The 277,500-nt window shown below is 46.5% G+C and overlaps 5 protein-coding genes across 12 annotated transcripts in view; 2 read left to right on the forward strand and 3 right to left on the reverse strand.

Annotated features, from left to right (window-relative positions):
• Nucleotides 1-2,876: 2,876 nt before the first annotated feature.
• On the forward strand, nucleotides 2,877-48,482 carry DOK1 (docking protein 1). The gene is made up of 5 exons (XM_056538635.1): nucleotides 2,877-3,099; nucleotides 34,108-34,410; nucleotides 40,054-40,153; nucleotides 44,708-44,880; nucleotides 46,697-48,482. Exons 1-5 carry the CDS (start codon nucleotides 3,034-3,036, stop codon nucleotides 47,966-47,968), a joined length of 1,914 nt encoding a protein of 637 aa, XP_056394610.1. The 5' UTR covers nucleotides 2,877-3,033; the 3' UTR covers nucleotides 47,969-48,482.
• A 22,599-nt stretch (nucleotides 48,483-71,081) lies between these two features.
• M1AP (meiosis 1 associated protein) lies at nucleotides 71,082-124,615 on the reverse strand. Of its 3 annotated transcripts, none has more exons than XM_056539585.1 (10): nucleotides 124,468-124,537; nucleotides 120,084-120,340; nucleotides 119,818-120,003; nucleotides 117,292-117,454; nucleotides 117,077-117,217; nucleotides 114,163-114,295; nucleotides 113,740-113,881; nucleotides 104,235-104,435; nucleotides 82,566-82,718; nucleotides 71,082-73,446 (listed from the first exon to the last, which is right to left on the reverse strand). In XM_056539585.1, exons 2-10 carry the CDS (start codon nucleotides 120,291-120,293, stop codon nucleotides 73,309-73,311), a joined length of 1,467 nt encoding a protein of 488 aa, XP_056395560.1. In that variant the 5' UTR covers nucleotides 120,294-120,340; nucleotides 124,468-124,537; the 3' UTR covers nucleotides 71,082-73,308. The 3 variants fall into 3 exon arrangements, with proteins under 3 accessions (XP_056395560.1, XP_056395636.1, XP_056395476.1); XM_056539661.1 differs by having other exon boundaries at nucleotides 71,083-73,446; nucleotides 104,235-104,399; nucleotides 120,084-120,294; nucleotides 124,468-124,615; XM_056539501.1 differs by having other exon boundaries at nucleotides 71,083-73,446; nucleotides 120,084-120,294; nucleotides 124,468-124,615.
• LOXL3 (lysyl oxidase like 3) lies at nucleotides 124,555-206,952 on the forward strand. 6 transcript variants are annotated; one of them, XM_056538992.1, is made up of 16 exons: nucleotides 124,555-124,692; nucleotides 132,411-132,530; nucleotides 168,271-168,585; nucleotides 174,851-175,014; nucleotides 176,913-177,124; nucleotides 192,755-192,805; nucleotides 194,804-195,038; nucleotides 195,121-195,301; nucleotides 198,441-198,595; nucleotides 202,102-202,269; nucleotides 203,846-204,005; nucleotides 204,201-204,444; nucleotides 204,801-204,916; nucleotides 205,146-205,282; nucleotides 205,396-205,507; nucleotides 206,265-206,952. In XM_056538992.1, the coding sequence occupies exons 3-16, from the start codon at nucleotides 168,282-168,284 to the stop codon at nucleotides 206,336-206,338; spliced, it is 2,313 nt and encodes a 770-aa protein (XP_056394967.1). In that variant the 5' UTR covers nucleotides 124,555-124,692; nucleotides 132,411-132,530; nucleotides 168,271-168,281; the 3' UTR covers nucleotides 206,339-206,952. The 6 variants fall into 6 exon arrangements, with proteins under 6 accessions (XP_056394967.1, XP_056395284.1, XP_056395362.1 ...); XM_056539309.1 differs by lacking the exon at nucleotides 202,102-202,269 and adding an exon at nucleotides 203,270-203,425; XM_056539076.1 differs by lacking the exon at nucleotides 124,555-124,692 and adding an exon at nucleotides 124,696-124,724.
• A 20,755-nt stretch (nucleotides 206,953-227,707) lies between these two features.
• HTRA2 (HtrA serine peptidase 2) lies at nucleotides 227,708-253,179 on the reverse strand. The gene is made up of 8 exons (XM_056551497.1): nucleotides 252,782-253,179; nucleotides 241,000-241,204; nucleotides 240,008-240,199; nucleotides 239,874-239,906; nucleotides 233,475-233,586; nucleotides 233,321-233,390; nucleotides 228,282-228,377; nucleotides 227,708-228,207 (listed from the first exon to the last, which is right to left on the reverse strand). Exons 1-8 carry the CDS (start codon nucleotides 253,159-253,161, stop codon nucleotides 228,042-228,044), a joined length of 1,254 nt encoding a protein of 417 aa, XP_056407472.1. The 5' UTR covers nucleotides 253,162-253,179; the 3' UTR covers nucleotides 227,708-228,041.
• A 13,783-nt stretch (nucleotides 253,180-266,962) lies between these two features.
• Nucleotides 266,963-277,500, reverse strand: part of AUP1 (AUP1 lipid droplet regulating VLDL assembly factor) — a 17,577-nt gene continuing 7,039 nt past the window's right edge. The window contains exons 3-12 of the mRNA XM_056539955.1: nucleotides 277,216-277,353; nucleotides 272,087-272,231; nucleotides 271,819-272,006; nucleotides 271,315-271,387; nucleotides 271,150-271,223; nucleotides 270,958-271,024; nucleotides 270,675-270,879; nucleotides 270,408-270,529; nucleotides 267,410-267,498; nucleotides 266,963-267,328 (exon numbers count right to left, since the gene is read on the reverse strand). Of these exons, the coding sequence (XP_056395930.1) occupies nucleotides 267,274-267,328; nucleotides 267,410-267,498; nucleotides 270,408-270,529; nucleotides 270,675-270,879; nucleotides 270,958-271,024; nucleotides 271,150-271,223; nucleotides 271,315-271,387; nucleotides 271,819-272,006; nucleotides 272,087-272,231; nucleotides 277,216-277,353 (1,156 nt within the window). The 3' untranslated portion in view covers nucleotides 266,963-267,273. The remainder of the gene's footprint in view (nucleotides 267,329-267,409; nucleotides 267,499-270,407; nucleotides 270,530-270,674; nucleotides 270,880-270,957; nucleotides 271,025-271,149; nucleotides 271,224-271,314; nucleotides 271,388-271,818; nucleotides 272,007-272,086; nucleotides 272,232-277,215; nucleotides 277,354-277,500) is intronic.

Here is a 277,500-nt window from a genome sequence, read left to right on the forward strand (position 1 = left end):
TCAGTATATAAGGACACACGACTAGTATATATAGTACAGGGGGAAGTGCAGTGATCTGTGGGAGGTGAGGACGGGCTGGTGCCTGATACAGGGCAGTATATATCAGTATATAAGGTCACACGACTAGTATATATAGTACAGGGGGAAGTGCAGTGATCTGTGGGAGGTGAGGACGGGCTGATGTGTAATAAAGGGCAGTATATATCAGTATATAAGGACACACGACTAGTATATATAGTACAGGGGGAAGTGCAGTGATCTGTGGGAGGTGAGGACAGGCTGGTGTCTGATACAGGGCAGTATATATCAGTATATAAGGTCACACGACTAGTATATATAGTACAGGGGGAAGTGCAGTGATCTGTGGGAGGTGAGGACGGGCTGGTGCCTGATACAGGGCGGTATATATCAGTATATAAGGTCACACGACTAGTATATATAGTACAGGGGGAAGTGCAGTGATCTGTGGGAGGTGAGGACGGGCTGGTGCCTGATACAGGGCAGTATATATCAGTATATAAGGTCACACGACTAGTATATATAGTACAGGGGGAAGTGCAGTGATCTGTGGGAGATGAGGACGGGCTGATGTGTAATAAAGGGCGGTATATATCAGTATATAAGGTCACACGACTAGTATATATAGTACAGGGGGAAGTGCAGTGATCTGTGGGAGGTGAGGACGGGCTGGTGTGTAATAAAGGGCAGTATATATCAGTATATAAGGTCACACGACTAGTAAATATAGTACAGGGGGAAGTGCAGTGATCTGTGGGAGGTGAGGACGGGCTGGTGTCTGATACAGGGCGGTATATATCAGTATATAAGGTCACACGACTAGTATATATAGTACAGGGGGAAGTGCAGTGATCTGTGGGAGGTGAGGACGGGCTGGTGTCTGATACAGGGCAGTATATATCAGTATATAAGGACACACGACTAGTATATATAGTACAGGGGGAAGTGCAGTGATCTGTAGGAGGTGAGGACGGGCTGGTGCCTGATACAGGGCGGTATATATCAGTATATAAGGACACACGACTAGTATATATAGTACAGGGGGAAGTGCAGTGATCTGTGGGAGGTGAGGACGGGCTGATGTCTGATACAGGGCAGTATATATCAGTATATAAGGTCACACGACTAGTATATATAGTACAGGGGGAAGTGCAGTGATCTGTGGGAGGTGAGGACGGGCTGGTGCCTGATACAGGGCAGTATATATCAGTATATAAGGTCACACGACTAGTATATATAGTACAGGGGGAAGTGCAGTGATCTGTGGGAGGTGAGGACGGGCTGGTGTCTGATACAGGGCAGTATATATCAGTATATAAGGACACACGACTAGTATATATAGTACAGGGGGAAGTGCAGTGATCTGTGGGAGGTGAGGACGGGCTGGTGTCTGATACAGGGCAGTATATATCAGTATATAAGGTCACACGACTAGTATATATAGTACAGGGGGAAGTGCAGTGATCTGTGGGAGGTGAGGACGGGCTGGTGTCTGATACAGGGCAGTATATATCAGTATATAAGGTCACACGACTAGTATATATAGTACAGGGGGAAGTGCAGTGATCTGTGGGAGGTGAGGACGGGCTGGTGTCTGATACAGGGCAGTATATATCAGTATATAAGGTCACACGACTAGTATATATAGTACAGGGGGAAGTGCAGTGATCTGTGGGAGGTGAGGACGGGCTGGTGTCTGATACAGGGCAGTATATATCAGTATATAAGGTCACACGACTAGTATATATAGTACAGGGGGAAGTGCAGTGATCTGTGGGAGGTGAGGACGGGCTGGTGTCTGATACAGGGCAGTATATATCAGTATATAAGGACACACGACTAGTATATATAGTACAGGGGGAAGTGCAGTGATCTGTGGGAGGTGAGGACGGGCTGGTGTCTGATACAGGGCAGTATATATCAGTATATAAGGTCACACGACTAGTATATATAGTACAGGGGGAAGTGCAGTGATCTGTGGGAGGTGAGGACGGGCTGGTGCCTGATACAGGGCAGTATATATCAGTATATAAGGACACACGACTAGTATATATAGTACAGGGGGAAGTGCAGTGATCTGTGGGAGGTGAGGACGGGCTGGTGTGTAATAAAGGGCAGTATATATCAGTATATAAGGTCACACGACTAGTATATATAGTACAGGGGGAAGTGCAGTGATCTGTGGGAGGTGAGGACGGGCTGGTGTCTGATACAGGGCAGTATATATCAGTATATAAGGACACACGACTAGTATATATAGTACAGGGGGAAGTGCAGTGATCTGTGGGAGGTGAGGACGGGCTGGTGTCTGATACAGGGCAGTATATATCAGTATATAAGGACACACGACTAGTATATATAGTACAGGGGGAAGTGCAGTGATCTGTGGGAGGTGAGGACGGGCTGGTGTGTAATAAAGGGCAGTATATATCAGTATATAAGGTCACACGACTAGTATATATAGTACAGGGGGAAGTGCAGTGATCTGTGGGAGGTGAGGACGGGCTGGTGTCTGATACAGGGCGGTATATATCAGTATATAAGGACACACGACTAGTATATATAGTACAGGGGGAAGTGCAGTGATCTGTGGGAGGTGAGGACGGGCTGGTGTCTGATACAGGGCGGTATATATCAGTATATAAGGACACACGACTAGTATATATAGTACAGGGGGAAGTGCAGTGATCTGTGGGAGGTGAGGACGGGCTGGTGTCTGATACAGGGCGGTATATATCAGTATATAAGGACACACGACTAGTATATATAGTACAGGGGGAAGTGCAGTGATCTGTGGGAGGTGAGGACGGGCTGGTGTCTGATACAGGAAGCTGACAGAGGAGGAAGTTATAGAAAAAGCAGAAATTAAGGGAGGGGGCAGGGACAGGGCTCAGTAAAGTTAGATGAAGTTTTCGGGAGAAGCCTCTCATCTGTGGATCCGGATTGTGAACATTCGTGGAAATGTCCTGAGGAGATTTTGTTGCAGTGTGTCAGGGATCTAGGCTCTGAGCAGGGATGGCTGCCATAGACAAGCCTCTGAAGGAGGGTCAGCTTCACATCAAGCAGAACAAGTTTGGGAAGGTGAGTGCTGAGGGTCCTGTACAGTGTGTACACCCCACCTTCACCCAGGTCACAGATTGGGCATTTACAAGCTGGAATATATTATATGTATATATTGTATGGTTCCTTTTCCACCTTCTACTGTACTCTCCAGCCTTTTCACAACCTGCCATTGTTTAGCCCCAGTGTATATAAGTATCCATTCCTCACATTCCAGACATGGTGACAATGACTCTTATACATTATTCTACTGACAGTCATAGGACCAGGATGGGTTCTTCCTTCCCTTCATGACTTCTTGCAGAAGTGAGGAAAATGACAAAACCACGAGGCCTAAGACTACAGAGCCTGGGTTTTATCGTTTCTGTGGCTAGTTTCAAGCTAGGCATTGTAGTCCTATGATGTGTCTAAGCCCCGTGCAGGTTCTTTTTGTTTTGTGTTGGAATAGACCCCAAAGCACCTTGAACCTCTCTTATATCTCTTAATGAGGATTTTTTTTAGGTGTCACTGTTTTCTGTATATATCGCAGAGTTTGGGAGATCTTGTGGTCTTTCCATTGTCGTAGTTGTATTTTTAAGTTCTTCGTGGCCCTTTAGACTACTGTGTGTACCATTCTCCCCTTCTGTGACTTATTTGTGACACTCGGTAAGGACTTTTCTTCATGAATAAGAACCTATTAGATGCCAGGGACCTGATGGCAAGATAATAAATAGTCTTCTGAAAACTTCATCACAAAACTTTTGTTTCTTCTAATCTAAATGAACTAATAATATTGTTAAGGTCTTTGACTGGCCTTAAACCCTTACTCACCCTAAACTAGACTCACCCTTACCGTGATGCTCACATAACCTGACCCTTATTCTCACCTTGACCCTTACGTACCCTGACGCTAACCATCACCATGATTCTTACATATACTGACACTAACTCTAATCCTTATCTTGACTCTCGCTCACCATGACCCTAATCCTAACTGCGATACTCACTTACCCTGACCCTAATCCTTACCTTGACTCTTGCATACCCTGATCTTAACCTGCACCATGATTCACACTGACCTTACCCTTGTGTTGATGCACACTCACCCTCATTTAAACTCTCAACCACAGTGACCCTAACCCTCACCTTGACTTTTTTTGCAACTTAACCGCTGTCAGTATAGCAACAACAAACCATTAGGCCTCTTTGCAGCTTTTTTTTTTTCCTATAGATACATTGAAACCAGACACCAGTCACTTGAAAGTAAATTGTATACCTACTCAGGTGCTCCTCTCCCATTCAAGTGCATTTTCATAATTAAGACTCTTATATAGGTACTGTGCCCTGGCTCAAACGCCTACCCAGGCATTCCCTTACCTATCCTTTTAAATGGGACTGCTGGTAAAAAATGGGCTGTCTGTAGCAGTGTGGAGGATGGGGGGGCTGTAGCAGTGTGGAGGATGGGGGGACTGTAGCAGTGTGGAGGATGGGGGGCTGTAGCAGTGTGGAGGATGGGGGGCTGTAGCAGTGTGGAGGATAGGGGGCTGTGGGAGGATGGGGGCTGTAGCAGTGTGGAAGATGGGGGGGGGGGGTGCGGCATCCTCCACACTGCTACATCCCCCCCCATCCTCCACACTGCTACAGCCCCCCATCCTCCACACTGCTACAGCCCCCATCCTCCACACTGCTACAGCCCCCCATGCTCCACACTCCTGCAGCCCCCATATAAGTTCTACCCTGAAAATAAGCCCTAGTGTGTTTTTTGGGACTAAAATTAATATAAGACCCGGGCTTATTTTCGAAGAAACTCGGTATGTCCACTTGTAGTATTTTGGTCAGAAAACTGTGCAAACCTTTCCATTATAGTTTTTCTCTGATTTTCACTGAGAACATAGCCTAAAGGAACAATTACATGACAAGCTGAGCACTGCTGCATCTGTACATAAAGTATGTACAGAAAAGATTTCTACTGTGTGTGGTTCTGTGGTTACTCCTCCACCGGTCCTTAGTAATAACTTATAGATCTTCATATTGGTTGTAGTCCTTGAGTCTATGGGTCAGTTCTTAGTCTGATACACGTTATAGATGAAGATGTATTGTCGATGTACATGCACCATCCATGAGGATAATGCAGAAAGGCAAAGTAATTAGGATTACGTTGAAGAGCTTACACCAGAAAAGCACTTGACAGGTGATGGTGACAGGTGGCACTGGCAGATGCTGACTAAGGGGTGAAGACTGTGGTTTGGGTGGACACCTTCAGCAAAGAATAGATCAGTATGGTTCATCTATAAGTTATGAGGGTGTGTGACTGAGTCAGGATCTGAGTGATGATGAACGGGTAGCATATGTATAATACGATGACGTCTTCTCCCTTACCATGTGCTTCTAGCATCAGCCATAGATAATCACTGCTCTCTACGTGAAGGGGCTTTCAAAGCAAACAATCTCCCCCAACTCACAAAACTGTCTCCTCATAGTAATGCCAAGTCGGTGCCCCATCCCCTTCTTGACGATATAGTCAGGTGAATGTTGTACATGATAATTGTTCTGATATCTGAGAAATATCGAAGATGTTCCCTTCAGCTACTCAGCGTTGACTGTTTGTTTCCTGGTCAGAGATCATTAATGACTGCTATGTAATAAGCCACGGCGGAGTCCGGTAGCTGGTTTCTTTTTGGCGGAGTCCGGTGGCTGGTTTCTTTTTGGCGGAGTCCGGTAGCTGGTTTCTTTTTGGCGGAGTCCGGTGGCTGGTTTCTTTTTGGCAGAGTCCGGTGGCTGGTTTCTTTTTGGCGGAGTCCGGTGGCTGGTTTCTTTTTTGTGAAGTCCGGTGGCTGGTTTCTTTTTGGTGGAGTCCGGTGGCTGGTTTCTTTTTGGTGGAGTCCGGTGGCTGGTTTCTTTTTTGTGAAGTCCGGTGGCTGGTTTCTTTTTGGTGGAGTCCGGTGGCTGGTTTCTTTTTGGTGGAGTCCGGTGGCTGGTTTCTTTTTGGTGGAGTCCGGTGGCTGGTTTCTTTTTGGTGGAGTCCGGTGGCTGGTTTCTTTTTGGTGGAGTCCGGTGGCTGGTTTCTTTTTGGTGGAGACCGGTGGCTGGTTTCTTTTTGGTGGAGTCCGGTGGCTGGTTTCTTTTTGGTGGAGTCCGGTGGCTGGTTTCTTTTTGGTGGAGTCCGGTGGCTGGTTTCTTTTTGGTGGAGTCCGGTGGCTGGTTTCTTTTTGGTGGAGTCCGGTGGCTGGTTTCTTTTTGGTGGAGTCCGGTGGCTGGTTTCTTTTTGGTGGAGTCCGGTGGCTGGTTTCTTTTTGGTGGAGTCCGGTGGCTGGTTTCTTTTTGGTGGAGTCCGGTGGCTGGTTTCTTTTTGGTGGAGTCCGGTGGCTGGTTTCTTTTTGGTGGAGTCCGGTGGCTGGTTTCTTTTTGGTGGAGTCCGGTGGCTGGTTTCTTTTTGGTGGAGTCTGGTGGCTGGTTTCTTTTTGGTGGAGTCCGGTGGCTGGTTTCTTTTTGGTGGAGTCCGGTGGCTGGTTTCTAATTAGAATCACTGTCGCAGAGCTGCACAATGACAGATCCTGGAGGTGGCATCAGTATGAGGAGACCATATAGTGGCTGAATGACACAGTGTGGAGGTGGCGGCAGCATGAGGAGACCATATAGTGTCTGAATGACACAGTGTGGAGATGGCTCCAGCAAGAGGAGAACATATAGTGGCTGAATGAGACAGCGTGGAGGTGGCGGCAGCATGAGGAGACCATATAGTGTCTGAATGACACAGCGTGGAGATGGCAGCAGCTTCAGGAGACCACATAGTGGCTGAATGACACAGCCTGGAGTTTGTGGCAGCATGAGAAGACCATATAGTGGCTGAATAATACATCTTTATTATTGTATACAAACAGGTAGAAAAACACCCATAAAATAACCCACCCTTAAAAAACTTCCCAACAAAAAGCTGAGCAGGATACCACTGGGAAATATACAAGGATCACAATACTACTGTCACGATTCGGCTGGCTGGAGGTGGATCCTCTGTGCCAGAGAGGGATTGGCGTGGACCGTGTCGGTGGATCGGTTCTAAGTTGCTACTGGTATTCACCAGAGCCCGCCGCAAAGCGGGATGGTCTTGCAGCGGCGGTAGCAACCAGGTCGTATCCACCGGCAATGGCTCAACCTCTCTGACTGCTAAGATAAGCGCGGTACAAGGGAGTAGACACGAGCAAGGTCGGACGTAGCAGAAGGTCAGGGCAGGCAGCAAGGATCGTAGTCAGGGGCAACGGCAGGAGGTCTGGAACACAGGCTAGGAACACACAAGGAAACGCTTTCACTGGCACAATGGCAACAAGATCCGGCAAGGGAGTGCAGGGGAAGTGAGGTATAAGTAGGGAAGTGCACAGGTGAAAGTACTGGTTAAAACCTCATGCGCCAATCAGTGGCGCACCGGCCCTTTAAATCGCAAGGACCCGGCGCGCGCGCGCCCTAAGGAGCGGGGCCGCGTGCGCCGGGTCAGCACAGATGGGGAACGGGTCTGGTAAGCGAGTCGGGATGCGCATCGCGAGCGGGCGCGTCCCGCATCGCGAATCGCATCCCGACTGGGAGTATTATCGCAGCGCACCCGGTCGGCAAGTCTGACCGGGGCGCTACGAATAAGAGCACGCTGTGAGCGCTCCGGGGAGGAGCAGGGACACGGAGCGCTCAGCGTAACAGTACCCCCCCCCCCCCTTGGGTCTCCCCCTCTTTTTGGAACCTGAGAATTTGAGGATAAGATTTTTGTCCAGGATGTTGTCCTCAGGTTCCCATGATCTCTCCTCTGGGCCGCAATTCTCCCAATCTACCCAAAAATTTTTTTTACCTCTGACCGTCTTGGATGCCAGGATTTCTTTCACAGAAAAAATGTCAGAGGAACCGGAAACTGGAGTGGGAGAAACAACTTTGGGAGAGAAACGGTTAAGGATGAGTGGTTTAAGGAGAGAGACATGGAAAGCATTGGGGATACGGAGAGAAGGAGGAAGAAGGAGTTTGTAAGAGACAGGGTTGATCTGGCACTGGATTTTGAAAGGACCAAGATAACGTGGTCCCAGTTTATAACTGGGGACACGAAAGCGGACATACTTGGCGGAGAGCCATACTTTGTCTCCGGGAGAAAAAATGGGGGGAATTCTTCTTTTCTTATCGGCATGTTTTTCATCCGGGATGAAGCCTGTAAGAGAGAATTTTGAGTCTCTTTCCATATGGTGGAGAGGTCCCGAGTCACCTCATCAACAGCGGGCAAACCAGAGGTTATGGGAGTGGGAAGGGGGGGAAGAGGGTGACGGCCGTACACCACGAAGAATGGGGATTTAGCAGAAGATTCGGAGACTCTAAAATTGTACGAGAATTCGGCCCATGGTAGAAGATCTGCCCAGTCATCCTGGCGGGAGGAAACAAAATGTCGCAAATAATCACCCAGAACCTGATTAATTCTTTCTACTTGCCCATTGGATTGGGGATGATAAGAAGATGAGAAATTTAACTTGATTTTGAGCTGATTACAGAGGGCCCTCCAGAATTTAGACACAAATTGAACGCCTCTATCCGAGACGATATGCGTGGGCAGCCCGTGGAGGCGAAAAATGTGTATAAAAAATTATTTCGCCAACTGAGGCGCAGAAGGAAGACCTGGAAGAGGGATAAAATGTGCCATCTTGGAGAATCGATCAACGACCACCCAAATAACTGTGTTGCCATGGGATAAAGGTAAGTCAGTAATAAAGTCCATACCAATCTGAGACCATGGTCGTTCAGGAACAGGTAGAGGATGGAGGAGGCCAGCAGGTTTTTGGCGAGGGGTCTTGTCCCGGGCACAGACTGTACAAGCCCGCACGAAATCAACAACATCAGCTTCCAGGGTAGGCCACCAATAAAATGGAGAGATGAGCAGGATGGATTTTTTGATGCCAGCATGGCCTGCGAGGTGTGAGGAGTGTCCCCACTTGAGAATCCTGAGGCGCTGGCGTGGAGAGACAAAGGTCTTCCCTGGAGGAGTTTGTCTGATGGAAGCTGGAGAAGAGGAGATCAGACAGTCCGGAGGAATAATGTGTTGCGGGGAAGCTTCCACTTCAGAGGCATCTGATGAACGAGAGAGGGCATCAGCCCTAATGTTCTTGTCAGCAGGGCGAAAATGAATTTCAAAGTTAAATCGGGCAAAGAACAACGACCACCTAGCCTGGCGAGGGTTCAGCCGTTGGGCAGACTGAAGATAAGAGAGATTTTTGTGATCAGTGTATATAATAACTTGATATTTGGATCCTTCCAGTAGGTGCCTCCATTCCTCAAGCGATAATTTTATGGCCAGTAGTTCTCAATCACCAATGGAGTAGTTTTTCTCCGCCGGAGAGAAGGTCCTAGAAAAGAAACCCCAAGTAACAGCATGCCCGAAAGAATTTTTTTGTAGGAGTACTGCTCCAGCTCCCACCGAGGAGGCGTCTACCTCCAACGAGAAGGGCCTAGATGGATCAGGTCTGGAGAGTACGGGAGCAGAAGAAAAGGCAGTCTTGAGATGATTGAATGCGTCTTCCGCTTGAGGAGGCCAGGACTTAGGGTTGGCGTTTTTCTTGGTTAGGGCCACGATAGGAGCCACAATAGTGGAAAAGTGCGGAATAAATTGTCTGTAATAATTGGCAAACCCCAAAAAACGTTGGATAGCACGGAGTCCGGAGGGGCGTGGCCAATCCAATACGGCTGACAGTTTTTCTGGGTCCATTTGTAGTCCCTGGCCAGAGACTAAGTATCCTAGGAAGGGAAGAGTTTGACATTCAAAGAGACATTTTTCCATTTTGGCATATAATTGATTGTCCTGAAGTCTCTGAAGAACCATGCGGACATGCTGGCGGTGTTCTTCTAGGTTAGCAGAAAAAATCTGAATATCGTCTAGGTAAACCACAACACACGTATATAGAAGCTCACGAAAAATTTCATTTACAAAGTCTTGGAAGACGGCGGGGGCGTTGCAAAGCCCAAAAGGCATAACCAGATATTCAAAGTGTCCATCTCTGGTGTTAAATGCTGTCTTCCACTCGTCCCCCTCCCTGATGCGGATGAGATTATATGCACCTCTTAAGTCCAGCTTGGTAAAGATGTGGGCGCCTCGTAGGCGGTCAAAGAGTTCCGAGATAAGAGGTAGGGGATAGCGTTTTTTTACAGTGATTTTATTAAGTCCGCGGTAATCAATGCAAGGGCGTAGGGAGCCGTCTTTTTTGGAAACAAAAAAAAATCCAGCTCCGGCAGGGGAGGAAGATTTACGGATAAACCCCTTTTTTAAATTCTCTTGGATGTACTCCTATTGGATGTACTGTCCTATTGACCTCCTCCCTGGTACTACTCCACCCCGGGGCAGAATCTATCCTCTGTCTGCTCCGGAAACACAAGCCATGTCGGCTTGTGTTTTCGGAGCAGACAGAGGATAGATTCTGCCCCGGGGTGGAGTAGTACCAGGGAGGAGGTCAATAGGACAGTCATAAGGCCTGTGAGGAGGCAAAGTCTCTGCTTGTTTTTTGCAAAAAACATCAGCATAATCCAGATAGGCCTTGGGGAGACCAGATATCAGAGGAACCACAGGGTCTTGACTGACAGTACAGGGAGCAGGTTTAAGACAGTTCTTGTGGCAAGAGGTACCCCAGTTCTTGATTTCCCCGGTGGTCCAATCGAGGGTTGGGGAATGGCGTTGAAGCCACGGTAATCCAAGAAGAATTTCCGAAGTGCAGTTAGCGAGGACCAGAAATTCAATTCTTTCGTGTTGGGGTCCGATGCACATTAAGAGGGGTTCCGTGCGGTAACGCACAGTACAGTCCAATCTTTCGTTATTAACAGAGGCGATGTAGAGGGGTCTGGCGAGACTGGTCACTGGGATGTTGAACCTGTTGATGAAAGAAGCCAAAATAAAATTTCCTGCAGATCCGGAATCCAAGAAGGCCATAGCTGAGAAGGAGAAGGTAGAAGAAGAAATCTGCACAGGCACAGTAAGACGTGGAGAAGCAGAGTTCACATCAAGAGCTGTCTCATCTTTGTGCGGAGTCAGCGTGCGTCTTTCCTGGCGTGGAGGTCGGATAGGACAATCCTTCAAGAAATGTTCGGTACTGGCACAGTACAGGCAAAGGTTCTCCATACGGCGGCGTGTCCTCTCTTGTGGTGTCAGGCGAGACCGGTCAACTTGCATAGCCTCCACGGCGGAAGGCACAGGAACGGATTGCAGTGGACCAGAGGAGAGAGGAGCTGGGGAGAGAAACCGCCTCGTGCGAACAAAGTCCATATCCTGGCGGAGCTCCTGATGCCTTTCGGAAAAACGCATGTCAATGCGGGTGGCAAGATGAATAAGTTCATGCAGGTTAGTAGGGATTTCTCGTGCGGCCAGCACATCTTTGATGTTACTGGATAGGCCTTTTTTAAAGGTCGCGCAGAGGGCCTCGTTATTCCAGGACAATTCGGAGGCGAGAGTACGGAATTGGATGGCGTACTCGCCAACAGAAGAATTACCCTGGACCAGGTTCAGCAGGGCAGTCTCGGCAGAAGAGGCTCGGGCAGGTTCCTCGAAGACACTTCGAATCTCCGTGAAGAAAGAGTGTACAGAGGCAGTGACAGGATCATTGCGGTCCCAGAGCGGTGTGGCCCATGACAGGGCTTTCCCAGACAGAAGGCTGACTACGAAAGCCACCTTTGACCTTTCAGTAGGAAACTGGTCCGACATCATCTCCAAATGCAGGGAACATTGTGAAAGAAATCCACGGCTAAATTTAGAGTCGCCATCAAATTTGTCCGGCAAAGACAATCGGAGGCTGGATGCAGCCACTCGCTGCGGAGGAGGTGCAGGAGCTGGCGGAGGAGATGATTGTTGAAGCTGTGGTAGTAGCTGCTGTAGCATCACGGTCAGTTGAGACAGCTGGTGGCCTTGTTGCGCTATCTGTTGCGACTGCTGGGCGACCACCGTGGTGAGGTCAGCGACAACTGGCAGCGGGACCTCAGCGGGATCCATGGCCGGATCTACTGTCACGATTCGGCTGGCTGGAGGTGGATCCTCTGTGCCAGAGAGGGATTGGCGTGGACCGTGTCGGTGGATCGGTTCTAAGTTGCTACTGGTATTCACCAGAGCCCGCCGCAAAGCGGGATGGTCTTGCAGCGGCGGTAGCAACCAGGTCGTATCCACCGGCAACGGCTCAACCTCTCTGACTGCTGAGATAAGCGCGGTACAAGGGAGTAGACAAGAGCAAGGTCGGACGTAGCAGAAGGTCAGGGCAGGCAGCAAGGATCGTAGTCAGGGGCAACGGCAGGAGGTCTGGAACACAGGCTAGGAACACACAAGGAAACGCTTTCACTGGCACAATGGCAACAAGATCCGGCGAGGGAGTGCTGGGGAAGTGAGGTATAAGTAGGGAAGTGCACAGGTGAAAGTACTGATTAAAACCTCATGCGCCAATCAGTGGCGCACCGGCCCTTTAAATCGCAAGGACCCGGCGCGCGCGCCCTAAGGAGCGGGGCCACGCGCGCCGGGTCAGCACAGACGGGGAACGGGTCTGGTAAGCGAGTCGTGATGCGCATCGCGAGCGGGCGCGTCCCGCATCGCGAATCGCATCCCGACTGGGAGTATTATCGCAGCGCACCCGGTCAGCAGGTCTGACCGGGGCGCTGCGAATAAGAGCACGCTGTGAGCGCTCCGGGGAGGAGCAGGGACCCAGAGCGCTCAGCGTAACAACTACCAATAATACAGTCCTGCAGTATCAGTTAGGTCAGCACACAGTAGAATAATATCTCAAGTCAAAACTTTACCTAATTGTGACATGCTGACGGCTCCTCGGTGGTTATCCTGCAACCTCGACACGTGTTTCGAATGATTCCTTTCTCAAGAGGCGCTACATGAGGTAGGAACTACTAGCTCTTTATAATGCTCGCCCTCCAATGGCGCATGTAGCGGAACCGGACGCCGGCCGACTTCCGGTTGGCGTCACCGGCGGATGCGCATCATAGCTTGAAGCACATCCGCCCGTACTGACTACCCTCCGAAAGACGGCATAGCGCCACGAATACCCGCATGCGCTCCGGGCGTAATCACCCTCTATGTTGAGTAACCACCAGGGGAGCCGCATCACATATCCCAATAAGAAGAAGGGTTACAACACATTATCAATTGGTTGTATTATATTGAAAAAAGTATATATAAGATAGAAAATATTAGATGATATATCAAATAGTAGGAATACCATAATATTGGATCCTAAAATCAAAACAATCTTTTCAAAGTAATTATAGAATGACCCTCTGTCACGATTCGGCTTCCAGGTAGTGGATCCTCTGTGTCAGCGAGGGATTGGCGTGGACCGTGCTAGTGGACCGGTTCTAAGAGGCTACTGGTTTTCACCAGAGCCCGCCGCAAAGCGGGATGGTCTTGCTGCGGCAGTAGCAACCAGGTCGTATCCACTAGCAACGGCTCTACCTCGCTGACTGCTGAGAAGGCGTGGGACAGAAGGACTAGGCAGAGGCAAGGTCAGACGTAGCAGAAGGTCGGGGGCAGGCGGCAAGGTTCGTAGTCAGGATGGGTAGCAGAAGTTCAGGTACACAGGCTTTGGACACACTAAACGCTTTCACTGGCACAAGGCAACAAGATCCGGCAAGGGAGTGCATGGGAGGAGATCAGATATAGCCAGGGAGCAGGTGGAAGCCAATTAAGCTAATTGGGCCAGGCACCAATCATTGGTGCACTGGCCCTTTAAGTCTCAGAGAGCTGGCGCGCGCGCGCCCTAGAGAGCGGAGCCGCGCGCGCCAGCACATGACAGCAGGGGACCGGGACGGGTAAGTGACCTGGGATGCGATTCGCGAGCGGGCGCGTCCCGCTGTGCGAATCGCATCCCCAACGGCCAAGACAGTGCAGCGCTCCCGGTCAGCGGGACTGACCGGGGCGCTGCAGGGAGAAAGACGCCGTGAGCGCTCCGGGGAGGAGCGGGGACCCGGAGCGCTAGGCGTAACAGTACCCCCCCCCCTTAGGTCTCCCCTTCTCTTTGTCCGGTAACTGCCTCCCCTGGGATGAGGACACCGGGAAAGAATGGAGGGTTTCCTCAACGGCAGGCAGTACAGCAGGAGTGGGAATGGGGAGGGAGGGCAGAGGGCGAGGCCTGGCACGGGGCAGTGTGACACCAGGACGGGGGCCATGGGGAGGCACAGAGGCTTGCCTGACGGGACTGGGAGGGGGGGAGAGGCACTTCCTGTGGCAGGCAGAGTCCCAGTTCCTGATCTCACCGGTGGTCCAATCAATGGTGGGGGAATGAAGCCGGAGCCAAGGCAGACCGAGGAGGACCTCAGAGGTACAGTTGGGGAGAATGAAGAACTCAATCCTCTCAAGGTGGGGTCCAATAGACATGAGGAGGGGCTCTGTGCGGTAACGCACGGTGCAGTCCAATCTGGCTCCGTTAACCGCGGAAATGTAGAGCGGCTTGACGAGACGGGTCACCGGGATGCTGAATTTATTAACAAACGACTCCAAAATAAAATTTCCAGAGGCACCGGAGTCCAAGCAGGCCACGGCTGAGAGGGAGGAGTTGGCTGAAGAAGAAATACGCACGGGTACCGTGAGACGTGGAGGAGCAGACTTGGAACCAAGAGACGCCACACCCACGTGAGCTGGGTGCGTGCGTGCGTTTCCCAGGCGTGGAGGACGGATAGGGCAATCCACCAAGAAATGCTCGGTACTGGCACAGTAAAGACAGAGATTTTCTTCCCTACGGCGATTCCTCTCTTCCTGGGTCAGGCGAGACTTATCCACTTGCATGGCCTCCTCGGCGGGAGGCCCAGGCGTAGATTGCAACGGATACTGTGGGAGAGGTGCCCAGAGATCTAAGTCTTTTTCCTGGCGGAGCTCTTGGTGTCGCTCAGAAAAACGCATGTCAATGCGGGTAGCTAGATGGATGAGTTCTTGCAGATTGGCAGGAATCTCTCGTGCGGCCAGCACATCCTTGATGCGACTGGATAGGCCTTTTTTAAAGGTCGCGCAGAGAGCCTCGTTATTCCATGATAACTCGGAAGCAAGAGTACGAAATTGGATGGCGTACTCGCCCACTGAAGAATTACCCTGGACCAGGTTCAACAGGGCAGTCTCGGCAGAAGAAGCTCGGGCTGGCTCCTCGAAGACACTCCGGAGTTCAGTGAAGAAGGCCTGGACTGTGGCTGTGGCAGGATCATTGCGGTCCCAGAGCGGTGTGGCCCAAGACAAGGCCTTTCCTGAAAGAAGGCTTACTACGAACGCCACCTTAGACCGTTCTGAAGGAAACAAGTCCGACAACATCTCCATATGCAGGGAACACTGAGACAAAAATCCACGGCAGAGTTTAGAGTCCCCATCAAATTTGTCCGGCAGGGACAAGCGGAGGTTAGGAGCGGCCACTCGCTGCGGAGGAGGTGCAGGAGCTGGCGGAGGAGATGGTTGCTGCTGTAGCAGAGGCAGAAGTTGCTGTAACATGGCGGTCAACTGCGACAGCTGCTGTCCTTGTTGGGCAATCTGCTGCGATTGCTGAGCGACCACCGTGGGAAGATCAGCGAGACTTGGCAGCGGCACCTCAGCGGGATCCATGGCCGGATCTACTGTCACGATTCGGCTTCCAGGTAGTGGATCCTCTGTGTCAGCGAGGGATTGGCGTGGACCGTGCTAGTGGACCGGTTCTAAGAGGCTACTGGTTTTCACCAGAGCCCGCCGCAAAGCGGGATGGTCTTGCTGCGGCAGTAGCAACCAGGTCGTATCCACTAGCAACGGCTCTACCTCGCTGACTGCTGAGAAGGCGTGGGACAGAAGGACTAGGCAGAGGCAAGGTCAGACGTAGCAGAAGGTCGGGGGCAGGCGGCAAGGTTCGTAGTCAGGATGGGTAGCAGAAGTTCAGGTACACAGGCTTTGGACACACTAAACGCTTTCACTGGCACAAGGCAACAAGATCCGGCAAGGGAGTGCATGGGAGGAGATCAGATATAGCCAGTGAGCAGGTGGAAGCCAATTAAGCTAATTGGGCCAGGCACCAATCATTGGTGCACTGGCCCTTTAAGTCTCAGAGAGCTGGCGCGCGCGCGCCCTAGAGAGCGGAGCCGCGCGCGCCAGCACATGACAGCAGGGGACCGGGACGGGTAAGTGACCTGGGATGCGATTCGCGAGCGGGCGCGTCCCGCTGTGCGAATCGCATCCCCAACGGCCAAGACAGTGCAGCGCTCCCGGTCAGCGGGACTGACCGGGGCGCTGCAGGGAGAAAGACGCCGTGAGCGCTCCGGGGAGGAGCGGGGACCCGGAGCGCTAGGCGTAACACCCTCATTGTTTACTAGACAAGATTACTCCAAATTAAGGAATAAGAAACAACAATAAAAACATTACCCCATGTGTGCGGTTGGGTGGGGTTAAAAAAAAGGGGGGGGATGATATGTGTGTGTGTGTGTGGTGTGTGGGGTGTCAGCGTGGTTTTTGGGTGGGGAGGTAAAAGGGGAGGGGGGTGGGGGGGGGAGGGTCTCAATTATATACATAATTACATTTACACTCACAGTTGTCACTAATTTTATTATTATTTTCACACAATTATTACAAGCACATTCAATATGAGGCGGTATTATCACTGGGTATGATGGTGTAGGGTATGTGTATGTATGTACGTGTGTATGCATGTGTATACATGTGTACGCATGTGTATACATATATATATATATATTCACATTACGTTAGTAATTTTATCTTATCTTACTTTTTACACACTATTGATTTTCACCATTATCTTTATGAATTGATATTAATTATTGGTATCTATTGGTATGTATGAAATGGGTGTTAAGATCAGACTATTTATCATTGGATGTGTGATGGTGGGTATATGCTGCGGGCATTTATGTGTAGGTCTCCATACTAGTCTGTAGGGGGCTCCCTATGGACAAGGATACATGGATGTGAGAGATAGGAATAGATTATATGATTGATATAGATACTAGTATGGATTATAGATCCTAATGATTTTATTGTTGTTTCTTATTCCTTAATTTGGAGTAATCTTGTCTAGTAAACAATGAGGGTCATTCTATAATTACTTTGAAAAGATTGTTTTGATTTTAGGATCCAATATTATGGTATTCCTACTATTTGATATATGATCTAATATTTTCTATGTTATATATATTTTTTTCAATATAATACAACCAATTGATAATGTGTTGTAACCTTTCTCCTTATTGGGATATGTGATGCGGCTCCCCTGGTGGTTACTCAACATAGAGGGTGATTACGCCCGGAGCGCATGCGCGGATTCGTGGCGCTATGCCGTCTTTCAGAGGGCAGTCAGTACGGGCGGATGTGCTTCAAGCTATGATGCGCATCCACCGGTGACGCCACGCGGAAGTCGGCCAAGCATTATAAAGAGCTAGTAGTTCCTACCTCATGTAGCGCCTCTTGAGGAAGGAATCATCCGAAACACGTGTCGAGGTTGCAGGATAACCACCGAGGAGCCGTCAGCATGTCACAATTAGGTAAAGTTTTGACTTGAGATATTGTTCTACTGTGTGCTGACCTAACTGATACTGCAGGACTGTATTATTGGTAGTATTGTGATCCTTGTATATTTCCCAGTGGTATCCTGCTCAGCTTTTTGTTGGGGAGTTTTTTAAGGGTGGGTTATTTTATGGGTGTTTTTCTACCTGTTTGTATACAATAATAAAGATGAAATTTTGAATATTTTTTGGGCTAATTTTTGTAGGTTTTGTTGATTAGTATTAGCCTTTTGGGCTTGTAGGTAATATATGGCTGAATAATACAGCATGGAGGTGACGGCAGCATGGGGAGAACATATAGTGGCTGAATGACATAGCCTGGAGGTGGCGGAAGCATGAGGAGACGATATAGTGGATGAATGACACAGTGTGGAGGTGGCGGCAGCATGAGGAGACAATATAGTGGCTAAATGACACAGCGTGGAGGTGGTAGCAGCATGAGGAGACCATATAGTGGCTGAATGACACAGAGTGGAGGTTGCGGCAGCATGAGGAGACCATATAGTGACTGAATGACACAGCTTAGAGTTGGTGGCAGCTTAAGGAGACCACATAGTGGCTGAATGACACAGCCTGGAGTTTGTGGCAGTATGAGTAGACCACATAGTAGCTGAATAATACAGAGTGGAGGTGTCGGCAGCATGGGGAGAACATATAGTGGCTAAATAACACAGCATGGAGGTGGTGGCAGCATGAGGAGACCATATAGTGGCTGAATGACAGCCTGGAGGTGGCGGACGCATGAGGAGACCATATAGTGGCTGAATGACACAGCGTGCAGGTTGCGGCAGCATGAGGAGACCAAATAGTGACTGAATGACACAGCCTGGAGTTGGAGGCAGCTTGAGGAGACCACATAGTGGCTGAATGACACAGCCTGGAGTTTGTGGCAGCATGAGTAGACCATATTGTGGCTGAATGATACAGCGTGGAGGTGGCGGCAGCATGGGAAAACATAGTGGCTGAATGACACAGCCTGGAGGTGGCGGAAGCATGAGGAGACGATATAGTGGCTGAATGACACAGCGTGGAGGTGGCGGCAGCATGAGGAGACCATAAAGTGGCTAAATGACACAGCGTGGAGGTGGTGGCAGCATGAGTCGAACATATAGTGGCTGAATGACACAGCCTGGAGGTGGCAGACGCATGAGGAGACCATATAGTGGCTGAATGACACAGCGTGGAGGTGGGGGCAGCATGAGGAGAACATATAGTGGCTGAATGACACAGCCTGGAGTTGGCGGCAGCATATAGTGGCTGAATGACAGCGTGGAGGTTGCAGCAGCATGAGGAGACCATATAGTGGCAGTATGAGACAGCTTGTAGCTGGCATCAGCATGAGCAGAACATATGGTGGCAGAATGAGACAGCCTGGAGGTGGCAGCAGCATCAGGAGTCCTGAGAGTGACCCAGTGAGTGGTGCGGTGGGTGGCAATATCAGTACCTGGTGACGAAGGTGGGTGAAAAAAGGAGAACTTGGCATCAGATGTGTGGCATCAGGCGGGTGGAAGGATCAGAATAGTATCTGAGGCAGGTAGGCAGAAGAAAACGGTCTCTTTTGTAAAAGTGTTAGTGTGCACAATTAAGTATTGATGATATGCATTACGTAAAACTTAATTTTTAAATCAAACAAAAGGAAAGGTGTGCAAAAAACACCATGTGCCACCTACACCACCAAGTATTGATGTGATGCAAAGACCTCTAAAAGGTGGAAGGGAACAATGTATGGTCCATTGTAACAGGTGGGGGTAAACACTTCCCCTGTAAGGCCCTACTCTTGCATTATTAATTCCCTTCTTGGCAAGTGTTACCTAAAAAGGGCGGCCCCACACAGGAACCTCTCCCTATTTCCACCTAAAAACACTGCCATTTACCAGGGTTTTTAGGTGGAAACAGGCATTGGTTCATGTGTGGGGGCGCCCTTTTTAAGACAAGTAACACTTTCATCGAAAAGGTGGAAGGGAACAACGTATTGTCCATTGTAGCAGGTGGTCGTAAAAACTTCCTCTGTAAGGCCCTACTCTCGCCCTATTAATTCCCTTCTTGGCAAGTGAAACTCACCCTAAAAAGGGCGGCTCCACACAGAAAACTGTGTTGTAGTATATGAAGCAGTGTAATGACATCGTTCATCCCGTAATCCTGGCAACTGACTAATAATGTGGCTTCCTCAAAGGGGCTGAGCAAACGGCAGGTGTCACATATGAGCTGCCACTGGTTGACATTGAAGTTACACAGGGGAGTCCCCCTATCCGCTTGGATCATCAAAAAAATCGGTGATGGCTTTTCTCTGTTCGTATAATCGGTCCAACATATGGAGGGTGGAATTCCAATGTGTGGAAATGTCGCAAATCAGACTGTGTTGGGGGATGCCGTTCTAACGCTGCAGCTCAAGGAGGGTGTGCGAGTGGCTGAAGTGCATGCAAAGTTTCTTTCCCATTGTTAGGATGTCTTGAAGATGGGGGGAACACTTGAGGAACCACTTCACAACCAGATTGAACATGTGTGCCATGCAGGGCGCATAGCTCAGGCTTCCTTGTCCCAGCGCAGACAAGATGTTCTTCCCGTTGTCAGTCACCATGGTTCCCATTTCCAGTTTTCGTGGAGTAAGCCAGGAATTCGATTTCTTTATGAATGACTTTTAGCAGTGCCTCCCGTGTGACTCAGTTCGCCAAGGCAAACCATGTGAAGAACAGCATGACACCGCCATGCCCTGCACACATGGTATACTGGAGGGGAACTGAGACTTGTTCATGCAGTGGAGGCTGAGGACACAGTGGAGGATGAGGAGGCGGAGTCACACACTGTCACAGGACCAACGGCCTGAGAGTGTGGAGGCGGAAGTGGCGTGACCTTTACAAGTTGCTGTTGTGGCTGTGCAGGAACCACATTCACCCAGTGGAACGTAAAGGACATGTGTTGTCCCTGACCGTAGTTAAAGCTCTTTACGTTGGCGCTGCCGTGCACTTTGGAGCACACCGACAGACTCAAGGACTGGCCCACCTTCTGTTCCACAAAATTGTGCAGGGCTGGTACTGCCTTCTTCGTAAAGAAATTATGGCTTGAGACTCTCTACCTCGGCTCGGCATAAGCCATCAGTTCTCTGCAAGGTGCAGAGTCCACCACTTGAAAAGGGAGGGACTGCAGCACCAGCAATTTAGACAGCTTCTGCGCCGTTGGATGAGTGGGCGCATACTGTTGTCTCTTGGACAGGGCTTCACCGATGGATTGCTGGTGGAATGACTGACTCGAAGTAGTAGGAGCAGGAGCATCTGGAGCGACAGAAAATGACACACAGCTCCCTTCGGCTGAGTTGGTGGAGCCTTGGCTGGCTGAAACAGGGAGCAGCATGTCACTGGGTGATGCAGCAGGCTGGACCACAACATCGGAGCCACGGTTCTCCCAGGCCTCTTTATGGTGGCGCAGCATATGTTGATGCAGGGCCGTGGTGCCAACATTGGGACCCTTGCCCTGCTTTACCTTCTGCCAACACATCTTGCATGTGGCCATGTTAACCTCCTTCGGATGCTTGATGAAAAACTGCCACACCGCCGAGTAGCTGTTTTTTTCCTCCAACATTCCGCACTGATTGACTGCTACTGCCACCGACTCCAGGAACCCGTTTCACTACCTTCCGGAAAGGTAGGCTGCCGCAAAGCAGGTGGTCTACGCTGGGAATGTTTGGCTCCAGACTTTCCACTTCTGCCACCATGCTACCAATTTGCTGGCTCAGCTGCTGCCTCTCGGGTAACCTGCAACCCTCTTCTCCTGATGATGATGAAGCCCCTTCTGCACCCGGCTCTCAAGTGTGATCGGCTTCATCATCATAATCGAGTTGTGTCTGCACGTCACTGATGTCCTCCTCAGGTTTCTCAATGGTGTCTGCTTCAGGAGCCTGAATGCTTGCAACACCACCTTCCAAGCCACTCTTCTCATCACTACTTGCGTGCCTAGCGGAGGATGTCTCCTCCACTTCTTGGCTGGGCTGTAGCTGCTGACTGCCCTCTAGATCGTACTCACTAAATAGTGGAGCTTAACCGATAGATAAGATACTTCTGTGGGGGAGGGAACAGCATAGGACAGAGGCAATGGGAGGACTGGGACTGCTCCCGGGCCATGCCAACTGAGGGTTGTGTCTGAGGAACCCACCGACTGTTGACTGAGGGTGTCAGATATCACTTGTGATGAAGTGGATGACTGTGTTAACCAATCGATGATAGCAGATGGGTTGCTGGTTGAGACACAACCACTAGCTGATACCAGGAGCTCAGTCCTCTTGCTGCAACTCCTGCTGCCACTCGCCCCTAGTTTGCTGCAACCTCTGCCTGATGAATTTAAACCTCTGCCACTCCTCTTTGCACATCCTGGCACTTCTTTGCCGGACATACTTAGAGTGTATATGAGGGGAGTACAATACGCACCACTGCGCTTAAAAAAGTGGTGAGTACTTTTGCTTGGCCTTGCACAGTATCTAGGCCCTTGAGACTTTAACAGGAACAAAATAGTACACCACTTAGATATATACGTATGGGGTATGCACTTATGAGGGGAGGACAATGCGCTACAGTACACTTAAAAAAGTATTTGTGTACAACACCAGCATTACACACCAGTGCTGCACCACAGTCGTTGTGTACTACACCCAAAATTGCACTTTCTCTCTCAATCTCACTTCCTTCCCTATCAGTGCTTCTAGGCAGGATTTGTGTTTAAGCTTAATTACTGATGTTCTGTGCAACACACTGCTCTCTGTCCCTCTCTGTAATAGAACACTGTAGTGACTGGGAGGTGAATCGCTGCAGTAAAAATGCTTTTCTGTGCAACACACACTGCTTTCTGTCCCTCTGTGCAACAGAACGCTGATGTGACTAGGAGGTGAATCGCTGCTGGAAAAAAGCTTTTCTGGACAACACACAGCGCTGTCTGTCCCTATCTATCTCTCTGCAATGGAAGGATGAAATGACTAGCCGCAATATGGCTGCCGATTATATAGGGCTGTGACATCACAGGGGTGAGTAACTGCTGATAGGCTGCATGTGATTCAGGGTCATCCCACCTACCCTTGTTCCCGCCTTCCCAGGATTCCTTGCCCCATGTCCTCACATGTGGATCTGCCATTTTAGATGCCCTGGAGCCTGGACAGCACTAAATAGGAGTTCAATGAAGCGATTTGCGCAATCGAATCGCGCCGATAGTCGAATATGTTGCGAATCTAATTTTTCCTGAAATTCATAATGAATTCAAATTCGATTTGCTCATCCCTAGTAGCAATAGCAAAGTGTCAGTTCTCTTATTACAATTAAGGAAGCACTCCGGGACTTTTGCAAAGGGGAGTGCACATATGCTATTGTTTGAGCTTTGCAAGAAAAATATGACAGAAAAAAATGAATGAAACAAGACTGGATAATCTATATATGTGGCTTGATGATCCTTATACACATGACTGTATGGTCTCAGTACACAAGACTGGAAGATCTCTATAGACATGACTGAATGATCTCTAAAGACATGGCTGGATGAACTCTATAGACATGACTGGATGATCTGTATAGACATGACCGGATGATCTGTATAGACATGACTGGATGATCTGTATAGACATGGCTAGATGATCTCTATAGACATGGCTAGATGATCTCTATAGACATGGCTGGATAATCTCTATACACATGACTGGATGATCTCTATAAACATGGCTGGATAATCTCTATAGACATGGCTGGGTGACCTCTATAGACATGGCTGGGTGACCTCTATAGATATGACTGGAGGATCTCTATAGATATAACTGGATGATCTCTATGGATGTGGCTGGATGATCTCTATAGACGTAGCCGGATGATCTCTATAGACATGAATAGATGGTCTCTATAGACATGGCTGGATGATTGATCCAAGCAGTCCAGGACTCAATCTGTTGACACCTCCTTACGATGACTGTAACCTCATACATGCAGGGGTTCCTCCCATCTGAGTACTATCCATTTTAAAGGTTGTATTGTTTTGCTGCTTTCTTAGAAAGCTCTGCTCTTTTCACATCCATACTTTGGCTAGCATCATGTTCGACAATGGACCAGTATGACATTCAGTTCTGCCCCTTAACCCCTTCATGACCCAGCCCATTTTCACCTTCATGACCTGGGCATTTTTTGAAAATCTGACCACTATCACTTTAAACATTAATATCTCTGGAATGCTTTTACTTATCATTCTGGTTCCGAGATTGTTTTTTCGTGACATATTCTACTTTATGTTATCGGTAAAATTTCACTGATATTTGTATCCTTTCTTGGTAAAAAATCTAAAAATTTCATGAAAATTTTGAAAATTTAGCATTTTTCTAACTTTGAAAGTCTCTGCTTGAAAGGAAAATGGATATTCCAAATAAATTACATATTGATTCACATATACAATATGTCTACTTTGTGTTTGCATTAAAAAATTGACAAGTTTTTACTTTTGGAGACACCAGAGGGCTTCAAAGTTCCGCAGCAATTTTCCAATTTTTCTCAAGATTTTCAAAATCTTAATTTTTCAGCGCCCAGTTCAGGTTGGAAGTGGATTTTAAGGATCTTCATATTAGAAATACCCCATAAATGACCCCATTATAAAAACTGCACCCCCCAAAGTATTCAAAATGACATTCAGTAAGTGTTTTAACCCTTTAGGTGTTTCACAGGAATAGCAGCAAAGTGAAGGAGAAAATTCTAAATCTTCATTTTTTACACTCGCATTTTCTTGTAGACCCAATTTTTTTATTTTTACAAAGGGTAAAAGGAGAGAAATCACCCTAAAATTGGTAACCCAATTTCTCTTGAGTAAGGAAATACCTCATATGCGTATGTAAAGTGTTCGGCGGGCGCAGTAGAGGGCTCAGAAGGGAAGGAGCGACAATGGGATTTTGGAGAGTGAGTTTTTCTGAAAGGGTTTTTGGGGGGCATGTCCCATTTAGGAAGCCCCTATGGTGCCAGAACAGTGGACCCCCCCACATGTGACCCCATTTTGGAAACTATACCCCTCATGGAATTTAATAAGGGGTGCAGTGAGCATTTACACCTCGCTGGCGTTTGACAGATATTTGAAGCAGTGGACTGTGCAAATCAAAAATTTTATTTTTCATTTTCACAGACCACTGTTCCAAAACTCTGTCATACGCCAGTGGGGTGTAAATGCTCACTGCACCCCTTATTACATTCCGTGAGGGGTGTAGTTTCCAAAATGGGGTCACATGTGGATATTTATTGTTTTGCGTTTGTCAGAACTGCTGTAACAATCAGCCACCCCTGTGCAAATCGCCTCAAATGTACATGGTGCACTCTCCCTTCTGGGCCTTGTTGTGCGCCCCCAGAGCACTTTGCGCCCACATATGGGGTATCTCCGTACTCAGGAGAAATTGCGTTACAAATTTAGAGGGTCTTTTTTCCCTTTTACCTCTTGTGAAAATGAAAAGTATAGGGCAACACCAGCATGTCAGTGTAAAAAATTAATTTTTTTACACTAACATGCTGGTGTAGACCCCAACTTCACCTTTTCATAAGGGGTTAAAGAAGAAAAAGCCCCCCAAAATTTGTAAGGCAATTTCTCCCGAGTACGGCGATACCCCATATGTGTCCCAAAACTGTTGCCCTGAAATACGACAGGGCTCCAAAGTGAGAGATTTGAGGCCTGAATTAGGAATTTGCATAGGGGTGGACATAGGGGTATTCTACGCCAGTGATTCCCAAACAGGGTGCCTCCAGCTGTTGCAAAACTCCCAGCATGCCTGGACAGTCAATGGCTGTCCGGCAATACTGGGAGTTATTATTTTGCAACAGCTGGAGGCTCCGTTTTGGAAACAGTAGCGTACCAGACGTTTTTCATTTTTTGGGGGGAGGGGGGCTGTGTAGGGGTATGTGTATATGTAGTGTTTTTTACTTTTTATTTTAGGTTAGTGTCAGTGTAGTGTAGTGTTTTTAGGGTACAGTCACATGGGCAGAGGTTCACAGCAAGTTTGCCGCTGGAAGTTTGAGCTGCAGCGCAAAATTTGCGCCATCTCAAACTTGCAGCACTCACTGTAAACCTCCGCCCATGTGAGTGTACCCTGTACATTCACATTGGGGGGAGGGGGCAAACATCCAGCTGTTGCAAACTCCGAGCATGCCCTTTGGCTGTCCGTGCATGCTGGGAGTTGTAGTTTTGCAACAGCTGGAGGAACACTGGTTTGGAAACACTAAGTTAAGTAATAAACTTTCAAGTGTTTTGCAACCAAACTTAGTGTTTCCAAACCAGTGTGCCTCCAGCTGTTGCAAAACTACAACTCCCAGCATGCATGGTCTGTCAGTGCATGCTGGGAGTTATAGTTTTGCAACAATTGCTGGAGGCACTGAGGTAGGAAACGGACAATGTTTCCCAACTAGTGTGCCTCCAGTTGTTGCAAAACTACAACTCCCAGCATGCTTAGACTGCCAAGGCATGCTGGAAGTTGTAGTTCGGCAATATCTGAAGGATGAGATGTTGCCGAACTACAACTTCCAGCATGCTTGGGCAGTCTGGGCATGCTGGGAGTTGTAGTTTTGCAACATCTGGAGGTCCACAGTTTGGAGACCACTGTATAATGGTCTCCAATCTGTGCTCTTCCAGATGTTAGAGAACTACAACTCCCAGCATGCCTGGACAGACTGAGCATGCTGAGATTTGTAGTTTTGCAACATCTGGAAGAGCACAGATTGGAGACCATTATACAGTGGTCTCCAAACTGTGGACCTCCAGATGTTGCAAAACTACAACTCCCAGCATGCCCAGAAAGCCAAAGGCTGTCTGGACATGCTGGGAGTTGCAGTTTTGAAACTCTCAGAGGCAGCAGTGAGATCGCTTTACGGCGATCTCACTGCTGCCAATGAAGATGCCGCACTGCTGCCGGAAACTCACCTCCGGGACGCAGCGCAGCCGGGACCGCACGGAGGACGCCGGGACCGCTCGGGACACCGCTCCGACGGGTAAGTGACGCCGGGGGACGGGTCAGGGACACTTAGCAGAGCGGTGTGTGTCCCGATCCCCGTGATCGGGACTCACACACCACGCTGCTAAGTATTCTGATAGCAAAACGCTGCTATCAGCTAGTCAGATTTGACCAGCTGATAGCAGCGATCGCTGGGGGGGGTGGGGGATGAAACCCCCCCGTGGTCGCATGGCAAGATGGCTGGCTATCAGTGATAGCCACCATCTTTCCGGGCGCTGCGGGATGCCGCGAGTAGCGGCAGTAATGTCCATGGGTCGGGAACACCTTGCCACCCATGACGTACAGGTATGTCATAGGTCGGGAAGGGGTTAAATTTTTAGCTAAAGTGGAATAATGACACACTGGTGGCCACCTTTTAGAAATGTCTAACAAGCTGTATAAAAGATGACTGTTTGTAAATTGGATTAAAGGGGTATTCCAGGCAAAACCTTTTTTATATATATCAACCGGCTCCGGAAAGTTAAGCAGATTTGTAAATTACTTCTATTAAAAAATCTTAATCCTTCCAATAGTTATTAGCTTCTGAAGTTTTCTGTCTAACTGCTCAATGATGATGTCACGTCCCGGGAGCTGTGCATAATGGGAGAATATCCCCATAGAAACTGCACAGCTCCCGGGACGTGAGTCATCAGAGAGCAGTTAGACAGAAAACAACAACTCAACTTCAGAAGCTAATAACTATTGGAAGGATTAAGATTTTTTAATAGAAGTAATTTACAAATCTGTTTAACTTTCCGGAGCCAGTTGATATATAAGAAAAAGTTTTGGCCTGGAATACCCCTTTAACTAATTTAATTGGCAAAGGGGTTAACATACAATAGAAGCTACACGAGTCTGTATGGCTGGTTCCCAGGCCAAAACCCTTGTCTCCAAGGCTTCTGCAAACTCCAGTACAGTAGAATCTCCCAATAGCGGACACTCACGGGGAATAAAAAAGTGTCCGCTATTGAGAGATGTCCCTTATTGGGGAAAAGGCTCAAAATTCTTCCTAAATGAAGGAATACTGTACTGTACTCACTCCAGAGTGTAATTACCTATAAAACACAATGAAAAACAATATTACATTAGAATCTCCCAGTGTCATTAATCCTCCCCCTTATAATTTCATCCACCCCTTTTATACCCTGTGCCATCTTATTCTCCCGTGCATTGTGCCAAATTAACCACCCCCCCTCCCCATTTCATTTCCCCTTCATTACCCTCTGTGTAAATTCATCACCCCCTCTTTATGAAGTGGCACAGGGGGATAAGGGGGGAATAAAATGGCACAGGGGGTGGTAACGAGGGGGTGATGAATTTACACAGAGGGCAATAAAGGGGGAATTAAATAGCACAGAGGGGGAGGGATTAAGAGGAAATGATGTGGCATAGGGGGTAATAAAGGGGGAGGATGATTTGGCACAGGGAAAATAAACTGGCACGGGGGGGGGGGGATCAGGAAAGGAGGGGGGTGAATGATGTGGCTGGCGGACGTACCGAAGCAGGAGACCACTGTTTAAACATTGGTCTTCGGCTTCTTTGCTGGGGATTCTGCAGGGGGGTGCAGCAGGGGCCCGGGCCCCTTATTGGGATATTGACTGTAAGGGCCCTGCCCCAGACCTCACAGTATTATTCAATAAATGTAATTATATTTTATATCTTATTATTTTATTATCAGACACGTCCTTTCTTTCTTATTTATGTCTATTTATTCTGCCTTATTCTAAATTTTCTTCCTAGCCTAGTAGGACTGCTATTTTTCCATTTTTTAAATCAGCATTGACTGTACCCCCTGATGGTAGCCATGTGTACAAGGTAGGGCCGGCACATAAGCCTGGTTGTCCCCTATTGGGTGCGTCCGCTATTGGGAATGCCCCCTATTCGGAGGGTGCAAATACATTAAGTCTTATGGGACTCTGCCGGGAAATTAAAAACTGTCCGCTATTGGGAGGTGTCCCCTATTGGGAGGTGTCTGCTAGGGGAGATTTTACTGTACAAGTTTCTCTGGGTAAACTTATGCAGGAAGAACGACTAAAACTCACTCATACAGAACGCCAGCACAGACGGTCTAACAACTTTTGTTTGTACTGCAGAGGCAAGAAGCATTTTATTATAGACTGTCTTGTGAAACTGGGAAACTCCAGAACCTAGGGAAAGTATAAAAGGCTACCGTAAGTCTTCACTCCTTCACAAACCCCTAAATCGAATTTCTCGGTGCAAAATTTCTTGGACTAAGTTTCTGGCAAGTTTATGTTTATTTTTTATTAATCCTTAGCCCCCGAGTACCAGATTCGTGTGACTTTGACATAAAGAAGACTTTTTATATAATCGGTGAATAGCAATGTTATACTAGAAACCTTCAATTTTGTTACCAAACCATTGTGAGTGCAAGCAATTGTACTTCACCTTGGAAATAATTTATTCCACATCTTGCAGAGGTACATCTGTTCCCTCCTTCTGAGACCTCCATTGCTGCTGTCATCATCTGGAGTTTTGCACAAATTAATTGGGGAACTACTTATCTCCAACTTTGACTGCCAGTCATTCATGCACCTTCTCCTTGTCACCAGTTATCCATTGCTTGGCCTGCCCTAGACTTATTAAGTAATCAAGAAATGCCCTATGGTGGCACAATATATCTTCTTCCTGGGATGGTAATAAAAAAGGGGGAAAAAGGCAGGGGGCGCTCCCTTTGTTTACGTATATCAACTTTTTGTGACCCTCCACCACACCTAAGTGATATACTCACCAGATCAGATAGCAAGCCTTGATCCCAGGTGTCCCGGGGTCACTGCTCACAGTTGGCTGGTGTGAGTATGGTATTGGTGGGTTATGGCTGCCGCACTCAGACCGGGACTGGACCCTTGCGCAAGGGCCAGTTTTGGCAAATCGTGAATAATGGAAAAAACGGTCTTAGAGGCGCTGCGCAAAAGAGGTCACAAATGGTGAGATTCGAGCCAGCACAGGACAATTAAATTTATTTGACACAACGTACAACGTGTTTTGGCACACAGAGAGTGCCTTCCTCAGGTCCAAACATACAGTGCGATCGCTGAGATGGTAAATTTCTAAGGATGCACTTATGGAGTTCCTGTGAAGTTCAGTGCTGGCGTAGATCACTCCAGCACTATGCCAGCACTGATCTACACCAGCACTGAACTTCCAGTGTGTTTGGACCTGAGGAAGGCACTCTCTGTATGCCGAAATGCATCGTACATTGTGTCAAATAAATTGAATTGTCCTGTGCTGGCTCGAGTCTCTCCATTTGTGACCTCTTTTGCGTTTTAATCCGTTATTAATAACGGACGTTATTTTGTGATGGAAGATAGTAATGGAAGAAATAGTGCATGCACTATTTCTTCCGTTCATTCTCCCGTCACAAAATAACGTCCGTTATTAATAACGGACTATAAAGGATTAAAACGGATAATGTAAAAATCCCATAGACTATAATGGGATTTTCTAATGGACGTATAGGATTTTCTAACGGACGTTTAATTGCCGATTTTCAGGGTTTTCATAACGGAACATCAAATGGATCTTTAAAACAGATGAATTTTATAGTGTGAAAGCAGCCTTAGACAGTTTTTTTCCATTATTCACGATTCTTCCTGGGATAAAATTTTATTTTAGCATGGTCTATCCAAGCCACTTCCAGGATGCCACTGAGATGGGAGCCAGTAGGGCTGCAAATAAAGTATTGGCTTGTATACTGTTTTGCTTTCTCTTTTGCCGAGGTGTGGGGGAAACATTAAATAACAGATGCTTACCTAGCCCCAGCCATCTGTAGGTCTGGCGCAAATCCTGTTCTCCTCAGAGCAGTCCTGGTGTTTTCTGGCTTCCTTCTTCAGAGACAAGCAGCTAGCAGTAGGACCTTCCAGCGGTGTCCTGTCTTAGCCAGTCATTGACTGAACTGGAAGGTCCTGCTACCAGCTGCTGTTCTCTAAAGAAGAAAGCACAGAGAAGACACCAAGACAGCCCGGTGGAGAATGGGATCTGTGGCAGACCTATGGTGACTGGGGCTAGGTAAGCATCAGTTTATTTTTCCCTCCACACTCTATCACCATATTAAGGGGAATGGACATGAAATGGGGGATGTGAAATAGAGGAAATGTGACTTAAAATGGGGGGGATAGACATGAAATGGGGGGTAGCGTGAAATTGGAGGTGTGGACATGAAATTACTATCGCATATCGAAATTGCAATATTTACCTCCATAATTGCAATACAAAATTTTTCTCAAAATCGTGCAGCCCTACCATCTTACTCGAAATGGGACCGATGACGATCACAGAACATGGCACCAATAACAATCCCAACATAGTCTATTAGATGAAAATTATTATTATTTTTTTGTAGGGGTCAAAATATAGGCAGAGGGTATGTTCACACGGGCGGATTACCTGCAGATTTTACGCTGCGTATCTGCTACGGAAAGTCCGCAGTAGATTTTGCTACTATTGAGTTCAATGGGTCCAAAGAAAAATCTGCAAATCTGCTTCTATTCCAGATTTTCTGCTGACCCACTAAAATCAATGGTAGAAAAATCTGCTGTGGATTTTCTGCAGCAGAAAGTCCGCAGGTAATCCGCCCATGTAAATGTACCCATACTGTGGCTACCAAGATAGAACTTCTTTTTCATAGGCAGGCTGTGATAAAAAAGCAAGGATTTGACAGTTCATTAAAATATATATATATATATATATATATATATCTTGCAGTGAACTGTACAACCAATCAAACTGTTGCATAATAAAGTTTTTAGAGGGACTAATAATTAAGTAGTGGAAAAAAACATTAAAAAAAAAGTTAATATAAACTTTAAATATAATATAAACATAACATATCACTGCACATTATTGATCCCATACGGTGAATTTTGTAAGCAAAAAATAATATTTTTTTATTCCACACCAGAATAGCTGATTTGTGGTCACCCCAGATCCCAGAAAAAAAAATGGAATAAAATGTCATCATCTACCTTGAAAGGCTACCGATAAAGACTATAGATGATGGTTCAAACACAGATCCTCACATAGTTTCATAGACAGGGGGAAAAAAGGCTTTAGGTATCAGAACTTCAGATGTCTGCTGATCACACTGATCCATCAGGAAGTGACCTCTTCTCCTACCTGTTTCTCATTGTACATCACTTTAGCTTCCCTGACAACCACAACAAACAATAGTAAAGTCTTCTGACAAGGGACTCACGGCACAATCAGGGAGTATCCTGATCCACTTTTTATGATGTCTTATGAAGATATGGAGAGTGGGTTGATTTCCCTTAGGTGTTTTGAGTCTTGTTATAAATTTGAGCTCTGAGACTTATCCAGGTGACGAGTCCACATAGTGGGGGCTTCAGGATCGCCCATCATAGAGGACTTCCCTTTACCTTGCAGAAGACTGTGATTGAGATGATGTCATGTGGTACAGAAAGAGCTCAGACCATCAAATGTCCATGGTTAATTGGTTTTTATCCATCTAGGGCTCTATGACTGGAGGTCACTGCTCTGTAGAACTACTTCTTTTTGATAGATTATTTTCCGATCCCTCCATACGCATGAACTTTAGGCCAAGCATTATATGTTTTGGATGGAGAGAGGGTGGTAAGCCGATGACAAATTCCTCTGGTGGCTTCTTTTTCATCCTTACAATAATCTGTGGGAAGAGAGTCTGGAGGCCCCCATACACATGTTGTGTCATTCGGTTCATATGTATGGCCAGCTTAACTCTAAGTTGGGCAGGGTGGTTTTACTGGCACCAGTTCTCTTAGTACCAGTACTGGGACCATCAGTCTTCTACAGGCACATACACTTCTGGTTCTCCTAAAACTGTGACAGTAATACCATAGGCATGGAATTATCATTGTAAACAACATGAAAAGGCAGATGCTTACTGTAGTGGTTCCTGGTGAACAATTTGGCTCAGGTTATCTTCTGTTTGTTTCCTCACTTTTTAACCTTGAACTCCGGTCTCATCCTTTTACTTCTCCAAAGTCCAACTTTTTCCTGGACTGAAATAAATATTCACTTCCCCCTCTTACTGTATCCACAGGGCATGAGCTAATACATTAACCAGAACATATAATAAACATCTCATCTTCCTCCAGGGCTGATGGCATTATCACAGAACCAAATGATCCAAAGAGAAGCTTATGCCAGGACCATATGTTCAAAACCCTATTCATGTTTTCATGTCTTCTGATCTACCAGTTTCGCTCTAACTTTCTTATGTTATGTTTTGAGCTTCCATAATGCACTGGGCATGAGTGGATGATATAGGATGCAGCCACTTTTCCATGCCTTGTCATATAGGATATAGAGGTTTGTGTGCTTATCTAGATCTGGAGGCTTCATTCTTCATGGTACTCACTCGTGGACACTCTGTATACAAATTGTCTCCCAGTATGTCTGGTAAAGTTTTATATTATTACTAGCTGAGTACCCGGCGTTGCCCGGTTTTTCCTTCCTAATCCTTGTTGGGGAGGAAAATAAACAAAGGAGGAAGCTTTTGACTTCATATCCAGTCTTCATATATTGTTGTCATATCCCGACCTTTTATCTCGACCTCCTATACCGTCATCATATCCCGTCCTCCTATCACGTCCTCCTATCTCGACCTCCTATCTTGACGTACTATTCCATCCTCCTATCTCGACCTCCTATCCAGACCTCCTATCCCATCCTCCTATCCCGACCTCCTTTCCCGTCCTCATATGTCGACCTCCTATGCCATCCTCCTATCTCGACCTCCTATCCAGACCTCCTATCCCGTCCTCCTATCCCGACCTGCTATCTCGACCTCCTATCCCGTGCTCATATACCGACCTCCTATCCCGTCCTCATATCCCAACCCGTAATATGTGTACCAGGTATTGAAATATCTCCAGCCATACGGAAGTTGTGGGAACATACATTTCCCATTGATTTGCATGGGACTTTAAACAAAAACCCTGACCCTCACAAATGGGGTAGTTAAGGGTTAAATTAACTGCCCTATATTTTAAGTGGACATATAAGTAACATGTGACCAAGTATTATCGATATATCTCAAGCCGTTTGGAAGTTATGCAGTAACATATTTCCCATTGACTTGTATGGGACTTTAAACATAAACCCCGCCCCTGGCAAATGGGGATGAGTAAGGGTTAAATCAACTATCCTATGTTTGTTGTTGACATATAAGTAACATGTGGCCAAGTTTCATGTTAATATCTTTAGCCGTTTGGGAGTTTTTGTGGAACATACACACATACATACATACACACACACGTTGAGTTTTATATATATATAGATTAGAGAGTCAGGCAAAGTTTCTGTATTACAAGGTTTAGGAAGAGCAGATCCTTGTAGTTTATATAGTTGAGGACTAGGCTTCCAATTCTTCATGGATTCATCTTACCTGAAAGGCCCATTCAGTCTTTAGTATATAACATACAGTATATAATCATGTGACATGATGAGCCTGGTGTTGCATTATTATTCACATAATGCATAGCTCCGGCCTAAATCAATGTATAACATTTAGTTCTGCAGCTTTCTTATATAGAGTTTTTTTTTTTTTTTTCCAGAAATGGAAGAGATGCTACGTGCTATTGTATCCAGACTCTCAGTTCGGTGTGGCTCGATTAGAGATCTACGATTGGAAAGATGGCACGTTGGCTGGAGAAAAGATATATGCCCGTCGTGCCGCTGACCGGAAGGTGGTACGGCTTGCAGAGTTTGTCCATGTTGCCCCTGCCCCAACAGAGAATGGTCATAAAGAAAACATGGCGGCTTTCATCATAGAGACAAGTGACAAGACTATGCTGCTGTCTGCTGAGCGTTTGCAGTGTGAGGAATGGGTGCAGAGGCTGAGCGAGGTTGCCTTCCTGGTGAGTACAAGAGGACAGAATCTTATTCCAGAGACTGTAGAATGTTTGAATAGAAGCTTCTGGGTAAAAAAAAAAGTGCTAATGTGTTCTGATGCATGTATGCACCCTCTATTGAGGTGATGTCCATGCCAGGTCTCCTCCATAGATACGATGTTCTTGCCAGGCCTCCATTGTAGAGGAAATGTCCATGCCATGTCTCCTCCATAGAGGTGATGCCTATGCCAGGTCTTCTCCATAAGGATGATGTTTCTGCTGTCTCCTCCATAGAGGACAACCTGGCTCCTACACTTTATTTTGGCTGACCATCCCTCACATCATCATGGGAGAGTAGAGGTGATGTTCATGTTTTGTCTCTTCAATAGAGGTGATGTCCAAGTCAGGTCTCCTCAATAAAGGTGATGTCCTTGCCAGGTCTCCTTAATAGAGGTGATATCCATGCCAATGCTTCTCAATAAAGGTGATGTCCATGTCAGGTCTCTTCAATAGAGGTGATATCCATGCCAATGCTTCTCAATAAAGGTGATGTCCTTGCCAGGTCTCCTTAATAGAGGTGATATCCATGCCAATGCTTCTCAATAAAGGTGATGTCCATGTCAGGTCTCTTCAATAGAGGTGATATCCATGCCAATGCTTCTCAATAAAGGTGATGTCCTTGCCAGGTCTCCTTAATAGAGGTGATATCCATGCCAATGCTTCTCAATAAAGGTGATGTCCTTGCCAGGTCTCCTTAATAGAGGTGATATCCATGCCAATGCTTCTCAATAAAGGTGATGTCCATGTCAGGTCTCTTCAATAGAGGTGATATCCATGCCAATGCTTCTCAATAAAGGTGATGTCCTTGCCAGGTCTCCTTAATAGAGGTGATATCCATGCCAATGCTTCTCAATAAAGGTGATGTCCTTGCCAGGTCTCCTTAATAGAGGTGATATCCATGCCAATGCTTCTCAATAAAGGTGATGTCCATGTCAGGTCTCTTCAATAGAGGTGATATCCATGCCAGGTCTCCTCTACAGAGGTGATGTTCATGTCAGGTCTTCTCCATAGTGGTGATGCCTCTACTGTCTCCTCCATAGAGGACTACCTGGTTCCTACACTTAATTTTGGCTGCCCATTTCCCACCATCATCATAGGTGACTTTACCATCCTTATTAACATCATTCAGATGCCTCTGAACTTATTTGGCTTCTTACAGTAGTCCACCACAGCCATCATTCTTCTACCAATTTAGTTACATTTTCTGCACCCCTCGTTTCTGTTCAGAATCATACGCTCGAGGGACCTTACACTTTTTGATCACACATTCCCCGACACTATGACCACCTGTCACATTCCCCAACACTATGACCACCCCAACACTATGTCCACACAATCCTGTCTCTGAGCTCTACAGGCAGTTCTTTAAACCTTATGGCTTGGTTTTTGCTCTGATATACTTTGTCAGCTGTGAGAACTTATATAGACAGGTGAATTTACCACAGGTGACTACAATCAAGGTGGAGAAACATCTGATCCAGAGAAATGAAGGGCCCCCAAAGATAGTAAATACTTACTTTCTAAAATTCTATTTTCATTTTGTCATTGGGTATTAAGCTTCTTTTAGACAGCTTCTTTATTAAGGAACTTGGCTTAGAAGGGGCAAAAAAAACCATCACAGATGATAAATCTAAAAATGTAAACATTGGGTTTCGACAAGGTGTTGACCATAGAAAGGAAGTACTGTTTTATTACTAGTGTTAGGTTTACATGTATATACGTTCAGGGGTGTGGAAATTTAAAAAAAAACTACTTGTCCAAGGGACTAAAGCGGAACACAATCTACTTGTCCCTCAAGAAAATCCACTTGTCCTGGCAGATAAAATAATTTCCACCAAAATAGTCTGATCCCCCCCCCCCCCCCCACTAGACCACCAGGGATGGATATACGATTCCTTTAGACACTGCTGACAGCGGTGATCTAATGGGTTAATAGGTGATCGCAGTATGCCAGACTATTAGCGGGGGAGAGCTGTAGATCCTCTTACACCCCAGACAAGACCAGAAAAGTCTAGATGTAACTTTTTGATCACCTTATAAAAAATTTCTCATATGAAGTGACCAAAAATGAACAATTCTGGACTATTCTTTTACATTTACACCGTTCACCGTACGGTTTAATTAACATTATATTTTAATAGTCTGGACATTTCCACATGCAGCGATAACACTTATGTTTATTTTTGTACATTATTTTTATTTAAAGAAAATTGGAAACTTTTATTAGGAAAGGGGCTTATTCACATATATTCGCACTTTTTAAAATATTTTTATCACTATTTTTCAGTCTCAATAGGAACTTATGTGTTACTGGGGGGGGGGGGGGGGGGTTCTTCTCCAGTTTATATGGTGCATTTTGTGTCAGAAAATGCTGGAAGTTGCATTTAGTTACTAGATAACTACAACACCCAGCATGCCCTGATACAGCCTATGGTTGTGTGGGTGTTGCAGCATGTTGCACTGTATAGTTCTACAGTTTAGGTTATGGTCCAACATGCTGGGAGTTGTAGTTTTGGTTTGGGCGTGTTTGTGTGCATCCGTGGGGCTCTTGGTCGTCGGGTGAGTATGAAGGGTGAGATTCTGGGGGTGCAATTTAGTGCGGGGGCCACTAAAAATAAATACAATTAGATGGTACAACTGCCCTAATGCCCGACGTGACAGTCCGCTCCTATACAAAACATTCATGCATACACATCATACATACACCAGCCACTGCCCCCATAATATACATACACACCCCCCCGCCACATCATACATTACATACACACACATCACACATACACTCACACTATACATATACAACCACATCATACATTACATACACACATACATCATACACACATACACTCGCACCATACATATACACCATACATATGCACACATCATACATACACCAGCCACTGCCCCCATATCATACATACACACACCCCCGCCACTGCCCCCCCCACATCATACATTACATAGACACATACACTCACACCATACATATACACCATACATACACCTGCCACTGCCCCCCCATCATACATTACATACACACATCACACATACACTCACACTATACATATACAACCACATCATACATACACCGCTGCCCCCCCACATCATACATTACATACACATCACACATAGACAGACATACACACATCATACATTACATACACATCACACACAGACATTATACACACATCATACATTACATACACATCACACATAGACAGACATACACACATCATACATTACATACACATCACACACAGACATCATACACACATCATACATTACATACACATCACACTTAGACATTATACACACATCATACATTACATACACATCACACTTAGACATCATACACACATCATACATTACATACACATCACACTTAGACATTATACACACATCATACATTACATACATATCACACATAGACATTATACACACATCATACATTACATACACATCACACTTAGACATTATACACACATCATACATTACATACACATCACACTTAGACATTATACACACATCATACATTACATACACATCACACTTAGACATTATACACACATTATACATTACATACACATCACACATAGACATTATACACACATCATACATTACATACACATCACACTTAGACATTATACACACATCATACATTACATACACATCACACAGACAGGCATCATACACACATCATACATTACATACACATCACACAGACAGACATCATACACACATCATACATTACATACACATCACACTTAGACATTATACACACATCATACATTACATACACATCACACTTAGAAATTATACACACATCATACATTACATACACATCACACATAGACATCATACACACATACACTCACACCATACATATCCACCAGTGTTTCCCAACCAGGGTGCCCCCAGCTGTTGCAAAATTACAACACCCAGCATGCCCAGGGTATGCTGGGAGTTGTAGTTTTGCAACAGCTGGAGGCACCCTGGTTGGGAAACACTGATATACACCACACATATGCACTCATCATACATACACCTGCCGCTGCCCCCCATCATACATTACATACACATACACTCACACCCTACATATACAACCACCCTTCCTGCCGCCGCCTGTATTCTCTGCCTCCTCACCTGAGCCGCCATGAGTGGACATCAGAGCTGTAGTCCCGGCCGGTGTGAGGTGAGATTTCCGTCCTCCCCCCTGCTCTGTGTTTTCCCCGTGCAAACAAGCAACCGCCCCGTGGTGGATTAGGTCCTGTCTAGACAGAGCAGGGGAGGGGGAGGGGAGGAGCTGTGTGCGGGGGATGGAGCTGTGTGCGGGGGATGGAGCTGTGCACGGAGCTGTCTACATCCTCTCTCTCCCCTGCTGTGTCTTCTGAGCTCCGTCCATCCTCCGGGAGGGGAGATAAGGGGGCTCTGCAGTCAGCTGGAGGCCGCCGCCCCCCCATACACTCTGAGAGCTGGTGTGAGGTGTAGGCTTCCATCGGCTCCTGCGCCTCACACCGACATTAAAGAAAAATAAGGGGGAAGTCTGTCTGTCCCTGCCCGATACAGGGCTAAATCTATAAACAATTCACCTGCCCGGCACCCAAAACTACTTGTCCCGGGCGTCGGGCTATAGGATTTCCACATCCCTGACGTTCTCATACTTTTTACTGAAACAGTATGCCCAATTATATTAAATACTTTTGTAATATACTGTTATTGCCGTTATTGATAGTTACTTGTTTTATAGCAGGTGGTGGAGTTTAGGCTAGTTTCACACCTGCTTTGCATTTTTATTTATTTTTCTACAACTACAGTATACGACAGCAAATATGTAACTAAACCCACTGCCTGTTTATAAAGAGCTACACCCAATTCAAAGTGTGCATTATACCATAATAAACAATGCACTGACTGATATATACAGTGTATGTATAAATAATTTTTCACTGAATACCCAACAACGACAAAGGGTAAACAGAATTTCTAGAAATGTAGCAAATTTATTTAAAAGGAAAAACTATCATTTGGCTTGGGTATAAGCTATGAAACATGATATTTAGCTCTGGCTCTTCCTATTTCTCTTGATCATCATAGAGATGTTTCTCCACCTTAACTGGAGTCACCTGGGGTAAATGTATCTGATTGGACAGGATTTGGGGAGACCCAGCCCTGTCTACATAGGGTTTCACAGCTGACAATAAATATCAGAGCAAAAACCAAGACATGAGTGGGAAAGATCTGCCTGTAGAGCTCACAGACAAAATTGTGTGAACTGCCCCCACTGCCTCATGGTGGCTAACTATCTAGATGCCGCCACTGCCATTTATAGCAGCATCAATGTGGTTAAAAGATGGGAAACTGAGCTGGTTTTGATAATGATCACTGACTGAAGTAGTCAGCTGCTGAAAGCTGCCGGAAGCTACTGAGTATGGATGGGGCTAGGGTCAGAAGCCCACTACACACATCATTAATCCCTCTACCTCCCCCCCCCCCCCCCACACCCATTCTGCCAGTGCCATTTATAGTGGAGGTCACCAACTGGCCAGATCTATTTACTGTGGCTGCATCAGACTTCTCTGTACTACCTAATTCTTCTCTGTTCTCTCATAGGGAAAGGTCAACGGCTGCCAGGACAAGGGGTCAGAGGCTTCAGATGGGCCCACGTCCCTGGAGATGGCGGTGAACACCATTTACTTCTCCAGAGAAGAAGGTAAAATGATCTAACTAGTAAATGAAAGGTAGCTGAGCCATAAGAAAAAATTATTCCATCATAATATTCACATACAAGAGCATCAATATCTGGAAACACATGAAGGAGCAAGATATTCAAATGTCAAGAGACAATGGTGACAGGATAGCGGGGACAAATTTGACAGAATCAAACATAGTGAGGTTATTGGGGAAATGGATAGTGAGGAAAGTGATAAAAAAAAATGGTGATCACAGTGGTGAAAGGTGGGCACAATGATGGCAGGGACAATGGTGAAAGAGAAAAGAATGATGGGGACAATATTGATCAGGACAATGGTTACAGGGTCTTTACTGTTCGGGACAATGGTGGTAGATGATAATGGGGACAACGGTGATAGACAATAATGGTGGGGACAGTGGCGACAGACAAGAGTGGTGGGAACAGTGGCAACACAATGGGGACAAGAATGACACAATAGTGGAGACAATGGTGACAGACAATAATGGTAAGGACAATGGTGACACAATATTGGTGGGGACAATGGTGATAGACAATAATGGTGGGGACAACGGTGATAGACAACAAAGGAAGGGAAAATGGCGATAGACAAGCGTGGGGACAGTGGTGACAGACAATAATGGTGGGGATAATCGTGACAGACAATAACTTGTGGGGCACAATGGTGACAGACAATAATGGCGGGGACAACTGTGATAAACAATAATGGTGGGGAAAATGGTGATAGACAACAAAGGTGGGGACAATGGCGATAGACAATGGACAGTGGCGACAGACAATGATGGTGGGGAAAATAGTGACATAATAACAATGGGGACAATGGCATCAAACATTAATGGTGGGGAAAATGTTGACAGACAATAATGGTGGGGACAATGGTGACACATTAATAGGGGGAGCAGTGGCAGACAATAATGTTGGGGACAATGGTGACACAATAACAATGGAGACAGACAATAATTGCAGGGACAGTGGTGAAACAATAATGGTGGGGGCAATGGTGACACAATAATGGTGAGGACTACAATATGCTGGGCTGATAAATATTCCAACCAATGGAACAGCTCTGTGTAGACATACTGACCTTTATGACCAGTGATGACGATGTAGTTAGCCATACTGATTATGTCAGTCATTGTACACAAATATACTTCCAACCACATAGGGCAATATCATCCAAAGTCCACAAAGGGCTAACCCTACTCACAATGTTTGCCATAAACAATGTGTGGATCTGCTGCAATTCAAACTGAACATCCATGGCAAAAATGAAGGCTCAACATTATCCTAGTAGTCAAGACATCTTATCTCCCAAAATTCCCTGCAGGTGTGGGAGGGTGGAGAATCTGCCCTTGACATGTAACTGACTCATATGACACTCGGGAGTGGATTCACAGAAGAGAAGATTTCACCCCAAAAGCTAGGTCACCTGTCACAACGGAGTAACTTCAGGGCAGAGTGTGCAATGTTCTTTGAAGGATGAGGTTACACCCATATCAGGTGCTTCCCGGTCTCGCCCCATAAAGCTCTGCACCATGTTCCTGTTTTCTTAAAATAGAACTAAGAGCTAAATATGGTGTGAGTGTGATATGGCAGATGTGATTGTGGGCAATGGGACAGGGGAACAGATGGAATCCAGACCATGTCATGTGACCTCAGCGTTTAACCCCTTAAGGACTCAGCCCATTTTGGCCTTAAGGACTCAGACAATTTAATTTTTACGTTTTCATTTTTTCCTTCTCGCCTTCTAAAAATCATAACTCTTTTATATTTTCATCCACAGACTAGTATGAGGGCTTGTTTTTTGCGCGACCAGTTGTCCTTTGTAATGACATCACTCATTATATCATAAAATGTATGGCGCAACCAAAAAACACTATTTTTGTGGGGAAATTAAAACGAAAAACGCAATTTAGCAAATTTTGGAAGGTTTTGTTTTCACGCCGTACAATTTATGGTAAAAATGACGTGTGTTCTTTATTCTGAGGGTCAATACGATTAAAATGATACCCATTATTATATACTTTTATATTATTGTTGCGCTTAAAAAAAAATCACAAACTTTTTAACCAAATTAGTATGTTTATAATCCCTTTATTTTGATGACCTCTAACTTTTTTATTTTTCCGTATAAGTGGCGGTATGGGGGCTCATTTTTTGCGCCATGATCTGTACTTTTTTTTGATACCACATTTGCATATAAAAAACTTTTAATACACTTTTTATAATTTTTTTTTTAATAAAATGTATTAAAAAAGGAATTTTGGACTTTTTTTTTTTTTTTCGTTCACCGTACGGGATCATTAACATTTTATTTTAATAGTTCGGACATTTACGCACGCGGCGATACCAAATATGTCTATAAAAAATGTTTTATATGCTTTTTTGGGGTAAAATAGGAAAAAACGGACGTTTTACTTTTTTACATTTTTTTACATTTTTTTTTACACTTGAATAGTCCCCATAGGGGACTATTCATAGCAATACCATGATTGCTAATACTGATCTGTTCTATGTATAGGACATAGAACAGATCAGTATTATCGGTCATCTGCTCTGGTCTGCTCGATCACAGACCAGAGCAGGAGACGCCGGGAGCCGCACGGAGGAAGGAGAGGGGACCTCCGTGCGGCGTTATGAATGATCGGATCCCCGCAGCAGCGCTGCGGGCGATCCGATCGTTCATTTAAATCGCGAACTCCCGCAGATGCCGGGATCTGTATTGATCCCGGCACCTGAGGGGTTTAATGGCGGACGCCCGCGAGATCGCGGGCGTCGGCCATTGCCGGCGGGTCCCTGGCTGCGATCAGCAGCCGGGATCAGCCGCGCATGACACGGGCATCGCTCCGATGCCCGCGGTTATGCTTAGGACGTAAATGTACGTCCTGGTGCGTTAAATACCACCTCACCAGGACGTACATTTACGTCCTGCGTCCTTAAGGGGTTAAACAACTTATACTTCCATCTTAGTGGTTACAGGCTGCAATTTCTATTCATTCTGAGACCCCCTGATATGTAGTTTACATGCTGCTCAGGTTCAGATTCTTCTCATGTGGATGTGGTGCCTCCAGTTAGAGCTGGGCGGTATGACCAAAAATGTGTATCACGGTATTTTTGTAAATTATGGCGTTCTGTGGTATTTAACAGTATTTACCCTCCCCATCATCATGTGATCTGTGGGCACTGCTTCTCACTTACTCTCATGTCTATCTACAGCCTGTGTGATCTGCCCTCCCTGTAATCTCCTCCGTATCTAGAGCCTGTGTGATCTTTCCTTCCTGTAATCTCATCTCTATCTACAGCTAGTGTGTTCTGTCCTCCCTTTAATCTCCTTATCTACAGCCTATGTGATCTGCCATTTTTGTGCTATTCTCCCCATCTACTGCATTCATGATCTGCCATCCTTGTGCTCTTCTCCCTATCTACAGCCTGTGTGATTTGCCTTCCATCTAGTCTCCCACCATTCTAGAGCCTGTGATCTGCCTTCCCTGTAATCTCCTCCCTATCAACAGTCTATATTATTCATTATTCCTGTGCTCTCCTCCCTTTCTACATTTGCATTTCGTGTGCCCCTTTCTCTATCTACAGCCTACATGATCTTCCATTCTTGTGCTCCACTCCCTTTCTACAGCCTGCGTGATTTGCCCTCCCTTTTTTTTCCTCCCGCCTATCTAAAGTCTATGTGATCTGCCCTCCCTGTAATCTCCTCCCTATGTACAGCCTACGTTATCTGCCATCCTTGTGCTCTCCTCCCTAGCTACAGCCTGTGTGATTTGCCCTCCCTCTAATCTCCTACTTATCTAGAGTCTACGTGATCTGCCTTCCCTGTAATGTCCTACCTATCTACAGCCTGTGTGATTTGCACTCCCTGGTTCCTTTCCCTATTTACAGCCTGTGTGATCTGCCCTCATTGATAATTTGAAAGCTTCCGTCTCCACACTCTGATCTGCCCAATACATCTTACACCTCTGCCCTGCTGCTTTTTTTAAGTCCGGGTTCACAAATATTTTTCCACGCATCACATGGAAATGCAGGATGCTAATTAGCCCTATTAATTGGGGCTAAGCTGCATACACACCCATGATTAAAAATAGTCAAAACAGGCAAATATGTGACAGGAATCTGAAGTTATACTTAGAATTTCTGCCATGTAAACATACCATATCTTTTAAATATCACAAAAAAACATGCCATGTGAACATACACTTACAATGAGATAATGGTAGGGCAGGCAGAAAAAGACACTCACCTAAGTGATCAGGACCAGGTCAGGACAAGTCATTACACACCATTTAAAATGTGTACAAACATGGAGTCCATTGTTAACAACAGACAATCTATTAGTATCTTCGACTAGCATGAGAAGAGAGCATGATGATGAAGAAAGTTACAGAAAGTTTTCATACCCAGTGTTGAATCTTTATTTCCCTTCAATACTAGAAATTCAGACACCTCTGACCAATGACATTAGTAGGACGTGTTATTGGTGTATAGATTTTTATTATATCTTTGTATTATAGTCTTGGACTAGATTGTCTTGTTCTCTTCTTGCAGTGTCAGAATACCGGGTTACAGTACAGAGGACAGAAGCTGCAGAGCGTTGCTCCCTCCGTGGACCTTATATTCTGAGAGCCGAAGCTGACTGCTTAATACTAAAGGATCCAAGCACCAAGGAAGTCCTATATTCCTGGCCTTACAAACTGCTACGGAGATATGGACGAGACAAGGTAACGGGGTCGAGTGATAGCAGAAAAGCTTAAGACTTGGAGCCAAATGAGATCATAGTGTGAAGACCAATGGTGGCACTTCTATAAACTAACACACCTTAGTGTTAACCCTATGGTATTTCCATATTGTAGTTTAGCAGTTTCCCTAGAGTATTCATAGCTCCAACAGTGCCCATACCATAGTCATAGCTCTAATAGAACCAACCCATACCATAGTTATAGCTCATACCACAGTCATAGCTTCTGTAGAACCCATACCACAGTCATAGCTTCAGTATAGCCTAAGAGCCCATACAGTGTCCAAAGCTCCAGTAGATCACATATCATAGCCATAGCTCCAGCAGTGCCCATGTCATTGTCATAGCTCTAGTAGAGCTCATATCATAGCCATAGTTCCAGTAGAACCCATACTATAGTCATAGCCCCAGTAGAACCCATATCATAGTTCCAGTATAACCCATAACATAGTCATAGCTCCAGTAGAACACATACCATAGTCATAGCTCCAGTAGTGCCCATACCATAGTCATAGCTCCAGTAGTGCCCATACCATAGTCATAGCTCCGGTAGTGCCCATACCATAGTCACAGCTCCGGTAGTGCCCATACCATAGTCATAGCTCTGGTAGTGCCCATACCATAGTCATAGCTCCAGTAGTCCCATACCATAGTCATAGCTCCAGTAAAGCCTATACCATAGTGATAGCTCAAGTAGAGTCCATACCACATTCATAACTCCAGTAGAACTCATACCATAATCATAGCTTCAGTACAGTCCATACCACAGCCATAGCTCCAGTAGAGCACATATCATAGTCATAGCGCCAGTAGAACCCATTCCATAGTCTTGCTCCTGTAGAACCCATACCATAGTCATTGCTCCAGTATAGCCCATACCATAGTCATAGCTCCAGTATAGCTCATACCATAGTCATAGCTCCAGTAGAGCCTATACCATAGTCATTGCTCTAGTATAGCCCATACCATAGCCATAGCTCTAGTAGAGGCCATACCATAGTCATAGCTCCAGTAGAGTCCATACCACAGTTATAGCTCTAGTAAAGCCCATACCATTGCTCCAGTATAGCCTTTACCATAGTCACAGCTCCAGTAGAGCCCATACAATAGTCATGACTTCAGTAGGGCCCATACCATAGTCATAGCTCCAGTAAAGCACATGCAGTGTCCAAAGCTCCAGTAGATCCCATATCATAGTCATAGCTTGAGCAGTGCCCATGCCATAATCATAGCTCCAGTAGAGCCCATACCATAGTCATAGCTCCAGTAGAACCCATACCATAGTCATAGTTCCAGTAGAACGCATACCATTGTCATAGATCCAGTAGAACCCATACCATAGTCATAGCTCCAGTAGTGCCCATACCATAGTCATAGCTCCAGTAGAACACATACCATAGTCATAGTTCCAGTAGTGCCTATACAGAATTCATAGCTCCAGTAGTGCCCATTCCATAGTCATAGCTCCGGTAGTGCCCAAACCATAGTCATAGCTCCGGTAGTGCCCATACCATAGTCATAGCTCCAGTAGTGCCCATACAATAGTCATAGCTCCAGTAAAGCCCATCCCATAGTCATAGCTCCAGTAGTGCCCATACATTAGTCGTAGCTTCAGCGGTGCTCTTATGGTAGTCATAGCTCCAGCAGTCATAGTTCCTGCAGTGTCCTCAGAGTGTCCATAGCTCCAACAGTGGCTATACAGTAGCACTAGCTCCAGCAGTACTCACAATTTTTATTTGCACAGTGCTAGATGAGACTCTTCCCTACAATAAGCCTAATCTTCCGCTTCATTCTTTCAGGTCATGTTCTCATTTGAAGCAGGTAGAAGATGTCAATCAGGTCCTGGAAATTTTACTTTTGAAACGTCACAAGGTCATGAGATTTTTCAGAAGGTGGAAGGTTCTATCCGGGCTCAGCAGGGTTCAGAGAATCGTCTCAGCTGCCCAACCCTGGACACTGAGACCCCCACAGATAATATCTCCCTGGGATCTGACTCGGGCGGATCTGACACAATGTCCAAAAAGGATGTGGAGGAGAAGGCACTTAAAAGCAGGGCTCTTCCCAATCTTCCGTTGCCTAAACCCATTCAACCCCAGCATCTTTTAGACCCCTCACCTGTGGGTGCAATACCTGGGAAGATTAACACTCCCCCGCGCTCCCCAATCAGTCGTTCCCTAAGTTCTCATCCTGGGGATGCTGAGCACCTAATGGTATATTCAGAGCCAAAAGATTCTGTCAAGGGAGTAAATCCTCATTTCGATCCCCTGTATTCAGATCCTGTGGATAGCGTGCCAGGTAAAGATGTGAGGTTACACAAGGAGATAAGTGCTGCCTCACCCCTCTACTCAGACCTGTATGAGCACGTTGGCTATGAAGTTGTAGGTGGTGGAGGAGGAGGTATCAATGTGCTTCCTACGGGTCATTCGAAACTCCAAAAAAGATGCGAGGAGCATATTTACGACGAGCCAGAGGGCATGGCACAAGCTAACAATCCTCTTGTACTATATTCAGAGGTACAAACTGAGGCTGCAGCCTGGAGAAAGCAAGAAAATTACGAGAAGGTCAGCTACGAGTTCCCAAACAACCCCAATGTCTCCGATGTCTACTCGATGCCTAACCTTCCAGGGGTTAAACGCAGTAATAAAACTGGTCCTAAACCAATTCCTGCTCCAAAGCCTCAAGGAAAGCCCCTACCAAAACCACCAGGGAAAGAAGATGGCACAGAGAAGGTATCAGCACCAGTTCCGTCAAACAACAATAATAACAACAACGGAAACATTGAACCTGTGTACAGTCAAGTAATAAAAACAGGGACTGTAGAAAGCAAAGAAGCAAAACCCAAATCTACACCACCCCTGCCGCCAAAACCACAGTCCATACCACCTCTCCCTCCTGTGGCCAAATTAAACACTCTACCATTACAGTCTTTGACACCAAACAAATCTCAACCTGCTAAAAGTCCTGTGACCCATCAGGATGGAGACATGACGACCGTCCTGGCTTTAATCCCAACTGTGTCGGTAAAGCAATCATCTTCAGATGTTATCTACGAGGATATGGGGCTTTTGTGATAAGAACATTGAATTAGTCACACGCTGTATGAATTTACATTAAATTTGTAGGCCTTGGCTCCAATGACCAGGAACAGACTCCGCTTTCTGTTCTTCGAGGTTCCAGGCCAGGAAGGTGGTTGTTCTTGTAAAGCTGCTGTTCATGGGCACGCCAGGATTAGAAGTCTGTCCAAAGGTAGAAGACACTGATCCACAAAACTCGCCCCACACAATCCACGTCCACTCGTAAGATTCTTCTTCTATGTCCCAGTTGTTGAGATCCACAGATGTGAATAGTCTTGTATCTTTCATGTGGCCAGATACAGAAGGTTGTCTTCTGGAGTCCTGCCTGACTGTAATATATACTGTATCTATATTCAAATGATTTCTATATAGAGCTGTGCTCCATCCATGTCCCAGCATAGATTGTACTATAGGGCACACCGAGACGCTTCCGTCCAAGTCTCCTTGATGATATTGTGCATTTTTATAATTCTATGAATAAATAGCTGTGGTTATAATAATTCAAGTGGCCGGTAGAGGATAGTGCTTACATACAGCCAATTCCCCCTGTATCTGCAGGATCACGCCCTGTGGCTATCTTCTGATTGTATCAAGAAGGTAAGTGACATTACTCTGCCCATATCTCCAGCTGCCAGGAAAGATTTACAGCTCCATAGATAGAGGGCAGGTGCCATAAAGAGCACTTACATTCTGTTGACAAATATTTACTTCCCATAGAGAAGTGTTCCCCAACCTGTTGCTCTCCAGCTGTTGCATAACTACAACTGCCATCAGGCCCAGACCTCCGAAACATAGGTTGAATACAGCACAAGCAAGCTCTCCCATACAACGACTGAAGAGATGGACGACCACAAGGTGGACCCGCCAGCGCTGTGCACACCACTTCCTGTGGTAGCGACGTGTGACAGTGTATTAGTAGGGTTATTTATAGCTGTGTAATGATGACAGCCTTACACAATACAACACTCACAGCCACCTGTGACTTTCTCATATCAACATATGTGGATAATAATTCCTCTATTTATATAGCACCAACATATTCTGCAGAGCTGCACAGAGCTTGTCAGCATTTGTATTGCACTTCTCCCCATTGGGGTTTACAGTCTAATTTCCAAATTCACTTGTCAGCATGTTTTGGAGTGTGCGACAACACACACACAAATACAGAGAGAACATACAAACTCCTTTGCAGATGTCGTTAGTGGAATTTGAACCTAGAACACTATCGCTACAAGGTAACATTGCTAACCACTGAACCACCACCAACACATTGTTTGGCTACACACAACGTCACGTGAAGTGCAGGGCGAAAGCCTTTACTTACTGAAACCTGGGAGCTGCAGACCTTACACCTAGGACCTTGCCATGTATATATACGGTACTTTTGACATGTTGCAGAGACAAGTCAAAAATGTTGATCAGTCAGGGTCTGAGTGTGTCTCAAAAACGAGTTGGGAGAAGAGTGAGCTAAATGCGTTCTTTCCTGACTTTGTGCCACGTGACCGAGACAATGTATGTCTATGACACTGTCTAGGTCACCAGCACAGGGCGAGAAGCAGCTAACTTGCGCACTAGTTTTAGCCATTGGTCGGAGTCTAAATGCTCTGAACTTGACTGCTCCAAACTCTGCATGTCATGTCAAACGTTTTTTAACCTCTTAAGGACCCATGACGTATGCATACGTCATCACACCTTGGGTCTTAAGGACCCATGACGTATGCATACGTCATGGTCTTTTCCTGGTCTCCGCCGCTCACCCGGCGGAGATCAGAAGCGGATCCCTGCTGAAATCCTTCAGCAGGGACCCAGGGCAAACGCCGAGGGGGGCCATGTAGGCCCCCCATGTCGGCGATCGCCGCAAATCGCAAGGGAAATTGCCCTTGCGATCTGCGGCGATACCGGGCTGATCGGGTCTCTGGGACCCGACCGCCCGGTAATTTTGCATGATCCCGGCTGTCACAGACAGCCAGGACCATGCTGGAGCCTAGGAGCGAGGTTTTGGCATACTGGGAGTTGTAGTTTTGCAACATCTGGAAGGGCACAGATTGGGAACCACTATATTAGTGGTCTGCAAACTGTAGTCCTCCAGATGTTGCAAACTACAACTCCAAGCATGCTGGGAGTTGTAGTTTGGCAACATCTGGCTCTAAAGATGTTGCCGAACTACTACTTCCAGCATGCCTGAGAATGTTTGGGAGTTGTGGTTTTGCAACAACAGGAGGCACACTGGTTGGGAAACATTGTCTGTTTCCTAACTCAGTGTTTCCCAACCCGTGTGCCTTCAGCTGTTGCAAAACTATAACTACCAGCATGCACTGATAGACTGTGCATGCTGCGAGTTGTAGTTTTGCAACAGCTGGAGGTCCCCCCCCCTGTGAATGTACAGGGTACATTCACATGGGCAGGGGGCTTACAGTGAGTATCAGGCTGCAGCTCAAACTCGCAGCGTGAAACTCGCTGTAATCCCCCGTCTGTGTGACTGTCCCCTAAAAACACTACACTACACTAACACAAAATAAAATAAAAAGTAAAAAACACTACATATACACATACCCCTACACAGCCCCCCTCCCCTCCCCAATAAAAATGAAAAACGTCTGGTACGCCACTGTTTCCAAAATGGAGCCTCCAGCTGTTGCAAAACAACAACTCCCAGTATTGCCGGACAGCCGTTGACTGTTCAAGCATGCTGGGAGTTTTGCAACAGCTGTAGGCACCCTGTTTGGGAATCACTGGCGTAGAATACCCCTATGTCCACCCCTATGCAAATCCCTAATTCAGGCCTCAAATGCGCATGGCGCTCTCACTTTGGAGCCCTGTCGTATTTCAAGGCAACAGTTTAGGGCCACATATGGGGTATTGCCGTACTCGGGAGAAATTGCCTTACAAATTTTGGGGGGCTTTTTCTTCTTTCACCCCTTATGAAAAGGTGAAGTTGGGGTCTACACCAGCATGTTAGTGTAAAAAAATTAATTTTTTACACTAACATGCTGGTGTTGCCCTATACTTTTCATTTTGACAAGAGGTAAAAGGGAAAAAAGCCCCCCAAAATTTGTAATGCAATTTCTCCCGACTACGGAAATACCCCATATGTGGGCGCAAAGTGTTCTGGGGGTGCACAATAAGGCCCAGAAGGGAGAGTGCGCCATGTACATTTGAGGTGATTTGCACAGGGGTGGCTGATTGTTACAACGGTTTTGACAAACGCAAAAAAACCAAAACCCCACATGTGACCCCATTTCGGAAACTACACCCCTCACGGAATGTAATGAGGGGTGCAGTGAGAATTTACACCCCACTGGTGTCTGACAGATCTTTGGAACAGTGGGCTGTGCAAATTAAAAATTTTGTAAAGCCCACTGTTCCAAAGATCTGACAGACACCAGAAACCCTTGTTACGTTCCTCAAGGGGTCTAGTTTCCAAAATGGTATGCCATGTGGGGGTTATTTTGCTGTTCTGGCACCATAGGGGCTTCCTAAATGCGACATGCTCCCCGAACAAAATTTGCTCTCAAAAAGCCAAATATGACTCCTTCTCTTCTGAGCATTGTAGTTCGCCCGTAGTGCGCTTCAGGTCAACTTATGAGGTACCTCCATACTCAGAAGAGATGGGGTTACAAATTTTGGGGGGTATTTCTGCTATTAACCCTTGCAAAAATGTGAAATTTGGGGGGGAAACACATTTTACTGAAATTTTTTTTTAACGTATGCAAAAGTCGTGAAACCCCTGTGGGGTATTAAGGCTCACTTTATTCCTTGTTACGTTCATCAAGGGGTCTAGTTTCCAAAATGGTATGGCATGTGGGTATTTTTTGCTGTCCTGGCACCATAGGGGCTTCCTAAATGCGACATGCCCCCGAGCAAAATTTGCTCTCAAAAAGCCAAATATGACTCCTTCTCTTCTGAGCATTGTAGTTCGCCCGTAGTGCACTTCAGGTCAATTTATGGGGTACCTCCATAATCAGAAGAGATGGGGTTACAAATTTTGGGGGGTATTTTCTGCTATTAACCCTTGCAAAAATGTGAAATTTGGGGGGAAACACATATTTTATTGAAATTTTTTTACATATGCAAAAGTCGTGAAACACCTGTGGGGTATTAAGGCTCACTTTATTCCTTGTTACGTTCCTCAAGGGGTCTAGTTTCCAAAATGGTATGCCATGTGTTTTTTTTTCCTGTTCTGGCACCATAGGGGCTTCCTAAATGCAACATGCCCCCCAAAAACCATTTCAGAAAAACGTACTCTCCAAAATCCCCTTGTCGCTCCTTCCCTTCTGAGCCCTCTACTGCGCCCGCCAAACACTTTACATAGACATATGAGGTATGTGCTTACTCGAGAGAAATTGGGCTACAAATATAAGTATACATTTTCTCCTTTTACCCCTTGTAAAAATTCAAAAATTGGGTCTACAAGAACATGCGAGTGTAAAAAATGAAGATTGTGAATTTTCTCCTTCACTTTGCTGCTTTTCCTGTGAAACACCTAAAGGGTTAAAATGCTGACTGAATGTCATTTTGAATACTTTGGGGGTGCAGTTTTTATAATGGGGTCATTTGTGGGGTATTTCTAAGATGAAGACCATTCAAATCCATTTCAAACCTGAACTGGTCCCTGAAATTTGTGATTTTGGAAATTTTGTGAAAAATTGGAAAATTGCTGCTGAACTTTGAAGCCCTCTGGTGTCTTCCAAAAGTAAAAACACATCAATTTTATGATGCAAATATAAAGTAGACATATTGTATATGTGAATAAAAAAAAATATTTGGAATATGCATTTTCCTTACAAGCAGAGAGCTTCAAAGTTAGAAAAATGCAAAATTTTTTAATTTTTCATCAAATTTTGGGATTTTTCACCAAGAAAGGATGCAAGTTACCAAAAAATTGTACCACTAAGTTAAAGTAGAATATGTCACGAAAAAACAATCTCGGAATCAGAATGATAACTAAAAGCATTCCAGAGTTATTAATGTTTAAAGTAACAGTGGTCAGATGTGCAAAAAATGGCCAGGTCCTAAGGTGTAAAATGGCTGGGTCCTTAAGGGGTTAAAGCAACAGGCAAAACAGGTATGCGGGGGATCAGTTGCCACTAGTAGACAACATCAGATATGACTTAACTCCCTATAATTTACCCCCTTGGATGTTTTAGTCGATAGCAACTGCGGCATTTAGGTATTTTAAAAGTGGAAGAAGGTTGACAGGTGGCCCTAATAAAATGGCCCCTCACACATGCCAATGCTATGTATGATGACTAAGTCCTGGCTAAGGAACATCATAATAAGCTGACAGTCAAACAGGGATCAAAAAGTGTAAATATAATAATAATAATTATAAAAACATTATGATAAAAAGAACATAAACTATCAAATAAATTAGCGCGCTAGTTCTCATGTAGAAACAACAAAACAAGAACTACAACGTACTAGGAGCTGTGAATAAATCAATCATATCTTTATTGCACATGTGATAAAACACTTTTGTAAGTGATATGACGCACCTTATCAGACACTTAAATAGGACATTTAACCCCTTAGTGACCACCCGTACGTGTTTTACCAGTGTTATGCTGTTGTCATTTTATGCCAACTACTGGGAGAGGAGAGTATAACCCCTTAGTCAGCATCCAAAGCGTTAAACTTGTTTCCATGGCAGCTGGGAGGGCCTTCTGAAGGTCCCTTAGGTCTGCCATGTATATGTGCCTAGCCTGATGTGCTGGCTTGGTCACTAAACTATTCCTAGACCTTTACCTAAAAAATTTAAATTGCTCCAATGAAGCTTCATTTTATTAGGATTTTATCTGTTATCATACTGGCCAGCAGAAGCTAAACCAAGTATTTTATAACAAAAAAGTAAAAACAATATATATATATATTTCTTACAAAAAAAGTATTTTCCATTCGACAAAAAAAGGAATTAAAGTTGATCAATAACTATAAGTAACTATATTTGAAAGGGTTACATTTTGCAACTTCCTCAATTAACTATATGTCAAGGCGACAGGAAAATAACACAATTGTCATCATAGGTATACCTCAACTATGAGAGACAGAATGAGAAAAAAAAAATCCATAAAATCACATTGTCTGATTTTTAAAGAATTTATTTGCAAATTATGGTGGAAAATAAGTATTTGGTCAATAACAAAAGTTAATCTCAATACTTTGTTATAAACCCTTTGTTGGCAATGACAGTGGTCAAACGTTTTCTGTAAGTCTTCACAAGGTTTTCACACACTGCTGCTGGTATTTTGCACATTCTTCCATGCAGCAGTGATGCCCATTCTTCTAGAGCAGTGATGTTTTGGGACTGTTGCTGGGAAACACGGACTTTCAATTCCCTCTGTATATCCCCCAATCTCAATCCAACCCATCACCCATTCTTTCACATCTCATTTCCATATCTCATTTTTCATCTCTCCCATATTTTCCCCATTCCCTCTCCAGCCTATCACATATCCCAGTCCTATCTACATCCTGCATCATTCCCTATCCAGTCCATCACACTAGTTCCCCTATAGCCCCTCTGTTCTCCCCGCTCCTCCCTTCCAAACACATGGAATTGTTGTGGTCTCTTTGATGTGTTGGCATTAATCATTATCTCCTGGTTATTATGTATTGGCATTAATTATTTCCAACATCACATTTGTATCCATTTCTGCCAATTTGCCTGACTAAATGCTGGGGATCTCTATTTCTCTACCATCGTTATTTTTTTATATATATTTTTTTGGTTCATGGGCAAATATATTATGAATAGTGTCTTATATATGTCATATCATAATTTTTCAGGTAGCATCTCTACTGTGTTACACTTTGAGTCCACAAAGCATTAGATTAGTCACGTTTGAAGACTAATTAGACACAATATCTGCCTTTATAATTAAACACTCCATAAGCAGTGTCTAAGTGTCCATTTGGTTGTTATTGGCAACAGGCCATTTTTTCCTATTCCTACCCTCACCTATTTAGACAGCATACCTTAGTGAGACATTTAGTCTCCCTCCTGTCTATTATTTTAGGGTATATCTAGGAACGTAGGGGTAGGTTCCAGTGCGGGTCCGTCCTTTTTAGGACAGACTACCCCACCTAGGTACAGGGGTAGCATAGGGCATCGATGTTAGGGACATACAGGTAGTGGCCGCTCCATCATCTGGCCATATCTCTCCCTAGGCCCTCCCTATCCCCTCTCACTTTACCTGTACCCCCACTATCCTTTAGTAATATCTGGATCTTATATCAATAAGTCTCCTCACAGGAGGAGCAAAATTGTGGCATTTTTGTGAATCATACAATATATAGGATCGACATCCATAGATCCTGAGATTAAGTACGATTTTACCCTCAGTATAATTGGAGTTACACTTGTGGTGTTTTTTCTTGACATTTTTATAAAATTCTTTATTAAAAGCTATGTTTTAGTGTTTTTTCGGTGATAAGTTATTTTGTTAGACACTAATTATTATTTAGTTCTGTGACAAACACAGCAGCTTCCCCAACACCCTAGTTCCCCTCAATCCTCTCCATCCACAATAAACAGCACATACAATATAACAATATCACTCCCGACAATGCGCACGGCTCACCCGAGCCCTGCGCATGTCACCATCACTGCACTGATCCCGAGCGCTTGACGTACTCGGCGTCAGCGGTCTCCTAGGAAGCCCCGGCCGGAAGTGACGTGTCAGGACTCGCTGCCTTAAGCGCGTGCTCCTGGCATGCCACTTCAGACTGGGAAAGCACAGCCCTACTGCAGGATCACGCAACCAGGTATTTGTGACACCCCAGACACGAGCAAACTCCTGCTCCCCACTGCTCTAACACTCACAAACCACTCATCAAGCCTTTCCCTCCCTCCTCTAGTACCCCAGTACACTGAACACCAATGAAACTTGGGGTAAGTCTAATTATACTTGTTTATTTATGCATGCATCAAGATTATCTCTGTAAAACTTGCCATCCTTAGATATGCATACAAGACTTGTCATTTCCAGTACCTGATATATATATATGTGAGAAGGCCGATTCAATAGCCTGTATTTGTGGGAGGGGCGGATGTACCTTTAAGAACCTGCGGCTGTTCCAGTCCTCCACGCCATGGGTTTGTAAAGTGACGTTAGCAAATCAGCTGACCGGAAGGAGGAAGTGGCGTCCATTTAGGTGGTGAGTATACCTGTCTGTGCTCCCGGTTCCCGCAGCTACGATCATCAGGTGGTAAGTATGAGTTGCGGTGCAGACCGGGAGCCGGACGGATGTATTCAACACCTCGTTCTGCACCAGCCACGGCTTGCTGGTTGCGCTGTCGGTATTTACGTTCAGCGGGTGCGTACTTCAGAGCCCTAAAGCAAGTTCAGATTGAGCTGGCGCAGGCAGAGGGTAGGTGTATTGGACGAGCAGGTGATTATTGGGGTTAAGGGGCTGGGTTCTGGGTGGCGGAGGTGCAGATCTGGCATGTATCCTTATGGGTCTATGCTGTCGCCGCCGGGTCTCCAGCACTGTTCATGGGCAAGACTTGCTCGGCCCCCCGTCTATGTCTGTGTCAGGGGTTAAGCATTCAGACATACGCATTGCTCCTTTATAGCCTATTGTACAGATATTACAGGGTCACAGGGGGTTGTTATCAGTGCTCTCCCCTCATTTTTGTATGTTATACATTATGTCGCTTTCATCCTCGCAGTAGTAGCATCAATCCCCTGTATAAGGAATTCTTAGTTCATGACATACTCGTCATAAGCTATGAGGGTTGATTCTGTGAATATGTTCATAGTTTGTTCTATGTACATAGTCATGTAGTTATTCGATGCATATGCTCTTAGTTTGTTTGGAGATACGACTTGGCCCTCCTGCTTTCAGGCAGGGAGTGTCTTGCATTTTTGCTGGGCATGCACTCATAGCGTTTGTGCGGTGTATACGTTTGTAGCGTTGGTGCTGTACGTGTACTGGTAGCTTTTGTACTGTACGTGCACCCGTAGCTTTTGTACTATACATACACTCGTAGCATTTATACTGGACATACATTTACTGTACATATGCTCGTAGCATTTATACCGTGCATCCGCTTGTAGCGTTTATTTTGTACACACGCCCATCGCATTTATGTTGTACATACGCTCATAACATTAATGGTGTTCATACGCTCATAGAGGGAGAGTTATCAATACCTGTGCAGAGGGAGAGTGGTGCAGTTGCCCATAGCAACCAATCAGATCGCTTCTTTCACTTTTAAAGAGGCCTGTGGAAAAATGAAAGAAGCAATCTGATTGGTTGCTATGGGCAACTGCACCACTCTTCCTCAGCAAAGGTTTTGATGAATCTTCCCTATAGAGTCTATACTGTACATACACCCATAGCAGTTATGCTGTACAAGCGTTTGTTCAGGGCATACGTTCATTAACCCCTTCACACAGAATGACTTATATAAACGTCATGATATGCTGGTAGTTTGTGCATCATGACGTTTATATAAGTCATTCAGTTAACCCGGCGATGCGTGGCATCGCATGGGTTAACTGTCAGAAGACCCGCTGTTACCAACGGGGGACAACTTCTGCATCCCCCCCCAGGACAATCTGTGGATGGTCCTGGTCAGTGATCACTGTGATTGTTCCCTGTGGACTAATCACAGTGTCTCAGCTGACTGGGGGGGGGGTTGGGGGTTGTTAAAGTTCCTTTCCCCTCACTCTGCCCACCCCTAGAAGTCCGGGCAGAGCAGGGGAAGATGAGAGCTGCGGTTGGGACATACCGCAGGTCCGGCGATTGCAGTGGGGACCGTGGACTGGCGGCAGGCAGGTGGAGAATGCAGCAGCGGCAGGCAAGTGGAGGAGGACGCAGCGGCAGGCAAGTGGAGGAGGACGCAGCAGCGGCAAGCAAGTGGAGGATGCAGAGGCAGCAGTGAAAATCGTCACTGATCTTCACTGCTGCTTCTAGGAGTTTGAAAACTGCAACTCCCAGTATGCCCAGACCGCCTTTGGCTGTCCGGGCATGCTGGGAGTTGTAGTTTTGCAACAACTTGTGGGCCACAGTTTGGAGACCACTGTGCAGTGGTCTCCAATCTGTGCTCTTCCAGATGTTGCAAAACTACAACTCTCAGCATGCCCAGACAGTCCAGGAATGCTGGGAGTTGTAGTTCTGCAAAAGCTGGAGGCACACGGGTTGGGAAACACTGAGTTAAGTAACAAACTCAGTGTTTTGCAACAAGTGTGCCTCCAGCTGTTGCATAACTACAATCCCAAGCATGCACGGACAGCTAAAGGGCATGCTGGAAGTTGTAGTAGTATGCCTACAGCTGTTGCATAACTACAAGTCCCAGCATGCCCTTCTGTTGTCACTGCATGCTTGGAGTTGTAGTTTTGCAACAGCTGGAGGTTTGCCCCCCCCCATGTGAATGTACAGGGGACATTGACACTGTTGGGTTTACAGTGAGTTTCTCGCGGCAAGTTTGAGATGCAGCAAATTTTCCTCTGCGGCTCAAACTCCCAGCGGTAAACTCGCTGTGAACCCCCGCCCGTGTAAATGTACCCTAAAAACACTACTCTACACAAGGTAAAGGGTAAAACACTACGTATACATATACCCCTGACACAGTAACCTCCCCCCCCAATAAAAATGAAAAACAGCTGGTACTGTTTCCAGCTGTTGCAAAACAACAACTCCAAGTATTGTTGGACAGCCATTGACTGTCCAGGAATGCTGGGAGTTTTGCAACACCCTGTTTGGGAATCACTGGCGTAGAGTACACCAATGCAAATCCCTAATTCAGTCCTCAAATGCGCATGGCGCTCTCTCACTTCGGAGCCCTGTCGTATTTCAAGGCAACAGTTTAGGGTCACTTATGGGGTATCTCCTTACTCGGGAGAAAAATTAAATTTTTTACACTAACTTGCTTTGTTGCCCCATAAAAGGAAAAAAAGACCCCCAAAATCTGTAATGCAATTTCCCCCGAGTACGGAAATACCCCATATGTGGATGTGAAATTCTCTGCGGGTGCACAGCAGGGCTCAGGAGTGAGTGAGCCATTTACATTTGAGGTGATTTGCACAGGGGTGGCTGATCGTTATAGCGGTTCTGACATAAACACAAAAATAAAAAAAACACATGTGACCCCATTTTGGAAACTACACCCCTTAAGGAACGTAACCAGGGGTATAGTGACCCTTAACTACCCACAGGTGTTTGAAGAATTTTTGTTGAAAATGATTTTTTTTTTTTTTTTCAAATTCAAAAAAGGTTTTATTGAAAGTAGTAAAAGAGGCATTACAATCAATAAGTAAGCAACAAAATAAACAAAACATGGAAAAGAGAAAGGAGTCCGGCGGCCAGGGTAGGCCCAATGGATAGCAGCTCAACAATGCATAAACATGACATGTCATATAGCAAAAAGGAACAACAAGTAGAAAGTTCTGCAATAAGTAGTGTAACAAGTAGTCAATCAGGAACAACATATAACGCCCTAGGCACAAGGGCCAGGGTTACCCAGATAGGTCGGGTAGAACATTTTTATTTTTTCACTAAAATGCTGGTGTTATCACAAATTTTTCATTTTCACAAGGGGTAATAGGAAAAAAGCCCCCCAAAATTTGTAACACCATTTCTTCTGAGTATATGAATACCCCATATGTGGATGTAAAGTGCTCTGCTGGGGCTCAGAAGAGAAGGAGCGCCATTGGGCTTTTGGAGAGAGAATCTGGATGGAATTGAAGGCCATGTGTTTACAAAGCCCCCATGGTGCCAGAACGGTGGAACCCCCCCCCCCACATGTGACCCCATTTTTTAACTACACCACTCACGGAATATAATACGGGGTACAGTGAGCATTTACACCCCACAGGTGTCTGACAGATTTTTGGAACAGTGGTCCGTAAAAATGAAAAATATTGTTGTAAATGCTCACTGCACCCCTTATTACATTCTGTGAGGGGTGTAGTTTCCAAAATGGAGTCACATGGGGGGGGGGGGGGGCGGAATGTCCACTGTTCTTGTAACATGGGGGCTTTGTAAACGCACATGGTCCCCGACTTCCATTCCAAACAAATTCTCTCTCCAAAAGCTCCTTCTCTTCTGAGCATTGTAGTTCGCCCTCAGAGAACTTTACATTCACACAAGGGGTATTTCCATACTCAGAAGAGGTGGGGTTACACATTTTGGGGGGCATTTTCTCCTATTACCTCTTGTAAAAATGGTAAATTTGGGGGGAAAACTGCATTTTAGTGAAAAAGTTTTTTTTAATTTACACATCCAAATTTAACGGAAAGTCATCAAACACCTGTGGGTTGTTAAGGCTCACTGAACCCCTTGTTACTTTCCTGGAGGGGTGTAGTTTCCAAAATAGTGTGCCATGTAGGGGATTTTTTCTATTATGGAACCATAGGAGCTTCCTAGATGCGACATGCCCCCCAAAAACCATTTCAGCAAAATTTGCTTTCATAAAGCCAAATGTGACTTCTCCTCTTCTGAGCATTATAGTGCGCATGCAGAACACTTTACATCCACACATGGGGTATTTCCATACTCAGAAGAAATGGGGTTACAAATTTTGGGGGGCATTTTCTCCTATTACCTCTTGTAAAAATGGTAAATTTGGGGGAAAAATGCATTTTAGCGAAAGAAAAAAAAAATCATTTACACATCCAAATTTAATGAAAAGTCGTCAAACACCTGTGGGGTGTCAAGGCTCACTGTACCCCTTGTTACGAGTCTTGAGGGGTGTAGTTTCCAAAATAGTATGCCATGTTTTTTTTTGCTGTTATGGAGCCATAGGGGCTTACTAAATGCGACATGCCCCCTCAAAACCATTTCAGCAAAATTCACTCTCCAAAATCCCATTGTCGCTCCTTCGCTTCTGAGCCCTCTAGTGCACCCACAGAGCATTTTACATTCACATATGAGGTATTTCCTTACTCGAGAGAAATTGGGTTACACATTTTGGGGGGCATTTTCTCCTTTTACCCCATGTAAAAATTCAAAAACTGGGTCTACAAGAACATGTTAGTGTAAAAAATGGAAATTTTTAATTTTCTCCTTTACTTTGCTGCTATTCCTGTGAAACACCTACAGGGTTAACAAACATTCTGAATATCATTTTGCATACTTTGAGGGGTGTAGTTTTTATAATGGGGTCATTTATGGGGTATTTCTAATATGAAGGCCCCTCAAATCCACTTCAAAATTGAACTGGTCACTGAAGAATTGAGATTTTGAATTTTTTTGGGAAAATTGCTGCTGAACTTTGAAGCCCTCTGATGCCTCTGTAAAAACATGTCAACTTTATGCTGCAAACATAAAGTGGACATATTGTATATTAGAATCAATATATAATTTATTTGGTATGTCTATTTTTCTCACAAGCAGAGAGCTTCAAAGTTAGAAAAATGCTAAATTGTCAAATTTTTCATGAAATTTTAGAATTTTTCACCAAGAAATGATGCAAGTATCGACGAAAATTTACCACTATGATAAAGTAGAATATGTCACCAAAAAAACTATCTCGAAATCAAATTCATAAGTAAAAGTATCCCAGAGTTATTAATGCTTAAAGTGACAGTGGTCAGATGTGCAAAAACTGCTCTGGTCCTTAAGGCCAAAATGACCTCCTTAAGGGGTTAAGTTTGTTCTGGGCATATGCTTATTAAGTTGGTTCTGGGCATTTGCTTATTAAGTTTGTTCTGTGCATACGCTCATCAAGTTTGTTCTGTGCATTCGCTCATAGAGTTGTTCTGTGCATATGCTCTTATAGTTTGTTCTGTGCATTCGCTCATATAGTTCGTTCTGTGCATTTTCTCATATCATTTGTTCTGGACATACGCTCATATAATTTGTTCTGCGAATCCGCTCATATAGTTTGTTCTGTGCATACGCTCAGATAGTTTGTTCTGTGCATCCTCTCATATAGTTTGTTCTGTGGATATATGCTTATAGTTTGTTCTGCACATATGCTCATAGTTTGTTCTGTGCATCTGCTCATATAGTTGTTCTGTGAATCCGCTCATACAGTTTGTTCTGTGCATCTGTTCATATAGTTTTGTTCTGTGCATACGCTTATAGTTTGTTCTGCACATATAGTTTGTTCTGTGCATACGCTCATATAGTTTGTTCTGTGCATACGCTCATATAGTTTGTTCTGTGCATACGCTCATATAGTTTGTTCTGTTCATACAGTTTGTTCTGTTCATACGCTCATAGAGTTTATTCTGTGCATACGCTTATAGTTTGTTCTGCACATATGCTCATATAGTTTGTTCTGTGCATACGCTCATATAGTTTGTTCTGCACATATAGTTTGTTCAGTGCATGCACTCATATAGCTGTTCTTTGCATCCGCTCATAGTTTGTTCGGTGCATCCGCTCATAGTTTGTTCTGTACATTCGCTCATGTAGTTTGTTCTGTGCATACGCTCATGTAGATTGTTCTGTGCATTCGCTAATATAGTTTGTTCTGTGCATACGCTCTTATATTTTGTTCTGTGCATACGCTCATATAGTTTGTTTTGTGCATTCACTCATATAGTTGTTCTTTCTGTGCTTACGCTCTTATAGTTGTTCTGTACACACACGCATATAGTTTATTAAGAGCATTTGCTCATATAGTTGTTCTGTGCACACGTTCATATAGTTCTATGCATACAAGCATATAGGTTATTCAGAGCATACACTCATATAGTTCGTTCTGTGCATATGCTCATATAGTTGTTTTGGGCATATGCGCATTTAGTTTGTTCTGTACATATGCTCATACTTTTACAGTTTGTTTTGTGCATACGTGCCTGTAGTTTGTTCTGTGCACATGCTCATAGTTATTCTGTGCATACACTCATATAGTTAGCTCCATGCATATGCTCATACGCTCAGATCAGTTTGTTCTAACCACACGCTCATATAGTTATTCTGTACATACGCTCATAGTTTGTTGTGTGCATACGTTCTGTGCATGCTCATATTGTTTGGTGCACGCGCTCTTATAGTTTTGTGCATACACTCAGTCTGTTCTATGCATATGCTCTTATAGTTATTCCGTGCATACACTCATAGTTTGTTCCGTGCATATGCTCATACGCTCATAGTTTGTTCTGTGCATACGCTCATATAGTGGTTCTATGCATACGCTCATCAAGTTTGTTCAGTGAATACTGCCATATAGTTTGTTCTGTGCATACGCTCATATAGTCATGCTGTTCATGCTATCATATAAGTTGGTTCTGTGCATACGTTCATAGTTTGTTCTGTGCGTACGCCAATATAGTTTGTTCTGTGTAGATACTCATATAGTTTGATCTCTGCATACAGTCATAGTTTGGTGCATGCACCCATAGTTTGTCCTGGACATAGGCTCATATTTTTGTTTCGGCCATACGCTCATATATAGTTTGTTCTGGGCATAAACTCACAGTTTGTTCTGGGCATACGTTCATATAGTTTTGTTCTGGTCATTCGCTCACGTTATTAGTTTTGTGCATGTGCTCAGATAGTTTGTTCTGTGCATACACTTATATAGTAGTTCGGTGCATATGCTGATATACTTGTTCTGTGCATACGTTCAAGCAGTTAGTTCTGTGCATACATTCTTAGTTTGTCCTGGGTATACATTCATATAGTTTGCTCTGGCCATATGCTCATATAGTTTGTTCTATGACTAAGCTCATACTCTCACATAGTTCGTTCCAGCCATATGCTCATAGTTGGGTCAGAGCATACGGTCATGGCGCTCATTTTGGGCATGCGGTCATGGTGTTTGTGTTTTGCATATGGTCTTGGCAGTTATGCTGGGTGTACATTCATATTGTCATGCTCTGCATACATTTCAAGGAGTTTATGCTATGCATATGTTCATAGCATCTATACTCAGTACACATTCATATCTTCATATGGTATATACGTTTCATGGTGTTTACACTATATATTCATTTTGTTGACACTGCGCATGCATCTCATGCCGTTGTGTTAGTCTGCACACGCATATAACATTTGTATGTTAGTATTATTATATGCATACATGTGAGGAACCGGACTGGAAGCGGATCCTCTGTGTTAGTGAGGCGATGGCATGGGCTGTACCAGGGGACCGGTTTTAAGAAGTTACTGGTTTTCACCAGAGCCCGCCACAAGGCGGGATGGACTTGCTGCGGCGGTAACTCCCAGGTCGTATCCCCCGATAGCGACTCAACCTCACTAACAGCTGAGATCAGCATAGTACACAAGGACAAGACGAAGGCAAGGTCGGACGTAGCAAGAGGTCAAGGCAGTCGGCAAAGGTTCGTAGTCAGGGGCAACAGCAAGGGTCTGGATACACAGGCTTGGGAACACACAGAACACTTTCTCAGGGCACTAGGGCAACAAGATCCGGCAAGGACAGGAAGGGGAAGTGGGTTTTTATGTGTGGGGAGTGCTTGGGAACTGATTGCACCAGGCACCAATTAATGGTGCACTGGCCCTTTAAATCTGAGAGACCCGGCGCGCACGTGCCCTAGAGAGCTGGGCCGCGCGTGCCGGGATTGAGCAGGAGGACGGGGCAGGTGAGATGATCGGGATGCGACCCATGGGCAGGCATGTCCCGCCGCGTGGATCGCATCCCCGCCGGAGGACACAGAGCAGCGCTCCCGGTCAGTGAGTCTGACCGGGGCGCTGCAAGCCAGAGCAGAACGCCGCGAGCGCTCCGGGTAAGGAGCGGGACCTGGATCGCTCAGCGTTACAGTACCCCCCCTTGGGTCTCCCCCTCTTTTTGGAACCCAGAAATTTTCGAATTAGCTCCTTGTCAAGGATGTTGGCCTCGGGTTCCCAAGATCTCTCTTCGGGGCCACAATTCTCCCAATCAATAAGAAATGAAAGAGACATGAAAAGAGTTAGGAATGCGAAGAGACATGAAAAGAGTTAGGAAAGGAAGATGGAGCTTGTAGGAGACAGAATTGATTTGATTTTTGATTTTAAATGGCCGAAGGTACCGAGGACCAAGCTTGTAGCTAGGGACACGGAAACGGATGTATTTGGCAGAGAGCCAGACTTTGTCACCAGGGAAAAGATAGGAGGAATTCTTCTCTTTTTGTCAGCATGTCTCTTCATGCGAGATGAGGCCAGTAGGAGCGACTTTTGGGTCTCTTTCCAGATGGAAAAGTCTTGAATCAATTCGTTCACGGCAGGGACTCCAGAAGAAGTGGGAATGTGGAGGGGGGGGGGAAGAGGATGACGGCCGTACACCACAAAAAATTGAGATTTGGAGGAAGATTCAGAATTTTTGAAGTTGTACGAGAATTCAGCTCAGGGCAGAAGATCAACCCAATCGTCTTGACGGGAGGAGACAAAATGTCGAAGGTAGTCACTAAGGATCTGGTTTACTCTTTCCACTTGTCCATTGGATCGTGGATTATAGGAGGAAAATAAATTTAATTTGATTTTTAAATGACTACAAAGTGCTCTCCATAATTTTGAAACAAATTGAAGGCCTCTATCAGACACAATATGCGTGGGAAGTCCATGGAGACGAAAAATGTGGAGAAAAAATTGTTTAGCCAATTGAGGCGCAGAAGGAAGACCTGGAAGCGGGACAAAATGAGCCATTTTGGAAAAATGATCCACGACCACCCAAATGACAGTGTTGCCATGAGATACAGGAAGGTCAGTGATAAAGTCCATACCTATATGAGACCATGGTTGTTCAGGTACAGGCAGAGGAAGGAGAAGACCAGCCGGCTTCTGGCGTGGAGTTTTGTCACGTGCGCACACAGTTTGGCCCGTACGAAATCCGTCACATCTTTCTCCAGAGAGGACCACCAATAATGTCTGGCAATTAACTGTATGGACTTTTTGATTCCAGCATGACCAGCCAGGTGGGAGGAATGACCCCATTTGAGAGTTTGGAGGCGAAGACATGGAGGAACATACGTTTTTCCTGGAGGAATTGGCACTAGAGAAGCAGGAGCAAAGGTTGTCAGACATTCTGGAGGTATGATGTGTTGAGGAAAGGCTTCAGATTCTGAGACATCGGTGGAACGTGATAGAGCATCTGCCCTGATATTCTTGTCCGCAGGGCGAAAATGAATCTGAAAATTGAAACGGGCAAAAAACAATGACCATCTAGCCTGGCGAGGATTTAACCGCTGGGCGGACTGGAGATAGGACAAGTTTTTATGGTCCGTGTAGATGATGATGGGATGAATGGACCCTTCCAGAAGATGTCTCCACTCTTCGAGTGCCAATTTGATGGCCAATAATTCACGGTCACCTATGGAATAATTTTTATCAGGAGGGGAAAAAGTTTTGGAGAAAAATCCTCAAGTGACAGCGTTTTTTTGCAGAAGAACAGCTCCGGCTCCAACTGAGGAGGCGTCAACCTCAAGGAAGAAAGGTTTGAGAGGATCAGGCCTGGACAAGACTGGTGCAGAGGCGACGGCGGCTTTGAGATGATTAAAGGCTTCCTCCGCCTGCGGTGGCCAGGATTTCGGATTAGCATTCTTCTTGGTTAATGCTACAATAGGAGCAACGATGGTGGAGAAGTGGGGAATGAATTGTCGGTAATAATTAGCAAATCCAAGAAATCGTTGGATAGCTCGTAGACCATTGGGGCGTGGCCAATCCATAACCGCAGATAGCTTGTCAGGGTCCATTTGAAGGCCTTGGCCAGACACTATGTAACCCAGGAAGGGTAGGCTGCTGCGTTCAAAGAGACATTTCTCAATCTTCGCATAAAGATGATTTTTGCGTAGGCGCTGAAGCACTTGACGGACATGGAGGCGATGTTCTTCTAGGTTGGGGGGAAAAATTAGGATGTCATCTAGATAGACTACCACACAGGAATACAGCATGTCCTGAAAGATCTCATTGACAAAGTCCTGAAACACTGCAGGGGCGTTGCAAAGGCCATGACAAGGTACTCGAAATGACCATCTTGATTGGCTTGATTGACAGGAACCGACTTAAGACATCGCTTGTGGCAGGAAGGACCCCAACTCTTAATGTCCCCAGTGGCCCAATCGAGGATAGGTGCATGACGCTGGAGCCAGGGCAAGCCAAGAAGAATTTCTGAAGTACAGTTGGGCAATAAAAATTCTATTTTTTCAAGATGGTGAACTCAAATGTTCATGAGCAGGGGTTCGGTGTGATAACGCACGGTGCAGACCAGTCTCTCTCCATTCACCGAGGCAATGAAGAGAGGTTTGACGAGACGAGTAACAGGAATATTGTACCTGTTGATGAGTGAGGCTTCGATGAAATTTCCTGCTGACCCAGAGTCCAGAAAGGCCTCAGCAGGGAAGGAAGACATAGTGGGCAAGGAAATCCGTACTGGAATAGTAAGACGTGAAGAGGAAGAGTTCACATCTAGTAACGCTTCTCCAACGTTCACTAGGTGCATGCGTTCTCCCTGACGCGGAGGATGAAGAGGACAGTCCTTTAAGAAATGCTCAGAGCTCACACAGTACAAGCACAGGTTCTCGTTCCTATGGCGAGTCCTCTCTTGTTGGGTCAGGCGAGACCGGTCCACTTGCATGGCCTCCTCGGCGGAAGGCACAGTAACAGGTTGTGATGGATACTGAAAGAGAGGAGGCAGGCGCGGACTACGCCTGGTGTGAACAAGATCCTTTTCCTGGCGAAGATCCTGGCGTCTTTCAGTGTAGCGCATATCAATGCGGGTAGCCAGGTGGATGAGTTCAGTCAGGGAGGAGGGTATCTCTTGTGCGGCCAGACAATCCTTGATGTGGCTGGATAAACCTTTCTTGAAGGTCGCACAGAGAGCCTCATTATTCCAGGCCAACTCAGAGGCCAGAGTACGGAACTGTATGGCATATTCGCCCACTGTAGAGTCTCCTTGGACGAGGTTTAGCAAGGCTGTTTCAGCGGAAGAGGCACGGGCAGGTTCCTCAAAGACACTGCGTACCTCGGTGAAGAAGGACTGGATGGTAGCAGTGGCAGGATCGTTGCGGTCCCAAAGCGGTATGGCCCAGGACAAGGCCTTTCCAGATAGCAGGCTGACCACGAATGCCACCTTAGACCGTTCAGTGGGAAAGTGGTCCGACATGATCTCCAGGTGCAGCGAACACTGTGTCAGGAACCCACGGCAGAGTTTAGAATCCCCATCAAACTTGTCAGGTAGAGACAGGCGGACTCTGGACGTTGAAGCGCCAGCTCGCTGTGGAGGAGATGCTAGAGCTGGTGGAGGAGATAGAAGCTGCTGAAACATAGCAGTCAATTGTGACAGCTGTTGTCCTTATTGGACGATCTGCTGGGACTGCTGGGCGATCACGGTGGTGACGTCAGCGAGGCTTGGCAGCGGTACTTCAGCGGGATCCATGGCCGGATCTACTGTCAGGAACCGGACTGGAAGCGGGTAGTGGATCCTCTGTGTTAGTGAGGCCATGGCGTGGGCCATACCAGGGGACTGGTTCTAAGAAGTTACTGGTTTTCACCAGAGCCCGCCGCAAGGCGGGATGGACTTGCTGCGGCGGTAACTCCCAGATCGTATCCCCCGATAGCGACTCAACCTCACTAACAGCTGAGATAGGCGTAGTACACAAGGACAAGGCGAAGGCAAGGTCGGACATAGCAAGAGGTCAAGGCAGGCGGCAAAGGTTCGTAGTCAGGGGCAACAGCAAGGGTCTGGATACACAGGCTTGGGAACACACAGAACCCTTTCTCAGGGCACTAGGGCAACAAGATCCGGCAAGGACAGGAAGGGAAAGTGGGTTTTTATGTGTGGGGAGTGCTTGGGAACTGATTGGATCAGGCACCAATTAATGGTGCACTGGCCCTTTAAATCTGAGAGACCCGGCGCGCGCGCGCCCTAGAGAGCAGGACTGAGCTGGAGGACGGGGCAGGTGAGATGATCGGGATGCGACCCACTGGCAGGCACGTCCCGCCACGTGGATCGCATCCCCGCCGGAGGACACAGAGCAGCGCTCCCGGTCAGCGAGTCTGACCGGGGCGCTGCAAGCCAGAGCAGAACGCAGCGAGCGCTCCAGGGAAGGAGCGGGACCCGGAGCGCTCGGCGTTACAATACATTTGTAGCGTTATAGTCTGGACACGTTATAGCATTTAGTCCGGGCACATGTTTCTAGCGTTTTATTTGGTGGGTCAGCTTGTTTATTTATTTAGCATTTGGGTTGGGCATACAGGTATATAGCTTGGTTTTCTGTTGAGACTTGTCACGTCTACAGATCAATCATTACAACCTGTCACGGCTTCAGGTTGACGACGATATTATTAGTTATATATATTGGTTGAGTCTTGTGGTCATGATTGCTGGATATGTGGCTTCTTTTTCTGCTAGGCCTATCACGTCCACAGGTCAATTACGGTTACAACCTGTCACAGCTTTGGGTTGACGATCATATTATCAGTAATATACATTGGTTGAGTCTCATGGTCAGCATTGTCAGACGCGTGTCTTTATTTTTCGGCTAGGCCGTCACGTCCACAGGTCAATCGCGGTTACAACCGGACACGGCTTCAGGTTGACGACGATGTTATTAGTTATATATGTTAGGTCACATGGTCATGATTGCTGGATATGGGGTTTTGTCTTCGGCTAGGCCTGTCACGTCCACAGGTCAATTACGGTTACAACCCGACACGGCTTCAGGTTGACGATAATGTTATGATATATATTGATTGGGTCTCATGATTGTTGGATATGTTGCACCGTTCTCGGCTAGGCCAATCATGTCTACAGTACGATTTCAATTACAACTTGACATGGCTTCAGATTGGCAACAATGTTTAGTTCTATATATATATATATATATGTTACATATATGTTATATATATATATATATATATATATATATATATATATATGTGTAACAGATATGTTATCTGTTAATCAGTTCCCTGGCTACCGTTAAGCACTTATTTCGTCCATGATAAGGCCCAATAGGGTGGAACTGGAACCACTGCCATGTCGGCTTCTGGCGTTACTATTTATATATATATATATATATATATATATATGAAAATAGTAATGCCAGAAGCCGATATAATGTTGGAATATGAGGACAGGATATGAGGTCTGAATATGAGGATGGGAAATGATGTGGGGATATGAGGTCAGAATATGAGGACAGTCTATATGGACGGTCTCTATTATTGAGTTGTAAGATGAGGCCAATACACAGCTTCCAATCTTCTCTACAGAAACAGATTTGAAACCCAATAATATGACTGCTTGTAGCTGCATGCAGTGAGCACCCTCTACTGGTAGCTGCCGGTAGACAGCTTATGTTTTAAGCTTATGGACTATATGGAAAACTGTACCTAAAAATGAGGTGATGTATATACGATAACACCGTCATACATAGCAGCTCATAAAGAGCAACATCTACTATCGGACCAAAGATAGGATTTGTATGATAAGACAATATCTACAAGAAAACTCTTATCAGATTTTGATTGTGAGCCTTTTTGTATACTTTAGGGGACACTGATAAGACCCCACCCCCTCTCTCTGTAAAGTTAAAGGATTTTTGGGAAATGTAGGCAGCATTAGGAAATAATTTCTGTTCTGTAATAGAATTAGTATGGATGAAAACTCATGCCTGCCACATCATCTAAAAGGGGTTAGCACTAGGCATAAACAAGAACCTCTACATTATACTCTTATAAAACCTATGCTGCACTATATAAGCTTCCTGAAGTTGAGGAAGACCTCCCTAGTTTATATAAGAGTGGTTGTTTGGCAGTGGTTCCACCATCTGTCCACAGTCTCATCCACGACACTGCAGCTCTTGACCCAATGAAAGGGCGTAAACTTGTCCATTACTTTGTTTAGCTGCACACGTGTCATATTCCTCCACTTACTGTCGCGCATCTCATGTGCATGTACAGAGTTGGACTTGGCATCTTCTCAGGTCAAACAGTGTTGTCCAGAACACATCTGAAAACATTCCTTCCCAACCACCTACAATAGTGTTACCCATCCAGGGTGCCTCCAGCTGTTGCAAAACTATACCTCCCAGCATGCCCGGACAGCCTTCGGCTGTCCAGGCATGCTGGGAGTTGTAGTTTTGCAACAGCTGGAGGCACCCTGGTTGGGAAACACTGACCTACAGCATAACAGACCGACCCGAGAAACAATCCCTGCTGAAACAATCTGTCTCATAGGAATATTGGTTTAGGGGTAAAGGACTGAAAGCAAAGCATTCCTAATGTTAACGTGAAGAACTCCAATACTCAGATAGATAGAACATACAAAAAATATAAAAAAAAAAATGTACAAATACAACATTTAATAATAACAATATTTTTTTTTTTACATACATTGCTGTGGATCTGTGTGTGTATATCACTGTTATCCTGACACCTCAGGACCCATGTGTATGAGGGCAGTGCTGTTATACTGACACCTTGGGACCCATGTGTATGAGGGCAGTACCGTTAGGCTAGGTTCAGACTACGGAATTTCCGACAGAAATTCAGTCGTAAAATTTCCGTCCGAAATTCCGCTTGCTAAAATGTCTAGTGTAGTGAATGGGTTTCCGTTCACAAATTCACACTTCGGAATTTGTGAAGCGGAAAATCCGCTTAGAAATTGCCGCCTGAAGAAAGGCGGTGCTCTTTCTTCAGGTGGAAATCTGCGCGGAACACATTGCAGTCTATTGGAGACTGCAGTGTCCGCACGGTCCTAGAGCCGACTGATTCAGCCGGCGCTGGCCGCACTCGGAATCTCTGGGTGGAAATTTTCTGCCTGGAGATTCCGTAGTCTGAACCTAGCCTTATACTGACACCTCGGAACCCATGTGTATGAGGGCAGCGCTGTTATACTGATGCCTCAGGACCCATGTGTATAAGGGCAGTGCTGTTATATTGATACCTCAGGACCCATGTGTATGAGGGCAGTGCTGTTATACTGACACCTCAGGACCCATGTGTATGAGGGCAGTGCTGTTATAGTGACATCTCAGGACCTGTGTGTATGAGGGCAGTGCTGTTATACTGACACCTCAGGACCCATGTGTATAAGGGCAGTGCTGTTATAGTGACATCTCAGGACCCATGTGTATGAGGGCAGTGCTATTATACTGACACCTCAGGACCCATGTGTATAAGGGCAGTGCTGTTATACTGACACCTCAGGACCTGTGTGTATGAGGGCAGTGCTATTATACTGACACCTCAGGACCCATGTGTATAAGGGCAGTGCTGTTATACTGACACCTCAGGACCTGTGTGTATGAGGGCAGTGCTGTTATACTGACACCTCAGGACCCATGTGTATGAGGGCAGTGCTATTATACTGACACCTCAGGACCCATGTGTATAAGGGCAGTGCTGTTATACTGACACCTCAGGACCTGTGTGTATGAGGGCAGTGCTGTTATACTGACACCTCAGGACCCATGTGTATGAGGGCAGTGGTGTTATACTGACACCTCAGGACCCATGTGTATCAGGGCAGCGCTGTTATACTGACACCTCGGGACCCATGTGTATGAGGGCAGTGCTGTTATAGTGACATCTCAGGACCAGTGTGTATGAGGGCAGCGCTGTTATACTGACACCTCAGGGCCCGTGTGTATGAGGGCAGTGCTGTTATACTGACACCTCAGGACCCATGTGTATGAGGGCAGTGCTGTTATACTGACACCTCAGGACACGTGTGTATCAGGGTAGTGCTGTTATACTGACACCTCGGGACCCATGTGTATGAGGGCAGCGCTGTTATACTGATGCCTCGGGACCCATGTGTATAAGGGCAGTGCTGTTATATTGACAGCTCAGGACCTGTGTGTATGAGGGCAGTGCTGTTATATTGACAGCTCAGGACCTGTGTGTATGAGGGCAGTGCTGTTATATTGACAGCTCAGGACCTGTGTGTATGAGGGCAGTGCTGTTATATTGATAGCTCAAGACCTGTGTGTATGAGGGCAGTGCTGTTATACTGACACCTCAGGACCCATGTGTATGAGGGCAGTGCTGTTATACTGACACCTCAGGACCCATGTGTATGAGGGCAGTGCTGTTATATTGATAGCTCAGGACCTGTGTGTATGAGGGCAGTGCTGTTATAGTGACATCTCAGGACCAGTGTGTATGAGGGCAGCGCTGTTATACTGATGCCTCGGGACCCATGTGTATGAGGGCAGTGCTGTTATACTGACACCTCAGGACCCATGTGTATAAGGGCAGTGCTGTTATAGTGACATCTCAGGACCAGTGTGTATGAGGGTAGCGTTGTTATATTGACAGCTCAGGACCCATGTGTATGAGGGCAGTGCTGTTATACTGACACCTCAGGACCCATGTGTATGAGGGCAGTGCTATCACAATGAGATTGCTGGATTGAATTCTGCTAAAAAATATAAATAAAAAATAAAAACTAGAACAGAAAAGAGCACAGTACAATGGAGAATATGAAGCCAACATACAGTTCAGACCTCTTTATCACATAGAAACCTCCTCTTGGGGGACGGGCTGTCATTCTCTATATGTTTGCGCTTACTAAGACCTGGAGCAGCAAAATGTAAGGGAGCAATGGTGGCTCTGGCTTTTCTACCTGGAAAATTTACCTAGAAGAAGCAGAATTGATCACCGTGATATCTCTGGTCCGCTCTGATTGGCTGTTGTTATTATGTATAACCTGTTACTTAACCTCTGTATGGACTAAGCCAGTCTGAGTTTGCTTGATTGTAGACAACTGGTATTTGTGGTCAGGACAACTATCAGAAACGAGCCCCGTACCTACCCTTATACTAAAGCAGCTTGAGATGTGCCATAACTGCTGGACAGATATACATAAGAGAGGGCATACCTTATGATGAAAATAAAAGAAATCCCCAATGTCGTCAAAGACATGAAGAGGTCCCGCTGTATTTATGAGAAGTTGTCCGTCCCAGAAATCAGGCTATAATCAGCCTTACATTTATAAGCCTAATCTGCTGTCTGGACACCTGGACAAGCCTAATGGTGAGAAGCACCACAAGCACCTGGTGGCTTATAATTCAGGACCCATTTTGGTTAATAGACCAGTAAGGCTAGGTTCACACTGTGGAATCTCTGTGCAGAAAATTTCGGCCCAGAGGTTCCGTGTGCAGCCAGCACCGACTGATTCAGTCTCCAATAGACTTCAATGTGTTCTGCGAGTATTTCCGCCTGAAGAATGAGCAACGCCATTCTTTAGGTGTAACTTTTCAAGCGGATTTTCCGTTCACAAATTCCACTTCACAAATTCCGAAGTGTGAATTTGTGAACGAAAACCCATTCACTATACTATACATTTTTAGTAAGCAGAATTTCAGCTGTGGCAAAACTACAATTTGAAGCATGCCCGGACAGCCAAATGCATGCTGGAAGTTGTACTTTTTCCATACCCTGGTGCACTAAAGGTCTATTCACATGGCAGAATTTCTGTTTGCGTAATTTCGCAAGCGGAAATTCAGAAGTGTGAATGGGAGTGCAGAATCCCATAGAAGTCTAAGAGCTTTAATTTGAGTCTGAATTCCGCAAGTGGAAATTCTGCCATGTAAATAGACCCTACGGCATGTAGCTGCAAACGCTAAGGAATGTAGGCACTGTATGAAATATTCTGAATTGCATTACGGCTATATTAAAGGGGTACTCCAGGGAACAGAATTTATCAAACACTTATCCCCTATCCACAGGATAGGGGATAAGTGTCTAATCGTGAGGGGTCTCACTGCTGGGACCCCCACAAACTCCTGTACAGGGCTCGTCCTACTTACCTTACCTCTGGTCCCTACCTTCCTGGACGTGATCAAGTGACAGCCCAATCAGCCAATTACTGGCGGCAGCGTTGTCCAAACTCATCTGGTCATTGACTGAGCAAGCAGTCATTTGCACACGTCCAGGAAGGTTGGAGAGTTTAAAGGATAAGGTAAGCAGGACGGGCCCATAAAGGTGATCGCTGGGGGCCCCAATGGTTGGACGCCTCATGATCAGGCACTTATCCCCTGTCTGATGAGTTTAGTTTCCCAGACTACCCCTTTAAATACACATGTAAAGCTAAGGCTCTTAGGGCACAATTTGTTTTAATTGTGTCCCCATCCACCGTGGGAAATGAGCCCCATCTCGAATGGGACCTTAAGGATCTATTCACAGTTACAGTATTCTGCACAGGATTTTCTGCTGCAGAATTCAATGTAAACTGAATGACTGAACACAGCTTCAAATCCTGCACATGATATCTGCGCAGAACACTGTACGTGTGAATAGACCCTAAAGGGGTATTCCAGTAAAAAAACATTTTTTTTCATATCAACTGGCTCCAAAAAGTTAAACAGATTTGTAAATTACTTCTATAAAAAAAATCTTAATCCTTGGGGCGTGGCCTGCATGCTGGACTGAGCGGACGTGTGAGCCAAGCTCCAGCTCCCTCAGCCTAATATACCCTGCTTTTTATCACCCTGAGGGTCCGCAACCCACCTGGCCCTACCTGGGAGTTCTGCTGGAGGTGGGCTGTCTGCTGTGGAGTCCTTGTTTCCCCTGCGGTGGCACTTGGAAGTCCGGGATCGCAGGCGGTGGTGGTCCTGAAGTGCTGGGAGCTGACAGCTGGCGGGTGCAGTGCAGCAGGAGGCTCTGGTGAGGCGCCAGTGTGCGGAGGTGCTGTGGGGGACGAGAAGTGGGTGTCCAGAGGCTCTGTACAGGTCCCGGGATTGCTGCCCCCATTGCTGTCTTTCATGGGCGGGGCCTATTTAGTTGCCTAGGCAGCTCCCGCTGCCGGGTCTCTGAGGCGCGCTGCGCACATCCTGCCTGCTGCCCTGTGGTCTATACTTTCTGGAGCTGCATACTTGCCTCGCTCTTGCTGGAGGCTGCTGAGGGGGGATACTGCAAGCCCTTTCTGGTTGCTCTCGGAGGGGGGTGAACTTCTGGCCCCAGGCTTGGACTCTGCTCTATACTTGTGGGTGTGCTGAGGACCCTGACCTGCTGGAACTCCATGGTGCTGTGGTTGCTGTGCTGTTGCCCTGCTCTGAAGCCCTGAACTGTGAGTCTTGCTGGAACCTGTTGTTCACCTTGTTGGACTAGACTACTTTTCTAACTACAGTGGGGGTGCTCCCTGCGGCGGGTTTGCTAAGCTTTGGTCTCCCTAAGTCTGTCTCTACCTGCTTGTTACTACTGGAGGATTCTGCAATAAGAATAAGAAATCCAAGGTGGCTGCTGAAGCGACTAGACAGTCCTCTGAAGATGACAATTCCTCTGATGATGGTTCATTACGGTCATGTGGACCATTCCGCAGGGACTCCTGTGCACCTACCCCTCTGACATCTGAAGTGTCATCCCATGCGGCTAAAGCACTCAGCCAATATTCCAGGGCCCAAGATCGTCCGGGACATGCCTCTCCTGATCCGTTCCTCCCGCTGTTTAAGGGTCCTGACAAACCCCCCCCCCCCTCACAGCCCCGCTCTCCAATCAGTTCTCCGTATACTGCCTCAGATATTGATCAGAAATTTGCTGAAGTTCTGGCGGCCATCACAACCTGCCAAACCTTGATACTCCCCAGGGTTGATGAACTGCGACAAGACTTTGTTATTCTGCGGCATGAAACCCAGAAGATCAGGGAGCGTACCACTGAGGTGGAGCGCAGGGTCTATACAGTGGAGGAGACCCTGCAGCCTATTCCCCAGCAAATAGCCACTCTCCAGCGTCAGATGGAAGGAGTGGCCGACCGAGCAGATGACTTTGAGCATCGCTTACGCAGAAATAATATTCGCTTGGTGGGCCTTCCGGAGGGGGCTGAGGGATCTGATGCAGTTGCCTTCCTTGAAACCTGGCTTAAGGAAATCGTGCCTGCTGACACTTTCTCTCCTTACTTGTCTGTGGAACAAGCTCATAGGGTCCCTGGCCGGCCTCCTCCACCTGGGGGCCCTCCTAGACCCTCTTTGGCGAAATTGTTGCACTTCAAAGATAAAGACGCTGTCCTGATAGCAGTCCGCCTTAAGGGCGAGGTTCTTTTAACGGTGCCAGAGTGGCCTTTTATCCATATATCTTGGTGGAACTCCACAAGCACAGAATGAAATTCACTGAAGTTCATCAGCGCCTCCAGTCTAAAGGTTACAAGTATGCCATGCTGTTCCCGGGGTGGTTGTGAGTAGTGGATGGCGAGTCTACAAAGTTCTTCACCTCTCCTGCGGATGCCTTGCAGTGGGTAGATGCTGCACCGCCTGCTCGCTCTCCGGACTGAACTCTGCTCCTGCTGGACTTCTCACTCTCCTTACTTTTTAGTTAGTCCAGGAGTTAGGGGGTTCCTTGTTTAGGGCATTCCCTAGGTTCCGGTTTCCCTAGGGCTCTCTGTTATCCGGGTATCGGCCTTAGGTGGGTTGGTTGTTCCCTATAGTTGTATGGTTGGGGGGCGGGTTACTGAATTGTTCTTCTGAGGTAGTGCTAGCTTTCCCCGATTTCTTAGTACTGTTTAGGGTATAGGTCTGCAAGCGTTTGCTTAGTGTTAGACTTAGGGAGTTTTTGGGAATGTTACTTATTGCTGTTGCTTTTATGTTTCTGTGTTTTTGTGCCCAGTTTGTTGGTATGTCTGCCGTGAATCTGGTTTGTGTGCCCTGGGGTCTTCCGTCTGTCCAGAGTCTTGGTGTTGTCTACTCCTGTCAGTGACGGTCTCTGATGGTATGATGGGTCTTAGTTGGAACGTCTGAGGCCTTAATTCTAAGTTTTTAAGCAGGCGTTGTGTTTGGATTTTGTCAAGAGCCACTCCCCGCATATTACCTGTCTACAGGAAACCCATCTTATGGGTCAGAAGGTGTTGGCCCTTAGGCGGGCATGGGTGGGGTTCTCATGCTTCTTATTCCACTTCTGCCAGGGGGGTGTTAGTCCTAGTGTCTAATGCACTCCCTATAGAGGTTTCTCAGGTCACTGTGATCACTTTGGGCATTTTGTTATTCTTCACTGCTCCTTGTTTCTGTGTCTTTATATGTTACCCCTCCCTTCTGGATGAAGTTATTGGATGTTATTACTGCTAAACTGCTTACCTGCCCTACTGACCCTGTACTATTTGTAGGAGACTTTAATACTGCTCTGGACCCACAGATCGATCGCACCACTGCCGTGGACCCTGGTTTTCCCCAGCTTGCGTCTTGGCTCTCACTGAGGTGGAAATTTAAGAATGACTCAGCCTTCTCCTTCTATTCTGCGGTGCACAAGTCCTTCTCTCGAATTGACCTTGACTATGCCTCGGCTGACTTTCTGCCTCTGGTAAGTGATATCCTATACACCAGTAGAGGGATATCAGATCATTCTGTTCTTATTCTTACTCTCAGATTAGGTCCTACTTCTTCTAGACTCTGGCGTGTGCATCCTAGGTGGCTCTGGTCAGTGCCGGTCTCTGGGGCTTTAAGGAAGGCACATTAGTTACTGGACTCATGATGAGGATCATCCTGATGTTCTAGTCCAGTGGGACACCTATAAGGCTACCATGAGAGGGGCTTTAAAAGCAGGGGTGGCTTATGTGGCTACGGAGCGGGCTCTTCAGAGATTGGAGTGTTGAAGGCAGCAGTGATTGGGAATCCCTCTCCCCAGGCTGAACAGAAGTGGGCTAAGGCTTAGAGGTCTCTATTGATCTTTCAGAAGGACCGGGTGCAGTTGAAATTGGTGGACAGCGAAGCGGCCTTGTTTGAGTTTGGGGATAAAAATGGGAAGGTCTTGGCTTACTTAGCGAAGGAGACCAGGCCGCTTAGCGAAGGAGACCATCTGTATTCGTGGGCCAGATGGGACCTTGGTCCGGGATCCATTGGCTGTTAATGGGGTTTTTCGGGCTTTCTATAGTGAATTGTATTCTTCTGGTTATTCTAGTGTTCCGGATGGTATGGGCTCCTTTTTGGCGGGTCTGCCCGTTTCCCCTCTCACTTCCATTCAGGCTTCTGCCTTGATGCTCCATTTATAGTTGAGGAGGTGTTTCAGGCCATCAAGGAAGACCCCAGGTTTAGATGGGATGGTTGGGGCTTGGTATGGGCTGAACGAGGAGAAATTAATCCCTGTATTGCTCAAATTGTATAATGCCGCCTATGAGTCGAGAATGCTCCATGACTCTATGAGGGAGGCCCTAATTGTAGTTCTCCTTAAGCACGGGTAGGATCCGACTCTGCCGGACACCTACAATCCTATTTCCCTTTTAAATGTGGATATTAAGATTCTTGCTAAAATCCTTGCAAATAGGCTTAAAGGGGTTATTACTTCCCTTGTTCACCCTGACCAGACGAGCTTCAAGATTAGATGTCTATAAGGCCTCTGAGTCCGTTGAACGGCGCTATCTTTGGTGCCTGATGCGTGCCCTCCGATTTGGACCTTGCTTTGGGAATTGGGTTAGGTTGTTGTATGATCAGCCTAGGGCCCGTATCCGAACTAATCTTGATTTATCTGACTCGTTTCCCTTGGGCACGGGTACCCGGCAGTGCTGTCCCGTCACCTTTCCTGTTTGCTCTGGCGGTAGAGCCATTGGCTGCGGCAATCTGTGCCTCTGGATCTATTTGTGGTTTACAGAGGGGGTCCTTGGTGGAGAAGGTCTCTATTTTGCCGATGATACCTTAGTTTATCTGGCTGGTGCCAATGAATCTCTCTTGACTTTGTTTGACCTCCTTGACACTTTTCGGGCCTGCATATTAACTGGGCCAAATCATCCCTGATGCCTTTATCCAAGAGTGTGGTTCTTCCGACTTCTCTTCCCAAGGGCCTCTGGCTGGTGGAGAGTTTCCGTTATTTGGGGGTGGAGGTGTCTGTTTCCCCGGGTACCTTTATGACCCTTAATCTTATGCCCCTTTTGACTCTTACTAACACCAGATTGCGGGGTTGGTCCTCTTTGCCTTTATCGTTAGCTGGCCGTGTGAACATTTTTAAAATGATTTATCTTCCTAAGTTTCTTTATATTTTTAATCTCTCTCCTATTGTTCTTCCTAAATGGTTCTTTAAACAACTGAATGCTACTCTGAGATCTTTCTACTGGCAGGATAGACCTCCGAGACTGGGTTAGGCTCTTCTCGAGGAGCCAAAGCAACGAGGGGGACTTGCAGCTTCAAATATGTATGGCTATTTTCTTGCTTCACAGCTGGTGTACGCAGCATGATGGGTCCATCTACAGGGTGGGCCATTTATATGGATACACCTTAATAAAATGGGAATGGTTGGTGATATTAACTTCCAGTTTGTGGCACATTAGTAAATGTGAGGGGGGAAACTTTTGAAGATGAGTGGTGATCATGGCGGCCATTTTGAAGTCGGCCCTTTTTAATCCAACTTTTCTTTTTTCAATAGGAAGAGGGTCATGTGACACATCAAACTTAAAGGGAATCTCACAAGAAAAACAATGATGTGCTTGTTTTTAACGTAACTTTATTCTTTCATGAGTTATTTACAAGTTTCTGACCACTTATAAAATGTGTTCAATGTGCTGCCCATTGTGTTGGATTGTCAATGCAACCCTCTTCTCCCACTCTTACACTGATAGCAACACTGCAGGAGAAATGCTAGCACAGGCTTCCAGTATCCGTAGTTTCCAGTGCTGCACATCTCGTATCTTCACAGCACAGACATTTGCCTTCAGATGACCCCAAAGATAAAAGTCTAAGGGGGTCAGATTGGGAGACCTTGGGGGCCATTCAACTGGCCCACGACGACCAATCCATTTTCCAGGAAACTGTTCATCTAGGAATGCTCGGACCTGACACCCATAATGTGGTGGTGCACCATCTTGCTGGAAAAACTCAGGGAACGTGCCAGGTCCGAGCATTCCTAGATGAACAGTTTCCTGGAAAGTGGATTGGTCGTCGTGGGCCAGTTGAATGGCCCCCAAGGTCTCCCGATCTGACCCCCTTAGACTTTTATCTTTGGGGTCATGTGAAGGCAATTGTCTATGCTGTGAAGATACGAGATGTGCAGCACCTGAAACTACAGATACTGGAAGCCTGTGCTAGCATTTCTCCTGCGGTGTTGCTATCAGTGTGTGAAGAGTGGGAGAAGAGGGTTGCATTGACAATCCAACACAATGGGCAGCACATTGAACAAGTGGTCAGAAACTTGTAAATAACTCATGAAAGAATAAAATTACGTTAAAACCAAACACATCATTGTTTTTCTTGTGTAAATAAGTTTGATGTGTCACATGACCCTCTTCCTATTGAAAAAACTAAAGTTGGATTCAAAATGGCCGACTTCAAAATGGCCGCCATGGTCACCACCCATCTTGAAAAGTTTCCCCCTCACATTTACTAATGTGCCACAAACAGGAAGTTAATATCACCAACCATTCCCATTTTATTAAGGTGTATCCATATAAATGGCCCACCTTGTAGATCCCTCGAATGCAGCTACGGCTCTGGCGGCGGGGGTGCTCATGGGGTCCTATGAGTCATTGACGAATACGCTGTACAGGTACTCTTCTCTCTCCTCCTCTCTGTTGGGTCCTATAAAAACGGTGGCTCCTTGGATGTGGCTCCTGCTTTTTCTGACGTTGAGCTGTTGCTGGGTATTTCTTACCTCGCCAAGCCACTTACACAGGAGTATGCATTGCTACAATCTGTGGAGCCGCATCCCTTTGCCTTGGCTTATCCGAAATGTTCGGAGGATATACCGGGTCTTTCGGAGGAGCAGTGGAAGGAGGTTGTACTGTCCTAGTATCCTACTGTTGTTAGTGCTTGTGATCTCCTTATCCAGTTTCATCTTATTCTTTGCTTGTATTATACGCCTGTCCGCTTGCTTCGTATTGGGGTTTCATCTTCTGACAGTTGTTTCCGGTATAATGTTCATAGAGGTTCACTTTTGCATGCTGTGTGGGACTGCCCATGTGTGGTTCCACCTATGTTTATGCCCCGGAAGTGTGTCACCTGGGTGTTATTAATGGGCTGGTGTCTAGTTCGTCTCTTGGTGTGTTTTCTTATTTTCTGTGCTTGTAAAGTGATTATGGCTTTGAAAGACACTACTACACCTCCCCTCTCGCGCTGGGTGGCTTTGGTTAACAAGTATATTCCTCTGTATCGGACCTTATATACCAAGTATGTTCCTCTGTATCGGACCTTATATATAAGTGGTGGTTGTCCACACAAGTTTGATAAAGTTTGGATGCTCTGGTTGCTTTAGGAGGTTTTAGCCGAAGTACTGGAAGGATTAAGATTTTTTTAATCTTACAAATCTGTTCAACTTTCTGGAGCCAGTTGATATGAAAAAATTATTTTATTTTTTTACTGGAATACCCGTTTAAGATTAAACTGACTCCGCTTCTCCTAGTTTTAAGGCCTACAAACTTTAATATAGGGGTAATGCAAATCAGAATATTCCATATCTACAGTAATTACAGTACAGATTAATTTAATCTTGTCAAGGGAGGTCTCACAGCTAACAATCCATAGCAGACAGGGTTGTATGATGCCACAGATCTGGAGAAGAGGGCAAAAACATCTCTGCTGTCAGAAAATCCTGAAGGAGGCACAGGTTGGATTACACATTAGGACAATGATTTGGAGCAACAAGTACGTCACCTATGAATAGCTCAAAATAACCAAAATAAAGATTATGGATCGGTTGAATCAAAGTCCTGACATAATTCCCATTGAGTTTCTATGTCTAACCTTAAAGGGGGTGGGGGTCGTTTCTGCTAAAATGTAGACCCCCCCCCCAATGTAGACTATTTACACTATATGATAATTAGGTAAGTGTGCGCCAATGTTGCTGCTCTTACCTGTCTGCTTGGCCCTGCTGTTCCCTGTGTTGTAGAGATGTGACGCCGGGGGTTCTGTGTCTGTGTGAGTGCAGCCTGGAGATGGCAGTATAGATTGCTACTCATCTGTAGGGGGTTATATAAGGTATCAGTGTCCAGGCTGCGCAGCACATCCTACACCAGAGAACACAGGGAAAAAACACAATGCGGTAAAACAATGCAAAAAAGATGAAAAATCCCATCATTTCAACCCCAAATCTAATACACATAATAATCCCAACATACCTAAACCTAATGCCGTTAGGATTAGATATGGGAGATGAGCAGACAGTATCATGCATGACAGGATTAGATACAGCAGGTAAGCAGACAACATAATATATTATGGGATTAGATACTGCAGCTCAGAAGACGGTATCACACATGATAAGATTAGATACAGTAGCTCAGCAGACAGTATCACACATCATAGGATTAAAAACACAGTTTAAGCACTTCCGGTTCCGATGCTGCCATGCCTGGTCGCAGCTGAGTGAGCTCCCATGCCTCCCGACCTCTCACTGCTGCTCGAATTGTGTCTCCCCTGGCAGCCTTCTGTGACCTGTGCCTCCCTGACGGCCCCCCCCTGCTGTGTATGGAGCGATACCTGCAGAAGCAGCCGGCATCTCCAGGCCACAGTTGCTATTATCCAGACTGATGTGAGGGCACTTGGACAGGGCCATGTTAACATCTCAGCCCGCCCTGCAGCAGGAAAATGATAGGCCAAACTTGATGACCTAGAAAATCGCTCTAGGCGAAATAATTTACCTATTGTGGGGCTTCCAGAACAAGTAAGCCGAACAAATTCAGTGCATTTGTGAAAAAGAATTGCCTGATGCTTTGGGGCTGGACTACTACAGTAGGGAAAGGGCGCTTAGAATTGGACCTGACCCTGGCTCCCATGACGCACCTACGATAACTCACAGTCCTCGCAACGTAATCGTACTCGGCAGGTCATTTTCAAGCTACTAAACTACAACGACCGTCAAGCTCTGCTGCGAGCCTTTAGAAGACGCAAGGCCTCTCTTATTCTATGCGACTGCAAGGTGCTACTGTTTGAGGATATTTCGGCTCTGGTGGCGAGACGCAGTAGAGCTTTCAGTTGGGTGTGTACCAAACTGTTTCGCTGTAAGGCCAAGTTCCAGCTCAAGTACCCAGCCTTACTCTGCATTTACCATGAGGATGGCACTTTTTTGTGTTTTCTAGTCTGTCGGCGGCTGAAGCAGCCCTACACAGTCCCGCCAGACTCTCCCGGCGAAATGGAGACCGACGTCTCACCAGAGAGGACTCCCTATCCACCCCACAAGGAGGCGGGGGGTCTCCACGTGCTGTCTGCTAATTGATCTACAAGGGATGTAACTATCTACAGTACATCCCCTGCCTATTGTGGCTATTGATCTCCCTTTCATCCTCTGACGGTTACCTCCTGGTTTTATCTGTTGAAAGGAGTTGCCTGCTGAGACAAGGGCATTGCTGTGTGGCTTCACACCCTATCCTATTCCCCCTCCTACTGGAGTGACTGTTCCATTACCGGTTGCTGTTAATTTTTCTACGTATTGTATGGTTATTGCCATTTTCAGTGTTCTACTGGGGATTGTGTTGTTTTCATGTCTATTTAAGCACTTATCTTTCCACCTTCCTGTGTCTATGGTCGGGAGGTACCTGCACTGGGCTTGGTAGAAAAAAGAGAAGTCCCCAACATGGTGTTAGGTACTCTTGGAGTACCTGTGATACATTAGGTGTTTGTGTTCTTTTTTTTTTTACCTCTTTTGTATCACCTTTACTTCCTCTCTTAGGACTCTTATCCCATACTCCGACCCCTCTGTCATCTACTGTCCTGCCTAGCCTCTGTTCTCTTGGTGTGAGGCCGTGAGTGTTTGTAGTTTGGGTGCATGTTTGCTTTTTCTCCTTCTTGTTCCCATAGATATGCATGTGATTTCCTGGAACGTCAAGGGCCTCCGCTCTCCGAACAAGAGGGTGCAAATACTCCGCCACCTAAAGCGGCTTCAGCCTGATGTCGTCCTTCTCCAGGAGACCCACCTAGCCTCTGAGGACCTACTTCGTATGTCTAAACTCTCAGTTGGGGAGGTGATTGGGGCTCCAGCAGTTGGGGGTAAGGCGAGTACCAATACTAATTAACAAGAATTTTAGTGGCACCATACTGTCCAAGGAGGTGGATGGGGAAGGGCGATGGGTGAAGATATTGGTTCGATTTGAGGGTCATGATTATAGTATCTATAGTTGCTATGCCCCAAATGGAGACAACAAGTGCTATTTTCAGTGCTTGGAGTCCATGATTCTAAGTGATCCTGTCCCGTTCAAAATTGTGGGGGATTATATGAACGCAGTGGCTGCTACTGTTGAGGATAGGAAGGGTGGGGAGGTCGCAAGGTCGACTATTCGACCGAGTGATAGAACCTTTGCATGGTTTCTTGAGACAGCTAACCTTGATACATCCAGACAGCAGAGAATTTACCCATTACTCCCATAGTCACTCCTCGTGGTCGCGGATTGACTATCTTTTAGTGTCCTCTGATCTTTTGCAACGTGCTGCAGACTCCGACATTCATACCATGGTGATCTCAGATCACTCTCCTATCTCTTTCACGCTCTCTGACACCTTCCCAAAGGGGGTGAATTTTCAATGGTGTTTCCCTGCCTATATGACGAAGGATGATAACTTTATTGATTCATCGAAGACTTGGTGGACTGACTTCTCATGACATAATAGCGAGCATCTCTCCAATGCTCCATTGTATTGGGAGACTGCTAAATCAGTACTTCGTGGTCACTTGGTTGCATATACGACCACTGTGAAAAAAAAAAGTAACTCCATCATTTCCAAGAGGCCAGCAATGCCTTGCAAAAAGTCTATACTCACTTTCTCTCCCGGCCTTCTGAAAAGGCTTGCCAGACGTGGAAAACGGCAAAAATGACTTTTGATCTTTGGTCTGAGTGTAAATGTATGGCTTCCTTTTCTAGATTTAAGGAAAAGTTGTTCCGTTTTAATAATAGGTCGGATCGCCTACTTACCTGCAGAACACCTCAGCACTTCCCTGGACTTTGTGATGCCTCAGGGGCGGTCCACACAGATCCTAGCAAAATTAATTCCATGTTAATCTCCTACTTTATGTCCTTGTACTCCCCAACTCATGGTTGCTGGTAAGACGTTTCTGGATTCGGTTGAACTTCCTGTACTGTCTGATGATCAGTGGGCAGTGCTAAATGCAGACTTTTCGGAAGATGAAGTCTGGCTAACCATAAAGCACTTACACAATGCAAAAACCCCAGGCCAAGATGGCTTCTCTGGGGAGTTTTTTAAAGCCTTAATAGACCAAGTTGTGCCGCCTTTGACATCTTACTTCAACCATTTACTCCATACAAGCTCTCTGCCTTTACACTGCTATCATTAAACTCCTACTAAAACCTTGCAAGGATCCCCTTCTCTCTCAGTCTTATCGCCCCATTTCCGTCAATAACCAAGACCTTAAATTGATCTTCAAATTATTAGCAGACCGTCTAAGCCAATTTCCTCCCTCTCTGGTAGCCCCCTTGCAGGTAGGTTTTGTTCGCAATTGCTCAATGGTCACAAATATTCATAAGGTTTTGACTGTCCTTGACAGGATGCAGCATCATCCCAGGCCCAATGATAACCCACTATTATTGGCTCTAGATCCAGCCGAGAAGGCTTTTGATGATGTTCAACAGGACTGGCTTGGGATGGTGCTGGGCAAAGTGGGCATCACTGGTTGCTTTCACAACTTTTTATGGGGTCTTTATTCCTCACCCATGGCAGGAATCCATACCTCGGCCATATTGTCCCCGCTCTTTGCTCTTTTTAAGGGCACGAGACAGGGTTGCCCCCTGTCCCCCCTCCTTTTCAATTTAGCTTTAGAACCCCCTAGAGTGCTACCGGGAGGACTTGTACACGGGTATTACTATCCAGCGGGAGGAGGTCAAATTGACTCTTTTCATGGATGACATCCTCATCTTCCTGGCCATCCAGGGTGCTCATTACTTCCCCCTAATGTCTACCCTTACTCATTTTACTCCTTCTCCGGATATAAAGTCAACCTGACAAAAAGTGAATTTCTCTCTTTGGGACCTTCTAGACCGGCATCTTATTGGAAGTCTATAGGCCTCCCAACGGAGCTCCTCAAATCCTTGGGATACCTTGGGATCAAGATAGGTAAATTTCCCTCCTCTTTGTACACTTTGAACCCCCCTTTTTTAAGCAAATTAAGGAAGAACTTCAGAGAGTGACCCACCTCCCTATTTCGTTTCAAGGCAAATGTCACTTAAGATTATCAGCTTTCCCCCGTTTACTGTATCAATTGCAAACTCTTCCCATTCTTCTTAAGCACAAAGATGTTATGTTCTTAAACTCAGCCTTCACGCGTTTTATATGGGCAGGAAAGCGTCCCAGGATAGCCCTACAAAAATTAAAAGCTCAGCCAAGCGGATGGCGGGGTAGGTTTTCCCAGTATTCGTGGTTATAATCTATCTTGTCTATTTTGGCATGTCATGGATTGGATCCATCAATCTAATTACCAATTTAATTTTTCTCTGAAGGCAGACCTGATTTACCCTTGGGACTTGGTCTTCTGTTTGCACACCCACATCCCGCGCCTTCCTGCCAATGTAAAGCGTTCGTTGGTGATTAGAGACACCATCCTAACCTGGAAGGCTGTTCGTAAAGCTTACACACGGATGACAAACACTGGCTGTCCCTCTCAAATTCTCTCAAAATTCTCCTTGCCGCCCTGTCAATTCCTCTAGGTGTTTAACTCCTTTCTTTTTGCCCTTCCAGACTCCGAAATCCCTCTTCGGAAGCCACTCCCTCCCAACTCGATGTTATCACACAACCTCGAAAAGCATCTCTGTCAGGTCTCTATAGGAACTTTAATGATTGTTTCTTGAAAGTCTCCAAACACACTCTGTTCTCCAAATGGGAGGCAATCCCACACACATCTGACTTACGGGATCTTATTCTGGATGGGTGGGCCAAGGTTAGGGTCAATGTTATTAATGAGAGGTGGTGCAAAACTTTTTTTTAAATGATGCACTATGGTTACCGGGATTTTAACATTCCAGCCTCCGCTGCTTTCCCTGACAGGCTCACCTCCTGTCCCAAATGTGGTGAGCCGGATACAGATTTTTTTCCACGGGATATGGACCTGTCCTAAGACTAAGCTCTTTTGGACAGAGATTAGTCAATATATTGCGGATCTGTGGAAGGCTAGGTTGCCTTTTACCCTTTTGTTTCAGTCTATCGGCTCATCTGTTGCAGAGGAAGTGGGTCTCCAAAATGTTCCCAAATTTATTCATGTAGTTTTGCTGGTGGCGAAACGAGTCTTGATGTGTGAGTGGATCAAACCTGCTATACCTGCCACGAATGATGTTATGGGCGAACTCAAATCTTTCTTTGAAGCTGACAGACTGGACACGGCACAGAGAACGAAATGCACACAAGTTTTTCACCAAATGGCGCACCTTTCTCGTCGCCCATTATTCAAGATCTCAAATTGAAGAGGTGGTGTTGCCCTTCCGGCATACGGAGCGGTATTGTCTAGCGGCTTTGAGTGACAGGTTAGGGCCACTACGCTTATGGGACAGCACAGGGTAGGGTCCCCTAGCCTGCTTCTTTTCTAAGATATTGTGAGGCGGAGGACCTTGGCTTTCTCTTGACTTGCTCTTGTAATTTCTCCTCCCCCTTGTTATTGACATGGACAAATAACACTGCTATAAGGATGGCACAACACAGTAATGTATTGTGGTAACCTGTGTTGTATTTTGTCACATCTACCGTGCTCCAGGAGGGAGAGCGTCCGGCCCCCTCCAGTGTCTTTTGTGGTGTCCCTTGTTTAGGGCACTTTTAATTGTTTTTATTATGTCATTTTGTATGTGATGATTCAATAAAAGTACAGAATTTATTTACTACTATTGATTCATTATTTGAATGTGCATTTATTATACAGTTTGTGGTGTAGTCTTCTTGGCAATGATTACATACAACAGTTAAGCAGAAAGTAATACATATAATAGGATCAAAGGGGTACTCCGGCCCTAAGACATCTTATCCTCTATCCAAATGATAGGGGATAAGATGCTTGATGGCGGGGGTCCCGCCTCTGGGGACCCCCACAATCTCTCATCCAGACACCCACCTGTGGCTGCTGCACAAAGGGATGTTCGCTCCATGTGTCTGCCGTCACGCCCACTCCCATAGACTTGCATTGGGGGGGGGCGTCATGAAACTCTGGCCCCGTTTAGACCGAGACAATCCCATAGACTTCCCTTGTAAGTCTCTCTCAGTCATATGGTACAGAGCCCGGTGGGAACACGCTTAATGCTCTTCTCTAGGCTCCTTCTAGCGTTTGTTCAGCCGTTTTCGAATTCAAGAAAGGTTTATTGAAGAAAACACATTATACAAAGGTACAACTGACAAAAAGACTTAGAAAACCCCAATAGCCTTGGGAGACCAGAAACAAGGTGGGTCGATAAGTAGTCATAATAACATTGCAAAATACGAACAAAACTTGGCAAACAACCGTGCAGCAAGGAACTTAGTATTAAATGGGCACTCTCAAAAAAAATTTTTTTGCTATTGCACTCCTTATGGTAAATAAAAAATATTTATAATTTACTTTGTTTAAAATTTTTTTAGTTTTCAATATTTTATTTGTGTTTAAAAAAGCTGCCACTAGGTGTCCCCCTACTTGTCCAGAGCACATTTCCCCCATCTTTTGCACAGACTTTGGACTCCTGCTGGCCTGGCAGAAGTCCAGAAGCAGGAAATGCTAAGGGGGGGGGGGGGTGCAGCCTTATCCAATCGGAGCTCATCTCACACTGAACTGCTTTGTGCTGTGTGTAGCAGAGTGAGGGAGAAGGTTCTCCCCTGTATGGCTTCAGATGACGTCACGACTGCTGTGGAACGCCCCTTCCCAGTCTGTGAATCTGACTGAGACTGAGCAGAAAATACAGAGCAATATCAAGAGAGAACACTAAAAAATAATAAAAATAAAGGCAGGGGGTGGTTTATCATGATGGGGGCAGTGAACTCGGAGGATTATAAAATTTTACAAGATCACGAGAGGTACTCTTTAAAGAAGATCATAAGAGGAACTCTTTAAAGAAGAAACAGGTATGGTGCTCTTAAGCATGATGTGGAAATTTTATCGCCCCGACAACCGATACATGCAGTTCCGGGCAGGTGAATTTTTCATGCATTTAGCCCTGCTTCGGGCAAGCAGGGCCAGACCGACTTCCCCCTTTGATTTTATTATGGTGGCGCTCAGGGTGTATGGAGCGGGCTTCTGACTCGAGTCCCCTCCATACCCGACGCCCTCCAGCTGATTGCTGTAGCTGAGGGCTGCCGCTAATAGCCGGCATGCGGCTGGCTATTAACCCTTTAGATAGCTGCTGTGGAGGTTGCCGGAGGGCTTACCTCTCATCCCCTGGCAGGCGTGGATGTAAATGAGCCTGCCTAGAGCAGGCTCAACCAAATGAGGACAGAGCACACAGATCAATAAAGTTCAATAAAACTGCATTGATCTGTATAAGGAATCTAATGACTCCTAAAATATGAAATATTCCATATTAAAAGTTCACATCACCCCCCTTTTCCCATATATAAAATATGTAAACATAACAATGATAAACCTATGTGGTATTGGCAAGTGTGTTAATTGTCAGAACTATTAAAATATTACATTATATATCCTCTGGCATTAACGTAAAAAAAATAACAAACCACAGAATTGCGTTTTTATAACATCATATCGCAGAAAAATTAAGTAAAAAATGTTCAAAATGTCAGATCAATACCAAAATGGTACCAATACAAACAGCAAATTATGACGCAAAAAATTAGCCCTCATAAAGCCCAGTATACAGTATGTATAAATAAAAATGTTATAGGGGGTCAAAAATTTTTCTTTAAATTTAAAAAGTTTAGAATTTTTTTTAAATTAGTAAAACATGACAGAAAGTAAACAAATTTGGTATTGATGTAATCAGACCCTCCTAAAGTATCAAAATAACATGAAAGTTTGACCAGAAGATGAATGGAGTAATTTTTGAGCATAAATTATGGAAAAATTAAAGGTGTCATTACAAAGCACAATTGGTCCCGCAAAAAACAAGCCTCATATGGGTCGGTAGATGGAAATTTATGCCTATTATAGGGTGAGGAGGAATAAAAAAGTACAAAAACTAAATAAACTAATAAAGACCTTATTTACTATTTTGGTTTAAATTATTTTGTGTACCAGGATAAGTGGATTTTTATGAGGGACAAGTAGATTGAGCTCTGTTGTGTAGATGTAGCAGGTTTTAGTGGCATATTAAGGAAAGGCAAATTATCTGGTATATCATCAAGAACTGCCTGCTAGAGCAGGGGTTCTCAACAGAGGGGTACGCCACCGGTTGTACACAATGCGCTGACAAATACCAGCCATGCTCTGGCCGCGGCTACTTTACGGGAGCTGCGTGGTTGCTGGGGAGACGTCTGATGTCCCTTGATGTCGCGCGGAGGTGCCAAACAGCGCAGGAGGACTTCACCCTTCTGTGCAGCACCGAACGGGACTCTGGGAGCAGAACTCGAACAAGCCGGGTAATGTAAAAAAAAAAAAGAAAAATGTAAAAACTAAGAACTAAGTGTATGGGAGGGAGGGGTGTTATATATATATATATGAATATATATATATATGTATATATTAGCCCAGGGGGATGGGTGGGGGGAGAGAAATAATGGCACAATGGCTTTAAGATGAGGGGGAGAGAGGGATAATGGTAAAAGGGGATTGCAGGGAGGGGGGAATTATGGCAGGGTGGGATTAAGATGGAGGAGAGGGGGGTAATGTTTATCCCCCCTCCATCTTTATTCCCTTGTGCCATTATTCCCCCTCCCTCTGATCCCCTTTTGCCATTATCACTATACCCCCTCTATCTTAGTCCTCTTTTGCCATTTTTCCCCCCTCCCTCTGATCCCATTTTGCCATTATCCCTCCCCCCTCCATCTTTATCCCCTTGTGCAATAATTCCCCCCTCCCTCTGATTCCCTTGTGCCATTATTCCCCCCTCCCTCTAATTCCCTTATGCCATATCGGATAATAATGGCACAAGGTGATTAAGTATCGCATTAGTATAAAGGCAAGCACACACCTTGGGGGGGAATAATGTCAAATCGCGATCAGAGGGAGGGGATGGGGGGTTTAATGGGATAAGGGGATTAAGATGGAGGGGAGAATAATGGCACAAGGGGATTAAGTATCGCATTAGTATAATGGCAAGCACACACCTTTTGTCCGCGGGTACCCCTCGCGCGAATTTACGTTCGAGGGGTACCCGCGGACATACTTTCAGCCTTTGGGGGTACAGTCACCAAAAAGGTTGAGAACCACTGTGCTTGAGCACTTCAACATGCAGAGATTAAAAAAGGTTATTGATCCTGAGGAAGACAGAAAGAGAAGAAAAGAAGAGGGAGAAAAAGAGAGACAATGGAAACCCAAGAGAGCACATGCTGAGAGAGAGCTGTTGGGATTAGGATTCCACAGAGCTTGATAGAAGACCCCTCAAGAGCACAGGGGCAACAGTCCTGACCTAGCCGCCTCAGCCTGTCAACGTAGGGACAGATACCTCTGGGAAGAGCAAAACTCTGACCAGGGAAGCCAGGTGGGCCCGTACCGGGTCACATCCACGGGGAGGACGGATATGAGTTCCTCCATTTGTTGAATATGGGTTATTTCTGCGACCCACTCTTCCATAGAAAAGGGGTCCGGACTTTTCTATTTTCTGGGAATGACTGTTTTGGCAGCTTGGAGAAGATGTCGAGCAAGGGACTTTTTATATTTTGATTGAGCTATGGAAAACATAAAGAGCAGGGCCGCCTGGGGAGTGCGTGGAATCAGTACCCCTGTCACGTCGAAAATGACTTGAAGGACTATATTCCCAAAAGGGGTGAGTCCGGGACAGCTCCACCAAACATGTGTCATCATGCCCTCGGCTAATCCATATCGCCAACACAGGCTTGATACAGACAGATACCAATGGTGAAGGGCTACCATCGAGAGTGGATTTTGTAGCTCGTCTCTTGGGCTTGCGTGGCGATCACCGCCTTGTGAATCTAGAAGAAGCACTTAGCTCAGACTCCCACGCACGGCAAAAAGCCTTGAGGTTCTCCAATCTGGAAGATAACAGTAAGTCGTAGATGATGGAGATGGAATGTCTGGGGGCACTAGGAGACCATACAAAGGTGTTCAAATGATGTTAAAGGGGTTCTCCGGTGCTTAGACATCTTATCCCCTATCCAAAGGATAGGGGATAAGATGCCCGATCGCGGGAGTCCCCTGTGATCTTGCACGCGGCACCCCGTTTGTAATCAGTCGCCGGAGCGTGTTCGCTCCGGGTCTGATTACTGGCGACCACAGGGCCGGCGGCGTGTGACGTCATGCCTCCGCCCCGTGTGACGTCACGCTCCACCTCTCAATGCAAGCCTATGGGAGGGGGTGTGACAAGATGAGATGTCTAAGCACCGGAGAACCCCTTTAAACTTCGATGCAGATTGAGGTGGCCAGAAAGGGTAGAATAAAAATCCTAAGATCCAGTGTAGTATCTGTTCTTATCAGTTTCATGCCGGTGGCAGACTACGCTGGTGTGGAGGGTGCAGGTGTACCAGGGCTTTCCGGGGCTGGTTCTGAGGAATCAGCTCGACGGCTGTGCCGACGTGACCTGTTCCCTCCGGGTCTCGCCATGAGGCTGAGAGGATCTAGAGCCAAGTTACTTTTATGCCTCGGGGAGTGGTGACCACGAGATGCTGAAACTCACTGGGAGGATAGGCTCACTGAGTGGAAGCACGGGCACCATAATCTCTTCTCCTTGTGGCACTCACCTCTTGATTCCCGGCCTTCTGGCTAGGATCAGAGAAATTTTTATAGATCCGTCCGGATGTCCGGGCAGTATATCTGCACACATTCACTTATTTATTTCTTTTTGTCTCACTGTGTCACTTTTTGCGTGTTGTGTATCCACAGGATTTGTCAGGATGCAGTAGCCCTTCTGGGTGTCCCTCCTGGCGGTCTAGGGAAGGTGTGTGTGGCCATTAGGTTCCGCACCTCCCTGCAAACACCCCGGGTACTCCTGCTTTGGCAGGGTGCCTACCGTTATCGGCTCTGTGGGCAGATACCTTGGATAACGCCAAGGGGGATGCTGGGAGCATTTGTCGTCCCTTAGTAGCTTTGGCGAAAAGGTACATCGAACCTGGAACCTCGCAGGTACCTTTTGGTCCGGAGGCGAAGGGTAAGGTTTGTTGGGGGCCTCTCTCCTATCGGAGAAGGGCTTGCGATAGACCGCATCCTCTGTGCACGTTTTTTTTGTGTAACATGTTTGCACTTTTTCTTGCACATTGGGTGATTCGAGAGCACGTTCCTCGGCTCTTAGATAAAAAAAAATTTAAAAAAAGAGGCCGACATCTCTACAACATGACTAAAGTTTTTAACCTCTTAAAGAGTACCTGTCCTCAAATCATATTTTCTAAACTAACTCGGCTTATATTCCCTAACTACTCCTAACACCCCTCCTGCCCTAAAAAAAAAGTTTGGACTTCTGCAAGTCCCGGTGGAAACCAAACTAACTTGTGCAGGGAACAGAACAGAGGCACCTAGTGGCCGTTTTTTCAATCACATTATAAACATATAAATATAACAGCAAGTAAATAGCAACATGTCTTATAATAACATAAGGAACAATATATTAAAAGTTTAGTTTGGTGACAGGTACTCTTTAACCCCTTAAGGACGCAGGGTTTTTCCATTTTTATTTTTTCTTCATCACCTTCTAAAAATCATAACGCTTTTAATTTTGCACCTAAAATTCCATATTATGGCTTATTTTTTGGCCACCAAATCTACTTTGCAGTGACATTAGTCATTTTACCAAAATATGCACGGTGAAGCGGAAAAAGTGCATTTTTTCAGAAAAAATGACACCTTATCTTTATTCTGTAGGTCCATACTGTTAAAATGATACCCTAATTATATAGGTTTGATTTTGTATTACTTGAAAAAAAAAAATCATAACTAGGAAAATTTATACGTTTAAAATTGTAATCTTCTGACCCCTATAACTTTTTTATTTTTCCGCCTACGGGCGGTATGAGGGCTCATTTTTTGCGCTGTGATCTGAGGTTTTTATTGGTACCATTTTTATATTGATAGGACTTTTTGATTGCTTTTTTTTTTTCTTTTTTTTCATGATATAAAAAGTTACCAAAAATACGCTATTTTGGATTTTGGAATTTTTTGGCGCGTACGCCATTGACCGTGCGGTTTAATTAACGATATATTTTTATAGTTTGGACATTTACGTAGGAGGGGATACCACATATGTTTATTTTTATTTACACAGGTTTTTTTTTTTTAATGGGAAAAGAGGGGTGATTCAAACTTTTATTAGGGAAGGGGTTAAATGATCTTTATGAACTTTTTATTTTGCAGTGTTATAGCGCCCCCTGGTGGCTATTTCACTGCACATGCCGATCTCATACACAGATCATTGCCGTGCATTGACACAGCAAAGATCAGTGTAATCGGCGGCCGATTCCTCAAGCCTGGATCTCAGACTTGGAGCAATCAATCACCAATTGGACACGACTGAAGCAGGTGAGGGGACCTCCGCTCGCGTTCTAGCTGATTGGGACATCGCGATTTCACCGCAATGGTCCCGATCAGCCCGACTGAGCTGCCGTGAAGCTTTTACTTTCATTTTAGACGCGGCGATCAACTTTTTGGACTTTGGAATTTTTTAGCACGTACGCCATTGACCCTGCGGTTTAATTAATGATGTTTTTTTTTATAGTTCGGACATTTACGCATGCGGCGATACCACATATGTTTATATTTATTTTTATTTACATGGTTTTTTTTTTAAATGGGAAAAGGGGGGTGATTTGGACTTTTATTAGGGAAAGGGTTAAATCACATTTATTAACTTCTTTTTTTTGCAGTGTTATAGCTCCCATAGGGGGCTATAACACTGCATACACTGATTGCCAGCACTGTTCACTGCAAAGCCATAGCTTTCCATTGATCAGTGTTATCAGCGGTCGATTGCTCAAGCCTGTAACTCAGGCTCGGAGCAATCAATCGCCGAACGGACGCGCTGGAGGAAAGTGAGTGACCCTCCACACGCGTCCTAGCTGATCAGTCCCACTGAGCAGCCAGGAAGGTTTTACTTTCGTTTTAGACGTGGCGTTCAACTTTGAACGCCGAGTCTAAAGGGTTAATAGCGCGCGGCACAGCGATCGCTGCCGTGCGCTATTAGTCCTGGCTTCAGTTACATGCCGGGACCTACCCGATATGACGCGGGGTCACCATGAGACCTCGCGTTATATCGTGGAAGCCGGCCACGGACATAAATATACGTCCGTGGTCGTTAAGGATCAGGAATTACTACACTCTATAGAAAAAGGATGTATAACAACAAGTGTATACAAGAACCAGTCCTCTAGAGCCAGTAGAAATAAGAAATGAGAAAATAGGAAAGAAAAATAGAAAAGAGATGAAAATGGATGAAATGAAAAATTAAAAAATTCTAAAAATGATAAAAATAATACTGTAGTGAATTAAAAGATGGAAATTAGATATATATTCCTTAATAGTCCCGAATCAAAGTTGGAAACATAAAAAAGATATAACACATTTATTCATAATGTAATATACATCAGTGCAGGGCCCTTGCATGAGATGTATTACAACTGTTAAAAAACATATACTAATAAAAAATATATAAAATGATGATATGCAAAATTATATATCACAATCAGCCACCTTTAAATGATTGTCAATTTGCTAAAGAAATGGTCTATGATAAAGTGATGTCTGTGCAGCAGGTAATGGTATATAGAGTGCCAGACTTGTTCACAATGTTTTAAAGGAGTTTCCGTAAACGCTGTACATACAGTATGGTACCTGTAGTCCGCAACGGGATGTAGTTCACGCTGTCCTGCGGTAGTGATGACGCTCGGAGCTGGCACAGAGCTGCCTCCGGCCCAGAGGTGGTTGCTCCAGCGGTCCCGGCGGGGTACAGGTGGGCACGGATCTGCGTCCGGCCGTAGCGTTTGCTGGATGGTATAAACAGGTAAGTGAGCTGGCGTCCTCGTGCTGGATCGCGCGCGCGATTCCAATAGTAGTCCAAGATGAGGGTACTGCAGCGCTGCAGAGGGCTGTATCGTGGATATCCGATAATGATAAAGGTGCTGATAGAAGTAGATAAAGATGGCAAACAGGGCTATACGCGTTTCAAGACAAAGGTCTCATTCTTCAGTAGACAGAATTGCATAATGGTAAGCCAACACAAGATTCGGGTTTAAATAGTGCAAGGATTGTGATGTCACAGTTCTAGGAGAGACAAAAAACCTGGAAAACTGATCCATAGATACATAAATAGAAAATAGGGGAAAAGAGACAGAGAAAAAGATAGACGAAAGCTACATGAAAAGAGAGACAGAATATGCATTACTAGATAGGACAATATATCACAGAATATATATATATATATATATATATATAAAATTAAAAGGAAAATTATACAAATATGCGTATATAAAGAATATATCCAAAATTAGTAGTAAGAGATAGCGATGTGTAATAGTGTGATATACATCGCATAAAATTATATATATATTGCAAATTTGTTGTGCGAAATATAGTAAAATCATAATAAAAAAATAATAAATGTTGGTTATCCACAAAAGGGTTCCATAGGTGTGGAACCTGCATTGGTTGTAGAACTACCAATTTTCCCAAAAAAAACACAGAAGTTATTTCCACATCCAATAATTTTTCTTTTAAAATAAAAGAATGTTTAACGTGCCACACCAAAGGTGTCATCTATCTAATACAGTGTCAGTGTGGAAAACAGTATACTGGCCGGACGAAACGTCAATTCAAGATCCGTATATCTGAACATATTTACAACATTAAAAAAGGTATGAAAACACACCCCTTATCCCTCCATTTTAACCAAGTCCATAACAACAACCCATCTGACCTTACATTTATGGCTCTACATACAGTCAAGAGATGTTGGCGAGGTAGTGACTATATCACTCTTATGTCTCGAGCAGAGGCACGCAAAATCTTTTAATTTGATTCTATAACCCCTAAGGGCCTTAATGCAGAATTGGAGCTTTTTGGATTTCTCTGAAGATCTCATCATCGGGGTTCTCTTCCACGAGGCGTCACTGGCTGGCCGTATTATCGACCCAGTGACGGCTCCTGGGATAGATCCCGATCATGCCTTATCTACATGACCAATTATATTTCCATTATATGTATTCTTTTTTACATTTATTTTCATCCACATTTATTTTTAGTTATATCTTCATTATTAATTTTATTTTCACATGTTTTCAATTCTCATCATTATTTTCATCTTTTTGTTTATTTTCATTTTATTTCAATCATTTTTTATTTAATTTTTATTTGAATTTCATTCTATTTTATTTCCGTTAATTATTTATTTATTTATTTATCATTTCGTCTGACAAGTATTCCCATTTTCCAATCATATTTTTATACTCATATTTTTAATTTTATTTCTATTTTTATTATTTTTATCATCTTAATTTTTTGTAATTTTTTGTCATTTTCTATTATTCATTTTTTATTATTATTTTTTATCTATTGTCCATTACTATCTTGACCACCATATTCATATACAACCCACATTCATTTTTTATATTCTCATACACTTTCTTGCTATCTAAATATTTTTTATAATTCCCACTACAAATTTTTTTTTTTATATATATATTTTTTTATATTTTTTATTTTATTTTATTATGATCTTACTATATTTCGCACAACAAATTTGCAATATATATATCATTTTATTGCGATGTATATCACACTATTACACATCGCTATCTCTTACTACTATTTTTGGATATATTCTTTATATACGCATATTTGTATAATTTTCCTTTTAATTTATATATATATATATATATATATATATATATATATATATATATATATATATTCTGTGATATATTCTCCTATCTAGTAATGCATATTCGGTCTCTCTTTTCATGTAGCTTTCTTCTATCTTTTTCTCTGTCTCTTTTCCCCTATTTTCTATTTATGTATCTATGGATTAGTTTTCCAGGTTTTTTGTCTCTCCTAGAACTGTGACATCACAATCCTTTTAATTCACTACAGTATTATTTTTATCAATTTTAGAATTTTTTAATTTTTCATTTCATCCATTTTCATCTCTTTTCTATTTTTCTTTCCTATTTTCTCATTTCTACTGTCTCTAGAGGACTGGTTCTTGTATACACTTGTTGTTATACATCCTTTTTCTATATATACCTTTAGGTCTGTGGGGTATAGACCTACCCAGTTAACCTCGAGTCAGCCCTGGCTGAGTGAGCTACACAATTTTTGTTGTATTTTCAATTACTAAACTCTGTCCCATGCAGCAGTGGTGTTTTTTTTACTCATCTGCCGCCTTGGGTAACGCTATTTGCACTTAATCATTGGTGGTTCAGGCTTGTTATATACTCACTCACAAATTCAAGGCCACATATTCCAACATTGGCTCCGCCCTTCTCAACTCCGCTCCGCCTTCAGTGGCGCTGAGTCTCCGGGCGCGCCGCTGGGCGTGCATCACTACGTGAGTCTGGCACAGCGTTGATCCGATGCTGCGTCCACACGCTGGTGATGCAGGTCATCGGCGTGCTGTGAGTATCTGCCTCCGCTCTACGCTGGGGGGAGGGAAAATTCTAAACTCACCAGCTCTGTGGCAGCAGGGTCTGTTTCTGCAGAGCAGTCATTCCTCTTAGGCGGGGGCTTAGGTGGGGCTCCCCAGTAGGTAGACAGGCTCCCAGATAGATATGACCCCCAACAGTGATCTGGGGCATGTCTACCTAGTGGGGAGCCCTACCTGATGGGGTTTCATATCTGTCTGGGGGTCTGTGTACCTACTGGGGACCTGTCTACATATGGGGGACATATCTTTCTGGGGCTCAGTCTGCCAACTGGGGGAGACCACCCTTCCTACCAACTGGGGGGGGGGGGGGGGGGACGGCCGAACATATATATTTGGGGAATTATTTACTTACTAGGGGAGCCCTACCTGCCTACCTACCTGATGAGTGGACGTACCTACCTAATAATGGGACATACCTCCCTGAAGGGGGGACTACCTACTTAATGGGGCGGACTTACTTATCAGGGGCCCTATCCACCTAATGGTATGACATACTGGTCTGCCTATTAAGTTTCTATTAATAAAGACCTTATTTACATACTATTTTGGTTGAAATTATTTTATGTACAAGGACAAGTGTATGGTTATGAGGGACAAGTAGATTGTGCTCCGTTTTAGTCCCTTGGCTAAGTACTTTTTTTTTTCCACACCCCTGAATTATATATATATAAAAAAAATAATAATAATATATACATATATATATATATATATATGTGTGTGTGTGTGTATATATATATATATATATATACACATTTACATAGGCAGAGACGCAAGGTACTTGCATTTAGTATTACTGGTCCATTGCAACATTAGTGTTCGTTATCTGCTTTACATCTTTAGAATATCCAGCTGTCTTGCATTATATTGTTCGTGGCTCGTCTTCAGAGTAATATCGTTCACATAGTAATAGCATAAGTGACTTGCCCATCATACCTGACACGTCTTCTGGTGGAAGTTACGTGCATTATATTGTTACTGACACATCTTCAGAGCAATATCTAATAAGTCTTCATACATTCATAGTCTTCTTTACAATGAAAGAATAATAATAACACAACAATACATACTGGTCTTACGCAACCATCACTTTCTTCTAACTTTCGGCACTTTTCATTTCAGTCAGTCCATCTCAAATCTCCTGCCCGCTTTCAGTTACTCGCATCATTACATATGTGATAATTACATAATTAAATATGTGATAATTGTTGGTTCAGGGCATAGCTCTTGGGGACGTTGCTTTTTGAGGCTTGAAGGTCAGTTGCAGGTGTAGCGTTACTGATAGCTTCCCATGACCTTATTGATACCAAAACAGTCACATGTGGGGAGGTGGCTGTGTTGTTTAAGAGCAATGATGCCAGACTTAGTAGGAAACTGAGCATCTCTGAGTTTGTGGTGGCATTCAGTATGTATCGGGACGTCAGGCCAGACAGACGCCAGGAGTTGGACACACACCTATTCAATGTTTCAGATTTGAGCATGAAGTATGGCGGCTCAACATTCTATGACTATCACAGTCTTTTTCATTTAAAGCAGCTGCAGCTTTGACTCAACACAATAAAGAAGCTAACTAACCGCAAAGGCAGATCTAGGGATGTGGCAGATTTTCCTCTCTGATTAGAATGCCATTTAATTTTTTCTACCATCAGTATTCGATTCTTCTCCAAAGGTATTCACCGATGCTTCTTCCAGCATAGGTTTCACAGCAATATGCAATCACCAATTGTTAGCGGACGCATGGCCAGATCAGGTCAAGAGTATGCCTGGCTTCAGTCAATCTTTGGCTGCATTTGAGATTTCCCCCTTGATCACAGCTGCTGTGGTTTGGGGTAATTCTTGGGTAAATCAAACTGTAATGTTTATATGTGACAAACAAGCCACGGTGGAGATTTTAAATAGAGACCGGTCGAAGACAGAACTGGATATGAAATTTTTGAGATTTGGGTTGCTCTTAGTCATAAGTTTCATTTTATGCCAGCACATATTCAGGGGTCTAGGAACATTGCAGCTGATGCACTATTGAGGCTGAATTTTAAAGATTTAATTCAGACCATACCGGAAGCAGATCAGGTGGACATGCCAGTTCCCTCAGTCCGGGCTCTAATGATGGACTAGTATTGTACAAAAAAATTGGCAGATGGCCTCATCAGAGATTGTCTGGCCTCCAACACTAAGAGGTCCTACGATGAAGGATGTAATAGCTATCAAAATTTCATCAAAACGCATACGGCAGCTGTTTCTGATCATATTGAACTTCTAGTGTGCTTTGTTGCTTTTTGCCATTATAACTTGAAACCATTTCATAGTACCATCAAAATATACCTAGCGGGGGTGCAGCATAATTTGTCTATGCAGTTCCCGAACAGATATTCGTTGTTCAGCGCTCACCCGATCAGGGTCATACTGAAAGCCATTCGAAATAAGATTGCCTGTCTCAGTTGCCAGTTTCAGGAGAGTTGTTTAGAAACGTCCAATGTATTAGACAAATCCCCCTTTGGGTTCATAAATAGCTTGGTAATCAAAGCAGCGATATATTTAGCCTTCTATTGGTTCTTAAGGCCAGGGGAGTTCTCCAGTGCCAACCTCAAGTCCACATTACCGACCAAGTCCCAATTAACCTTAAAGAATAATGTGTACGTGTTAACTCTATTGTCCACCAAGACTTCTAGCGCAGAAGTTCAGGTACGGAATTTCCAAAAGAGGTCATAACACGTTTTCAATATCTTACTCATTGCCCTAGCTGACAGCCCTGGTAATGCACCACTCCTTCCCATTAACAACCAGTAAGTTTATCAAGCATATTCAGTGTGTAGCGAAAATCCTTTTGCTACACATTGAATTGGTTTAGAATAGTTTAGAATTGGTGCTGCCTCGGCGGTATCACAGCACAATGTCCCGGCACATATTATTAAATCCATGGTGGGTGGAATTCCTCCTGTTATGCAAGATATGTAGCGAACCCACAGCTTGAAATGTCACAAGCGTTCAAAGTTTTGGCCATTTAATGTTAGAACAAAATTAATGTTCATTATACCTACTTGTCTTGCTTTTTACCCTCTACAGGCGTGCCCCCGTTCACGGTCATGGCACACTTCAAATCTCTTGTTATGTGTATATGGTATTTGTGTGTTGTGTAAGGTGTTTCAGGTAAGTACTCACGTTTTAAGCCCTGAGCTCAAGTGTTAAAGCCTACAGGGCTGTGTTTGTGTGAGGGACATGAGCCTATTAAACCCCTTAAGGACCAAGCCCATTTTCACCTTAAGGACCAGGCCAATTTTATTTTTGCATTTTCATTTTTTCCTCCTCGCCTTCTAAAATCCATAACTGCCTTCTAAAATCATATTTCGATCTACAGACCCATATAAGGGCTTGCTTTTTGCGTGACCAATTGTAATTTGTAATGATTTTACCATAAATGTACGGCGAACACCCCAAAAAATTTTTAGGGAGGAAATTTTTATGAAAACCACAATTTAGCACATTTTGGAGGGTTTTAGCGTTCACACCATTCACCGTACAGGATCATTAACATTATATTTTGATAGTTCGGACATTTACGCACACAGCGATACCATATATGTTTATAAAAAAAAAATTACGCTTTTTGGGGGTAAAATGGGAAAAACTGACAATTTTTTTTTTTTATTGGGGGAGGGGATTTTTCACCTTTTTTTTTTTTTTACATTTTTCAATTTTTTTTACACTTTTTATGTCCCCATAGGGGACTATCTATAGCAATCCTTTGATTGCTAATACTGTTCAGTGCTATGTATAGGACATAGCACTGATCAGTATTATCGGTGATCTTCTCCTGTGGTCTGCTCGATCTCAGACCAAAGCAGAAGCCGGGAGACGGCCGGAGCCAGGTGAGGGGACCTCCGGCCGCCATTACAGATGATTGGATCGCTGTGGCAGCGCTGCGGGCGATCCGATCATCTATTTTATTATGTGCGTTGCGGCAGATGCCGTTATCTGTACAGATCACGGCATCTGAGGGGTTAATAGCGGACATCCGAGTGATCGCGGATGTCGGCCATTACCGTCGGGTCCCCAGCTGCTGATAGCAGCCGGAACCTGCCGTGTATGACGCGAGTACCATTCCGATGCTCGCGGTCATACACAAGACGTAAGTGTACGTCCTGGTGCGGGAAGTACCACCAAACCAGGACGTACATTTATGTCCGTGGTCGTTAAGGTGTTAAGGAGCACAATCCCCTTACTCGGGGCATGTCTTGTGTTTGCACAACCCACCCAATCCCCTTTTTGGGGGTGAAATGGGAAAAAGGGACAGTTTATATTTTAATTGGGGGAGGTTATTTTTCACATTTTTCAACTTTTTTTTAACACTTTTCATGTCCCCATAGGGGACTATCTATAGCAATCATTTGATTGCTAATACTGTACCTGGGCCACCATTTTAGATGATCGGAACCCTGCAGCAGCATCCATATAAACATGCACATTGCCGCAGATGCTGTGATCTATAATGATCACAGCGTCTGAGTGGTTAATGGCGGACATCAGCGTGATCGATGATGTCGGCCATTACCGGCAGGTCCCCGGCTGCTGATAGCAGCCGGGACCTGCAGTGCATGCGGTCATGAACAGGACGTAAATGTACTTCCTGGTGCGCAAAGCACCTTCGCACAGGACGTACATTTATGTCTGGAGACGTTAAGGGGTTAAAGTGACAGTCTCCATGTAAATACAGTGGCTAAGCAGACAGTAATAAACATGATAGGATTAGATACAGCAGGTAAGCAGGCCATAGATTAGATACACAGTTCAGCAATATGTACTGCACATGACAGGATTGGATACACCTAATCAGCAGCACCATATCCATCTTGATGTCAGAGGCCAAGAGACCTTCATCTTTACCTGTACTCGTTGAAGAGCGTTTTCTGCCATGGTGGGTGGTAAAGGCGGCAGCTTCATGATGAGGACAAGTTCTCTTACAGCGATCGGGCGGAGAAGCAGAGCGGCAGAATCAGCTGCTGACACCAGGACGTGAGAGAGGACAGAAGGAGCCGAGGAGGAACCAAGCTGAGTAGAGCAAGCAACAAGGGCATTCTGCTGTGACTAGAGGACAGAAACCATGAAAACATCAGATCTATCACAAGAAAGAAGAAGGCCAGGATGTCTATGATAAATGAGATGGAGAACAAGATGTCTAGGGAGAGGTATTAGCAGTAGAGGTAGGTGCTCATTGGTGTATAGAGAGAAGTATTATCAGTAGAGGGAAGTGCTCAAGTGTGTACAGGGAGCAGTATTGGCAATAGAGGGAAGTGCTCAGGGGTGTATAAGGAGAGGTATTAGCAGTAGAAAGGAAAGTGCTCATGGGTGTACAGTGGTCCCTTAAGTTACAATATTAATTGGTTCCAGGACGACCATTGTATATTGAAACCATTGTATGTTGAGACCAGAACTCTATGGAAACCTGGTAATTGGTTCTGAAGCCACCAAAATGTCATCCAAAAATAGCAAAAAGGAGATTTTTTAACACTTACCGTAAAATCTCTTTCTCGAAGGATCCATTGGGGGAAACAGACCGTGGGTGTATGCTGCTGTCTCTAGGAGCTATGACACTATGGCAACAAAGAAGTCGGCTCCTCCCAGCAGGATACACCCGCCCCCAGGCCCTGAGGTAATCAGTTTAAGTACCAGAGCAATAGGAGAGAACCGACAGGTCAAGGAAAAAACACGAACTGTCTGAGAACCAGAAGAAAAGATATAACTGAACACACCCTCGGACAAAGAACCAAAGAGAAAAAGAGAAACCCAAAAGGGCGGGAGATGTGTTCCCCAATGGATCCTTCGAGAAAGAGATTTTATGGTAAGTGTTAAAAAATCTCCTTTTCTCTATGGGCTCCATTGGGGGACACAGACCGTGGGACGTACCAAAGCCGTCCCTTGGGTGGGCAGATAATCAGACAGGCAGACGGCTGTTCCACTGCCTGCAGCAGTTTAATGCCCAGACTAGCATCAGCCGATGCGAAGGTATGAACCCGGTAGAACCTCGAGAAAGTGTGCAAAGACGACCAAGTAGCCGCCTTGCAATCTGCGAGGCCGAAGCTTGTTCTGGAGAGCCCAGGATGCCCCAACAGAAACAGGTAGAATGAGCCACAACCCTGAAGGGAGGAGTCTTCCCCCTACAGCGATAGGCTTCCGAAATGGCAGACAGGATCCACAGAGAAGTGGTGGCCTTGGAAGCAGGTTGTCCCTTATGACGACCTTCCGTAAGGACGAAAAAAGAATCGCACTGACGAGACGAAGAAGAGATAGAGAGATAATTTAACAGCCCGGACCACATCCAGTTTGTGGAGTAAATGCTCCCTAGATTGAGAAGAAGCGGAACAAAAGGATGGAACAACAATGTCCTCATTGAGATGAAAGGCCGAAACAACCTTAGGCAAAAAGGAAGGATCTGGCCGGAAGACAACCTTGTCCTAGTGAAGCACCAGAAACGGAGAATGGCAGGAGAGAGCTGCCAATTCAGACTCTCCGAAAGGAGGTGATAACAACAAGAAAACGCCACTTTCCAAGAAAGGAGGCGCAGGGACACCTCCCCAAGGAGTTCAAAAGGTTCACCTTGGAGTACCCCCAGAACCAGATTCAAGTCCCAAGGGGGAGAAGGTGACCGATAAGGAGGGACAGCATGCGCCACTCCTTGAAGGTCCGGACATGAGAATTAGAAGCTAGAGGACGCTGGAAAAGAATAGAAAAGGTAACAGGACACAAGACCTGAGCTTCACACCAACTAAAATAAGACCACCAGGAACAGAGGTAAATTTTTGCCGAGGAGGACTAACGAGCCCTGAACATGGTGCGAATGACTTGGGAAGAGAAACTGCGGCTCTCAAAACCGAGATCTCGACCGCCATGCCGTCAAAGCAGAGACGGTAATAGGGGTGGCACAGGAGACCTGAAATAGGATTTCTGGACGATAGGGAAGGCGCAACATTAAGTCGTTCAGGAGCCTGATCATGACGACTTACCATGCCCGCCGGGCCCAGGCTAGGCCACTAGAATGGCTGAAACGTCCCACTGAGAGTTTCCTCAGGACCCCGAAAGGAGAAGAAAGGGAGGCAACAGATAAGGTAGGGCAAAGCCCGACCACCAAATAGACAAGCTAGGGCAAGGCTCGACCAAAAGAGAGGAACGCTTCGGTTGTGGCGGGACAAGCAGAGGTCCATGCCTGGAGTGCCCCAGGTGTTGCAGATCACAGCAAACACCCCTGGATGTAGGGACCAGTGGCCAGGACGACTGAGGACCGGCCTAGAAGATCACATCCCAGGGACGGCCAGACTGAAGATAACTGAGATGGCTGGAAACCTGAGTTCCGCCCAGGAGGGAAATTCCCAAGAAGCAAGCAAAGAAAGAATTGCCCTAGGCCCCAAAATGTTGAAGGGAAAAAAGTTTCTCGGTGGGCCAAGACCCCAGACCGGGCGGTCCCTGAAAACACCTCCCCAGCCTGACAGACAGGCAGGGATGGACAGGAAGGGACACCCCCGAAAAAAATGAGGGATGAAAACGAAGCCACCATAGAAGGGATCAACAAGACTGACGAGAGAACGATCTTGCGGCTGAGAGACAATGGAGACCTGTCACACCGGAAGAAAATCACCAGTTGAAGAGGTCGGTGATGAAACTGGGCAAATGGCATGGCCTCCCCGGCCGCCGCCAATCGACCCAGGACATCCATGCAAAAGCGAATGGAAACTGGAGCAGGGAGCCGAAGGCATCAGACTCTTGAAAGCGGGCAGAGGCCGCATCGAACTGGAGCCCCAGGAGAGCGGTTGGGCTTGTCAAAAATGACCATCCAACCGAAGTGAGACAAGGTCTGGAGGTTGAGACTAAGACTCTCCAGGATCTGGGTCCTGCTGGAGCTCAGATCAGGAGGTAGTCCAAATAAGGAATCACGGAAACAACTGTTGTCTGTGAAAAAGGCTATCACAGGCGCCAGGACTTTGGTAAAGGTCCGCGGAGAAGTGGCCAGATATGGATAGCCACAATAGAAAATGACCGTCCGGAACTGCAGAGCGGAGGTACTGCTGATGATCGGGAAACGATGAGATGTGGAGGCAGGCATCCTGATGTCCACCGAGGAACGAAAACTCCCCTCGAACCATGGACACCAGTACCGAACGGAGAGACTCCATTCGGGATGGGAACTCAAGATGCTGGCTGAGATACTCGAGAACCAAGACTGGGCGAACAGAAATGCCTTTCTTGGAGACCACAGAGAGGTTGGAATAAACCTCGAAAACGTTCCTCTGAAGCTGTATGTCCAGGCATCCCGGCGGGTAAGAGGCGATCAACCACCCGAGAGAGATCGACGGGTGGGGGGGGGGGGGACCCTTTAGGCCGAGGAAGGCCTACGGGTGCCTGATGGGGCCACCTAACGGCCGGAACGGATAGCCGACCTCCGGGAAGAATGGGATCGGAAAGAGGAGCCCTCATCCCATGAAGGCGCCTGGCTGGACCCTTTGTTGGTACCCTTTGTTGGTTCCAAAGGTCCGCAGAACCGGAAGGAGAACTTACGACGGAGGCGGTTCTGTGAGTCTTACCAGAGGTAATAAAGAACTCTTTTTCTGCCCGTCGCCTCACTTCTTGAAGGTGACATTCGCATTCCGGGCTTAAAGCCACATGCAGGGATGGTGGCTACCAAGTAGCTTGTGGTAAAGGCAGCACAGTGGCTGCACATGGAAGCAGAACCCAGAAAAATTTCCCGCTGCGGAACATCGGAGAGCTAGATTAAATAAATCCTCACGAGGGATCTTGAAGACTACCTTGGCGGAGTTGGCACCCAGGCAGAAGCAAAAGCAGGAAGAACCTGCTGCCTCAAGGGCAGTGATTGCCAAAGTATCCACCTTCATGTCCTCTGGATCCTTGAAGGCCGCCGCATCAGCCAAGGGCCGGGCAGGCGCCTTAGAGAGGCGCGAGACCGGCGGATCCACAGTTGGAGAGGAGGTCCACCGAGCAATGAGGTCCTTGGCGAAGGAATACCGCGACTGAACCTTCTTCGTTTCCTGAAACTTCTTGTCAGGATGACTTCAGGCGGATACCAGCAGGGCATAAAATTCAGCGTGAGAGCTGAAAGTCTTGAGTGCCGGTCGGGCACAAAGAAAGGAGACTTCTGGAGCCACGTCCGAAGTTCCTGAGTCCTTTACATGGAAGGTGTCTCTTATGCCCGCAACCACTGAGTACACCACATCAGGCACATCCGTGCGGTCCTCTGAGTCTGAGGCCGAATCAGAAACCTCATCCACAAGTTCTCCAGGTGAATGGGAATGAGGTGAGGCAGCCCTGGAAGAGGTCGGGCACGATGAAAGGGAACTTCTGGAGCCACGTCCGAAGTTCCTGGGTCCTCTAGATGGAAGGTGTCTCTTATGGCCGCAACCAATGAGTGCACCATGTACAACACATCCGTGCGCTCCTCTGAGTCGGAGGCCGAATCAGAAACCTCATCCACAAGTTCTCCAGGTGAATGAGAACGAGGTGAGGCAGCCCTGGAGGAGGTCGGACACGATGAAAGGAAACTTCTGGACCACGTCCGAAGTTCCTGGGTCCTTTAGCAGGAAGGTGTCTCTTATGGCCGCAACCAATGAGTACACCACATTAGGCACATCCGTGCGGGCCTCTGAGTCGGAGACCGAATCAGAAACTCCTTCCACAAGTTTTCCAGGTGAATGGGAACGTGTGAGGCGACCCTGGAAGAGATAGAGACGGACCTGGTACACGGGTCTTGAGAGCCAGAGCGGCGACACTGGGAGCATTCTCTAGAGGAGCGACGCTGGCTACAGATCGGAGTAACGGGGTGATGCCTGCGAGGGGAGCGCCCGTGCCTGCCAGATGCCTGCCTATGATGCTGCGAGAGCGTCAGAATAGGGGGAGAGTGGGACCCTCCGGAGGGCCGTTGTAGGGAGGGCCTCTTCAATGCAGTCACCACATATTGGGAGACCTGAGCCAAGTCAGATATAGACTGGGAGAGGGAGGGAACCCAGGCTGGAGGGGCGGCCGAACCCACCGGGTCTGGAAGAACAACCGGGGTAGAGTAGCAGGGGGGTCTGGGGGAGCAGTGGAGCAGGCAGAACAAGTGGTTCAGCAGAACCTGACAGTTTAGAGTTACAGTATTAACAGATTAAATGAGTGGCTAACACTCCAGTTACCTGTTTAGAGGGAGGCTGTTCTGGGCCTCTCTCACCCAAGACTGTGTTCCATTTCACTGTTGCTGATACAGTCTGCTTATCTTACTGTTTCACATGCCTTGAGATCCCCATAGACCACAATGGGTCTATTAAAAAAATTAAACCACAACACTGTAACACTCTGTCCCACCCCGGGACTCAAACCTGTGGTGGTCTGCAGGCTGTCAAAAGAGGAGAAATGCCAGCCAATAGCAAGTGAGGGGCGTGTTAGGAGCAGGGGGCACCGCTAATTGGCCCCTGCCACCAATCGCGCACACAGCGCTGATTGGTGTACAGTTCGCGCCCAGAGAAGCTTCGGCGAAGCATTAACGAGAAGTCTGTAATGGCGCCCGCTCCTTGCCCCCAGCGCCCATGCAAATGCATGTGCGCTCGCGGGGAACTGAGCGGACTAGACGCCGCCGGCAGCAGCCGCTGCCGAAAGTGATAGTAAACCGGTGCTCAGAGCACACACAAGGACGTTCACACACAAGGACGTTCACACACACATATATATGAATAAAGTGTAAAGAGTTGTGCCCCATCCAAACTGCCACAGCTCCCCCCAGTAATAAAGGACCCCCTGTCCAGGCCAGCCCCATTGGACCCATGAGAAAAGTGGGCCAAAAACTGAGGCTCTCCATCTGTTGCAAATCTGCACCTAAGGAGATAGGGAAATATACTCACCTCAGTCAGAAGAACTTACCTCATGAAGTCTTCCTATGAAGTCTTCAGACAGCTTTTATCACCTGCATCATGCCGGGCTACCATGTGCGAGCGAGGCGAGCAAGGAGATAGGGTGAGCCGGACCCATGAGGTACAAACCCAGGCGCTGACCGTTGGCGAGAGGGGATGAACAGCGCATATATATGCAATGTCTGTGCCCCCTCACTCGCAATGGGGAAACAGTGAGCCGCAGTTCCTGAGTCCCCACCTGAAAACAGGAAAGAAAATGGAATAAAAAACTAACACATTCCCTAACTAGGAAAATAATAAAACATAAGACCTGGTCTGGAGAAATCCAGACCATGTCCACCTCCTTCAGACACTAAGCTTAAACTGATTACCTCAGGGCCTGGAGGCGGGTGTATCCTGCTGGGAGTAGCCGACATCTTTGTTGCCATAGTGTCATACCTCCTAGAAACAGCAGCATACACCCACGGTCTGTGTTCCCCAATGGAGCCAATAGAGAAAGTGATGATTAAAGAAAAATAAGTAGATAACTAATATAGATAAAGCAAATCCTTACATATAAAAGTAAGAAAGATCTGCTGGGAGCTGTAAATCTCTGTCTATGTAGAGGACAGGAGCTTCTTCAGGGTCCTGTACAGTACACGCAATGTCCTAAAAAAGTAATGGAGCCGCCCTCACCTGGTGTCCAAAGGAGCAGCTAACTGTGGCACAGGTAAAGAGTAGTACAGAACATGTAATACCTCCCTGTACTGTAGGGGCACTGCCAGACAGGAATTCAGTGCGTACGCTTCAGAAATACAGGGGTTTTACCAGTGAAATGCCCATTCTGATCAGTCAGTTCTTCCAGCCATTGACAGGTATCACAGATCTGGACTGTCTGTACATTGTATGTTGAGTCTGGTTTCTAGTTACAATGGTCCAGAAAAGACCATTGTATGTTGAAATTATTGTATGTTTAGGCCATTGTAAGTTGAGGGATCACTGTATATGGAGAGGTATTAGCAGTAGAGAGGGAAGTGCTCATGGGTGTATAGGAAGAGGTATTAGCAGTAGAGGGAAGGGCTCATTGGTGTACATAGAGAAGTATTAGCAATAGAGGGAAGTGTTCATGTGTGTATAAGAAGAGGTATTAGCAGTAGAGAGGGAAGTGCTCATGGGTGTATATGGTGGGGTATTAGCAGTAGAGAGGGAAGTGCTCATGGGTGTATAGGAAGATGTATTAGCAGTAGAGAGAGGTGTTCATGGGTGTATAGGGAGAGGTATTAGCAGTAGAGAGGGAAGTGCTCATATGTGTTTAGGGAGAGATATAAGCAGTAAAGAGGGAAGTGCTCATGGGCATACAGGTAGAGGTATTAACAGTAGAGAGGGAAGTGCTCATGGGTGTATAGGGGGAGTTATTAGCAATAGAGAGGTATTAGCAGTAGAAGGAAGTGCTCATGGATGTATAGGCAGAAGGATTAGCAGTATCAGCATCTCTCCATGATAAGAACGATGGAAAGATGGCTAGAAGGGTGGAGGAGTGTTTAAACTAGGGACTGGGGGGGGGGAGGGAACCCTACAACATAGAAGGGGGAAGATAGTGTAGATAGAGAGGGGGGACTTTTTAATGTACATGGGGGTGGAGCTGAGGGAGGGGTTAGAATAGTTAATAGGGATAGGCTTCAAAGGAAGAAAAATCATACACCATTAAATTGCATGTTGACTAATGCCAGAAGTCTGACCAATAAAAATGAAGAACTGGAGTGGTTGATGTATGAGGAGAATTATGACATAGTGGGTATAACATAGACTTGGTTGGACGATAGCTGTGACTAGGTGGTCAACATACAGGGTTATAGTCTATTCAGGAAGGATCGGACAAAACGGAAAGGAGAGGAGTTTGTCTTTATGTGAAATCAAGTCTGAAGGCCGCACTGCGGGAGGATGTACAGGAGGGAAACGATATGGAGTCATTATGGGTAGAAATATATGGAGATGGGAGATAAAAATAAAAAAATTATGATAGGGGTTATTAGCTATAAGGCACCAAATATAATGGAAGAGGCAGAAGATCAATTACTGAGGCAAATAAACAAGGCAGCAAATCAGAATGAGGTGATTATAATGGGAGACTTTATCCTCATATAAACTGGAGACTGAGACCTGTGAATCTCATAGAGGAAACAGGTTTCTGACTATAACTAAAGACAATTATCCATCCCAAATGGTGCAGGGCCCGACCAGAGAGGGCGCCCTACTAGACTTAATATTAACCATGTGCAGGTAGAAGGACACCTAGGAAATAGTGATCATAATATAATACATTATAAATTGTTCTTCAATAAGGGAATCTCTTGAGGGGCCACAAAACAATGAACTTTAGGAAGGCAAAGTTTGATCAACTCAGAGAAGCCCTTAACAATATAAAATGGGATAATGTCCTCAGAAACAAGAATACTGACACTAAATGGGAGACTTTTACAAATATCTTAAATTCTCACTCTAAGATGTATATACCTTATGGGAATAAAAGGGTCAGAAATAAAAGAAAACCAATATGGATGAACAAAAATGTTAAGGGGGCAATAAATGACAAAAATAAAGCATTTTAACTACTAAAACAGGACGGCAGTGAAGAAGCATTAAAAAGCTGTAGAGAAAAATGTAAAATATGTAAAAAAAAAAACTGATGAAAGACACAAAAATAGAGACAGAAAGATTCAGAGAGTTCAAGAGTTAAAGGAGTACTCCAGGGGAAAACTTTTTTATTTTTTTAATCAACTGATGCCAGAAAGTTAAACAGATTCGTAAATCACTTCTATTAAAAAATCTTAATCCTTCCAGTACTTATTAGCGGCTGTATACTACAGAGGAAATTCTTTTCTTTTTGGATTTCTTTTCTGTCACGACCACAGTGCTCACTGCTGACACCTCTGTCCAAGTCAGGAACTGTCCAGAGCAGGAACAAATCTCCATAACAAACCTCTCCTGCTCTGGACAGTTCCTAAAATGGACAGAGGTGTCAGCAGAGAGCACTGTCGTCAGACAGAAACGAAATTTCAAAAATAAAGAACTTCCTCTGTAGTATACAGGGTCTGATAAGTACTGGAAGGATTAAGAATTTTTAATAGAAGAAATTTACAAATCTGTTTAACTTTCTGGCACCAGTTGATTTTAAAAAAAAGTTTTCCACCGGAGTACCCCTTTAAGCTTTAAGGGCTTGTAGTGCTCCCTGATCCTGACCAGAATTTTAATTGTTAGACCAGATTCACACCACAAAATCTCCGGCAGGAGATCCCAAGTTCGGTGCTAGGACAGTGCGGACTACACTGTAGTCCCCATAATCTACAATGCATTTCTGAGCGGATCCCCTGAAAGACTGTTCATGTGCACATATTGTTTTAGCAGATTGACTCAGAAATGCATTGCCGTCTATGGGGAAAGCAGTGCAATCCTAGCGCCGCCCTCAGAATCACTGCCGGGAGATTCTGTGGTGTGAACTCAGCGTTAGCATGGAAGATGCCTACCTGTAAGCAGTGACACAGCGCATGGAAGTAGTCTTGGTTGGCCTCCAGCTGATCCCAGTCTAGCTCCCAGCATGCAGTGGGGGTAAGGATAGTCGGCAGTCCATAAAACATGGAGCCACAGACACCAGATAAAGATACGACCCTGAAAAGAAATAAATACACTGTCATAGATCGGATGAATAATCCTTCCCAACCTGGACCAATAACACAACTCTGGAACATGTTATAATACGAAGGCTCAGGTGTCCGTCAACATCCCGCCAAGAAAAGGATGCCAGCGTATACTATAGCGGAGAGCAGCGTGGTTGTGTGCATTATTGTTCTCACATCTCATGTCAATGTCTTTATGAGATGGGTGATCCAATGCTCCAGCTGTAGAGGGTCAGTGTCCACCACTATCCTTTATGAGAGCCATCTACATACCTGATGACTTTGAAGGCTTGGGTGACTCTGGGGTTGGCAGTCAGGGCCGACCCTCTAGGATGCGCTCCATCTCCCTCTCCAAGGAGAAGCCCTGGATTGAGAAGAGGCCGGTTCACATCGCACATGACTTCTACTACAAAGTAAAGAACACACGAGTCAGGTAAGTCACCAGAGAAGACAATGAAGGCCTCAGTGTCTACTGTGTACAAGTGTTGGATCAGAGATGAACCCCTACACCCAAATATGGAATGAGGTAATACATTCTAAAAATAACAATCACAAGGCCCAGCCAAGTGCATTAAAGGGGTTGTCTCATTTTTATCAGTGTCACCTGCACTACAAACGTATACCAACAGGTTTGTGTGGGTGATACGGATGACAGGTTCCCTTTATATGCAGCCCCCTCTGTATATAGGACTAGCATCTATCAGGCATTTAGGCTAGGTTTTCAGTTGGTTGGTCCTGGGCAAAAACACCAACGGGGCTGAGCTGTCCCAGTGGATATACAGCCAAGGGTGCAGCTCCGGATGGGCAGGAGGTATAGACTGTATATCTTCTGCTAAGCAAGAACATACAGTTAAGCAGCAATCTGTATAGATCACTGGTTTACTGTAACCCCTAGCTGGGCTGAGCGTTGTGCACCGGCCAAGCAATAAGAGTTAACTACTGCTGTTGAGTAGCACTAGTAAACTTCTCACAGTGTATACAGTATACAACCATCTATACAAATGGCTGTACGTGGAATGGAAGACAGCACAGGACCAAGCCACTGTACAGGTGACCATCCAAATGGCCAATCCAGAAATAGAAGCCATAGAAGTATTGTCACAGCCAATCAGCTGTCTCCTTGCTTGACAAGGGCTAGAGTATAGCCAAAACACTTTGGATAACCAATAAAAAGACTGCAGCTTTTTTTGTATAATTTTGGAGTCTGCTGTTTGGATGATGTGACCTATACTTCTCCTATATAGATGGTTGTATATTGCTAGACAAGAAGTCCACTTAGCCCCCTCATTCCTGCTCCAGCCTGGTCCTGTGTGATGACATCACTAGGGGCTAAACTACACAGGAAGATGACATACAGGACTGAGGGTTGTGGATAAGGCTCTGTTTCCACTGTTTAAAACAAGGCATGTTAAAATGTAAACAGACCCTTTATGGGCACTTTCCCATTTTTGTGTTCTTCTTTTCTTCTCGTTTAAGATACGTAAATGCAGAAAACTACCCAGATTTGGTGGACTACGACGATGACCAGCTGTGACAAAGGCTGAGGGGGAGTGTTTTTTCGAATCACTCTAAAGGCTTAGTAGCATTAGCCCCAAGAACAGCTTGCACTAACCCCCATTTATTACCTGGTACTCAGTGCCACAGGGTTACCAGGAAGAGCCAGTACCAACAGACCTGGAGTGTCAAAAATGTTAAACATAGGCCAAGGTGGTAACAGACTTGTGTGATTTAGTCTGGTAACATTAGGCTGCTGCTGCTTGGTATCTGACTGATAATGAAAATTGGGGGAACCTTTTTTTTTTTTTTAAACAAAAAAACAGGTGAGATTCTCCCTATTTTCATTATGAGCCGGATACCAATCAATTTCAGGACATTACCAGAGTGAGTGAGGAAAATGTTATCTCTATGGGAGAGCCGGAGATACAGCGTTTAGTTATCTCCGATTCTCCCATGAAAATGGGGAGTGCCATGCAGATCACATGGGGTCCCAGCAATCGGACCCCCCTCAATCTGATACATATCCACTATCCTTTGGATAGAGGATATGTTTCACTGCACCACAGTACTTCTTTAAAAATGCTAGCCTGTTACCACCCTTTTTGATGCTTCAGGACTGTTGGTACTGACTCTTCCCGGTAAGCCTGTGGCAGTGGTGGTCACAATTGGGGGTTAGCACAAGCTGTTTTTGGGGCTAACGCTAAGCCCAGACTTGGTAATGCACTCCGTCTATTAGACGGCTTCCACTACTAAGCTTTTAAAGTAATTTAAAAAAAATAAACAAACAACACAAGTTAAAAAAAATAATAATAATAATAAAAAAACACCCCTCATTAACCATTTTATTTCAAATTAAATTAATAAAAAAAAAAATAGTCATTGTCGTAGTCCTCCAAATCCGAAGTAGTCCTTCAGATGGTGGCCTCAGTGTTAAAAGCTCAAGTAACCGTCCCTTATTGCATTCATGTATCTAATAAAAGAAAAACACAAAAAATGGGTTAGTTAAATTAAGGGAAAGTGCCCGTTTAGTGCATAAAGGGTCTGTTCACATTTTACATATTTAACTTCTGAAAAAACACCACAAAAACTGCCTGTTTTTTTGCTGTGTTTTTTGTGGCATTTCTGCTGCTTTTACACCTGTGTGGAAATGATAAATTTTTACCCTGTGCCAATTGTTCACTGCCTTCAGGGTACCACTCTGTGGCGTCTGGCCCATGGAGCATAAGGAGGTAAATAGTCATAGCATAACTACATACCTCCACTAGCCGTACGGTATACAGTGGTGCATAAACCAGTGTAGAAAAACCTAGCATTATGGAAAATCCTGTAGATTTAACTATTTAAGATTGGATTAGGGTTATTGCCTGTTACAATACATAAGGCGGGAGATGAAGAAAATCTGTTTGCTGCAATGTTAGAATCACTACCTAAACTTTATTCCTATTTCACACTACTTCTACATTTGCATGCATTGCAACTAATGGCGTTTTTTTATTCAGGTCACCCTATATATATATCTTTACGTAACTACAATAAATACATTAGAATACAAATAAAGTAGACTAGCAACTAATGTATATAAAGGACTATGAGAGTGACACAGCATACAGTGGATACAGAAGACAGGTCCAAGCACCAGATGGAGGAAGACAGTGCATATTAAAAGACAATATGGAGAATTCCTTCTCACAGTCTGAGGCTCCTTCAGAAAATACCAGGTGACACTTCTCTTTCTCTCCACTGCGCTCCAGCAGCCACGACTTGAAGAAAATCTCCAGGCTCAGAACGTCTGGCAGAGCGACATGACTGTCAATGTCATAGACATGGGAGCCTGAGGAAGATGGAATACAGTGAGTGACTATGAGGACACAGGATCACTATCTGACACATAAGGGTCCCTCATACCCTGGCCTGGAGGCGTCTCAGGTTCTGGAGACCCGCTCTCCTCCAGCTCAGATGAGATGTGGAGAACAAGCAGCCGACGCAACGTACTCAGATCAGCGTCCTGCAAACCATCATCCAGGTCACAGATGAGCTCACGTCCTGGCCGAGTGGAGACAATAGTCACCTAATGAGAAAACAAGGAATTACTGGTGGGCGACCTGAACAAATCTGCGGGTTACACACATACAGGGAATTCAGAGTATTTTAAAGGGGTACTCCGGCCCTAAGACATCATATCCCCTACTCAAAGGATAGGGGATAAGATGTCTGACCGTGGGGGTCCTGCCGCTGGGGACCCCCGCAATCTTGCATTCGGCACCCACCTCTTTGAGCTGCACATCATGCTGCCAGCTCACAAACTGCCGGGTGCGACCAAGGGGCCGGAGTATCGTGATGTCACGACTCTGCCCCCGTATCACGCCCCGCCCCCGCTATGCAAGTCTATGGGAGGGGGCGTGACGGCCGTCACGCCCCCTCCCATAGACTTGCATAGCGGGGGCAGGGGGTGACGTCACGATACTCCGGCCCCGTGGTCAGCACCCGGAAGTTTGTGTGCTGGCAGCGCGGCGTGCAGCTCAAAGAGGTGGGTGCCGAATGCAAGATTGCGGGGCTCCCCAGCGGCGGGACCCCCACGGTCAGACATCATATCCCCTATCCCTTTAAGATGTATTCTGATGTCAGGTAAAAAAAAATTATAAAATGAAACCATAAAAATGCAGCAGAAGTGTCCAGCATTGCTCATCTGTCTTAGTTGGTGTTTAGTCTGACAGTTCCCCCCATTACGAAGGATTCACTGATTTGGTACCTTCTCGTATTTTCCCACGGAAGTGTGGCTTTTGGCGCGAAATGCGGCTGCCCTCTGCTGGATGCACATGAGACCTCCTACTCTTACTAGGTGGAAGAAGTTGGTCAATACAATTTTCACACATTGTTTATAAGAATAGGAAATGTCCGAAATAAATTGATAAAGTAAGGGGAGCTTTGTGAACCATGTAAATGTTAGATGTCTGTCGACCTTCTGGTGCAGAACGGACAACAGGATAATTAGTCTGACATGTATTTGCCGATGAACCGATATATCATGATATATCAGTATACTGCAGTGTACTAGCTTTTCTATGTCAGGAATATATGCTGGAGCTGTACTTGTTTTTTTTTTTTTTTTTACTATTTATGTTTCATAGACCTTGTCTGGATTTTTTTTATGTAATTTTACATTTGTATAGCCTGTGTTTCTTTTCACTTGAAATAAAACTAATTAAAAAAAAAAAATCCTTTTGTTTTGGGGGTCTTAGTCCTGTACTTCCTGGTTGAGCAGTTGCTCAGTATCACAATTCCCAGAATGCATTTCTTTCCCTCAGCATCTTATCACAGTCCTTCCACCCTGTCTACTAATCTACCACAGCAATTCTGCCAGTTCTCGCCCAGAGTTGTTGCATTTCTCAGCACAATGTGGTTGCAGCACCTGCTGTATTCATTCCCCTGTCTGCTTAGCACAATGCAGCATGCTGTAAACTCACCAAATTCTCCTTAAATGCCGAAATAAAGATCAACAAACAAGAGAAACCAGGCACTGCCTGTGGGAATCCCAAAAGATATGCTGACAGGCAAAAAGTCGGGGTATCAGTCCTTAGCAGACCAGGAATGGGAGGGAGTGCTTCACGTAGATAGATGTGTAAGATATAACCCGGGTCACCGGGGCCTGAGGAAACGTCGAATGGCGTGAAACAGTGGCTGTCAACGTGTGAATGCTCCTGCCTTCCAGCTCTGCTCGTGTCGTGGGGAAAATGTCCTATTTATGTTCATCACCGTTGAAGCAGGATCTTCAGGTTGTGCTCCATTTTCTTCTATTGTTGCCGAAATAAAGATATTTATGTGTATAAATGATGGTGTAGCTGTAGATGCTGATAAGGGGTGATGACATCACTCAGGGGGCAGGACTAGACCTCAGAGACAAGTTCCAACCACCACTACTGAAACAGCAGTGGATGAAGCATTGTCTTCAGAGAGAGGGAAAAGCCTGGGGAGCTGCTAAAACAACACCACATTGACAATGAGAGGATTACACAACTTCCTGTTAGAAGAGAGGGAGGAGCCGGTAAGTTCCTGAGACAACATCAGATTGATAATGAGAGGACTACACAACTACCTGTCAGTGATTAATCATGCAAAAGCATGCTGAATCCAGTACTATTTGTTATAACATTATATTATTAAATTATACATATTGGGTCTTATTTAAATAAAATATTCTCATACTGAACTAAGCCCTTTAAAGGGCTTCTCAAATAAAATATAACATCACACAAAAAATGAAGAATATGGAAGTAAGAGATAAAGAAAATCTCAGTTTACAGAAGCAGGTGCTCTCAGGTCAGCTCTCACTACTAGCATGTACTGTATATATACTGCCAGGTTGAACACTCCTGCTCAAGTACAGTGAGGACCCCAGAATGTTGACATGTGAGCCAGAATGGGGCCCATCACCTCCACAAGACAGCTGTGTAGTGTGGCCCCGGAGGAGTTATGCAGCATCCGCTGCTTGTTCTGCTGCAGGGAGTCCAACACCGCCATGGAAAGCGTCCTGTTCCTCAGAGCTCCACAACCTTCCACTGGTAGAGTCTTCAGCTCAGATAGACATCGCTGGAGGCGAAACAGATTTCCTCTCATGTCCTACACAGAGAGACAGAAAACACATCAGATGACTATGTACAGTGACTTACCTACAGTGTGGAGGTACAATACCTTCTTACCAGCAGTGGGAGCAGGCACTGGTGTCTCTCTCTTACGGTATATATACTCAGTCGTTCTCCCGGTTGTGCAGTGGCTGCTCCTAGACACAGGACATTACTGAGCGCCTCACACAGTACAGACTTCACCACAGCCCATCCTGGGGGGTTCACATCTAACACCAGCACACGAGGGTAGACACTGATATGCTCAGCGGCCGAACGGGAAAACATCCTGAGCAACGAAATGGAGAACAGTCACCTTGGACAGAGGGAAAACACTGAAGAAAAAGTTACAAGGAAGCCCAAGAAGCTTCAAAGGGATCAGGCGCAGTCCTGACAAACAATGGAACGGCAGAGAGCAGCGACATACCGCATGGACATACAGGAGTTCCTGGCCACGGGGTTTACCAGGACAAGGCAAAAAACTGCAATTATGGAATAGTCACAGAAAAAGCCAAAGTCCTGATCTTATCCCATCACCTCAGTCCTGATCTTATCCCATCACTTCAGTCCTGATCTTATCCCATCACCTCAGTCCTGATCTTATCCCATCACCTCAGTCCTGATCTTATCCCATCACCTCAGTCCTGATCTTATCCTATCACCTCAGTCCTGATCTTATCCCATCACCTCAGTCCTGTTCTTATCCCATCACCTCAGTCCTGATCTTATCCCATCACCTCAGTCCTGATCTTATCCCATCACCTCAGTCCTGATCTTATCCCATCACCTTAGTCCTGTTCTTATCCCATCACCTCAGTCCTGATCTTATCCCATCACCTCAGTCCTGATCTTATCCCATCACCTCAGTCCTGATCTTATCCTATCACCTCAGTCCTGATCTTATCCCATCACCTCAGTCCTGTTCTTATCCCATCACCTCAGTCCTGATCTTATCCCATCACCTCAGTCCTGATCTTATCCCATCACCTCAGTCCTGATCTTATCCCATCACCTCAGTCCTGTTCTTATCCCATCACCTCAGTCCTGATCTTATCCCATCACCTCAGTCCTGATCTTATCCCATCACCTCAGTCCTGATCTTATCCCATCACCTCATTCCTGTTCTTATCCCATCACCTCATTCCTGTTCTTATCCCATTACCTCAGTCCTGTTCTTATCCCATCACCTCAGTCCTGTTCTTATCCTATCACCTCAGTCCTGATCTTATTCCATCACCTCATTCCTATTCTTATCCCATCGCCTCAGTCCTGTTCTTATATTATCACCTCAGTCCTGATCTTATCCCATCACCTCAGTCCTGCTCTTATCCTATCACCTCAGTCCTGATCTTATTCCATCACCTCAGTCCTGTTCTTATCCCATCACCTCAGTCCTGTTCTTATCCCATCACATCAGTCCTGATCTTATCCCATCACCTCAGTCCTGATATTATTCCATCACCTCAGTCCTGTTCTTATCCCATCACCTCAGTCCTGTTCTTATTCCATCACCTCAGTCCTGATATTATTCCATCACCTCAGTTCTGTTCTTATCCCATCACATCAGTCCTGTTCTTATCCCATCACCTCAGTCCTGATATTATTCCATCACCTCAGTCCTGTTCTTATCCCATCACCTCAGTCCTGTTCTTATATCATCAACTCAGTCTTGATCTTATCCCATCACCTCAGTCCTGTTCTTATCCCATCACCTCAGTCCTGTTCTTATTCCATCACCTCAGTCCTGATCTAATCCCATCACCTCAGTCCTGATCTAATCCCATCACCTCAGTCCTGACCTAATCCCATCACCTAATTCCTATTCTTATCCCATCACCTCATTCCTGTTCTTATCCCATCACCTCAGTCCTGATCTAATCCCATCACCTCAGTCCTGATCTAATCCCATCACCTCAGTCCTGTTCTTATCCCATCACCTCAGTTCTGTTCTTATTCCATCACCTCAGTCCTGTTGTTATTCCATCACCTCAGTCCTGTTCTTATCCCATCGCCTCAGTCCCGTTCTTATCCCATCACCTCTGTCCTGATCTTATCCCATCACCTCAGTCCTGTTCTTATCCCATCACCTCATTCCTGTTCTTATCCCATCACCTCTGTCCTGATCTTATCCCATCACCTCAGTCCTGATCTTATCCCATCACCTCAGTCCTGTTCTTATCCCATCACCTCAGTCCTGATCTTATCCCATCACCTCAGTCCTGATCTTATCCCATCACCTCAGTCCTGTTCTTATCCCGTCACCTCAGTCCTGTTCTTATCCCGTCACCTCAGTCCTGATCTTATCCCGTCACCTCAGTCCTGATCTTATCCCATCACCTCAGTACTGATCTTATCCCATCACCTCAGTCCTGCTCTTATCCTATCACCTCAGTCCTGATCTTATTCCATCACCTCATTCCTGTTCTTATCCCATCACCTCAGTCTTGTTCTTAAATTATCACCTCAGTCCTGTTCTTATCCCATCACCTCAGTCCTGTTCTTATCCCATCACCTCAGTCCTGTTCTTATAATATCACCTCAGTCCTGTTCTTATCCCATCACCTCAGTCCTGATCTTATCCCATCACCTCAGTCCTGATCTTATCCCATCACCTCAGTCCTGTTCTTATCCCATCACCTCAGTCCTGTTCTTATTCCATCACCTCAGTTCTGTTCTTATCCCATCACCTCAGTCCTGTTCTTATCCCATCACCTCAGTCCTGTTCTTATCCCATCACCTCAGTTCTGTTCTTATCCCATCACCTCAGTCCTGTTCTTATCCCATCACCTCAGTCCTGTTCTTATCCCATCACCTCAGTCCTGTTCTTATCCCATCACCACAGTCCTGATCTTATCCCATCACCTCAGTCCTGTTCTTATCCCATCACTTCAGTCCTGTTCTTATCCCATCACCTCAGGCCTGTTCTTTTCTCATCACCTCAGTCCTGTTCTTATCCCATCACCTCAGTCCTGTTCTTATCCCATCACCTCAGTCCTGTTCTAATCCCGTCACCTCAGTCCTGTTCTTATATTATCACCTCAGTCCTGTTCTTATTCCATCACCTCAGTCCTGTTCTTATCCCATCACCTCAGTCCTGATCTTATCCCATCACCTCAGTCCTGTTCTTATCCCATCACCTCAGTTCTGTTCTTATCCCATCACCTCAGTCCTGTTCTTATCCCATCACCTCAGTCCTGATCTTATCCCATCACCTCAGTCCTGTTCTTATCCTATCACCTCAGTCCTGTTCTTATCCCATCACCTCAGTCCTGATCTTATCCCATCACCTCAGTCCTGTTCTTATCCCATCACCTCAGTCCTGTTCTTATTCCATCACCTCATTCCTGTTCTTATCCCATCACCTCAGTCCTGATTTTATCCCATCACCTCAGTCCTGTTCTTATCCCATCACCTCAGTTCTGATCTTATCCCATCACCTCAGTCCTGTTCTTATCCTATCACCTCAGTCCTGATCTTATTCCATCACCTCAGTCCTGTTCTTATTCCATCACCTCATTCCTGTTCTTATCCCATCACCTCAGTCCTGATCTTATCCCATCACCTCAGTCCTGTTCTTATCCCATCACCTCAGTTCTGATCTTATCCCATCACCTCAGTCCTGTTCTTATCCTATCACCTCAGTCCTGATCTTATCCCATCACCTCAGTCCTGATCTTATCCCATCACCTCAGTCCTGATCTTATTCCATCACCTCAGTCCTGATCTTATCCCATCACATCAGTCCTGTTCTTATTCCATCACCTCAGTCCTGTTCTTATCCCATCACCTCAGTCCTGATCTTATCCCATCACCTCAGTCATGTTCTTATCCCATCACCTCAGTCCTGATCTTATCCCATCACCTCAGTCCTGTTCTTATCCCATCACCTCAGTCCTGATCTTATCCCATCACCTCAGTCCTGTTCTTATCCCATCACCTCAGTCCTGTTCTTATCCCATCACCTCAGTCCTGATCTTATCCCATCACCTCAGTCCTGTTCTTATCCCATCACCTCAGTCCTGATCTTATCCCATCACCTCAGTCCTGATCTTATCCCATCACCTCAGTCCTGATCTTATCCCATCACCTCAGTCCTGATCTTATCCCATCACCTCAGTCCTGATCTAATCCCATCACCTCAGTCCTGTTCTTATCCCATCACCTCAGTCCTGTTCTTATCCCATCACCTCAGTCCTGTTCTTATTCCATCACCTCATTCCTGTTCTTATCCCATCACCTCAGTCCTGATCTTATCCCATCACCTCAGTCCTGATCTTATCCCATCACCTCAGTCCTGATCTTATTCCATCACCTCAGTCTTATTCTTATCCCATCACCTCAGTCCTGTTCTTATCCCATCACCTCAGTCCTGATCTTATTCCATCACCTCAGTCTTATTCTTATCCCATCACCTCAGTCCTGTTCTTATCCCGTCACCTCAGTCCTGTTCTTATATTATCACCTCAGTCCTGTTCTCTTTGTCTCTACTCGGTCTTGTTCTTTCCGTCTCTCCTCGGTTCTGTCCCGTTCTTCCTCTTTCAGGTCCCGGTTTCTCTTATCGGGCGCGCGGTACCAGACGCAGCCAATAGGCGATAGACCCGCCCACTAGCAGCAGGACGGACGCGGCCGTCAGCCAATCAAAGGCGGACGAGCGGAACCCGCCAACTGCGCGAGACCTCAACTACAGGTACCACAAGACTCAGGAGACATTACCTCAGGGTCCGCCGAAAATTGTAGAGGATAATGGGGGTTATAGTAGTGAGGAGATAATAGGGGTTATAGTGGTGAGGAGATAATGGGGGTTATAGTGGGGAGGAGATAATGGGGGTTATAGTGGTGAGGAGATAATGGAGGATATAGTGGTGAGGGGATAATGGGGGTTATAGTGGTGAGGAGATAATGGGGGTTATAGTAGTGAGGAGATAATGGAGGTTATAGTGGTGAGGAGATAATGGGGGTTATAGTGGGGAGGAGATAATGGAGGTTATAGTAGTGAGGAGATAATGGAGGATATAGTGGTGAGGAGATAATGGATGTTATAGTGGTGAGGAGATAATGGGGATTATATTGGTGAGGGGATAATGGGGGTTATAGTGGGGAGATAATGGAGGTTATAGTGGTGAGGAGATAATGGAGGTTATAGTGGTGAGGAGATAATGGGGGTTATAGTGGTGAGGAGATAATGGGGATTATATTGGTGAGGGGATAATGGAGGTTATAGTGGGGAGATAATGGAGGTTATAGTGGTGAGGAGATAATGGAGGTTATAGTGGTGAGGAGATAATGGGGGTTATAGTAGTCAGGAGATAATGGAGGATATAGTGGTGAGGAAATAATGGATGTTATAGTGGTGAGGAGATAATGGGGATTATATTGGTGAGGGGATAATGGGGGTTATAGTAGTCAGGAGATAATGGAGGTTATAGTGGTGAGGAGATAATGGAGGTTATAGTGGTGAGGAGATAATGGAGGTTATAGTAGTGAGGAGATAATGGAGGTTATAGTGGTGAGGAGATAATGGATGTTATAGTGGTGAGGAGATAATGGGGATTATATTGGTGAGGGGATAATGGGGGTTATAGTAGTCAGGAGATAATGGAGGATATAGTGGTGAGGAGATAATGGAGGTTATAGTAGTCAGGAGATAATGGGGTTATAGTGGGGAGGAGATAATGGAGGTTATAGTAGTGAGGAGATAATGGAGGTTATAGTGGTGAGGAGATAATGGGGGCTATAGTGGTGAGGAGATAATGGGGGTTATAGTGGTGAGGAGATAATGGGGATTATATTGGTGAGGGGATAATGGGGGTTATAGTAGTCAGGAGATAATGGGGGTTATAGTAGTCAGGAGATAATGGAGGATATAGTGGTGAGGAGATAATGGAGGTTATAGTAGTGGGGAGATAATGGAGGTTATAGTGGTGAGGAGATAATGGAGGTTATAGTGGTGAGGAGATAATGGAGGTTATAGTGGTGAGGAGATAATGGATGTTATAGTGGTGAGGAGATAATGGGGATTATATTGGTGAGGGGATAATGGGGGTTATAGTAGTCAGGAGATAATGGAGGATATAGTGGTGAGGAGATAATGGGGGTTATAGTGGTGAGGAGATAATGGAGGTTATAGTGGTGAGGAGATAATGGGGGTTATAGTGGTGAGGAGATAATGGGGGTTATAGTGGTGATGAGATAATGGGGGTTATAGTGATGAGGAGATAATGGAGGTTATAGTGGTGAGGAGATAATGGAGGATATAGTTGTGAGGAGATAATGGGGGTTATAGTGGTGAGGAGATAATGGAGGTTATAGTGGTGAGGAGATAATGGGGGTTATAGTGGTGAGGAGATAATGGGGGTTATAGTGGAGATAATGGGGGTTATAGTGGTGAGGAGATAATGGGGGTTATAGTGGTGAGGAGATAATGGGGGATATAGTGGTGAGGAGATAATGGGGGTTATAGTGGTGAGGAGATAATGGAGGTTATAGTAGTGAGGAGATAATAGGGGATATAGTGGTGAGGAGATAATGGGGGTTATAGTGGTGAGGAGATAATGGGGGATATAGTGGTGAGCAGATAATGGGGGTTATAGTGGTGAGGAGATAATGGAGGTTATAGTGGTGAGGAGATAATGGAGGTTATAGTAGTGAGGAGATAATGGATGTTATAGTGGTGAGGAGATAATGGAGGTTATAGTGGAGATAATGGGGGTTATAGTGGTGAGGAGATAATGGATGTTATAGTGGTGAGGAGAGAATGGGGGTTATATTGGTGAGGAGATAATGGGGGTTATAGTGGTGAGGAGATAATGGGGGTTATAGTAGTGGGGAGATAATGGGGGTTATAGTGGTGAGGAGATAATGGGGGTTATAGTAGTGGGGAGATAATGGGGTTATAGTAGTGGGGAGATAATGGGGGTTATAGTGGTGAGGAGATAATGGGGGTTATAGTGATGAGGAGATAATGGAGGTTATAGTGGTGAGGAGATAATGGGGGTTATAGTAGTGGGGAGATAATGGGGTTATAGTAGTGGGGAGATAATGGGGTTATAGTAGTGGGGAGATAATGGGGGTTATAGTGGTGAGGAGATAATGGAGGTTATAGTGGTGAGGAGATAATGGGGGTTATAGTGGTGAGGAGATAATGGAGGTTATAGTGGTGAGGAGATAATGGATGTTATAGTGGTGAGGAGATAATGGGGGTTATAGTGGTGAGGAGATAATGGAGGTTATAGTGGTGAGGAGATAATGGAGGTTATAGTGGTGAGGAGATAATGGAGGATATAGTGGTGAGGAGATAATGGATGTTATAGTGGTGAGGAGATAATGGGGGATATAGTGGTGAGGAGATAATGGGGGTTATAGTGGTGAGGAGATAATGGAGGTTATAGTGGTGAGGAGATAATGGAGGTTATAGTAGTGAGGAGATAATGGATGTTATAGTGGTGAGGAGATAATGGATGTTATAGTGGTGAGGAGAGAATGGGGGTTATATTGGTGAGGAGATAATGGGGGTTATAGTGGTGAGGAGATAATGGGGGTTATAGTAGTGGGGAGATAATGGGGGTTATAGTGGTGAGGAGATAATGGGGGTTATAGTAGTGGGGAGATAATGGGGTTATAGTAGTGGGGAGATAATGGGGGTTATAGTGGTGAGGAGATAATGGAGGTTATAGTGGTGAGGAGATAATGGGGGTTATAGTAGTGGGGAGATAATGGGGTTATAGTAGTGGGGAGATAATGGGGTTATAGTAGTGGGGAGATAATGGGGGTTATAGTGGTGAGGAGATAATGGAGGTTATAGTGGTGAGGAGATAATGGGGGTTATAGTGGTGAGGAGATAATGGAGGTTATAGTGGTGAGGAGATAATGGATGTTATAGTGGTGAGGAGATAATGGGGGTTATAGTGGTGAGGAGATAATGGAGGTTATAGTGGTGAGGAGATAATGGAGGATATAGTGGTGAGGAGATAATGGATGTTATAGTGGTGAGGAGATAATGGGGGTTATAGTGGTGAGGAGATAATGGAGGTTATAGTGGTGAGGAGATAATGGGGGTTATAGTGGTGAGGAGATAATGGGGGTTATAGTGGAGATAATGGGGGTTATAGTGGTGAGGAGATAATGGGGGTTATAGTGGTGAGGAGATAATGGATGTTATAGTGGTGAGGAGATAATGGGGGTTATAGTGGTGAGGAGATAATGGGGGATATAGTGGTGAAGAGATAATGGGGGTTATAGTGGTGAGGAGATAATGGAGGTTATAGTGGTGAGGAGATAATGGAGGTTATAGTAGTGAGGAGATAATGGATGTTATAGTGGTGAGGAGATAATGGAGGTTATAGTGGAGATAATGGGGGTTATAGTGGTGAGGAGATAATGGATGTTATAGTGGTGAGGAGAGAATGGGGGTTATATTGGTGAGGAGATAATGGGGGTTATAGTGGTGAGGAGATAATGGGGGTTATAGTAGTGGGGAGATAATGGGGGTTATAGTGGTGAGGAGATAATGGGGGTTATAGTAGTGGGGAGATAATGGGGTTATAGTAGTGGGGAGATAATGGGGGTTATAGTGGTGAGGAGATAATGGGGGTTATAGTGATGAGGAGATAATGGAGGTTATAGTGGTGAGGAGATAATGGGGGTTATAGTAGTGGGGAGATAATGGGGTTATAGTAGTGGGGAGATAATGGGGTTATAGTAGTGGGGAGATAATGGGGGTTATAGTGGTGAGGAGATAATGGGGGTTATAGTGGTGAGGAGATAATGGAGGTTATAGTGGTGAGGAGATAATGGATGTTATAGTGGTGAGGAGATAATGGGGGTTATAGTGGTGAGGAGATAATGGAGGATATAGTGGTGAGGAGATAATGGATGTTATAGTGGTGAGGAGATAATGGGGGTTATAGTGGTGAGGAGATAATGGGTGTTATAGTGGTGAGGAAATAATGGGGGTTATAGTAGTGAGGAGATAATGGAGGTTATAGTAGTGAGGAGATAATGGGTGTTATAGTGGTGAGGAAATAATGGGGGTTATAGTGGGGAGGAGATAATGGGGGTTATAGTGATGAGGAGATAATGGGGGTTATAGTGGTGAGGAGATAATGGGGATTATATTAGTGAGGGGATAATGGGGGATATAGTGGTGAGATAATGGGGGTTATAGTGGCGAGGGGATAATGGAGGTTATAGTGGTGAGGAGATAATGGGGGATATAGTGGTGAGGAGATAATGGAGTTTATAGTGGTGAGGAGATAATGGAGGTTATAGTGGAGATAATGGGGGTTATAGTGGTGAGGAGATAATGGAGGTTATAGTGGAGATAATGGGGGTTATAGTGGTGAGGAGATAATGGGGGATATAGTGGTGAGGAGATAAGGTGGGATATAGTAGTCAGGAGATAATGGAGGTTATAGTGGAGATAATGGGGGTTATAGTGGTGAGGAGATAATGGAGGTTAAAGTGATGAGGAGATAATGGGGGTTATAGTGGTGAGGAGATAATGGGGGTTATAGTAGTGGGGAGATAATGGGGTTATAGTAGTGGGGAGATAATGGGGGTTATAGTGGTGAGGAGATAATGGGGGTTATAGTGGTGAGGAGATAATGGAGGTTAAAGTGATGAGGAGATAATGGGGGTTATAGTGGTGAGGAGATAATGGGGGTTATAGTAGTGGGGAGATAATGGGGTTATAGTGGTGAGGAGATAATGGATGTTATAGTGGTGAGGAGATAATGGGGGTTATAGTGGTGAGGAGATAATGGAGGTTATAGTGGTGAGGAGATAATGGGGGTTATAGTGGTGAGGAGATAATGGAGGATATAGTAGTGAGGAGATAATGGGTGTTATAGTGGTGAGGAAATAATGGGGGTTATAGTGGTGAGGAGATAATGGGGGTTATAGTGATGAGGAGATAATGGGGGTTATAGTGGTGAGGAGATAATGGGGATTATATTAGTGGTGAGATAATGGGGGTTATAGTGGCGAGGGGATAATGGAGGTTATAGTGGTGAGGAGATAATGGGGGATATAGTGGTGAGGAGATAATGGAGGTTATAGTGGAGATAATGGGGGTTATAGTGGTGAGGAGATAATGGAGGTTATAGTGGAGATAATGGGGGTTATAGTGGTGAGGAGATAATGGAGGTTATAGTGGAGATAATGGGGGTTATAGTGGTGAGGAGATAATGGGGGATATAGTGGTGAGGAGATAAGGTGGGATATAGTAGTCAGGAGATAATGGAGGTTATAGTGGAGATAATGGGGGTTATAGTGGTGAGGAGATAATGGAGGTTAAAGTGATGAGGAGATAATGGGGGTTATAGTGGTGAGGAGATAATGGGGGTTATAGTAGTGGGGAGATAATGGGGTTATAGTAGTGGGGAGATAATGGGGGTTATAGTGGTGAGGAGATAATGGGGGTTATAGTAGTGAGGAGATAATGGGGGATATAGTAGTCAGGAGATAATGGGGGTTATAGTGGTGAGGAGATAATGGAGGTTAAAGTGATGAGGAGATAATGGGGGTTATAGTGGTGAGGAGATAATGGGGGTTATAGTAGTGGGGAGATAATGGGGTTATAGTAGTGGGGAGATAATGGGGGTTATAGTGGTGAGGAGATAATGGGGGTTATAGTGGTGATGAGATAATGGGGGTTATAGTGATGAGGAGATAATGGCGGTTATAGTGGTGAGGAGATAATGGGGGTTATAGTGGTGAGGAGATAATGGGGGTTATAGTGGTGAGGAGATAATGGGGGTTATAGTGGTGAGGAGATAATGGAGGATATAGTGGTGAGGAGATAATGGAGGTTATAGTGGTGAGGAGATAATGGGGGTTATAGTGGTGAGGAGATAATGGGGGTTATAGTAGTGTAGAGTCTAAGCCTCTGGGGGATGCAGTACTTATAGTTTGTTAACTTGTAGACCTGAAGTATAAGTAACACTAGTATCACCAGTGCGGTATAAAGTAACACCAGTATGACCAGTGCGGTATAAAGTAACACCAGTATCACCAGTGCGGTATAAAGTAACACCAGTATGACCAGTGCGGTATAAAGTAACACCAGTGTCACCAGTGCGGTATAAAGTAACACCAGTATGACCAGTGCGGTATAAAGTAACACCAGTATCACCAGTGCGGTATAAAGTAACAGCAATATGACCAGTGCGGTATAAAGTAACACCAGTATCACCAGTGCGGTATAAAGTAACACCAGTATCACCAGTGCGGTTTAAAGTAACACCAGTATGACCAGTGTGGTATAAAGTAACAGCAGTATGACCAGTGCGGTATAAAGTAACACCAGTATCACCAGTACGGTATAAAGTAACACCAGTATGACCAGTGCGGTATAAAGTAACACCAGTATCACCAGTGCGGTATAAAGTAACACCAGTATCACCAGTGCGGTTTAAAGTAACACCAGTATGACCAGTGTGGTATAAAGTAACAGCAGTATGACCAGTGCGGTATAAAGTAACACCAGTATCACCAGTACGGTATAAAGTAACACCAGTATGACCAGTGCGGTATAAAGTAACACCAGTATGACCAGTGCGGTATAAAGTAACACCAGTATCACCCGTGCGGTATAAAGTAACACCAGTATCACCAGTGTGGTATAAAGTAACACCAGTATCACCCGTGCGGTATAAAGTAACACCAGTATCACCAGTACGGTATAAAGTAACACCAGTATGACCAGTGCGGTATAAAGTAACACCAGTATGACCAGTGCGGTATAAAGTAACACCAGTATCACCCGTGCGGTATAAAGTAACACCAGTATCACCAGTGTGGTATAAAGTAACACCAGTATCACCAGTGCGGTATAAAGTAACACCAGTAAGACCAGTGCGGTATAAAGTAACACCAGTATGACCAGTGCGGTATAAAGTAACACCAGTATGACCAGTGCGGTATAAAGTAACACCAGTATGACCAGTGCGGTATAAAGTAACACCAGTATGACCAGTGCGGTATAAAGTAACACCAGTATGACCAGTGCGGTATAAAAGCTCCTTTCACCTGAGGTATGTTAATTGCTTTCATAGTTATGTAGTCTACAAAAAAAACCATACTTCCGTCCAGTTAGGCTTCTTACTCTAGACGACGTTCTGAGGTATCGGGGATGTGGTGACGCCACATGTGTCGGTGTTATTAATCTCTTATGATTCCGGTCCTCAGGGGGTGTCTTGTAGGTCACTGGAGTCTGACATTGAAACTTTTAGGGTCTGTTCACACGTACGGTATTCTGAGCAGATCTGATGCGCAGGATTTCAAGCTGTGTTCAGTTTATATTGAAATCTGCGCAGAATACTGTGCGTGTGAATAGACCATTATTATGACTTTTTACAGTGATATTGTTTTATCTGACGTTTGATATTTCGACATTTTGTTTTTCAGAACTGAACACGATAAAATTTCAATCTCCTTAGACATTTACATCATATGTGACTGATATCATCGCGTCTCTTATAAATCTGCAGCACTGATATAACCTCCAGAAACATTTTCCACATACATGTGAGTTACATGGGCCGCTCCTTTTATATCATCGCTGCTGGGAGACGCAGCCTTTTGGGTAGTTTACAGAATGCAGAGCAGGGAAACATTCTGTGGCTTGAGCATGGGGGTGTGATGTAGAGATCTCATCTCCCCGGGCTCCACCACGGGGCTGCTTACATAAGATGCATTCTTTATAGTGAATTAAAGGTAAAATAATGAAAATAAAGTGTTTTGAGAGTGTCCTGAGGCTGCACATAGGTCGGCTGTAAGTGTGCATTCACATGGATGTGTTTTTGTTTGGTTAGGTGTGTGTATGTGGCACTCACAGCCCCCCCTTCGCTCATTCCTTATTTGCTTCAAATCCTTTGGGACAGAGAGGGGGGGAAAAAGTATGAACACTGAAACAGTCAGAGCTAGAGAGACAGTGGGGGAAGAGCACTAGGGAAGTCTCAGAGCGAGTGACCACGCTGAAGAGAGTGAAGGAGGAGAGGGGAGACGGCAAGAGGAGGAACAGGAAGAAGGGAATTTGGGAAAAGTTTTTGTGCATGCAAGGAGACTTCTAAAGGTAAGTGAGACCGCTATAAAGATCTCTGTGTGATAAGGTGATGAAAAGTGTGTACACTATGACATGAGAGGGGGCAGAAATTCAGGAGATGGGTCCCAATCAAGAGGGTGCAGAGTAAGTGTGATACAGGAGAGGGTGCAGAGTAAGTGTGACACAGAAGGGTGCAGAGTAAGAGTGTGATACAGGAGAGGGTGCAGAGTAAGTGTGATACAGGAGAGGGTGCAGAGTAAGAGTGTGATACAGGAGAGGGTGCAGAGTAAGAGTGTGATACAGGAGAGGGTGCAGAGTAAGAGTTTGATACAGGAGAGGGTGCAGAGTAAGTGTGACACAGGAGGGTGCAGAGTAAGAGTGTGATACAGGAGAGGGTGCAGAGTAAGAGTGTGATACAGGAGAGGGTGCAGAGGAAGAGTGTGATACAGGAGAGGGTGCAGAGTAAGAGCGTGATACAGGAGAGGGTGCAGAGTAAGAGTGTGATACAGGAGAGGGTGCAGAGTAAGTGTGATACAGGAGAGGGTGCAGAGTAAGAGTGTGATACAGGAGAGGGTGCAGAGTAAGAGTGATACAGGAGAGGGTGCAGAGTAAGAGTGTGATACAGGAGAGGGTGCAGAGTAAGAGTGTGATACAGGAGAGGGTGCAGAGTAAGAGTGATACAGGAGAGGGTGCAGAATAAGAGTATGATACAGCAGAGGGTGCAGAGTAAGTGTGATACAGGAGGGGGTGAAGAGTAAGAGTGTGATACAGAAGAGGGCACAGAGTAAGAGTATGATACAGGAGAGGGTGCAGAGTAAGTGTGATACAGGAGAGGGTGCAGAGTAAGAGTGTGATACAGGAGAGGGTGCAGAGTAAGAGTGTGATACAGGAGAGGGTGCAGAGTAAGAGTGATACAGGAGAGGGTGCAGAGTAAGAGTGTGATACAGGAGAGGGTGCAGAGTAAGAGTGATACAGGAGAGGGTGCAGAGTAAGAGTGTGATACAAGAGGGGGTGCAGAGTAAGAGTGATACAGGAGAGGGTGCAGAGTAAGTGTGATACAGGAGAGGGTGCAGAGTAAGAGTGTGATACAAGAGAGGGTGCAGAGTAAGAGTGTGATACAGGAGAGGGTGCAGAGTAAGAGTGTGATACAGGAGAGGGTGCAGAGTAAGAGTGTGATACAGGAGAGGGTGCAGAGTAAGAGCGTGATACAGGAGAGGGTGCAGAGTAAGAGTGTGATACAGGAGAGGGTGCAGAGTAAGTGTGATACAGGAGAGGGTGCAGAGTAAGAGTGTGATACAGGAGAGGGTGCAGAGTAAGAGTTTGATACAGGAGAGGGTGCAGAGTAATAATATAATACAGGAGGGTGCAGAGTAACAATGTGATACAGAAGATGGTGCAGAGTAGGACTGTGATACAGTAGAGAGTGCAGAGTAAGAGTGTGATACAGAAGAGGGTGCAGAGTAAGAGTGATACAGGAGAGGGTGCAGAGTAAGAGTGTGATACAGGAGAGGGGGCAGAGTAAGTGTGTGATACAGGAGAAGGTGCAGAGGAAGAGTGTGAAACAGGAGAGGGTGCAGAGTAAGTGTGTGATACAGGAGAGGGTGCAGAGTAAGAGTGTGAAACAGGAGAGGGGGCAGAGTAAGTGTGTGATACAGGAGAGGGTGCAGAGTAAGAGTGTGAAACAGGAGAGGGGGCAGAGTAAGTGTGTGATACAGGAGAGGGTGCAGAGGAAGAGTGTGATACAGGAGAGGGTGCAGAGTAAGTGTGTGATACAGGAGAGGGTGCAGAGTAAGAGTGTGATACTGGAGAGGGTGCAGAGTAAGAGTGTGATACAAAAGAGGGTGCAGAGTAAGAGTGTGATACAGGAGAGGGTGCAGAGGAAGAGTATGATACAGGAGAGGGTGCAGAGTAAGAGTGTGATACAGGAGAGGGTGCAGAGTAAGACTGTGATACAGGAGAGGGTGCAGAATAAGAGTGATACAGGAGAGGGTGCAGAGTAAGAGTGTGATACAGGAGAGGGTGCAGAGTAAGAGTGTGATACAGGAGAGGGTGCAGAGTAAGAGTGTGATACAGGAGAGGGTGCAGAGTAAGAGTGTGATACAGGAGAGGGTGCAGAATAAGAGTGATACAGGAGAGGGTGCAGAGTAAGAGTGTGATACAGGAGAGGGTGCAGACTAAGAGTGTGATACAGGAGAGGGTGCAGAGTAACAATGTGATACAGTAGAGGGTGCAGAGTAAGTGTGTGATACAGGAGAGGGTGCAGAGTAAGAGTGTGATACAGGAGAGGGTACAGAGTAAGAGTGTGATACAGGAGAGGGTGCAGAGTAAGAGTGTGATACAGGAGAGGGTGCAGAGTAACAATGTGATACAGAAGAGGGTGCAGAGTAGGACTGTGATACAGTAGAGGGTGCAGAGTAAGAGTATGATACAGGAGAGGGTGCAGAATAAGAGTGTGATACAGGAGAGGGTGCAGAGTAACAGTGTGATACAGGAGAGGGTACAGAGTAAGAGTGTGATACAGGAGAGGGTGCAGAGTAACAATGTGATACAGAAGAGGGTGCAGAGTAGGACTGTGATACAGTAGAGGGTGCAGAGTAAGAGTATGATACAGGAGAGGGTGCAGAATAAGAGTGTGATACAGGAGAGGGTGCAGAGTAACAGTGTGATACAGAAGAGGGTGCAGAGTAAGAGTGTGATACAGAAGAGGGTGCAGAGTAAGTGTTACGCCGAGCGCTCCGGGTCCCCGCTCCTCCCCGGAGCGCTCACTTCACTCTCTCCGCTGCAGCGCTCCGGTCACGTCCTCTGACCCGGGGCGCTGCGATCCCGCTGCCAGCCGGGATGCGATTCGCGATGCGGGTAGCGCCCGCTCGCGATGCGCACCCCGGCTCCCCTACCTGACTCGCTCCCCGTCTGTTCTGTCCCGGCGCGCGCGGCCCCGCTCCCTAGGGCGCGCGCGCGCCGGGTCTCTGCGATTTAAAGGGCCACTGCGCCGCTGATTGGCGCAGTGGTTCCAATTAGGGTAATCACCTGTGCACTTCCCTATATTACCTCACTTCCCTTGCACTCCCTTGCCGGATCTTGTTGCCTTAGTGCCAGTGAAAGCGTTCCTTGTGTGTTCCTTGCCTGTGTTTCCAGACCTTCTGCCGTTGCCCCTGACTACGATCCTTGCTGCCTGCCCCGACCTTCTGCTACGTCCGACCTTGCTTCTGCCTACTCCCTTGTACCGCGCCTATCTTCAGCAGCCAGAGAGGTGAGCCGTTGCTAGTGGATACGACCTGGTCACTACCGCCGCAGCAAGACCAACCCGCTTTGCGGCGGGCTCTGGTGAAAACCAGTAGTGGCTTAGAACCGGTCCACTAGCACGGTCCACGCCAATCCCTCTCTGGCACAGAGGATCCACTACCTGCCAGCCGGCATCGTGACAGTAGATCTGGCCATGGATCCCGCTGAAGTTCCTCTGCCAGTTGTCGCTGACCTCACCACGGTGGTCGCCCAGCAGTCACAACAGATAGCGCAACAAGGCCAACAGCTGTCTCAACTGACCGTTATGCTACAACAGTTACTACCACAGCTTCAGCAGTCATCTCCTCCGCCAGCTCCTGCACCTCCTCCGCAGCGAGTGGCCGCTCCTGGGATACGCTTATCCTTGCCGGATAAATTTGATGGGGACTCTAAGTTTTGCCGTGGCTTTCTTTCCCAATGTTCCCTGCATCTGGAGATGATGTCGGACCTGTTTCCCACTGAAAGGTCTAAGGTGGCTTTCGTAGTCAGTCTTCTGTCCGGAAAAGCCCTGTCATGGGCCACACCGCTCTGGGACCGCAATGACCCCGTCACTGCCTCTGTACACTCCTTCTTCTCGGAAATCCGAAGTGTCTTTGAGGAACCTGCCCGAGCCTCTTCTGCTGAGACTGCCCTGTTGAACCTGGTCCAGGGTAATTCTTCCGTTGGCGAGTATGCCGTACAGTTCCGTACACTTGCTTCAGAATTGTCCTGGAATAATGAGGCCCTCTGCGCGACCTTCAAAAAAGGCCTATCCAGCAACATTAAAGATGTTCTGGCCGCACGAGAAATTCCTGCTAATCTACATGAACTTATTCACCTAGCCACTCGCATTGACATGCGTTTTTCCGAAAGGCGTCAGGAACTCCGCCAAGATATGGACTCTGTTCGCACGAGGCGTTTCTCCTCCTCGGCTCCTCTCTCCTCTGGTCCCCTGCAATCTGTTCTTGTGCCTTCCGCCGTGGAGGCTATGCAGGTCGACCGGTCTCGCCTGACACCTCAAGAGAGGACACGACGCCGTATGGAGAACCTCTGCCTGTACTGTGCTAGTACCGAACACTTCCTGAGGGATTGTCCTATCCGTCCTCCCCGCCTGGAAAGACGTACGCTGACTCCGCACAAAGGTGAGACAGTCCTTGATGTCTACTCTGCTTCTCCACGTCTTACAGTGCCTGTGCGGATGTCTGCCTCTGCCTTCTCCTTCCCTGCTGTGGCCTTCTTGGACTCTGGATCTGCAGGAAATTTTATTTTGGCCTCTCTCGTCAACAGGTTCAACATCCCGGTGACCAGTCTCGCCAGACCCCTCTACATCAATTGTGTAAATAATGAAAGATTGGACTGTACCATACGTTTCCGCACGGAGCCCCTTCTTATGAGCATCGGATCTCATCATGAGAGGATTGAACTTTTGGTCCTCCCCAATTGCACCTCAGAAATTCTCCTTGGACTTCCCTGGCTTCAACTTCATTCCCCAACCCTGGATTGGTCCACTGGGGAGATCAAGAGTTGGGGGTCCTCTTGTTCCAAGAACTGTCTAAAACCGGTTCCCAGTAACCCTTGCCGTAACTCTGTGGTTCCTCCTGTAACCGGTCTCCCTAAGGCCTATATGGACTTCGCGGATGTTTTCTGCAAAAAACAAGCTGAGACTCTACCTCCTCACAGGCCTTATGATTGCCCTATCGACCTCCTCCCGGGCACTACTCCACCCCGGGGCAGAATTTATCCTCTCTCTGCCCCAGAGACTCTTGCCATGTCCGAATACGTCCAGGAGAATCTAAAAAAGGGCTTTATCCGTAAATCCTCCTCTCCTGCCGGAGCCGGATTTTTCTTTGTGTCCAAAAAAGATGGCTCCCTACGTCCTTGCATTGACTACCGCGGTCTTAATAAAATCACGGTTAAGAACCGCTACCCCTTACCCCTCATCTCTGAACTCTTTGATCGCCTCCAAGGTGCCCACATCTTCACTAAATTGGACTTAAGAGGCGCCTATAACCTCATCCGCATCAGAGAGGGGGACGAGTGGAAAACGGCATTTAACACCAGAGATGGACACTTTGAGTATCTGGTCATGCCCTTTGGACTGTGCAATGCCCCTGCCGTCTTCCAAGACTTTGTCAATGAAATTTTTCGTGATCTGTTATACTCCTGTGTTGTTGTATATCTGGACGATATCCTAATTTTTTCTGCCAATCTAGAAGAACACCGCCAGCATGTCCGTATGGTTCTTCAGAGACTTCGTGACAACCAACTCTATGCCAAGATTGAGAAATGTCTGTTTGAATGCCAATCTCTTCCTTTTCTAGGATATTTGGTCTCTGGCCAGGGACTACAGATGGATCCAGACAAACTCTCTGCCGTCTTAGATTGGCCACGCCCCTCCGGACTCCGTGCTATCCAACGCTTTTTGGGGTTCGCCAATTATTACAGGCAATTTATTCCACATTTTTCTACCATTGTGGCTCCTATCGTGGCTTTAACCAAAAAAAATGCTGATCCCAAGTCCTGGCCTCCTCAAGCAGAAGACGCCTTTAAACGACTCAAGTCTGCCTTTTCTTCGGCTCCCGTGCTCTCCAGACCTGACCCTTCCAAACCCTTCCTATTGGAGGTTGATGCCTCCTCAGTGGGAGCTGGAGCTGTTCTTCTACAAAAAAATTCTTCCGGGCATGCTGTCACTTGTGGTTTTTTCTCTAGGACCTTCTCTCCAGCGGAGAGGAACTACTCCATCGGGGATCGAGAGCTTCTAGCCATTAAGTTAGCACTTGAGGAATGGAGGCATCTGCTGGAGGGATCAAGATTTCCTGTTATTATCTACACCGACCACAAGAACCTCTCCTACCTCCAGTCTGCCCAACGGCTGAATCCTCGCCAGGCCCGGTGGTCTCTGTTCTTTGCCCGATTTAATTTTGAGATTCACTTTCGTCCTGCCGATAAGAACATTAGGGCCGATGCTCTCTCTCGTTCCTCGGATGTCTCAGAAGTTGATCTCCCTCCGCAACACATCATTCCACCTGACTGCCTGATCTCTACTTCTCCTGCCTCCATCAGGCAGACTCCTCCAGGAAAGACCTTTGTTTCTCCACGCCAACGCCTCGGAATCCTCAAATGGGGTCACTCCTCCCATCTCGCAGGTCATGCGGGCATCAAGAAATCTTTGCAACTCATCTCCCGCTTCTATTGGTGGCCGACTCTGGAGACGGATGTTGGGGACTTTGTGCGAGCCTGCACTATCTGTGCCCGGGATAAGACTCCTCGCCAGAAGCCCGCTGGTTTTCTTCATCCTCTGCCTGTCCCCGAACAGCCTTGGTCTCTGATTGGTATGGATTTTATTACTGATTTACCCCCTTCCCGTGGCAACACTGTTATTTGGGTGGTCGTTGATCGATTCTCCAAAATGGCACATTTCATCCCTCTTCCTGGTCATCCTTCTGCGCCTCAGTTGGCTAAACAATTTTTTGTACACATTTTTCGTCTTCACGGGTTGCCTACGCAGATTGTCTCGGATAGAGGTGTCCAATTCGTGTCTAAATTCTGGAGGGCTCTCTGTAAACAACTCAAGATTAAATTAAATTTTTCCTCTGCATATCATCCCCAGTCCAATGGACAAGTAGAAAGAATTAACCAGATCTTGGGTGATTATTTGCGACATTTTGTTTCCTCCCGCCAGGATGACTGGGCAGATCTCCTTCCATGGGCCGAATTCTCGTATAACTTCAGGGTCTCTGAATCTTCCTCCAAATCCCCATTTTTCGTGGTGTACGGCCGTCACCCTCTTCCCCCCCTCCCTACCCCCTTGCCCTCTGGTCTGCCCGCTGTGGATGAAATTTCTCGTGACCTTTCCATTATATGGAGAGAGACCCAAAATTCTCTCTTACAGGCTTCTTCACGCATGAAGAGGTTCGCGGATAAGAAAAGAAGAGCTCCCCCCGTTTTTTCCCCTGGAGACAAGGTATGGCTCTCCGCTAAATATGTCCGCTTCCGTGTCCCTAGCTACAAGTTGGGACCACGCTATCTTGGTCCTTTCAAAATTTTGTGTCAAATTAATCCTGTCTCTTATTAACTTCTTCTTCCTCCTTCTCTTCGTATCCCTAATGCCTTTCACGTCTCTCTTCTCAAACCACTCATCCTCAACCGTTTTTCTCCCAAATCTGTTCCTCCCACTCCTGTTTCCGGCTCCTCGGACGTCTTCTCGGTCAAGGAAATTTTGGCTACCAAAAAGGTCAGAGGGAAAAATTTTTTTTTAGTAGACTGGGAGGGTTGTGGTCCTGAAGAGAGATCCTGGGAACCTGAGGACAACATCCTTGACAAAAGTCTGCTCCTCAGGTTCTCAGGCTCCAAGAAGAGGGGGAGACCCAAGGGGGGGGGTACTGTTACGCCGAGCGCTCCGGGTCCCCGCTCCTCCCCGGAGCGCTCACTTCACTCTCTCCGCTGCAGCGCTCCGGTCACGTCCTCTGACCCGGGGCGCTGCGATCCCGCTGCCAGCCGGGATGCGATTCGCGATGCGGGTAGCGCCCGCTCGCGATGCGCACCCCGGCTCCCCTACCTGACTCGCTCCCCGTCTGTTCTGTCCCGGCGCGCGCGGCCCCGCTCCCTAGGGCGCGCGCGCGCCGGGTCTCTGCGATTTAAAGGGCCACTGCGCCGCTGATTGGCGCAGTGGTTCCAATTAGGGTAATCACCTGTGCACTTCCCTATATTACCTCACTTCCCTTGCACTCCCTTGCCGGATCTTGTTGCCTTAGTGCCAGTGAAAGCGTTCCTTGTGTGTTCCTTGCCTGTGTTTCCAGACCTTCTGCCGTTGCCCCTGACTACGATCCTTGCTGCCTGCCCCGACCTTCTGCTACGTCCGACCTTGCTTCTGCCTACTCCCTTGTACCGCGCCTATCTTCAGCAGCCAGAGAGGTGAGCCGTTGCTAGTGGATACGACCTGGTCACTACCGCCGCAGCAAGACCAACCCGCTTTGCGGCGGGCTCTGGTGAAAACCAGTAGTGGCTTAGAACCGGTCCACTAGCACGGTCCACGCCAATCCCTCTCTGGCACAGAGGATCCACTACCTGCCAGCCGGCATCGTGACAGTAAGAGTGTGATACAGGAGAGGGTGCAGAGGAAGAGTGTGATACAGGAGAGGGTGCAGAGTAAGAGTGTGATACAGGAGAGGGTGCAGAGTAAGTGTGATACAGAAGAGGGTGCAGAGTAAGAGTGATACAGGAGAGGGTGCAGAGTAAGAGTGTGATACAGGAGAGGGTGCAGAGTAAGAGTGTGATACAGAAGAGGGTGCAGAGTAAGAGTGATACAAGAGAGGGTGCAGAGTAAGAGTGTGATACAGGAGAGGGTGCAGAGTAAGAGTGTGATACAGGAGAGGGGGCAGAGTAAGAGTGTGATACAGGAGAGGGTGCAGAGTAAGAGTATGATACAGGAGAGGGGGCAGAGTAAGAGTGTGATACAGGAGAGGGTGCAGAGTAAGACTGTGATACAGGAGAGGGTGCAGAGTAAGAGTGTGATACAGAAGAGGGTGCAGAGTAAGAGTGTGATACAGGAGAGGGTGCAGAGTAAGAGTATGATACAGGAGAGGGGGCAGAGTAAGAGTGTGATACAGGAGAGGGTGCAGAGTAAGAGTGTGATACAGGAGAGGGTGCAGAGGAAGAGTGTGATACAGGAGAGGGTGCAGAGTAAGAGTGTGATACAGGAGAGGGTGCAGAGTAAGAGTGTGATACAGGAGAGGGTGCAGAGTAAGAGTGATACAGGAGAGGGTGCAGAGTAAGAGTGTGATACAGGAGAGGGTGCAGAGTAAGAGTGTGATACAGGAGAGGGTGCAGAGTAAGAGTGTGATACAGGAGAGGGTGCAGAGTAAGAGTGTGATACAGGAGATGGTGCAGAGTAAGACTGTGATACAGGAGAGGGTGCAGAGTAAGAGTGTGATACAGGAGAGGGTGCAGAATAAGAGTGATACAGGAGAGGGTGCAGAGTAAGAGTGTGATACAGGAGAGGGTGCAGAGTAAGAGTGTGATACAGGAGAGGGTGCAGAGTAAGAGTGTGATACAGGAGAGGGTGCAGAGTAAGAGTGTGATACAGGAGAGGGTGCAGAGTAAGAGTGATACAGGAGAGGGTGCAGAGTAAGAGTGTGATACAGGAGAGGGTGCAGAGTAACAATGTGATACAGTAGAGGGTGCAGAGTAAGTGTGTGATACAGGAGAGGGTGCAGAGTAAGAGTGTGATACAGGAGAGGGTACAGAGTAAGAGTGTGATACAGGAGAGGGTGCAGAGTAACAATGTGATACAGAAGAGGGTGCAGAGTAGGACTGTGATACAGTAGAGGGTGCAGAGTAAGAGTATGATACAGGAGAGGGTGCAGAATAAGAGTGTGATACAGGAGAGGGTGCAGAGTAACAGTGTGATACAGAAGAGGGTGCAGAGTAGGAGTGGGAAACAGGAGAGGGTGCAGAGTAAGAGTGTGATACAGGAGAGGGTGCAGAGGAAGAGTGTGATACAGGAGAGGGTGCAGAGTAAGAGTGTGATACAGGAGAGGGTGCAGAGTAAGAGTGTGATACAGAAGAGGGTGCAGAGTAAGAGTGTGATACAGGAGAGGGTGCAGAGTAAGAGTATGATACAGGAGAGGGGGCAGAGTAAGAGTGTGATACAGAAGAGGGTGCAGAGTAAGAGTGTGATACAGGAGAGGGTGCAGAGTAAGAGTATGATACAGGAGAGGGTGCAGAGTAAGACTGTGATACAGGAGAGGGTGCAGAGTAAGAGTGTGATACAGAAGAGGGTGCAGAGTAAGAGTGATACAAGAGAGGGTGCAGAGTAAGCGTGTGATACAGGAGAGGGTGCAGAGTAAGAGTATGATACAGGAGAGGGGGCAGAGTAAGAGTGTGATACAGGAGAGGGTGCAGAGTAAGAGTGTGATACAGGAGAGGGTGCAGAGGAAGAGTGTGATACAGGAGAGGGTGCAGAGGAAGAGTGTGATACAAGAGAGGGTGCAGAGTAAGAGTGTGATACAGGAGAGGGTGCAGAGTAAGAGTGTGATACAGGAGAGGGTGCAGAGTAAGAGTGATACAGGAGAGGGTGCAGAGTAAGAGTGATACAGGAGAGGGTGCAGAGTAAGACTGTTTTACAGGAGAGGGTGCAGAGTAAGAGTGTGATACAGGAGAGAGTGCAAAGTAAGAGTATGATACAGGAGAGGGTGCAGATTAAGAGTGTGATACAGGAGAGGGTGCAGAGTAAGAGTATGATACAGGAGATGGTGCAGAGTAAGAGTGATACAGGAGAGGGTGCAGAGGAAGAGTGTGATACAGGAGAGGGTGCAGAGTAAGAGTGTGATACAGGAGAAGGTGCAGAGTAAGAGTGTGATACAGGAGAGGGTGCAGAGTAAGAGTATGATACAGGAGAGGGTGCAGAGTAAGAGTGATACAGGAGAGGGTGCAGAGTAAGAGTGTGATACAGGAGAGGGTGCAGAGTAAGAGTGTGATACAGGAGAGGGTGCAGAGTAAGAGTGTGATACAGGAGAGGGTGCAGAGTAAGAGTGATACAGGAGAGGGTGCAGAGTAAGAGTGTTATACAGGAGAGGGTGCAGAGTAAGAGTGATACAGGAGAGGATGCAGAGTAAGAGTGATACAGAAGAGGGTGCAGAGTAAGACTGTTTTACAGGAGAGGGTGCAGAGTAAGAGTGTGATACTGAAGAGGGTGCAGATTAAGTGTGATACAGGAGAGGGTGCAGAGTAAGAGTGTGATACAGGAGAGGGTGCAGAGTAAGAGTAAGATACAGGAGAGGGGGCAGAGTAAGAGTGTGATACAGGACAGGGTGCAGAGTAAGAGTGTGATACAGGAGAGGGTGCAGAGTAAGAGTGATACAGGAGAGGGTGCAGAGTAAGACTGTTTTACAGGAGAGGGTGCAGAGTAAGAGTATGGTACAGGAGAGGGTGCAGAGTAAGAGTGTGATACAGGACAGGGTGCAGAGTAAGAGTGTGATACAGGAGAGGGTGCAGAGTAAGAGTGATACAGGAGAGGGTGCAGAGTAAGAGTGTGATACAGGAGAGGGTGCAGAGTAAGAGTGTGATACAGGAGAGGGTGCAGAGTAAGAGTGTGATACAGGAGAGGGTGCAGAGTAAGAGTGTGATACAGGAGAGGGTGCAGAGTAAGAGTGTGATACAGGAGAGGGTGCAGAGTAAGAGTGATACAGGAGAGGGTGCAGAGTAAGAGTGTTATACAGGAGAGGGTGCAGAGTAAGAGTGATACAGGAGAGGATGCAGAGTAAGAGTGTGATACAGAAGAGGGTGCAGAGTAAGACTGTTTTACAGGAGAGGGTGCAGAGTAAGAGTGTGATACAGAAGAGGGTGCAGATTAAGAGTGTGATACAGGAGAGGGTGCAGAGTAAGAGTGTGATACAGGAGAGGGTGCAGAGTAAGAGTAAGATACAGGAGAGGGGACAGAGTAAGAGTGTGATACAGGACAGGGTGCAGAGTAAGAGTGTGATACAGGAGAGGGTGCAGAGTAAGAGTGATACAGGAGAGGGTGCAGAGTAAGACTGTTTTACAGGAGAGGGTGCAGAGTAAGAGTATGATACAGGAGAGGGTGCAGAGTAAGAGTGTGATACAGGACAGGGTGCAGAGTAAGAGTGTGATACAGGAGAGGGTGTAGAGTAAGAGTGATACAGGAGAGGGTGCAGAGTAAGTGTGATACAGGAGAGGGTGCAGAGTAAGAGTGATACAGGAGAGGGTGCAGAGTAAGAGTGTGATACAGGAGAGGGTGCAGAGTAAGAGTGATACAGTAGAGGGTGCAGAGTAAGAGTGATACAGAAGAGGGCGCAGAGTAAGAGTATGATACAGGAGAGGGTGCAGAGTAAGAGTGTGATACAGGAGAGGGTGCAGAGTAAGAGTGTGATACAGGAGAGGTTGCAGAGTAAGAGTGTGATACAGGAGAGGGTGCAGAGTAAGAGTGATACAGGAGAGAGTGCAGAGTAAGAGTGATACAGGAGAGGGTGCAGAGTAAGAGTGTGATACAGGAGAGGGTGCAGAGTAAGAGTGTGATACAGGAGAGGGTGCAGAGTAAGAGTATGATACAGAAGAGGGTGCAGAGTAAGAGTGATACAGGAGAGGGTGCAGAGTAAGAGTATTATACAGGAGAGGGTGCAGAGTAAGAGTGTGATACAGAAGAGGGTGCAGAGTAAGAGTGATACAAGAGAGAGTGCAGAGTAAGACTGATACAGGAGAGGGTGCAGAGTAAGAGTGTGATACAGAAGAGGGTGCAGAGTAAGAGTGTGATACAGGAGAGGGTGCTGAGTAAGAGTATGATACTGGAGAGGGTGCAGATTAACAGTATAATACAGTAGAGGGTGCAGAGTAAGACTGACACAGGAGAGGGTGCAGAGTAAGAGTGTGATACAGAAGAGGGTGCAGAGTAAGAGTGTGAAACAGGAGAGGGTGCAGAGTAAGAGTGATACAGGAGAGGGTGCAGAGTAAGAGTGTGAAACAGGAGAGGGTGCAGAGTAAGTGTGTGATACAGGAGAGGGTGCAGAGTAAGTGTGTGATACAGGAGAGGGTGCAGAGTAAGAGTGTGATACAGGAGGGTGCAGAGTAAGAGTGTGATACAGGAGAGGGTGCAGAGTAAGAGTGATACAGGAGAGGGTGCAGAGTAAGAGTGTGATACAGGAGAGGGTGCAGAGTAAGAGTATGATACAGAAGAGGGTGCAGAGTAAGAGTATGATACAGGAGAGGGTGCAGAGTAAGACTGATACAGGAGAGGGTGCAGGGTAAGAGGCTGATACAGAAGAGGGTGCAGAGTAAGAGTGATACAAGAGAGGGTGCAGAGTAAGAGTGTGATACAGGAGAGGGTGCAGAGTAAGAGTATGATACAGGAGAGAGGGCAGAGTAAGAGTGTGATACAGGAGAGGGTGCAGAGTAAGAGTGTGATACAGGAGAGGGTGCAGAGGAATAGTGTGATACAGGAGAGGGTGCAGAGTAAGAGTGTGATACAGGAGAGGGTGCAGAGTAAGAGTGTGATACAGGAGAGGGTGCAGAGTAAGAGTGTGATACAGGAGAGGGTGCAGAGTAAGAGTGTGATACAGGAGAGGGTGCAGAGGAAGAGTATGATACAGGAGAGAGGGCAGAGTAAGAGTATGATACAGGAGAGAGGGCAGAGTAAGAGTGTGATACAGGAGAGGGTGCAGAGGAAGAGTGTGATACAGGAGAGGGTGCAGAGTAAGAGTATGATACAGGAGAGGGTGCAGAGTAAGAGTGTGATACAGGAGAGGGTGCAGAGTAAGAGTAAGATACAGGAGAGGGGGCAGAGTAAGAGTGTGATACAGGACAGGGTGCAGAGTAAGAGTGTGATACAGGAGAGGGTGCAGAGGAAGAGTATGATACAGGAAAGGGTGCAGAGTAAGAGTGTGATACAGGAGAGGGTGCAGAGTAAGAGTGTGATACAGGAGAGGGTGCAGAGTAAGAGTATGATACAGGAGAGGGTGCAGAGTAAGAGTGATACAGGAGAGGGTGCAGAGGAAGAGTGTGATACAGGAGAGGGTGCAGAGTAAGAGTGATACAAGAGAGGGTGCAGAGTAAGAGTGTGATACAGGAGAGGGTGCAGAGTAAGAGTATGATACAGGAGAGAGGGCAGAGTAAGAGTGTGATACAGGAGAGGGTGCAGAGTAAGTGTGTGATACAGGAGAGGGTGCAGAGGAAGAGTGTGATACAGGAGAGGGTGCAGAGTAAGAGTGTGATACAGGAGAGGGTGCAGAGTAAGAGTGTGATACAGGAGAGGGTGCAGAGTAAGAGTGTGATACAGGAGAGGGTGCAGAGGAAGAGTATGATACAGGAGAGAGGGCAGAGGAAGAGTATGATACAGGAGAGAGGGCAGAGTAAGAGTGTGATACAGGAGAGGGTGCAGAGGAAGAGTGTGATACAGGAGAGGGTGCAGAGTAAGAGTATGATACAGGAGAGGGTGCAGAGTAAGAGTGATACCGGAGAGGGTGCAGAGTAAGAGTATGATACAGGAGAGGGTGCAGAGTAAGAGTATGATACAGGAGAGGGGGCAGAGTAAGAGTGTGATGCAGGAGAGGGTGCAGAGTAAGTGTGTGATACAGGAGAGGGTGCAGAGGAAGAGTGTGATACAGGAGAGGGTGCAGAGTAAGAGTGTGATACAGGAGAGGGTGAAGAGTAAGAGTGTGATACAGGAGAGGGTGCAGAGTAAGAGTGTGATACAGGAGAGGGTGCAGAGTAAGAGTGTGATACAGGAGAGGGTGCAGAGTAAGAGTGTGATACAGGAGAGGGTGCAGAGTAAGAGTGTGATACAGGAGAGGGTGCAGAGTAAGAGTGTGATACAGGAGAGGGTGCAGAGTAAGAGTGTGATACAGGAGAGGGTGCAGAATAAGAGTGATACAGGAGAGGATGCAGAGTAAGAATGTGATACAGGAGAGGGTGCAGAGTAAGAGTGTGATACAGGAGAGGGTGCAGAGTAAGAATATGATACAGGAGAGGGTGCAGAGTAAGAGTATGATACAGAAGAGGGTGCAGAGTAAGAGTGTGATACAGGAGAGGGTGCAGAGTAAGAATATGATACAGGAGAGGGTGCAGAGGAAGAGTATGATACAGGAGAGGGTGCAGAGTAAGAGTGATACAGGAAAGGGTGCAGAGTAAGAATGTGATACAGGAGAGGGTGCAGAGTAAGAGTGTGATACAGGAGAGGGTGCAGAGTAAGAATGTGATACAGGAGAGGGTGCAGAGTAAGAGTGTGATACAGGAGAGGGTGCAGAGTAAGAGTGTGATACAGGAGATGGTGCAGAGTAAGACTGTGATACAGGAGAGGGTGCAGAGTAAGAGTGTTATACAGGAGAGGGTGCAGAGTAAGACTGTTTTACAGGAGAGGGTGCAGAGTAAGAGTGATACAGGAGAGGGTGCAGAGTAAGAGTGTGATACAGGAGAGGGTGCAGAGTAAGAGTGTGATACAGGAGAGGGTGCAGAGTAAGAGTGTGATACAGGAGAGGGTGCAGAGTAAGAGTGTGATACAGGAGATGGTGCAGAGTAAGACTGTGATACAGGAGAGGGTGCAGAGTAAGAGTGTTATACAGGAGAGGGTGCAGAGTAAGACTGTTTTACAGGAGAGGGTGCAGAGTAAGAGTGATACAGGAGAGGGTGCAGAGTAAGAGTGTGATACAGGAGAGGGTGCAAAGTAAGAGTATGATACAGAAGAGGGTGCAGAGTAAGAGTATGATACAGAGGAGGGTGCAGAGTAAGAGTATGATACAGAGGAGGGTGCAGAGTAAGAGTATGATACAGAAGAGGGTGCAGAGTAAGAATATGATACAGAAGAGGGTGCAGAGTAAGAGTGTGATACAGGAGAGGGTGCAGAGTAAGAGTGATACAGGAGAGGGCGCAGAGTAAGAGTGTGATACAGGAGAGGGTGCAGAGTAAGAGTATGATACAGGAGAGGGCGCAGAGTAAGAGTATGATACATAAGAGGGCGCAGAGTAAGAGTGATACAGGAGAGGGTGCAGACTAAGAGTGTGATACAGGAGAGGGTGCAGAGTAAGAGTGATACAGTAGAGGGTGCAGAGTAAGAGTGATACAGAAGAGGGCGCAGAGTAAGAGTATGATACATGAGAGGGTGCAGAGTAAGAGTATGATACAGGAGAGGGCGCAGAGTAAGAGTATGATACATAAGAGGGCGCAGAGTAAGAGTGATACAGGAGAGGGTGCAGAGTAAGAGTATGATACATAAGAGGGCGCAGAGTAAGAGTATGATACAGAAGAGGGCGCAGAGTAAGAGTGTGATACAGGAGAGGGTGCAGAGTAAGAGTGTGATACAGGAGAGGGTGCAGAGTAAGAGTATGATACATAAGAGGGCGCAGAGTAAGAGTGATACAGGAGAGGGTGCAGAGTAAGAGTGTGGTACAGGAGAGGGTGCAGAGTAAGAGTGATACAGGAGAGGGTGCAGAGTAAGAGTGATACAGAAGAGGGCGCAGAGTAAGAGTATGATACAGGACAGGGTGCAGAGTAAGAGTATGATACAGGAGAGGGCGCAGAGTAAGAGTGATACAGGAGAGGGTGCAGAGTAAGAGTGTGGTACAGGAGAGGGTGCAGAGTAAGAGTGATACAGGAGAGGGTGCAGAGTAAGAGTGATACAGAAGAGGGCGCAGAGTAAGAGTATGATACAGGACAGGGTGCAGAGTAAGAGTATGATACAGGAGAGGGCGCAGAGTAAGAGTATGATACATAAGAGGGCGCAGAGTAAGAGTGATACAGGAGAGGGTGCAGAGTAAGAGTATGAAACATAAGAGGGCGCAGAGTAAGAGTATGATACAGAAGAGGGCGCAGAGTAAGAGTATGATACAGGACAGGGTGCAGAGTAAGAGTGATACAGGAGAGGGCGCAGAGTAAGAGTATGATACATAAGAGGGCGCAGAGTATGAGTGATACAGGAGAGGGTGCAGAGTAAGAGTATGATACAGAAGAGGGCGCAGAGTAACTGTGCTCACTGAAGGATATTCATATTGTGTGTTGATTTTGGAGTCCACATTTTACTATCTTCTTGGTTAGACTCATGATTATCCATTGTCTGGTCTTATCTGCACTTCTCCTGATCCATCTTCAGTCCCTGGTGTTTTCTCTCATTCTACCAAAAGTCTGTAGCTATTTGGCTCAAACCCTTGGTGTACTTTTGCAGAAAAACCCAAACTTGTATCTATCCTTGGTGTTTCCATGGTTACAGACTACAAGCAGTTTCTGTGTAGTCTGATCCCTCAGTCATACTACCTTCCATCACCTCCTTTACTGGAAGGACGTCCCTGTCCCTTACAATCTTCTGAGATGTTTGATTGTTCCTTGGATCTTGCCTTGGAGCATAGCTCCGTCCTGGGCCGGTGGACGGTGAGCTTTTCACCCCCTTGCAGATGGTGTCTGTCCCTGGTCTTGACCTTTGCTGGCAACATGTTGTGTGCACATCACTAAATCACACATCAGATACAAGGGAAGCACGATGCTCCAGGTCATAGAGCCGTCTTCTGCGCTGGTAGATGATTTAGCACTTCGCACACAATAGCACATGTGGCACCTCTTCATCTGTCAGTCAGCGTGACTCGAATGCGTGTTCTTAGATGTGGATCTGGTCATTATGGGCTATTAGCCTTAGGACTTGTAGACAAAAAAAATGTGTTAAACAAACCAGAATATGTTTTACATTTCAGATTCATTAACTCTTTGATGCAGCTGATTTAAAGGGATATTCAAGGATTTTTTTTTATTTGACTATGCTACATAGGCTGTACAGTTAGTGTAGTTCATAATATAGTGTCTGTACCTGTGTGTGACGGTTTTGTCACAATTCTTCTGTGATTTTTACTGCAATATTTATTTTTACCAGCATACAAAATGACTGCTGTCTCAGATTTTTCCCAGCTTGCAATGCGGCCGAGACCTGACCTCACTAGTCAGCTGATGACAGGGAGCCTGTCTGCTTCAATGGGTGGAGCGATCGCTTGGTGGGAGAGAGTGTGGCTGATGTGTGGGAAGGAGGAAAATGGAATTGTGGGATTTGTAGTCAAAAAAAGAAAAGTCAAACAGGAAATACCAGTTCACAAAAAGCTAGCCACAGTATTATGGTAATCTCATGACATAGCCATTTAGCCCCAAGACAAGCGCAGATCCTTCCTAAGCATATCCATTACTGCCTGTCAGGTACGTACTAAATCACCTTATGGTGGAGAACCCCTTTAAGTTTTTGTCGATTTTAATTTTGCCGTTTCAAAGCCATAATTCTTTTCAATTTTGTATCCACAGAGCCATATGAGTCCAGTAGTACTTTGTAATGACATCTTTAATTTTACTATGAAATCTATGGTGAAAGCAAACTAACATGTTATGTTGATACTTTACATTGGCCCGATTATAATGATACCGAGTTTGTGTAGTTAAATATATACATTTTTTAAATTGCCATTTTCTGACCCCTATAACATTTACATTTTTTCGTATACTGGGCTGTATGAGGGCTCATTTTTTGCACCATAATATGTTGTATGTATTGGTAACATTTTGGTATTGATCAGACTTTTTGATTGCTTTTTACTTCATTTTTTATGGGATATGATGTTATAAAAAAAAATGCAATATATTTTTTCCAATTATGCCATTCACCGTACAAGATATTTGTTTTATTTTAATATTTCTAACAATTATGCACGCGGCGATACCAAATATGCTTATTTTTATTTATGTACAACAAAAATAGAGAAACATAGCTGCACATCCAACATTTGTATTTTGATCTACTTACTTCTCAGCATAATTTAAAAAAGTAAACAGGTTATTAGTATACATTTTGATCAAAAAGTACAAGCCCACTTGCTACGTCAAGGCCACCTAGTCAGAGAGGGTCCCTAACCTAACACTGGCGTTGCTTCGGGAGGCGACCACTGCCTATGAGACACCATGCCCACATAGGGAACGACCCAGTGGCCAGGCAGCTCCATTGCTGCCCAGCCAAGCCCCTGGCTCTGGGCCACACCACCCCACAGAGAAAACATCACAGAAATAATGGCTGCCACATAGCACCGCACCAGTGTGAACACCTACCATGTGCTCCCTGCCATAGGGCTGGGAGAATGTTAGGAGGATACAATTGGTGGATGTGCGGCTAGGTTTCTCTTTTGTGTTGTACATTTGTAGTCTCTCCCTTCTTCTATGGCCAGCACTCCACTCCACCCATTCGGCCCAGGCGTTTTTAATCAGCAGGAGACTGCATAAGGGTTTCCTCCTAAAATTCTCACAGCCCTCTGGTAGGGAGCACATGGTAGGTTTCACACGGGTGTGATGTTCTGTGGCGACCATTGTTTCTGTGATGTTTTGTCTGTGGGGTGGTGTGGCCCTGATCCAGGGGCTTGGTCGGGCAGCAGTGGGGCTGCCTGGCCACTGGGTCATTCCCCCTGTGGGCTTGGTGTATGGGAGGCAGTGGTCGTCGCCTGGCGCTACACCAGCGTTAGGTTAGGGACCCACTCTGACTAGGTGGCCTTGACATGGCGAGTGGGCTGCCTTAATTTTTATTATTTTTTAGTTTTCTATCTTGATATTGCTTTGCAATTTCTGCTCAGTCTGTCAGATTTACAGACTGGAAAGGGGCGTTACCCAGCAGGGTGGCATCATCTGAAGCCATACAGGGGAGAACTTCCTCCCCCCCCCCCCCCCCCCCCCTGCTACACACAGCCCAGAGCAGTTCAGTGTGAGATGAGCTATGAGTGGCTAAGGCTGCACACACTCCCTCAGCATTTGCTGATTTTGGACTTCTGCCAGGCCAGCAGGAGTCCAAAGTCTGTGCAAGAGATGTGGGGAAATGTGCTCTGGACAAGTAGGGAGACACCTAGTGGCAGCTTTTTTTAAACACAAATAAAGCATAGAAATTGTTTTTTTAAACAAAGTGCATTAGAAAGATTTTTTATTTACCATTAGGAGTGTTTTTACACTTTAAAAAGGAATCATTAGATTCTTCATACAGATCAATGAAGTTCTATTGTACTACATTGATCTGTGCTCATTTGGTAGAGTCTGCTCAAATGCAGATTTAAACAGCCATGGAATAAAAGGTAAGTCCTCCGGCTACCTCTACAGTGGATCAAACCCAAACATCCTTCCCTACCCCAGTGATCCCACCCCACTGGACCATCAGGGCCGCCATTTTAATTGATCTGATCCCCGAGGCCATGCTGCGGGCGATCAGATCAGCCACCGGAACCTCCACAGATGCCATGATCAATAATGATCACGGCATCTGAGGGGTTAATGCTGGACATTAGCACGATCGCTCATGTCCGACATTACCAGCTGGTCCCTGGCTACTGAAAGACACGAGCACAGCTCTTGCACTTGTGTCATAGCCGCAGCGGGACTCGGGGCATACAGGTATGTCCTGGTGCACTTAGTCCCTGGCGCCCTGGGCGTACCTGTACGCCTTGTGTCACTTAGGGGTTAGGCCACACACCCCGAAATTTTCAGCCCGGAATTCCATCAGCCGTTAATGCCGAAAGGGGCATTTTCGGCTGATCATTTTTGGCGGACGAAATTTTGGTGCATCCCTAGTATTTTTTAAAGTATTTTGTTTGTATTTTACATTTTTTTAAGTCCTCACACTATTTTAAGCAATCATTGGATTGCTAATACTGATCAATGCTGTTCTGTTAAATTGCATTGATCTGTTGAATCAGAGCTCTACTGCAGAGCCATTTTAACGGATCGGCACATCATGATTATGTTGTAGGGGTCCTGATCAGACTCCTGCCACCCTCGACATTAGCCATTGTGCCATTTAAATGTCACCGTCACTGTTGATAGGGACATTTAAATGACCTGCGATCAGCGTGGTTGCTGATGTCGGTCGGTAACGGTGAGTGTTGGCATATATGATGTGAACACATTGTAGAGCTCCTCTGTAGGAGGAGCTGCTCTCTGCTACAAGTATAGTGATACTGTGGCTACTGTACTGTTTGGGCAGTCACACTAAGACGCATACAGAAATCTGTCTAATGATTTGTTCATAGTCAGACCTGTAACTTACAGAACAAAGAATTATAAAGCTACACTGTAGGACATGTCATATTGTGGAATGCACAATCAAAGATCTGTCTAATGGTTTGTTTATTGTCAGACCTATAACCCGGATAGCGGAGAACTATAGGAAGGATTTTTCACTGTAAGAACACATCATGGAGCTAACACTGTGGGATATGTCAAACTATATTATTCAACAACAGAGATCTGTCTAATGATTTTATAGTCAGACCTGTAACCTGGATAGCAAAGAATCATAGAAAAGGTTTTTCACTGTAAGAGCACATCATGAAACTACACTGTGGGTTATGTGACACTATATAATGCACCAACAGAGATCTGTCTAATGGTTTGTTTATAGCCAGGCATATAACCTGGATAGCAAAGAATAATATGAAGGAGCACGAGATCATGGAGCTAACACTGTGTGAGCGCTCACACTATGGAATGTACCAACAGAGATCTGTCTTATGATTTATTCACAGTTATGTGTAACATAAAAAGCAAAAATTGGTCAGCACATCCTACACAACTATTATATATAACAAGTACACAGGAGCAAGCTGCTGCAGCTGGACTACAAATGCAAACAAGAGAAATACAGCAGCACACTGCTAGCGCTGAGATATCTGGGAAATATAACGTTTTACATTACAATACTGTTATAAAAAAATAGAGATTCTTAGCTTACCATTTGGCCAAAATAGTGTGTTCATAGACAGACCTCTAACCTGGACAGCAAAGAATCATGGGAAGAATTTTCTACTGTAAGAGCACATAATGAAGCTACTTTGTTTGAGGGGTCACACTATATAATGCACCTACAGAGATCTGTCTAATAATTTGTTCATAGTCATATGTGTAATCTGCATATCATAGGAATAATTCTTTACTGTAAAAGCACATTGTGGTGTATACAGAGCTGAAAAATCATCAGAGGCATTCTTCACTGGAGAACAGCATTATGGGAGCTTGCAGCAATGTTAGTGCAGATTATGAAAGAAGGAACTGTGGTGAAGGAGGAGATTGAAGGATTGATAATGTGAGATAATCAATGAGATGAAGGTCTGAGAACAGAAACCCACAGGGCACATCTGTGTAACAGGCCTGAAATGTTGTCACGCTCACAGCCCTTAGATGTGTCTACACATGGAAAGCCATTGGGGTCTTGGCATCCATCAGTATACTGAGACTGAATTCTCAACAAATAGTTAACGTATGCTTGTGGATATGTCTACGTGCAATGTCACATGCATACTTAGGCTCCATCAGGCTCAGCTTCTTTACCACACACTGCTCGAAAGAAAGCAAGTGTCTGGAGGAAACCAGGATGGAGGATGGGCAGTGTCTGGAGGAAACTGCCCATCACCTGCCCAATACCATCCTTACAGTGATCATGGTGGGGGCAGCATCATGTCTGGAGGATCCAAGGCACTGCCCATCACCTACCCAATACCATCCCTACAGACAGTGTTGAATGATGGGGGCAGCATCATGTCTGGAGGAAACCAGGCACTTCTCCTCAATTGCCCAATACCATCCCTACAGTGATCATGGTGGGGGCAGCATCATGTCTGGAGGAAACCAGGCACTGCCCATCATCTGCCCCATACCATCTCTACAGTGATCATGGTGGGGGCAGCATCATGTCTGGAGGAAACCAGGTACTGCCCATCACCTGCCCAATACCATCCCTACAGTGATCATGGGGGGGGGGGGGGGGGCAGCATCATGTCTGGAGGAAACGAGGCACTGCCCATCACCTGCCCAATACCATCCCTACAGTGATCATGGGGGGGGGGGCAGCATCATGTCTGGAGGAAACCAGGCACTGCCCATCACCTGCCCAATACCATCCCTACAGTGATCATGGTGGGGGCAGCATCATGTCTGGAGGAAACCAGGTACTGCCCATCACCTGCCCAATACCATCCATACAGTGAAGCATGGTGGGGACAGCATCATGTCTGGAGGAAACCAGGCACTGCCCATCACCTGCCCAATACCATCCCTACAGTGATCATGGTGGGGGCAGCATCATGTCTGGGGGAAACCAGGCACTGCCCAATACATCCCTACAGTGAAGCATGGTGGGTGCAGCATTATATCCGGAAGAAACCAGGCACTGCCCAATACCATCCCTACAGTGAAGTATGGTGGGGGCAGCATCATGCTGTGGGGACAGGGAGACTTGTCAGGGTTGAGTGAAAGTTGAATGGAGCAAAGTACAGATATATTCTTAATGAAAACCTGATCCAAAGAGCTCTGGACCAAAAGAGACTGGGCTGAAGGTTCACCTTCCAACAAGACAATGACCTTAAGCACACAGATTTGAGTGGCCCAGCCAGAACCTAATAGAACATCTCTGGAGAGACCTCAAAATGTCTTCCACCGACATTCCCCATCCAACATGACAGAAATTCTGCTGAGAAGATTGACAGAAAATCCCTAAATCCAGGTGTGTAAACTTTGTGGCCTCATCCCCAAGAAGACTAGAGGCTGTAATCGTTGCCAAATCGGGTTCACCTCAGTCCTGAGTAAAGGGTATGAATACTATGTCACACAGATTTTAGTTTTTACTTTCAATGAATTAGCAAAAATTTCTAACATTCTATTCTCACTTGGGCATTATAGGATATTAAGGGCAAAAGGATTTTTAGCACTAGGAACAACGAAACAAAATGTGGACGTGAAAGGGTTTCAAATCCCGTGACAAGTTAAGCTTTATATTGGATTTTTCCAATGACTTCCTCCACATTAGGGTTGTACATTGGGGGCTGTGTGGAATCTGTGCAGACCGCTATAATTATACATGTCATGATCTTGGGCTTTTGCCTGTTTTTACATGGAATTTAGGTCAGGCAGTCTTGGCAGTAGGTTCCTTACACATGGAAATAAATCAGTGTCTCTGGTGACGCACTTCTCAGCGGTAATATACAGTAGCATGCAAGACTTATCTGTGGTCCTTCACTATGCCTAGAGCATAGAGACTTCATCCATCCAGGTAAGAGAGTGAAGGCCACTAAGATGCCAAGATCTTTCAGGATGCGGTGCCATTTTGGGATGTCCCACCTGGAGGTCTAGAAGAGTTGTGTAGGACCATCAAGTTCCTCATCTTGCATCCCCTGGTCTCTATTTCTAAAGAGTTGCCGAGCAGTTTGTGCTGTTTGGTTGATATTTGGTGGCAGCCCAGGTGGATGCCTGGAGCAGTTTTAGTTGGCCCGGAGGGTAAGGCTTGTGTTGGCTCCTCTTTTAAAGAAGCTCTTGTGATAGACTGTGATTTGTGTAACACATTTACACCTTTTTTTTACACATGCTAAAAAAAAAAAGATGACCATGACCCCGAAATATCAAGAGCATGGGTATTGAGATATGTATGAGAAGTACTTGATGCATGGAGGTGGAGAGCGTGGGGATTTAATGGCATTGAGCACATTTGGGTTCCTTTACGTAGGATGATTAAAATTCCTCAGTTGATATTTCTCGTTGGTCCTCCATAAAAAATTGCTGATAAGACGCACCCAATTTTAAAGGTGCAAAATCTAGAAAAAAAAGATTCTGAACCCAACAGTGATCTTCAACAGCCGTTGGCTGTCCGGGCATGCTGGAAGTTGTAGTTTTGCAACATCTGGAGGTCCACAGGTTGAAGACCATTGGACTATAGGAGGTAATACGTGTCCCCGCTGCTCCGGACCTGTCACCACTGCCCTGGATGTCGCTCCATCGCTGTCGCCGCGTCCCCGACGCTCCAGACGTCTTCTTCCCCGGGATCTACGCTCTCCGTCGCCATCATCATGTCGCTACGCACGCCGCTCCTATTGGATGACGGGACGGCGTGCGCCGGCCATGCAGGGGATCCCGGCACGGAGCAGACACCGAGGAGGCAGGTAAGGTCCCTCCCGATGCAGCCGGGTTATTGTCACTCTCGCTTCAGACTCAGCTTTGATCGCCGTGTCTGAAGGGTTAATACAGGGCATCACCGCGATCGTCCTATATTAGCCGCGGGTGCCGGCCATTGATGGCCGCAGGGACCGCCGCAATAGGTGTGTATTTGCCGTATAAGACGCACCAACTTCCCCCCCCCACAGTTTTGGGGATGAAAAATACGGTACTTGCTTTCACTGTATTATAGATTGTTTTTGTTTGTTTTTTGGGAGTTGTTAGTAGGAAAGGGGATAAGTTATTTTTCACTGCACTACTCCTTTAACCTGACTCCTATTACTACTGCCCCCACACATGATTAATAATCATAACCCATCTTCATTTAGCAGAATCTCCCACACCCCTTGTACTCTATACACTTCTGTGTGCGCACTCACTGGAGACCACCTCTCTCAGCTTTGTGTGTCGTCTTGACACAACTCAGGAACTTTTTACCTCTTGTGTCATCCTACTTTTCTAGATCGTAAGCACTTGTCAGTGAGGATGCTGTTTGATGGCTTTTTAGTAAACCGTTGTGAACTTTTATGTTAGGTACAGGAGATGTCGAGCTTTAGCAGGTACACAAGATGCGAATGTTTGGGAAAGGTTACGGCAGGACAGGGAGAGTCTCTACATAAAGAGGGTTCTATACACTGGAGTCAAGAAATAGGAGGCACGTCAGCCCAAGACTTCGGCCTCAAGGAGCCTTGGACATGTACTTCATATATGCAGAATCTATACTTATCACAGACTGAAGAGACTAAAGGACAGTGTTTTCCAAACAGTGTGAATCCAGCTTTTGTAAAACTACAACTTCCAGCATGCTAGAGTTGTAGTTTTAAAACAGCTGGAGGCACAGCATTTGAAAAACACTGCTATAAGATAACAGCAATGACTAAGAAAACTATGGTCTTTAAAGTAAGAGCAGTCACACTATTGAGTCTCTTTTTTAAGAGCAGTCACTATGGAGTCTCTACTGTAAGTGCAGTGACACTATGGACCCTCTACTGTAAGAGCAGTCACACTATGGAGTCTCTACTGTAAGAGCAGTAATACTGTGGAGCCTCTACTGTATGAGCAATCACTATGGAGCCTCATCTGTAAGAACAGTCACACTATGAAGCCTCTACTGTAAGATCAGTCACACTATGGAGTATACACTGTAAGAGCAGTCACACTATGGAGTCTCTACTGTAAGAGCAGTCACACTATGGAGTATATACTGTAAGAGCAGTCACACTATGGAGTCTCTACTGTAAGAGCAGTCACACTATGGAGTCTATACTGTAAGATCAGTCACACTATGGAGTATATACTGTAAGAGCTGTCACACTATGGAGTCTCTACTGTAAGAGCAGTCACACTATGGAGTCTACTGTAAGAGCAGTCACACTATGGAGTCTCTACTGTAAGAGCAGTCACACTATGGAGATCTACTGTAGGATCAGTCATACTATGGAGTCTCTACTGTAAGAGCAGTCACACTATGGAGTCTCTACTGTAAGAGCGGTCACACTATGGATTCTATACTGTAAGAGCAGTCACACTATTGAGATCTACTGTGGGATCAGTCATACTATGGAGTCTCTACTGTAAGAGCAGTCACACTATGGAGTCTATACTGTAAGAGCAGTCACACTGTGGAGCTTCTACTATAAGAACAGTCACACTATGGAGTCTATACTGTAAGATAAGCCACACTATGGAGTCTATACCAGGGGTCCTCAAACTTTTTAAACGGGGGGCCAGTTCACGGCCCCTCAGACCGTTGGAGGGCCGGACTACAGATATCAAAACATGAACAAATTCCTATGCACACTTATATATCTTATTAGTGGACTACCACTTTAAGTACGCAGCACAGTTCTCCCCCCCCCCCCCCCCTACATTAGGTTGGCAGTATAGATCCCCCATATTAGGTTGTAGTTCCCACACATTAGGGTTGGCAGTACAGTTCCCCCACATTAGGGTTGGCAGTACAGTTCCCCCACATTAGGTGCAGTACAATTCCCCCACATTAGGTGCAGTACAATTCCCCCACTTTAGGTGCAGTACAATTCCCCACATTAGGTGCAGTACAATTCCCCCACATTAGGTGCAGTAAAGTTCCCCCACATTAGGTGCAGTATAGTCCCCCCACATTAGGTGCAGTACAATTCCCCCACATTAGGTGCAGTATAGTCCCCCCACATTAGGTGCAGTATAATGTTCCTCCACATTAGGTGCAGTATAATGTTCCCCCACATTAGGTGCAGTATAGATCCCCCAAATTATGTGCAGTATAGCTCCCCACATTAGGTGCAGCATGTTCCCCCACATTAGGTGCAGTATCGATCCCCAAATTAGGTGCAGTATAGCTCCCCCAAATTAGGTGCAGTATAGCTCCCACATTAGGTGCAGTATAATGTTCCCCCACATTAGGTGCAGTATAGCTCCCCACATTAGGTGCAGTATAGATTCCCAAATGAGGTGCAGTATAGCTCCCCACATTAGGTGCAGCATGTTCCCCCACATTAGGTGCAGTATAGATCCCCCAAATTAGGTGCAGTATAGCTCCCCACATTAGGTGCAGTATAATGTTCCCCCACATTAGGTGCAGTATAATGTTCCCCCACATTAGGTTCAGTATAATGTTCCCCCACATTATGTGCAGTATAGTTCCCCACTTTAGGTGCAGTATAACGTTCCCCCACATTAGGGGCAGTATAGCTCCCATTAGGTGCAGAATGTACCCCCACATTAGGTGCAGTATAGCTCCCCACATTAGGTGCAGTATAATGTTCCCCCACATTAGGTGCAGTATAGCTCCCATTAGGTGCAGAATGTACCCCCACATTAGGTGCAGTATAGATCCCCCAAATTAGGTGCAGTATAGCTCCCCACAATAGGTGCAGCATGTTCCCCCACATTAGGTGCAGTATAGTTCCCCCACATTAGGTGCAGTACAGTTCCCCCACATTAGGTGCAGTATAGCTCCCCACATTAGGTGCAGTATAGTTCCCCCATATTAGGTGCAGCATGTACCCCCACATTAGGTGCAGTATAGATCCCCCAAATTAGGTGCAGCATGTTCCCCCACATTAGGTGCAGCATGTTCCCCCACATTAGGTGCAGTATAGATCCCCCAAATTAGGTGCAGTATAGCTCCCCACATTAGGTGCAGTATGTTCCCCCACATTAGGTGCAGTATGTTCCCCCACAGACATACAGCCTCCAGCCATACAGTGTATGGCTGGAGGCTGTATGCCTGTGTTCTGCCCCCACTTCAGTGCTCCGACCACCGCTCCTTCCGTCCGGACATAGCAGTAAGTCCCGGGACCGAAGGAGCGGTGGTCGGAGCACCGAAGCTGACATGCCGCTGGTAACACTTACCTAGCTGGCCAGCGCACATCCTCATCGCTGCCCCGCTCCTCCGTGCTCCGTTGCTATGGGCGCACGCACGACGTCAGTGACGTCCCTGCGTGTGCCACCTTTTCGGCGGCCCTTGTGTTTTTAAAGTAAAGGCGGGGTCTCCGAGAGTGCATCCCTATGTCCCGAAAACATCTTTCGGGACACAGGGATGTCCCAGGCAGCGGCGGGCCGGATAAATGTCCTCGGCAGGCCGCATGTGGCCCACGGGACGTAGTTTGGGGACCCCTGATCTATACTGTAAGAGCAGTCACACTGTGGAGCTTCTACTATAAGAGCAGTCACACTATGGAGTCTCTACTGTAAGAGCAGTCACACTATGGAGTCTCTACTGTAAGATCAGTCACACTATGGAGTCTATACTGTAAGAGCAGTCACACTATGGAGTCTATACTGTAAGAGCAGTCACACTATGGAGTCTATACTGTAAGAGCAGTCACACTATGGAGTCTCTACTGTAAGAGCAGTCACACTATGTAGTCTATACTGTAAGAGCAGTCACACTATGGAGTCTATACTGTAAGAGCAGTCACACTATGGAGCTTCTAATATAAGAGCAGTCTCACTATGGAGCCTCTACTGTAAGAGCAGTCACACTATGGAGTCTATACTGTAAGAGCAGTCACACTATGGAGTCTCTACTGTAAGATCAGTCACAATATGGAGTATATACTGTAAGATCAGTTACATTATGGAGTCTATACTGTAAGAGCAGTCACACTATGGAGTCTATACTGTAAGATCAGTCACACTATGGAGCCTCTACTGTAAGAGCGGTCACACTATGGAGTCTCTATTGTAAGATCAGTCACACTATGGAGCCTCTACTGTAAGAGCAGTCACACTATGGAGTCTCTACTGTAAGATCAGTCACACTATGGAGTCTATACTGTAAGAGCAGTCACACTATGGAGTCTCTACTGTAAGATCAGTCACAATATGGAGTCTATACTGTAAGAGCAGTCACACTATGGAGTCTCTACTGTAAGATCAGTCACATTATGAAGTCTATACTGTAAGATCAGTCACACTATGGAGTCTATACTGTAAGATCAGTCACACTATGGAGCCTCTACTGTAAGAGCAGTCACACTATGGAGTCTCTACTGTAAGATCAGTCACACTATGGAGCCTCTACTGTAAGAGCAGTCACACTATGGAGTCTATACTGTAAGAGCAGTCACACTATGGAGTCTATACTGTAAGATCAGTCACACTATGGAGCCTCTACTGTAAGATCAGTCACACTATGGAGCCTCTACTGTAAGGGCAGTCACACTATGGAGTCTCTACTGTAAGATCAGTCACACTATGGAGTCTATACTGTAAGAGCAGTCACACTATGGAGTCTCTACTGTAAGATCAGTCACACTATGGAGTCTACTGTAAGAGCAGTCACACTATGGAGCTTCTACTATAAGAGCAGTCACACTATGGAGTCTATACTGTAAGAGCAGTCACACTATGGAGTCTCTACTGTAAGAGCAGTCACACTATGGAGTCTATACTGTAAGAGCAATCACACTATGAAGTCTCTACTGTAAGAGCAGTCACACTATGGAGTATATACTGTAAGAGCAGTCACACTATGGAGTCTATACTGTAAGAGCAGTCACACTATGGAGTCTCTACAGTAAGAGCAGCCACACTATGGAGCCTCTACTGTAAGACCAGTCAGTCTATGGAGTCTCTACAGTAAGAGCAGTCACACTATGAATATTTATGTGCCTTCTGCAAGAGGTTTATAGTGGACAATCTGCATGAAGGTTTAAGCATGATGAGATTGTACAGTACTGATTTATCAGTTTCAGAGGCAGAAGTATTTGTGTGAGCCCAGCATATCCAAGAATATCAACTGCACTTACTAACCTGGACATGGGGCTCAGAATATTCTCTTTGTTCCGTATTATATAACATCATCTACTGCCCATGTATTGAACCTCCTCCACCTTAAGTGGTCTCAGCCCTGGCCCCTGTGATTGATGCTACTATAACCTAACCCATACTTCAGATCTCTTATCCCAGTTCTATTCTGCAGCCTACTCTATACATAACATCTCCGAGCAACTCCTGGCTTGTTCTATACCTGGATGGCTTGTTTTTCTATAATCTGTGTATTTTTTTTTTTCGGGCTGCAATGAATATTCTAGAATTCCTGGGATTCTTTCCTTGCTTGGATCAGAGCCCTGAGGGAACATTTTGTTCTGTTTGACCAGCCGAGACGTGAATCACAGATCACAGAGCCAATAAGAAGCCTGAGGCTGTGATGTCGGCAGTAAGGGTGTACTGGAGCCTGCATGTGCAGGACCACTCACACACGGTAATTATGTATACAGAGCCTCTTTCACTTTTTTCACAAACATAAGTGCCGATTCTGGATAATTTTGAACAGCATATCTACTGAAGAAATTCCTCGCTTAATTTCCTTTAGTGTAAACGACCCTAACACTATGGTTATGCTACCAAATCTCCTCCTGGAAATATTCTGGGTGTAGATTCCGTCACGGCCAAGATCCTTTGGCGCTAAGAGCATGTGTACATCCTCCATGACCATTGATTCCAATGCAGTCTTGCAATATTTGCTGCCGAAATTAGATTTCGCCTAAATAATTAAAGAAGTAGTCCAGTTTAATAGCGGGGGTCGGTCTGCTAGAACCCCCTGCGATCTCCTACCTGGCGCCCTGGCTCTCCCCATGCATGGAGCTGTGTTAACCATCACACGAATAGTATATATTTCTGTGGGAGAGCCAGACATACACAAGTATTGCGATTTGGCTTTCTTTTAGAGATGAATAGAGGGCACATGCCGAACCCTGCTCCGTGCACAAGTAGAGCCGAAGAGCCTTTCAAAAGATCCCGGGGGACCCGGCAGTCAGATCCCCTGCAATTACTCACTTATTTGGCTAGGGGATACGTTTTCATTAACTGAGTACCCCTAAATATGTTCATTCTTTCGGTGGATTTCCGTGAGGACTGCATTGACGTCGGTAAGGACTAGGGATCGACCTATTATCGGTTTGGCCGATATTATCGGCCGATAATCACGATTTTGGATGTTATCGGTATCGGCAATTACCTTGCCGATAATCCGATAATGCCCCGCCCCCCGCAGCGCCCCACCGCACCATCTCCCCCCCACCGCACCGCCCCGGCCAGAGACTGCCACTGCCCCATTGCCTCCCCCATCCCCGGTTTTATAATTACCGGGTTCCACGCTACTTCTGGCTCCTGCTGCGTCCTGCTTTACGCTGTGCGCTGGGCAATGACGAGTGACGTCCTCAACGCGACGTCACAGTCAGTGCGCACAGTGACAGCTCAGGACGCCGCTGGAGCCAGAAGTAACGTGGACCACGGGAAACAGGTAATTATAAAACCGGGGATGGGGGGAGGCAATAGGGCAGGGGGTCAGGGGTTGTGTGCTGAAATAGCCGATAACTTATACCGGAATATCGGTATAAATTATCGGCTATCGGCCTTAAAGTCCACAGAGTATCGTATCGGCCCTAAAAAATCGATATCGGTCGATCCCTAGTAAGAACTGTGCAAGTCCAATCAATCATAGCGCCGATTCATATCAGCGGCACCCACTGCACTCCAGCTGTCCAGGCACATAATCTCAGTGTGAACGTGCCCTAACAGTCTCCTGTTGGCTATAAACAATGGTTTGTTGTTAAATATAACGAACGTTCACCCAATGGTTTTGGTTAAGGTCATTGTGTTTCATCAACTTTAATCTGAAGTGTATCTTAAAGGGGTATTCCGTCCATAGACATCTTATCCTCTAAGGGGATAAGATGTCTGATCGCAAGGGTCCTGCTGCTGGTACCCCATGATCTTTGTGCATGCCTCCGCCTGTTATGCCTTCTCCCATAGACATAAATGGAGTGGGCGTAGCGTGACGGAATGCCAGGTGCTGCACAGAGATTGCGGGACCCTGCAATCAGACATCTTATATAGGGGGTTAGGATGTCTAGGGGTGGAATACCCCTTTAAGTCCTGGGGTAACTTGGAATCAAGAGGTCATCTGGAGATGCACAGTTTGGAGACCACTGTGTGTAAACTTTCCCTAAGGAAGTTTTTAATAACGATGTACCCCTTTAAAACGATGTCCCCCTTCCAGTGAACAGTGACCCACCACATTATACTGAAATAAGCCAGAAGACTCTCATCCATTCTGGGCTGCAGAAATTACAATTGCAAAATGTTCAGCACAAATCACTTAGATATGGAAGTGATAGAGTCTAATATGGAGATAAAGACCCTTCACTAGAGGGGTCACTACTGTGTAGTCACCACACAGGAATCTGCACAAGGTTACTAGAAACCACCAGACGTCTGACCAGGGATTTTCCAGCCATGGAGCCTGGGCCGTAAAGTGTTTGTTTTTCCTGGGTCCTGAAGCTGCTGCAGACTTTGCGTAGAGGACAAGAGCTTCATTCAGCAACTCCCGGAGAAAGAGACGATTATATAATGTAGATTGTACCAGTGTGATTCCTATTTCCTATTGGACCCAGCCTCTGGAAGACCATGGTGGGTTGTGGTCTCCAGAAGTAGGGAGACCCACAATATTCGGGGAGTGGGTCTGGAGTGGAGGAACAGGTGTGGATATCAGACTGGTGGAATTCCATCCAAAGATCCCTTAGATGGAGTCTTTCTTAAAGGGGTACTCCGGAGAAAAAAAATGTTTTTCAATTAATCGGTGCAAGATTGCATTGAAGTTATGCAGATTTGTAAATTACTTCTACCTAAAAATCGTACACCTTCCAGTACGTATCAGGTGCTGAATGCTCCAGAGAAAGTTGTGTAGTTTTTTTCTGTCTGACCACAGTGCTCTCTGCTGACACCTCTGTCTGTGTCAGGAACTGTCTAGAGCAGGAACAAATCCCTGTAGCAAACCTCTCCTGCTCTGGACAGTTGACATGAAGAGAGCACTGTGGTCAGGCACGAAAGAGCTACTCAACTTCCTCTGTAGCATACAGCAGCTGATAAGTACTGGAAGGATGAATATTTTTAAATAGAAGTAATTTACAAATCTGTATAGCTTTCCTGGTGGTCTAGGGTAATACCTGTGTTCCTGGTGGCCTAGGACAATATAAGCTAATACCAGTATCCTTGGTGGTCTAGGTAAATAAAGGGTAATGCAAGAATCATTGATGGTCTAGGAAGATGAAGGATAATGCAAGAATCATTGGTGCTCTAGGGGAATGAAGGATAGTTTTAGTATCCCTGGTGGTCTGGGGCAATGAAGGGTTATTCCAGTATCCCTGGTAGGGAAATGATGAGTAATGCTTGAATCCCTAGTGATCTAGGGCAATAAAGAGTAATGCCTGTATCCCTGGTGGTTTGGGACAATGATCAGTAAATCCAGTATTCCTGGTGGTCTAGTGCGATGAAGAGTAACACCAGCATCCCTGATGGTCTAGGGCAATTAAGGGTAATATCTGTATCCTTGTTGGTCTAGGGCAGTGGTGGGCAACCTTTTTTTTCAACTGAGCCAAATCTCGCCAAAACCACGATTGAAATTAGTTTCAATAAGTTTTTATTGAGAATATTCTGCATGCAAGTATCCACATAGGTCGGGAGGATACAAATAACACAACTAATAAAACAAAAACTTAGGAACGATATTATTTATCGATGTTAAATTCCGTAAAATTTGCCTTACAATGTAGAGAAAATTACATCCTGACAATGACTGACAAAGTCACAAACACTAATGTGAACATTGGCCTTGTATTTCCTTGGATAGTTTGAGTAAGTCAGGTTTGTATGTTGTTGTTTTTAATTTTAGGTACGATTCCAGGTTCTCATCGATGAGACTATTTCTCAATTTACAACCGCAGCAGCACCCCATATATCCCATAAGCTGATACTATCACTATGGGAGGGGGGGGGGGAGGATTGTGGTGTTGCTGGTGGATGATAAGGGTGCTACTGCCCCACACCCCCAGTTTCCACACATAAGGTAGCATAATTTCCCCACATTAGGAAGCAGTTTCCCCATATTGGGTCATTAGGTAGCAGGTTCCCAACATTAAGTAGCAGGTTTTCCACATAAGGTCGCAGGTTCCCCACATTAGGTCATTAGGCAGCAGGTTCCCCACATCAAGTAGCAGGTTCCCCACATTAGGTTTCCCCATATTAAGTCGCAGGCTCCCCACATTATGCTTCCCCACATTAAGTTGCAGGTTCCCCACATTAAGTCGCAGGTTCCCCACATTAGGCTTCCCCACATTAAGTAGCAGGTTCAGCACGGTAGCATAGTTACCCCCCACACACACACACACAGGCTTGCACACCCACACACACTGACCACCCCACACACACTGCACCACAACATCCCCCCCCACATAGACACATGGCAATACTTACCTGGCATAGGCTTTGCTTCTCCTCTCCGGCGCCGGTCCTCTCCGACGGCATCCTCCTTCGCAGGTCTGCGGAGTGACGTCACTAGCGCGACGTCTCTCAGCAGGCCCGGGCTGCCGCCGCAACTGTGAGGAGGTAATGGATCGCTATTGGAGCGGGCGCATCTGACGGGGAGGGGGGAGTGTTACAGTGGTGCTACGGGACAGGAGCGGGAGCATTGGACGACAGGGGGTTCGGGGGTGCTACGGGATAGGGGCGGGTGGCATCTGAAGGAGGGGGGGTGCTTTTGGACACGGCACGAATAACACAGCGGGCGGCGCAACAAAGCATAAAAAAAAAACGCCTTGATTTTTCCGCCCCCTGGTCCTTGCGCCCTTAAGCGACCGCTTGGTCTGCCTAATGCAAGCGCCGGGCCTGCGGGCGCCCGGCACACAGAAGAGCCGCATTAAAGTGTGTAAAGAGCCACGGCTTGCCGACCACTGGTCTAGGGCAATGAGGAGTAATGCCTGCATCCCTGGAGGTAAATGTATATAGTGAAGTATATACAAGGGTCTTGGAGGTAAAGTGAGTCCTGGAGGAACCATGCACTTGTGACCATCTGTTCATCGTCTGCTGGGTTCTGGTTGATGATTATAATAATATTTGTTGCTGGGGGCTGGGTGGTCAGCAGCCATCATCCACCAGATGGTGAACAGATAAGTAACATCTCTTGTTTTGTGTTCTCAGGGTCACACACCATGGGGCATCTTTCGGCTGGCCTGTGGGTGTTCTGCACCCTCTCTGCCATTATTCCAGGATGGACACAACAAACCCCCCAGCCCAGCAGTCGTGCCCCAACACAGAACACTAATCTGAAGTTTCGCCTGGCTGGATACCCACGAAAACACAATGAGGGACGGATAGAAGTCTTCTATAACCAGGAATGGGGCACCATTTGTGATGATGACTTTACTATGGAGAACGCTCACATTCTCTGCCGTCACCTGGGATTTACTGAGGCAACAGGCTGGGCGCACAGCGCAAAATATGGGAAAGGAATAGGTGAGTTACCACCCTTTCCTGGTGGTCTAAATTAATGGAGGGGTTAATGTCTACTTCCCTGGTTGTCTAGGATAATGGATGGGTTAATGTGTGCTTCCCTGGTTGTCTAGAGTAAAGAATGGAGTAATTGTCTGCTTTCCTAGTGGTTTCAGATAATAGAGGGGTTAAATGGGTTATCCTGGAAAAAAAACTTTTATATATATATATATATATATATATATATATATATATATATATATATATATATGTATATATATCAACTGGCTCCAGAAAGTTAAACAGATTTGTAAATTACTTCTATTAAAAAATCTTAATCCTTTCAGTACTTATGAGTTTCTGAAGTTAAGGTTGTTCTTTTCTTTCTAAGTGCTCTCTGATGACACGTGTCTCGGGAACCGCCCAGTTTAGAAGCAAATCCCCATAGCAAACCTCTTCTAAACTGGGCGGTTCCCGAGACAGGTGTCATCAGAGAGCACTTAGGCAGAAAAGAACAACCTTACATTCAGAAGCTCATAAGTACTGAAAGGATGAAGATTTTTTAATAGAAGTAATTTACAAATCTGTTTAACTTTCTGGAGCCAGTTGATATATTAAAAAAAAAAGTTTTTTCCTGGAATACCCCTTTAACCCCTTAAGGACCAGGCCATTTTACACCTTAGGACCAGAGCGTTTTCTGAACATCTGACCACTGTCACTTTAAGCATTAATAACTCTAAGACGCTTTTACCTATCATTCTGATTCCAAGATTGTTTTTTCGTGACATATTCTACTTTATGCTATTGGTAAAATTTTGTCGATACTTGCATCGTTTCTTAGTGAAAAATTCCAAAATTTGATGAAAAAATTGAAAATTTTGCATTTTTCTAACTTTGAAGCTCTCTGCTTGTAAGGAAAATGGATATTCCAAATAATTATTTTTTTTTTTCACATATACAATATGTCCACTTTATGTTTGCATCATAAAATTTACGATTTTTTACTTTTGGAAGACACCATAGGGCTTCAAAGTTCAGCAGCAATTTTCCAATTTTTCACAAAATTTCCAAAATCACAATTTTTCAGGGACCAGTTCAGGTTTGAAGTGGATTTGAAGGGTCTTCATATTAGAAATACCCCATAAATGACCCCATTATAAAAACTGCACCCCCCAGAGTATTCAAAATGACATTCAGTCAGCGTTTTAACCCTTTAGGTGTTTCACAGGAATAGCAGCAAAGTGAAGGAGAAAATTCACAATCTTCATTTTTTACACTTGCATGTTCTTGTAGACCCAATTTTTGAATTTTTACAAGGGGTAAAAGGAGAAAATGTATACTTATATTTGTAGCCCAATTTCTCTTGAGTAAGCACATACCTCATATGTCTATGTAAAGTGTTCGGCGGGCACAGTAGAGGGCTCAGAAGCGAAGGAGCGACGAGGGGATTTTGGAGAGTACGTTTTTCTGAAATGGTTTTTGGGGGGCATGTTGCATTTAGGAAGCCCCTATGGTGCCAGAACAGGAAAAAATACCCACATGGCATACCATTTTGGAAACTAGACCCCTTGAGGAACGTAACAAGGAATAAAGTGAGCCTTAATACCCCACAGGTGTTTCACGACTTTTGCATATGTAAAAAAATGTTTTAAAAATGTCACTAAAATGTGTGTTTCCACCCAAATTTCACATGTATGCAAGGGTTAATAGCAGAAAATACCCCCCAAAATTTGTAACCCCATCTCTTCTGAGTATGGAGGTACCCCATAAGTTGACCTGAAGTGTACTACGGGCGAACTACAATGCTCAGAAGAGAAGGAGTCATATTTGGCTTTTTGAGAGCAAATTTTGCTCGGGGGCATGTCGCATTTAGGAAGCCCCTATGGTGCCAGGACAGCAAAATAACCCCCACATGGCATACCATTTTGGAAACTAGACCCCTTGAGGAACGTAACAAGAAATAAAGTGAGCCTTAATACCCCACAGGGGTTTCACGACTTTTGCATACGTAAAAAAAAAAAAAATTTTCACTAAAATGTGCGTTTCCCCCCAAATTTCACATTTTTGCAAGGGTTAATAGCAGAAAATACCCCCCCAAAATTTGTAACCCCATCTCTTATGAGTATGAAGGTACCCCATAAATTGACCTGAAGCGCACTACGGGCAAACTACAATGCTCATAAGAGAGGGAGTCATATTTGGCTTTTTGAGAGCAAATTTTGCTCGGGGGGCATGTCGCATTTAGGAAGCCCCTATGGTGCCAGGACAGCAAAATAAACCCCACATGGCATACCATTTTGGAAACTAGACCCCTTGAGGAACGTAACAAGGGGTACAGTGAGCATTTACCCCCCACTGGTGTCTGTCAGATCTTTGGAACAGTGGGCTGTACAAAATTTTTAATTTGCGCAGCCCACTGTTCCAAAGATCTGTCAGACACCAGTGGGGGGTAAATTCTCACTGCACCCCTCATTACATTCCGTGAGGGGTGTAGTTTCCGAAATGGGGTCACATGTGAGGTTTTGTTTTTTTTGCGTTTGTCAAAACCGCTGTAACAATCAGCCAGCCCTGTGCAAATCACCTCAAATGTACATGGCGCACTCTCCCTTCTGGGCCTTGTTGTGCGCCCCCAGAGCACTTTACGCCCACATATGGGGTATCTCCGTAGTCGGGAGAAATTGCATTACAAATTTTGGGGGGCGTTTTTCCCTTTTACCTCTTGTCAAAATGAAAAGTATGGGGCAACACCAGCATGTTAGTGTAAAAAAATTTTTTTTTTAAACTAACATGCTGGTGTAGACCCCAACTTCACCTTTTCATGAGGGGTGAAAGGAGAAAAAGCCCCCCAAAATTTGTTAAGAAATTTCTCCCGAGTACGGCGATACCCCATATGTGACCCTAAACTGTTGCCTTGAAATACGACAGGGCTCCAAAGTGAGAGCGCCATGCGCATTTGAGGCCTAAATTAGGGACTTGCATAGGGGTGGACATAGGGGTATTCTATGCCAGTGATTCCCAAACAGGGTGCCTCCAGCTGTTGCAAAACTCCCAGCATGCCTGGACAGTCAACGGCTGTCCGGCAATACTGGGAGTTGTTGTTTTGCAACAGTTGGAGGCTCCATTTTGGAAACAGTGGCGTACCAGACGTTTTTCATTTTTATTGGGGAGGGGAGGGGGGCTGTGTAGGGGTATGTGTATATGTAGTGTTTTTTACTTTTTATTTTATTTTGTGTTAGTGTAGTGTAGTGTTTTTAGGGTACAGTCACACAGACGGGGGATTACAGCGAGTTTGAGCTGCCGCGCAAAATTTGCTGCATCGCAAACTTGCAGCCTGATACTCACTGTAAGCCCCCTGCCCATGTGAATGTACCCTGTACATTCACAGTGGGGGGGGGGGGACCTCCAGCTGTTGCAAAACTACAACTCCCAGCATGCACAGTCCATCAGTGCATGCTGGTAGTTATAGTTTTGCAACAGCTGGAGGCACACGGGTTGGGAAACACTGAGTTAGGAAACAGACAATGTTTCCCAACCAGTGTGCCTCCTGTTGTTGCAAAACCACAACTCCCAGCATTCTCAGGCATGCTGGGAGTAGTAGTTCGGCAACATCTTTAGAGCTAGATGTTGCCGAACTACAACTCCCAGCATGCTTGGAGTTGTAGTTTTGCAACATCTGGAGGACTACAGTTTGCAGACCACTAATACAGTGGTTCCCAATCTGTGCCCTTCCAGATGTTGCAAAACTACAACTCCCAGTATGCCAAAACTGTCCAGGCATGCTGGGAGTTGTAGTTCTGCAACATCTGAAGGGCCAGATGTTACAGAACTACAAATCCCAGCATGCCTGGACAGTAAGGGCATGCTGAGGATGTGTAGTTTTGCAACATCTGGAAGGGCACAGTGGTCTCCAAACTGTGGACCTCCAGATGTTGCAAAACTGCAACTCCCAGCATGCCCAGACGCCAAGGGCTGTCTGGGCATGCTGGGAGTTGTAGTTTACAGGGTCCCTTTACAGCAATGCATGTCGCTTTACGGTGACGTGCATTGCTGTAGAGGGCCCGACCGCGGCTGAAGATCTACTCACCTGTCTCCTCCTCCGCCGTCTTCATCGTCTGGATCCGGGTCTTCGGGGACGAGGTAAGTACCGGGGCTGGTCCCCAGCACTCCCCCGTCCCCCGCCGCGTCCTCTGGTCTTCCTCCCGTCCTCTCCGGACTTCAAGGGGCCGGGCAGGACGGGAGGAAGTAACCGCCCCCCCTCCTGCGATTGGTCGGTTAACTAACCGACAGATCGCAGGGGATCGGAGGAGGTGGCAGGCTTGCCACCTCGCTCCTAGGCTCCAGCATGGTCCTGGCTGTCTGTGACAGCCGGGATCATGCAAAATTACCGGGCGGTCGGGTCCCAGAGACCCGATCAGCCCGGTATCGCCGCAAATCGCAAGGGCGATTTCCCTTGCGATTTGCGGCGATCGCCGACATGGGGGGCCTACATGGCCCCCCTCGGCGTATGCCCTGGATGCCTGCTGAAGGATTTCAGCAGGCATCCAGTTCCGATCTCTGCCCGGCGAGCGGCAGAGACCGGAAAAGACCATGACGTTGTGGAACGTCATTGGTCCTTAAAGCCCAGGGTGCCATGACGTTCCACAACGTCATTGGTCCTTAAGAGGTTAATGTCTTCTTTCCTGGTTGTCTCTGGTACTGGATGGGGTTAATGTTTTCTTTCCTGATTGTCTCTGGTATTGGAGGGGTTAATGTCTGCTTCTCTTGTGGTCTAGGGTCATGACCCCTTTATTACCTGAGGTTAATGTCTGCTCTACTGGTGGTCTAGAGTAATGAAGGGGTTAATGTCTGCTCTTCTGGTGGTCTAGGGTAATGAAGGGGGTTAATGTCTGCTCTCTTGGTTGTCTAGGGTAATGAAAGGGGTTAATGTCTGCTCTCTTGGTGATCTAGGGTAATGAAGGGGTTAATGTCTGCTCTCCTGGTTGTCTAGGGTAATGAAGGGGTTAATGTCTGCTGTCCTGGTTGTCTAGGGTAATGAAGGGGTTAATGTCTGCTCTTCTGGTGGTCTAGGGTAATGAAGGGGGTTAATGTCTGCTCTCTTGGTTGTCCGTTGGCTGTCCAGGCATGCTGGGAGTTGTAGTTTTGCAACATCTGGAGGGCCACAGTTTGAGGACCACTGGTATAGGGTAATGAAGGGGTTAATGTCTGCTCTTCTGGCGGTCTAGGGTAATGAAAGGGGTTAATGTCTGCTCTCTTGGTGGTCTAGGGTAATGAAGGGGTTAATGTCTGCTCTTCTGGTGGTCTAGGGTAATGAAGGGGGTTAATGTCTGCTCTCTTGGTTGTCTAGGGTAATGAAGGGGTTAATGTCTGCTCTCCTGGTTGTCTAGGGCAATGAAGGGGTTAATGTCTGCTCTCCTGGTTGTCCAGGGTAAAGGAAGTGTTAAAGGGGGAGATTTATCAATATGGGGGAGATTTATCAGAACCTGTGTAGAAGAAGAGCGGCGCAGTTGCCCCTACCAATCAGATCGCTTCTTTCCTTTTTCACAGGCCGCTTTAAAAATGAAGGAAGTAATTTGAAATTCGCCAAACGAGCTGCGCCAAATTTCAGTCAATAAAATGTCAGGACGGCAATAATAAACCTTCCCTAATATCTTTTTTATTTTTATTTTTTCTCATTTAGGGGTAAATATCTGCTCCTGTGCTTTTCTAGTAATGTAGGGGTTACTTCGTCCTGCATTCCTGCTCCAGACACATCCAGAGCTGCATTCACAATTCTGCTGGTTTACTGTCACCAGGGTGTAATGTGTTGTGACTGCACTGCCAGGACAGACAGCACAAAATAAACAGCACATCATTGAATGCTATTATCAGCAACACTTTTGTGCGCCAGAAAGTTGTGCTAAACCTTTGCAAAAGAAAATTGGCTAACAGGGGGCTAAATATCTGAATATGTGGCACTAATAGTGTAATTTAAGCAAATGTGGTGCAGCTAAAGCGAAAAAAAAAAAAGTGGTGCTAAATTCTTTAAATATTCTCATCAGTGTGGGCCTGCAGCTCTAGGGGTGACTGGAGTATAAGCAGAATGTCCATGTGGAATTCCACATGAATATTCTGCACGGACATTTCTCAGCAGCAGGGTCCCGTTGATTTCAGTGGAGTTCTGCTGCACTGTTGTTCTGCTGCGGAAATTCTGATTCCATCGTCCTCAGAAAGAATGGTCAAGTCTTGTCTCCCCCCCCCCCCCCCCCCTTAGTCACAGACCACTATGATATTAGACTCTGTCTCCTTACAGGTCGGATCTGGTTGGATAATGTAATCTGTTCAGGGGGTGAGAAGAGCATCGCTGACTGCAAGTCCCGGGGCTGGGGCAACAGTGACTGCACTCACGAGGAGGACGCCGGGGTGATCTGTAAGGATGAGAGGATCCCAGGATATGTGGAGCCCAACACCATAGAGGTGAGAAGAGCATACAATGGTGTTCTCAGCCTAAAATGGCTGATAACAGGGAGCAATAGATGGTATCCACAGCCTGAAGTGGCTGATAACAGGGAGCAATAGATGGTATCCACAGCCTGAAGTGGCTGATAACAGGGAGCAATACATAGTATCCACAGCCTGAAGTGGCTGATAACAGGGAGCAATATAGATGGTATCCACAGCCTGAAGTGGCTGATAACAGGGAGCAATATAGATGGTATCCACAGCCTGAAGTGGCTGATAACAGGGAGCAATATAGATGGTATCCACAGCCTGAAGTGGCTGATAACAGGGAGCAATAGATGGAATCCACAGCCTGAAGTGGCTGATAACAGGGAGCAATTGATTGTGTTACCTGCTCTACAATCAGCTGGAATGATTGATACCAGTGAACAATATTTTTATTAGGGATCGACCGATTATTGGTTTGGCCGATTTTGGACATTATCGGTATCGGTAATTACCTTGCCGATATGCCGATAATGTCCCGCCTCACCGGCCAGAGACCTCCGCCGCCGCTGCCCCATTGCCTCCCCCATCCCCCATGTTCCCGGGGTCCGCGCTACTTTTGGGTCCTGCGCGCTGTGCTTCGCAATAACGAGTGACGTCCTCAATGCGACGTCACCGTCAGTGCGCACAGTGACAGCTCAGGATGCCGCCGGAGCCAGAAGTAGCGTGGGCCCCGGGATCATGTAATTATAAATCCGGGGAATGGGGGAGGCAATGGGGCAGCGGTGGTGGTTGGGCTAGGGAGGACCCCAGGACAGGCAGGGGGAGAGAAGAGGGTGGCGGTGGCAGTCTCTGGCCCCGCAAAAGCCGCTGCAGTTCATTGTTTTAAAGCACTCACTTTAAATCATCGATCTGCAGCAGATTCTGCGGGGCCGGGTGGGTGGGGGATTGGGTATGTGACTGAAAGGTCACAGATTATCGGTATCAGCCCTAAAAAATCTATATTGGTCGATCCCCAATTTTTATCCAGCATTTTGTGGTGCACCACCGGGTGAATGGAGGGACCATGGGTGTGGCGGTGTAGGTTGGTGGGATCTGATGTTATTAACACTGGGGGTCGGATGGTATTAACCCCTATGTGTTCGTGACGCCAGTGTGGTTTTCGGGTTCCAGAACACCACATGCCCGGTTTAGGGCTAGTAGTGAATAAAGAGTCCACAACCAGTTCGGGTCAAACGGAGGCTTTACTGAGTATTAGACAGATGGAATTATCTTCACAGCTAAGGCCAGATTTCCCACAGAGGTGGCCAGGACCCAGAGGACCTCGCAGCTTGCTGGACCAATACTTGCAATTAACTTGAATTGTAATTAGACTTGACTATGTGCAGGACTTGACTAGTTTCAGTGACAGCAGACATAGACTTCAGACTTACTGGAGAGACTGAAGCTTTTGGGCCTTCCAGATGCTGATCTCTGGTGGTGGCTGTGCTCAGCAAAGACTGATGGTACCAGAGACTGAATTGTAATGGCCGACCCTTTATATAGTGGGGGGCTGGACTAAAGCCCATTGGTCAAGCTGTGGGTTATAGGTTAAGCTGGTGCTCTCTAGGAGTACATGTGATAACAAATCATGTGACTGCATAACATAACATGTGACAAACTTACAAAGGTCCTTGAGACCTCCCACAGGTCCTTGAGACCTCCCACAGGTCCTGTATACTGTCTTTACATAGGGATCCTCTCTATGCATTAAAACACCATATAAAACAACAGGGAGACGACAGGGGGAGCCCCCAGGTCACTGAGGGACTAAACCTGACAGGGCCTACAGGTAGTACAGGACCGTGTACCTGTACTGGGACATCACAATTTCATGCGCAGCAGGATGACATGTGTTCTAATTTTTATTGTTGTACTCGTCCTTCCAGACAGAACAGAGGCAACTGGAGGAGATCCGATTGCGTCCTGTCGTTGCCACCGCCAAGAACCGTCTGCCCGTCAATGAGGGCATCCTAGAGATCAAATACAGCGATAACTGGGAGCAGGTGTGTGATGTAGGCTGGACACAGAAGAACAGTTATGTAGTCTGCGGAATGATGGGATTCCCCTCCGACAAGAAGTACAATAAAAACTTCTACAAGTAAGAGAAAGGGGGTGTCGGCAGTATAAAGATATTGTGGTGTGATGCTGGTAGTGAGAATATAAGCTCCAGGAATCTCTGTATAGAGATCGCATATATAATGATGTTAGTGAGGAGATCACCTCCAGGGTCCCCTGCATACATAAGACGTATAATGCTTAGGAGAGAAATGAGAAGTATGATGTTAGTAGCGAGGATTTCACCACCTGGGTCCCCTGCATACATAAGATGTATAATGCTTAGGAGAGAAATGAGAAGTATGATGTCAGTAGCGAGGAGATCACCTCCAGGATCCCCTACATACATAAGATGTATAATGCTTAGGAGAGAAATGAGAAGTATGATGTTAGTAGCGAGGAGATCACCTCCAGGGTCCCCTGCATACATAAGACGTATAATGCTTAGGAGAGAAATGAGAAGTATGATGTTAGTAGCGAGGAGATCACCTCCAGGGTCCCCTGCATACATAAGACGTATAATGCTTAGGAGAGAAATGAGAAGTATGATGTCAGTAGCGAGGAGATCACCTCCAGGGTCCCCTGCATACATAAGACGTATAATGCTTAGGAGAGAAATGAGAAGTATGATGTTAGTAGCGGGGAGATCACCTCCAGGGTCCCCTGCATACATAAGACGTATAATGCTTAGGAGAGAAATGAAAAGTATGATGTTAGTAGCGAGGATTTCACCACCAGGGTCCTTGTATAGAGATGACATGCATAAAACTGTTAATGAGGAGATCACCTCCATGGCCCTCAATATAAATATAAGGTGCATAATGCTTTTAGTGAGGAGTTTACCTTCTGGGTCCTCAGTATTAATATGAGATGCATAATGCTGTGAATGAAGTGATCACCTCCTGGGTCCTCAGTATAGGAATTAGATGTATGATGTTGATAGTAAGGAAAACACCTCCAGAGTCCTTGTATAAAGAGGAGTTTTGTAATGCTGTTAGTGAGGATACTACCTCCTGTATTCTCTGTATAAATTAGATGTATAATGCTGTTAATGAGGAGACCTTCTTCAGTTTCCTCAGTACAGAGAGGAGATGTATAATGCTATTAGTGAGGAGATCACCTTCAAGGTCCTCAGTATAGAGATGATGGGGGAGAACTTGTGCAGAGGAAAAGTCAACTAGTTGCCTTTATCAACCAATCAGATCACTTCTTTCAATTTTAAAAAGGCCTCTTAAAAATGAAAGAAGCAATCTGATTGGTTGCTATGGGCAACTGTTCAACTTTTCTTCAGCACAGGTCTTGATGAGTGTAGAGACGAAATGTATAATGTTGTTAATGAGAAGATCACCTTCCAGTCTGTAGTATAGAGATGAGATGTATAATGCTGCTAGAAAGGAGATCACCTACAGGGTCCTCAGTATAGAGATTATATGTATAATACTATTAGTGAGGAGACCACCTTCCGGTTCTGCAGTATAGAGAGGAGATGTATAATGCTGTTACTAAGGAGATCACCTTCAGGGTCCTCAGTATAGAGATTATATGTATAATACTATGAGTGAGGAGACCACCTTCCAGTTCTGCAGTATAGAGAGGAGATGTATAATGCTGTTAGTAAGGAGATCACCTACAGGGTCCTCAGTATAGAGATTATATGTATAATACTATTAGTGAGGAGACCACCTTCCGGTTCTGCAGAATAGAGAGGAGATGTATAATGCTATTAGTAAGGAGATCACCTTCAGGGTCCCCAGTATAGAGATTATATGTATAATACTATTAGTGAGGAGACCACCTTCCGGTTCTGCAGAATAGAGAGGAGATGTATAATGCTATTAGTAAGGAGATCACCTTCAGGGTCCCCAGTATAGAGATTATATGTATAATACTATTAGTGAGGAGACCACCTTCCGGTTCTGCAGTATAGAGAGGAGATGTATAATGCTGTTAGTAAGGAGATCACCTTCAGGGTCCCCAGTATTAGGGATTGGCCAATATTCGCGATTTTGTAAGTTATCGGTATCGGCATCTAACCTTGCCGATAATGTGGCCACTTTAAATCAATGAACTTCAGCGGCTTTTGCGGGGCCAGAGACCGCCGCCGCCGCCCGCTTCTCTTCCCCTGCCTGTCCTGAGTCCACCCACTGCCCGATTGCCTCCCTCTGGCCAGAGACCGCTGCCGCCGCTGCCCCATTGCCTCCCCCATCCCCGGTTTTATAATTACCTGTTCCCGGGGTCCGCGCTACTTCTGGCTCCTGCGGCGTCTTGTGCTGTGCGTTGCGCAATGACGAGTGACGTCCTCAACGCGACGTCACCGTCAGTGGCCCAGTGCACAGTGACAGCTCAGGACGCCGCCGGAGCCAGAAGTAGCGCGGACCCCGGGAACAGGTAATTATAAAACCGGGGATGGGGGAGGCAATGGGGCGGCGGCGGTCTCTGGCCAGAGGATAGGCAGGGGGAGGCAATCAGGCAGCGGCGGTGGTTGGACTCAGGACCCCAGGACAGGCAGGGGGGAGAGAAGCAGGTGGCGGCGGCGGCAGTCTCTGGCCCCAAAAAAGCCGCTGCAGTTCATTGATTTAAAGCGCCTGCTTTAAATCATTGATCTGCAGCGGCTTCTGCAGGGCCAGAAACAGTTTATCAGGGTATACCCGCACACACACACTCATGCTCATTTTACCAAGGATATTTGGGAGGGGGATTAAAATGCATGGAATATAGGTATAAGTTAAACAGATTTGTAAATTACTTCTATTAAAAAATCTTAATCCTTCCAGTACTTATTAGCAAATTATTTTCTTTTTGGAGTTCTTTTCTTTTTTTTTTTTTAAGTTTTGTTTATTAATTTTTAAGAATAGTAACAAACAAAACAATAAAGCTAGGAGCCCCACAGGAGCGACCACAATGCCAGGATAGCAAGTTCCATGGACAAGTGAATGGGAACAGACAAAGTCCATATAATAAATTGTAACGGAATAGTCCCATATCGTTCTTACACTACCCCTCAGGAATAGTCACAGCCCATGTAGCTCCCAGCAAGAACAAGCCCAGCACACAAACACACAACCATACACTCACACAACACTGGGGCCCCCACCCTCCACTCCTCTATGACAACTTACAACTTACAAGAATGAGCCCTCTAAGTCTGTGACCCAGACATAACCAGAGGATCAGCCGAAGCCTCCAGCAGCAACTAAGGTGACCACACCTTATCAAACTTTTGGAGACAACCTCAACTTATGTACAAGGCACGATACGGGGGGACATACTTATTAACCAAGGCCACCCAACGGGAAAGCGGGGGAGTAACAGTACCTTTCCAGTCCATGATGAGCACTTTACGAGCACAGAAAAGAAGAAAACGGACTAAAAGTTGCCTATGCGTACCAGACTCCAACCCATTAACAACACCCAACAGACACACCTCCGGGGCATAAACATATGGAAATTCAAGGTGATCTGCCATGAATTGCAATATCTCCCTCCAGTAGGGAATCATACATCGGCATTCCCACACAGCATGTAAAAGCAAGCCCCTGTGAATACTACATCGGAAGCAACCATCATAAGGCGAAACCCCAATGCGAAGCAAGCAGACGGGTGTATAATACAGGTGGAGAATGAGACGAAACTGAATAAGGAGATCACAGGCACTAACTACAGTAGGATAGCACCACCTCCTTCCACTGTTCTTTCAACAGACCCGGTATGGTAAGTCAAAGCAAAAGGATCTGGTTCCACAGTTTGAAACAACTCATATGCCTGTGTAAGCAGCTTGGCAAGGTCGGCTGTACCCAGCAGCAGTTCAACATCAGAGAAAGCAGGAGCTACCTCCAAGGAGCCAAACTGTGCAGGAATCACATGTCTAAGTTGAAGATACCTAAAATAGGCACTCCTAGGGATATTAGATCGAGTCTGCATATCAGAAAAGGAAGGAAATATGCCCTCGTCAAATAGGTGCATAGCAAACTTGACTCCCTGTGAGCTCCAGAATCCGGTTGCCTCCAACCCCTGAAGGTGTGCCAAATTTGGGTAACCCCACAGGGGTGCTCGGGGAGACACCACCGGCAGTGGAAAGGGAGCTGAGACCACCGACCAGACCAACGCCACTGTTTTGATAGGACCCAACAAGGAGGAGGAGGAATAACTGTATAGTGTATTAGTCAAGGACTCATAGGACCCCATGAGCGCCCCTGCGTTGCTGCATTAGAGAGATCCAGGTCGATCCACCATGCCGCGTACACCAGCTGTGAAGCAAGAAAATAACCATATATATTTGGAGCTGCAAGACCACCTCGTTGCTCTTGCACCTGGAGAAGAGCCTTACTCAGTCTCGGGGGTCTATCCTGCCAGTTGAAGGACCTCAAAGTAGCATTCAGTTGTTTAAAAAAACATTTAGAAGGAACAATAGAAGACAGATAAAAGAGATTGAGAAACTTAGGAAGATAGATCATTTTAAATATATTCACCCGGCCTGCTAACGATAGGGGCAGAGAGGACCAACCCTGCAGTTTGGTGGCAGTAAGCGTCAACAAGGGCACTAGATTACGGTCCATAAAAGAACCCTGTGAGACAGATACCTCCGCCCCCAAATAACGAAAACCCTCCACCAACCGGAGGCCCTGAGGAAGAGAAGGTGGGAGAACCACGCTCCTTGATAAAGGCATCAAAATGGATTTGGCCCAATTAACACGTAACCCCGAAAAGGAGCCAAAGGTGTAAAGAAGGTCAAACAAAGCCACTAATGAGGCATCAGCATCCGCTAGATAGATAAAGATATCATCAGCATACATAGAGACCTTCTCCTCCCAGGACCCCCTCTGAATATCATGAATAGACCCAGAGACCCAAATCGCCGCCGCCAATAACTCCACCGCCAGAGCAAACAGGAATGGTGACAAGGGGCAGCCCTGCCTAGTACCCCTGCTTAGAGGGAAAGAGTCAGACACGTCAAGATTAGTGCGGATGCAGGCCCTAGGCTGATCATACAACAACCAAATCCAATTCCCAAAGTGAGGTCCAAATTTGAGGGCACGCAGCAGACGCCAAAAATAGCGCCATTCAACGGAATCAAAGGCCTTATAGACATCCAAGCTGGCCATGAATCCCGCAGATGCATCACCCTCCGAATAAGATAGATTGAGTTGAAGCCTTTTAACGTTAACATTTGTAGTTCGACCATGGCATAAATCCCGTTTTGTCAGAATGAACGAGGGAAGTAATAACCCCCTTAAGTCTATAAGCGAGTATTTTAGCAACAATTTTAACATCTACATTTAAAAGGGAAATAGGACGGTAGTAGTCCGGCAAAGTTGAATTCTTCCCGGGCTTAAGGATAACAACAATCAGGGCCTCTCTCATAGAATCAGGAAGTCTCCTCATTTCATAAGCAGCATTATACAATCTGAGCAGTATAGGGATCATCTTCTCCTCGTTCAGCCCATACCAGGTCCCAACCTTCCCATCCAAGCCTGGGGTCTTCCTGGGGGGCAGCTCCTTAATGACCTGAGACACCTCCTCAAATGTAAAAGGAGCATCAAGAGCAGAGGCATGAGAGGGAGTAAGGGAGGAAAGAGAAAGACCCGCCAAAAATGGACCCAAGCCCTCCAGGACACTAGAATAACTAGAAGAATATAAATCACTATAAAAGGCCTTGAAAACCCCATTAACCACCACAGGATCTCAAACAAAAATGCCATCCACACCACAGATACAGGGAATAGACAACACCGGTCCATTCTCCTTTGCCAAATAGGCCAGGAGCCTTCCATTCTTATCCCCAAACTCAAATATGGCAGCCTCCCTATCCACTAATTTCAACTGTACCCGATGTCTCTGCAAAATCAGTAAAGATCTCTGGGCCTTGGCCCACGCTTGATCAACCAGGGGAGAGAGATCCCTCACCACCGCCTCCAGCACCCCTATCTCAGTCTGTAGGGCACGTTCCTTAGCCGCATGAAGGGTCCTTTGGCGAGCCACCCCTGCTATAAATGCCCCTCTCATAGTCACCTTGTAGGCATTCCACTGAACCAGGGCATCCGGATGATACCCATTGTGAGCCAATAATTGGTATGTGCATCCTCCATAGCCCCAGAAACCGGTTCAGCACAAAGCCACCCAGGGTGCATGTGCCAGAGTTTAGAGGAACAATTCGGGCCTAATCTTAGAGTAAGTATGAGAGCAGAATGATCTGAGATCCCTCTACTGGTGTATAGGATATCGCTTACCACAGTGACAGCTGTATGGGCCGACACTTTAGATGTTCGAGGAGTAGGTACACATGAGTTGCTGCGGGATGGTCCACCGGACCGCTGAGAGCCTTCATTAGAGGAGTTGTCATCTTCAGAGGACTGCCGGGCCGCCTCTGTAGCAACCTTTGACTTTTTAGCTTTGTTGTAGAAGCCCCCCATAGCAACACAGAGGGTAGGCAGTGATAAATAGAGAGTATACCCAAGGGGAGCAGACCAGAAGGTATCCCACAGGCAGCACTATCAATAAGGCAGCAGTCCAGCACCAAGGGGAAGAATCACAAAGTTCAGCAGACTCACAGTTCAAAGCTCCAGAGCAAGGTAGAGGCACAGCAGCAGCAGCACAAGACACTGGCAGACTGGCACAGCAGAGTAGGTTCCACCCCACTAGCAGTAGAGGATGAGCTGAGACCACGACCGGGAGGTTAGGGTTCCCCCATTGCCAGCAGCAATCCAGAGTACCAGCCGAAGATTGCCCATGCAGCCCTCAGCAGCGGAGAGATGTGCGCACTGCACCTGCAGACGGAAGTCAGCAGAGCCGGGAGGAAGTCGAGCGCAGCGTGCCACTCAGTCCCTCTGGCGGGAATCTCCTAGGAGACCAACTGGGCCTGCCCAAGTAGGCAACAATGGCGGCGCCCCCACAGCCCTCCAGCAATCCACCCGAAGCTCCCGTACACCGTCCCCGTGGCACCTGGGGACCCAAGACCTCACAGGAGAACTTTGCAGAGAAGCACCAGCCACCAGTCAGCTCCAAGCACCTCCCGACAGCTACAGCCCTCAGCTCAGGACCAAAGGACTCCCCAGCAGAAAAAGTGAGCGTTCCACCACAGGCAGGGCAGCAGTAGATATCCATCACAGCAAGGCCAGGTGAGTTGCAGACTCTCAGGATAGGTATTTCAGGGTTTTAGAGGCTGAGGGTGTAAGAGCTCCGGCTCACACGTCCTCTCAGTCCAGCGTGCAGGCCACGCCCCCTTTGGATTTATTTTCGGTCTGACCACAGTGCTCTGTGCTGACACCTCTGTCCATGTCAGGAACTGTCCAGAGCAGGAGAAAATCCCCAGAACAAACATATGCTGCTTTGGACATATGCCTAAAATGGACAGAGGTGTCAGCAGGGAGCACTGTGGACAGACAGAAAATAAATCCAAAAAGGAAAGAATTTCCTCTGTAGTATTCAGCAGCTAATAATTACTGGAAGGGTTAAGCTTGTTAATGAAAGCAATTTCAAAATCTGAAACAAAATATTTTGCCCGGACCTTCTAGGTGAGTATATATATTGTATAAATTTAGAGATAAGGATAGGCTATAAATGATTATAAATATAATGTGTAGAACTGATGAGTATAAAATTGATGAATATAAAATAAATAATTGGATCGTGCTTCAATAATAGGTTTATTAAAATATAACAATATAAAAAGTTACTCCTCACAGGGCCCTTGTGTGGAGAACACATAAAATTGCAGGCAATCAATTAATACTAAATATACATAGAATAAGATTGTATCACTGGCATATTGTGTACAACGAGCAAATGCCTATTTATGACAAGCAGATACTTGTTGCACCGAACAATCAGTAGGAAAAGCCTATGTGCTTAATTGGCTGATTCCCACATAAGAATATATAAAGGTGAAATATATCCTTATTATATTATTAGACAGTTTGTAGCAATTTGAAAATGATGTTACCCGTCCTTTTTGTAACAACTCGGGCAGTTCACACTGGAATCAAGTGATGTTGTAACGGTGCCTAGATGGTTTAATGCACCGAATCCTCTAAGCGGCGGTCCCAGATGGTATTGGAGAAATAGCCAAGCAGAGTCCTAATATGAAGCGGTGGTGGTCACCTCGGACTGATGGCGCTGGCAGGCGCTGATGTATAAAAGATGCCAGGAGACCGTTGGCGCTGGCAGGCGCTGGAGATGAAAGAATCCTCACCGCTGGGCTTCAATGCTGGCTGGATGGAACCGGAGACCGGACGCTGAGTACGAGGAGCTCACCTCGTGTTGCCGGCGTGTGACGTCAGCAGATGTTAGAGCTGGAAACTCTGCACCAGAGTTGGACTTGTAATCGTTGGACCGGACAAGTGCTGGACTGGATACAATGCAGTCCAATGGTTCACAAAAGGTAACTGGCCGTTAGTAGTGGGCACAGTTCACAAATAGCGTTTGTGCCAGTGACTATGTAAACAGGACTAGACGCGTTTCAGGGTTATGTGGTGTAACATCTGCTGACGTCACACGCCGGCAACACGAGGTGAGCTCCTCGTACTCAGCGTCCGGTCTCCGGTTCCATCCAGCCAGCATTGAAGCCCAGCGGTGAGGATTCTTTCATCTCCAGCGCCAACGGTCTCCCGGCATCTTTTATACATCAGCGCCTGCCAGCGCCATCAGTCCGAGGTGACCACCACCGCTTCATATTAGGACTCTGCTTGGCTATTTCTCCAATACCATCTGGGACCGCCGCTTAGAGGATTCGGTGCATTAAACCATCTAGGCACCGTTACAACATCACTTGATTCCAGTGTGAACTGCCCGAGTTGTTACAAAAAGGACGGGTAACATCATTTTCAAATTGCTACAAACTGTCTAATAATATAATAAGGATATATTTCACCTTTATATATTCTTATGTGGGAATCAGCCAATTAAGCACATAGGCTTTTCCTACTGCTTGTTCTGTGCAACAAGTATCTGTTTGTCACAAATAGGTATTTGCTTGTTGTACACAATATGCCAGTGATACAATCTTATTCTATGTATACTTAGTATCAATTGATTGCCTGTAATTTTATGTGTTCTCCACACAAGGGCCCTGTGAGGAGTAACTTTTTATATTGTGATATTTTAATAAACCTATTGCATTATTATTGAAGCACGATCCAATTATTTATTTTATATTCCTCAATTTTATACTCATCAGTTCTACACATTATATTTATAATCATTTATAGCCTATCCTTATCTCTAAATTTATACAATATATATACTCACCTAGAAGGTCCGGGTAAAATATTTTGTTTCTGGTTTCCTCTTTTCTGCTACTGAGGTATAGTTGCATGCCCTAGTTTGACCTCGGTGTGTATTATTAATTGTGAGCTGCACACACATTTTTTCCTAATTTACAAATCTGTTTAACTTTTTGGCACCGGTTGATTTAAAAAAAAAATAAAAAAATTCCACCAGAGTACCCCTTTAAGGTCCTCAGTATAGAGATGAGATGTATAGTGCTGGTATTGTGGAGATCACTTTTAGGGTCCTCAGTCTAGATGGGGTTTTTCACGTCTGCTCTGGATTATTACCTCTGGGCTCTATATGGTGGGGGTGTCCTACATAAAGGTGTGGGCTGTATATGGTGGGGGCTGGGTTGTCCTACATAGATGTCTGGGCGGCAGTTCAGAGGTTCTGGATTTTTTGGTGTCTCTGTTTCCACAGTACAGCATTGGCTATTACAGAGTTCTGTACGTGAAGCGTAATCTTTGTCTAAATTTACAGTAGACCAGTCACTACTTGTGTTATATAATCTAGTTGTGCTGTAATCTGCCACTTATTCTGCATAATATTCATCGCCTGTTACTGTTCATTCTCTTCTCTGTATCCATGTGTGGAGAAACAGAGGAATCTGGAGAAGGACAGAGGGGTCAGTAGGGGAAGACAGAGAGGTCTGGAAGAGAGGACAGAGGAGGCTGGAGAAGGGTACAGGGGAGTCTCAAAAACACAGAGGGGTCTGGAGGGGACAAAGAAATCTTAAAGGGACAGAGGAGTCTGAAGTGGACAGAGGAGTTTCAAAGGGACAGTGGAGTCTCAAAGTGAGAGTCTGAAGGAAACAGCTTAGTCTGGAGGGTACAGAGGTGACTTGATAGGGCAGAGAGGTCCGGAAGGAGGACAGAAAGGTCCGGAGGGGACAGTGATGTCTAGAGAAGAAGGACAGAGGAGTCTGGAAGAGACAGAGGGGTCTGGAGGAGGACAGATGGGTCTGAAGAAGGGCAAAGGAGTCTGGAGAAGGAAATAGATGTCTAGAGGAGGAGGACAGAAGAGTCTGGAGAAGACAGGTCTAGAGTGGGACAGAAGATTCTGGGGGAGGACATAGATATATAGAGGAGGAGGACAGAGGGGTTTAAAGGAGGACTAAGGTGTCTGAAGAAAACAAAGTCAGGGGTGGGACATAGAAGACTGGAGGAGGACAGATGAGTCTGGATGAGGACATAGATGTCTAGAGGAGGAGGACAGAAGAGTCTGGAGGAGACAGAGGGGACTGGAGGAAGACAGGAGTCTGAAGGGGAAAGAGGATTCTGGAGGAGAAGAAAAGAGGAGTCTGGAGGAAAAAGAGGCATCTGGAGAAGACAGATGAGTCTGGAGGGGAGGTAGGAGTCTAGGGGAGGACAGAGATGTCTAGAGGAGAAGAGCATATGGTTCTGGAGGAGGACAGAGGAGTCTGGAAGATGACAAAGGTGTCAAGAGAAGGAGGACAGGTGTCTAGAAGAGGACAGAGGAGTCTGAAGAGTACAAACGAGTCTGGAGGGGAAAGAGGAGTCTGTTGGGGACTGAGGATTCTGGAGGGGACAGAGGAGTTTAAAAGGAACAGAGGGGTCTGGAGTGAGACAGAGAAGACTAAATGAGACAGAGGAGTAGTGTGGACAGGGCAGATGGGTCTCAAGGGAAACCGAAGAGTCTGGAGGAGGACAGTGGAGTCTCAAAGGGACAGACCGGTCTGGACAGGTCAGAGAGGTCTTATGGGGGTCAGAGGGGTCTGGAGTAGGACTGAGATGTCTAGATGAAGTTAGAGGGGTCTGGAAGGGGACAGAGGAGTCTGATATATCCTTCTCTTCTTATTGAAATAAATATTTACACTCGTCAACTAGTGAACAACAGTATGGCCAGCTTTATAGCTTCAGAGGAACCCTGCCACAGCCCACAGGTGACAACAACCGTGGCCTCATGAGGTGATGTCACAGGTGAGAACATCTGCTGCCTCATGAGGTGATGTCACAGGTGAGAACATCTGCTGCCTCATGAGGTGATGTCACAGGTGAGAACATCTGCTGCCTCATAAGTTGGTCACAATGTGACCAGTGAGAACATCTGCTGCCTCAAGTTGGTATGTTACAGGTGAAAAAATCTGCTGCGTTAGGAGGTGATGTCACAGGTGGGAACATCTGCTGTCTCATGTGGTGATGTCACAGGTGAGGACATCTGCTGTCTCATGAGGTGATGTCACAGGTGAGGACATCTGCTGTCTCATGAGGTGATGTCACAGGTGAGGACATCTGTCTCATGAGGTGATGTCACAGGTGAGGACATCTGCTGTCTCATGAGGTGATGTCACAGGTGAGGACATCTGCTGTCTCATGAGGTGATGTCACAGGTGAGGACATCTGCTGTCTCATGTGGTGATGTCACAGGTGAGAACATCTGCTGTCTCATGAGGTGATGTCACAGGTGAGGACATCTGTCTCATGAGGTGATGTCACAGGTGAGGACATCTGCTGTCTCATGAGGTGATGTCACAGGTGAGGACATCTGCTGTCTCATGAGGTGATGTCACAGGTGAGGACATCTGTCTCATGAGGTGATGTCACAGGTGAGGACATCTGCTGTCTCATGAGGTGATGTCACAGGTGAGGACATCTGCTGTCTCATGAGGTGATGTCACAGGTGAGGACATCTGCTGTCTCATGTGGTGATGTCACAGGTGAGAACATCTGCTGTCTCATGAGGTGATGTCACAGGTGAGGACATCTGTCTCATGAGGTGATGTCACAGGTGAGGACATCTGCTGTCTCATGAGGTGATGTCACAGGTGAGGACATCTGCTGTCTCATGAGGTGATGTCACAGGTGAGGACATCTGTCTCATGAGGTGATGTCACAGGTGAGAACATCTGCTGTCTCTTGTGGTGATGTCACAGGTGAGAACATCTGCTGTCTCATGTGGTAATGTCACAGGTGAGAACATCTGCTGTCTCATGTGGTAATGTCACAGGTGAGAACATCTGCTGTCTCATGTGGTGATATCACAGGTGAGAACATCTGCTGTCTCATGTGGTAATGTCACAGGTGAGAACATCTGCTGTCTCATGTGGTAATGTCACAGGTGAGAACATCTGCTGTCTCATGTGGTAATGTCACAGGTGAGAACATCTGCTGTCTCATGTGGTGATATCACAGGTGAGAACATCTGCTGTCTCATGTGGTGATATCACAGGTGAGAACATCTGCTGTCTCATGTGGTGATATCAGAGGTGAGAACATCTGCTGTCTCATGTGGTAATGTCACAGGTGAGAACATACATCTGCTGTCTCATGTGGTAATGTCACAGGTGAGAACATCTGCTGTCTCATGTGGTGATATCACAGGTGAGAACATCTGCTGTCTCATGTGGTGATATCACAGGTGAGAACATCTGCTGTCTCATGTGGTAATGTCACAGGTGAGAACATACATCTGCTGTCTCATGTGGTAATGTCACAGGTGAGAACATCTGCTGTCTCATGTGGTGATATCACAGGTGAGAACATCTGCTGTCTCATGTGGTAATGTCACAGGTGAGAACATCTGCTGTCTCATGTGGTGATATCACAGGTGAGAACATCTGCTGTCTCATGTGGTAATGTCACAGGTGAGAACATCTGCTGTCTCATGTGGTAATGTCACAGGTGAGAACATCTGCTGTCTCATGTGGTAATGTCACAGGTGAGAACATCTGCTGTCTCATGTGGTGATATCACAGGTGAGAACATCTGCTGTCTCATGTGGTAATGTCACAGGTGAGAACATCTGCTGTCTCATGTGGTAATGTCACAGGTGAGAACATCTGCTGTCTCATGTGGTGATATCACAGGTGAGAACATCTGCTGTCTCATGTGGTGATATCACAGGTGAGAACATCTGCTGTCTCATGTGGTGATATCAGAGGTGAGAACATCTGCTGTCTCATGTGGTAATGTCACAGGTGAGAACATACATCTGCTGTCTCATGTGGTAATGTCACAGGTGAGAACATCTGCTGTCTCATGTGGTGATATCACAGGTGAGAACATCTGCTGTCTCATGTGGTGATATCACAGGTGAGAACATCTGCTGTCTCATGTGGTAATGTCACAGGTGAGAACATACATCTGCTGTCTCATGTGGTAATGTCACAGGTGAGAACATCTGCTGTCTCATGTGGTGATATCACAGGTGAGAACATCTGCTGTCTCATGTGGTAATGTCACAGGTGAGAACATCTGCTGTCTCATGTGGTGATATCAGAGGTGAGAACATCTGCTGTCTCATGTGGTAATGTCACAGGTGAGAACATACATCTGCTGTCTCTTGAGGTGATGTCACATGATGTGAGACACTTAGTAAGTATTTACTTTATTTAACAGGTGGGCATGTACTGAAGCAGGGGATGGTTGCCCATGGGTCACTTCACCCATCATGTCCTTACTCTTAGTCTTGGCCCTTTCCTTCTCTGACATCTTTCAATCTCACATTTTTCAGACAAGATAAAACATCTTCAAACAAAAAACGTTCCACCAAGACAAAGCGTCACTCCAGAAGGTAACCCCGGGCAGTTTATTTCATGACAGAAAATAAACTCCCAAGTGCTGTACTAACCCTGTCAGCTACAGCACTGGGGGCCCCTCGGGGCCACCCTGACAATGAGCCTTAACACCTTCGCCTCATTCGCCAAAAATACACTGTTTAAATGCTAAGACGTGGACAATATGGTCACAGCTGGAGGAACCTCTCCATGGCTTAATGGTCCAGCAGTGCTCCATCCACCTGTCCCTTCTATAGACATCTCTCACTAACCTCTGCCTATTGTTGTAATACAATCATCTCCATCTTATCTCCCCTCAGACGTCTGAAGAAACAAGCCGCCTCTAAACGGGTCCCCAAGGTGGTGGCCTCAAGTCCAAGGTATCATGGAAAGTTTATTTCCTGTGATTCCTTCACTGTAAGGATCGGAGAATAAACTTCTGTTTTTACAGATGATAGGACGTCAATCATCACAGCTTCACCGTAGGCTTGTGACCTCCTGCTCTTCTGTGCCCTTTCCTCCCTGTTCATACTGCATACACACCTTTAAGTAAAGGCCTTATAGAGATCTAAAGACATAGTTATGTGTGTTCTTCTGGTAGCTGGCACAAGCTTAGTGCACCATCAGGCACTTTGTGCCCCATTATAAGGAGTCGTTCACATCAGTCATTGATCTTCATTGAGACAGGTCAGACCTGTGACACTGGCAGGCCCTCTACATTACATTGATTCGTTGCCTTATGCATCTAGAGCCTCCACGTTGCTTAACATCTTATGTGCCATTGGTGTCAATATAATATCCACCCCCAATGACTCTGGACACTTGGTGCCCTTCATTAGTGTCCCCTCACTGGGCATGTGCTGTCCATCTCTGGTGATCATCCACTTTAATGGCAATTATGAGCCGCTCTGGCTACCAGCTTTGAAAATGTAGATTTTATCATATGATGTACACACCAATTTATTTATATAGCACCAGCATAGACCACAGTGATGTACATAAATTATCAACACATGGTTTGATCTCCCAACCTCAAACTCATATGCACTGGAGCCAATTCTGGCCAAGTTGGTTACACCAACCAATTTCAGCTGACCATCAATGGGTATGGTTGCCTCCGAACTCTCTCCAAACAGCAGATATCGGGAATGGCTAAACCTTTTGTTTTCGGAAAAATAAGTTATTGGCCAGAGAATCTGTTATTCTGTCCTTTCTCCATTGAAGAATGCTTGTGTTATGGCTGAATCTTTGTCAAGCCAGCAGATGTTTAAAGTGGTACTTCGGTGAAAAACGTTTTCTTTTTTTTAAATCAACTGGTGCCAGAAAGTTAAACAGATTTGTAAATCGCTTCTATAAAAAAAAAATCTTAATCCTTCCAGTACTTATTAGCTGCTGATTACTACAGAAGAAATTATTTTCTTTTTGGAACACAGCGCTCTCTGCTGACATCTCTGTCCATTTTAAGAACTGTCCAGAGTAGGAGAAAATCCCCATAGCATACATATGCTGCTCTGGTCAGTTCCTAAAATGGACAGAGAGGTCAGCAGAGAGCACTCTTGATTCAGCAGAGTGCACTGTGTTCCAAAAAGAAAAGAATTTCCTCTGTAGTATTCAGCAGCTAATAAGTACTGGAAGGATTAAAACATTTTAATAGAAGTAATTGACAAACCTGTTTAACTTTCTGGCACCAGTTGAGCTAAAATAAAAAAGTTTTCCACCGGAGTACCCCTTTAAAGCAACTTTAAATGAGTTGTGACATATATAAGGGACAATGATTATATGGGGAACCCTACATTTTTAGTTGACCAAGCCTGTAGGAATACTGACCCTGGGCTTGACACTATGCATAAGTCTCTTCTACCACTATGTAATTTCCTGTCCTCTGTCTGACAGATCCCCTCTTAAGAAAGACCCCCAAAAGAAGGACCTGAAGACCGACAACAGGTACCAGGCACACAACGTGTCCATCACAGGTTGTGGCTACAGATGAGCAAACACACCTGACATTAAGGCCGTTTCTATTCACCTGTTAACTTGTCTTATGATTTGCTAAATTAACATTGATCCAAAGAAGTATTTGCCCCCCCCCCCTTCTATTATTGAACCTACATCATCCTGAACGTTTGTGATCTTAAAATATAATAAGCAATATCAAGCTCAGAACATAGGCCCTAGTACTGCCCTTATTAAGCGGTACACAAGGCTGATGGGAGATGTTCCTAAATGAGCTGCACATTTCAGGCACTCTCTATTGGGATTGGGTCAAGACTGTATCTCCAGAGCGTTCATGTTGTGTCTCCTCACTCACCTATAGGCCTTGTCTTCTAGTTCATTGTCGAGCTGCAGAACTTCATAAAGTGTGAGCCTTAATTCGGGAAGCTCAAAAACCTGCATACGGTCAGCTTCAACGTGATCTTTACACAATTTTTTATCTTTGATGTGGGCAGAGTGTTCTTGTGGGAACCTGAGGTGGCGATGTCATTGTCATGGCTTTCTACATGGTGAGGTCAAGATACAACATGAACCTGGAAATAATCAGCCAGACCTAACAATACTTTCTTTTTCACATGCCTTAATAACTGATTCAGTGTGGTAAATTTTCAATAATAGCCGTGGGGCACTATGAAATGTCAGGATGGAAGACACACATCTGCTCATCTCTAGCTTCAGACCCGTAATACATCAAGGTGGTGGCTTTGGTGGTCCTGGTAAAGTTCTTCTTTCTGCATGTTGGGTGTGGTGGTTGTATGAGTGGGTGGTAAGGGCTGTATATAGTGTGTAGGAGACTGTGGTTAGTAGTCCTTATTAAAATAGCTCCTCCTTCTCTTCATCTTGGGTTCTCCATTGATCGTCTTTAAGATCTTATGAGCTTTAGTTTGAAGACATTTTCTTTTGTCTTGTTTAAACTTTTTTTTTATCTGTCCTGGTGATGGCTCTATGAGATTCTGCTCCTTCATCACTACTTATGGCTTGTGACAGATAAGTAACACATCGCGTGGACATCAGTCCTTCTCTTATGTGTTATCTTATGAAATCTGTGATTCCTCACAAGACTTCATAAGCATAGGTAAATCAATCTGCTCGCTGATTCATCATCATATAATGGGTGCAAAGGAAGCAAAATGTGAACTGTTTCGTCTATCTGGGTGGAGAATACTGTGTGTTGCAATCACAGCTGAATCGGTGATTGATTTGCTTTACTCTCAGTTGCATGTGGCCGTACGTCCATCACAGTGTGCTCGGTGATCAATGGGCGCAGGATGATGCTGGCAATCCCAGCAACATCACACGACCACTTACCACCGCATGCAGGCATGGTTTTGTCTGCATGAGTCTGCCACAAAGTCAATATGTGCTTTCAGAGTAAAGCCCCTTTGCATATTGTATGTGTTTAAAGGAAAAGGGTCATCCTGTTCACCCAAACTAAACCCAATACACTAGGTTATAGTGTGGGTGAACAGGAGACCGATGTGGAGTCAATGACTCTTTTACGTACCTTTACTCCGGAGATCTGTCCCTCAGAAGATCTGCTTCCATCTTCTGTGAATTGCACACTTTAGGCGGGCCGCCTGCTCAGTTTGAATATTGATTGTCTCTGGTCATGTGAGAGCTCAGTCGGCACAGCGCTCACTTGACCGGTGACAATTAATATTCAAATTGAGACGGCGGGCCCGCCTCCAGCACAGAAGATGGAAGCAGATCTTCGGAGGGAAAAATCTCCGAAGTAAAGGTACGTATAGGAGTCAGTGACCCTGTGTCAGAGTGGGTGAACAGGATGAACGTTTTCCTTTAAGCCAAAACCAAGAGTGGGTCCAACATACAGAAGATCCACACTCATGGTTTTTGTATGAAAGTGTCCTAAATGCCTCCATCCTCTTGGCTGAGCTGCCGTTTCCTTATATCCTTCACAAGTCTTCCTATGGCTTTATCTCTCACGCACAGGCTCTATCTGGACAGACAAAAGCCATCCTTCCGCTTGCACTCTGTAAAGTGCTTGGGCACAGAAGTCCACTTGTCTCTGTGTCCCTTTGAATATTACAAGCAGAACAGCTCTGCAGCCTGTCAAGATGGGGACCCGGTGGTTGTAAGTTGCGCTCTTGGGCCTATATACGTAGCTCAAAGCGCAGCACAGACACCAATCAAGAAGAAGAAAGTGGTACAACAGCCGCAGCGTGAGGTTAGTAAGAGAAGGGTATCATGGGGCTCCACCACTTCTGCAACTTGTGTCCTCAGTGTTGTCTTCTGCATCTGTCCTACAGGAGATCATCCGATTGAAAGGGGGTTCTCGCCCCGGGGAGGGTCGTGTTGAAATTTTGAAGAATGGGCAGTGGGGCACTGTGTGCGATGACCGCTGGGATCTGCAAGCAGCCAGTGTAGTCTGTAGAGAGCTTGGCTTCGGAAGTGCGAAAGAAGCCTTGACTGGTGCTCGGATGGGCCAAGGTGAGTGGTCACCAGATAAGTGGACAAGAAAAAAAGAAGTTGATATTAACAACCAAATGTATAGGACAGAACTGAATGTAATAAATCAGTGGTCACCAGACTTTGGCTGTATGGCTGCTGGGAAACTACAACTCTCATTGAGGCTGTAAGGGCTAAAATTAGGTGAACATCTAAATGAATTTCTGGTCTGATTCTACAGAATTGGCTGTCAAATTAGATTTAGATTCAAAAGTGTCCCAATTGCCCTGAAGAGCCGTGTATAACACACAAGGTCACCTAAGATTTCTGTATCCAAGGTATATAACACCATGACACAGTGACCCTAACCCTTCTTCCGATCCTCAAAAATGGCAGCTGCTATTCCGAGTGATTCACTTAAAACAGATCCTGCGTTTTGGATCCTGACAAATTTTTGAAAGAAATTCAGAAGGCATTTGATCTGTTCAGAATCATTTTACTCATCTCTACCCATGGCCATTGTCCACCATGAGAGGTCCTTATACCAATCAATAGTCAACAGTCTGAGTATCTGTGGTGGACTGATACACATTCCCAGAATGCTGTTCTCCAGCTTCACCTCCAGACTCCTCAAAAGACTGTGTGAGGTCCCTGTAGACTACCCGAGGAGTACAGTGTTGCAAAGCAGGAAAGAATAAGTTGAAGATCCACAGTAGGATGCTGCTTGGAGAGGATCTTGGGGTTTTGTTTCCCTACCAGGATGGATATTAATGTGAAGCGAAGAACATCTGGAAGTCATCAGCCCCGCTGGCCAGCCGCCTGTGAGTCTGTGCCCAGTCTGTAATGAGCCGCATATGTGAAAGTTATGTCACCGCATCACTGTAGCCAAAATACGGAGTGTCCTATGAAATTGTGGGAAGTACAAGATCATAGACTTCACCGTTCAGGAGGAAACAGAGGCTGAAGATATTTAGGAATAATTACCACTTATTATAATAGTATAATCCACTGCAATCTACTTAGTCGCTTGAAGATGGTAACCTCTTTCAAGGACCGCTTTTTCAGTCCATTACCACGTTGGATCTCTGGTCAGGTTCGGAACACTTCTGTTGGCAGGAGCTGGCATGATTTCTCGGGGACTTTAATATCGTAAAAAGAACCTCAAATTCCTCAATGACTTTGCACTGGTTAGCTCTCCATCTGCTGCTGCTGTGGTCACTTTGGAACTCTACTCCATTTAAAGGGGTACTCCCTTGGAAAACTTTCTTTTTTTAAATCAACTGGTGCCAGAAAGTTAAACAGATTTGTAAATTACTTCTATTACAAAAATCTTAATCCTTCCAGTACTTATTAGTTGCTGAAAACTACAGAGGAAATTTTTTCTTTTTGGAACACAGTGCTCTCTAATGACATCTCTGTCCATTTTAGGACAAATGGACAGAGATGTCAGCATAGAGCACTGTGGTCATGATGTCAGCAGAGAGCTCTGTGTTCTCTGTAGTATGCAGCAGCTAATAAGTACTGGAAGGATTAAAAAAATTTAATAGAAGTAATTTACAAATCTGTTTAACTTTCTGGCACCAGTTGATTACAAAAATAAATAAATAAATAAAAAAGTTTTCCATGGGAGTACCCCTTTAAGAACTGTGCCTTCATGTACAGTATATGGATGATTCATACCTGAACATGACTCGGTACTGTGACTATATCTGCACCTGGGTAACATAAAGGGTTCCATTTCGCAATGACTAAAAAATGTTTTTTATTTTTTTAGTAACGTTACTTTTATGAGCATTTTCTCAAGGAATCCATGCAATCCATGTGTTTCACTGTGAAAACTTTATGTAAATGCACATCAATATGTGTGCCAAAGCATGTCAATTTGTAGGCAGAATTTTGTGTGAACATGCCCTTCTTACTCCTACAGTATCTGTATTAGGTGGATCGTAGATACAGTATTGTTGTATATTACTGGGTCATGCAATATCACACCTTGGTACTTACCGTAGTTGTGAACACATACTCTATGGGAATAAATGTGTTAGAAATATGAGAAAACAAATGTAGGTAATAGCAAACTGTTAGGGTTGCGATAAATTATAAACAGAAAACATTCTCACTACTGAAACAAGAAGGTAGATGGGGAGGCAATACAAAAGGAGAAGACTACATTCTGTAAAAGAAAAAATCAAAAATTGCAACAAAGAGAAAGATTGCCACAGAAAGTAAAAAAGAACCAAAAAATGTTCTCCACCTATCTAAGAAACTTAAAACTGAAAATGTGTGCCTCGTAAGAAATAATCTAGGTGTAATGGTGGAGGAGGATGAGGAAAAGGCCAATCTACAAAATGCCTTCTTCTTTATTGTTTTTACTCAAGAAAATCCAATGTCTGATGACATGAGAATGGATAATGTAAATTCTCCAGCATATCTCACCTGCATAACCCAACAAGAAGTGCAGTGCTGTCTTAATAACACTAAAATACACAAATCACTGGGCCCAGATAGCATCTATATTCTGTTTTGCAGGAACGAAGTACTATGATAAACAGACCCTTATTGCTTATACAAATAAGTTTCAGTGTGCTCCATCTTATGCCACATAGCAGACTATGGTTCCTCCTAGAAGAATCTGGATCCAATAAGACATCTCCATCTGTGAAACAGAATGTCAAGTTGAGCAGACCATTGTAGGGTGCACAATATAGCTTCATCATATACTATTTGTGGGTTAGAATGTACACAATTGTGCACACTGCCATATTAGGGTTGCCATAGAAGTGCATGAGTTGTTTACTGTAATTTCATAGCAACTTGTGACATGTGCGATTGAGGTAAAAGATGCATCGCTTCCCGGGGAAGCAGACCTCTATTCACACAAAGCTTGTATGGCAATAGAAGGGTCTACAAACAGACGTGTCATACAAACGTAGACTTTTGCAGATCTGTACTGTCCAGGTTCCAATGATCTGATAGTATTTGATGGATCATGCTGCCTATCAAAACATTTGGAGTGTGTAAAGTAATAAAGCCATACAGAAATCCAGCCGTGCGAACAGTTCCATAGAACTATATCAGCTACAGATTCAGGTCCTAATCCATACAGAGACAGAAGATGACTAGGTGTGGGAGTCGTATGACATTCTGTCACCTGTACATTTCTTTTGCTCTTTTTGGACAGGCATGGGTGCCATCCACATGAATGAGGTGAAGTGTACTGGAAATGAAAAGTCTATCTTCGACTGTCAGTACAAGAATATCACACAAGAGGACTGCAAGCACACCGAAGATGCCTCCGTCAAGTGCAACACCCCGTACATGGGCTATGACAAGATGGTCAGTATGCCACTTCTGCCCATGGACGGGCCAAATAGTGATGGGAGATGGAATGGGTGAGGAATGTGTGGAGATGGCATAAGTGTGGAAGGAGGGAATGAAGTGTGGATGAGATGGATGCTGAGACCTTTCTTATGGTGGTGACCTCCTGCAGGCAACCAGTTCAGATCACATACAAATGATACACAGCTTTCTAAAGATAGAGGGTAACAATGACTTAGGGCATCTCCAAGACTCCAGTCCTCCACTTCATATAGACCCGATGTATACAGTCCTTACATATTTCATACAGTCCAAGTAATTCCTGTTCTCCAGTGAGCTGTGGAGTTGCTCCTGTGTCCGAGTCTCTGAGACTCCAGTCCTTCACTCCAGTCCGCCCCCTGGTACTGTGACCGGACAAGGCCCAGTCTCTGTAGACTTGTGATATGTCCTCTGTGGTATCAGATCCTGTAAGGTTTGAGGTGCAGCCTCCATGAATAGAACTTGTTTCTCCAGCACATCCCATAGATGATTGATCTGATTTGAGATCTGGGAAATCTGGAGGCCGAGTCATCTTTATTTTTTTTTGTCATGTTTCTCATTTTCTGAACAATGTCTGCAGTGTGGCCTGGGCATTATCCTGCTGAAAGAGGCCACTACCAAGGGGAGTAGGGGGGCTTGGTCTGTACCGAGGTTCGGTAGGAGCCACGGTAATATCCACATGATACCAATAATCAAAGTCTCCATCAGAACATTGACCATGAAACTGCACCTGTTGGCTTGTCTTCTTATCGTAGCGCATCCTGATCCCATCTCTTCCCCAGGTAGGTGATGCACACGCAAACGGACGTCTACATGATGGAGAACGTCATCCATCAGATCGGGTGCCTTCTTCCTGTTCTGATCACGTGTCCATTGTAGACACTTCTGGTGGTGGACCGGGGTTAGCATCAGCACTTTGTTGGTTATGGCTGATTGGTGTATATGTGATGCCATATTATAACTGGGCAGATACAGTGGTGGCCTCATAGACGGTGTCATCCTAAAATTACTACATTGCTATGAACTTCAGGTCACTGGTATGAAATATGATCTAACTTCAAATGACAAATCCCATTAGTGTGCAGACTTTGATCAGCGGCTGATTGTCCTCTCACTCCAACTCTTCTTATTTTCTTATTCCTCAACAAAACTCATATATTACTGCCAGTTTTCAGCCCAAGAATTATGTTGCTCCATATATCCGGCAAATCAAGAAGGACGAATAGACAGGACCCTCTTGATTTGCATGCCAGTTCCTCTATACACAGACTATGAGTTTGTATTTGCTTTGGGTGGGAAGAACTGGAAATTCCTTTTACAGAACAGAATCTCAGAACTTCCTGAATGGAAACTGCCGGCTCCTCCGGATTACACACAGCGCTAGCATTGAATGACCTGCTCTTAGGATAACACCAAAGTCTGCCAGGACCATCACGACATAGTCACATAGAGATGTCTGTGTCTCCATTGACAAGTGCGCTGATGGTCGCTGCAAAGCAATCAGATCAAATTAAAGCCCTGAGAACAGGATTTTGGCCATCCAGAATGAAGCAGTAATCCTCTAGCAAAGACTCCAGCCCTGTGCTTCTCCAGATGAGACTTATGAGGCATGGGGACATCAGTGGAATAAGCTTCAGAAGAAGAAAATATGCAAAATATTCTCTTCAATAAGGGAAAGTACTGCCAGGTAGCTTCCTTGCAATTCAGTGCCTGGTCTCTTTGCAAGCTTTAAAACGTGACTGGGGATTATTATCCAAACCAGAGAGTCACCCATCTATACACAGCATTTTCAAAAAGGTGTAGTATGCCACATAAAGATTACACAAGGATGGGGTCTATTACTGCCCCTTTTTAAGAGATTGTCCACCACATACCGTTCCCTTTCCCTCTGGGCCACAAGGGTCCAGGATATAGATGTCTTCACTTTGGCAAAGATTGGGGAGAACCACAACTCCTAGTTTCCACATAGGCTGCACCCTATTGCTCACCAAGGAGCACATAAAGCTGGGTTGCTGGAAGGAGAGAAATCTGATAGCCACACATACACACATCCTCTAGAAGTCCAGAAGACCACAACCTCAGAAGATCCTTATAACAAAAATAAGTAAGTAAATCAGAAGTGTACCGTGAATTGCAATGCAGACTTCTGACACATCTGTAGACATCTGTTTTGGAGATTACTGCCCCTCATCAGTACAAAGCAGGGTATTGGTTAGTAAAGAGGCCCTTGTCATGTGACGTAGGGGGTGAACTACTTGAAAACTTATGGCCTATCTACCAGCCAGCCAGCCCCCTGCCCTGTACTGATGAGGATCAACTGCAAATTGGTGAGCTACAGATTGGTAACCTTATTTCTGGGAGAAAATTCTGGTTGGCTAATGAGGTTCATGCTTCTCATCAGTACAAAACAAGGTGCTGGTTGGTAAAGTGGCCTTGTGACTGTGGAGGCAATGTGTCTCTTTGAAGAGACCGACAAACTGTGTAAAGACTTACTTAAGAGCCGCGGAATCAATCATCCAAAGTGCAAGAAAAAGTGTAAACATGGTACACAAAAAAAACATGCACAAAGGATGCGGTCTATCGCAAGCATGGCCTCTCTTCCAGCCAGCCAGCACCCTGCCCTGTACAGAGGAGGATCAGGAACTGCAAATTGGTGATTTACAGATGGGATACCTTCCTTTTGGAGAAGAATCTGGTTGCCTAACATTTCCAAATAATGTTTCAAGGCTCTTAAAAGGGCTTGTATTGACTTGTAGCTCTTAAAAGGGCTTGTATTGACTTGTAGGGATTGACTTGTAGGGATGCTACCGCCAATAGGTGGCACCAGAGAGCAAGATCTCTTGCTTCTAAAGGAGAGCTTCTATGCAGGTTTTTTCCCTAAGTCTTGCAGTCTCTTCGGAGACATATTATGCCCTTATTCTTAGAAGAACCAGAACGAAGACCTCTTTGAGGTTCAGCAATTATCCTCTTTCTGACCACCTATATTCTGTCCATATGGTACTGCTTCTATTGTTCACCCTGTAGTCATGGGGATAGGATCTAAATAATAGGCAGATAATACGGCAGGTGTCACCTCTGTGATATTATACCCTAAACTTTACCCAACAACAAATGATTGTGGTGATTGAAATAGTCAATTTTCATCAACTTTATTCTAATGTATATGGGGCACCTTACATCATCCTATATGTGTATGAACACAAATCTAGGGATACTGCAAATGGGTGAGGCCACCACCAGATTTAAGATTTTCGATGTGTTCACACCATAAGCATTCACTGGGGGATCTGTAGTCTGCATTATACACACTGTATTCTATGGGAGGGTAAGTCAGCGGACTGGCAGTGTGATCACCTGAAAATATTCTCAATAACCTGTAGAACAGTTTTGAAGGACTTCAAGAAGGAGGGAGGGTCCAGTAAATATCTTAAAACAGATATTTGTTTTAGAATGGATATGAAACATGGGATCCTTTTTCCTCTCAGATTCGCTTGGCAGGGGGTCGGAGCCAGCATGAGGGGCGGGTGGAGGTTTTGTGGGGACCTCGCGGAGAAGAGCGCTGGGGATTTATTTGTGGCGAAGGCTGGGGAACCAAGGAGGCTGCTGTTGTCTGCCAACAGCTTGGTCTAGGATTTGTCAGCAGTGCCCTTCAGGTATGTATTAGACTCCGTGTCATGCAGTGTGATTGAGACAGGACAATATACAGGAGGGTATACAGACCATACTGAGCAGGTTAAGGGATCAGAGTCATCCTAGGTGAGGCTGCCACTGCTACATGTTTCTGTGTCCTCTCCATGGTGCTGATACCAATCTCTAACATGACTTCAATAACCCTCATCTCTGGGGTCATTCATCAGACTTTCACTAGATTAAGGAGGCGACTCGCAAAGCTCTAAATGATAGTCTGCTTCTAAACAATTGTAGGATGTCCACTGCCAGGAACCTGATCAGCCATCAGAGTAGCTTCCAGGCCACTATGTTCTGCCCACAGCTCAGTGGCATAAGAATCTCAGCAGAAGAGCACTCCTGCACAAGAAGAATGCTGTCCACCATTCTCCACACCTTTTATGCAAGCAGTGTTGTGCTTGGCCAGGTGCTGTCTGTCTGTGCTGGATTTGGCTTTGGTGGTCGTGTGTGCGCACTGTTCTATCACGTTGTGCTTGGCCAGGTGTCTTTGCTTGGTTTGGCTTTGGTCACGTATGTTGTCTGCTTTGTCATGTTGTGCTTGGCCAAGTGGTGTGTGTCTGTGCAGAGTTTAACTTTGGTCATGTATGTGCACAGCTCTGTCATGTTGTGCTTGGCAAGGTTGAGTCTGCCTTTACTGGGTTTGGCTTTGGTCATGTATGTTGTTTCCTCTGTCACATTGTGCTTGGCTAGGTAGAGCTATGCATGCTGGGACTGGCTTTGGTCACGAATGTGTGTTATTGTCATGTTGTACTTGTTCTGGTGATTTATGGCTTCCTATATCTTACTGCATGAATTCAACCTATAAAACTGTCCTGTATATACGTGGAATATCCTTATCTCCTGTTTCACATTTGGTGTAAACTCCTGTCACAGCTTTACGACTGATCACCTTCTCTTGTCCTTGTGTGGCTCATGTTTTCTTGTTATTGTATGTCACCGCTTCTGCTCTTGGGCTGACCCTCTCAGATACGCATTATCGGGGGGCGCACAACGTATGAGGGCCGTGTGGAGTTGAAGCTTGGAAACTCTTGGGGCTACCTGTGCAGTGATGGCTGGACAACTAAGGAAGCAATGGTGGCATGTCGGCAGCTCGGTTTGGGGTACTCTCTGCATGCGGTGACGGTATGTACAGTGGGGTCTTACAAAGATGACTCTGGGCATTGATGAATGATGGTTAGGATTGTAGAAATGGGGACCAGAGAAAGCAGGAACATCTTCAGTGATGGGAGGAGGCATAAACTATATTGCTGTAGAGCAGTTTGGACATCTGTAATAATAATAAATGCCCCCGATGATGAAACTGGCTCTTACGATTGATGTTAATCTCCAGCACCACAGCGAAATTGTAATAATTAAGATTGTTAGAATCTGGTCAGGACTCTACATCTGCCCCATACATGTCCTTTCCAGCATTGTGGCAATTATATGTTACACGCAATAGGGGAGTAGTTGTCCTGAAATATAAGTGTATTCAGGTGTTATCAGGTGGTTTCTTGGTGTTTCTTCCTCCTTTTGCTGTTATGTGTCACTTTTTCCACCCAGGAAACTTGGTATTGGGATGCCACAAATGTAACGGAAATGATTTTGAGTGGAGTACGCTGCAGTGGCACAGAAATGTCTCTCCAGCAATGTTCCCGCCACAAGAGTGTCAGCTGCAAAAACACTGGCACCAGGCACGCGGCTGGAGTCATTTGTTCTGAGAGTAAGTATCTCCACTAACCTTGGGCAGTCATTGTCTTCAACTGCCAGAACTTAGGCTTCTTACATTTTGGTGTTATTTTTTTTGTAGTCATTGGGCACTAGATCAACATTCTAGTAGGTGCTGGGTACTAGAATAATATAGGACTCCAATGTTCTATTAATTAACCTCAATGACTGTATCTTTTATAATCTATAGCTGCCTCTGACCTGGTCCTACACGCCGCTCTTGTCCAGGAGACTGCATATATTGAAGACCGTCCACTACACATGTTGTACTGCGCAGCTGAGGAGAACTGCCTGTCCAGCACTGCCCGCCATGCCAACTGGCCCTATGGACATAGACGGCTTCTACGTTTCTCCTCCCAGATACACAACAATGGCCGAGCGGATTTTAGGCCCAAAGCTGGCAGACACTCCTGGGTGTGGCACGAGTGCCATGGGTAAGCCTTGTTGAGCTCATGTGTAAGTCCTCTTGTGTTAGGGTGATCCCCTATTACGGCTAAGCAGTTAGGACTCAGTGTAAATCCAAAATTTCTAGAATACTCTAAAGCTAATGTTAGATTTGAGGGAATCCTTTAAAAATGTTCTTCTCTATCCATCATTAAAAACTGCTAATGCTGAACCTTTGGTAAAATCAGACTAGATGGACCATGTGGTCTCTTTCTGCTGTAATGTGTGACATGTGTTACCATCTCTAGGTGACATCATAAGTTGGACACCATGTAAGGTATATGACAACAGGTATATAGGAGCCTTGTGCTTGGTGGTCTTCTTAGAATGGACTCTGTTTCCACAGGCACTACCATAGCATGGACATCTTCACTCACTATGACCTGCTGACATCCAACGGGACTAAAGTGGCTGAGGGGCACAAAGCAAGCTTCTGCCTGGAGGACTCCGAGTGCCAAGACTGTAAGTGCCATCTAATACCAGAGCCGTCCTTTAAGCAGATGCTCTGTGATCTCTGCTTATTTGCACACAGCAAGGGGCACAACAAGTGCTAAATGTGATTCCATCATACAAGGCACAGATAACAGAAGGACCAACACTGGAAGCCTGAGCCACTATCGTAGCAGAACTTTAAAATCAAGTGTATGTCTGATGAAAAATATTCTCAAGCCACCACCTTTTCTCTTTGCAGCGGTCAGTAAGAGGTATGAATGCGCCAACTTCGGGGAGCAGGGAATCACTGTGGGATGTTGGGATTTGTATCGTCACGACATTGACTGTCAGTGGATCGACATAACAGATGTGAAGCCAGGGAACTACATTCTTCAGGTACGACATCCCACGATCAGTCTTCCAACCCCCCCCCCCCAAGTGTCCCCTTTGGTTGTCACCACCAATTGTTTTAGGTTTTCTCATGTAACCTTCTCTTTTGATCTATAAAGGTCGTCATTAATCCAAACTATGAAGTGGCTGAGAGTGACTTCACCAACAACGCCATGAAATGTAACTGTAAATACGATGGGCATCGAATCTGGATACACAACTGTCATATAGGTGAGTATTCAGGAACGAGTCATATCAGGGAGAAGATGCCAATAGTGTCCAGGGTGGTAAAAGGTGTCAGAACATGCGTGTAGACAGACTTGCAATATACATAATAGAGTGAAGATGAGAAGATAGTTAATGCCGATGCATTAGGTGGCACTGCGGGGGCAGAACCCATTGAATTTGAGGCACTGCTTTATGTCTAACCCCATGTTACAGTGAATGAGGTCAAAAAATATTCGAAACACTTTGTAGGGTGGAACACTTCAGTAGCTTTGGCCTGAGGGTGACACAAGTCTAAACAGCTTTGAGAATCATCTGACACCATGGGAGGGGATTTATCAAAGTTGTCTATTTTCCGTATCAATATAGACCAACCTACATGGCATAAGACCAGTCTATTGTGTGCCTTATCTAAATCCTTTGATAAATCTCCCCCCATAAATCAAAGAAAATGTTCCCTGCAGGGGACTTTTATTATTCAAGGTGATTGGATGGTGTCTCGTAGAAGATTGATTAAATATAGTCCAGTCCCATAGGGTGGAGTACAGAAGACGTGCAGGCATGCTGAAGACACAGAGGTGACCTTTACATTCACACGCTCACCACTTCAGCTCCATCACAATAAGTCATTATTTTAATGAGGAGGCCACACTGTCTCTGAGTAAGGTCACAATCGGGTAGACCTCACATTCTCAGGACATTATCTATAGGACGCTCCACCAGCAGACACCTGCATAACTCCATGCTGCGTCTTCTGTTTTAGGTGACGCACTCAGTGAAGAGGCCAACAAGCTGTTTGAACAGTACAGGGGACAGCTCAACAACCAGATCCTTTAACTCCATTGCTACCATTCCTTTACCTTTTGCAAATGTGGTCCCAAGAATTACCACCCAAGAATCCCCCTCCAACATGGCCTTTTATGGGAGAGATCGGCCATTGCTGGGGGAATGGTTGTCCACCACCTGGTGTCATCTCGTACATGCACCATCCATGTACTGGCCGCGTCTTCGCTTTTTGTGTTTATCTCTTGGTGCCAGTCAAGTTGTTGATGTTGAGGTGCACAAGGACGTGGATGTAAGATACACCCCCACACGACATTGTCTAAGCTGCTTTTTCTTATGGTCACCCAATGGGAACCTTAAAACAAAATGCCAATGAATAGGCTGTCACCAGTATTCGGATGTTCCTCCTGGACCTCAGAATCCCTTCACAACCTGGCCATACGAGCCAACGTCTCCATGTGCTGAGGATCTGGAGATATGTACACATGGAGCCACCACTCGTGTCCTACACATCGAATGGGTGCTACTAACACAAAGTCCTCTGCTCGTTCTCCAATGTTTACACCTTGTCACATAACCGGCTCCTCAGAAGGTGCTCGCACTAAGTCCGGTTATTTTTTGCTACTAAAAGTTGTGGGTTTTTGTCTCATAAAGTCTTTGGTTTTGAATTGGTGACTGTGGTGTGATGGTGTACAAACACAATGTAAGACACAGGACACCACGCTGTATATACCACACACCTACACACAGGACACCACGCTGTATATACCACACACCTACACACAGGACACCATTCTATATATCATACACCTACATACAAGACACCACTCTATATATCATACACCTACATACAGGACACCATTCTATATATCATACACCCACACACAGGACACCACTCTATATATCATACACCTACATACAAAACACCACTCTATATATCATACACCTACATACAGGACACCATTCTATATATCATACACCTACACACAGGACACCACTCTATATATCATACACCTACACACTGGACACCACTCTATATATCATACACCTACACACTGGACACCACTCTATATATCATACACCTACATACAAAACACCACTCTATATATCATACACCTACATACAAAACACCACTCTATATACCATACACCTACACACTGGACACCACTCTATAGATCATACACCTACACACTGGACACCACTCTATAGATCATACACCTACATACAAGACACCACTCTATATATCATACACCTACACACAGGACACCACTCTATATATCATACACCTACATACAAGACACCACTCTATATATCATACACCTACACACTGGACACCACTCTATATATCATACACCTACACACTGGACACCACTCTATAGATCATACAACTACACAAAGGACAACTCTATATATCATACACCTACATATAAGACACCACTCTATATATATCATACATCTACATACAAGACACCACTCTATATATCATACACCTACATACAAAACACCACTCTATAGATCATACACCTACACACAAGACACCACTCTATATATTATACACCTACATACAAGACACCACTCTATATATCATACACCTACATACAAAACACCACTCTATAGATCATACACCTACACACAAGACACCACTCTATATATTATACACCTACATACAAGACACCACTCTATATATCATACACCTACATACAAAACACCACTCTATATATCATACACCTACATACAAAACACCACTCTATATACCATACACCTACACACTGGACACCACTCTATAGATCATACACCTACACACTGGACACCACTCTATAGATCATACACCTACATACAAGACACCACTCTATATATCATACACCTACACACAGGACACCACTCTATAAATCATACACCTACATACAAGACACCACTCTATATATCATACACCTACACACTGGACACCACTCTATATATCATACACCTACACACTGGACAACACTCTATAGATCATACAACTACACAAAGGACAACTCTATATATCATACACCTACATATAAGACACCACTCTATATATATCATACACCTACATACAAGACACCACTCTATATATCATACATCTACATACAAGACACCACTCTATATATCATACACCTACATACAAAACACCACTCTATAGATCATACACCTACACACAAGACACCACTCTATATATTATACACCTACATACAAGACACCACTCTATATATCATACACCTACATACAAGACACCACTCTATAGATCATACACCTACACACAAGACACCACTCTATATATTATACACCTACATACAAGACACCACTCTATATATCATACACCTACATACAAGACACCACTCTATATATCATACACCTACACACAAGACACCACTCTATAGATCATACACCTACACACAAGACACCACTCTATATATTATACAACTACACACAAGACACCACTCTATATATCATACACCTACATACAAGACACCACTCTATATATCATACACCTACATACAGGACACCACTCTATGTATCATACACCTACACACTGGACACCACTTTATAGATCATACAACTACACAAAGGACAACTCTATATATCATACACCTACATATAAGACACCACTCTATATATATCATACACCTACATACAAGACACCACTCTATATATCATACATCTACATACAAGACACCACTCTATATATCATACACCTACACACTGGACACCACTCTATAGATCATACACCTACACACAAGACACCACTCTATATATTATACAACTACACACAAGACACCACTCTATATATCATACACCTACATACAAGACACCACTCTATATATCATACACCTACACACTGGACACCACTCTATAGATCATACACCTACACACAAGACACCACTCTATATATTATACAACTACACACAAGACACCACTCTATATATCTTACACCTACATACAAGACACCACTCTATGGATCATACACCTACACACTGGACACCACTCTATAGATCATACAACTACACAAAGGACAACTCTATATATCATACACCTACATACAAGACACCATTCTATATATCATACACCTACATACAAAACACCACTCTATATATCATACACCTACATACAGGACACCATTCTATATATCATACATCTACATACAAGACACCACTCTATATATATCATACACCTACATACAAGACACCACTCTATATATCATACACCTACATACAAGACACCACTCTATAGATCATACACCTACACACAAGACACCACTATATATTATACAACTACACACAAGACACCACTCTATATATCATACACCTACACACAAGACACCACTCTATATATTATACAACTACACACAAGACACCACTCTATATATCATACACTACATACAAGACACCACTCTATGGATCATACACCTACACACTGGACACCACTCTATAGATCATACAACTACACAAAGGACAACTCTATATATCATACACCTACATATAAGACACCACTCTATATATATCATACACCTACATACAAGACACCACTCTATATATCATACATCTACATACAAGACACCACTCTATAGATCATACACCTACACACAAGACACCACTCTATATATTATACAACTACACACAAGACACCACTCTATATATCATACACCTACATACAAGACACCACTCTATATATCATACACCTACACACTGGACACCACTCTATAGATCATACAACTACACAAAGGACAACTCTATATATCATACACCTACATATAAGACACCACTCATATATATCATACACCTACATACAAGACACCACTCTATATATCATACACCTACATACAGGACACCGCTCTCTATATCATACACCTACATACAGGACACCGCTCTCTGTATCATACTCCTATATACAGGACACCGCTCTCTGTATCATACTCCTATATACAAGACACCGCTCTCTATATCATACTCCTATATACAGGACACCGCTCTCTATATCATACTCCTATATACAAGACACCGCTCTCTATATCATACTCCTATATACAGGACACCGCTCTCTATATCATACTCCTATATACAGGACACCGCTCTCTATATCATACACCTATATACAAGACACCGCTCTCTATATCATACTCCTATATACAAGACACCGCTCTCTATATCATACAGGACACCGCTCTCTATATCATACTCCTATATACAGGACACCGCTCTCTGTATCATACTCCTATATACAAGACACCGCTCTCTATATCATACTCCTATATACAGGACACCGCTCTCTATATCATACTCCTATATACAAGACACCGCTCTCTATATCATACTCCTATATACAGGACACCGCTCTCTATATCATACTCCTATATACAGGACACCGCTCTCTATATCATACACCTATATACAAGACACCGCTCTCTATATCATACTCCTATATACAGGACACCGCTCTCTATATCATACTCCTATATACAAGACACCGCTCTCTATATCATACTCCTATATACAGGACACCGCTCTCTATATCATACTCCTATATACAGGACACCGCTCTCTATATCATACACCTATATACAAGACACCGCTCTCTATATCATACTCCTATATACAAGACACCGCTCTCTATATCATACAGGACACCGCTCTCTATATCATACTCCTATATACAGGACACCGCTCTCTGTATCATACTCCTATATACAGGACACCGCTCTCTATATCATACTCCTATATACAGGACACCGCTCTCTATATCATACTCCTATATACAGGACACCGCTCTCTATATCATACTCCTATATACAGGACACCGCTCTCTATATCATACTCCTATATACAGGACACCGCTCTCTATATCATACTCCTATATACAGGACAACGCTCTCTATATCATACTCCTATATACAGGACACCGCTCTCTATATCATACTCCTATATACAGGACACCGCTCTCTATATCATACTCCTATATACAGGACACCGCTCTCTGTATCATACTCCTATATACAGGACACCGCTCTCTGTATCATACTCCTATATACAGGACACCGCTCTCTATATCATACTCCTATATACAGGACACCGCTCTCTATATCATACTCCTATATACAGGACACCGCTCTCTATATCATACTCCTATATACAGGACACCGCTCTCTATATCATACTCCTATATACAGGACACCGCTCTGCATATCACACACCTACAGAGAGGACCCGGGTTTGTGTGTTTTCTCGGTTCTGCGCCCCTTAAGATCCTATATTCTGGCATGGTGAAGGCGGGAGGGGTCACTGGACAAGTCAGCGACTCATTCCATCAACCATCGGGAGGGGACACTGAGCAGCTGTTATACAGAGAAACATCTGCAGGAGAGGAGGGGTAATATACCCAGTAGTATATGACCTCATTCAGCCTGATTAAAGAAACACTGCCCCCTGCAGGAGAGGAGGGGTAATACACCCAGCAGTATATGACCTCATCCAGCCTGATTATATAAAGAAACACTGCCCCCTGCAGGAGAGGAGGGGTATTACACCCAGCAGTATATGACCTCATCCAGCCTGATTATATAAAGAAACACTGCCCCCTGCAGGAGAGGAGGGGTAATACACCCAGCAGTATATGACCTCATCCAGCCTGATTATATAAAGAAACACTGCCCCCTGCAGGAGAGGTAATACACCCAGCAGTATATGACCTCATCCAGCCTGATTATATAAAGAAACACTGCCCCCTGCAGGAGAGGAGGGGTAATACACCCAGCAGTATATGACCTCATCCAGCCTGATTATATAAAGAAACACTGCCCCCTGCAGGAGAGGTAATACACCCAGCAGTATATGACCTCATCCAGCCTGATTATATAAAGAAACACTGCCCCCTGCAGGAGAGGAGGGGTATTACACCCAGCAGTATATGACCTCATCCAGCCTGATTATATAAAGAAACACTGCCCCCTGCAGGAGAGGAGGGGTATTACACCCAGCAGTATATGACCTCATCCAGCCTGATTATATAAAGAAACACTGCCCCCTGCAGGAGAGGAGGGGTAATACACCCAGCAGTATATGACCTCATCCAGCCTGATTATATAAAGAAACACTGCCCCCTGCAGGAGAGGTAATACACCCAGCAGTATATGACCTCATCCAGCCTGATTATATAAAGAAACACTGCCCCCTGCAGGAGAGGAGGGGTAATACACCCAGCAGTATATGACCTCATCCAGCCTGATTATATAAAGAAACACTGCCCCCTGCAGGAGAGGTAATACACCCAGCAGTATATGACCTCATCCAGCCTGATTATATAAAGAAACACTGCCCCCTGCAGGAGAGGAGGGGTATTACACCCAGCAGTATATGACCTCATCCAGCCTGATTATATAAAGAAACACTGCCCCCTGCAGGAGAGGAGGGGTATTACACCCAGCAGTATATGACCTCATCCAGCCTGATTATATAAAGAAACACTGCCCCCTGCAGGAGAGGTAATACACCCAGCAGTATATGACCTCATCCAGCCTGATTATATAAAGAAACACTGCCCCCTGCAGGAGAGGAGGGGTATTACACCCAGCAGTATATGACCTCATCCAGCCTGATTATATAAACACTGCTAAATAACTGACAGTTAGCTCAGGGATGCTGATCAGGATTCACCACGGTGTCCCGATCAGCTGAGAGGACGGATGGAGGTCTGATCGTCGCTCCTATACTGGAGCCAGCCATGGCAGGCAGTAGTAAAGGAGCGCCGATAACACTGATCACTGCTATGCTATCTAAAGAATGCATGTAATAGTCCCCTGTGGGGACTAAATATGAAGACAAAAAAGTGAAAAAAAAATGATAATAAATGTGAATTAACCCCTTCCCTAAAAAAAAGTTTTAATCACCCCATTTTTCAAAAAGTTTTAAAAAAATTTGTATCAAAAAAGCCCTTCCTAGAAAAAAAAAAAAATAAACATTTTCCCATTAAAAGAAAAAAAAGAAACCCTGTCACATGACACTGAAAAAAAAGTATTGTTAATTGGTATAGGGGGACTAATAAAGAAAAAAAAAAAGTTTAAGAAAAAAAAACAAAAAAAAAAACACATTTACCCCTTCCTTATTAAAAGTTTAAAATACCTCCCTTTTCCCAAATGCCATATAAAAAATATTTAAAATAAACATATGTGGTATGGCCGCGTGCGTTAATGTCCGAACTATACAAATATAACGTTAATTAAACTGCACGGTCAATCATATTTTTGGTCACTTTGCATACACTAAAATTTTTTTTATTAAAAAACGATCAAAAAGTCCCATCAAAACAAAAATGGTACAGATAAAAACTTGAAATCATGGCGCTAAAAATGAGCCCTCATAACAGCCCGTATATGGAAAAATAAAAAAGTTATAGGGGTCCTGTGTGAAATTTTAAACCTAATTTTCGTGCATAAAGTTATAATTTTTTTTATAATTTTTTAATTTGGAAACCTATATAAGTAGGGTATCCTTTTAATCGTATGGACCTGCGGAATATATATAAAGGTGTCATTTTTACCGGAAAGTGTGCTGCGTACAAACGAAGGCCCCCAAAAGTTACAAAATGCCATTTTTTCTTTTCAATTTAGCCCCACAAATATTTTTTTTTACTGGTTTCGTCGTAGATTTTGTGGTAAAATTATTGATGTCATTACAAAGTAAAATTGGTTGTGCAAAAAACAAGCCCTCATATGAGTTTGTAGGGGGGAAATTGATTTTTAGAAGGTGAAGAGGCAAAAATGAATATGCAAAAATAAAAACCTGTGATCCTTAAGGGGTTAAAAAAATGGTATTGAGACATCTCTACTAATAATAAATAGAAACACTGCCCTATGCAGGAGAGGAGGGGTATTACAACCAGCAGTTTATGACCTCATGCAGCCCAATTATGTGGAGAAACACTGCCCCCTGGAGGAGAAGAGAGGTATTTCATCCAGCCTGATTACATAAACACTGCCCCCTGCAGGAAGGGAGGGGTATTACATCCAGCCTGATTACATAAACACTGCCCCCTGCAGGAAGGGAGGGGTATTACATCCAGCCTGATTATATAAACACTGCCCCCTGGAGGAGAGGAGAGGTATTTCATCCAGCCTGATTATATAAACACTGCCCCCTGGAGGAGAGGAGAGGCATTTCATTCAGCCTGATTATATAAACACTGCCCCCTGGAGGAGAAGAGAGGTATTTCATCCAGCCTGATTACATAAACACTGCCCCCTGCAGGAAGGGAGGGGTATTACATCCAGCCTGATTATATAAACACTGCCCCCTGGAGGAGAGGAGAGGTATTTCATCCAGCCTGATTATATAAACACTGCCCCCTGGAGGAGAGGAGAGGTATTTCATCCAGCCTGATTATATAAACACTGCCCCCTGGAGGAGAGGAGAGGTATTTCATCCAGCCTGATTATATAAACACTGCCCCTGAAGGAGAGGAGAGGTATTTCATCCAGCCTGATTATATAAACACTGCCCCCTGGAGGAGAGGAGAGGTATTTCATCCAGCCTGATTATATAAACACTGCTCCCTGGAGGAGAGGTATTTCATCCAGCCTGATTATATAAACACTGCCCCCTGGAGGAGAGGAGAGGCATTTCATCCAGCCTGATTATATAAACACTGCCCCCTGGAGGAGAAGTATTTCATCCAGCCTGATTATATAAACACTGCCCCCTGGAGGAGAGGAGAGGTATTTCATCCAGCCTGATTATATAAACACTGCTCCCTGGAGGAGAGGAGAGGTATTTCATCCAGCCTGATTATATAAACACTGCTCCCTGGAGGAGAGGTATTTCATCCAGCCTGATTATATAAACACTGCCCCCTGGAGGAGAGGATAGGCATTTCATCCAGCCTGATTATATAAACACTGCCCCCTGGAGGAGAAGAGAAGTATTTCATCCAGCCTGATTATATAAACACTGCCCCCTGGAGGAGAGGAGGGGTATTACAACCAGCAGTTTATGACCTCATGCAGCCCAATTATGTGGAGAAACACTGCCCCCTGGAGGAGAAGAGAGGTATTTCATCCAGCCTGATTACATAAAAACTGCCCCCTGGAGGAGAAGAGAGGTATTTCATCCAGCCTGATTATATAAACACTGCCCCCTGGAGGAGAAGAGAGGTATTTCATCCAGCCTGATTACATAAAAACTGCCCCCTGCAGGAAGGGAGGGGTATTACATCCAGCCTGATTATATAAACACTGCCCCCTGGAGGAGAGGAGAGGTATTTCATCCAGCCTGATTATATAAACACTGCCCCTGAAGGAGAGGTATTTCATCCAGCCTGATTATATAAACACTGCCCCCTGGAGGAGAGGAGAGGTATTTCATCCAGCCTGATTACATAAACACTGCCCCCTGCAGGAAGGGAGGGGTATTACATCCAGCCTGATTATATAAACACTGCCCCCTGGAGGAGAGGAGAGGCATTTCATCCAGCCTGATTATATAAACACTGCCCCCTGGAGGAGAGGAGAGGCATTTCATCCAGCCTGATTATATAAACACTGCCCCCTGGAGGAGAGGAGAGGCATTTCATCCAGCCTGATTATATAAACACTGCCCCCTGGAGGAGAAGTATTTCATCCAGCCTGATTATATAAACACTGCCCCCTGGAGGAGAGGAGAGGTATTTCATCCAGCCTGATTATATAAACACTGCTCCCTGGAGGAGAGGAGAGGTATTTCATCCAGCCTGATTATATAAACACTGCTCCCTGGAGGAGAGGTATTTCATCCAGCCTGATTATATAAACACTGCCCCCTGGAGGAGAGGATAGGCATTTCATCCAGCCTGATTATATAAACACTGCCCCCTGGAGGAGAAGTATTTCATCCAGCCTGATTATATAAACACTGCCCCCTGGAGGAGAGGAGGGGTATTACAACCAGCAGTTTATGACCTCATGCAGCCCAATTATGTGGAGAAACACTGCCCCCTGGCGGAGAAGAGAGGTATTTCATCCAGCCTGATTACATAAAAACTGCCCCCTGGAGGAGAAGAGAGGTATTTCATCCAGCCTGATTATATAAACACTGCCCCCTGGAGGAGAAGAGAGGTATTTCATCCAGCCTGATTACATAAAAACTGCCCCCTGCAGGAAGGGAGGGGTATTACATCCAGCCTGATTATATAAACACTGCCCCCTGGAGGAGAGGAGAGGTATTTCATCCAGCCTGATTATATAAACACTGCCCCTGAAGGAGAGGTATTTCATCCAGCCTGATTATATAAACACTGCCCCCTGGAGGAGAGGAGAGGTATTTCATCCAGCCTGATTACATAAACACTGCCCCCTGCAGGAAGGGAGGGGTATTACATCCAGCCTGATTATATAAACACTGCCCCCTGGAGGAGAGGAGAGGCATTTCATCCAGCCTGATTATATAAACACTGCCCCCTGGAGGAGAGGAGAGGCATTTCATCCAGCCTGATTATATAAACACTGCCCCCTGGAGGAGAGGAGAGGCATTTCATCCAGCCTGATTATATAAACACTGCCCCCTGGAGGAGAAGTATTTCATCCAGCCTGATTATATAAACACTGCCCCCTGGAGGAGAGGAGAGGTATTTCATCCAGCCTGATTATATAAACACTGCTCCCTGGAGGAGAGGAGAGGTATTTCATCCAGCCTGATTATATAAACACTGCTCCCTGGAGGAGAGGATAGGCATTTCATCCAGCCTGATTATATAAACACTGCCCCCTGGAGGAGAAGAGAAGTATTTCATCCAGCCTGATTATATAAACACTGCCCCCTGGAGGAGAGGAGGGGTATTACAACCAGCAGTTTATGACCTCATGCAGCCCAATTATGTGGAGAAACACTGCCCCCTGGAGGAGAAGAGAGGTATTTCATCCAGCCTGATTACATAAAAACTGCCCCCTGGAGGAGAAGAGAGGTATTTCATCCAGCCTGATTATATAAACACTGCCCCCTGGAGGAGAAGAGAGGTATTTCATCCAGCCTGATTACATAAAAACTGCCCCCTGCAGGAAGGGAGGGGTATTACATCCAGCCTGATTATATAAACACTGCCCCCTGGAGGAGAGGAGAGGTATTTCATCCAGCCTGATTATATAAACACTGCCCCTGAAGGAGAGGTATTTCATCCAGCCTGATTATATAAACACTGCCCCCTGGAGGAGAGGAGAGGTATTTCATCCAGCCTGATTACATAAACACTGCCCCCTGCAGGAAGGGAGGGGTATTACATCCAGTCTGATTATATAAACACTGCCCCCTGGAGGAGAGGAGAGGCATTTCATCCAGCCTGATTATATAAACACTGCCCCCTGGAGGAGAGGAGAGGCATTTCATCCAGCCTGATTATATAAACACTGCCCCCTGGAGGAGAGGAGAGGCATTTCATCCAGCCTGATTATATAAACACTGCCCCCTGGAGGAGAAGTATTTCATCCAGCCTGATTATATAAACACTGCCCCCTGGAGGAGAGGAGAGGTATTTCATCCAGCCTGATTATATAAACACTGCTCCCTGGAGGAGAGGAGAGGTATTTCATCCAGCCTGATTATATAAACACTGCTCCCTGGAGGAGAGGATAGGCATTTCATCCAGCCTGATTATATAAACACTGCCCCCTGGAGGAGAAGAGAAGTATTTCATCCAGCCTGATTATATAAACACTGCCCCCTGGAGGAGAGGAGGGGTATTACAACCAGCAGTTTATGACCTCATGCAGCCCAATTATGTGGAGAAACACTGCCCCCTGGAGGAGAAGAGAGGTATTTCATCCAGCCTGATTACATAAAAACTGCCCCCTGGAGGAGAAGAGAGGTATTTCATCCAGCCTGATTATATAAACACTGCCCCCTGGAGGAGAAGAGAGGTATTTCATCCAGCCTGATTACATAAAAACTGCCCCCTGCAGGAAGGGAGGGGTATTACATCCAGCCTGATTATATAAACACTGCCCCCTGGAGGAGAGGAGAGGTATTTCATCCAGCCTGATTATATAAACACTGCCCCTGAAGGAGAGGTATTTCATCCAGCCTGATTATATAAACACTGCCCCCTGGAGGAGAGGAGAGGTATTTCATCCAGCCTGATTACATAAACACTGCCCCCTGCAGGAAGGGAGGGGTATTACATCCAGCCTGATTATATAAACACTGCCCCCTGGAGGAGAGGAGAGGCATTTCATCCAGCCTGATTATATAAACACTGCCCCCTGGAGGAGAGGAGAGGCATTTCATCCAGCCTGATTATATAAACACTGCCCCCTGGAGGAGAGGAGAGGTATTTCATCCAGCCTGATTACATAAACACTGCCCCCTGCAGGAAGGGAGGGGTATTACATCCAGCCTGATTATATAAACACTGCCCCCTGGAGGAGAGGAGAGGCATTTCATCCAGCCTGATTATATAAACACTGCCCCCTGGAGGAGAGGAGAGGTATTTCATCCAGCCTGATTATATAAACACTGCTCCCTGGAGGAGAGGCATTTCATCCAGCCTGATTATATAAACACTGCCCCCTGAAGGAGAGGAGAGGTATTTCATCCAGCCTGATTATATAAACACTGCCCCCTGGAGGAGAGGAGAAGTATTTCATCCAGCCTGATTATATAAACACTGCCCCCTGGAGGAGAGGAGAAGTATTTCATCCAGCCTGATTATATAAACACTGCCCCCTGGAGGAGAGGAGGGGTATTACAACCAGCAGTTTATGACCTCATGCAGCCCAATTATGTGGAGAAACACTGCCCCCTGGAGGAGAAGAGAGGTATTTCATCCAGCCTGATTACATAAACACTGCCCCCTGCAGGAAGGGAGGGGTATTACATCCAGCCTGATTATATAAACACTGCCCCCTGGAGGAGAGGAGAGGTATTTCATCCAGCCTGATTATATAAACACTGCCCCTGAAGGAGAGGTATTTCATCCAGCCTGATTATATAAACACTGCCCCCTGGAGGAGAGGAGAGGTATTTCATCCAGCCTGATTACATAAACACTGCCCCCTGCAGGAAGGGAGGGGTATTACATCCAGCCTGATTATATAAACACTGCCCCCTGGAGGAGAGGAGAGGCATTTCATCCAGCCTGATTATATAAACACTGCCCCCTGGAGGAGAGGAGAGGCATTTCATCCAGCCTGATTATATAAACACTGCCCCCTGGAGGAGAGGAGAGGCATTTCATCCAGCCTGATTATATAAACACTGCCCCCTGGAGGAGAAGTATTTCATCCAGCCTGATTATATAAACACTGCCCCCTGGAGGAGAGGAGAGGTATTTCATCCAGCCTGATTATATAAACACTGCCCCCTGGAGGAGAGGAGAGGCATTTCATTCAGCCTGATTATATAAACACTGCCCCCTGGAGGAGAAGAGAGGTATTTCATCCAGCCTGATTACATAAAAACTGCCCCCTGCAGGAAGGGAGGGGTATTACATCCAGCCTGATTATATAAACACTGCCCCCTGGAGGAGAGGAGAGGTATTTCATCCAGCCTGATTATATAAACACTGCCCCTGAAGGAGAGGTATTTCATCCAGCCTGATTATATAAACACTGCCCCCTGGAGGAGAGGAGAGGTATTTCATCCAGCCTGATTACATAAACACTGCCCCCTGCAGGAAGGGAGGGGTATTACATCCAGCCTGATTATATAAACACTGCCCCCTGGAGGAGAGGAGAGGCATTTCATCCAGCCTGATTATATAAACACTGCCCCCTGGAGGAGAGGAGAGGCATTTCATCCAGCCTGATTATATAAACACTGCCCCCTGGAGGAGAGGAGAGGCATTTCATCCAGCCTGATTATATAAACACTGCCCCCTGGAGGAGAAGTATTTCATCCAGCCTGATTATATAAACACTGCCCCCTGGAGGAGAGGAGAGGTATTTCATCCAGCCTGATTATATAAACACTGCTCCCTGGAGGAGAGGAGAGGTATTTCATCCAGCCTGATTATATAAACACTGCTCCCTGGAGGAGAGGAGAGGTATTTCATCCAGCCTGATTATATAAACACTGCCCCCTGGAGGAGAAGAGAAGTATTTCATCCAGCCTGATTATATAAACACTGCCCCCTGGAGGAGAGGAGGGGTATTACAACCAGCAGTTTATGACCTCATGCAGCCCAATTATGTGGAGAAACACTGCCCCCTGGAGGAGAAGAGAGGTATTTCATCCAGCCTGATTACATAAAAACTGCCCCCTGGAGGAGAAGAGAGGTATTTCATCCAGCCTGATTATATAAACACTGCCCCCTGGAGGAGAAGAGAGGTATTTCATCCAGACTGATTACATAAAAACTGCCCCCTGCAGGAAGGGAGGGGTATTACATCCAGCCTGATTATATAAACACTGCCCCCTGGAGGAGAGGAGAGGCATTTCATCCAGCCTGATTATATAAACACTGCCCCCTGGAGGAGAGGAGAGGCATTTCATCCAGCCTGATTATATAAACACTGCCCCCTGGAGGAGAGGAGAGGTATTTCATCCAGCCTGATTACATAAACACTGCCCCCTGCAGGAAGGGAGGGGTATTACATCCAGCCTGATTATATAAACACTGCCCCCTGGAGGAGAGGAGAGGCATTTCATCCAGCCTGATTATATAAACACTGCCCCCTGGAGGAGAGGAGAGGTATTTCATCCAGCCTGATTATATAAACACTGCTCCCTGGAGGAGAGGCATTTCATCCAGCCTGATTATATAAACACTGCCCCCTGAAGGAGAGGAGAGGTATTTCATCCAGCCTGATTATATAAACACTGCCCCCTGGAGGAGAGGAGAAGTATTTCATCCAGCCTGATTATATAAACACTGCCCCCTGGAGGAGAGGAGAAGTATTTCATCCAGCCTGATTATATAAACACTGCCCCCTGGAGGAGAGGAGGGGTATTACAACCAGCAGTTTATGACCTCATGCAGCCCAATTATGTGGAGAAACACTGCCCCCTGGAGGAGAAGAGAGGTATTTCATCCAGCCTGATTACATAAACACTGCCCCCTGCAGGAAGGGAGGGGTATTACATCCAGCCTGATTATATAAACACTGCCCCCTGGAGGAGAGGAGAGGTATTTCATCCAGCCTGATTATATAAACACTGCCCCCTGGAGGAGAGGAGAGGTATTTCATCCAGCCTGATTATATAAACACTGCCCCTGAAGGAGAGGAGAGGTATTTCATCCAGCCTGATTATATAAACACTGCCCCCTGGAGGAGAGGAGAGGTATTTCATCCAGCCTGATTATATAAACACTGCCCCCTGGAGGAGAAGAGAAGTATTTCATCCAGCCTGATTATATAAACACTGCCCCCTGGAGGAGAGGAGAGGTATTTCATCCAGCCTGATTATATAAACACTGCTCCCTGGAGGAGAGGAGAGGTATTTCATCCAGCCTGATTATATAAACACTGCTCCCTGGAGGAGAGGATAGGCATTTCATCCAGCCTGATTATATAAACACTGCCCCCTGGAGGAGAAGAGAAGTATTTCATCCAGCCTGATTATATAAACACTGCCCCCTGGAGGAGAGGAGGGGTATTACAACCAGCAGTTTATGACCTCATGCAGCCCAATTATGTGGAGAAACACTGCCCCCTGGAGGAGAAGAGAGGTATTTCATCCAGCCTGATTACATAAAAACTGCCCCCTGGAGGAGAAGAGAGGTATTTCATCCAGCCTGATTATATAAACACTGCCCCCTGCAGGAAGGGAGGGGTATTACATCCAGCCTGATTATATAAACACTGCCCCCTGGAGGAGAGGAGGGGTATTACAACCAGCAGTTTATGACCTCATGCAGCCCAATTATGTGGAGAAACACTGCCCCCTGGAGGAGAAGAGAGGTATTTCATCCAGCCTGATTACATAAAAACTGCCCCCTGGAGGAGAAGAGAGGTATTTCATCCAGCCTGATTATATAAACACTGCCCCCTGCAGGAAGGGAGGGGTATTTCATCCAGCCTGATTATATAAACACTGCCCCTGAAGGAGAGGTATTTCATGCAGCCTGATTATATAAACACTGCACCCTGGAGGAGAGGAGAGGTATTTCATCCAGCCTGATTATATAAACACTGCCCCCTGCAGGAGAGGAGAGGCATTTCATCCAGCCTGATTATATAAACACTGCCCCCTGGAGGAGAAGTATTTCATCCAGCCTGATTATATAAACACTGCCCCCTGGAGGAGAGGAGAGGTATTTCATCCAGCCTGATTATATAAACACTGCTCCCTGGAGGAGAGGAGAGGTATTTCATCCAGCCTGATTATATAAACACTGCCCCCTGGAGGAGAAGAGAAGTATTTCATCCAGCCTGATTATATAAACACTGCCCCCTGGAGGAGAGGAGGGGTATTACAACCAGCAGTTTATGACCTCATGCAGCCCAATTATGTGGAGAAACACTGCCCCCTGGAGGAGAAGAGAGGTATTTCATCCAGCCTGATTACATAAAAACTGCCCCCTGGAGGAGAAGAGAGGTATTTCATCCAGCCTGATTATATAAACACTGCCCCCTGGAGGAGAAGAGAGGTATTTCATCCAGCCTGATTACATAAAAACTGCCCCCTGCAGGAAGGGAGGGGTATTACATCCAGCCTGATTATATAAACACTGCCCCCTGGAGGAGAGGAGAGGCATTTCATCCAGCCTGATTATATAAACACTGCCCCCTGGAGGAGAGGAGAGGCATTTCATCCAGCCTGATTATATAAACACTGCCCCCTGGAGGAGAGGAGAGGTATTTCATCCAGCCTGATTACATAAACACTGCCCCCTGCAGGAAGGGAGGGGTATTACATCCAGCCTGATTATATAAACACTGCCCCCTGGAGGAGAGGAGAGGCATTTCATCCAGCCTGATTATATAAACACTGCCCCCTGGAGGAGAGGAGAGGTATTTCATCCAGCCTGATTATATAAACACTGCTCCCTGGAGGAGAGGCATTTCATCCAGCCTGATTATATAAACACTGCCCCCTGAAGGAGAGGAGAGGTATTTCATCCAGCCTGATTATATAAACACTGCCCCCTGGAGGAGAGGAGAAGTATTTCATCCAGCCTGATTATATAAACACTGCCCCCTGGAGGAGAGGAGAAGTATTTCATCCAGCCTGATTATATAAACACTGCCCCCTGGAGGAGAGGAGGGGTATTACAACCAGCAGTTTATGACCTCATGCAGCCCAATTATGTGGAGAAACACTGCCCCCTGGAGGAGAAGAGAGGTATTTCATCCAGCCTGATTACATAAACACTGCCCCCTGCAGGAAGGGAGGGGTATTACATCCAGCCTGATTATATAAACACTGCCCCCTGGAGGAGAGGAGAGGTATTTCATCCAGCCTGATTATATAAACACTGCCCCCTGGAGGAGAGGAGAGGCATTTCATTCAGCCTGATTATATAAACACTGCCCCCTGGAGGAGAAGAGAGGTATTTCATCCAGCCTGATTACATAAACACTGCCCCCTGCAGGAAGGGAGGGGTATTACATCCAGCCTGATTATATAAACACTGCCCCCTGGAGGAGAGGAGAGGTATTTCATCCAGCCTGATTATATAAACACTGCCCCCTGGAGGAGAGGAGAGGTATTTCATCCAGCCTGATTATATAAACACTGCCCCTGAAGGAGAGGAGAGGTATTTCATCCAGCCTGATTATATAAACACTGCCCCCTGGAGGAGAGGAGAGGTATTTCATCCAGCCTGATTATATAAACACTGCCCCCTGGAGGAGAAGAGAAGTATTTCATCCAGCCTGATTATATAAACACTGCCCCCTGGAGGAGAGGAGAGGTATTTCATCCAGCCTGATTATATAAACACTGCTCCCTGGAGGAGAGGAGAGGTATTTCATCCAGCCTGATTATATAAACACTGCTCCCTGGAGGAGAGGATAGGCATTTCATCCAGCCTGATTATATAAACACTGCCCCCTGGAGGAGAAGAGAAGTATTTCATCCAGCCTGATTATATAAACACTGCCCCCTGGAGGAGAGGAGGGGTATTACAACCAGCAGTTTATGACCTCATGCAGCCCAATTATGTGGAGAAACACTGCCCCCTGGAGGAGAAGAGAGGTATTTCATCCAGCCTGATTACATAAAAACTGCCCCCTGGAGGAGAAGAGAGGTATTTCATCCAGCCTGATTATATAAACACTGCCCCCTGCAGGAAGGGAGGGGTATTACATCCAGCCTGATTATATAAACACTGCCCCCTGGAGGAGAGGAGGGGTATTACAACCAGCAGTTTATGACCTCATGCAGCCCAATTATGTGGAGAAACACTGCCCCCTGGAGGAGAAGAGAGGTATTTCATCCAGCCTGATTACATAAAAACTGCCCCCTGGAGGAGAAGAGAGGTATTTCATCCAGCCTGATTATATAAACACTGCCCCCTGCAGGAAGGGAGGGGTATTTCATCCAGCCTGATTATATAAACACTGCCCCTGAAGGAGAGGTATTTCATGCAGCCTGATTATATAAACACTGCACCCTGGAGGAGAGGAGAGGTATTTCATCCAGCCTGATTATATAAACACTGCCCCCTGAAGGAGAGGAGAGGTATTTCATGCAGCCTGATTATATAAACACTGCCCCCTGAAGGAGAGGAGAGGTATTTCATCCAGCCTGATTATATAAACACTGCCCCCTGGAGGAGAGGAGAAGTATTTCATCCAGCCTGATTATATAAACACTGCCCCCTGGAGGAGAGGAGAGGTATTTCATCCAGCCTGATTATATAAACACTGCCCCCTGGAGGAGAGGAGAGGTATTTCATCCAGCCTGATTACATAAACACTGCCCCCTGCAGGAAGGGAGGGGTATTACATCCAGCCTGATTATATAAACACTGCCCCCTGGAGGAGAGGAGAGGCATTTCATCCAGCCTGATTATATAAACACTGCCCCCTGGAGGAGAGGAGAGGCATTTCATCCAGCCTGATTATATAAACAGTGCCCCCTGGAGGAGAGGAGAGGTATTTCATCCAGCCTGATTACATAAACACTGCCCCCTGCAGGAAGGGAGGGGTATTACATCCAGCCTGATTATATAAACACTGCTCCCTGGAGGAGAGGAGAGGCATTTCATCCAGCCTGATTATATAAACACTGCCCCCTGGAGGAGAGGAGAGCTATTTCATCCAGCCTGATTATATAAACACTGCCCCCTGGAGGAGAGGAGAGGTATTTCATCCAGCCTGATTATATAAACACTGCCCCCTGAAGGAGAGGAGAGGTATTTCATCCAGCCTGATTATATAAACACTGCCCCCTGAAGGAGAGGAGAGGTATTTCATCCAGCCTGATTATATAAACACTGCCCCCTGGAGGAGAGGAGAAGTATTTCATCCAGCCTGATTATATAAACACTGCCCCCTGGAGGAGAGGTATTTCATCCAGCCTGATTATATAAACACTGCCCCCTGGAGGAGAGGAGAGGTATTTCATCCAGCCTGATTATATAAACACTGCCCCCTGGAGGAGAGGAGAGGTATTTCATCCAGCCTGATTATATAAACACTGCCCCCTGGAGGAGAGGAGAGGTATTTCATCCAGCCTGATTATATAAACACTAGGGATCGACCGATTATCGGTATGGGCGATATTATCGGCTGATAATCATGATTTTGGGCATTATCGGTATCGGCAATTATCTAGCCGATAATGCCCCCCGCACCGCCCCGCGACCGCCACCCCCTCGACCCGCCGCACCGCACCCCCCACCGTGATGCTAGGCGGTATACCGGTATGGATTTTTGCCCATACCGCTATACCGGTCGGGCCCCTCCCCCACCCTCCGAGTCAATAAAAAAATTAAACTTACCCGTAATGGATGTGGTCCGGGCCATCCATCCTTCCTGTAGTGTCCGGCGGCGTTCCGGGTGGAGGGTGAACCGGTCCGGGCTGTCCTTCTCCGGGGGTCATCTTCTCCACTCCGGGCAGGCTCCAGCCTAGTACGCTGCATAGACGCCGCTAGGCCGTGACGTCAGGTGCGTCGCTGCGCACGAGTGTCACTGCGCAGCGGCGTCTATGCAGCGTACTAGGCCGGAGCCTGCCCGGAGTGGAGAAGATGACCCTCGGAGAAGAAGGACAGCCCGGACCGGACCACCATCCACCCGGAACGCCCCTGGACACTACATGAACGATGGATGGATGGCCCGGACCACCCTGACAGGTAGGGGAGAGAAGCGGGTGGTGTCGGCGGCGGTCTATGGCCCGCTTTAAATCAATGATCTGCAGCGGTGTCGCAGGGGGTTAAATAGCCGATAACTTATACCGGAATATCGGTATAAGTTATCGGCTATCGGCCCTAACCTGCACCGATTATCAGTATCGGCCCTAAAAAAACTATATCGGTCGATCCCTAATAAACACTGCCCCCTGGAGGAGAGGAGAAGTATTTCATCCAGCCTGATTATATAAACACTGCCTCCTGGAGGAGAGGAGAGGTATTTCATCCAGCCCGATTATATAAACACTGCCTCCTGGAGGAGAGGAGAGGTATTTCATCCAGCCTGATTATATAAACAGTGCCCCCTGGAGGAGAGGTATTTCATCCAGCCTGATTATATAAACACTGCTCACTGGAGGAGAGGAGAGGTATTTCATCCAGCCTGATTATATAAACAGTGCCCCCTGGAGGAGAGGTATTACATCCAGCCTGATTATATAAACACTGCCCCCTGGAGGAGAGGAGAGGTATTTCATCCAGCCTGATTATATAAACACTGCCTTCTGGAGGAGAGGTATTTCATCCAGCCTGATTATATAAACAGTGCCCCCTGGAGGAGAGGAGAGGTATTTCATCCAGCCTGATTATATAAACAGTGCCCCCTGGAGGAGAGGTATTACATCCAGCCTGATTATATAAACACTGCCCCCTGGAGGAGAGGAGAGGTATTTCATCCAGCCTGATTATATAAACACTGCCCCCTTGAGGAGAGGAGAGGTATTTCATCCAGCCTGATTATATAAACACTGCCCCCTGGAGGAGAGGAGAGGTATTTCATCCAGCCTGATTATATAAACACTGCCCCCTGAAGGAGAGGAGAAGTATTTCATCCAGCCTGATTATATAAACACTGCCCCCTGGAGGAGAGGAGAGGTATTTCATCCAGCCTGATTATATAAACACTGCCCCCTGGAGGAGAGGAGAGGTATTTCATCCAGCCTGATTATATAAACACTGCCCCCTGAAGGAGAGGAGAAGTATTTCATCCAGCCTGATTATATAAACACTGCCCCCTGGAGGAGAGGAGAGGTATTTCATCCAGCCTGATTATATAAACACTGCCCCCTGGAGGAGAGGAGAGGTATTTCATCCAGCCTGATTATATAAACACTGCCCCCTGGAGGAGAGGAGAGGTATTTCATCCAGCCTGATATAACCAAGTCATACACAGGTGATCTTAGGGTAACAATTATAATTTAAGGATCTTGCACATTCATATTAGTGACGTGTCCGGGGTTCATGACCTGGAATGTTGAAATGTTATCTGGGAGAAGTCTCTGATGTTACGATCTGCTCCTCGGTGACCAGTCAGTAGATTACAGGTATCGAACACCCAAAACGAGACAGTCCATGTAGTAAACCCAAACACTTCTGGCCCATGTATCCTGCAGGGAGCCGCCGGGGGCCTTGTCCACCATGACCCTGGTTGTTCTGGACAGACTAGGAGACCCTGAGCTTGTATCTCCCCCCGTTGTAACCACTGGGGCTATTACTCCACCGCCTCGGGGATGACGTTCACCATCAGGGTCTCGTAGCCGCGGCGGATCATTATAGTGAGCTTCGCCTGAGAGTTCACAGCGTCAAAGACATCTTCTGCAGAGGTTGCCATCTGAGAGTTTATCTCCAGGATGATGTCTCCGGCCTTAAGTCCGGCCCTAAAGAGACAGCAGAGGTCAGAGTCAGCAGCAGAGTCAGGGTCACTCACCTCTCTATACTGAGCAGCACTCACTGGTGAGCAGGAGATCCAATGATCACTTTATGGATGAGGATCCCATGAGTGACATCAGGAAATCCAGGATCCCGGAGCTTCATGTCAGCCAGGATTCTGTCCAAAGATGGAGAAGGGTAAAGGGTAACACATATCTGGTGCCTCAGAGTGGGGGCAACAAAACCAACCCCCCCATTACATATCACCACACCCCATACTTCATGATGACATATCTTACAAAGTCCTATCCCCTATAACAATATTACTGTCCCTTCATGTGTCACTCAACCATACTCCATAGTGTAGACAAGAGAGCACAGGAGGAGGACAGAGGAGCGGAGAAGGTAGAGGACAGAGGAGGGGAGAAGGTAGAGGACAGAGGAGGGGAGAAGGTAGAGGACAGAGGAGCGGGGAAGGTAGAGGACAGAGGAGCGGAGAAGGTAGAGGACAGAGGAGCGGAGAAGGTAGAGGACAGAGGAGCGGAGAAGGTAGAGGACAGAGGAGCGGAGAAGGTAGAGGACAGAGGAGCAGAGAAGGTAGAGGAGCAGAGAAGGTAGAGGAGCAGAGAAGGTAGAGGACAGAGGAGCGGAGAAGGTAGAGGACAGAGGAGCGGGGAAGGTAGAGGACAGAGGAGCGGAGAAGGTAGAGGACAGAGGAGCGGAGAAGGTAGAGGACAGAGGAGCGGGGAAGGTAGAGGACAGAGGAGGGGAGAAGGTAGAGGACAGAGGAGCGGAGAAGGTAGAGGACAGAGGAGCGGAGAAGGTAGAGGACAGAGGAGCGGAGAAGGTAGAGGACAGAGGAGCGGAGAAGGTAGAGGACAGAGGAGCGGAGAAGGTAGAGGACAGAGGAGCGGGGAAGGTAGAGGACAGAGGAGCGGGGAAGGTAGAGGACAGAATAATGGAGGAGGAGCTCAGAGTAATGGAGAAGGAAGAGGAGGACAGAGTAATGTAGATGGAGGAGGACAGAGTAATGTAGATGGAGGAGGACAGAGTAATGTAGATGGAGGAGGACAGAGTAATGTAGATGGAGGAGGACAGAGTAATGTAGATGGAGGAGGACAGAGTAATGTAGATGGAGGAGGAGGACAGAGTAATGTAGGAGGAGGAGGACAGAGTAATGTAGGAGGAGGACAGAGTAATGTAGATGGAGGAGGACAGAGTAATGTAGATGGAGGAGGACAGAGTAATGTAGATGGAGGAGGAGGACAGAGTAATGTAGATGGAGGAGGAGGACAGAGTAATGTAGATGGAGGAGGAGGACAGAGTAATGTAGATGGAGGAGGACAGAGTAATGTAGATGGAGGAGGAGGACAGAGTAATGTAGATGGAGGAGGAGGACAGAGTAATGTAGATGGAGGAGGAGGACAGAGTAATGTAGATGGAGGAGGAGGACAGAGTAATGTAGATGGAGGAGGAGGACAGAGTAATGTAGATGGAGGAGGAGGACAGAGTAATGTAGATGGAGGAGGAGGACAGAGTAATGTAGATGGAGGAGGAGGACAGAGTAATGTAGATGGAGGAGGAGGACAGAGTAATGTAGATGGAGGAGGAGGACAGAGTAATGTAGATGGAGGAGGAGGACAGAGTAATGTAGATGGAGGAGGAGGACAGAGTAATGTAGATGGAGGAGGAGGACAGAGTAATGTAGATGGAGGAGGAGGACAGAGTAATGTAGATGGAGGAGGAGGACAGAGTAATGTAGATGGAGGAGGAGGACAGAGTAATGTAGATGGAGGAGGAGGACAGAGTAATGTAGATGGAGGAGGAGGACAGAGTAATGTAGATGGAGGAGGAGGACAGAGTAATGTAGATGGAGGAGGAGGACAGAGTAATGTAGATGGAGGAGGAGGACAGAGTAATGTAGATGGAGGAGGAGGACAGAGTAATGTAGATGGAGGAGGAGGACAGAGTAATGTAGATGGAGGACAGAGTAATGTAGATGGAGGAGGAGGACAGAGTAATGTAGATGGAGGAGGACAGAGTAATGTAGATGGAGGAGGAGGACCGAGTAATGTAGATGGAGGAGGAGGAGGACAGAGTAATGTAGATGGAGGAGGACAGAGTAATGTAGGAGGAGGAGGACAGAGTAATGTAGATGGAGGAGGAGGACAGAGTAATGTAGATGGAGGAGGAGGACAGAGTAATGTAGATGGAGGAGGAGGACAGAGTAATGTAGATGGAGGAGGAGGACAGAGTAATGTAGATGGAGGAGGAGGACAGAGTAATGTAGATGGAGGAGGAGGACAGAGTAATGTAGATGGAGGAGGAGGACAGAGTAATGTAGATGGAGGAGGAGGACAGAGTAATGTAGATGGAGGACAGAGTAATGTAGATGGAGGAGGAGGACAGAGTAATGTAGATGGAGGAGGACAGAGTAATGTAGATGGAGGAGGAGGACCGAGTAATGTAGATGGAGGAGGAGGAGGACAGAGTAATGTAGATGGAGGAGGACAGAGTAATGTAGGAGGAGGAGGACAGAGTAATGTAGATGGAGGAGGAGGACCGAGTAATGTAGATGGAGGAGGAGGAGGACAGAGTAATGTAGGAGGAGGAGGACAGAGTAATGTAGATGGAGGAGGAGGACCGAGTAATGTAGATGGAGGAGGAGGACAGAGTAATGTAGATGGAGGAGGACAGAGTAATGTAGGAGGAGGAGGACAGAGTAATGTAGATGGAGGAGGAGGACAGAGTAATGTAGATGGAGGAGGAGGACAGAGTAATGTAGATGGAGGAGGAGGACAGAGTAATGTAGATGGAGGAGGAGGACAGAGTAATGTAGATGGAGGAGCAGGACAGAGTAATGTAGATGGAGGAGCAGGACAGAGTAATGTAGATGGAGGAGGAGGACAGAGTAATGTAGGAGGAGGAGGAGGACAGAGTAATGTAGATGGAGGAGGAGGACAGAGTAATGTAGATGGAGGAGGAGGACAGAGTAATGTAGATGGAGGAGGAGGACAGAGTAATGTAGATGGAGGAGGAGGACAGAGTAATGTAGATGGAGGAGGAGGACAGAGTAATGTAGATGGAGGAGGAGGACAGAGTAATGTAGATGGAGGAGGAGGACAGAGTAATGTAGATGGAGGAGGAGAACAGAGTAATGCAGATGGAGGAGGAGGACAGAGTAATGCAGATGGAGGAGGAGGACCGAGTAATGTAGATGGAGGAGGAGGACAGAGTAATGTAGATGGAGGAGGAGGACAGAGTAATGTAGATAGAGGAGGAGGACAGAGTAATGTAGATGGAGGAGGACAGAGTAATGTAGATGGAGGAGGACAGAGTAATGTAGATGGAGGAGGACAGAGTAATGTAGATGGAGGAGGAGGACAGAGTAATGTAGGAGGAGGAGGACAGAGTAATGTAGGAGGAGGAGGACAGAGTAATGTAGATGGAGGAGGACAGTGTAATGTAGGAGGAGGAGGACAGTGTAATGTAGGAGGAGGAGGAGGACAGAGTAATGTAGGAGGAGGAGGACAGAGTAATGTAGATGGAGGAGGAGGACCGAGTAATGTAGATGGAGGAGGAGGAGGACAGAGTAATGTAGATGGAGGAGGACAGAGTAATGTAGGAGGAGGAGGACAGAGTAATGTAGATGGAGGAGGAGGACAGAGTAATGTAGATGGAGGAGGAGGACAGAGTAATGTAGATGGAGGAGGAGGACAGAGTAATGTAGATGGAGGAGGAGGACAGAGTAATGTAGATGGAGGAGGAGGACAGAGTAATGTAGATGGAGGAGGAGGACAGAGTAATGTAGATGGAGGAGGAGGACAGAGTAATGTAGATGGAGGAGGAGGACAGAGTAATGTAGATGGAGGACAGAGTAATGTAGATGGAGGAGGAGGACAGAGTAATGTAGATGGAGGAGGACAGAGTAATGTAGATGGAGGAGGAGGACCGAGTAATGTAGATGGAGGAGGAGGAGGACAGAGTAATGTAGATGGAGGAGGACAGAGTAATGTAGATGGAGGAGGAGGACCGAGTAATGTAGATGGAGGAGGAGGAGGACAGAGTAATGTAGGAGGAGGAGGACAGAGTAATGTAGATGGAGGAGGAGGACCGAGTAATGTAGATGGAGGAGGAGGACAGAGTAATGTAGATGGAGGAGGACAGAGTAATGTAGGAGGAGGAGGACAGAGTAATGTAGATGGAGGAGGAGGACAGAGTAATGTAGATGGAGGAGGAGGACAGAGTAATGTAGATGGAGGAGGAGGACAGAGTAATGTAGATGGAGGAGGAGGACAGAGTAATGTAGATGGAGGAGCAGGACAGAGTAATGTAGATGGAGGAGCAGGACAGAGTAATGTAGATGGAGGAGGAGGACAGAGTAATGTAGGAGGAGGAGGAGGACAGAGTAATGTAGATGGAGGAGGAGGACAGAGTAATGTAGATGGAGGAGGAGGACAGAGTAATGTAGATGGAGGAGGAGGACAGAGTAATGTAGATGGAGGAGGAGGACAGAGTAATGTAGATGGAGGAGGAGGACAGAGTAATGTAGATGGAGGAGGAGGACAGAGTAATGTAGATGGAGGAGGAGGACAGAGTAATGTAGATGGAGGAGGAGAACAGAGTAATGCAGATGGAGGAGGAGGACAGAGTAATGTAGATGGAGGAGGAGGACCGAGTAATGTAGATGGAGGAGGAGGACAGAGTAATGTAGATGGAGGAGGAGGACAGAGTAATGTAGATAGAGGAGGAGGACAGAGTAATGTAGATGGAGGAGGACAGAGTAATGTAGATGGAGGAGGACAGAGTAATGTAGATGGAGGAGGACAGAGTAATGTAGATGGAGGAGGAGGACAGAGTAATGTAGGAGGAGGAGGACAGAGTAATGTAGGAGGAGGAGGACAGAGTAATGTAGATGGAGGAGGACAGTGTAATGTAGGAGGAGGAGGACAGTGTAATGTAGGAGGAGGAGGAGGACAGAGTAATGTAGGAGGAGGAGGACAGAGTAATGTAGATGGAGGAGGACAGAGTAATGGAGGAGGAGGACAGAGTAATGTAGGAGGAGGATGACAGAGTAGAAGGAAGGGGAGGAGTCTATTTACCCCAACCCTCCTCTCTCACCTGGGGGTCAGTGTCAGCATCATGATTCCAATATATCTCTGCTTCACCTCAGACCGACCAAACCAGGAACCTGGAGAAAAGAGAAAGACTCAGTGCCCATCCTGAATATTCCATGACTCCGCCTCTCTGCTTTAGTCCCACCCACATCACATACCCTGACTCCGCCTCTCATCCCGCTGAAGAAAATCTCTTACTCTGTCTGACGGAATTGCGAAGGAAATGCCAGCCGTCACTTTAAGAGTATTAATACCGATAACCTCACCGTCCTGCAACCAGTAAGACAAGGTCAGTGTGTAATACAGGGGTCAGTGTGTAATACAGGGGTCAGTGTGTAATACAGGGGTCAGTGTGTAATACAGGGGTCAGTGTGTAATACAGGGGTCAGAGTGTAATACAGGGGCCAGTGTGTAATACAGGGGTCAGAGTGTAATACAGGGGTCAGTGTGTAATACAGGGGCCAGAGTGTAATACAGGGGTCAGAGTGTAATACAGGGGTCAGAGTGTAATACAGGGGTCAGTGTGTACTATAGGGGCCAGTGTGTAATACAGGGGTCAGAGTGTAATACAGGGGTCAGTGTGTAATACAGGGGTCAGAGTGTAATACAGGGGTCAGTGTGTAACATAGGGGTCAGAGTGTAATACAGGGGTCAGTGTGTAATACAGGGGTCAGTGTGTAATACAGGGGCCAGTGTGTAATACAGGGGTCAGTGTGTAATACAGGGGTCAGTGTGTACTATAGGGGCCAGTGTGTAATACAGGGGTCAGAGTGTAATACAGGGGTCAGTGTGTAATACAGGGGTCAGAGTGTAATACAGGGGTCAGAGTGTAATACAGGGGTCAGAGTGTAATACAGGGGCCAGTGTGTACTACAGGGGCCAGTGTGTAATACAGGGGTCAGAGTGTAATACAGGGGTCAGTGTGTAATATAGGGGTCAGTGTGCAATACAGGGGTCAGTGTGTAATACAGGGGTCAGTGTGTAATACAGGGGTCAGTGTGTACTATAGGGGCCAGTGTGTAATACAGGGGTCAGTGTGTAATACAGGGGTCAGTGTGTAATACAGGGGCCAGTGTGTACTACAGGGGCCAGTGTGTAATACAGAGGTCAGTGTGTAATACAGGGGTCAGTGTGTACTACAGGGGCCAGTGTGTAATACAGGGGTCAGTGTGCAATACAGGGGTCAGTGTGCAATACAGGGGTCAGTGTGTAATACAGGGGTCAGTGTGTAATACAGGGGTCAGTGTGTAATACAGGGGTCAGTGTGTACTACAGGGGCCAGTGTGTACTACATGGCCCAGTGTGCAATACACGGGTCAGTGTGCAATACAGGGGTCAGTGTGTAATACAGGGGTCAGTGTGTAATACAGGGGTCAGTGTGTAATACAGGGGTCAGTGTGTAATACAGGGGTCAGTGTGTAATACAGGGGTCAGTGTGTAATACAGGGGTCAGTGTGTAATACAGGGGTCAGTGTGTAATACAGGGGTCAGTGTGTAATACAGGGGTCAGTGTGTAATACAGGGGTCAGTGTGTAATACAGGGGTCAGTGTGTAATACAGGGGCCAGTGTGTAATACAGGGGCCAGTGTGTAACACAGGGGTCAGTGTGTACTATAGGGGTCAGTGTGTAATACAGGGGTCAGTGTGTAATACAGGGGCCAGTGTGTAACACAGGGGTCAGTGTGTACTATAGGGGTCAGTGTGCAACATAGGGGTCAGTGTGTAATATAGGGGTCAGTGTGCAACATAGGGGTCAGTGTGTACTATAGGGGCCAGTGTGTAATACAGGGGTCAGTGTGCAACATAGGGGTCAGTGTGTAACATAGGGGTCAGTGTGTAACATAGGGGCCAGTGTGTAACATAGGGGTCAGTGTGTAACATAGGGGTCAGTGTGTAATACAGGGGCCAGTGTGTACTATAGGGGCCAGTGTGTAATACAGGGGTCAGTGTGCAACATAGGGGTCAGTGTGTAACATAGGGGCCAGTGTGTAATATACGGTATAATATTGGGGTCATTGTATGAGGTCAGTATATAATACAGAGGTCAGTATATAATACAGAGGTCAGTATATAATACAGAGGTCAGTATATCATACAGTATATAATACAGAGGTCAGTATATAATACAGAGGTCAGTATATAATACAGAGGTCAGTATATAATACATAGGTCAGTATATCATACAGTATATAATACAGAGGTCAGTATATAATACAGAGGTCAGTATATAATACAGAGGTCAGTATATAATACAGTATATAATACAGTATATAATACAGAGGTCAGTATATAATACAGAGGTGAGTATATAATACAGAGGTCAGTATATCATACAGTATATAATACAGAGGTCAGTATATAATACAGAGGTGAGTATATAATACAGAGGTCAGTATATCATACAGTATATAATATAGGGGTCAGTATATAATACAGAGGTGAGTATATAGTCAGTATATAATACAGAGGTGAGTATATAATACATAGGTCAGTATATAATACAGTATATAATACAGAGGTCAGTATATAATATAGAGGTCAGTATATCATACAGTATATAATACAGGGGTCAGTATATAATACAGAGGTCAGTATATAATACAGAGGTCAGTATATAATACAGAGGTCAGTATATAATACAGAGGTCAGTATATAATACAGAGGTGAGTATATAGTCAGTATATAATACAGAGGTGAGTATATAATACAGAGGTCAGTATATAATACAGAGGTCAGTATATAATACAGAGGTCAGTATATAATACAGAGGTCAGTATATAATACAGAGGTGAGTATATAGTCAGTATATAATACAGAGGTGAGTATATAATACAGAGGTCAGTATATAATACAGAGGTCAGTATATAATACAGAGGTCAGTATATAATACAGAGGTCAGTATATAATACAGAGGTCAGTATATAATACAGAGGTCAGTATATAATACAGAGGTCAGTACATAATACAGAGGTCAGTATATAATACAGTATATAATACAGAGGTCAGTATATAATACAGAGGTCAGTATATAATACAGAGGTCAGTATATCATACAGTATATAATACAGAGGTCAGTATATAATACAGAGGTCAGTATATAATACAGAGGTCAGTATATCATACAGTATATAATACAGAGGTCAGTATATAATACAGAGGTCAGTATATAATACAGAGGTCAGTATATCATACAGTATATAATACAGAGGTCAGTATATAATACAGAGGTGAGTATATAATACAGAGGTCAGTATATCATACAGTATATAATACAGAGGTCAGTATATAATACAGAGGTCAGTATATCATACAGTATATAATACAGAGGTCAGTATATAATACAGAGGTGAGTATATAATACAGAGGTCAGTATATCATACAGTATATAATACAGAGGTCAGTATATAATACAGAGGTCAGTATATAATACAGAGGTGAGTATATAGTCAGTATATAATACAGAGGTCAGTATATAATACAGAGGTCAGTATATAATACAGAGGTCAGTATATCATACAGTATATAATACAGAGGTCAGTATATAATACAGAGGTGAGTATATAATACAGAGGTGAGTATATAATACAGAGGTGAGTATATAATACAGAGGTCAGTATATCATACAGTATATAATACAGAGGTCAGTATATAATACAGAGGTGAGTATAATACAGAGGTCAGTATATCATACAGTATATAATACAGAGGTCAGTATATAATACAGAGGTCAGTATATCATACAGAGGTCAGAATATAATACAGAGGTCAGTATATAGTCAGTATATAATACAGAGGTCAGTATATCATACAGTATATAATACAGAGGTCAGTATATAATACAGAGGTCAGTATATAATACAGAGGTCAGTATATAATACAGAGGTCAGTATATAGTCAGTATATAATACATAGGTCAGTATATCATACAGTATATAATACAGAGGTCAGTATATAATACAGAGGTCAGTATATAATACAGAGGTCAGTATACCATACAGAGGTCAGAATATAGTCAGTATATAATACAGAGGTCAGTATATCATACAGTATATAATACAGAGGTCAGTATATAATACAGAGGTGAGTATATAGTCAGTATATAATACAGAGGTCAGTATATAATACAGAGGTCAGTATATCATACAGAGGTCAGAATATAGTCAGTATATAATACAGAGGTCAGTATATCATACAGTATATAATACAGAGGTCAGTATATAATACAGAGGTCAGTATATAATACAGAGGTCAGTATATAGTCAGTATATAATACAGAGGTCAGTATATCATACAGTATATAATACAGAGGTCAGTATATAATACAGAGGTCAGTATACCATACAGAGGTCAGTATATAATACAGAGGTCAGTATATAGTCAGTATATAATACATAGGTCAGTATATCATACAGTATATAATACAGAGGTCAGTATATAATACAGAGGTGAGTATATAGTCAGTATATAATACAGAGGTCAGTATATAATACAGAGGTCAGTATATCATACAGAGGTCAGAATATAGTCAGTATATAATACAGAGGTCAGTATATCATACAGTATATAATACAGAGGTCAGTATATAATACAGAGGTCAGTATATAATACAGAGGTCAGTATATAGTCAGTATATAATACAGAGGTCAGTATATCATACAGTATATAATACAGAGGTGAGTATATAATACAGAGGTCAGTATATCATACAGTATATAATACAGAGGTCAGTATATAATACATAGGTCAGTATATCATACAGTATATAATACAGAGGTCAGTATATAATACAGAGGTCAGTATATAATACAGAGGTCAGTATATAATACAGTATATAATACATAGGTCAGTATATCATACAGTATATAATACAGAGGTCAGTATATAATACAGAGGTCAGTATATAATACAGAGGTCAGTATATAATACAGAGGTCAGTATATAATACATAGGTCAGTATATAATACATAGGTCAGTATATCATACAGTATATAATACAGAGGTCAGTATATAATACAGAGGTCAGTATATAATACATAGGTCAGTATATAATACAGAGGTCAGTATATAATACAGAGGTCAGTATATCATACAGTATATAATACAGAGGTCAGTATATAATACAGAGGTCAGTATATAATACAGAGGTGAGTATATAGTCAGTATATAATACAGAGGTCAGTATATCATACAGTATATAATACAGAGGTCAGTATATAATACAGAGGTCAGTATATCATACAGTATATAATACAGAGGTCAGTATATCATACAGTATATAATACAGAGGTCAGTATATAATACAGAGGTGAGTATATAATACAGAGGTCAGTATATCATACAGTATATAATACAGAGGTCAGTATATAATACAGAGGTCAGTATATCATACAGAGGTCAGAATATAATACAGAGGTCAGTATATAGTCAGTATATAATACAGAGGTCAGTATATCATACAGTATATAATACAGAGGTCAGTATATAATACAGAGGTCAGTATATAATACAGAGGTCAGTATATCATACAGTATATAATACAGAGGTCAGTATATAATACAGAGGTGAGTATATAGTCAGTATATAATACAGAGGTGAGTATATAATACAGAGGTCAGTATATAATACAGAGGTCAGTATATAATACAGAGGTCAGTATATAATATAGGGGTCAGTATACCATACAGAGGTCAGTATATAGTCAGTATATAATACAGAGGTCAGTATATCATACAGTATATAATACAGAGGTCAGTATATAATACATAGGTCAGTATATCATACAGAATATAATACAGAGGTCAGTATATAATACAGTATATAATACAGAGGTCAGTATATAATACATAGGTCAGTATATCATACAGTATATAATACAGAGGTCAGTATATAATACAGAGGTCAGTATATAATACATAGGTCAGTATATCATACAGTATATAATACAGAGGTCAGTATATAATACAGAGGTCAGTATATAATACATAGGTCAGTATATAATACAGTATATAATACATAGGTCAGTATATCATACAGTATATAATACAGAGGTCAGTATATAATACAGAGGTCAGTATATAATACAGAGGTCAGTATATAATACATAGGTCAGTATATCATACAGTATATAATACAGAGGTCAGTATATAATACAGAGGTCAGTATATAATACAGAGGTCAGTATATCATACAGTATATAATACAGAGGTCAGTATATAATACAGAGGTCAGTATATAATACAGAGGTCAGTATATAATACATAGGTCAGTATATCATACAGTATATAATACAGAGGTCAGTATATAATACAGAGGTCAGTATATAATACAGAGGTCAGTATATAATACAGAGGTCAGTATATAATACAGTATATAATACAGTATATAATACAGAGGTCAGTATATAATACAGAGGTCAGTATATAATACAGTATATAATACAGAGGTCAGTATATAATACAGTATATAATACAGAGGTCAGTATATAATACAGTATATAATACAGAGGTGAGTATATAGGGTCATATACATTATAATAATATTGGGGTCACGGTACTCACCAGGTTGACCAGGGGGCCCCCAGAGTTTCCGACCTATAAGAGTGAGAGTTAATGAGATTGTGGGGGGGAGGGGGTCAGTCACAGATCTCCCCTCTATTAACCCCTTCACATGGTTTGTGGCCGTGGACACTCACGTCTATGATGGCGTCCGTCTGGATGAAGTCCACGTCCTTGGAGAGTCCGAGCTCTTGGCCTCCGCGCTGCACTGAGCTGATGATCCCGGAGGTGATGGTGTTACGCAGCAGGTACGGCGTCCCCATGGCAACAACAAACTCCCCCTGCCGGACCTCAGAAGAGCGGGCGAGCGGCAGTGTGGGAAGAGGAGTCTGCAAGGGGGAGGAGGGTACAACAAGGGGTCACTCATAGATGGGGACTTACCACCACCATGTGATCACAGTGCAGGGGCTAAGGGTCACATGTTAGACCATCTGTAGGCAGTTGGGGTCGGTGCCACCCATCAGTAGTGGGGGGGGTTTACAAGCATCAGTAGTGGAGGGGCCACACACCAGTAGTGACGGGACCACCCATCAGTAGTGGCGGGGCCACCCATCAGTAGTGGCGGGGCCACCCATCAGTAGTGGCGGGGCCACCCATCAGTAGTGGGGGGGGGTTTACAAGCATCAGTAGTGGCGGGGCCACCCATCAGTAGTGGCGGGGCCACCCATCAGTAGTGGCGGGGCCACCCATCAGTAGTGGCGGGGCCACCCATCAGTAGTGGCGGGGCCACCCATCAGTAGTGGCGGGGCCACCCATCAGTAGTGGCGGGGCCACCCATCAGTAGTGGCGGGGCCACCCATCAGTAGTGGCGGGGCCACCCATCAGTAGTGGCGGGGCCACCCATCAGTAGTGGCGGGGCCACCCATCAGTAGTGGCGGGGCCACCCATCAGTAGTGGCGGGGCCACCCATCAGTAGTGGCGGGGCCACCCATCAGTAGTGGCGGGGCCACCCATCAGTAGTGGCGGGGCCACCCATCAGTAGTGGCGGGGCCACCCATCAGTAGTGGCGGGGCCACCCATCAGTAGTGGCGGGGCCACCCATCAGTAGTGGCGGGGCCACCCATCAGTAGTGGCGGGGCCACCCATCAGTAGTGGCGGGGCCACCCATCAGTAGCGGGGGGGGTCTTACCTTTGGGGTGATGCGGACAGTAGCGATGTCCAGTACGGGGTCCATGGCGCACACGGTGGCCTCGAAGGTCTCCCCATTGTACAGCTTCACCCTCACTCGCCGTTTATTGGCCACCACATGGGCATTAGTGACAATCAGACCGTCCTGAGACACCAGGAAGCCAGAGCCGCTGGAGATGACCGCCTCCCTGCCGGTGAACGGGTGCCTGTGGGTCACACAACACTGGTCACCAAAACACCCCAGTCCTCTGTTACCTCCCCCCACAGATGACAACACCCAGGAGTCACTGTGGAGTGTATACGGCCATTGTCGGGTGGGGTCACTGTGGAGTGTATACGGCCATTGTCGGGTGGGGTCACTGTGGAGTGTATACGGCCATTGTCGGGTGGGGTCACTGTGGAGTGTATACGGCCATTGTCGGGTGGGGTCACTGTGGAGTGTATACGGCCATTGTCGGGTGGGGTCACTGTGGAGTGTATACGGCCATTGTCGGGTGGGGTCACTGTGGAGTGTATACGGCCATTGTCGGGTGGGGTCACTGTGGAGTGTATACGGCCATTGTCGGGTGGGGTCACTGTGGAGTGTATACGGCCATTGTCGGGTGGGGTCACTGTGGAGTGTATACGGCCATTGTCGGGTGGGGTCACTGTGGAGTGTATACGGCCATTGTCGGGTGGGGTCACTGTGGAGTGTATACGGCCATTGTCGGGTGGGGTCACTGTGGAGTGTATACGGCCATTGTCGGGTGGTCACTGTGGAGTGTATACAGCCATTGTCGGGTGGGGTCACTGTGGAGTGTATACGGCCATTGTCGGGTGGGGTCACTGTGGAGTGTATACGGCCATTGTCGGGTGGAGTCACTGTGGAGTGTATACGGCCATTGTCGGGTGGGGTCACTGTGGAGTGTATACGGCCATTGTCGGGTGGGGTCACTGGAGTGTATACGGCCATTGTCGGGTGGGGTCACTGTGGAGTGTATACGGCCATTGTCAGGTGGGGTCACTGTGGAGTGTATACGGCCATTGTCGGGTGGGGTCACTGTGGAGTGTATACGGCCATTGTCGGGTGGAGTCACTGTGGAGTGTATACGGCCATTGTCAGGTGGGGTCACTGTGGAGTGTATACGGCCATTGTCGGGTGGAGTCACTGTGGAGTGTATACGGCCATTGTCGGGTGGGGTCACTGTGGAGTGTATACGGCCATTGTCAGGTGGGGTCACTGTGGAGTGTATACGGCCATTGTCGGGTGGGGTCACTGTGGAGTGTATACGGCCATTGTCGGGTGGAGTCACTGTGGAGTGTATACGGCCATTGTCAGGTGGGGTCACTGTGGAGTGTATACGGCCATTGTCGGGTGGAGTCACTGTGGAGTGTATACGGCCATTGTCGGGTGGGGTCACTGTGGAGTGTATACGGCCATTGTCGGGTGGAGTCACTGTGGAGTGTATACGGCCATTGTCGGGTGGGGTCACTGTGGAGTGTATACGGCCATTGTCGGGTGGGGTCACTGGAGTGTATACGGCCATTGTCAGGTGGGGTCACTGTGGAGTGTATACGGCCATTGTCGGGTGGGGTCACTGTGGAGTGTATACGGCCATTGTCGGGTGGAGTCACTGTGGAGTGTATACGGCCATTGTCCGGTGGGGTCACTGTGGAGTGTATACGGCCATTGTCGGGTGGAGTCACTGTGGAGTGTATACGGCCATTGTCGGGTGGGGTCACTGTGGAGTGTATACGGCCATTGTCGGGTGGGGTCACTGTGGAGTGTATACGGCCATTGTCGGGTGGGGTCACTGTGGAGTGTATACGGCCATTGTCGGGTGGGGTCACTGTGGAGTGTATACGGCCATTGTCGGGTGGAGTCACTGTGGAGTGTATACGGCCATTGTCAGGTGGGGTCACTGTGGAGTGTATACGGCCATTGTCGGGTGGGGTCACTGTGGAGTGTATACGGCCATTGTCGGGTGGGGTCACTGTGGAGTGTATACGGCCATTGTCGGGTGGAGTCACTGTGGAGTGTATACGGCCATTGTCGGGTGGAGTCACTGTGGAGTGTATACGGCCATTGTCGGGTGGAGTCACTGGAGTGTTTGGGGTGACAGAATCCTCACCTCTCCAGGGTCTCTATGTATTGGGGTCACATGGTCAGGTATGGGGGTCCTCACCTCTCCAGGGTCTCTATGTATTGGGGGTCACATGGTCAGGTATGGGGGTCCTCACCTCCCCAGAGTCTCTATGTATTGGGGTCACATGGTCAGGTATGGGGGTCCTCACCTCTCCAGGGTCTCTATGTATTGGGGTCACATGGTCAGGTATGGGGGTCCTCACCTCTCCAGGGTCTCTATGTATTGGGGGTCACATGGTCAGGTATGGGGGTCCTCACCTCCCCAGAGTCTCTATGTATTGGGGGTCACATGGTCAGGTATGGGGGTCACATGGTCAGGTATGGGGGTCCTCACCTCCCCAGGGTCTCTATGTATTGGGGGTCACATGGTCAGGTATGGGGGTCCTCACCTCCCCAGGGTCTCTATGTATTGGGGTCACATGGTCAGGTATGGGGGTCCTCACCTCTCCAGGGTCTCTATGTATTGGGGTCACATGGTCAGGTATGGGGGTCCTCACCTCTCCAGGGTCTCTATGTATTGGGGTCACATGGTCAGGTATGGGGGTCCTCACCTCTCCAGGGTCTCTATGTATTGGGGTCACATGGTCAGGTATGGGGGTCCTCACCTCTCCAGGGTCTCTATGTATTGGGGGTCACATGGTCAGGTATGGGGGTCCTCACCTCCCCAGAGTCTCTATGTATTGGGGGTCACATGGTCAGGTATGGGGGTCACATGGTCAGGTATGGGGGTCCTCACCTCCCCAGGGTCTCTATGTATTGGGGGTCACATGGTCAGGTATGGGGGTCCTCACCTCCCCAGGGTCTCTATGTATTGGGGGTCACATGGTCAGGTATGGGGGTCCTCACCTCCCCAGGATCTCTATGTATTGGGGGTCACATGGTCAGGTATGGGGGTCCTCACCTCCCCAGGGTCTCTATGTATTGGGGTCACATGGTCAGGTATGGGGGTCCTCACCTCCCCAGGGTCTCTATGTATTGGGGGTCACATGGTCAGGTATGGGGGTCCTCACCTCCCCAGGGTCTCTATGTATTGGGGTCACATGGTCAGATATGAGGGTCCTCACCTCCCCAGGGTCTCTATGTATTGGGGTCACATGGTCAGATATGAGGGTCCTCACCTCCCCAGGGTCTCTATGTATTGGGGGTCACATGGTCAGGTATGGGGGTCCTCACCTCCCCAGGGTCTCTATGTATTGGGGTCACATGGTCAGATATGAGGGTCCTCACCTCCCCAGGGTCTCTATGTATTGGGGTCACATGGTCAGGTATGGGGGTCCTCACCTCTCCAGGGTCTCTATGTATTGGGGGTCACATGGTCAGGTATGGGGGTCCTCACTTCACTAGGGTCTCTATGTATTGGGGGTCACATGGTCAGGTATGGGGGTCCTCACCTCCCCAGGGTCTCTATGTATTGGGGGTCACATGGTCAGGTATGGGGGTCCTCACCTCCCCAGGATCTCTATGTATTGGGGTCACATGGTCAGGTATGGGGGTCCTCACTTCCCCAGGGTCTCTATGTATTGGGGGTCACATGGTCAGGTATGGGGGTCCTCACCTCTCCAGGGTCTCTATGTATTGGGGGGTCACATGGTCAGGTATGGTCCTCACCTCCCCAGGGTCTCTTTGTATTGGGGGTCACATGGTCAGGTATGGGGGTCCTCACCTCCCCAGGGTCTCTATGTATTGGGGGTCACATGGTCAGGTATGGGGGTCCTCACCTCCCCAGGGTCTCTATGTATTGGGGGTCACATGGTCAGGTATGGGGGTCCTCACTTCCCCAGGGTCTCTATGTATTGGGGTCACATGGTCAGGTATGGGGGTCCTCACCTCCCCAGGGTCTCTATGTATTGGGGTCACATGGTCAGGTATGGGGGTCCTCACCTCCCCAGGGTCTCTATGTATTGGGGTCACATGGTCAGGTATGGGGGTCCTCACCTCCCCAGGGTCTCTATGTATTGAGGTCACATGGTCAGGTATGGGGGTCCTCACCTCTCCAGGGTCTCTATGTATTGGGGTCACATGGTCAGGTATGGGGGTCCTCACCTCCCCAGGGTCTCTATGTATTGAGGTCACATGGTCAGGTATGGGGGTCCTCACCTCTCCAGGGTCTCTATGTATTGGGGTCACATGGTCAGGTATGGGGGTCCTCACCTCCCCAGGGTCTCTATGTATTGAGGTCACATGGTCAGGTATGGGGGTCCTCACCTCTCCAGGGTCTCTATGTATTGGGGGTCACATGGTCAGGTATGGTCCTCACCTCCCCAGGGTCTCTATGTATTGGGGGTCACATGGTCAGGTATGGGGGTCCTCACCTCCCCAGGGTCTCTATGTATTGGGGGTCACATGGTCAGGTATGGGGGTCCTCACTTCCCCAGGGTCTCTATGTATTGGGGGTCACATGGTCAGGTATGGGGGTCCTCACCTCCCCAGGGTCTCTATGTATTGGGGGTCACATGGTCAGGTATGGGGGTCCTCACTTCACTAGGGTCTCTATGTATTGGGGGTCACATGGTCAGGTATGGGGGTCCTCACTTCCCCAGGGTCTCTATGTATTGGGGTCACATGGTCAGGTATGGGGGTCCTCACCTCCCCAGGGTCTCTATGTATTGAGGTCACATGGTCAGGTATGGGGGTCCTCACCTCCCCAGGGTCTCTATGTATTGGGGGTCACATGGTCAGGTATGGGGGTCCTCACCTCCCCAGGGTCTCTATGTATTGGGGTCACATGGTCAGGTATGGGGGTCCTCACCTCCCCAGGGTCTCTATGTATTGAGGTCACATGGTCAGGTATGGGGGTCCTCACCTCCCCTGGATCTCTATGTATTGGGGTCACATGGTCAGGTATGGGGGTCCTCACCTCTCCAGGGTCTCTATGTATTGGGGTCACATGGTCAGGTATGTGGGTCCTCACCTCTCCAGGGTCTCTATGTATTGGGGTCACATGGTCAGGTATGGGGGTCCTCACCTCTCCAGGGTCTCTATGTATTGGGGTCACATGGTCAGGTATGAGGGTCCTCACCTCCCCAGGGTCTCTATGTATTGGGGTCACATGGTCAGGTATGGGGGTCCTCACCTCCCCAGGGTCTCTATGTATTGGGGTCACATGGTCAGGTATGGGGGTCCTCACCTCCCCAGGGTCTCTATGTATTGGGGGTCACATGGTCAGGTATGGGGGGGGGTCCTCACCTCTCCAGGGTCTCTATGTATTGGGGGTCACATGGTCAGGTATGGTCCTCACCTCCCCAGGGTCTCTTTGTATTGGGGGTCACATGGTCAGGTATGGGGGTCCTCACCTCCCCAGGGTCTCTATGTATTGGGGGTCACATGGTCAGGTATGGGGGTCCTCACCTCCCCAGGGTCTCTATGTATTGGGGGTCACATGGTCAGGTATGGGGGTCCTCACTTCCCCAGGGTCTCTATGTATTGGGGGTCACATGGTCAGGTATGGGGGTCCTCACCTCCCCAGGGTCTCTATGTATTGGGGGTCACATGGTCAGGTATGGGGGTCCTCACTTCACTAGGGTCTCTATGTATTGGGGGTCACATGGTCAGGTATGGGGGTCCTCACTTCCCCAGGGTCTCTATGTATTGGGGTCACATGGTCAGGTATGGGGGTCCTCACCTCCCCAGGGTCTCTATGTATTGAGGTCACATGGTCAGGTATGGGGGTCCTCACCTCCCCAGGGTCTCTATGTATTGGGGGTCACATGGTCAGGTATGGGGGTCCTCACCTCCCCAGGGTCTCTATGTATTGGGGTCACATGGTCAGGTATGGGGGTCCTCACCTCCCCAGGGTCTCTATGTATTGAGGTCACATGGTCAGGTATGGGGGTCCTCACCTCCCCTGGATCTCTATGTATTGGGGTCACATGGTCAGGTATGGGGGTCCTCACCTCTCCAGGGTCTCTATGTATTGGGGTCACATGGTCAGGTATGTGGGTCCTCACCTCTCCAGGGTCTCTATGTATTGGGGTCACATGGTCAGGTATGGGGGTCCTCACCTCTCCAGGGTCTCTATGTATTGGGGTCACATGGTCAGGTATGTGGGTCCTCACCTCTCCAGGGTCTCTATGTATTGGGGTCACATGGTCAGGTATGAGGGTCCTCACCTCCCCAGGGTCTCTATGTATTGGGGTCACATGGTCAGGTATGTGGGTCCTCACCTCCCCAGGGTCTCTATGTATTGGGGTCACATGGTCAGGTATGGGGGTCCTCACCTCCCCAGGGTCTCTATGTATTGGGGGTCACATGGTCAGGTATGGGGGTCCTCACCTCTCCAGGGTCTCTATGTATTGGGGGTCACATGGTCAGGTATGGGGGTCCTCACCTCTCCAGGGTCTCTATGTATTGGGGTCACATGGTCAGGTATGGGGGTCCTCACCTCCCCAGGGTCTCTATGTATTGGGGTCACATGGTCAGGTATGTGGGTCCTCACCTCTCCAGGGTCTCTATGTATTGGGGTCACATGGTCAGGTATGGGGGTCCTCACCTCTCCAGGGTCTCTATGTATTGGGGGTCACATGGTCAGGTATGTGGGTCCTCACCTCTCCAGGGTCTCTATGTATTGGGGTCACATGGTGAGGTATGGGGGTCCTCACCTCCCCAGGGTCTCTATGTATTGGGGTCACATGGTCAGGTATGGGGGTCCTCACCTCTCCAGGGTCTCTATGTATTGGGGGTCACATGGTCAGGTATGGGGGTCCTCACCTCTACAGGGTCTCTATGTATTGGGGTCACATGGTCAGATATGAGGGTCCTCACCTCCCCAGGGTCTCTATGTATTGGGGTCACATGGTCAGATATGAGGGTCCTCACCTCCCCAGGGTCTCTATGTATTGGGGTCACATGGTCAGGTATGGGGGTCCTCACCTCCCCAGGGTCTCTATGTATTGGGGGTCACATGGTCAGGTATGGGGGGGGGTCCTCACCTCTCCAGGGTCTCTATGTATTGGGGGTCACATGGTCAGGTATGGTCCTCACCTCCCCAGGGTCTCTTTGTATTGGGGGTCACATGGTCAGGTATGGGGGTCCTCACCTCCCCAGGGTCTCTATGTATTGGGGGTCACATGGTCAGGTATGGGGGTCCTCACCTCCCCAGGGTCTCTATGTATTGGGGGTCACATGGTCAGGTATGGGGGTCCTCACTTCCCCAGGGTCTCTATGTATTGGGGGTCACATGGTCAGGTATGGGGGTCCTCACCTCCCCAGGGTCTCTATGTATTGGGGGTCACATGGTCAGGTATGGGGGTCCTCACTTCACTAGGGTCTCTATGTATTGGGGGTCACATGGTCAGGTATGGGGGTCCTCACTTCCCCAGGGTCTCTATGTATTGGGGTCACATGGTCAGGTATGGGGGTCCTCACCTCCCCAGGGTCTCTATGTATTGAGGTCACATGGTCAGGTATGGGGGTCCTCACCTCCCCAGGGTCTCTATGTATTGGGGGTCACATGGTCAGGTATGGGGGTCCTCACCTCCCCAGGGTCTCTATGTATTGGGGTCACATGGTCAGGTATGGGGGTCCTCACCTCCCCAGGGTCTCTATGTATTGAGGTCACATGGTCAGGTATGGGGGTCCTCACCTCCCCTGGATCTCTATGTATTGGGGTCACATGGTCAGGTATGGGGGTCCTCACCTCTCCAGGGTCTCTATGTATTGGGGTCACATGGTCAGGTATGTGGGTCCTCACCTCTCCAGGGTCTCTATGTATTGGGGTCACATGGTCAGGTATGGGGGTCCTCACCTCTACAGGGTCTCTATGTATTGGGGTCACATGGTCAGGTATGAGGGTCCTCACCTCCCCAGGGTCTCTATGTATTGGGGTCACATGGTCAGGTATGTGGGTCCTCACCTCCCCAGGGTCTCTATGTATTGGGGTCACATGGTCAGGTATGGGGGTCCTCACCTCCCCAGGGTCTCTATGTATTGGGGGTCACATGGTCAGGTATGGGGGTCCTCACCTCTCCAGGGTCTCTATGTATTGGGGGTCACATGGTCAGGTATGGGGGTCCTCACCTCTCCAGGGTCTCTATGTATTGGGGTCACATGGTCAGGTATGGGGGTCCTCACCTCCCCAGGGTCTCTATGTATTGGGGTCACATGGTCAGGTATGTGGGTCCTCACCTCTCCAGGGTCTCTATGTATTGGGGTCACATGGTCAGGTATGGGGGTCCTCACCTCTCCAGGGTCTCTATGTATTGGGGGTCACATGGTCAGGTATGTGGGTCCTCACCTCTCCAGGGTCTCTATGTATTGGGGTCACATGGTGAGGTATGGGGGTCCTCACCTCCCCAGGGTCTCTATGTATTGGGGTCACATGGTCAGGTATGGGGGTCCTCACCTCTCCAGGGTCTCTATGTATTGGGGGTCACATGGTCAGGTATGGGGGTCCTCACCTCCCCAGGGTCTCTATGTATTGGGGTCACATGGTCAGATATGAGGGTCCTCACCTCCCCAGGGTCTCTATGTATTGGGGTCACATGGTCAGATATGAGGGTCCTCACCTCCCCAGGGTCTCTATGTATTGGGGTCACATGGTCAGGTATGGGGGTCCTCACCTCTCCAGGGTCTCTATGTATTGGGGTCACATGGTCAGGTATGGGGGTCCTCACCTCTCCAGGGTCTCTATGTATTGGGGTCACATGGTCAGGTATGGGGGTCCTCACCTCTCCAGGGTCTCTATGTATTGGGGTCACATGGTCAGGTATGGGGGTCCTCACTTCACTAGGGTCTCTATGTATTGGGGGTCACATGGTCAGGTATGGGGGTCCTCACCTCCCCAGGGTCTCTATGTATTGGGGGTCACATGGTCAGGTATGGGGGTCCTCACCTCTCCAGGGTCTCTATGTATTGGGGGTCACATGGTCAGGTATGGTCCTCCCCTCCCCAGGGTCTCTTTGTATTGGGGGTCACATGGTCAGGTATGGGGGTCCTCACCTCCCCAGGGTCTCTATGTATTGGGGGTCACATGGTCAGGTATGAGGGTCCTCACCTCCCCAGGGTCTCTATGTATTGGGGGTCACATGGTCAGGTATGGGGGTCCTCACCTCCCCAGGGTCTCTATGTATTGGGGTCACATGGTCAGATATGAGGGTCCTCACCTCCCCAGGGTCTCTATGTATTGGGGTCACATGGTCAGATATGAGGGTCCTCACCTCCCCAGGGTCTCTATGTATTGGGGTCACATGGTCAGGTATGGGGGTCCTCACCTCTCCAGGGTCTCTATGTATTGGGGTCACATGGTCAGGTATGGGGGTCCTCACCTCTCCAGGGTCTCTATGTATTGGGGTCACATGGTCAGGTATGGGGGTCCTCACCTCTCCAGGGTCTCTATGTATTGGGGGTCACATGGTCAGGTATGGGGGTCCTCACTTCACTAGGGTCTCTATGTATTGGGGGTCACATGGTCAGGTATGGGGGTCCTCACCTCCCCAGGGTCTCTATGTATTGGGGGTCACATGGTCAGGTATGGGGGTCCTCACCTCTCCAGGGTCTCTATGTATTGGGGGTCACATGGTCAGGTATGGTCCTCCCCTCCCCAGGGTCTCTTTGTATTGGGGGTCACATGGTCAGGTATGGGGGTCCTCACCTCCCCAGGGTCTCTATGTATTGGGGGTCACATGGTCAGGTATGGGGGTCCTCACCTCCCCAGGGTCTCTATGTATTGGGGGTCACATGGTCAGGTATGGGGGTCCTCACTTCCCCAGGGTCTCTATGTATTGGGGGTCACATGGTCAGGTATGGGGGTCCTCACCTCCCCAGGGTCTCTATGTATTGGGGGTCACATGGTCAGGTATGGGGGTCCTCACTTCACTAGGGTCTCTATGTATTGGGGGTCACATGGTCAGGTATGGGGGTCCTCACTTCCCCAGGGTCTCTATGTATTGGGGTCACATGGTCAGGTATGGGGGTCCTCACCTCCCCAGGGTCTCTATGTATTGAGGTCACATGGTCAGGTATGGGGGTCCTCACCTCCCCAGGGTCTCTATGTATTGGGGGTCACATGGTCAGGTATGGGGGTCCTCACCTCCCCAGGGTCTCTATGTATTGGGGTCACATGGTCAGGTATGGGGGTCCTCACCTCCCCAGGGTCTCTATGTATTGGGGGTCACATGGTCAGGTATGGGGGTCCTCACCTCCCCAGGGTCTCTATGTATTGGGGGTCACATGGACAGGTATGTGGGTCCTCACCTCTCCAGGGTCTCTATGTATTGGGGTCACATGGTGAGGTATGGGGGTCCTCACCTCCCCAGGGTCTCTATGTATTGGGGTCACATGGTCAGGTATGGGGGTCCTCACCTCTCCAGGGTCTCTATGTATTGGGGTCACATGGTCAGGTATGGGGGTCCTCACCTCTCCAGGGTCTCTATGTATTGGGGTCACATGGTCAGGTATGGGGGTCCTCACCTCCCCAGGGTCTCTATGTATTGGGGTCACATGGTCAGGTATGGGGGTCCTCACCTCCCCAGGGTCTCTATGTATTGGGGTCACATGGTCAGGTATGGGGGTCCTCACCTCCCCAGGGTCTCTATGTATTGGGGTCACATGGTCAGGTATGGGGGTCCTCACCTCTCCAGGGTCTCTATGTATTGGGGGTCACATGGTCAGGTATGGGGGTCCTCACCTCCCCAGGGTCTCTATGTATTGGGGTCACATGGTCAGGTATGGGGGTCCTCACCTCCCCAGGGTTTCTATGTATTGGGGGTCACATGGTCAGGTATGGGGGTCCTCACCTCCCCAGGGTCTCTATGTATTGGGGTCACATGGTCAGGTATGGGGGTCCTCACCTCCCCAGGGTCTCTATGTATTGGGGTCACATGGTCAGGTATGGGGGTCCTCACCTCTCCAGGGTCTCTATGTATTGGGGTCACATGGTCAGGTATGGGGGTCCTCACCTCTCCAGGGTCTCTATGTATTGGGGTCACATGGTCAGGTATGGGGGTCCTCACCTCCCCAGGGTCTCTATGTATTGGGGTCACATGGTCAGGTATGGGGGTCCTCACCTCTCCAGGGTCTCTATGTATTGGGGTCACATGGTCAGGTACGGGGGTCCTCACCTCTCCAGGGTCTCTATGTATTGGGGGGTCACATGGTCAGGTACGGGGGTCCTCACCTCCCCAGGGTCTCTATGTATTGGGGTCACATGGTCAGGTATGGGGGTCCTCACCTCCCCAGGGTCTCTATGTATTGGGGTCACATGGTCAGGTACGGGGGTCCTCACCTCCCCAGGGTCTCTATGTATTGGGGTCACATGGTCAGGTATGGGGGTCCTCACCTCCCCAGGGTCTCTATGTATTGGGGTCACATGGTCAGGTATGGGGGTCCTCACCTCCCCAGGGTCTCTATGTATTGGGGTCACATGGTCAGGTACGGGGGTCCTCACCTCCCCAGGGTCTCTATGTATTGGGGTCACATGGTCAGGTATGGGGGTCCTCACCTCCCCAGGGTCTCTATGTATTGGGGTCACATGGTCAGGTATGGGGGTCCTCACCTCCCCAGGGTCTCTATGTATTGGGGGGGGTCACATGGTCAGGTATGGGGGTCCTCACCTCCCCAGGGTCTCTATGTATTGGGGGTCACATGGTCAGGTATGGGGGTCCTCACCTCCCCAGGGTCTCTATGTATTGGGGGTCACATGGTCAGGTATGGGGGTCCTCACCTCCCCAGGGTCTCTATGTTGACCACGGCGGGCGCGCACTTCTCGGCCACATCAGCGATGAAGTTGAAGACTTTGCGGGGATTCGGGGGGTCCGATGTCGGGGGGTCTGTGGGCGGAGTTATAGGTTTTGCCGCCTCCACCTTCAGCCGTGAGTCTGAGCCCCGCCCCCAAACCCACAACCCGAGCCCCGCCCCGAATAGCGCCCCAATATACAGCGCCCCGGAACCGCGAGACCGCGCCCCCCAACAATCCCGAAAGTCCTGGTTACGTGACTGCGAACCCCCCGAGGAGAGAACCCGGAAACCCAGACCCCCAAACCCCGAGCAACGCCCCTGAATAACAGAGACACGCCGAGCCAGCAGGAACATGGAGGCCGCCATACTGTCTGCCGAGACCCCGCCCCCCGACAACGAGATCCGCCCCCTAACAACGGGACCACGTGCCCCAAAAACAAGACCCGCCCCCGACAACTAGACCCCGCCCCCACTTCGAGATCCCGCCCCCACATCGACCTTTAGACTTGGTTTCTTCTAATGACTATTAATCCTTTCCTCCTCCTCTTATTCCTCTGCAGTAAATCTGTTTTTTATACATAAATGTGGAATATTATTTGGGAACAATCAGATTAATAAAAAATCTAAATTCCTGTAATAACAAATAATTAACTTTATTGAATCAATTCTCATAGAAACATAAAAACCGTCCTCAATATCTGGACAATTAAAACTTTCAGGTAAAGTCTGAGCTCAGCAGAGGAATCATACCGCCATATCCCTGCTGAGGCCATATACTAGGAATCATACCGCCATATCCCTGCTGAGACCATATACAGTACTAGGAATCATACCGCCATATCCCTGCTGAGACCATATACAGTACTAGGAATCATACCGCCATATCCCTGCTGAGACCATATACCAGGAATCATACCGCCATATCCCTGCTGAGACCATATACTAGTAATCATACCGCCATATCCCTGCTGAGACCATATACTAGTAATCATACCGCCATATCCCTGCTGAGACCATATACTAGGAATCATACCGCCATATCCCTGCTGAGACCATATACCAGGAATCATACCGCCACATCCCTGCTGAGACCATATACCAGGAATCATACCGCCATATCCCTGCTGAGACCATATACTAGTAATCATACCGCCATATCCCTGCTGAGACCATATACTAGTAATCATACCGCCATATCCCTGCTGAGACCATATACTAGGAATCATACCGCCATATCCCTGCTGAGACCATATACTAGAATCATACCGCCATATCCCTGCTGAGACCATATACCAGGAATCATACCGCCATATCCCTGCTGAGACCATATACCAGGAATCATACCGCCATATCCCTGCTGAGACCATATACTAGGAATCATACCGCCATATCCCTGCTGAGACTATATACCAGGAATCATACCGCCATATTCCTGCTGAGACCATATACAGTACAAGGAATCATACCGCCATATCCCTGCTGAGACCATATACCAGGAATCATACCGCCATATCCCTGCTGAGACCATATACAGTACAAGGAATTCTACCGCCATATCCCTGCTGAGACCATATACTAGAATCATACCTCCATATCCCTGCTGAGACCATATACAGTACAAGGAATCATACCGCCATATCCCTGCTGAGACCCTATACAGTACAAGGAATCATACCGCCATATCCCTGCTGAGACCATATACAGTACAAGGAATTATACCGCCATATCCCTGCTGAGACCATATACTAGGAAACATACCGCCATATCCATGCTGAGACCATATACAGTACAAGGAATCATACCGCCATATCCCTGCTGAGACCATATACAGTACAAGGAATCATACCGCCATATCCCTGCTGAGACCATATACAGTACAAGGAATTATACCGCCATATCCCTGCTGAGACCATATACTAGGAATCATACCGCCATATCCCTGCTGAGACCATATACTAGGAATCATACCGCCATATCCCTGCTGAGACCATATACTAGGAATCATACTGCCATATCCCTGCTGAGACCATATACTAGGAATCATACCGCCATATCCCTGCTGAGACCATATACAGTACTAGGAATAATACCGCCATATCTCTGCTGAGACCATATACAGTACTAGGAATCATACCGCCATATCCCTGCTGAGACCATATATAGTACTAAGAATCATACCGCCATATCCCTGCTGAGACCATATACAGTACTAGGAATAATACCGCCATATCTCTGCTGAGACCATATACAGTACTAGGAATCATACCGCCATATCCCTGGTGAGACCATATACAGTACTAGGAATCATACCGCCATATCCCTGCTGAGACCATATACAGTACTAGGAATCATACCGCCATATCCCTGCTGAGACCATATACAGTACTAGGAATCATACCGCCATATCCCTGCTGAGACCATATACAGTACTAGGAATCATACCGCCATATCCCTGCTGAGACCATATACAGTACTAGGAATCATACCGCCATACCCCTGCTGAGACCATATACAGTACTAGGAATCATACCGCCATATCCCTGCTGAGACCATATACAGTACTAGGAATCATACCGCCATATCCCTGCTGAGACCATATACAGTACTAGGAATCATACCGCCATATCCCTGCTGAGACCATAAACAGTACTAGGAATCATACCGCCATATCCCTGCTGAGACCATATACAGTACTAGGAATCATACCGCCATATCCCTGCTGAGACCATATACTAGGAATCATACCGCCATATCCCTGCTGAGACCATATACTAGGAATCATACCGCCATATCCCTGCTGAGACCATATACTAGGAATCATACCGCCATATCCCTGCTGAGACCATATACTAAGAATCATACCGCCATATCCCTGCTGAGACCATATACTAGGAATCATACCGCCATATCCCTGCTGAGACCATATACTAAGAATCATACCGCCATATCCCTGCTGACACTATATACTAGAATCATACCGCTATGTCCCTGCTGAGACTATATACTAGAATCATACCGCCATATCCCTGCTGAGACCATATACCAGGAATCATACCGCCATATCCCTGCTGAGACCATATACCAGGAAACATACCGCCATATCCCTTCTGAGAGCGTCATATACTGTATGTCCGGATCATATACCAGGGATCATACCGCCATATCCCTGCTGAGAGCCTCTTGTACTGTATGTCCAGACCATATACTAGGAATCATACCGCCATATCCCTTCTGAGAGCGTCATATACTGTATGTCCGGATCATATACCAGGGATCATACCGCCATATCCCTGCTGAGAGCCTCTTGTACTGTATGTCCAGACCATATACTAGGAATCATACCGCCATATCCCTTCTGAGAGCGTCATATACTGTATGTCCGGATCATATACCAGGAATCATACCGCCATATCCCTGCTGAGAGCGTCATATACTGTATATCCAGACCATATACTAGGAATCATACCGCCATATCCCTTCTGAGAGCGTCATATACTGTATGTCCGGATCATATACCAGGAATCATACCGCCATATCCCTGCTGAGAGCGTCATATACTGTATATCCAGACCATATACTAGGAATCATACCACCATTTCCCTGCTGAGACATTATATTAGGAATCAGGGTAGAAGAGCAGTCATGGTGCACATCTACAATCTTGTATAATGATCTGATTGCTTCTCAGCATAATATCAAAAACTAACAGGTTGTTATTATACATTTTGATCAAAAAGTACAAGCCCACTCGCCACGACAAGGCCACCTATCCAGAGTGGGTCCCTAACGTCCCTAGCATAAAATGGCGCAGCACCGGGCGGCGACCACCACCGCCGCAACGCCAATGCCCACAGGGGGGGAAACGACCCACTGGCAGAGCAGCCCCAATGCCACTCAAACCAGTCTATGAGCCGCACCCCCCCCCCGCAGCCCAACCCTATATAAGTAGTAGTTAGCTGCACATGGGCCATTTCTTTCCTAACTGCCTCCCAGTCTGACTGGGAGAGTATGGTAAGTGAGCTTTTACATCCCTGTTCACACTGGTGTGGTGCTGCGCGGTGTCCGTTGCTGCCGTGGCGCCGTGTCTGCGGGGGGGGGGGGTGCGGCTCATAGACTGGTTTGAGTGGCATTGGGGCTGCTCTGCCAGTGGGTCGTTTCCCCCCCTGTGGGCATTGGCGTTGCAGCGGTGGTGGTCGCCGCCCGGTGCTGCGCCATTTTATGCTAGGGACGTTAGGGACCCACTCTGGATAGGTGGCCTTGTCGTGGCGAGTGGGCTTGTACTTTTTGATCAAAAATGTATAATAACAACCTGTTAGTTTTTGATATTATGCTGAGAAGCAATCAGATCATTATACAAGATTGTAGATGTGCACCATGACAGCTCTTCTACCCGAATTTATATTAGGAATCATACCGCGATATCCCTTCTGAGACCATATACTGGAAATCCTACCGTCATATCCATACTGAGACCATATACCAGGAATCATACCGCCATATCCCTGATGAGACCATATACTAGGAATCATACCGCCATATCCCTACTGAGACCATATACTGGAAATCATACCGCCATATCCCTGCTGAGAGCATCATATACTGTATGTCCAGACCATATACTAGGAATCAAACCGTCATATCCCTGCTGAGACCATATACCAGGAATCATACCGCCATATCCCTGCTGAGAGCGTCATATCCTGTATGTCCAGATCATATACCAGGAATCATACCGCCATATCCCTGCTGAGAGCCTCATATACTGTATGTCCAGACCATATACTAGGAATCATACCGCCATATCCCTTCTGAGAGCGTCATATACTGTATGTCCGGATCATATACGAGGAATCATACCGCCATATCCCTGCTGAGAGCGTCATATACTGTATATCCAGACCATATACTAGGAATCATACCGCCATATCCCTGCTGAGACATTATACTAGGAATCATACCGCCATATCCCTTCTTAGAGCGTCATATACTGTATGGCCAGATGATATACTAGGAATCATACCGCCATATCCCTTCTGAGACCATAGACTAGAAATAATACCGCCACATCCCTTCTGAAACCAAATGCTAGGAATCATACCGCGATATCCCTTCTGAGACCATATACTGGAAATCATACCGTCATATCCCTACTGAGACCATATACCAGGAATCATACCGTCATATCCCTACTGAGACCATGTACCAGGAATCATACCGCCATACCCCTGCTGAGAGCGTCATATACTGTATGTCCAGACCATATACCAGGAATCATACCTCCATATCCCTTCTGAGACCTTATATCAGGAATCATATCGCCATATCCCTGCTAAGACCATATACTAAGAATCATACCGCCATATCCCTGCTGAGAGTATATACTAGAATCATACCGCCATATCCCTGCTGAGACTATATACTAGAATCATACCGCCATATCCCTGCTGAGACCATATACTAGGAATCATACCGCCATATCCCTGCTGAGACCATATACTAGGAATCATACCGCCATATCCCTGCTGAGACCATATACTAGGAATCATACCGCCATATCCCTGCTGAGACCATATACTAGGAATCATACCGCCATATCCCTGCTGAGACCATATACTAGGAATCATACCGCCATATCCCTGCTGAGACCATATACTAGGATTCATACCGCCATATCCCTGCTGAGACCATATACTAGAAATCATACCGCCATATCCCTGCTGAGACCACATACTAGGAATCATACCGCCATATCCCTTCTGAGACCATATACTAGGAATCATACCGCCATATCCCTTCTGAGACCATATACTAAGAATCATACCGCCATATCCCTGCTGAGACCATATACTAGGAATCATACCGCCATATCCCTGCTTAGACCATATACTAGGAATCATACCGCCATATCTCTGCTGAGACCATATACCAGGAATCATACCGCCATATCCCTGCTGAGACCATATACTCGGAATCATACCGCCATATCCCTGCTGAGAGCGTCATATACTGTATGTCCAGACCATATACTAGGAATCATACCGCCATATGCCTGCTGAGAGCGTCATAAACTGTATGTCCAGATCATATACTAGGAATCATACCGCCATATCCCTTCGGAGACCATGTACTAGGAATCATACTGCCTTATCCCTGCTGAGACCATATACCAGGAATCATACCGCCATATCCCTGCTGAGACCATAAATAAGAATCATACCGCCATATCCCTGCTGAGACCATATACTAGGAATCATGCCGCCATATCCCTGCTGAGAGCGTCATATATTGTATGTCGAGATCATATACCAGGAATCTTACCGCCATATCCCTGCTAAGAGCGTTATATACTGTATGTCCAGACCATATAGTAGGTATCATACTGCCATATCCCTGCTGAGAGTGTCATATACTGTATGTCCAGACCATATACTAGGAATCATACCGCCATATCCCTGCTGAGACATTATACTAGGAATCATACCGCCATATCCCTTCTTAGAGCGTCATATACTGTATGGCCAGATGATATACTAGGAATCATACCGCCATATCCCTTCTGAGACCATAGACTAGAAATAATACCGCCACATCCCTTCTGAAACCAAATGCTAGGAATCATACCGCGATATCCCTTCTGAGACCATATACTGGAAATCATACCGTCATATCCCTACTGAGACCATATACCAGGAATCATACCGTCATATCCCTACTGAGACCATGTACCAGGAATCATACCGCCATACCCCTGCTGAGAGCGTCATATACTGTATGTCCAGACCATATACCAGGAATCATACCTCCATATCCCTTCTGAGACCTTATATCAGGAATCATATCGCCATATCCCTGCTAAGACCATATACTAAGAATCATACCGCCATATCCCTGCTGAGAGTATATACTAGAATCATACCGCCATATCCCTGCTGAGACTATATACTAGAATCATACCGCCATATCCCTGCTGAGACCATATACTAGGAATCATACCGCCATATCCCTGCTGAGACCATATACTAGGAATCATACCGCCATATCCCTGCTGAGACCATATACTAGGAATCATACCGCCATATCCCTGCTGAGACCATATACTAGGAATCATACCGCCATATCCCTGCTGAGACCATATACTAGGATTCATACCGCCATATCCCTGCTGAGACCATATACTAGAAATCATACCGCCATATCCCTGCTGAGACCACATACTAGGAATCATACCGCCATATCCCTTCTGAGACCATATACTAAGAATCATACCGCCATATCCCTGCTGAGACCATATACTAGGAATCATACCGCCATATCCCTGCTTAGACCATATACTAGGAATCATACCGCCATATCTCTGCTGAGACCATATACCAGGAATCATACCGCCATATCCCTGCTGAGACCATATACTCGGAATCATACCGCCATATCCCTGCTGAGAGCGTCATATACTGTATGTCCAGACCATATACTAGGAATCATACCGCCATATGCCTGCTGAGAGCGTCATAAACTGTATGTCCAGATCATATACTAGGAATCATACCGCCATATCCCTTCGGAGACCATGTACTAGGAATCATACTGCCTTATCCCTGCTGAGACCATATACCAGGAATCATACCGCCATATCCCTGCTGAGACCATAAATAAGAATCATACCGCCAGATCCCTGCTGAGACCATATACTAGGAATCATACCGCCATATCCCTGCTGAGACCATATACTAGGAATCATACCGTCATATCCCTGCTGAGAGCATCATATACTGTATGTCCAGACCATATACTAGGAATCATACCGCCTTATCCCTGCTGAGACCATATAACAGGAATCATACCGCCATATCCCTGCTGAGACCATATACTGAGAATCATACCGCCATATCCCTGCTGAGACCATATACTAGGAATCATACCGCCATATCCCTGCTGAGAGCGTCATATACTGTATGTTCAGATCATATACCTGGAATCATACCGCCATATCCCTGCTGATAGCGTCATATACTGTATGTCCAGACCATATACTAGGAATCTTACTGCCATATCCCTGCTGAGAGCGTCATATACTGTATGTAAAGACCATATAGTAGGTATTATACCGCCATATCCCTGCTGAAACCCTATACTAGGAACTCATACCGCCATATCCCTGCTGAGAGCGTCATATGCTGTATGTCCAGACCATATACTAGGAATAATACCGCCAGATCCCTGCTGAGACCATATACTAGGAATCATACCGCCATATCCCTGCTGAGACCATATATTAGGAATCATACCGTCATATCCCTGCTGAGAGCATCATATACTGTATGTCTAGATCATATACCAGGAATCTTACCGCCATATCCCTGCAGAGAGCGTCATATACTGTATTTCCAGACCATATAGTAGGTATCATACCGCAATATCCCTGCTGAGAGCGCCATATACTGTATGTCCAGACCATATACTAGGAATAATACCGCCAGATCCCTGCTGAGACCATATACTGGGAATCATACCGCCATATCCCTGCTGAGACCATATATTAGGAATCATACCGTCATATCCCTGCTGACAGCATCAAATACTGTATGTTCAGGTCATATACCAGGAATCATATCGCCATATCCCTGCTGAGAGCCTCATATACTGTATGTCCAGACCATATACTAGGAATCATAGCGCCAGATCCCTGCTGAGACCATATACTGGGAATCATACCGCCAGATCCCTGCTGAGAGCCTCATATACTGTATGTCCGGATCATATACCAGGAATCATACCACCATATCCCTGCTGAGACCATATACTAGGAATCATACCGCCATATCCCTTCTGAGAGTGTCATATACTGTATGGCCAGATCATATACTAGGAATCATACCGCCATATCCCTTCTTAGACCATATACTAGGAATCATACCGCCATATCTCTTCTGAGACTAAAGACTAGAAATCATACCGCCATATCCCTTCTGAGACAATGCTAGGAATCATACCGCGATATCCCTTCTGAGACCATATACTGGAAATCATACCGCCATATCCCTTCTGAGACCATATACAAGGAATCATACCGTCATACCCCTACTGAGACCATATACCAGAAAACATACCGCCATATCCCTGCTGCGAGCGTCATATACTTTATGTCCAGACCATATACTGGGAATCATACTACCATATCCGGGGTGAGAGCCTCATATACTGTATGTCCAGATCAAATAATAGGAATCATACCGCCATATCCTGGGTGAGAGCCTCATATACTGTATGTCCAGATCAAATAATAGGAATCATACCGCCAGATCCCTGCTGAGAGCCTCTTATACTGTATGTCCGGATCATATACCAGGAATCATACCGCCATATCCCTGCTGAGAGCGTTATATACTGTATGTCCAGATCATATACCAGGAATCATGAGGATGAGCAGTAATCTCTACATTATCTGCTGTGACTGCCAATGTATGTGAGGTGCTCCGCCCCCGAGGATGTGGGGTCATGTCTGTTATCTGCTGTGACTGCCCCTATATGTAGGATGCTCCGCCCCCGAGGATGTAGGGTCATGTCTGTTATCTGCTGTGACTGCCCCCTGTATGTGAGTTGCTCCGCCCCCGAGGATGTAGGGTCATGTCTTATCTGCTGTGACTGCCGCTGTATGTGAGGTGCTCCACCCCCGAGGATGTAGGGTCATGTCTGTTATCTGCTGTGACTGCCCCTGTATAGGAGGTGCTCCGCCCCCGAGGATGTAGGGTCATGTCTGTTATCTGCTGTCACTGCCCCTGTATGTGAGGTGCTCCGCCCCCGAGGATGTAGGGTCATGTCTGTTATCTGCTGTGACTGCCTCTGTATGTGAGGTGCTCCGCCCCCGAGGATGTAGGGTCATGTCTGTTATCTGCTGTGACTGCCTCTGTATGTGAGGTGCTCCGCCCCCGAGGATGTAGGGTCATGTCTGTTATCTGCTGTGACTGCCCCTGTATAGGAGGTGCTCCGCCCCCGAGGATGTAGGGTCATGTCTGTTATCTGCTGTGACTGCCCCTGTATGTAGGGTGCTCCGCCCCCAAGGATGTAGGGTCCTGTCTGCAGTACTCCGCTGCTCAGCATTTAGAACAAATTGTTCCGAACGCAGGAGCCAGCGCCGGGAGCTCGTGACGTCATAGCCCCACCCCCTCAATGCAAGTCTATATGAGGGAGCGTGACGGCTGTCACGCCCCCTCCCATAGACTTGCATTGAGGGGGTGGGGCGTGACATCTTAGGGGTGGGGCTATGACGTCACGAGCTTCCGCCGCCGGATCCAGCGTTCCAAACGCTGAGCAGCAGAGTTCCCCCTTAAGTATCAATTTCTTTGTCTGCCCCTCTTCTTGGGGGAAGTACCTCATCGATAACCTGGAACTTAAAGGGGTACTCCGGTGGAAAACTTTTTTTTTTTTTAACAACTGGTGCCAGAAAGTTAAACAGATTTGTAAATGACTTCTATTAAAAAATCTTAATCCTTCCAGTACTTATTAGCTGCCGAATACTACAGAGGAAATTCTTTTCTTTTATGGAACACAGAGCTCTCTACTGACATCATGTCCACAGTGCTCTCTGCTGACACCTCTGTCCATTTTAAGAACTGTCCAGAGTGGGAGAAAATCCCCATAGCAAACATATGCTGCTCTGGACAGTTCCTAAAATGGACAGAGGTGTCAGCAGAGAGCACTGTGGTCGTGATGTCAGCAGAGAGCACTGTGTTCCAAAAAAGAATTTCCTCTGTAGTATTCAGAAGCTAATAAGTACTGGAAGGATTAAGATTTTTTAATAGAAGTAATTTACAAATCAGTTTTACTTTCTGGCACAAGTTGTGAACAAAAAAAAAAAAAAACTTTAAAGGGGTACTCCGCTGCTCAGCGTTTGGAACAAACTGTTCCGAACGCTGGAGTCGCGAGCTCGTGACATCATAGCCCAGTCCCCATCATGACGTCACACCCCGCCCCCTCAATGCAAGTGTATGGGAGGGGGCGTGTCACGCCCCCTCCCATAGACTTGCATTGAGGGGGCGGGGCTATGACGTCACGAGTTCCCGGCGCCGGCTCCAGTGTTCGGAACAGTTTGTTCCAAACGCTGAGCAGCGGAGTACCCGAAGCAGGTGTTTTGGATACACAGATTAGATACACTAGAACCCAAGGGGATGAACCAAGACTATGATTTAGCTTATTTATTATGAGTATATATATATATATATATATATATATTTATATGTTGAAATATTTAAATTTATTATAATTTCTATCTCCAGAGACACTTACCTGAATGGACGGGATCTGTGAGCAGTGATCCAAGTCTGTACATTCTGTTTGGTTTGTTATTTTGTTGTTATGTTGCCAGGGCAACCAATGACGTCATAATTGTTGGCACCTGACGCCTTTAAATTGTATCACTGTAAGACCGGCACATGAGAAACGCTTCACAACCGAAACGCGTGCTGCGTCCATTTTCTCTCCACCTCTGTGTTTATCTATTTTATCCTGTATGTGAGGAGACCCGCCCCCGAGGTTGTAGGGTCATATCACCTGCTGTTAAAGGGGTACTCCTGCGCTAAGACATCTTATCCCCTATCCTTTGGATAAGATGCCTGATCGTGGGAGTCCCGGCGCTGGGGACCCCCGTGATCTTCCACGCCGCACCCCGTTAAAATCAGTCCCCGGAGCGTGTTCGTTCCGGGTCTGATTATTGTCGATCACGGGGCCGGAGCATTGCGACAGCCCCGCCCCCGTGTGAAGTCACACTCCGCCCCCTCAATGCAAGCCTATGGAGAGGACGTGACAACTGTCAGCAGACTCCTGCAGTGCTGAGGGACTACTACTACTCCCATCAAGGAACAGACTTGTTTAAATAATGGGAGTAGTAGTTCCTCCGGCATCGGGAGTCTGCTGGTGGCTGGGGAGGCTACATTAGTGTTTGTACTACAACCCCCATGATGGAACAGAGTCTGTCCCACGTTGGTGGTAGTAGTCTAGGGGCTGAGGGACTGATTGCACTGGGTCTCATTTCTGAGACTTTATTAAACAGGGGAGCGGGTGGCATGATCCGCTCCCCTGCGATGTATATAGTGAGTTTCTACTTTCCTTTTTAACTTCCCCGCCGGGAGCCCTGAATGGCCGGCAGCGAGGAGCTATTCAGGGCTCCTGGCGGGGTTTTTAAATCACTTTATCATCATATCCCCCCCGCTCGACTGTTTGTTGTATAAAAATGTTATTCCCCCCATGTATAGATGAGATAAATGATTCTCCTGCTGCCCGGTCATTATAGAGCTATCAGAGCGCACAGCAGGGACATGTCAGTCCATTCCCCGCTGCTCTTCTCCGTACCCGACAGAGATGATCAGCTGAAAATGGAGGGACCTGTCTCCCCAGTGCGCTGTTACTGCGCTTCATTCATTCACCACCGCCAATTCCCTACATGTCCCCACTGCTGCTGCATTCCTTCATGCGCAATCAGAGCGCACAGCGGGGACATGTCAGTCTATTCGGGTACGGAGACGAGCAGCGGGGAACGGACTGACATGTCCCTGCTGTGCGCTCTGATAGAGCTATAATGACTGGAGAATCATTTATCTAATCTATACATGGGAGGTAGGGGATAAAATTATTATACAAAAGTCAAGGGGGGGGGGGATATGGTGATTTAAAAAACCCCGCTGGGAGCCCAGAATGGCTCCTCGGTGTCAGCCATTCAGGGCTCCCGGCGGGGAATTTAAAAATGAAAGTAAAAACTCACTATATACATCGCAGGGGAGCGGAGCATGCCACCCGCTCCTCTTAAATAACTTCTGATTGCATCGGGTCTCAGAAGTGAGACCTGGTGCGATCAATCCCTCAGCCCCTAGACTACTACCCCCCAACATGGAATAGACTCTGTTTCATGATGGGGGTAGTAGTACAAACACTAATGAAGCCTTCCCAGCCGCCAGCAGACTCCCGCAGCCGGGGAACTACTACTCCAAGTCTGTTCCATGATGGGAGTAGTAGTCCCGGCTGCAGGAGTCTGTAGGTGGCTGACTTTTCATACTAAAACGGATGAAAAACAGATGCAAAAGGATGCCATAAATGGCATCAGTTTGCATCCATTAGCAGTATAGTCCGTTTAGGAGGCAGTGACGGAAGAAAAGCGGGACGGGAGACAACGGCTTAAAGGAGATGTCTTAAAGGGGTAGTCCAGTGGTGAAAAACTTATCCCCTATCCTAAGGATAGGGGATAAGTTTGGGATCGCGGGTGGTCCGACCGCTGGGGCCCCCCGCGATCTCTCTGTACGGGGGCCAGGCTCTCCGGCCAGATAGCGGGTGTCGACCCCCGCACGAAGCGGCGGCCGACACGCCCCCCTCAATACATCGCTATGGCAGAGCCGTAGATTGCAGAAGGCAGCGCTTCGGCTCTGCCATAGAGTTGTATTGAGGGGGCGTGTCGGCCGCCGCTTCGTGCGGAGGTCGACACGCCCCCTTCCCGCGGGCTGTCGGGGCTCCGTACAGGAGATCGCAGGGGGCCCCAGCGGTCGGACCCCCCCGCGATCTCAAACTTTTCCCCTATCCTTAGGATAGGGGATAAGTTGTTCATCACTGGACTACTCCTTTAAAGGAGATGTCTTAAAGGAGATGTCTTAAAGGAGATGTCTTAAAGGAGATGTCTTAAAGGAGATGTCTTAAAGGAGATGTCTTAAAGGAGACGTCTTAAAGGAGAGGTCTTAAAGGAGACGTCTTAAAGGAGATGTCTTGCACATATACCCAGATAAGCTCAAACCACAAGGGTCATCCTGTAAGGCAGCAAACAGTGTGGGAGGGCACAGAGGCCGGGTCAGGTCCAGAAGAGAGTGGGGCAGAAGGTAGGTCCAGAAATAACTACAGCGAGCAGAAGGTAGGTCTAGAGCAGTGGTCTTCAATCTGCGGACCTCCAGATGTAGCAAAACTACAACTCCCAGCATGCCCGGACAGCCAACGGCTGTCCGGGCATGCTGGGAGTTGTAGTTTTGCAACATCTGGAGGTCCGCAGGTTGGAGACCACTGGTCTAGAGGAAAGAAGGTAGGTCCAGAGAAGAGGGAGCAGAGGTGAGCGTAGACAGCAGCAGTGGTCCTGAGGTGGGCAGGAAGGTTTCGGTGGTCCGGGGTGGGCAGAACCTTCTCACACACCAGACGAGAATCATAATTACATTTTATTTCTTAAAAAATTATCCTGCAAAGTATTTACAATAATTCGTTCACAGCAGTGGGACATGTGCACTACAGCACCCATCATCATCATCATCACGTCAGGGTAGGGTCCCTAATACTAGTTACCCCACATCGGACAGAACAAGGTCCCCAGGACTAGGTACTCCAGATGTGACCACCAGTGCTAGGTCCCAGGGCTTAGATACCCCACATGTGACTGCAGGTGCAGGGTCCATAGTACTAGATGCTGGTTCCCCCCGACCTCTGACCCCAGCCCCCGCTCTTTTCTCTCCGTTACCATCATTCATTCTTCTCCTTGGCTGTAGTGACGCCTCCGAACTTCTTCAGATATCTCCTGCAAGACACAAAAGAGTCAGCGATGAGGAGGCGGCTCTGATAGAAGGAAACCATGATGAACCCCAGTAACCTCACCCACCTCCGGGCATAGTCATACAGCATCTCCTTCCGCTCCTGCAGCGATAAGTGTCTGTCCTCCGGTCTACGGGCAAAACCCTTCGGTATCGGCTGTGAAGAAGTAAAAAAGAGAGAAGGTAGAGTAATGTGCAACTAAACATATTCCTAGTCCCCATCACAAAGTCCTCCTCATCCTCACTCCATAGTATTGGGAACCAAGCGATGGACCGGGAAAGAGCGGGACTGAGATGAGGAGCCGGGATAGGGACCAGGAATGAGACGAGGAGCCGGGATGGAGACCAGGAATGAGACGTGGAGCCGGGATAGGGACCAGGAATGAGACGAGGAGCCGGGATGGAGACCAGGAATGAGACGAGGAGCAGGGATGGAGACCAGGAATGAGACGAGGAGCCGGGATAGGAGACCAGGAATGAGACGAGGAGCCGGGATGGAGACCAGGAATGAGACGAGGAGCCGGGATAGGAGACCAGGAATGAGACGAGGAGCCGGGATGGAGACCAGGAATGAGACGAGGAGCCGGGATAGGGACCAGGAATGAGACGAGGAGCCGGGATGGAGACCAGGAATGAGACGAGGAGCCGGGATAGGGACCAGGAATGAGACGAGGAGCCGGGATAGGAGACCAGGAATGAGACGAGGAGCCGGGATAGGGACCAGGAATGAGACGAGGAGTCGGGATAGATACCAGGAATGAGACGAGGAGCAGGGATAGGGACCAGGAATGAGACGAGGAGCCGGGATAGGGACCAGGAATGAGACGAGGAGCCGGGATGGAGACCAGGAATGAAACGAGGAGCCGGGATAGGAGACCAGGAATGAGACGAGGAGCCGGGATAGGGACCAGGAATGAGACGAGGAGCCGGGATGGAGACCAGGAATGAGACGAGGAGCCGGGATAGGGACTAGGAATGAGACGAGGAGTCGGGATGGAGACCAGGAATGAGACGAGGAGCCGGGATAGGGACCAGGAATGAGACGAGGAGCCGGGATAGGGACCAGGAATGAGAAGAGGAGCCGGGATAGGAGACCAGGAATGAGACGAGGAGCCGGGATGGAGACCAGGAATGAGACGAGGAGCCGGGATGGAGACCAGGAATGAGAAGAGGAGCCGGGATGGAGACCAGGAATGAGAAGAGGAGCCGGGATAGGGACCAGGAATGAGACGAGGAGCAGGGATAGGGACCAGGAATGAGACGAGGAGCCGGGATAGGGACCAGGAATGAGACGAGGAGCCGGGATAGGGACCAGGAATGAGACGAGGAGCCGGGATAGGAGACCAGGAATGAGACGAGGAGCCGGGATGGAGACCAGGAATGAGACGAGGAGCCGGGATGGAGACCAGGAATGAGACGAGGAGCCGGGATGGAGACCATATATGAGGACATTAATACACTGCTCAAAAAAATAAAGGGAGCACTAAGATAACACATCCTAGATCTGAATGAACTAATCGTATGAAATCCTTTCGTCTTTACATAGTTGAATGTTCTGACAACAAAAATTATCAATGGAAATGAAATGTATTAACCCATGGAGGTCTGGATATGGATCACACTCAAAATCACAGAGGAAAACCCCACTACAGGCTGATCCAACTTTATGTAATGTCCTTAATACAAGTCCCAATGAGGCTCAGTAGTGTGTGTGGCCTCCACGTGCCCGTATGACCTCCCTACAACACCTGGGCATGGTCCTGATGAGGTGGAGGATGGTCTCCTGAGGGATGTCCTCCCACACCTGGACTAAAGCATCCGCCAACTCCTGGACAGTCTGTGGTGGATGGAGCGAGACGTCCCAGATGTGCTCAATCGGATTCAGGGGAACGGGCGGCCAGTCCATAGCATCAATGCCTTCCTCTTGTAGGAACTGCTGACACACTCCAGCCACATGAGGTCTAGCATTGTCTTGTATTAGGAGGAACCCAGGGCCAACCGCACCAGCATATGGTCTCACAAGGGGTCTGAGGATCTCATCTCGGTACCTATTGGCAGTCAGGCTACCTCTGGCAAGCACATGGAGGGCTGTGCGGCCCCCCAAAGAAATACCACTTCACACCATGACTGACCCACCACCAAACCGGTCATGCCAGAGGATGTTGCAGGCAGCAGAACGTTCTCCACAGTGTCTCCAGACTCTGTCACTTCTGTCCCATGTGCTCAGTGTGAACCTGCTTTCATCTGTGAAGAGTACAGGGCGCCAGTGGTGAATTTGCCAATCTTGATGTTCTCTGGCAAATGCCAAACGTCCTGCACGGTGTTGGGCTGTAAGCACAACCCCCACCTGTGGATGTCGGGCCCTCATACCACCCTCATGGAGTCTGTTTCTGACCGTTTTAGTGGACACATGCACATTTGTGGCCTGCTGGAGGTCATTTTGCAGGGCTCTGGCAGTGCTCCTCCTGCTCCTCCTTGCACAAAGGCGGAGGTAGCGGTCCTGCTGCAGGGTTGTTGCCCTCCTACAACCTTCTCCACGTCTCCTGATGTACTGGCCTGTCTCCTGTAGCGCCTCCATGCTCTGGACACTACGCTGACAGACACAGCAAACCTTCTTGCCACAGCTCGCATTGATGTGCCATCCTGGATGAGCTGCACTACCTGAGCCACTTGTGTGGGTTGTAGACTCCATCTGATGCTACCACTAGAGTGAAAGCACCGCCAGCATTCAAAAGTGACCAAAACATCAGCCAGGAAGCACAGGAACGGAGAAGTGGTCTGTGGTCACCACCTGCAGAACCACTCCTTTATTGGGGGTGTCTTGCTAATTGCCTATAATTTCCACGTGTTGTCTGTTCCATGTTCCATTGATTGTCAATCAGTGTTCTTCCTGAGTGGACAGTGGGATCTCACACAAGTGTCAGTGACTTGGAGTTACAGTGTGTTGTTTAGGTGTTACTGTGTTCCCTTTATTATTTTGAGCAGTTTATGTTTTTACTACAGATATCACTCCTCCTGGTCAGTCACACAGGCCTCCACACCCTAACACCCTCATGGGGCAGTTACCTTGCTGAGTGCAGTTGTCCGCCCCGGGGTCTCACTTCCTGCGGGTGATTGGGGTTCAGGCACATACGGGACTCGTCCTTCTAACAGGTTTGTGATTGTGGTGTCTACACATCCGGTCTGAGCTGAGAACAACAAAACCATCCGCCATGTCACACTGTACTGTCCTGATCATGTGATTAACATACCAATATATGCACCCACTGGTCATGTGACCAACATACAAATGACATATACCAGTCATATAGTGACCTCCCCGGAGATACTCACCGAGGTCTTGGTGGATGACAGATAGTGGTACCTGGGGTAGCACTTCCTTCACCCGTTGTGCCATGTGACTTGCGGCTGGAGACGCTGTGGGCGGGGGCTGGGAATTGTGGGAATAAGTTTCTCTCTTCCTCCTCCGCTTCACATGTTCTGCTCTATCTGCAGCTGTGTGCTTTGTGCCAGGGATACCTAGCGATAGAGCCACCAGCTGCGGAGGGAGACAACGGATAAGGACAGTGATGGAGACCGCCATTATCAGCGGGCCACTACAAACTCCCCCTCTTACCTTCTCAACACGGGAGGCAAAGTCTTCATCCGACTCCCTGGAAGAGCGGCATGCTGGAGGCAGCCATCTGTAATCACAGTGGGAAATGGTGGTGTCACTGCATGTCAACCACCCAGCATCCCCCCCAAGGGAAACCCAACAGCCACAGCCCCCGCCACCACTTACACCAGTAACAAGGAAAACAGTCCCTACCTTACATGGTAAACTGTGTACAGAGAAAAGAGAGTCCAGAACAACTCTGTGTACCAGGAGGACCCGGCCACCGCCTGGAAGACAGAGATAAGTCACCGTCTGACCAACAAGATGCTGCGCACAGTACGAGACGTGCGGCCCCTGTATCATCTCTACACAACTCACCACGGATACCAGGGCCCGGCTCACACGCAGGGTCAGAGGCTGCACAGAGTCCGACAGCGAGAACGGCCACGAGCTGAGAGACAGATCATAATCAATAACAATTATTAGTATCTGAACCCTACAGTATATATATATATATATATACATCCAGTATCTGAACCCTACACTATATACACATCCAGTATCTGAACCCTACACTATATATATATATACACACACATCCAGTATCAGACCCCTACACTATATACACATCCAGTATCTGATCCCTACACTATATACACATCCAGTATCTGATCCCTACACTATATACACATCCAGTATCTGATCCCTACACTATATACACATCCAGTATCTGATCCCTACACTATATACACATCCAGTATCTGATCCCTACACTATATACACATCCAGTATCTGATCCCTACACTATATACACATCCAGTATCTGACCCCTACACTATATGAGGTACACCCTCCCCCAGGCTCTGTACACACGTCTGGTACCTGAAGTGCAGGAGGCCGGCTCGGCCATTGGTGGTCTCCTCCTCTGGGAACAGTAGTAGCGGAGAGCTCCCCGGCTGGGACAGATAGTGCTTCAGAGACTCCTGGAGTTGGGTTCGGCTCCCCGGGGCCCCAAGTTCAAGGAATCCTCGAGCCCAGCACAGAAATCCAGGAGTACAGGACACAGATGGCTGAGAGACACAAGAGGATCAGGGGGAGCCAAGGGTTAATATGAGGGGTCCATATGGCCCCAGCACGTCATGTGACTTACAGAGCTGCACGAAGTCAGGAGACCCAGGACGTTGTGGTCGATGGAGGTCAAGTGATTAGAGACGTAAATCTTCACCGCCGGATCCTGTTCTCCAGACTGAGTGATGAGGACCCCGAGAACAGAGGTCATGACCCGCACAAGGAACCTGAGAACAAAACACAGCATGTGAGGGGCAGAAGACCCCAACATTGTCATTATGTGAGGGGCAGAAGACCCCAGAACATTGTCATCATCATGTGAGGGGCAGAAGACCCCAGAACATTGTCATCATCATGTGAGGGGCAGAAGACCCCAGAACATTGTCATCATCATGTGAGGAGCAGAAGACCCCAGAACATTGTCATCATCATGTGAGGGGCAGAAGACCCCAGAACATTGTCATCATCATGTGAGGGGCACAGAAGACCCCAGAACATTGTCATCATCATGTGAGGAGCAGAAGACCCCAGAACATTGTCATCATCATGTGAGGGGCACAGAAGACCCCAGAACATTGTCATCATCATGTGAGGAGCAGAAGACCCCAGAACATTGTCATCATCATGTGAGGGGCAGAAGACCCCAGAACATTGTCATCATCATGTGAGGGGCACAGAAGACCCCAGAACATTGTCATCATCATGTGAGGAGCAGAAGGCCCCAGAACATTGTCATCATCATGTGAGGAGCAGAAGGCCCCAGAACATTGTCATCATCATGTGAGGGGCAGAAGACCCCAGAACATTGTCATCATCATGTGAGGGGCACAGAAGACCCCAGAACATTGTCATCATCATGTGAGGAGCAGAAGGCCCCAGAACATTGTCATCATCATGTGAGGAGCAGAAGGCCCCAGAACATTGTCATCATCATATGAGGGGCACAGAAGACCCCAGAACATTGTCATCATCATGTGAGGAGCACAGAAGACCCCAGAACATTGTCATCATCATGTGAGGAGCAGAAGGCCCCAGAACATTGTCATCATCATGTGAGGAGGAGAGAAGACCCCAGAACATTGTCATCATCATGTGAGGAGCAGAGAAGACCCCAGAACATTGTCATCATCATGTGAGGAGCAGAAGGCCCCAGAACATTGTCATCATCATAAAAGAACAAATGGAAAAACCAGCGCTCGGAGGCAGTATATAACATAATAACAATCAATTCAAATTATGGTAGGTTGTCACTGAAATGGACTTACTTCACTAGGGGAGATGTGTAGGTACAGTAACCTTTCACATCATCCCCTTCCAGGAGAGTGTGACAAAAAAGCCCAGAGGTCCGTGGATGGATAGGGTGGGTTTTATTGCGACGCGTTTCGGAGGGCTTACAGAATCGCCTCCTTCCTCAGGCATATATCGAAACAAAATGATAACAGCCCCCTTAAATACATACCATGTCCGGAGTAGAGGCGTGGTAATTGGTTCTTGTGTTAATAGAAAGGTGGTTAGAGGACCTGCAGATCCGGTTCTGCACTACCTGAGCCACTACCTGAGCCACTTGAGCGCATCGGGTCGTCGGTGCGCCTGGTGCGCAGGCGCTGAGTGTTCCATCTATCTCCGCTTGCGCGGTGGGAGCGCTCCAGCGTGGAGCGCATATGTCCGGAAGGCCGGCGTGTCATCCCCGATCACGTGGCGATTTTCGTCACGTGGTCGCGGGTCACATTGCCGGAACTCCGGCCTTTCCTCCTCTCTTGACATCACGTGATCTATGATCACGTGACTCCGTTACATGTGACCTGCAGAACCGGATCTGCAGGTCCTCTAACCACCTTTCTATTAACACAAGAACCAATTACCACGCCTCTACTCCGGACATGGTATGTATTTAAGGGGGCTGTTATCATTTTGTTTCGATATATGCCTGAGGAAGGAGGCGATTCTGTAAGCCCTCCGAAACGCGTCGCAATAAAACCCACCCTATCCATCCACGGACCTCTGGGCTTTTTTGTCACACTTTCCTGGAAGGGGATGATGTGAAAGGTTACTGTACCTACACATCTCCCCTAGTGAAGTAAGTCCATTTCAGTGACAACCTACCATAATTTGAATTGATTGTTATTATGTTATATACTGCCTCCGAGCGCTGGTTTTTCCATTTGTTCTTTTCTCATACATGGACCACGGCACTGTGATTCCGGCTCACCCTGCGCCCTCCCGAAGGGATGTCTACATGACGGAGATTGTTTCAGTATATAAGTGACAAGAGGACTCCAGGTGTTAGTGGGGGATCACTGTCCTGTGACCTCCCACATACACCGGGTGAGTACAAACCTCTCTTACTTTCAATCGCTTTTGGGATTTGAGCGCCGCCTCTTTTTGTTTTATCTACTATATTGTCATCATCATGTGAGGAGCAGAAGACCCCAGAACATTGTCATCATCATGTGAGGAGCGGAAGACCCCAGAACATTGTCATCATCATGTGAGGAGCAGAAGACCCCAGAACATTGTCATCATCATGTGAGGAGCAGAAGACCCCAGAACATTGTCATCATCATGTGATGGGCAGAGAAGACCCCAGAACATTGTCATCATCATGTGAGGGGCAGAAGACCCCAGAACATTGTCATCATCATGTGAGGAGCGGAAGACCCCAGAACATTGTCATCATCATGTGAGGAGCAGAAGACCCCAGAACATTGTCATCATCATGTGAGGGGCAGAAGACCCCAGAACATTGTCATCATCATGTAAAGGGGCAGAAGACCCCAGAACATTGTCATCATCATGTGAGGGGCAGAGAAGACCCCAGAACATTGTCATCATCATGTGAGGAGCAGAGAAGACCCCAGAACATTGTCATCATCATGTGAGGAGCAGAAGACCCCAGAACATTGTCATCATCATGTGAGGGGCAGAGAAGACCCCAGAACATTGTCATCATCATGTGAGGAGCACAGAAGACCCCAGAACATTGTCATCATCATGTGAGGAGCAGAAGACCCCAGAACATTGTCATCATCATGTGAGGAGCACAGAAGACCCCAGAACATTGTCATCATCATGTGAGGAGCACAGAAGACCCCAGAACATTGTCATCATCATGTGAGGAGCAGAGAAGACCCCAGAACATTGTCATCATCATGTGAGGAGCAGAAGACCCCAGAACATTGTCATCATCATGTGAGGAGCAGAAGACCCCAGAACATTGTCATCATCATGTGAGGGGCAGAGAAGACCCCAGAACATTGTCATCATCATGTGAGGAGCAGAGAAGACCCCAGAACATTGTCATCATCATGTGAGGAGCAGAAGACCCCAGAACATTGTCCTCATCATGTGAGGAGCAGAAGACCCCAGAACATTGTCATCATCATGTGAGGAGCAGAAGACCCCAGAACATTGTCATCATCATGTGAGGAGCACAGAAGACCCCAGAACATTGTCATCATCATGTGAGGAGCAGAAGACCCCAGAACATTGTCATCATCATGTGAGGAGCAGAAGACCCCAGAACATTGTCATCATCATGTGAGGAGCACAGAAGACCCCAGAACATTGTCATCATCATGTGAGGAGCACAGAAGACCCCAGAACATTGTCATCATCATGTGAGGGGCACAGAAGACCCCAGAACATTGTCATCATCATGTGAGGGGCAGAAGACCCCAGAACATTGTCACCATCATGTGAGGAGCACAGAAGACCCCAGAACATTGTCACCATCATGTGAGGAGCAGAAGACCCCAGAACATTGTCATCACCATGTGATGGGCAGAGAAGACCCCAGAACATTGTCATCATCATGTGAGGAGCAGAAGACCCCAGAACATTGTCATCATCATGTGAGGAGCAGAGAAGACCCCAGAACATTGTCATCATCATGTGAGGAGCAGAGAAGACCCCAGAACATTGTCATCATCATGTGAGGAGCAGAAGACCCCAGAACATTGTCATCATCATGTGAGGAGCAGAAGACCCCAGAACATTGTCATCATCATGTGAGGGGCAGAGAAGACCCCAGAACATTGTCATCATCATGTGAGGAGCACAGAAGACCCCAGAACATTGTCATCATCATGTGAGGAGCAGAAGACCCCAGAACATTGTCATCATCATGTGAGGAGCAGAAGACCCCAGAACATTGTCATCATCATGTGAGGAGCAGAGAAGACCCCAGAACATTGTCATCATCATGTGAGGAGCAGAGAAGACCCCAGAACATTGTCATCATCATGTGAGGGGCACGGAAGACCCCAGAACATTGTCACCATCATGTGAGGAGCACAGAAGACCCCAGAACATTGTCATCATCATGTGAGGGGCACAGAAGACCCCAGAACATTGTCATCATCATATGAGGGGCAGAAGACCCCAGAACATTGTCATCATCATGTGAGGAGCAGAGAAGACCCCAGAACATTGTCATCATCATGTGAGGGGCACAGAAGACCCCAGAACATTGTCACCATCATGTGAGGAGCAGAAGACCCCAGAACATTGTCATCATCATGTGAGGAGCAGAAGACCCCAGAACATTGTCATCATCATGTGAGGGGCAGAAGACCCCAGAACATTGTCATCATCATGTGAGGGGCACAGAAGACCCCAGAACATTGTCATCATCATGTGAGGGGCAGAAGACCCCAGAACATTGTCATCATGTGAGGGGCAGAAGACCCCAGAACATTGTCATCATCATGTGAGGGGCACAGAAGACCCCAGAACATTGTCATCATGTGAGGAGCAGAAGACCCCAGAACATTGTCATCATCATGTGAGGGGCACAGAAGACCCCAGAACATTGTCATCATCATGTGAGGGGCAGAAGACCCCAGAACATTGTCATCATCATGTGAGGAGCAGAGAAGACCCCAGAACATTGTCATCATCATGTGAGGAGCAGAGAAGACCCCAGAACATTGTCATCATCATGTGAGGAGCAGAGAAGACCCCAGAACATTGTCATCATCATGTGAGGGGCACAGAAGACCCCAGAACATTGTCATCATCATGTGAGGAGCAGAAGACCCCAGAACATTGTCATCATCATGTGAGGGGCACAGAAGACCCCAGAACATTGTCATCATCATGTGAGGGGCAGAAGACCCCAGAACATTGTCACCATCATGTGAGGGACAGAAGACCCCAGAACATTGTCATCATCATGTGAGGAGCACAGAGGAGGTCATTTCCAGGACTGACCTTCGGATGGCGCTGTCGGGCAGGACGCAGCTCACCAGGAACACATGGGCACCGATGAACAGACGCAGCAGGAAGAGGCAGAGGCCGAAGGGAGCGTAGAGGAGGAGGAGAACCCGGGACAGCAGATCCACAGGGAACCTACAGGAGACAAGGGGAGAATGTCAGCAAGGAGTCTGCGCCCCGCCCAGCAGATGGCGCCCTCCTCCTGGACACAACCATATAGTCCAGGGATCTCCAACCTGCGGACCTCCACATTTTGCAAAACTACAACTCCCAGCATGCCCG

Source organism: Hyla sarda, chromosome 1 (genome assembly GCF_029499605.1).
Source record: "Hyla sarda isolate aHylSar1 chromosome 1, aHylSar1.hap1, whole genome shotgun sequence".
Classification (NCBI taxonomy): domain Eukaryota; kingdom Metazoa; phylum Chordata; class Amphibia; order Anura; family Hylidae; genus Hyla; species Hyla sarda.

What these genes read in the sequence shown, in the direction of transcription:
- DOK1 (XM_056538635.1), top strand. Translation starts at nt 3,034, where the DNA reads ATGGCTGCCATAGACAAGCCTCTGAAGGAGGGTCAGCTTCACATCAAG. An exon ending in TGAGCGAGGTTGCCTTCCTG is followed by an intron (nt 34,411 to 40,053) that starts GTGAGTACAAGA and finishes GTTCTCTCATAG; the next exon opens with GGAAAGGTCAACGGCTGCCA. An exon ending in GGAGATATGGACGAGACAAG is followed by an intron (nt 44,881 to 46,696) that starts GTAACGGGGTCG and finishes TCATTCTTTCAG; the next exon opens with GTCATGTTCTCATTTGAAGC.
- M1AP (XM_056539585.1), bottom strand. Translation starts at nt 120,293, where the DNA reads ATGTTTTCCCGTTCGGCCGCTGAGCATATCAGTGTCTACCCTCGTGTG. An exon ending in CGCTGTGTCACTGCTTACAG is followed by an intron (nt 104,436 to 113,739) that starts GTAGGCATCTTC and finishes TCTGTCCTCTAG; the next exon opens with TCACAGCAGAATGCCCTTGT. An exon ending in CAGCAGGGCCAAGCAGACAG is followed by an intron (nt 73,447 to 82,565) that starts GTAAGAGCAGCA and finishes TGCTTCTTCTAG; the next exon opens with GTAAATTTTCCAGGTAGAAA.
- LOXL3 (XM_056538992.1), top strand. Translation starts at nt 168,282, where the DNA reads ATGGGGCATCTTTCGGCTGGCCTGTGGGTGTTCTGCACCCTCTCTGCC. An exon ending in AAAATATGGGAAAGGAATAG is followed by an intron (nt 168,586 to 174,850) that starts GTGAGTTACCAC and finishes GTCTCCTTACAG; the next exon opens with GTCGGATCTGGTTGGATAAT. An exon ending in GACCTGAAGACCGACAACAG is followed by an intron (nt 192,806 to 194,803) that starts GTACCAGGCACA and finishes TCTCACGCACAG; the next exon opens with GCTCTATCTGGACAGACAAA.
- HTRA2 (XM_056551497.1), bottom strand. Translation starts at nt 253,161, where the DNA reads ATGGCGGCCTCCATGTTCCTGCTGGCTCGGCGTGTCTCTGTTATTCAG. An exon ending in AACATAGAGACCCTGGGGAG is followed by an intron (nt 241,205 to 252,781) that starts GTGAGGACCCCC and finishes TGTGACCCACAG; the next exon opens with GCACCCGTTCACCGGCAGGG. An exon ending in ATGCTGACACTGACCCCCAG is followed by an intron (nt 228,378 to 233,320) that starts GTGAGAGAGGAG and finishes ATCTTTGGACAG; the next exon opens with AATCCTGGCTGACATGAAGC.